The following is a 288,358-nucleotide window of genomic DNA, read 5'->3' as shown; positions in this document are numbered from 1 at the left end:
TTACAGTCCGAATTGTATAGAAAGCCAATGTTCAGAAACTCCCTGTTGTTATACGACAGTCACCATCCTAAGTCCTTACGGGACAATCTGCCGTTTGGGCAGTTTCTGCGGGTCCAAAGAAACTGTTCCACGGATTCTGCTTTCAGGACACACTCCACTGCACTTAAGGACCAGCTCGTTGAGAGAAAATATCCTCCCCGTCTGGTACACCGTGCCATGAAACGGGCCAGCAACAACAACCGAGCAGCATTGTTGGAACCTACCTCTCCAAAAGCACCTCTTGAAAGGCTGACCTTTGTACATACTTTTGGTACATTGTCCCATAGTATCAAAAAAGCAGTAAAGAAACGTTGGTCAATCTTAAATTCAGGACCCCACTCTATCCTACAACCGTTATTCTCTTTTAAGAGAGGACCCAATTTGCGGGACAGACTGGTACATACCAGACCTCTTGATGAGACTCCCAGAGCATTAGGTACCCTGTGGGATCCACCCCCAGTGTCTGGCCACCACCCCTGTGGCACATGTCAATCATGTGCCCAAACGTCCAAAACCACAGAGGTTGACATCGGGACTTCTAGGCCCTGGAGACAGGTGAGGTTCACGAACTGTAACAGTGATAAATTAATCTATCTTATCACCTGTCCCTGTGGGCTTAGGTATGTGAGGATGACCACCCGGAAGATCAAGGTGAGGCTATCTGAACACAGAAGTACCATCAACTGTAAGAGACAGGCCACCAAACTCACTACCCATTTTATCACTCAAAATCACTCACCTACGTCTTTTAAATGGACAGTCCTGGAGAAACCGTTCATTCCCTCTCACATCACCAACGTGAGTGATTTCCTTCATAAGAAAGAACAGAAATGGGTGTTGAAACTTGGCACCGATCGAACAGGGTTAAATGATGACATTCCCTGGTCCTCGTTTTGAAACTCACTCTTTCTAAAGAGATGTACAAAGGATATATGTGGTCATGAGATTCTATTATAAAGGCCTATCTAGCACATAGATCTAGCCGACAAGTCTCTAGTATTGTGCTGAAATCATTGGCTTGAATGCCAGCCGTTGGGCTTAATATCATGACCTGTACCACATGATTCTATAGTTGGGCATCGATATAAGTTTCCTCTGCCTTAGCCAGATTGGTAATTCTGCACATCGTCTATGTATTGTATTTATATCTCAATATGATTTTGGCGCTAGCTGTTGGGCTCTGTCAAATTACATCACTTTTGTTTCAGGCTTATAAATAAGTTTCCATCGCGGAAACCGAATGGGCAACTTTGCCGACTGTCTAACACATGTTGTTTACATTTCACCAAAACAACATCGAGCTAGCGCGGCATTGGATACCCTGCCCGTAGGCTCAGCCACTCATATTGCCTGGAACATCACGGACGCCTGACGTAGACCATTGGCGCGTCACGTGACCGTTCCAACCAATCGGGGATAGCGTGATAAAACCAACCAAAAACAAACCGCCGGTACCTCCCCAGACGGCACAGATGCCGCTTAGGAGTACCGACGGTTAGGTGAGTGCATTTGGGGTTTTGTCTGTCGATACTATGCAACTGTAGCACACGTTCCTTTTTAGAGCAGTTTTTTCGAGTCTGCCTCGCTTCGTTTCCTCACCGCGAGGCATGCGATACGGCATCACTCGATTGGAAGCAGTTTCGTAAGTGGGGCTCCTTGGTACTCCCAGTTCGAACAGCTTCCTTGTTTTTAGACTATGAGTGTATTGGAAGGATTTGTACATCAATGTGCGCTCACAACAGTATTATGGCAGCGGTTGATTTACAATCATTATTCCATTTACCCTACATTAAAAGCGGATACAACATTCTTGATACCGCCCCTCATACTTTGCTAGAATGCGTACATGCCTTGGTTGTACACTGAGGACAGTATTTTATAGCTCATATAGATCTGTTGCTGGCACTTCATGGTGGGTGATTCTAGAATTTGAATTTATTCACCTTTTACAGAGCGGTGCTTCACTAAAGTCCTGAGCCGCAGCCAGGTGGGGTGAGGTCTATACTTCTTACTAACCAGGTAAGAAGTATTTTGTGAAACTTGAAAAGTTTCAATTTCCACTACAATTGTTATACACTAGTTCGTTCAGTGTGTTTGTTCGGATTTTGAGACATGAACTTCACCTATGTTGATGATTGCAACAGGTGCAAAAGAAGGCTTATTTTGGACAGGTGCTGAGGGATATGCTCATGCCATGCATTTTTATTTCAGTCCATCGCTGACTGTGTGAGAAGACCTGGAACAGACATACCTAGAGGTTCAGGTGACATTTAAGTATCAATGTCGTTCCAATACTATATTTCACTCACTTTTAAACACTTCTGTCACATTTGGGGGTTTTTCTGTTTGCAGTAGCGGTATATCTAAGGTCCTGAAGAAAGCAAGGCTATTGGCCGGATTTGCTGAAACATGTCGACCACGTTACATCACTAGGCAGTTCATTAGTTTTCCCTGTCTTGGCTATTTTTAACATTGGTGTTAGGAGCTATACCCTATTAAAATTATTTTTCTGCTCCTTAAACCAATTTTATTCACCCTCTTTATTTTCTTGGTATTTCCCTTGCACTGCACGCTCTTTTTACCCCGTCAGTTACTTTACCAACACACACGTTTCTGACCCTAATACCAACGCATACTGACTAACAGGAAGGCTAATTTCTTTCTGCTAGAGAAACAAGATCTAGTACAGTGTTGGTCCTCGGAGCCCCAAATGATGAAGGGCGGTTCCGAGTGGTGACTGATGGGTGCCAGCGACCAGACACCGATCTTGACCTGGCACTTTTAATACCACTTCTTTTCCAGTCATATGGCTAGTGGGAGCGTTATACCTTCACTGTCCTCAATATTTGCCTGTCTTACTTTTAACCCTCTGATACTTTTTTGTGGTATAAGCTTTATTCAGATTCACGCTTGAATCATAAAAGCTACAAAAATATCAACCATAGCGAAAATGATAAAAAACCAGAATAAAAGTTAAAACAAGTCAAAAAGCTTAAAAACTACAGTACATAGATAGAGATACAATCATCAGATGAACAGTCAATTCCATTTACATTTTTAATTACGGGCTACAGCTGCTTCCTGCAATTAATAATGGCCAACAAAAATCAGGACATTACAGCACATATGTAAATATTCTGTAGCATTTGCAGGTATAAATAAGCTGTTCATCATTGTACGGAGCAATGGTTTAATATATTTATTCCTCTTCCCAATGAAATGTTTACAAAACAAAACAGTATGCAGTGTGCTCTGTAAAGAGATGTCGTCACAGGTGCATTTCTTCAGGTCTGACGACCAGTTATTAATGGTGGGGAAGCAGAGTAAATGATGGAAAATAGCAAAACTGCACTGAGTCAGCACAAACCTGTGGCGCGGTTAAACACGCTGGCTAAGTAAAAATGCATGTTGAAGCTAGTCAGTAACATCTGGTTCCTCAAAACAGAGGGTTTCAGAATTTCTGACCCTGGTCTCGTTTTCATTACTAGTGATAAACATTTCATTTTGAGAACTTTTCTTTGAACAGATGCCAAACTCTCGGGATGGTCGAAGTACTCAGGATGACCAATATCTGCCAAAAGTTATGCACAAATTTAAGCCAGTGGATTATAAGGGCTGACATGGATCTGAAGCAATCAGTTATAATGGATCGGTTGAGGGTATCTGCCCGTGCCCCCACAATTCAGACTCGTACATGCCAGTGGGTCTGCATTTGGCTTTATATATGGTCAGCATTTCACTCTGATGTTTAATTCCTTGAGTGTTAGTGAACTGAATCAGGGCCCTAGTAGTTTTTACATAATGGAGTTGCTTGATTTTATTGCATGTTGCCACTTCCCGGTATGACTGAAACCAATCCCCAGGTAAGAGAAAGTAGTTGTGTGCTAAATGTTTTCACCTACAATTAAATTGTCACAACATCCAGAGGGCTTATGCCCGATTTTCATTGCAAAGGTTGATTTTTAAGCTGTGGTTCTGCACGAATTTGACACATTTGTCGACTAAGTGCTGGAGTCCGAGAGGAGTACTAGCCAATAAAACAGCATCATCGGTGTAAAAAAAGTGCCAGAATTGGACGGTGGCCTACATAAGGTAAGTCAATGCACTTAAATGCCAAGATATCACCTATGCTGTTGAGATAGAGGTTAAACAGGAAAGAGGCAAGTACGCAGTCTTGTCGTACCCCTCTACCCCTCTTCTTATATTGAGTGCTCAGTGCAATTGCTTTTAAGGCCATAGCGTACTCTGCCACGCCATCGAGCATATGAATCTCTAAGGAAATTTACAATGGTGAACTCACTCCCAGGCTAGTCATGATGGACCATAATTTCTCTTGAACCACGAAGTTGAAAGGGGTAGATAAATCCACAAAGACTAAAAACAGATTTCTTTCCTTAATGTGCGTGCATTTACCAATGAGAAAATACAGGGTAATGTGTCTTGTAAAGTGCACTGCTGCCCTGAGGCGTCATGGCGCTGAAGACCGCTGGGGAACAGGTCCTGGCTATCTCTGTGAGATGGTCCCTACTGGGTATCTTCAAGGTGAAACCAGGCATCCCCGGCAAATGTGGGGGCCATTGTAGAGATGAGGCAAGTTAATGCCCAGAGTTGCCGAGTGTGATCCCTGGTTAGAGTAGGCACCGAGGCGAGAATTATCGAGTCCACTGACCCTGGTCCACGACCCTGCTGCGTCAGGAATTGAACCCTGGTCCCGGGCGTTCTCTGCTTCTGGGTCTGCCGCCTCTAACCAGTGAGCCACACCACTCCTGGCCTCTTCTATGGTCCCCAAATCAGACCTTAAAACATACTGAAGGTCAGAGAGAATATTATTAGACTCTGCCCAGTCCTGCAGTCGATCAAAGAGAATGCACCCAGCCACCTTCACTAGGGAGTCTAAAAGGGAAATGGGCCTGTAATGTGCTGGGCTGTAAAAGTCAACCTTCTTGAATATGAGAACGATGAGAGATTCAGGCCAGGTCTACAGAAAGCCTTTTTACCGGCAGACTTTAAAGAGCAGGTTTATGATGGGGTCCTAAAGATCCGTATTAGAATTAAATAAGTCAATGGGGATCCTGTCTGGGCCTGGGGCTTTACCACCTTTGCTCGTCTTCAGGGCGGCCACAACTACTTCATCCAAGGTGAATATCGGGTAGTGATCCAATGAAAAACTAAGGGGCATATTTACAAGTCCCTATCGCCATAGGAGTGTAACTTTTTTGCCCCTCTGGTGGTGTAGCTCTATTTTTCATATTTACATAGTGGTGCTAAGCCACTTAGAATTGCTTAACGCCACCTTGTAAATATGTTGTTTTCCACCTTAGTCCTCTGTGGCAAAGGGGAATGCAATGGGTGTTGCTGTGGGCATTCCACAGCAACACCCATTGCTTTTTGACGCTGCCCCAGATTTACAAAGCTGAGGCAGCACCAAAAACCATCATTATTGAATACCAGGCCTTAGAATGGCAATACGAGGAGAAATTATTAATTTCTCCTCATTGTTTGCTTTTGCATGTGTGCTGCATTATGCATTATGCAGCACACATGGAAAGAGCAAATTGCCATTATTGATTGTTTATGTGTAGGAAGGTTTCCCTACCTGCATATAAACAATTGTTCCTGCAGCGCAGGCACCCTTGCAACATGGCAGCAGGATGCCTGTACTGGTGCTAGGAAGCTTTCTTTTGCACCAGAGCTAAGGGAAATCCAGGTTTGTCAAATTTTTTTGTGAATACGGAGCATCCCTGCATTTTCAAAATGTCAGAGCACAGCGCTGCCAAATTTGGCGCAGCTCTGCACTCTGATATTTATTTGTAAATATGTTCCTAAATGTGAACTATGTTAGTGTTTTGGAAGCTGAGCCTGTTGTATATTTAAATGTATCTGATGTTTCCTTACCAACTCCTTTAATTTGTGAAAGTAACTGTTGTGTTTGCAGCATGGATGGACCGTCATCGTGTTAGGCCAATCGTCTAAAAAATGCTTCAAAGAACTATTTGAATACTTTATTTGTTTAGATGTCCTACTGTTTAAAATTGTGACTGGAGTTTCGAAAAGTACGCTTTAGCTATACCATTTGATTAGGATCAAATTGTGTAGAACAGAGTCATTGTTTACGATTATTGTTTGATTTTCTTTTTTTCTTTTTCTTTCTAACTCTTTTCACGATTTCTGAGAGAATTGTATATATGAGTATAAATGAGGTTTCATGAGCGAATGTTTGAAAGAATGCGAGTGATTAGCGAATTAAAATGCTTTTTAGGTAGGATTCTTATCCTTTCTTCTCTCCTGTCAATCTAATATTATTTTTGAGAATGATTAAGAAAATGTACCGTATAAAAATTGTGTTGTGATTTTGTATTTGAAATAAATAGATTAATTCTAATGAAAAAATCTTCTGAAGAATCAGTTTGAGTCTGTTCTTCATGGGGCAGTCAAGAGAGGAACGAATTGCAGTATTGGCAATTGGTTGTTGTTTATTTGTTCACTGATTCCTGCGTTGGAATCTGACACAGAAGTCTGGCCGCTGCATTCTGGACTAGCTGTAACTTGTTGATGACATATTTAGGGGCACCCAGAAGGAGCGAGTTACCATAGTCCAAGCCTGATGTAACCAGGGAATGTATGACTGTTTTTCTTAGCAGTACAGGGATAAGGTCAAGGATCTTGCGGAACATTCTTTACCCTTTCGACGCTGATGAGGAGCTGGGCTCGTCATGGTGCACACTGGTCGTGTGCTGATGACGAGCTCAGCTCGTCATGAGCCCCACCCTTGGGGGAAGCACTAGCACTCCCTCGAGGGTGCCCGATCGTGCTGGCTGGTATGGAGATGGCAGCAGAAGAGCTTCCGCTGCCCCCCACCGCCCCTCCCCATGGGAATCCCGTGACGTCTGCGCGCGCTGACGTCATCAGGGAGTCCCCGGCGCTCGGGAAGCCATTTTCTTCCTGAGCGCCGAGGAGTCAGGTAAGGTTTTTGCGTGTCTGGGGGGGTTTGGGGCCGCAAGGAGGCATCAGGGGAGAGGAAAGAGATTTTCCTCTCCCCTGATGACTCTTTGCAGGGCATTTCTGCCTCATGATCGCGCACAGCGTCGCTATCGTGCGGCGGAAATGCCCACCTGTAGCACCAGGGATTCAAATTTAGTTTATAGGAAGCCACCCCTTGGGCAAGGGTCGCTTCCAGGTGGGCTCTGATTATGTTTTGTATTTTCTGCCCCCCCTTGGGGCAAATTGGCCCATTTTTTCTGCTGTTTTGCCCCCAGGGGGGCAGAAATTCCCCACTGGCACCAGGGATATGTTTTGGGGCATATTTTTTTATTTGGAAGCGACCCCTTGGGCAAGGGTCGCTTCCTGGTGGCTAATAATTTTGATTTTCTGCCCCACCGGGGGCAAATCAGCAAGTTCTTTCACCCGTTTTGCCCCCAGGGGGGGCAGAAAATTGCCATTAGCACCAGGGATATTTTTTTTGCAAGGTAGTAGTGACCCCTTGTGCAATGGTCACTCCCGGGGGCAAATAGGCCCGATGCCACTAGGCACCAGGGATTTTTTTTTTGCAATGAAAGTGACCCCTTGGGCAAGGGTCACTTCCAGGTGGGGGTCAAATGTAGATTTACATTTTCTGCCCCCCCCACCCCCCATTTAGGTCGCTTTTTTTCAGCTTTTGTGCCCCCTGGGGGGGGGGGGGCAGAAATACGCCACTAGACACCAGGGATTTTTTTGTTTGTAATGGCGGCGACCCCTTGGGCAAGGTTTGCTTCCTAGAGGCAACTTGTTTTAGGAATGTTTTTCTGCTCCACCCCCACCCCCCTGGGGGCGAATTGGCCCTTTTCTTTTCTGTTTTTTGGCCCACTAGGCCCTAGGGATTGTGTTTTGTAGTGTGTGGAAGTGAGCCCTTGGGGAAGGCTTGCTTCCAAAGGTGGTTATATTTTTGGATGTTTTTTACTCGCTGCCTCCCTTGGTGCCAGTCGGTCTTTTTTTGTCCTTACTGCCCCCGTGTGAGGGGGTACAGTTAGGACCAAAAGACCGACTGGCACCAAAGGGGGTACGCAGAAAAAAACATCCAAAAATGTAACCAGTGTCTTGATGGAAAACCTCACCTAAACCCCATTTGTCTAAGCCCTATTTGATGGCCCTTCTGGGCGAATGTAAATTTGGGGGGCAAATTTGTGTGTTGTTTTTTTAATTGTTAATATTGTTTGCGAAATGTAGTAGTAATTTTTTTTTTCTTCTCTATTTTTTTCTTGTTCCAGGCTTTTGCTGTTTGGATTGTTGTAGATTGCAGTTCTGTTACTGCTGGTTTTGCAGCTTGTGTAGTTGCATGTGCTTGGTAAGTGAATGTATTTTGTACTACTTTCCCTAGATGAATGTGTTTTTGTAAAAGGTGTACTTATAGCAGTTTGTATGGCTCTGTGTTTTTTGTTAGTTAATTTTTTTTAGCATTAGTGCTTGATGTGTACTTTGTTGTCTAATCTGTACTTTTTTTTTCTTTCTAGTGGGATATCATTTCTTTTTGCTGTGTCTCAGCAGAGTAGGTGTTGGTGAGTGTAGCTATATTTGGTAAGAGTTAAATTGTTTTGGACTGTATAGATCTTTGTGTGAAAGCCTTACCTTGTTTACTTCTTACTTTGCACAGTGTAGGTTGTTGTTCACTTGTGTGTGCAGTCTTCTTGCTTTGTAACGATAATGGCTAGTCGCAGGATGACTGCTCAGCAGGTTCTTAGTTTGCTTTTTGAGTGTTCCTCTGACCATGGTTCAGAGACTGACTCCGATTCGGACCCAGAGGTAGGTGCAGAAGATTCAGGCAGTGAGTTTTCTCTTCGCATGGAATCATCAGATGATGAATCTTCTTCTAGTGCTGATGAAGTGCCTGTGGTAGAGGAGGACATTGATGTGCTGGTAGTGGGCCAAGAGGCATCTGGGCTGCTGCCTAGGGCCGCAAGGTTTCCCTTTTTTTACGTCGGCGAGAGGCATGTGGGCTGCAGGCTGCGCCCAAAAGACTTCACATTGCTGTGGTGCGCCAAGAGGCATCTGGTGCTGTTCGTCTTCCTGTTGGTGTAGTGCAGCAAGAGGCATCTGGGGCTGTTAGGCTTCTCATTGGTGTAGAGAGGCAAGAGGCGTCTGGGGCTGCTAGGTTTCCCGTTGGTGTAGTGAAGCAAGAAGCATCTCAGGCTGCTAGGCTTCCCATTGGGGTAGTGCGGCAAGAGCCCTCTGGGGATGCTAGGTTTTCTGTTGGTGTTGTGCAGCCAGAAGTATCTTTGGCCGTTAGGCTTCCCGTTGGTGTAGTGCAACATAGGCACCTATGTCAAAACCACCAGCTTTTGCAGGGGGGGTTACCTGGGTTTTTAGCCCCGTGCTAGACGGCCATCTAGGGAAACCTACCAAACCCACACATTTCTGAAAAGTAGACATCTGGGAGCTTCCAAGGAGGTATGGCTTGCGTGGATCCTCCAACGTTCCTTTACCCAGAATCCCTTGCAAACCTCAATTGTAGCTGAAAAAAATCATTTCTGTATGGGAAAGCGTGGCATCACTGGGCTCTCACAAATTTCCTCCCACCCAGCGTTCCCCTAGGTCTCCCGATAAAAATGTTACCTCACTTGCGTGGGTAGGCATAGTGGCTGCAACAGGAAAAGGCCCAAATCTTACGTTGGAGACTTAAAAAATACCTTTAGCAAAACTTCCTTATGTTTTGGGGGGGCACCTGAGTTTTTGGCCCGGGGCTTGGCGGCAAACTTGGGAAACCACCAAACCCAAACAGTTCTGAAAACTAGATACCCGGGGGAGTCCAGGGAGGTATGGCATGCCTAGGTCCCCCAACGTTTTCCTACCCAGAATTACCTGCAAACCGTAAATGTAGGTTAAAAAAAAACACTTTTCCATACATTTTTACGTGGGATCTCCGTGCCGGCACAAATGTCCTACCACCCAGCATTCCCCTTGTTTTCCAGAGTTAAATGATACCTCACTTGTGTGGGTGGGCCAAAGGCCTGTGACTAGGATGACCCCAAAACAGTAGAATTGACTGTGCTTAATTTGTCAAACCGAAACGCTACAATTTCTTAAAAATACATTTTTGGCCTGTTCTGCTTTGGCCCACCCACACGAGGACCTGGTAGGAGGCAGTCGAGTCACCCCATCCTGAATTCCCCTGGGTGTCTAGTTTTCAAAAATGTATAGGTTTGCTAGGTTTCCCTAGGTGCCGGCAGAGCTAGGGTTCAAAAACGTAAGGTAGGCTCTTTGGCAAAAAAGGGCAAGTTTTCACTGCAAAATTGAGGTGCGACCACGTCGCGTTTTGCGCAGTTTCCTGTCGCAGGCACTAGGCAGACCCAGGTAAGTGAGGCACCATTTTTTTGGGGGGACCTGGGGGAACGCTGAGTGGATGGAAATTTGTTGATCCACGCAGATTCCAGAACTTTCCACCACAGAAATGTGAGGAAAATGCATTTTTTAATCAATTATTTAACTTTGCAAGGGATTCTGTGTAACAGAACCTGGTAGGAGAAAGTCAAATCACCCCATCATGAATTCCCCTGGGTGTCTAGTTTTCAGAAATGTATAGGTTTGCCTGGTTTCCATAGGTGCCGGCAGAGCTAGGGTTCAAAAATGAAAGGTAGGCTCTTTGGCAAAAAAGGGCAAGTTTTCACTGCGAAATTGAGGTGCGACCACGTTGCGTTTTGCACTGTTTCCTGTCGCAGGCACTATGCCTACCCACGCAAGTGAGGTACCATTTTTTTCTAGAGACCTGGGAGAACGCTGGGTGCGTAAAAAATTGTTGATCCAAGCAGATTCCAGAACTTTTCACCACAGAAATGTGAGGAAAATGTGTTTATTTTGTCAATGTATTAGCTTTGCAAGGGATTCTGGGTAACAGAACCTGGTAGGAGACAGTCGAGTCACCCCATCCTGAATTTACCTGGGTGTCTAGTTTTCAGCAATGTATAGGTTTGCTAAGTTTACTAGGTGCCGCCTGAGCTAGGGTTCAAAAACAAAAGGTAGGCTCTTTGGCAAAAAAGGGCAAGTTTTCACTCCGAAATTCAGGTGCAACCACGTTGCGTTTTGCGCTGTTTCCTGTCCCATGCACAAGGTAGACCCAGGCAAGTGAGGTACCATTTTTTTGGGGAGACCTGGGGAAACGCTGGGTGGGTGGAAATTTGTTGATCCACGCAGATTCCAGATCTTTCTACCACAGAAATGTGAGGAAAATGTGTTTTTTTGTCAATTTCTTTACCTTTGCAAGGGATTCTGGGTAACAGAAACTGGTTGGAGGCAGTGGAGTCACCCCATCCTGAATTCCCCTGGGTGTCTACATTTAAAAAATGTACAGGTTTGCTAGGTTTCCCTAGGTGCCGGCAGAGCTAGGGTTCAAAAACGAAAGGTAGGCTCTTTGGCAAAAAAGGGCAAGTTTTCACTGCGAAATTGAGGTGCAACCACGTTGTGTTTTGCGCTATTTCCTGTCGCAGGCACTAGGCAGACCCAGGAAAGTGAGGTACCATTTTTTTCAGGAGACCTGGTGGAACGCTGGGTGGGTGGAAATTTGTTGATCCACGCAGATTCCTGAACTTTACTACACAGAAATGTGAGGAAAATGCGTTTTTTTGTCAATTCTTTAGCTTCGCAGGGGATTCTGGGTAACAGAAACTGGTGGGAGGCAGTAGAGTCACCCCATCCTGAATTTCCCTGGGTGCCTAGTTTTCAAAAATCTATAGGTTTGCTGGGTTTCTCTAGGTGCAGGCAGAGCTAGGGTTCAAAAACGAAAGGTAGGCTCTTTGCCAAAAAAGGGCCAGTTTTCACTGCGAAATTGAGGTGCGACCACATTGCGTTTTGCGCAGTTTCCTGTCGCAGGCACTAGGCAGACCCAGGCAAGTGAGGCACCATTTTTTGGGGGGGAACTCGGGGAACACTGGGTGGGTGGAAATTTGTTGATCCACGCAGATTCCAGAACTTTCGACCACAGAAATGGGAGGAAAATGCGTTTTTTTTCTTCAATTTTTTATTTTGCAAGGGATTCTGGGTAACAGAACATGGTAGGAGGCAGTCGAGTCACCCCATCCTAAATTTCCCTGGGTGTCTAGGTTTCAAAAATGTATAGGTTTGCTAGGTTTACTAGGTGCCGCCAGAGCTAGGCTTCAAAAACGAAAGGTAGGCTCTTTGGCAAAAAAGGGCAAGTTTTCACTCCGAAATTGAGGTGCAACCACGTTGCGTTTTGCGCTGTTTCCTATCCCATGCACAAGGTAGACCCAGGCAAGTGAGGTACCATTTTTTTTGGGAGATCTGGGGAAACGCTGGGTGGGTGGAAATTTGTTGATCCACGCAGATTCCAGAACTTTCCACCACAGAAATGTGAGGAAAATGTGTTTTTTTGTCAATTTTTTACATTTGCAAGGGATTCTGGGTAACAGAAACTGGTGGGAGGCAGTGAAGTCACCCCATCCTGAAATCCTCTGGGTGTCTAAATTCAAAAAATGTATAGGTTTGCTAGGTTTCCCTAGGTGCCGGCAGAGCTAGGGTTCAAAAACGAAAGGTAGGCTCTTTGGCAAAAAAGGGCAAGTTTTCACTGCGAAATTGAGGTGCAACCATGTTGCATTTTGCGCTATTTCCTGTCTCAGGCACTAGGCAGACCCAGGCAAGTGAGGTACCATTTTTTTTGGGAGACCTGGGGGAACGCTGGGTGGGTGGAAATTTGTTGATCCACGCAGATTCCAGAACTTTCCACCACAGAAATGTGAGGAAAATGTGTTTTTTTGTCAATTTTTTACATTTGCAAGGGATTCTGGGTAACAGAAACTGGTGGGAGGCAGTGAAGTCACCCCATCCTGAAATCCTCTGGGTGTCTAAATTCAAAAAATGTATAGGTTTGCTATGTTTCCCTAGGTGCCGGCAGAGCTACGGTTCAAAAACGAAAGGTAGGCTCTTTGCCAAAAAAGGGCAAGTTTTCACTGCGAAATTGAGGTGCAACCATGTTGCATTTTGCGCTATTTCCTGTCGCAGGCACTAGGCAGACCCAGGCAAGTGAGGTACCATTTTTTTTGGGAGACCTGGGGAAACGCTGGGTGGGTGGAAATTTGTTGATCCACGCAGATTCCTGAACTTTACAACACAGAAATGTGAGGAAAATTCGTTTTTTTGTCAATTCTTTACCTTCGCAAGGGATTTTGGGTAACAGAAACTGGTGGGAGGCAGTAGAGTCACCCCATCCTGAATTTCCCTGGGTGTCTAGTTTTAAAAAATATATAGGTTTGCTAGGTTTCCCTAGGTGCCGGCAGAGCTAGGGTTCAAAAACAAAAGGTAGGCTCTTTGCCAAAAAAGGGCCAGTTTTCACTGCAAAATTGAGGTGCGGCCACGTTGCGTTTTGCGCTGTTTCCTGTCGCAGGCACTAGGCAGACCCAGGCAAGTGAGGTACCTCTTTTTTTGGGAGACCTGGGAGAACGCTGGGTGGGTGGAAATTTGTTGATCCACGCAGATTCCTGAACTTTCCACCACAGAAATGTGAGGAAAATGCGTTTATTTTGTCAATTGTTTAGATTTGCAAGGGATTCTGGGTAACAGAACCTGGTGGGAGGCAGTCGAGTCACCCCATACTGAATTTCCCTGGGTGTCTAGTTTTCAAAAATGTATAGGTTTGCTACATTTCCCAAGATGCCGGCAGAGCTATGGTGCAAAAACTACAGCTAGGCACTTTGCCATAAAAGGGTCCATTTTTAACTGCAAACTTGAGGTGTGACCACGTTGCATTTTGCGCCGTTTCTTGTTGCAGGCACAATGCCGACCCCCACAAGTTTGGTACCGTTTTTATTGGGAGACTTAGGGTGATTCAGATTTGTAAATCAACTGTTATTACCTAGTGAGTTTTCATGCATTTCCCTCTTCACAATGAAAGACATTGTGTACAAAAAAAAACATTTTGAAAAATGACCAATAATTCTCATGCTAGTATGAGTATTCCCAATTTTGAAAATGTGCAAATATATACTGTTTCTAAACTCTACAACTTGTACCCAATTCATAAATACATAGGTGTCTTTCCTACCGATTTTTCCATGTATACATTTTCAAAGAATAAGTGCTCTATACCAGATAAATAATAAAATACCATTGCAAGTTGCTGCTCAGTTTTTCGCTCTGGGCTCGTCGGGTTCTTGGTGAAACTACAAGTCCTATATATCCACACAACCAGGAAGGTCAAACAGATGTAACGGTATACTGCTTTCAAAGAGCTGTCAAAATTACAAGAAGTTACAGGTGAAAACATTGAGACAAAAGGCTGTTCTTTTCAACTAATTTTCAATTATTCCTATATTTAACTGTTAGTTTCTATAAAGAAACCTTCATGGATTTAGACAAATGACTACTTTCTGAATTCAATATTCTGTCTACTTTCCGAAAATGTATAGCTTTCCAGGATCCATTATTGCTTTTAAACTCATTTCTACCATTACCTGGAAGGAGGTTAAAAGCTCTAAAAATAGCAAAAATAGGCTATGTCCCAGAAAAATGCCAAAACTGTGTGAAAAATGTTGGTTCTATGACAAAAGACTGTCATTCCCTAAAAGCTGAAAAAATGGATATTTCAGCCCCACAAACCCTTTTAACATTTGCAGGGAAAAACCCAGAGGCATTTGCAGCACGTTTTTCCCATTTTTCTAAAAAAAACTAAAATGTTACTGTACTTTGCTGAATTTCTGGGACCCCTCCAAGGGAATCCACAAACCCTGGGCACCTTTAGAATCCACATGATGTTGGAAGAAAAGGACACAAATTTGGCTTGGATACCTTGTGTGGTCAAAAAGTTACAGGGGCCTAAGCGCGCACTACCCCAAATCGCCAAAAAAAAGGTTAGCACAGGAGGGGAAAAGGCCTAGCAGCGAAGGGGTTAACAATCCGAAGCAAGGGCCTGCCACCTTCCTTGCTTGGGTCTCCATGGTGAGCTCCTTCCCCATCCAGAAGCTGAGATTCTTAATGGCAGGGCTCGGGACTGCAGCGACCCCTAGGCAGCGTGACCAGCTGGCTAGAGGCCTGGGTACCCCTTGCGTTACCGAGGACCATCAGTTCGGTTTTGTCACAGTTTATTTTCAGACAGCTCCCTGTCATCCATTTAACCACTTGTTCAATACAAGGCGCCAGCTGGCTTGACTCGCCATAGGTCCTGGAGTCAAGTGACACCACCAACTGGGTGTCCTCAGTGTATGAGATCACAAGATGCCATATCCTTGAACTATGTCTGCCAGTAGGCGCATGTAGATATTAAACAACAAGGGTCTTAGCAATGAGACCTGTGGGACACCGCAGGTCAGAGGCTTAATATCAGAGAAGAGGTTGGCTTCCATAACCTGGAAGGACCTCTCCTCCTAAAAGGAACCCAACCAATCCAGGGCTTTGCCCTGGATACTGATTTCCCAGAGTCTGTTAGCCAGCAAGCCATAGTTGACCATGTCAAATGCTGCGCTTAGGTCTTGGGGTAGAATTGCAGCTGCTCCACCTTGATCATGGGTCATTTTAAGTTCTTCAGACACCGCTAACAAGGCGGATTCCGTATTGTGCTGAGGGAGGAACACCATCTGTGTAGGGTGTAACTGAAGGTGTTCTGACAGAAATTCTGACAATAATCATGTTTCTCCAAAATTTTACTGTCCAATGGGAGAAGTGATATTGGTTGGAAGTTCCATGGCAAAGCAGCATCTAGGCTTGTTTTTTTTTACAAGGGATTTAATATTGCCTGCTTCCATACGGTAGGGACTCTACCTGTCTGTAGGGAGAGGTTTAGCATGTCAACAATTGATGGTAGAAGGGCCTCCATTGCTTTTACAAGAACCTGAGGGGGGAGGGCGGGCTCTTGGAGGTAGCCTGATCGGATTTTCCTCATGAGAGATTGTACTGTCTGCTTGTCCAGATCGAGAAAATGGGTTAATGCAGGTGTTACCCCCATCAAATAATCTGTTTCATGGCCTCTAGAGGTGTTCAGTTCTGCATGAAGGGAATTATAAATATCTATAACCTTTTTGTGAAAATAGGTCGACAGTGCGTTGCATTTCTCCTTTGAGGCCTGATTATGGGGGGTGTCTTGTGTGAGCGTGGTTAAGGATTTTACCACTCTGAAGAGCTCTTTGGAAGAGTTCTGAGCCTGTGCGATCTCATCCTCAATGAACCCTGCCTGCACCTCATTAATTTTGGTATCATAGGTTCGGATCGCTAATTTATATTTAGTTTTGAGTTGAGGATCATATGTCTTTCTCAATTCCCTTTCCAGCTTTTTACACCCTTTCTTCAATAATGCTAGCTGAGCATTAACCCAGGGTGCCTTTTTATTGATATTAGTTAGTTTAGGATTCATTTTGAGTCCTGCTTTCTCCAGAGACTGAGGAATTTACATTTCCCAGTTGGCATACACTTCATCAATGCTTCCAGATGTATTAAAGCCAGAAGACAACAGGGATTTGACCCAGATTTCTGAATTCAACTTATCCCAGGCTCTCCCTTGGGGAGATGAGGCAGACTTGATACATTGGAGGTTAATCTTTACTATCTCCCCTTTGTCTAGTGCAAAAGAAATTAGAAGGTGGTCCGACAATTGTACTGGGACCTGAAGGTGTATTGAAATTTTTGGGGCATTGGTGATCACAGGGTCAAGTATATGTCCTTTATTGTGAGTGGCCGATGTTATTAATTGGGATAGTTCTAAGCTCTACAGTTCATACTCTAACCTCTTGACGTTGGGGCTACTCTGATCCCCAAAGTGCAGGAATAGATCCCTTAGGATGGTGATGTGGGTTTTCTTCATCAATATACTGAAGGCTATGTCTATAAGTCTGTCTAAAAACTCCGCCTCGGGCCAGGAGGCCTTTACATTAGCAACCCAGTGAAGGTGTGGGTTGTCGAGAAGGTATTGGTAAACTGACCACATTCGCAGTCCGGGATGGAGAGGTGTTGAAGAGTACACTTAAACTCCTCTTTAACCACTATTGCAAGTCCTCCTCCTATCTTACCAATGCTGTCAAGTCTATGAATATGGAACCATGGGAGCAGGGCCAACAGAATGTCTGGGGCCGATTTATCACTAAGCACGGTTTTAGTAATAAACAGAGCGTCTGAACTACCCTCCTCCAAAAGCATATGAATTTGAATTTTTTGTTTGGGGAGTGAACGACAGTTGATGAGGCACAGGGTCAGGGAGGCTTTATCTGATTGGCACTTTGGTTCATCTAAATTACTTTTCCCCAGATATTTATTGTATGATTGCAATTCTTGCATACCTGTGGTCCCTCGACCTGCCATTCCAGTAACCCCCCCTACCCCGTTCCTGCTTGGAGTCGGAGTTTGTCCAAGCAAGCGAAGCTGTTCCATGGAATAATATATTCTCTGTATTTGGGCAGGGTCCCCGGCCCCTGGACTCAATCAGGCGCGGACGGGCGTGGACCGGCGCAGATGGGCTTGCGTTTGGTGCAGCAGCGGTGTGCTCGCTTTGCAGCTGCCATTTAAGGCATCAGAGGTCTGAGCACTAGACCGCTGACCTCTGGGACCACGTACAAACTCTATGGTAGAGAGGGTTAACACTACCTCTCTACCACGCTTCCTGTCACTGCTCTATGATTACCAGGCAATTCAGATCTGGTGGATTCCTAATTGTTTAAATCTACACTTTACAATTGAACAGAAAAATGATAAACTGGATGCTATTAATGTAGGAACGGAGGGACCTTGCTGTGCTGCACTGCGTGACAGTGAAAGGGCAGGAATGCAATACGGTGCATTTTTGTCCTTTCCCCTGTGCTGGCGCCCTTTGGCTGCATAGTGCTCATGCAGACATCCTGCATGGTGCAAGGGTGCCTTTGTTGCGTGCAGGATTGTATTTGTGCAGGACAGGGCTCCTCTTTCTATGTTTGCTGAGGAATGCAGCAGACAGAAAGAGGAAGAAACAAGGAGAAATAGAGAACTTCTCTTCTTTACTCCTCTTGAGACGGTGTATGATTTTAATGCATTCCCAAGTTTATATCTTCTTGTAAATCTGGGAGTGCGTAAATATCATGGGATTAAGTTACAGCAATGTGTAAAGTGTTTAGGCAGTATAAAACCAACAATGATGTCAAAATGCAAAACAATAAAAAACCCAAACCGAACTAGGTAAACTGCAATACTCAATGATAGCCAATGGGGGTGGTAGACCAGGACCTAGGTGGATCTGGGCCGCTATGGAGTGCGGGTCAGATACACCAACAAGGTTGGTCCTTGTATGGGTGAGGATCTCCCAATAGAAAAGATTAGATAAGAGAAGTGAAGATTTACACTTGTTGGTTTCTGTATATCATTTTGTAGTATTTTAGTGGTACTATTGTAGTAAAACTAACTATACTACACAAGGCTACACAATATAGTTTGCAAATAGTCCCCACAGTGTTTAGCAATATGAGGTTTTCACTAATTCTGTGCTGTCTGAGCGATGCTTACCCGGTTTAACACATAGCAGCATGATTCTCCACATGTCAGAGACATGTGGGCTCCTCATGAAAAAGAAGGTGAACCAGACACTTTTCTCCTTACATAAGTTGGGGGAAGCCAAATAAATTGTTCCAACAGCATGTCTATCTGCTGCCTTCACTTTGCAAGAACATAGCCTCAATATCAGCGTGGCAATTAATGTACAAATTCTGAAGCTATGAAATGAGACGGTGCCATCCTGCATGTGAAATGCCCCCTTTCAATGTGTGTAACTCCATAGGTACTTTTTTCTAGCTCCTAATTAAAGTATGTAAGTGCTATCCCTATCATTGTTGATCATCATCTTTAATGAGTACCTCTATTCCTATGTGCCTACTCCTAAAGGTTACCAGAATCATTTCATATTATGAAACTGTAAAAGTTCAGACGGAATGACAGTAAGCTAATGCACTGATCTTAAACTGTTCTTCAGTTAAAGTTTGTTAATTTGTTACATGTGCAAATTTGCAATTGTTGTGTCCTAGGTTCTTCCCAGGCATTAAGATTGTCTAGTCCAGGTTTTACCCAATATTTGGACCCATATTTACCCCTGTATGTCAGGGAATAAGGGCCTCATTTAAAAGGCCTCTGTACCCCCGAAGCATCACTTTTTGCGACGTTCTGGTGGCGCTGTGTCCTGCTCCATAACTACATGGCAGCACTAAGCCACTTTGTGTGGCTTAATGCGGCCTTGTGAATATCTTTCTGCGTTAAAAGGGCGTGAAAAGGGTGTTTTCTTTGGGCATTCCCAGCTACACCCATGGCTTTTTGATACTGTCCCAGATTTACAAGGAATCGTAAATCTGAGGTAATCTGAGGTAGCACCCAAACCGTACATTACCCAAAGGAAGGCTATCAGGTGGTGCAATAAGGAGAAATGTTTGTATTTCTCCTCATTTTTTGCTTTTTCTATGTGTGCTGCATTCTCCAGCACAGATAGAAAGACCAAAACGCCATTAATGATTATTTTGGTGCAGGAAGAACAACAATCTTTCCTGCAACGCAGGCACCCTTGCACCAATGTCTGCGTTGGCGCACTGCTCCTGTTTATGCGCTGGCACAAGGGTGAGTACAGGAATGTGCGATACTCTTGTAAATACGGCACATTCCTGTACTTAGACAATGATGCAGTTCAGCACAGCAAAATTGCAGCACTGCACCATTGTCTTGTAAATATGCACATAAAACAGGAAAGCGTCACCAGGTTTTGTGTGGCAGTTGTTCATTGTGTGACTACTAATAAATAATGGTGTAAATTCCCACTGAATTCGAAAACAACTTAAATAAATATTTACACTGGCTTCCTTCTTTGGAATATTTTACTATTTCTTTTTCCAAGAATACAAAACAAAATTATAGCAATAAACTTTCATCTTCTTTTCTTTTACTGGAATTTCTCAAACTTAATATATTTGTTTCATATTATGAATTAAGGCTTTCCTCCTAGGTCAAATGCTTTAGTCCATGGTTTATGCAAAAGATTTCCCTTTGCGTTATAAATGCTTGGTACTTAGACTGACCGGTCTATGTCTTGGATAAACTACTGAGGACGTGTCTGGCCAGTTGTCCCTCCTAAGAATACGGGCTATATGCCACTAAATTCAGAGGTCCTAAATAGAGAGGTAGATATCCTCCAACTTCTTCACCTCAGCACCTTCACTGACACCCCCTTAGTCCCTGTCATCTTCTTCATTTCTGGTGTCATACGGTCCTCTGGGATCATGCGTTACTCCAGCATCGTCCTGTTCTGCATATCGTTGATGACATTGCCAACGTTTTCCACCTCCTCAGCATTTACGGTGTGTAAAAACAACAGGAGAGGACCCATAAACCACGTTGGGATGGGTGTGTCGTGTAAGCAGAAACAATTCCCAACAGGTATCATGTAAAGGCAATTTAAATAATGTATGCAATTTGCATTACAAAAAAGGGAAGAACAAGGAGTCACTGGAATTTTTTGAAAAAGGCAGTATTATTCACCAATGAACACAGGGAAAGGTCTTTCACATGGCAATATAGTTAAACAGCACTGTACAGAGCAGATCATGTGACAACCCAGTGGCACTTGGTGCGAGGTGCTATATACAATTGGTGATAGTGAAGGTGCAAGTGCTAAAGTGAACAGCGTGATCGACGCATAAACTCAAGTATATACATCAAATAATAGCTCCACAAAAACAAGTTGTAATCACTTAAAACAAGATTGTAGAAATTTAAACAGGAGCACAAAGCGTGATATGCGTCATATAGTTTATGCTGCCCTGATTCACACAGGCGCCGCACGTCCCGCCCGCTGATCAGATACAATCGACGATCAGCCTCCGACTCTTGAGCGACCGCATGGACCTCAGCCACTCACGCTTCCCTGCCTGGGTATCACTCACTGACTCCATCGACAACCATGTCCTGATGACGATCCCGACTAAAGGGGATCGAAACGCTGTCGACTCTGCAGCATAAACTATATGACGCATATCACGCTTTGTGCTCCTGTTTAAATTTCTAAAATCTTGTTTTAAGTGATTACAACTTGTTTTTGTTCCAGTGACTCCTTGTTCTTCCCTTTTTTGTAATGCAAATTGCATACATTATTTAAATTGCCTTTGCAGCATTTACGGGGCATATTACCTAGAAGTGCGTAAATGTAAATGTAAATGTAAATGTAAATGTATAGGCATTTATATAGCGCACTACTTACCCTGAGGGTCCCAAGGCGCTTCGACCGCTGCGAAACCCTTCCTGGCTTCCCTGAGAGATGGTCCCTTAATGGGTATCTCCAGGGTGAGACCAGGCATCCCCGGCGGTCTGGTGGGGCCGTTAGTGAAGATAAGGCAAGCTAATGCCCAGAGTTGCCGAGTGTGATCACTGATCAGAGTGGGCACCGAGGCGAGAGAATTATCGAGTCCGCTGACCCTGGTCCAGAAACCTGCCGCGCCGGGAATCGAACCCTGGTCCCGGGCCGTCCTCTGCTCTCGGGTCTGCCGCCTCTAACCAGTGAGCCACACTACGCACAACGCACATTCCCATATCGCCGGCTATCGCCGGATTTTTTCACCGTCATAGCGCACAATTATCAATGCGCATCACGTAGGCAAAATTAAATCCGGCGATAGTCGTCGATATGGCACATTAGCGCATGAAAACAAACGTTGTTTTCATGCGCTAATTTGTGCATTGATAATATGGGGGGGTGGAATCAGCGTTATGATCCACACCCCCGTGTTATCAATGCCCTAACACCTGGTCAGAGCAGGCGTTGGGAGACCTGCGATAAACGAGTTTATCGCAGGTCTGCCTCTCCCAACGCCTGCCTTGGTAATAGGGTGTTCCCACCTCCAACCACATTTTACATTTGATTGGACGTGGGAACGCCCACTTTGCATGTCATTAACGATGTTTGTCACCGACATGCAAAGTGGGCTTGCGCCAGGCGTTGGAATGCCCTTGTGGATAGGGCTCTAGAAGTGTCGCCGCTTTCTCTGCACAGTTGGCCGAAAAAGCGGCGATACTTCCCCTTGCTAATATGCCCCCACGTGTCTTCCAAATCTTCTCTCTCAGTTCCAGGTCATTAACCATTGTGTAGACTGCCTTTCCTTCTCTTCTGGTTGGTTGTTGCCTTGATACAGGTGTGTCAGGTGCTTTGTTTCGAGTCCTCGAGAAAGGAACCACTGGTTCCACTTTGATTGCACACTTCTTGTTCCTGTCTTGGCTTCTAGGCAAAATTCTGCAAGGGTCTGTGCCACAGGAAGGCAGTCATTTAGGACCACTTAATTCTTTTGGCTTAGAAGAACACCCCTTCAAATGGTAGGCCACCACCTTGGTGGTCAGGCAGCATGGTCATTACTTTCAAATTTCGCCATAGTGTAAACTGGATTGGGCCATATTATGCTAAGTTATAAGCTTGTCTAGCCTCATTTTTAATATAAACCTCATATTCATATGAGTTTTTCTCTGCATGAAGCTAGAAAGAAACATTGATCCTAACCGAAATGAGGGGCCTAAAATAACTATAAACCCACAATTCTACTTGCTAGAGATTCTGACATTGCTAAGAGGTAAAATTAGAACTTGATCTGACATAACAACATGATGGTATTTAAAATGTATACTGTAAACAATAGCGGTATTTTTGTTTCGAAGACTTTTTGATACTCTTCCATTGCCAGATTTACCACAACTCATTTCCCAAAAACTCTCTGTTAAAGGGAATTTATGGTTTTGTGCAGAGATTACAAAATAACGGAAGTAAATCAAAATCCATATAAAAAGTTAAGTTAGAATGACATTATAAGATCCAAAAATTAAAAATCATTTCCAACTACGGTGGCTTATACAAGTTGAGCTCCAAGTTACAGAGGCATACACAATTGTAATTGTGAACTGCTGACATTTTCTCATATATTATCACTGATTAGATCACTTTCACCTCGTTGATGACACCATTATCTTTATTTTTTACATCTCTGAAGTGTCTTTAGAGGCAGACCTTCCTTCAGATGCGAATGTTATTATTTTTTCAGCACTAGATAAATTATTGGCTTTTAAATTTTTTTCTTTGCTGGAATGTGGTGGCCTAGCTGTCAATCAGGGCTCAGATTGTTGCTTGTTTAGGTCAAGGAGCAAATGTTTTTTTATAAACAACCGAGTTTATGTCTAGAAGGGGTAAGGGAATGAACACAGACTGATAATCAATCTATAGGTCGACCTTTTTACAGCAATAAACATTGTAAGAAAAATACTCATAATTTAATAAGCTATTTATAAACGTGTGCTACACAGAGCTAATATGCGTTGTGCCAGAAAACCACAGGTGCTTTATAAAGCCCGATTACATGACTAAGTTAATATTTTGTATTTTTTGTCTGTATATCAGCTTCTATTTAACATTCCTCTCTACCAATTGAAATATTTCATCTTTCATACAAGGCTTCTCCAAAAATGCGGAGAGAGAGATCAATCCAACCTACGTACAACGTCCCTAAAGTCACAAGTAAGCACACAAAGTAGATAGGTTGTGTTTTGCCGATTTTTATCCTGTTTCCAGCACGCCTAACTTCGCATCGCCAATGAGATGCAAAGTAGGCGTGTCTGTGGAAACAACATGGGTAAATATCGCAAAGGCAGCTTTGCGATATATACAACGCGGGGAAGCGATTATTTTAATCACGCTAAGTATGCCTTAACGCAGGAATGTAACCTCTGTTAAATTCCTGACAAAGGCATACCTAACATTCGAGGTGGATTCATGTAATATGACCACAGGGTCGTTTTATCAAGCATATCCCTGTTTTACATGGAACATCGCTGAAAGACCAGCGATGTTCTATGGAATAGGGCGCTATCGCTGGAATATTCATTGCCATGGCGCCAAACATTGTTAATACAACGCTAGCCTGGCGAAATATTCCAGCGATAGAAAATAATGTGGTATACACGGTCAGCGAAAATTGTCAATGCCTGTTGCAAATATGCCCCGTTGTGATTACGGAGGTAACGCAGTGATGGGTTGTCGCTCCACATATTCAGCCACGGCCCGTGCAGGTAAGAGTGTGGGGGCCCAGTCGGGAAGAAGGGAGGATTGGATTTCGACAGACGATGGTGAGGGAAAAGTAAATAATTAATTAATGTTCCCTTGTTATCGTCTGTCTAAATCTCCTCCACCAGGCCCCACCGTCGCACCCTCTTACCTGCACAGGCTGCGGCTGCATATATTTATATCACCTGTGGATGGACACTGCTGATTGTCCATTTATACAATAAAGTTACCCAAGTGCAGGGGATGACTGAGGGTCTTGCACAGGGACTGATTTTCAATCATTAGACTATTGTTTCCCCAAGCCATGAGATGTGATAGGATACTAAGGAGGAAACACAAAAACGGCAGCACCAGTTGTCCATTAACAATGCTGGATGGGTTGAGTATTTACACCAACACAAAATACATGACTTTTGTGAAACAGCAAAATAACAAAAGACTTAAGTTATTTCAACTCAGATCGTTTATTCATCAAAGTATGACAATGAAGAAAAAAAGAATCATTTCCACCCATTTTAAAAAATGCTCTGATGTTTAGTTTAAATCCATTACGAACAGATGCCAGCCTCATATTCACAGGATGTTATCAGTTAAAAGCATCATCCCTCCTACGTCGATATAGAAAGGCGTCCGGTTCATTGGGCCTTCAAAATCAAGAATCATCACCCGCTTTACTTTATAGGGATACTGTACAGCATGAATAGTCACAAGCATCAGACTGCTTTATAAGCTGAAATGCAGTAACAAACTATAGACTTCAAAGGACAAACATGCTCATTTTCAATTGTCGTCACCATGCAGAGACTAGGATTGCTTTGCCCCATTTCTCATTGTTAATAATCATCCGGGTACGTCAAGGATTATACTAATGCTTAATTTGAGCCGGTGGTTGCAGGTGGGTTCCACCCCCACTGTGCTTTTAAGGACCAGCCTGTCTTTCACATCAATAGTCTGTGACCCAGAGCAAGAGAAAGAAAAAACACAAAAGGAGTAAAGAAGGCTGAAGAGAACGATAGAAAAACAGTGACTAAGAGACAAAGCAGAGACGAACAAGAACCTGCAAGTGTGAGATAAAAAGGCAGGAAATGTCCAGTGGTGGATTACAGAGGCATGAGGTGGAATCAAGACTATGCAGCCCTGATAATCAATATCCTGAGTGCTGGCTGCAGACTTCTGAGCACTAATTTATTTACAATTTAAAAGTTGATTATTACTACCAGACACAGGTCAGCTTCTAATTATATTATGTCTGCATTAAAACTACAGTTTATTTGTGGTCAAAGTATTCTACTTAAATATCGCTCCTATTATTAGACATACCTTAAAATTAGTATGAATTCACTGACATTTTTCTCAAGCACTGGAAATCCATACCCAACACTAATAAAATATACATATCTAATACGAGAGATATATGATATTCGATATATTTGCCAAAGTATTGCAAGGATAACAGCACCTTTTATAGCTGGCCACTGATGTATGTACACTGCAGCTACCTGCAATGCTGAAACACGTCTTAATATTCTCAATTTCTCAAAGGGGATCCACATATTTTGATGGGGTTATAGGTCAGCTCTTGAAACATGGTAACCTTCTTGCAGCAATCAATATTCAAATGCAAATCCATGAAATTAGTATAGACAGGATCCCCTATAGTTTCAAAATGATTGATCAATCTATTAAACACTCATGGTGGAGGGGCAAAGGAATGGCTGAACCACTTTCCTGAAGTAATTGCAGATCAATTTACCATAATTATGTTTATTGTTTATATAAATTACATTTCGTCAACACAAGAGATTTTAGTTAACTGATAACAAATCTATTTTGAATTACACAGAATATGCAATAGTACCATTCAAATTCTAATGTTGCCCTTCCAAAGACAGTACCTTGAATGTCAAATGCTTTACCAAATTTGCTTACAGAAAACTGGGGCATCATTTTCATTAGTGGCATGTGTAGTACCTTGCAAGTTAGAAATGATGGAACCCATTTGGCTCCTGATGGACTCCGTACAACTATGATGTAAGTGTTAGACCGGAATGCAATCAAGACTGGTTTAGAATGTTGAGTTTTCAGTTACACGCAGATGAATCAAGACATGTAATACTAAGCTCTGTGTTTGGCGTAGTCCTTTGCGGGTACCCAGGCTGGGTAGGACGCCACAAATGGTGATGAGTTAGAGGATAAGTAACCCAAAGATCGACAGTGCTCTCCAGGAGAGTTTTCCATGGTCTAGGCAAACTGCTTATATATGCCATGTGTTGCAGTGGAAGCAGGGAACAGACACTTAACACATGTGCAGTTAAAGCTCAAATACAGCCTTTGCAAAGAAGTTGAGAACAATAAAAGCATTGCAAAGAAATCAACATATCCGTGACCGAAAACCTGCTTGTCAGACCGTACATAAAGGTACTGCACTGCTATGCAATATACAGTCACAAGTAATACGGACTGATAACGCTAGAGGCAGATGGAACCATGTTTTGAAAGAGTAGCAAATAGTGACAGCAAATTGCAAGATAATGCTGCTATAAGAAGAGCTGCCAGGCAGAGATCAACTAAGTGCCTGATAATGCGAAGAGACACCTAAAAACAAAGCAAGTCAAATACAAGAAACAGTCATCTGCTTACCAGCACTTAATAATGATACTCATACCACTGCATTGAGCAGAGAAACCTCAGAAGAAGTGCCCGGGATTGTGTTTGCAAATCTGTTCATATTTCCGAAGCGGCACACTATCCAAGCTGCTGGGTGGGGGCTCAGAACAAATCCAGATGTCTCCAGAAAAGTGATGAGCTCACATGGAGACCAAGAGGGAGGTCCCAGATCCATCAACTGGCCAACGTGACCCAGAGGCCAGAACAGTCCAGGGCCTTAGAGATGGTATGCATGAAGCAGGTCCTAGTGGCAGCAGATAGTGCCGGAGAGAGCTCCACCCTCAATGTCCTCCACACCCAGAAATGGATACAACACTGCTGCTTTCCTATAATAACCACCACCATTTGATACAGCCAAAAAGCAAAATCTTGGTGATAGATGGACTGCTCGGATAGAGACATTTGATGATTTTATTGATGGACTTGAAGAAACTGATAACACAAATATTATCAAGTATCTAAACAATCTTGCTGGTGATGGTGTAAAAGAAGCAGTACAGAAAAGGCTGTGAACTGATGAAGAAGTCACATAGCAGATTAAAGAAGTGTTGAATCTCAAGTTTAATCCAATGGCAAATGTTGAATACAAAAGAAACATCTTCAACCAAGAATACCTGAAAGTTGGTGGAACCTTTGATGAATCTCGAGGGAGCTTTTGGACTATGCACCCCTAGGCGGAAACTATAACCTTTCTGTATGTACTGCAGTGCCCGAGCACCATTTAGCCGATGACCAGTGGAACTGTCCCACGCAGTTATAGAGGAGTTTGGCTCTGGTTCACCCCTCGGCCTTCACCTACCCAGCCAGATGTCGGACACTGTTTTTCCTCGTCTCCTCATTGTGCCTCCTACACCCTCCCCCTCCTCTTCCCTCCATTATTCTCCATCTACCTCACCTATTCTTCTCACTCTCTCCCCCAATCTTCTCTCTCCTTGCATTTTTTTTCCTCATGTTTATGCTATGCTGTTTTAATCATGTAATTCCTGTAACTACGCTCCAGTAACCGATGTAACTTTGTAACCACGTTCTGAAACAATGTTTCTTCCTCATGGAAAGCACTCTGATATCTCCGGGTCTGGCCAGCGCTATATAAAAGTTTTCAAATAAATAAAATAAATAAAAATACATTTGTGGAGAGATTTAACACACATCAGATATTGTAAGTTTAATTAATTATGATGAGAAAGGAGCTATGCGTTTGAGAGTTATGGACGGATGCTTGTCAGATTCATTCCGATGACGAATGCTGAGAGAAAACTCTTAGTCTGGAGCGAGTGTTAACCCGTTTACTGCGGCCCCGATTTCCCCATAGTGCGGCACTTCCGCAAAACGGGCGGGGCCGCGTCGGCCATTGGCCGACGGCAGCACTGGGGAGGTAGTGCTGCCGTCGGCCAATGCCCGACAGCAGCAATTAAAGGGTTAATGGCCGCCTGAGCTGACGAACGTGCTGATTGACAAGCTGTTGACAGAGGCCGGAGGTGCCCACAATTAATCTATTATGAGTAGGGCTCCAGGTTTTATGGTATTTATTTTTTGGCCATTTCCGTCTGTATTTATCCATATTTATTTTTTGGGCATTTTTTCTGTATTCATCCAAGACGCAGCTACAGCTAGTATTTTTCCGCATGTATTCAAATTGACAATGCACACCTGCGCCCGGTTGTTATTGGTCAACACAATACATTCATCTGTTCGATTTCACTCAAAAGACAGGGGAGACACAGAGTGATTGTCAGATTATGAGAACTCGCTGATTAAAGGCACATTTTGAGGAACTTAGAGATAAAAGGCCTTATGTACTAACCCTAATCACATGCCCACAGAAGCACCCACAATATCTCATAGGGGAACCTCAACAGGAACTGAAATATTTGCAAGCAGGCAGCCTAAGTAACATGCAGCCTGATTCATCAAGCTGAATTGCGCACGCAAAGGGCCAGATTCTGAGAATCTGGCCCTTTGCGAGTGCGATTTTTGCATTTGGGATTCATCATCCCAAATGCAAAAATCGGTAATAGCGATTTCGCTATTTTGGGAGGAATTACATTTAAGGAATCTCTATTTGAGATTCCTTAAATGCAATTCATCATCCATTTTTAAATTGCGAATTCGCAATTTCGGCCCGCTATTTACCGTGAGGTCAAACCTTGTGGTAAATAGCGAAAACTTAGAAAAATGCTTTTAAAAGCATTTTTCTAAGTTGCATGTTGCACACACACATGTCCTTTGGACATGTGTTTGCGCAACACCTGTTTAAATTTGCATTTAAGGGGTGCTACAGGGTGTCCTTTGGACACCCCTGGAATCCTTTAAATCGCTATCTTATTTGCGATTAGCAAATTGCTAATCGCAAATAAGGAATACTCCCCATTCATTCCTATGGGCCTTTTGGCCCATAGGAATGAATGGGGAGTTATTCCTTATTTGCGATTAGCAATTTGCTAATCGCAAATAAGGAATATGTAGGAATCGCAAAAATTCCTTATGATTTGCTATTTCAGACTCGCAAAACTCCCCAATGATGAATCAGGCTGATTATGTCTATTTGTGAAGTGGGCCAACCCAGATTTGAACCTGTAACCACGAGAACAACAACATGCCCCTACAGTGGACACATTAGTCCACTAAGCCACCAGACCTAACAAGTACGATTGAAAAAGCACCCCTCCTACTCAAGTTTAGATGCACATTCCAAGCACTATTAAAGTGCGTGAAAAATAGGGCAGCATGGGGGCCCAGAATGAGTAAATGATGGTAGGAAGTTAGAGAGACAGTAGCTGTAAGGTTTCAGTGTGGTACTCTGATAGGATTTCGCCTCTCTCCAGACACTCTGGTTTAGATCTTCTTTTTCTCAACTCCAGCCCCCCACCGTTCTCTTTTCTAGGGGTCTTCTTGTCCACTATGCTCCATTCTTGTGCTACCTCCTTGATGTGTTCCTCTTGCTCTCTCTCTGTTTTGCAGTCTCTCTTTTTATCTCTGATAACTTCCTCCCTGTAATCTCTACTGATTTACAAGTACTCGCACTACATTCAAGTATAAAATATAGCTTTAGCATAGGCTTTGAGAACAATCGAGGGAAGGGACGTCACGTAATGCTTAATGTGTGTTTAATGTCAGGTTGACTCGAAATGTATAAATGTAGTTGTGCATTTATGTATTTATGTATCGTTTTTGGCCACTATAGGTGTGGCAGGGTATACTCAGACATGAGTCCCTTGCTCACTGCACCATCAGGATTCAAGGAAGCCGGGCCGACGACGGCTGAAATGCCAGAAACCGGTCCCCGGTAGCTTGTCTCCTTTCTGGTGAAGAATTGGCATGGTAGTTTAGTCTGCCCTGTTCCCATGATGCACTGGGCCAGGGACACACTGATTTGCATATAGCCAGGTTCTGAGCTGGGATGGTGCAGTGAGCTAAATAACGGTGATGGATCAAGCCCTGATCTTTGGACTGGGTAAGAGTGGTCTGCTAATTCAGACACTCTGTTCATCACCACCCCCTTTTCTGTACCATTAAGTTGGTTGGCAGTCATTTACATTTATTAGTACAGCAGAAACGTGATGTTTAGGAAAGACATAGAGTGTGCCTAAATAGACACAGTCAGAAGATAACCTAAAGTGTATTTCATACTCTTACCATAGGAACTGTTCGAGATAGGCCAGGAAAGAAAATTAGCTTCACGGCAGTGCAAAACCACGTGACTGGGAGAAACGGGTCTTGATGGCTCTGGCATGGGTCTAACAAAACCACTGTTACACTCACTATCTCAATTGATAGGCTGGGAGTCTGTGTTGTTTTGTTTTCTCGATGGCTTTGTGATTATAGTATCGCCGTTGGGCTGGTAAAGAACTAAAATATTGCTAATGAAATACACAACGCTAGAAATTGTGACCGAAGAGAGGCTTTAGGCCCAGGCCCCGGGCACCAATATTCTGATTGGTGCATGGTGCTGTCTGTGTGGATTAAGGGCATGCTAACAGCGGCACTTCCGTCAACTTGCTCCAGCCTTGTCAGTGTCGCTAAGAGCTCGTTTTGGGCTCATTTGGCAGTAAGTGGTTTTAATCCTACACTATCATACTGTGGACAATGTTTTTAACACTGCATTAACCCCTTGCCCTCCCTCACCGTCTCATAAGGAAGCTAATGATCTAAGCGATTGGTGTTCTGGGTGCACTAAGGGTGGTCTGGGGATGTTTGTATTCAGGGTGCAGTCCCTGCTCAGCCAAGGAGTGACCTGTGACCGCCAAAGGGACCCCCTGCTGCCTCTTATGTTTTTTAGCATCGGCCACCAAATTTCCATCTGCACAGGGTGCTATCTTAAAGGCCGCTCTGAGCCCCCAAGCAGAAGCCCCCATCCCGCCCCCCCCCCAGTTTGTTAACCCTCGGGCTAACTAGGCAGCAATCAATCATGGAATGGCGCCACGTTGCGCCCTTTCCCTCCACCCCGAAACAGTTTTCATTTCAATTTGTACATTTAATCAAAAATCAAAGCACTGCACTGTGAAGATGACAACAACCCCCGCCTCCCCCCACCCACATGACAGTGGAGGATACCATCCCCTGCTGCTGCCTTTAAATGAATTTAGGCATGCAAAGGAAACTGCAGGCAGCAGCAGCGCTGCAAAATTTGCTAGTGTTTTGCCGTTTCTATATATAAATACAGACAAAGGAAATATAGATTTCCGTCTGTATTTATATGTAAATATCCGTAAAAACGGAAAACCGGGAGCCCTAATTATGAGTGTGAAAAGTAACCCAACAACATGTCAGAGGGACATAAAGTGATGTCTACACGTAAAAAGAAGTTGTGTTTAGATGTGGATTTTCATTTCCACATCAAGGTAAATGTCCAGCTCTTTTACAGATATGTAAAGACTGTGGAAAGGAGAACCATTTTGTTGTGGTTTGCAAAGCGAAGTAAAAATGTACATTGTGGCATGAAGATGAAATGGCTGCCAGAACATTCCAGAAGAAACGTTCTACGCACACCCACAATGCCAAGCGGCAACATCAGTTAAGACCAATTGACACTAAACAAAGTCGATCATCATCTAAATCAGTGTCTGTATCAGTTTCAAGTGAAAGTGCTGAAATGATTGTGCCATGTCCATTTTTATGTCAGACAAGTGTGCACATGCTGGTTTGGTCAATTGTAAAGAGAACTATCAGTAAAAGAAAGAGTGACATGTCAAAGCACCAAAGTCAATGAAACATTGTCCAAAAATGATACTGAAAGTAAATGGCTGTTGGATACCTTTCATTATCAACAGCGGTGCATCGATACACATTATGCCTTACAGAAATACAATTAGTTCGCTCCATTGCCGCAACATACGCCATTTAGAACCAGAATAAATACATGGGCTGCATCAAAGCCCTTAAAAACTCAAGATTCCTTTGAAACAACAGTAAAACACAAGAAAACCAAGGTGGAGGCACCCATCTATGTGATTCGGGGCACGGCGTCAAGCGGCTGTCTTATCCGTTTTATCCGTTTTATCACAGCCACTGATATGAGACAGATTTTGGGGAATTAGGACAAGAATTCTCATCACATAATAGTATGTCAGTTCTCTTCATTATTCCATGATTTAGGAAAGCTTAAGTCTATGACAGTAAAGTTACATATCAATGAGGACATATGTCCTGTTGCTCAAAGACATATTGCTTTTCATTTGCAAGAAGCTGTGGAAAAAGAACTTGAGGTGTTACTTAATCAGGATATTATAGAGGGATCAGCTAGTCAAATACCATGGGTTTCTCCTATAGTAGTAGTGCCTAAAAAGGACAGAGAAGGAGCTGTAGCATATGTGCTGACATGCATCAGGCAAATAAGACAATTGAACAAGAACGACATCTAGGTCCACACATTGCTGACATGATAACACAATTAAATGGTGCTAAGGTCTTCTAACGCCTTGATTTAAATAAAGGGCATCATCAGTTAAAACTTGAAGAAAATCGCAAGTACATTACAACATTTTCTACACACGTTGGCCTGTCTCAATACAAAAGGTTCAGGGCCTAATTTAGATCTTGGCAGGACTCCCTTCGTCCCTTCGTGCTGGCGTTTACAAGTACTCTGTCGAGCTGATGGAGTCCCATCTGTTCTTTAGATGTGGGCGGCTGAACCACCGTCCACATTAACAGACTGTTTACTGTCGCATAAGCAGTGCACCTCTGTCAACATGGCAGACTCCATTGCTGGCTAACAGTATTCTGTTGCTGTCAGGGTTTATGCCATGCCGATTTGAACTGGAAAGTACCACTTTTATAATGTGGTCACTACACATAGAGGGGACTGATTTATATCTTGGCAGAGCTGGTCACTTTTTTCGGTTTCTTCGCCTGTCTACTTGGTGGTTCGCCCGCTCAAATTAGATATTGGCAGGTCCATGGATGAAAGACCATCTGAGTACCGCCAACTCTGCCAAGATTTCCTTCCTGCACTGATGGTGTCATATACAAATGGTTCAGTTAGAGCAAGTCCAGCCAGGATTACCGCTCGGATAATCAAGATGTGCCTTTTTGTCAGTGAAACTCTGGCAGGGATACCTCCATATTTGAGTAGGTGGAATCAAAGGGAATTAGGTAATAAAGTAAATTGTATTCTGTTTCCCACTTCCGTTTCAATCTTTAACCCCATTGTCTAGATACGTCCTTTGCTGCTACAACTTGACCACGATGCTAATCAACTCTACTATCGCCAGGATAAAAGCTGTGGGCCCGATTCACAGAACTAATTTAAGACAAAATCCTAAACTTACTACTTTTGGTATTCACAGAAGTTAGGATTGTGTCTTAAGTTTGTCTTAAGACAGACTTAAGACAGACTTAAGTTAGGATTCTGTCTTAAGTCTGTCTTAGGTTTGTCTTAAGACAAACTTAAGACAAAATCCTAACTTCTGTGAATACCAAAAGTAGTAAGTTTAGGATTTTGTCTTAAGTTAGTTCTGTGAATCGGGCCCTATGTTTATTAGTTTACTGATGACATGGGAATTAGAAATTGTGAATCCAATATGCAATGCTACAGGCAAAATGGTTCAAACCTTCTATCGGACAGGTTCCACCTTGACTATTGATTTAAAATTACCCCTGTCTGTTCCACTAGCAGTCCCAAGAAATTTGAGATGAATATGACTGAATTCAGCGACAACACTTTAATAATTTTTACTTTTCATTGGTGTACCCATAAAAAATCTGGAGTTAAATATGCCCCCAACCCATCCATAACCAGGAAAAATGGTTACATTTCAAAATGAGAGAAAATGGAGTCAAACTTACTATTGACTAAAATGATGTCCTCCACCTTCCAGGAGACCTGTTTATGCTGAAACCCAGTAACCAATGGAAATCAACTTGTAGGAGCTCGTAGAAAAATTTTAACATCTATAAGAGATCAATTAACTTGCCCAGTTTCTCTAAATAATCCCCACCTTCCAAGTGATGTTAGAAAAACTGCTCCCAAGCCTCTATTGACCTGCATAAAGCACTTAAAATACAACCTAGAAATCAAGATCTCATTAGAAACTTTAGGGCTTATTCAAATCTGCAAGGCGAGTGAGGAAAAGGCAGCTACGTGCGGAACCCTGGGAGAACTTGAGACAAGCCTCATTATGTAGAGAAAGCAAGGCCTTCTGGAATGTGCAAATTTCCCCATCTTTACAGGGGGAAAGTGGGCCATCATTGGACCTCCATAAAGATGAGGATATGGTCAAATCACTTACCAAACATATTTCAAAATCGGCCATATATTAACGTGGAGGTCCTGGTGCAATCCTCATGTGTTCCTCCAGCATTGGAGTTTTCTATAGATGAAATAGATCTTGCTTTGTCTCAATCACCTGCGCTGCGAGATGCTGGTCCAGATGAGGTTCCATTGCCTAACTTTCTTGCTAATAAACCTTTGTGGGCCCCGCTCTTGGCTATAACTTTTAATGTCATGGCTAAAATTGGCCTCTTGTCATCCTGGAGGCAATCCCTGATAATCCCAATTTACAAGAAGGGGAATGGCGCAGATCCTGCTAATTACCACCCAATTTCCTTATTGGATAGCACAGCTAAATTACTGGGTAGATTGCCACTCAACAGGCTGAAGGATTGGGTGATGGAAAACAATGTTCTTGCGGAAGCCCAATTCGGTTTTAGGAAGGGAAGGGATGGGGGCCCAATGTCTCAGCCTAGCCTTAGTTGCAGCCAAATATGCTACTGCAAAGAAAGGCCAGTTATATATAGCCTTTAGGGATTTGTCCATGGCCTTGACTGTGTATACCACGGTAAATTGTGGGCCATTATGGAAACAATGGACATGGATCATTCCATAGTTTTTCTCATGGGAGAGCTCTAAAGAGAAGCAGAAGCAGTAATTCAGTATGGGAAACAGGGAGAATTCTCAAAACCTTTCAGGATTTAAAAGGGGGTGAGACAGGGCTGTGTCCTTGCTCCATTTCTTTTCTCATTATATATGAACAAATTAAATGAGGTGTTGAGTGACAAATGTAAGGATATCCCGTCGGTAAGCTTACTACCTTTGCCCATCATGCTTTATGCAGATGGTGTGGTCTTATTGGTCATAACTTCAATGGCCTTACAGCTTTCCAATGAGATATACTCGCTCTGTTTGGCAGTGTTAGGTCTATATGGTAACACATCTAAGACTTTTGTGAAGACTGTAGGCAGGGATAAGAAAAAATGAGGCTCTAAATAGAAGGCAGAACCCTGGAGAGAGTGGAGAATTTGACATATTTGGGGATTCTCTTCAATACTAAACTAAACTGGTCTGAGATGGTAAGAAACAGAGTGAATCAGATGACAAAATGTATAGCTGCCCCCTGGAAGTTTGCTATAAATCTAGGGAATAAACCAATTACATTTTTTTTAGAAATGTACTAGGCAAAAATGTTATCTATAGCTACCTATGGCGCCGCAATTTGGGGCACAGCACAAGTTGATTCTCTCTAAAGTTATAGAGGACATATTTGTAAAAATATTATTGTCTATGCCCAATACATCCCCTAATATTATTGTCCATAAGGAATTAGGCCTCCCTTTTATAATCGATACCATTAAAATGTCCCGTTAATAGCATGGTTATAAATATGGAAAAGAAACATGGTCGAACTGAATCAAACTGTGTTAAAGGATATCTTATCTCTGGATCAAGTGAGTTGTGAGTTGGATCTGGCAATATTGTATGACTCGCCCTCTCAGTGCATGACTTTCCCTAAATCTAGATTAAAATAACTCTTTATAGCCAAATGTACTCAAGATAGATGGTTAAAAAATCAAACAAAAATGTCAGTCGCTGGCAACTGGGCACTCATCTTATCTCTCTTTTGTTTCTAACACCATGCAGTTTCCTACTGGTAAGGTTTAGATTGGACGTTATTCCTCTAATGGTTGGCTGTCCTGCACAAGCATATTTGGTAAACCAACTGTCCTTATATCCTTGTGACGTTCTTTCCAACCAATCTATCTCTCCTATTCTATTCTTATTTGAATTTTATAATGTTGACAGGAAAACATGTATCATTCTACTATTGAGGAAATTTAGCTTATGGTCACACAAACAGACTCTTGCAGCAATACGACAATTAGAATCGCCATACAAATGTTTTATGACTGCGTCATTTATACTAGCTGCCTTAAAGACTAGAAAGGTCTATACCTCAAGGAGTCCGCTCTGTTTGTAATCCTTTGTTTATAGCCGTTTGTGCAAACTAAATGAGCCAAAGAGCATTGTTTTCCATTCTTACCGGCGCGTTTTGTTTAATATTTATAGCTGCCAGGTTATTATAACTTGACTTTTAATTGGCTGTTTTTATCTTTAACCATTGGCTTTTAATAGCATTGTATTGGTGCTATACATGGATATTTTAACCATTGAGTTATTGTATATAAACTAATTGGATGTGATGGATTTTTATTGGATGTATACTACATATGCTTTTATGCACTTTTATTCACTTCTTTAATTGAGAAATAAAGTTTCAGATGATGATGATGAAATTAAACATGTTGTGTTTTAACATTTGCTTTAGCTTCAGTAGTTTTATATTGCCCTTACAAGCAATGTTTTTCTTATGTGTAATGCATGTGTTCATTTGACAACTTATCAATGTAAAATGCACACACCTGCATTAAAACTGATAATTTTTGTTTTTGTTGTGGTGGTTCTGGATGCTGTGTTTGTGGTGCATGTGGGTGTACATTCAATAATGCGTGTATGTTGCATGTGAACTATGCAATATGGACGAACAAGGGCATGACGGTATTCAGCGTTTACAACGCGCGCGGTACAACGAAGTACCATTACCACCCAGTTATAACAACGAAAGTTGTTACAACGAAATGCGCTGGGTGGCGCTCGAGGATAATAAATAATTTAATTTACCATCCCAACACCTTCCCTACTATCCACGGGGACTGGTGTTGGAATAGTAAATTATATTCTTTAAATTTGCGCCCCCCCAACGCAAGTCGTTGTAACGACTTGCGTTGTTACAACCGCGTTGTAATGGTACTTCGTTGTACCGCGCGCGTGGTAGTGACATACATCCGGGCATGACACATTGCCTACATTTATTTTTAACCAAACGCAACCTATATGTGTACTTACCCGTCTACCATCCACCAGAGAGACTCACTCTGTCAGGAATCCACCGCTTCGACAATGCCATCACAACAGGGATATCTAAATAGGCTCTGCACAAACGTGCCGGCCTGACGGCAATTGAGTACTGTTAGCCAGCAATGGAGTCCACCCATCGATAGAGGTGCGCATCTTACACAACGGTAAACAGTCTGTCAATGCAGACAACATTTCAGCCAGCCCACGTCTAATACTGCGCGCAGGACTCCATCAGCTCGACAAAGTACTTGTAGCCACCACCATGAAGAGATGACGGAAGTCCCGCCAAGATCTAAATCAGGCCCTCAGTTTTGGTTTGTCATCTCCTGCAGAGCTGTTTCAAGATGTCATTCGATGTATCATACAGCCTGTCATGAATGAGTTCAATTACAGCTATAACATATTGTTTTTTGAAGTCACACAAAAAGAACACAATAGAGCTTTTACACAAATATGTTGTTTACTTGCTGAATGAAGCAGATATATCTATGGTCCGTTCTTTTCTTGGCATGGCCAGTTATTGTTCCTAATACATACAAGTCTTTGTCACTGTAAGTGCTCCATTGAGAGCATTGACGAAAAAGAATGTTTCATTTCATTGGTCACATGAATGTGAGAAAAGTTTTAATAAAATCAAACAGGTCATTGAGAATGCTACTGAAATGGCATACTTTCAGTCTGAAGCGTCATACAGGGCTTGTTGTCAATGCTTGTCCAGTCGGGTTAGCTGCTATTCTTGCATGTTGCAGAGGACACCCAAATGCTCAAAGGCATTCTGTAACATATGCCAGTAGACATTTGTCCCAAACAGAAAATGCTTACTCGCAACCTAAAAAAGAAAGCGTAGCCATGGTGTGGGCTTGTGAACATGTCTGTGTATTTTTGTAAGGGAAAACGTTTATGCTGGTAACTGATCATCAAGCTTTACTGACTATATTTAACAATCCAAAGGCCAAAATGCATCCTTGCATTGAACGATAGAGACTACGGTTACAAGAGTATAGTCATACCATTGTGCCTTGTCCAGGGAAGGATCAGAACCCTGATGAATACTTTTCTTGAGTGACTATACAAGGTCACAGTACTCCATCCAAGACAGACGAGTCATATATTAACTTCATTGTAAAATCAAACACACCAGTTGGCATGCCGGTAGCTCAGATCATCACTGTCATGAGCCAGGATAGTGAAATGTTAAAGTTGAAGGATATAAATACTCATCAGTCATGGCCCCAACACACCTGACAGCTCATCAGCGATGGTGAATATCAAAAATACAAACATTTCAAGGATGAACTGTCCATAACCCAGGAAGGAGTTATACTTCGAGGGGTTGAGCATACTGATTCTGGAAAGTCTGAGACAGAAAATAATTGAAGCGGCTCATGAAGGACATGGTGGAATCAATGCCACAAAAGGAGCTCTCCGAGACAAATCTGGTTCTTTATCTTGATGACAGGGTTGAAAAGAAACTAAAGGCCTGTCATCTATGCAACTGCCTTTCTACAAAAATTACTCACTACACCCTGAACGTGTATGAACTCCAAAGCATGCATGGGAGAGAATTTAAATTGACAATTACAGTCCACTTGACAATGGACATCACCTGCTGGTGTTCATGGAGAAATAATATTTACAATTTCCATCAATTGAATATCTTTCATCTACTACTCAAGAACGAGTCATTGAAAGAGTACATGGCATTATTGAGACATGGGTTATTCCAGCTATAGTGAAGTCTGACAATGGTCTGCCTTTCGACAGTTGGGCGTTTAAAGGTTTCCTGGAGCGTTTGAACATAAAGCATCAGAAGAGCACACCTTTGTGGCCGCAAGCCAACAGACTTGTTGAGCATTTTATGAGTAAGCTAAAGAAATCAGTGCAGCGTGCTTCTCTTTAGAAGCTCAATTTAAAGACTGTGTGGAATTCTACCATGAGAGCTTATTGTTCAACACCCACTCAACCACAAGTGAAAGTCTTGCAACTTGATGTTCGGGAGAGCAATGAACACCAAGTTACCTCAATGGACCGATCAGAGAAAGAAAGATGAGAAAGCAATTTAGAAGAAGAACTTAGTTAGCAAACAAAAGATGAAAACATATGCTGATCAAAGATGACTTGCAAATAACATCTTTAAGAAAGGAGACTGAGTGCTTGCATGAAAGGTGCGGAGAAGCAAATCTGATGATCAATTTGATGCAGAACCTTTTCAAGTGGTGTCTATCAAGGGACACATGGTGATGGGCCAGCGCCCTGGGAAGTCTATTACTAGAGACTATTCTCATTTTAGCCATTTAACTAATCATTCATCAGACCAAATTACTGAATAAGAGACTAGGTCTGAAACATCCGTGACTGCTGTCACCACTACACCGCTGAAGCAGATCCTGGACATTGGTGATGCCAGTTTCCAAGAACAAGATCAGGTCAAACAGTTAAAGCACCTAAGCAATCGATTGAAAAGATCTCATTATATATGGATAATAGCAGCCCGTCCCGATGATGTGTCGAATTCACTGTGTATACGTGTTCAAATCTGTATCTGTGAACGGCTGTATGGCTGGGTGAGTTTGTGTATGGATGTTTTGGTGAGTGAATGGATGCCTTCAGTGGTACATGTGTGACTAACTGCATATGCCAAAGGCAGTATATGTGAGTGTTGGACTGTATAAATGATTATATGAGAGAGTGAGTGATTGTGAGAGTGCCTGTATGGATCAGTGTGTGCTTGTATTAGTTATTGTATTAGAGTGAAAGTATGTGTTAGTATATGTTGTTAGTATCTGTTTAAATAAGTGAGGTGGTATGTGTATAACTGTACAGGTGAGTAAATAAAGGTGTGGCTAATTATTTCCATTACTGACTAGGTGTGTGAATAACTCTTTGAATGAGAGGCAGTGTCTGTACAGTGGATATGATAATGCTGTATTGATGGCCGACTGTATGTATGAGTGACTGTATGGGTGAATGAATTGATGTGTGTGTAGACATAAGAATTAGTCAGTGGATATGTACTAACTGGTATTGGTGTGTTCATGGTTTCGAAAATGATAGTCTGTATTTTACAGTGGGTGTATCAAGTGTTATATAAGAGTCTAATAAGGTGTATCAGATTGTCACGTGAATGATGTCATCAGTGATGTCAATTGAGATATCATCAGTGATGTCATCAGTGATGTCACTGATAATGTCATAAATGATGGAATATATGATGTCATCAGCAGTGCACTGCCGGGGCGCGAGTTATAGTTAGCTGAACTCATTATATAACAGGGGAATGTTTATCGTTTTGCATGAGTGAAATGTCCAACTAAATATAACGTTCCTGAAACCTAAGGTTTTTTCTGTGAACTTCTAAGGATTTTTAAATGCTAATTCCCAACTATAATGTCTGTAAAACCTATGTTTTTTTCAGTGAATTTCGAAGGTTTTTTAAATGGTAACTTTATATTTTATTATTTATAAAACCTATATTTTTTCTAAGTTTTTTACAATATTTTGCAAATCTATTATCCTTTTTTTAACTTTAAAAATGATGTAATGTTTTATATCTTTCCAAAAAAATATGTATATCATTTTTTCTTTTGTTTTGAGAAAAGTAAAGTCCTTGACCGGTAGTCTACCAAGCTCCATCAGCATGTGAATCCTATCCACCAAATTTAAATAATGCGCATTTCGTATCCAACGGGTTCGTGCCACCGCGTTCCGCTTAACAACATATACGAATGAGGTCGCGCCAGCTGCTACTTTGGTATGCGACGGGTACGCAGTACCAAGCCGCGCATTATGTCATGTACGTATGTGGTCGCGCCCGATGCACGTTGATTATACGACATGTGCACGCTTCCAGGCCCTGTCTTACGTCATAGACGTATGGTGTTGAGCCGGGTACACTATTCCCTTATATTTTTTATGTCTCAAAAGTATACGTAAATAACTTTAAAGTGTATATGAGAGCACGCGATAATCTAAAATATTTTAAACATTTATATATTTCTAATTGTAATAACCTTATATTATAGCAAATATATTGTCTCAAAATTGCATTGGGTGCGGTCTCCTTGCAAGCTGGGTGCGCGATTGCCATGTGACCTTAAAAACATTTCATTAGTTTGTAACAGTTCCCATTGTAGTAGTTGGAAAACACCACACATTTTAGTCATCCTCTCTACAGCATTTGATGAGACACACCTCTTCTGCCTAGCTTTTTTGAAACTTTTTGCTATGTACACATATCTTGCACTACACACAACATGCAACCTCCATCTTCATCAACATTCATCGTCTGTAAAGTAGCCATACACCCAAAAGTTACATAACCAAAGTTTTCCCGGCTACCTGAGGTAACATGGTTTCATACGCTGTCCACAGCACAATGTAATGTAGTACGGCCCAGAGGCATTTTCATGCATAGATAATTATGAACACACGGACACAGATAGATAGTGGAAGTGAGTACGGGCACGTGCGCTCAACACCTTTTTATTACCAGGGTCACATATCCAGTGACGTCTGTGGTGGATGCGTGTGGAGTGAGTGTAAACCAGCCCTGAGGGAATGGTTGCTACTACCATCAACTACAACAGTAATCATTGGATCACACAAATACATTCAATAATACAAGAATCAATAGTTTGTGCTGCAGTAAGGTAGGCACTGTAGGTGTGAAATACAGAAAAATATTCTATTGTAAAAGAACAACAACTTGTGGTATACTGAGACACAATCAATAGATCTGAAATAATACACAAAAAGATTGTATCATAAAGGGTCCATCAGTTTTAGTGCATTCAGATAGCCACATCAAAAGCATTTAGCATGTGCACAGCCAGCGATGATGCGTGCTGCTGGCGGGTCGTACTAGGAGCAATATCTTTTGCCATCAACACTGCATCATCTGCAATAGCAACTCGATCTGAATTGTGAACACTGCTGTCTGCAGTGTCGACCAGAGAGAGCGGTCAGCAAGGGCCCACAGCTATGTAACGTGGACTTGAGCTGCCCAGTTTGTCATAAGCAAAGAAACAAAAAGCTTGTGAGGAGCCTGCGATGATGCGTATGTGTGGTGCGGACAGAGCGCATTGGAGCAATGTCTTTTCCTACAGGACTATGTCATCTACAATAGCGACTCAATCTGAATTGTTAACACTGTCTGCAGTGTTAATTGAAGGTAGGACTCACACAGACATCCATGAATACTTTTTCTCACTTCCTCTTCACAAAATACAACAACATAAATTACAGAAAACTCGAAAACAATTCGAATTGCGATTTCTGCTGTCTACAGTGTAGACTATTCAGTGTTCCTTTGCAACTCGATTAGGGTGACCAACCGTCCGTAAATTTCACGGACCGTCCGTAATTGGAACCTCACGTCCGTTGTCCGTGAGGATCCCTTTTACGGACGCCTTTTGTCCGTAATTTTGGCTTCACAGGGAGCAGCACTGCTCCCTGTGAGAGGCCTCACCCCCCTTGAAGTGGCGCCTCGCGCTCCACCTGGAGCACAAGAGCAGCCCCACCTGCCCATTGTCATTCTGTATGCCGGCTGATTGCCACATACAGAATGACAATGTGGCAGTCTGGGGGTGCTAAAGCATGTGGTGGCCTTCTCCTGCCTTAGTGTACAGCAGGGCAATCTGTTAAAAAGAAGGTAAAATGCCCATGCTGCAACGTGAGAAAACTGTTTATTTAAAGAAGCCTAAAAACGAGTTAAAAAGAAGGTGTTATCGTTCTTTTACTGTCCCATCATTTTAGAGTGAGGTATTTTCAATATTATATTCAACAAAGCCCTGGTTACTGCTTTTTTATTATAAGCAACTAACACCCATTGACAAAGCCAATAGTCCTGGCTTATTTATTTATTTTTTTTAACATTTCTAAAGCGCTGCTTATACCCGTGGGCGTCTTGGCGCTGTTGGTGTAATGGTACTTGCTGTAGTATACATCTGGATGCAATGACAGAAACAACATAATACCAGTCGGGCGGAAGACTATGCTGAGCACAGATTTTTTGCCTAGGTGTTTTAAACCACGCCCTTAATTACATCGAACATACTCTTTGAAGAGACCCCCACATTTTTTACACCACTTAAAGCCTTGGAAACAACACCATGTCACAGTCACCTCACATCCTGGCACTGTGCATCATGCATGACTCATGACTTCTACATTTTCAGATTGCCTATGTGCAGGTGGCATAGTGAACCCTCCCCGACCCCTTGCTTTAGGAACTACAGCAAGGTGAAGTTCTTGATGGGCCTCTTCTGTCTGCGACTCTGCAGAGAAAGGCTCAGCTCATAATGTGAAAAGGTGGGAAAGTAAATAAGTAAAGGAATGTGCGAATGGCTGGCTGGATTACTGAAAGGATGAATGGATGAATAGATAGATAATGAAAGAAAGGATGGGTGGATGAGTGAATGAGTGGAAGTATGGATGAGAGAAAAAGTAAATAGATGGATGTATGGGTGGAAGGGTAGATGATGGGCAAGTGAATGGGTGTATGGATGAGTAAGTGAATGGATAGCTGGATGGGTGAAAGGGTAAATGGCTGGATGGGTGAGTGAATAGATGGATGGGTGGATGAGTGGATGGATGACTGTATGGATGGATGGGGTGAAAGGGTGGGTAGATGAATGATGGAAGAGTGAAAGGGTGGATATAGGGTTGGATGAGTGAAATGATGGATGGAAGGATATATGGTGGATAGGTTTGCAAATCGTTAAATATGTTTGGATATAGATGGGCACACAGATGGAAGGACAGACTGAATGGTGAAAGACTGAATGATGGATGAAAGAATGATTACACCTTGCAGCACCCATCATCTTAAGTAACATTTCCTATACAATGACTTTCACGTTAATATGAGTCATTGTCTCTATATAATGTCTGTGTGATGTAACGTACTCCGACACCCTGCCCTACATACTTGGGATGAGTAACACTATAAAAGAAATTGAATACACATGAGAGGTGGTCTAAGTGAAGATGATGGGCACGAATGGAGGGTGGTAGCAAGGCTGCACCGGGCATTGGGTGTTTCACTGGGAGGCGGAAAGGGGGGTAGGGCCGTTTTGTTACTGGGGGCTGGCACTGCAAAGCTCCTTGTATATCCAGTAGTTTTCAATCAACAATAAAAGCGGCCTCACTTATATTCAGGTGTTGTTCACCATTGTCTGGTGACTTAAGTACCTGCTGGAGAGCAATGCAAATTTTGAATCGTCTAAGGTAGCAAGCTGCAGCCATACTAAAACAAGCATTGGAAATGCAATAGGTCTCTCACCATTAGAGTTAGTGCTTTTAGAATTGTTTATGGGTTTTTTTTGTAAATGTTTAGCATTTTTGTTTCCTGTAGCCAATGCTAAAGAATTACAAATAAAAAAAGCCATAAACATTTCTTAAAGCTCTAACTGAAATGGTCTGAGACCTATTGCACTGTGTGAGGGTGAGGGGTTGAGGGTGAGTGAGGGTGAGGGTGGGTGAGGGTGAGTGAGGGTGAGGGGTTGAGGGTGAGTGAGGGTGAGTGAGGGTGAGGGGTTGAGGGTGAGTGAGAGTGAGGGTGAGTGAGGGTGAGGGTGAGTGAGGGTGAGGGTGAGGGGTTGAGGTTGAGGGTGAGGTGTTGAGGGTGAGTGAGGGTGAGGGTGAGTGAGGTGTTGAGGGTGAGTGAGGGTGAGTTAGGGTGAGGGGTTGAGGGTGAGTGAGAGTAGTTGAGGCTGAGTGAGGGTGAGTGAGAGTGAGGGTGAGTGAGGGGTTGAGGGTGAAGGTTTGAGGGTGAGGGTGAGGGGTTTAGGGTGAGTGAGGGTGAGGTGTTGAGGGAGGGTGAGTGTGGGTGAGGGTGAGTGAGAGTGAGGGTGAGGGTGAGGGTGAGTGAGGGTGAGTGAGGGTGAGGAGTTGAGGGTGAGTGAGGGTGAGGACCTGGACCTGGGAAACCTGGCAGCTCTGGACAATATGTCTTTGAAAGTTGTATTCATTATACCTATAGTGACCCTTTGCAATACCTATCTAAACAAAAATCCTTCTAATGGCATTGCCTACTGTTACACTATGAAACTAATACTGTCTGAGCACCTGGCGTCTGGGTCTTCTTCAGGACTGAAAGGAGCACCTGGGGAATAATTCTGAAAGTGGGTGTAAAAATGTGGAGTTGTAAATTATGTGCTACTAGTGTGAAAAGGTGAACACTACCTACTATGTATGAAAACGACGGGTAACCTCCGCAGGTCAATCCAAATGGTGGGCCTGTGGAGGCTCCTGTGGGGAGAGAGGTAACAGTCACACGTCTGCTGGTATGTCCTTGCCAGCATAGACAGGGTTACTCAACAGCGGGCCCATTGGTACTTACTTACATGGAAGAGTAACAATTGCAGCACAGTTTGGTTGCAAATTGTGGGAAGATAATTCCAACGGTTCTGTAATGAAAGAAGGGGGGGAGGTGCCTGTCATTAAGACATCCAGAATGGAAACTTTGGATTAATTAAACCGTAAACATGGAACAGTGGAACTAAGAACCGTCCGCCTAGCAATACCATGGTCACCATGCTTGTGACTGGAGGGCCAAGATGTGAGAGGTCTGGGCGGTTACACAGGTGAGTGCTCGTGTCATGCTATGCAACCCGGTAATTTTTCCGGGATGCCGGCAATGACGGCATTGGTGAAAGTTATGGGTAATATCATGCCCAGAGGAGTCACTGTAAACGTTAGGGCAAGTAACAAATAGAGCCCAGGTGTTAATCAGGTCAGGCTCCGCAGGCCTGGATTTATGTACAACTGCGGACCTGGGAGCTTGGTGAGACTAAATTCAAAGGCTGTCAAAAACAACCCGGGTCGGTAACATAGTAAAAAAAGCTCGGAGCGGAAATGCCTGTGCCGCTGGAGTCAGCTTAAAGCAGTCGAGAACGACATTACTAAACAACACAAGTTTGGCCGTCTATTCTGAGATGCGATTAAGTAAAGGAAATGTGGTTGCGCCTGAGTCGCTTGGAAGACTGTGAAAAAGCAGAGACTCGCTCTCCTGAGTAACAAGACGGAGGGAAGAGAGGGGAGGGGGGAGGAGAAATGCGACACGGCGGGAAGGGGAGGGGGCGGAGCGGGTAAAATAAACAAACAAGACGGAGGAAAGAGAGGGGAGGGGGGAGGAGAAATGCGACACGGCGGGAAGGGGAGGGGGCGGAGCGGGTAAAACATGGAACAGTGGAACTAAGAACCGTCCACCTAGCAATACCATGGTCACCATGCTTGTGACTGGAGGGCCAAGATGTGAGAGGTCTGGGCGGTTACACAGGTGAGTGCTCGTGTCATGCTATGCAACCCGGTAATTTTTCCGGGATGCCGGCAATGACGGCATTGGTGAAAGTTATGGGTAATATCATGCCCAGAGGAGTCACTGTAAACGTTAGGGCAAGTAACAAATAGAGCCCAGGTGTTAATCAGGTCAGGCTCCGCAGGCCTGGATTTATGTACAACTCCGGACCTGGGAGCTTGGTGAGACTTAATTCAAAGGCTGTCAAAAACAACCCGGGTCGGTAACATAGTAAAAAAAGCTCGGAGCGGAAATGCCTGTGCCGCTGGAGTCAGCTTAAAGCAGTCGAGAACGACATTACTAAACAACACAAGTTTGGCCGTCTATTCTGAGATGCGATTAAGTAAAGGAAATGTGGTTGCGCCTGAGTCGCTTGGAAGACTGTGAAAAAGCGGAGACTCGCTCTCCTGAGTAACAAGACGGAGGGAAGAGAGGGGAGGGGGGAGGAGAAATGCGACACGGCGGGAAGGGGAGGGGGCGGAGCGGGTAAAACAAGACGGACGTGCACGCGCTTTTAAGCTCAATGCGCATGCGCATTGAGCTTAAAAGTCACGGGCACTGCAAGGAATCGCCACGATTCCTTGCAGTGTGGATAAAGAGTGGATAAGCCCCCATAGTCTCGCTTGCTCGATGCGCATGCGCATCGACAGGCGAGACCTAAAAATGAGACCTGCACGGTTGTCTCAACCTAAAGTAAACTTATTTTGACTTGTACTTAGGTGGTTGTCTATTTACTTACTTATATACTATTGCGCTACTATTGCGTGTCTGTAAAACGTAACTTTTGTCCCGAAGTTTTGTCCTGAATTTTGACCCTTTGTCCTGAATTTTTGTCCTGAATTTTGTCCCTTTGTCCTGAATTTTTACATTCACCGTCCTGAACTTGCACCTATGCCAGTTGGTCACCCTAGACTCGATCTGAATTGTGAACACTGATGTATGTAGTGTTAATTGAAGGCAGTACTCACACAGACAACCATGAATACTTTTTCTCACTTCCTCTTCACAAAATACAACAACATAAATTACAGAAAACTCTGCAGTAAATAAATCAAAACAATTCCAATTTCGATTTCTGCTGTCCACAGTGTAGACAATTCAGTGTTCCTTTGGACTTGCAAGATGAACGTGGTCATTATAGTAAACCTATAAGTCATCTAAAAAAATGTCTTCAAGCAATTATACTAAAAGGATATTGTGTATATTTCAATAGACGTAGTAGTTACCTAACTACTGGGGGGAACATCCTTTACAACGCAACTTTTTCCACGCAGTGCCTTTACAACGCGGTTATTACAACGCAAACCATTACAACGCATTGCGCTGGGGGGCGCTCTAGGATAGGGAATAGGTTTAATTTACTATCCAACACCTTTCCTACTATCCACTGGGAATAGAGTTGGAATAGTAAATTAAACTATTCACTATCCAGCGCCCCAAAGCACTATGCGTTGTAAAGGCATTCGTTGTAAAAACCGCGTTGTAAAGGCATGCATGGTAAAAGCATGCATTGTAATGTCATACATCCGACTACTGGATTCTGTAATAAACAATCACCACTCAATCTGAATTGTGAACCCTGCTGATCGCAGTGTAGGCCAGGGGCAGTATTCATTAACGCCTCACAGCCACGTACCGTTGAATTCGAAAGCACAGAGTTGGTTGCACCAGATCGTAAGGGGTACACAGAAATAATCACAGAATTTAACTTCTGACATCCTCAATCATAGAATCAAGACCCCGTTTCAATGTTCGGACCTGCTGTACTGCAGTGTACTCCATTGACTGGTGTCAACCAAGCACATTTATCATGTGCAACAGAGTCTGATGCACCTCAACGCAGGGAGTTCTATGAAAACCAAGCAGCAGGTAATATCGTACATCTTCCATTGTGGAATCAAGACACTGTTCCACTGTTGGGACCTAGAGTTCATTGCATCTGGTCGGAGGTGGTACACAGAAATAATCACAGACGTTAACTTCTGACATCCTCAATCATAGAATCAAGACCCTGTTTCACTGTTCGGAACTGCTGTACTGTGGTGTACTGCGCCGAATGGTGTCAACCAAGTCCAATAATCCTGTACAGCAGTTAGCTACGGAAGCACAGAGTGTGATGCACCTCAACGGAGGGAGCTGTGTGAAAAGCAAGCAGCAGGTAATATTGGACGTCGTCCATTGTGGGATCAAGACACTGTTTCACTGTTGGGACCTAGAGTTGGTTTCACCTGGTCGAAGGGAGTACCTTCATCTCCACTCACAGATGCAGTTCTAACATCGTCCATTGTGGGATCAAGAGTCAGACACCGTTACACTGTTAGTACCTGTTTGACTACTGTGTCAGTAGTATACAGAGCACTTCACGCTGCTGGGCCTCAGGCTGGGCGCTGTGTGCCTGTGTCGCGGTAGCCAGCATTTATCTCAGGACTCTTCTGAGCTTGCAGACCTCAGCCCAGGAGCTTCGGCCGGCACGTGGCGGGCCCTCTTTCACATACGGTGGTGTTGAAAGGTGAACTGTGCGGCATATATACGTTGCAGCGTCCATGTCAGTTTCTGAGTTCCAGCACGCTGAGAGCATCATTCGCGCAGCCACTTTCGCTCACATGGGCAACCTCGTGGCAGTGTAAGATGGCCAGACCTGGCAGACATGTTCACCATTCCATAAGAGGACCACACCCATAGAAACATGCTTTTTATTCATACCCCTACGCTAGCCTTGCGAACGCCAAGCCAGCCCACTACACTAAAGGTTTGGGGGGAGGGGGCATGTACGCAATACGTTTCCATAATCTTCCCTACTGACTGAACTATCCTGGTTGCATCCACTATCCACTTCACTCAATAGACCATCAGTGTATGTTGACATGTACATGTCTGTGCTCTGCATACTCAAGTCTGTCCGGCACATCCCCTAAACACTTTGCATTGTATACTCAGCTGCGGTCTGTAGTGGGAGCACCTGCCGGGCAGTGACATGGGGAGGAGGAGGGAGAGGGGCAGGGTGGGGGTTAGTAAACTATAGATTACGGAGGTTTACAGGTAAGTAAACATATAAAAAAATGAAACGAATTTCGTTGTGCGCACAGCATTGCATTTGAGGATGCAGTGCATGCAACAAAATTCATGCTAATTGGCTGTCAACACTCCAACCCAGGAAGTTTTGGCAGCCATCTTGTGCCTCGGAAAAACAGACGTACAAGAAATCAGTGAAACTAAGGCGTAAAATGCAAAAAGGGGGCAGGTTAGAAACACCCTGACCCCCTAGGCCTGCTTAGGGGGTCCCACAAGGACTCCCAGGGCCCCAAAAATGTTTTTCTTTTTCTTTTTAAATCGGCAAAATCTGCGTAGGGTACTTGGATACTGCTGACAGAAAAAAAATGAAGCACGGGCTCCCGCTCTTCGTTGCTATTTAAATATTGATATGTAATGGGGGCCCAGAGGGGCCCCCCAGCCCCGGGGACGGCCAACACCCGGGGTTATCATACAATTTGTTTGGGGGGAATCACAGCCCCCCAGCCCTGGGGACTGCCACCCCCTGGGCTTTAAACAGAAATGGTTGAAGGGCTCAAAGGCCCCCCAAGCCTGGGGGACCGCCACCCTGGGGCTTAATTAGATTATTAGTGGGAGTGTTCACAGGCCCCCCCAGCCACGGGGACCTCCACCCCAAGGGCAACAAAATGATATGGGTGGAGGGGCTCAAAGGCCCCCAAGCCCCGGGGACTGCCCCCCACGGGCTTTGAGAAAATATTTACAGGGGGCTCATGCCCCCCACAGCCCCGGGGACCGCCAACCCCGGGGCTTGTTTTATTTTTAATTTTTTAAAATAAAAAACCTGTGTAGGTGGGCTTGAGACCCCCACATGTCCCAGGGCCCTCCACCTGCCCGGGGCTCTAATATCATAATTGGGGGTCCGTGACGGACCCCCCAGCCATGGGGACCACCACCTCCAAGGCTTTTGTAATGTCAGGAGGGGGCCATGCAGCCCCACTCCTTGGGCCCTGTCATGGCCTTGGGTACTGCCACCCTCCAAGGCCGGCTCCTGCAGTGTCAATAGGTGCCCTCTGCTCTGCCGGGCGAAAGCAAACTTGGTTTGGCTTTTGAAAGAGAGAACAGGCAAACCTGATCTCTCTTTCAAAATGCACACCTAATTGCTTTTCCACACGGGGAGCTGCATCTTAGCAGCTCCCCATGTGGAAAAGCAATGCCAGCTCCCGCAGGATGCGGGGAGCCAGCGGGACTGTGGGGGGATTGAGTTCCTTCCCACGGTCCCCAAAGGAGAGGGCCAGCCCCAGGCAATGGGGTCCCTGGGGCTATTAGTGGCCCGGGAGGGGGTCCACGCGGCCCCCCATCTCAAATATTAAAAACAAATAAAAATTTAAAAAACAAAGGCCGGCTCCGGGGGATAGAGTCCCCAGGGCCATAAATGGCCAAAGGAGGGGGGCAAGTCAGCTGCCCTCCAAAAGCAAAAAGATCCTAAAAAATGGCCTGTCCCAGGGGATGGGTCCCCGGAGCAGATTATGACCTGGGGGGGGGGGGGGGCGGCCATGCATCCCCCTTCCCAATTTTTGGATTAAAAAAAAGAATTTGGGGGCAGGCCCAAGAATATTAGGAAAAGAAGTGGAGCCACACAATAATTTAAAAAAAGACCGGCATCACGCCGGAGGCCACGTCCCTCCTTTCAGCACTCTGCAAACGCGCTCCCTGGTGCGTTTGCAGATGGGGAACAAATTCCCCTTGAATACTGGGGGTCCCTGGGAGCCAACTAGCTCAACGGGAACCTCCAGTATGCACCAGGGGGCTGCGTTGCAGAGAGGTGTTCTGAGGCCATGCCCCTTTTTACAGTTCTCTGCAACACAGCTCCGTAGCCCATACTGGAGATAACTGGTGGGCTAGTTGCACCCCATCGACCCTCAGGATTCAAGGGGACGTAATCCCCCAACTAAAAACACGCCACAGGGCGTGTTTGCAGACATATCACCTCAGCCACGCCCCCTTCCTTCACCAATGTGAAAAAACGCCCCCCTGGGCGTATTGTAAGTTGGGGAATTAATTCTCTTTCAATACCGAGGGTCCCTGAGGACCAACTAGACCAACAGGTATCTCCAGTATGCGCCAGAGACCTGTGTTGCAGACAGGTGTTCAGAGGCCACGCCCCTTTTTACACCTCTCTGCAACCCAGCTCTGTGGCATTTACTGGAGGTACGTAGTGGGCTAGTTTGACCCTAGGGACCCTTAGGATTCAAGGGGACTTAATATCTCAACTTAGAACGGCCACAGGGTGTGTTTACACAGGGGTGAAGGGAGGGGACGGGCCTGAGGTGACGTGTGCAAACACGTCCTGTGGCGCGTTTTAAGTTGGGGAAATAATTCCCCTTCAATCCAGAGGGATCCTGGGGGCCAACTAGCCCACCAGGTGCTTCCAGTAAGCCCCACTGTGCTGCGTTGCACAGAGGTGGTGCTGGCTGTGCCCCTCTTTACACGTCTCTGCAATGGCGCTTACTGGTGGTACGTAGTGGGCTAATTTGACCCTAGGGACCCTCAGGAATCAAGGGGACTTAATATCTCAACTTAAAATGGCCACAGGGCCTGTTTACACGTTGGGGAAGGGAGGGGACGAGGCCTGAGGTGATGTGTGCAAACATGCCCAGTGGCACGTTTTAAGTTGGGGAAATAGTTCCCCTTCAATTTTGAGGGCACCTGGGGGCCAACTAGCCCACCAGGTGCTTCCAGTAACTGCCAGTGCGCTGCGTTGCAGAGAGGTGGTCCACGCCATGCCCCTTTTTACACCTCTGTGCAATGCAGCTCTGTGGCACTTACTGGAGGTACCTAGTGGGCTAGTTGGACCACAGGGACCCTCAGTATTCAAGGGGGCTTAATCCCCCAACTTAAAACGTGCCACAGGGTGTGTTTTTACACATGTCACCTTAGGCACCCCCCTCCCTTCACGAGTGTTGAAAAGCGCCCGTGGCGCGTTTTAAGAGGTAGTTTTTGTCCTCCTGCCCTATTGTATACTATGGGCTTACAGAGGAGGTCATGCTAATCACAGGTTAAGCCCAACACATATTGTTCCCTAGTGTATGTAGGTATTTTAACTGTATTCAAAGTGTCTTTTATCATAGCACTGGCTCTAGGACTAGTTAGTCAGAGTCAGTTACCACCAGTACCCATCTGAAAAAGTTGAGGGTACAGGATGGTTTTGTAAAAAGGCCTCTTTCTGCTCCTCTGTTTGTTCTTTCTGCACGTCTTCCTTCTTCCAGCACTTTTCTTTGTCTTTGAGGACTTCTGTTGCTTCTTTCTGCATTTCTTTTTCTTCTTTCCGTGTGTTTTTTCTTCTTTCTTCACATGTCCTACCTCTGTAGGCATAGTTAGAAACTAGCATTTAAAAAACCTTTAAAATTCACTTAAAAAGCCATAGGTTTCAGGCATGTTATAGTTAGGAATTAGCATTAAAAAAACGTTAGAAATTCACTGAAAAAACCATAGGTTTCAGGCACGTTATAGTTAGGAACTAGCATTTAAAAAACCTTAGAAATTCACTGAAAAAACCATAGGTTTCAGGGGCGTTATAGTTAGTTGGACATTTCACTCGTACAAAACCATAGAAATTCCCCCGTTATAGTTAGTTCAGCTAACAATAACTTGCGCGCCCGTAATGCACTACTGATGACGTCACTTATTACATCACTCTTGACATAGTCAGTGACATCACTCATGACATCACTGATGACATCTCAAATGACATCACTGATGAAATCCCAGATGACATCATCCTTGTGATAGAGTGGCAGACCTCTTCTCACCCTAATATAACCTTTGATACACACTCTCAAAAATAGAAACTAACATTTTCAAAGCAATGGACATACCAATGCCCTTACAACACACCTATTCAGTAATTCCAAGATCTACACACACACACATCCACTCATTTACCAACAATCCTATACAGCCACTCATACATGTACTCACTAGTCATATGTACTCATACACCTATACATCCTGTTACACAGTGACATTCATCCATAGAGTTACTCACACACATAGTCACACATACAAACAAAGTATCAAACATCCATTAAATTGCATACACAGTTATACACACACCACAACACTTACTGCTACAGAAACTTACACATACTTACTATCTTAAGCAATCATTTATAGAAACACATACAAATTTATACAGGAACTCTTCCAATTGCTCACTCTCACATATACTCACTTATATACACCAATACTCACATATACTGTTATGTGGCATTTTAGGCTCCGAGGAAATTTTCCCGATTTATGCCCTTATATAGGTACAATTCACATTGCCCTAATATAGGCATAGAAATCATTCCCTTATTTAGACATAGCCCATGCACACCAAATACAGGCATGCCTACTTCCACCCGTATAAAACGTCACAACGATTTCTAGGAAAATCGGCTTAAGCAGTTAGGGAAGTTCCCCTTGCTTGAATATTGATTTATCCTAGAACTCATGTACTTTTCACAGAACTACTATTCCCTAGGGGTTCTTTCCAGACGTTATCATGCCCGACTTTACGTCATACTAGACACCTTCAAGGTATAAATATGCCTTCAATAGGTCTAGCAAGACACGGTGGTTCCAAGCAGTTTGACTATCTACTTGCCCGACATAGCTCGCTACAGTAAGTGCCGAAGGAAGCCGACCCTCCAGCTGAAGCACTGATCGAGAAGCTGTCCTTTCTCTCACTGAGAATCCAGCTCCAGTGTTTCCAAGCTCCCCTTGCGGGGTGTTGGGAAATCGAGCCCCGAGACAGAGATACCAGACCTCCTTCATTCTAAACTAAGGTATGGAGCTGATTAGAACCTAAGAGAAATCTTGGATAGATTCTTGGCAAAAACAGCTAAACCTGTGCTACACAATACTTACTTCTTACCGCAAACTAGACTTAGGTTAGGTACATTGAGGTAGGCGTATTTAGAAGCACCAGTTGAGTATTTTTAGTCAATATTATTTATGTATGTATTTTGATATGGCTTAGAAACCATACAATGCTCTTACAGTATTATTTCATAATATTGTTCTCGCTGTACGCATTATACTTTACAGTCCGCTTTACAATTGTAGCAGTTAATTTCTTTTTCATTAGAAAGAAGACTGTTCAATAAACCCTTTATTGAAAAAGCCTGTCTCTCTATTTCTCTGCAACTCTGTTGAAACTAAGCATGCACGATTGACTGAGTTAAATACTTATCTATTGTTTCCGCGACTCTATAGATACATTTCTTGGAGTAGTGTGGCTCACTGGTTAGAGGCGGCAGACCCGGGAGCAGAAGTCGGCCCGGGACCAGGGTTCAATTCCCGACGCGGCAGGGTCGTGGACCTGAGTCAGCGGACTCGATAATTCTCGCTTCGGTGCCTACTCTAATCAGGGGTTCCACTCGGCAACTCTGGGCATTAGCTTGCCTAATCTCCACAACAGCCCCATCAACACCGGGGATGCCTGGCTCTACCTTGGGGACTCCCAGCAGGGACCATCCCACAGGGAAAGCCAGGACGGGTTCCCCAGCGTTATACAGCGCCAGGAAACCTACGGGTAGCAGTGCGCTTTACAAGCTCAAATACATCTACATTTACATTTAAAACAGTGGGCAATGTCGAAACATTAAAAGTGTATATTCAAGACGAAAATGTGTGTATTTTTTTCGAAATTTTTAAGGTAATATTTTTGGAAAAATGATAAAATCTTCAAAATGAATTTAAGATGATGTTTGAGTGATAAACTATGCAGAGAGACGTCTTTTTTTAAACAGATTTTATTGATTTTGAATCTCAGATTGTGAACATGGCCTGAAAGCCCGGCATATAATAAAAGAACAAAAAAAAATATTTGCATGTGCATTCAAATCCCACAAGACATTCTATCAACAAGACACAATATAAGTCCAATTATGAGACCACGTGTCCCAACCCCTCTAATCCCATGAATGCTCAAACTTCTTCATGAACCATTTGATGCACAGAACGGACAGGTTCTAATTTAATGCTGATAATCTGCCCATAATTGCCACACCTTGGGGTGGTTCTGTGGGTACTGCGGAGCTTTATATACTGCCACCTCCAGACCAATACAGTGATCCATCTCTCTCTTCCATACTGCCCTTGATGGGGGCGTTGTGGCCTTCCATTCTCGGGCTACACCACATTTTGCCAGAGTCTTATCCAAAAACAGGTGCAACTGTTTGTATCGACTCCCCTCTAATGTCGCAGAGAGGCTTATTACCAATATTATTACTATTTTTTTAACATTATTGCTGACAACCGTGCCTAATGCACTGAGGTGATCTCTGCTGGAAATCTTGCATATGGTGTTCACTAATGTAATATTGTCTGATGTGGTGAGTAATACACACTTACTATATTAGTATCCTGGGGTGAAATCCAGTGAAGTTAATAAGTATCTCTTATTACAGATAAGTAGGCATGAGCGGGAAATCCGTTACGCCCGCGGATTTTGCGGATTTTTGGGAAATCCGCAATCCGTGAATTTTGCGGATTTCCCGGAAAAATCCGCAAAAACAAATCTGCGGACGTAACGGGTTCAAAGGTTGAACCCCCACTCATGTAACTATTTTACAATGGCGCCAGCAAGCTGCCAGCGCAGTTGTAAAATAGTTACAAAGTTAGCTTGCACAGGAACCACTAGATAAAACGAAGCAGGTGCTGCTTTATTTTATCTAAGTGCTTCCTGTGCAAGCTAACTTTGTAACTATTTTACAACGGCACTGGCAGCTTGCTGGCGCCATTGTAAAATAGTTACAGCTCACTCAAGGGACCCCTGCGCCCTTCGGGGCGATTGCATAGTAACACACACATGGTCGCTCGAACTAGTTGATGCTCAAATTCAGTGACTCATTCATTAGCCCAAAAACAATCGTGAGCGTCGTTGAGGCTGGACAGGTGTGCCTTCTTCCCAAATCTACCGTGGAAAATCAGCTGTGATGCTGGATAGACTTTGCATCCTTGACTTTCACGAGCGCAATACCCGTGCTGTTCCTGTGACCAGGAGCTTCTTTCTCTTCATATGCTGAACTGATCTTTCTCTGACCTTTTATACACACAAGAGGCACATACATGAGTAGGCACATTGTGTTCGCACGGGTTTCTGCAAGTTCGTGAGCGTTTTGTACAATTTCGCAATTTGCGAAATTGTACAAAACCCTCGCGAACTTGCAGAAACCTGTGCGAACACAAAAAAAAAATCCGCGAGGATTCGCGGATTTTGCGGATTTTCGCAATCCGCAAATTCGCAAATCCGCAAATTTGCGGATTGCCAATCCGCAAAATCCGCCCATGCCTACAGATAAGGATGGAGACCCTGTTTTATACAATGCCATCTATCACAGGATTTTTGTTAGTTACTGATGCAAACAAGTGCCACTATCATCTAGACAATAAAGTCTCATTTCATGACACACAGAGATGAAGAGTAACCTGGTGTGATTAGAACCTGTGACGTGCAGGTGACACAAAACACTCAGATACATAAACTTGTCCCCTATTCACTAGTGGACACAATATGTAAAACATTATAAAAGACTAAAGTGAAAGTATGTAACATCTTCATCTCTTACTCAGGGACCACAATGGATACTGTGAATGGTGTAAGAGATTTGAAAACAGAACCGCCTGTCTTCAATACCGCTTCTTCCACCAGTAGAGCATTTTGGTTGCACCAAGCCTTTCAAAAATATCCCAGATGGCCATTTCTGCAAGCAAGTGAACTATGACAAGTACAAAAAACACTTATTTAAAAAAGGAGAATACCTCTTCTCAAGTTTGTTTTAGCAAGTTTGATTTGCTCAAAAATTCCTGTGAAACGTCAAAAAGTTCAAGCATTAATAACTCCATACCTCCAACAAGTTCAGGCTCTATTTCCGAGGACTGAGAATTAATTTCAACCCAATTAATTGTTTCCAACTTAGCCCTGCTGGATGGTTTACCCTAAGTGTGGAGAGCTAACTGGTTTTATGGGATCCAACCATGAAGATAACACAATGATGCTGAGATAATCTCATGTATTTGGCTTTGGAGAGAATTAAATTATTCACACTTTACATTGTAGGGCCTTAGGAAAAATAATGCTCAGAAATCGGGGAAACAGCCCATTGTAATGAGGCATCTAAGTTTTGAGGATTAAACCATTAGTGAGACGTGCTTGACGTTCTTGGGAAGTAGGTGGAGAGCTGCAGGAAAATCAAGAGTCCCTAAGGCCATCGTCCTCTTCAACTGGTACATGTTGTCCCTTTCCTGCTCAGAACCAAGCAATGCTTTCCCATTACCTACAAGCCATCTTCCTGTCGAGAGCACACTTATGCCATACGTCACCTCAGAACAGGTGACACAACGATAAATACAGGTGATATCATAGGAAGGTGTTCTTCATTCGAATGATTAATAGCAAAGAGGCACAGCTGAGTGTGTTTTGTGTTTAAAGTAATTAGGAGCGCTATCCTCAAACGGATATGTCCTAATGGACCCCAGCAATGTAGTTTAGCACGGATATTCATTCTTTTAGTTTTCTCTCTGGGACTATGGAAAAAAGCATGCTTTTGCTAGATGATTATGGCAGCTTCATTCCTTTGCCTCCTCTGCATCACAAAATGGCATGCAGCTCCATGTTGGGTGCGCTTCTTGATGTCTCTTCATTTGTAGATGCATTTAATCTGGTGGACCTGGAAGACCCAAAAAAAGACAGGAGTCTCGGTCAATACCGCATATTTAACAATCATCCCAGCTAACATTCTTTTTGATGTAATGTTGTATCAATACTACACATCAAACAATCACCCCACCACTTAAACTAATGCCATACTGTATCAATAGTGCACACCTAACAATCACCCCAACACTTAATTTCTCTAATGCATAACTGTATCAATACTGCACATCTAACAATCACCCCAAAACCTAATCTCACTAATACAACGGTATCAATACTGCACATCTAACAATCACCGAGCATCGATTCTTACACATGTAATACTGCTGTGTAGTTCCTACAAATCTATATAGGATCTGCACGTTTAGACAACATAAACTAAGGGATCGGTGTCCAGACTGAATCCAGGTACCCCCAAATGATATGTTAGTCTGTAGACCAGCTAGCTCACAGTGCCACTATGAGCCCCTCTTACCAAGGAGCAAATAGTTTCTACCAAAGATCGAACATGACAACCTTGATCCCTCAGGGATCATGGAAACAGTACAGTACTTTTCGCCCAGTCACTCATGCTTACTTCGTCTCAGAGATATACAGGATAAACAGTCGGGACGTTTTCAATAAGTATTTATTGAACCAGCGTCATTCTAGTATAAATTATGTATGCTGCAAAAACCATTAGATATAAACAGATATATATACTGCTATGAGCACCACTAGAATTCTACCATAGTGCTAAAACAATGAATATATGCAGGCATATAGATACATAACAGTAATAATATGTACTCCTAAGATGCAAACCCTAACTAGATGTACCTAATTGTACCTAGCATGTATGTAGGTGTATAGCCATAAATCCCCTTAGGATAGAGCCAAACCCATTACCTGATGTGGGAGAGCGAAGGACCCAGTGTTGGTCTCGAGATGGACACCCTGTAAGGGATGTCCGACCACTGTGTGCTGGAGTTTCTGCGTGCCGAGACCTCTGCGTCTCGCGTCAGCGTGTCAGCATGGAATTCTTTCTCTTCTAATTTGCCAGCAAAGATTTAGTGCTTATATACCCGAAAGATACCCACAGGGGTTCTCCCTATAAGTGTACTATGGGCATGTTGGGCGAGGATGATGATAGAGGTGACCCTTATACAGAGGTATTATGCAGGAGATGGTAATCATGCTTTGATACTGAGAATCCTCCTGCATAATACATGAGGCTAGTTTTCTGACAAAACCACACGACAGTCATGTAGCACCTAACTAGCTAAAAGGTCAGCGCCAGATCTGTTATGTAGAACAATGGTAGGACAAATGTAGGTGAAAGGTTGTGTAACTACCTAGGCATATATTGGGGTACATTGGGGTTCATAACAATTCTGTGTCAATAACACACACTTAATCATCGGGTTAGCACTCCTTTTTACAGCTTCAAACTGTATCAATACCACCCACATACGATTATCCAAGCAAACATTCTTACAGATGTAATTCTGTGTCAATACCACACACATATGATGATCTCAGCAGACATTCTCACAGATGTAGTACTGTGACAACACCACACACATATGATTATCCTAGCAGACATTCTTACAGATGTAATACTGTGTCTATATATCACACCTAAATATTATGTCAACACACGTTCTTCTAGATTTGAAATTCAGTCCTTGGTGGTCTCAACATGACTGTTAGTGTATAGAGTAGTCAATGGGAAGATAGTCTGACATATGTGTGTTGCAATAAGCTTCCTTTAATGTAGCTGTATTTTGCATAGATGGGATTCCAAGTGATACTGCGCAGTAAATAAAAAAAGAAACTAGTGGCCAGGAAGGGAGGGAATCCTCTTTACCTGGAGTGCTTTTGTCAGCTCGAAGTCCAACAGACGGCATTGGAAAGCAGGACAAGGCACGCATCTTGCCAATACTCCAGCACAATTTAAGGACAGAAACAAACACTGAAGGTCACCTTGAGAAGTGAATCTTGGTCACCACTTTTTTATGCAAACCTTGCCATTCTGAGTTTCTTTTTCTGACATTTTCTCTGAAACTAAACCTAGCAAAAACTCAATTTCTCATCCTCTATCGCACAGAAGCACCTCTCAAACTCAAAAAAATGACTTCATCCACTCCCACAGATTGGTATCACTCCCAAATTGGTTCCCTTAGCTAGATCTCAAAATCTCACTCTAATACCTCACATTTATTGAGAAACTTGCAAATCTATTTCAATATATATATTGCACAGAATCCATCTTAAAATTGTCTTGAATATATGTTATGCTATTTTAAGGTCTATTTATTTATGTATTTATATATATATACCTATATTGCACTTTATTACATTGCTAAAGTTTGGCACAAAATATTGATTTGAGAGTCAGGATGACGTAAAGTATTTCTGGTATTCATACCATGATTTCTGAAACTGGTATTCAAACCATGATTTAAGCAAAATGGCAGATGCCTATGGTGTACATAATACAGGTTATAAACTATCCCTTATGCAGCAATTGTTTAACAATGCACTGTCACTTTAACACTGTTTTGAGAAAAAATGGAAAAAATGGTCAGGTGACTGACCTACGTGTCATGTGATCAAGGCACCTTGGTGTCGAAACGCGTAATGGCCGGCAGAGTTTGGAACCAATAAAGAAGATTCTGTGCACGGAATTGTGGTCCGTGCTACATTTGTGAAACTGAAAAGCCGCTCAGGCAGTGGAGTTATCAGGATATTTTAAACCAGTTTTTGTCTTCTCCGGTTGCACACAGACACCCCTTCGACGTGTTTACGGGCTGATATCACACAAGGAAGGCATCGTCTGGCAACGGACAACAACCACACTTAAATCCAGGAGGATTTCGATGTGACCAGCCCCCCAGCAGTGCTATATTAGTGGATTCCTACGGAGTAAGCTAGACAACGAACCTGAGTCGGAGGACCCGGGAGAAGCTGTCAGGAGCTGAAGGTAGGACTGCAAGCAGCTCGTACATGCTGGGTGAAGGGTGTGCCAAACCTTAGGTGAACGACCAAGTACATTGACATTCAAGAGTATACTCGAGACTCGGCACCTAAGACAAGTACTTCAATATTACAAGGGTTTCCAAACAATGTCGGCCGACACGTTAAGAGACCGCGAGGCTGCAGCGGCTGAAATGTTCAATGATACAAACTCGCCGCCAACGAAGAACAGTACCCAGAAGGCAACAAGTGGAGCTAACAATACAACGCTCCTGGATAAATTTCGAACCCTGGAAAAAATATGAAAAGTGAACAAAGTAAGTGGTGGTAGGGTCGCTCCCTCCAACGCTATTTAGACGTCGGATGTATACCAAGAGGCTTGCGCATACTAATTGTGCCGGAGTTATGAAACGCCCGATCCACAAATGGTGAAAGAATGGGCGGAAACTAACTTAGAGTCCTCAAGGAAATAGGTGACAATATTGGGTAAATACGCTAAATCCGATCGCCAAAAATTACAAAAACAAATTGATACCCTAAATGATGAAATTAAAACAATGGCACAAAGTGATGAGGAAAATAAACTTAGAAAGGAAATGACACTGCGTTTAAAAAAAGAGGAGTAAAAGATATGAGAGCGAAAGACCTACAAAGATCACCGAGACAAGGCTGATTATGAGTGTGGTTGGATTTTCACTTTCGCCAAAAAGTCTGAAAGTATGAAAATATCAAAATTTAGTGGAGTGCCCAAAAAGGCATCAAGGGGCGACAGAGGCGCAAATAGGGTGAATCGTCTGCCTCTGAATTGAGCTATGCAGTCGAACGTGAGACAGAAGGTGACATCAGAGACGGAAGAGTACCGATTGCAATTTCACTTGCAAACAAACATTGCGTCCAAAAAAACAACAAACAAAAACAGCACCTACAAGCGCCGACAAAGGAGAAGGGCAAAGCAAAGGAGAGTCCACCAGGCGATAACAAACACACAAGTGGAACCGCAAATGAACATACAAGTGAACAGGCAAGAACCCAATCAGACCAACATCACAGTGACTAATCTTTCAACGATAACTCTGAATCAGGCGGCGTTACAGTTACTGTCCTTGGGCTTATCATTCTCGCCTGAAAGCACCTTCGACTATGCCGCAACCAGAAAGGAGATATTCAAGGGCATAAGGAAATTGAAATTAAAAAGTATCTTCTTCTAAAGACACGTCTGGCCATTCTGAGAATACAGCATTGATCAACTCACCCCCGCTGGAGGATTCAACAGCGTTGTTTAACCTCACAAGTCAAGATATGCCGCTGCTCAGAGACCTGCAATCACTGGCACAAATGGAATCACAAAGTGTAATACGTAATGCAGATAAAGGTGGTAATATGGTAATCTGGAGCAAAACTGATTACATCAAGGAAGCTGTAAAGCAATTATCAGATAAGGAATGTTACTGCCGATGTGATCAATCAGTGGTCAAGGCAACATATGAGAATCTTGACACCAAATTGATGGTCTGGAAGGGATTGGGGTTGTTAAGTAAAGATGAATACCTGTTTTTAAAGAACAATTCACCGACGATGCCGGTTCTTTACTTCATACTCAAATTTCACAAGGATCCAAACAAACCACCAGGGCACCCCATCATTTTGAAATTCCAAGGACCAGGCTGTCACGCATGGGTGGCAAGTCCTTCTCATTCCTAGGACCTTCTCTCTGGAATTCAATGCCACATACATTGCGGTCTGAGTCGAATTACATCAAATTCAGAAAAGCCTTAAAAACATGGCTCTTTAACATCTAGTTTTTTGTAACCGCATTCCTATTGGGATCTGCCGCGCCGGGAAACCCTTTGTTGGGTAGCTGTGCGCATTACAAATGTTAACAAATAAATAAAATAAATTTCTGCCAAGAATAGTCTAACGGAACACACATCACAGTATATTGATCATTTTCTACAAGACTTTGTCCAAACACTTCCCTCATACTTGAAAGACACTGGTGATTTTTTGTGCCAAAACACACAACTATGTGTGGGACAATGACTACCTATTAATAACAATGGACATAACAGCTCTATAAATGAGCATTAGCCACAAGGATGGCAGGAGGGCAATTGAGTACTATCTGGGACAGAGACCCATTACACATAAACATCATAGTAAAATGATCATTGATATGATTGATATTTGCCTGCATAACAATATTTTCTTATTTCAGCATGTACTTTACCAACAATTGCGGGGTGTTGCTATGGGGGCCAGTTTCTCCCCCAGCTATGCCCGTCTCCACATGGGCTGGTGGGAGGAACTGGTCCTACATAGAAAATATGCCAACCTCCTTAACCAACACGTACAATGTTGGTGGAGGTACATAGATGATCTGTTTTTAATGTGGCATGGCTCGGAAACTGAAGCAACAACGTTCATCAATGATTTAACCCAAAATGACATCAACTTACAATTCATATCAGACATTAGTGCAGACAGGGTCCTCTTTCTAGATGTTGAGGTACACATAGAGGGAAGCAGGATAGAAACTAAAGTACACAGAAACCCCACTGCTGTAAATTCAGTTTTACACGCAAATAGTTTACATCCAAAATACCTTGTCCAGAGCATCCCCTATGGGGAAATGATACGTATAAAACGCATCTGTAGCAGTGAATTGAAAAAAGCCCAACTAGAAAGTAAACGTAGATTCCTTGAACGGGGTTATACTGCAAAATGTATTGAGGCAGCTATTCTTAAAAGCAATGCAACTGACAGAGACAAATTATTGAAATTGACAATTTCAGGGCCAGGACCAAAAAATGATACGGATATCACTGTACAGCCATTGAAAACCACAGATCAATCAATTAATGAATTTAGAATGATTGTGGGGTACAGTAAGCAGCATAAAGAAATTAACCGTATCATTCAGAGAAGTTGGCCGATGGTCAAAAACGATCTGGTCCTGGTACACACATTGCCGTCAAGACTCTCTATCATCAACAGAAGGGCCCCCAATATGAAAGACAGATTGGTAGTTAACAATCCAATAGATTAGCCAAAAGGGAACTGGCCAAGCCAAAGGAAGGGCTTTTACAAATGAAAGACCTGTAAATCCTGTCAACATGGCACAAACACCACTGCTTTCAAAAAAACATTTTGGGGAGGTGACCCTATAATTAATAAATCTCTGTCATGCAAAACAGAATTTGTTGTGTATATCCTCGAGTGCCACCGTGGGCTTCGGTATGTGGGAAGTACCAAGCTGCAGGGGCATAAGAGGATTTAACAACATATTAGAGCAATTAAGAATCGAGACACAGTATACCCCTTCGCCCGACATTTCAATGAATTCCACCAAGCAGACCCAAAGCATTTAAAGTATTATTTAATTGATTGTGTACCTTTTAACATTAGATGGGGCAACAGAGAAGGAACCCTGTGCAAATTGGAAACCAGGTACATTTCAGAACTGGACTCCAAGCACCCCAACGGTCTTAATATCACAGATGACCTGTACACATGCTTATGATTTTAGATATAATACTTTTCTAACCTGGTCATACATGACATACTATCTACAGGTTTTATAATGTTTTGCTTCTATTGGGTCTGCTTGATTTAAGGGTCTTAAGCCACAGAAATGCAGAAATGTTCTATTTTATAACAACACCACAATTACATTTTTGGGTATTGTAGAGTTTAAAGGTTTTTACCTCACGGTTAGCACTGTAAAAACTTATTGCAGGATAAAGGCTTTTATCTTGTGTTTTAATTTATATGTAATTTTTTTTACTCCCTTAGATTTCATCTCACTTTAATGCACACTACCAAAGACAGAGGATTCTGTCGATTAAGTATGGGTTACTGCATGAGCAGTGGGCAACAACCAGAAAGATCAGGAAACACAGCTACATCTGATATGTGAAAAATGAACAACCATCAACCAGGCAGTAGCAATATAGGAGTATACATAATAGATGAGATTAATCAAATATTAATGTGGACTGACATGCTTGGACTTTGAGGTCCAAATCCCAGATGTATTCCGTCTGGGGTGATCCGCCACATAGTCCTCGGGGATACCCCATCCCAGTGCCGACCCAGGGTTTCCAATACCTCAGTATCTTTGTAACAACTGATGCTGCTGAGTTCTATGAACGAAATCTGTTGGGTCTGTTGCAGAGGTTAAAATCTGATGTCGCCCATTGGAAGACCCTACCCCTTACTCTTTTGGGTTGGGCGCCTCTATTTAAGATGCTTGACCTGCCACGCCCTCCAAAACACTCCCTTCCTGATCCCCGAATCCTACTTTCTACAGATTGAGAGAATTATTATGGGATAATAGACCGGCTAGAATCGCCATGAGAAAGGTCACAATGGGGTGGTACGATGGAGGCATCGGGTTGCCGGACATGCACCTTTACTACCAGGCGTCACAACTAATTGCCATAAACAGATGGGTGTTTGGGTCCCATAATGCCCCAACTGCCGCACTGATCTGTGGTTAATGGGAAAGGAGGCTACAACAGAGCGGTATACTCAAATCCCCAAAAACTAGGTTTGACCGGCCCCATGGCCCATACAGTAGAAGAGTGGCACGGGATCCAAGGGCAGATGGGATGGCGCGGGCGCCTAACATAGGCCACCCCCCCTGTGGGAACCCGACATCTTAGGTTAACTGAGTGCTTGTGCAGGGTTTGACAAGTGGTATATGATCGGTATCTCAAGGTGGGGGATGTGTGGATAAAGGGCAAGAAGGCGTCATTTGCAGATCTCCAAGGCGTCATTTGCAGATCTCAGCTAGCAATGTCAGAGCACTTCCGATATCTTCAAATTAGTCATGCCATAGACTGTGCCCTCCCTGCAGGTACCCCCCTCCCAGACTCCTCTCCTCTGGAGGACAGGTTGGTACTGGACCCAATGGACTGTAAGGTCATAACCCTAACATATAAGAAACTAATCAATAACAGAGCCGATCCAATGCCGAAATTGAGAGCTAGCTGGGAGGTGATCTAGGGGCAATGACTGGATTGAAGCGCTGGCTTCCCCTCGGGAGGTGGCGTCCCGATGCGACTCCGACTCGTCCAGCTTAAGTTTCTCCATTGTGTGTACTTTGAGGCCAAACTATTATTCAAATTAGGAATGAGACCAGACAAACCTTGCCTTCGCAACTGCAACCAAATAGGAACGTTTGTACAAATCCTACGGGTATGCCCCCACATACAACACTACTGGACAGGCGTCACTCAGCAAAAGGCAAGGTCCGTTGATAAACCCATTCATCCATCTCCCCGACTATACCTCCTTAATATCTGAGAAGCAACGGACCTCACCCAAGATGAGCAATCATGGGCCACCATGGGGTGGAGCATAGTGAAAAGAAACATTGCCCAGAGTGGGGGGGTGGACACTATACCACATTTGCGTGACTGGGCTAAGGACATGGACCACGCTATGGAAGCAGAGAAAACTGTCTATAAAGGTAGGGGTTGCCCACGAAAATGGTATAAAAAGTGGGGAAGCTGGAATAAATATATGGGGGACATCTGTATTTCTCCCATGGTGGAACTTAGAAGGGAGAGACAGGTGCTATTGGAGGATGTAGGCACAGACAGGTAAATATTACCCCGACCCCCACCCCCAAATCTACACTCAACCCAAGTAATCTACCCCACCTCATCCCCTGTCCTGAGCCCTAAAACTCCCGACCCCGTTGTCCCTTTCAACTACCCTGACCCCCTCCCAGCTCTGAAAACCATCCCGCCACCCCTACAAACTACCTCCAAATCCCTCAAAACCAGTTTTACCTCTCTGACTCATCTGGATACTTCCTCTTCCTGCTCTTCCAGCTGGCAGGTGCAGCAGCAACTAGACCGTGCATGTGCCTTAACAACGCTTAAAGGTGATTAAGGTATATTCGTCGTTTAGATGTGCGAGGTACCGCCTGCGTGGTTCAGCCCAGCATAGTTCATGCTATGTGGTTACGGCTATTTTCACACTCACTGCATCTCCACTTTGCATTGCTCCTCTTCCATCTGAAAGGGTCTGTTCAGCAGTAATCTACTCCTCACCTACCAGCACGGAGATCGAGTCCCTCTCCTACCTTGGACCGACCAAGCCCTACCTTTGTCTTTCTACTCTCTCACATTCAGGTGCGGTCTTCTCAGATTGTCATAAGTTATGTTATGTTAAGTTATATTCATTGTGTAGCATACTACTCAACCAAGAGGGTATCGAGGCGATTGGGCAAGATTGTAGGTGTGTGGTCCTGAAGGTACTTGTGCCAAGAGCCAGGTATTCAGCTTTTTATGGAACTCAAGAAATGAGGAGGAGGCGCTGATGTGTTGAGGGAGGTCGTTCCATGTCTTGGGTGCAATGTAGGAGATTAAGTGACCTCCAGTTTTGCTTTTGCAGATGCGAGGCCATGTGCAAATAAGAGTAAGGCAGAGTGTAGTTGTCTGGTGGGTTGGTGAAAGTATATGCAGCTGTTCAGGTGTTCTAGTCCTGTGCTATGTAGTGCATGAGAAGTTTGAATTGGCTGCTCTTTTGAATGGGGAGCCAGTGAAGCTTCTTGAAATGCAGTGTGATGTGGGTGTGACATGGGAGGTCGAGTATGAGTCTTGTAATGGTGTTCTGGATGGTCTGGAGCCAGTATAAGAGTTTTATGGCGATTATGAAATTTTTATGGCGATTATGAAATAGAGAGTGTTGTTGCAATTCAGCTTGCTAGCGATGAGTGCTAGTGATGAGTGCTTGCATGATGGTCCGTCTGGTGTTATAAGGCAACCATTTGGAGATCTTTTGCAGAAATGTGCATGATGTGGAAGTAGGAGATGCACAGTGCATTGATGTGAGCCGTTATATTGAGCTTTTCATCTAGATGATCCTGAAATTTCTTCTGTGGTCTGTGGGTATGGGTGTTGGTCCTTGCTCTGATAGCCACAATTGGGACCAAAGACCAATACTTCAGCCTAGTTGGAATTAAGCTGCAGGCAGTTGGTCCGCAACCAGTCTGCTCCCATGGACATGCTGTTCCTGAAGTTGATCCTGGTGGTGGTTGTTTTGTCCGCCGGGGAGAGAATGAGTTGTGTGTCATTGGTGTAGTAGATGATGGTGATGTCCTGTGATCAGATGATGTTGGCGAGCGGTGTCATGTATTTGTTTAAAAGGGTAGGGCTGAGGGACGATCCCTGTGGGACTCCACATACCAATCTCTTGCTCTCTGATGTGATGAGTTGTAGCCTGACCCTTTGGGGTATTCCTGTAAGGAAGGAACAGATCCATTTGAGAGCAGATCTTTATATGCCAATATTTTGGAGTTTTCTGATGGGGATGTTATGGGAGAGAGTGTTGAGCAGGATGAGGGCTGCTGTTCCTTCCCAGGTTGTAGATGTAGGGGGAGCATGGGTGCATTGCCAACCCTGAGGTTATGGTGTGCATGATTGCTGCTGTGTCATTTCTGGAGAGGGTTGACCATTTGGTAAGGTGGGCGTCTTGGTTGGTGGTGGGTATGTTAGCAATAGGTTCTCTGGGGTTCGATTTGTGTGTGAATTTGACGTAGATGTTTGTGATTTTTCTGTTTTAGAGGTTGGATGGGTTGTCAGAGCTGTGGAAAGGCAGTGATGTTGCGGCTGAGAGCGAGGTGAAATCCTTAACGAACGAGAACATTTGCAGCTGTTGGAGCTTCCTTTGATGAAGTCCACCAGTGCACTTATCTTGGTGTCTTTTATTTGAGGATGATCGCGTCTGATTAACGCCTTGGAGGTAGTTCTGTCTGTGGTGTCATGGCTGACTCTTTATTTCCTCTCTAGCTGTTTATAGTGTTGTCTGGTGTTTCAGCTGGCCTGATTGTTTGATCTACTTTGCTTGATGGATTTGATGGTGTCATGTGGCTGATTTAGGCCAGAGGAGAAACACTGCCATTTTACATGCACACTTTACTTAAGTTACATTTTTTTTTTTTACACATTGACTTTTGACACTCATTTGCTCGCATGACTGTGCAGGATATGGTTCTTAGAAGCCACATTTACTTACATTTCAACTTCGTCGACACCTTGAACATCTAGTACAAGGGACAAAGTTAATTGCACAAATCGTGTTGTTTGTTGATCGTTCGGTAGACGACATAGCTATCATAAGAGAATAAAAGACAGCCTGGCTGAAGTCTCGGAACTGTAACATGGATCGTTTATATATACATGAGTACTTTATTTTTCAGATCAGAGGAGCGCTCTGCTGTCAGTGCGAGGTCACTGTCAGAATTCCAGCCCAGCTGTCCTTGTTTCCCTCTGCAAGGAGGGATGTCCAACTTGTGACCAAGAAGGGCCCCTGGGGACACTTACCCTCCGGTAATGGTGAGTCTGATCATCCAGTAGGGGATTTTGGCAGACCACCTGCCTTAGGCAATTAGGCTATAGAGTGCATAGTTAGAGTACACTATACACAGTTTTTATATGCCAGCATATATACACTTCTTTAGCACAATGTTGGAATTGTTTATCTTTTCACTGTTCTCATGATGCTAATAAATCTAATTTGTTTCTGTCTAAAACCGTTACATCACATACATTTTATTTAAGAATCCCAATGCTTCCATAAATGTTCTTGTATATTTCTTTGGGTATGCACAAGTGACTGAGCAAAAGGGTTCTAGATCTGTAACCACAATTCCTTGGGGAGTCAGGGTTGTCATGTTGCACAATCAGTTTGCTGCCAGTGTGGCTCACTGGTTAGAGGCGGCAGACCCGAGAGCAGAGGACGGCCCGGGACCAGGGTTCGATTCCCGGCGCGGCAGGTTTCTGGACCAGGGTCAGCGGACTCGATAATTCTCTCGCCTCGGTGCCCACTTTGATCAGCGATCACACTCGGCAACTCTGGGCATTAGCTTGCCTCATCTTCACTAACGGCCCCACCAGACCGCCGGGGATGCCTGGTCTCACCCTGGAGATACCCATTAAGGGACCATCTCTCAGGGAAGCCAGGAAGGGTTTCGCAGCGGTCGAAGCGCCTTGGGACCCTATGGGTAAGTAGTGCGCTATATAAATGCCTATACATTTACATTTACATACATTGGTTCTGGGGTACTTATCGCTGCACTGTGGGCTAGCAGGACCATAGGCCAACATATCCCGATGAGGTGGATGGAATCAGTCTAGCGCCATCCCAATGTTTATGTTGTCCAACAAATGCACAGTTCCTACTGAGGAAGTAGAAGCCGCATGACAATCGGTAAGAGGTTGTCAGCACAGATCTTGATACAGTTGTTGATGTCCTCGTCAAGGTGGTCTGTGGGGCTAAGTTGGTCCATGCTGAGGGAACTGAGCCAGTCTGCTTTTGTAATCTGGCCCCAGCTGGGGCTTGGAATGCTGAACCTTGTTGGACTGTTGAATTGCGGTGTGTTGATCTGCAAGAGTATAATGGAATGGTTGGTCCATGTGAGTGGTGTGGTGAAGTTGAATTTGATGCTGTCGCATGTGATGAAGATGGGGTTCAGAGTGTGTCCTGAGGTGTGTATTGGTTCTTGGTCGAGCTAGGTGAGTCTGATTTTGCTCAGGCTTTTGATAAGTGGTATCAGTGGAGGCTGTGGAGCAGGGGTCGCTTCGATCTTCCAGGTAAAAGTTGAGGTCACTGAGGAGAATGTAGGCTCTGGGGTCGATGAGGTCAGTAAAGATGTTGGTAAATCTGGCTCGTGGTCTGGGTGGTCAATAGGTGAGGGTTCCGTTCACTGTGAAGTTTTCAGAGATCTACAGCTTGAAGTGCAGGTGTTTCATGAATGGGAGGGCATTCTGTGATTTTGTGTGCATTTGATGGATTCCTTGTAGATGATAGTGAGTCCTCCTGGTTTTTGAAGGTGGTCCGGTCAAGCAATCTTGTAACCTGATGGGATTGCCATGGCGATGTCGGGAGACGATGAGGGTTGAGCCAGGTCTCTGTGATGAAGAGGATGTCAGGTACATTGCTACACAGCAGGTCTCATATTTTGGCTGTATGTTTGCTGAGTGATCGTGTGTTGAGGAGAATACATGCAAGTGGGTGTTGACATTGCTGTAGCATGTGTTGTAGGGTCAGAGTGTAGGCATTGATGGTGCTAGTGTGGTGTGTGTTGGGAGGGGGTGATGAGGGTGTTGTTAGTATTTGCATGGTGGTGTGGGTGGGTGGGTCTTGGAGAACTGGCAGTGGGTGCAGGTGAAAACTCTTATTGTGGAGTGAGGCATGGCGCAAAAGCAGTTGGTAGAACGAAGTCCCAATTGGCTCACCTCTGGCACACCCACTGTGCATCCTTGTTGCACCTGCCAATGAGTAGGTCCTGGGAGGGGGAGGAATACAGGGTTCCATGAATTCATTTTCTGTGCAAATGGATGATAGGAAATGCAGTCTTCTTGCGTGGCTTATTCTTTTAAAGACGGTTTTGACAGGAGAACCAGTAATGTCTCTTCCAGTGCAGACGGATGATGGAAAATTCAGGGATGTCACTTCCTTTGTAGGTGGATGATGGGAGATCTAGTGATGCCACTTTCTGTTCTGATGGAAACTCATACGATGCTGGCACTGATTGTTGGCCAGCCCCATTCCATCGTGTGTAAAACTCTAGAGCCACCTCTTCATTTCAGGGAGTCTTGTACTTGTGAGCCCAAGACACAACTTGCGGCATCACCACCAACTGTACCTCAATTCAGCGCCTGTTGACCATCTATGCTGGCAGCGCAGGCAGCCGCGGCCCGTGCAGGTAAGGGCGGTAGGGCACTGGGACGGCGTGGGGAAGGGGATTTCAACTGACTATGATGAAGGGAAATTAAATAAATCATTAATTTTCACTCATTGTCATCTGTCAAAATCCCCCACCCAGCCTCACTGCTCTTACCTGCATGAGCTGCAGCTGAGCACGGGGATGAGTTTGGGCACCTTGTTGCTCAACCCTATATCATTAGTCATAAGCATTCAGAGCAAATCTTTGGTCTTCTCTCTGGTTGCTGGCCATCTTCCCACTTTTTCAACTTTGGTTCATTACTGGAATTGGTCAGAATGGGACAATGGTTAGTTTGAAAAAAAATAAGAGCCCGGCTCTCGTCAGGAGGCAGCTTGCACCAGTCTATTTCTCCTGTTAGTGCCACCTAAATCAGAACCAAGTACTAACGATCCAAGTGGGTAGACTATATGGCGTAATGGCCAGAGCTGCCGACTTTGGAGCCGGCGAATCAGGTTTGAGTCTTCGCTTGGGCTCAACATCCTGTGATTCTGAGTAAATTACTTAATCTCCCAGTGCCTACCATATAAGAATGAGTCCTTAACTGGTACTCTGAAAAGCGCTGCAGAGGGACCATGCAGAGATCCGGAGAGCAGCACTTACTGAGTATGCTTCCTGTCGAGTCCTAACGCTAGTCACAACCCCCTTGCAGTGGTTTTTAAAAGTAAGTGCATGAGAGCACTTAAATAAAGTGCAATGCTGCTGACCGATGTGCTTCAGTATGAGGTTTTCCATAACTGTAGTTCATAAATTCTATCCCGTTAAGATCAAATGCTCCATTTTCCACAACATGTCATATAAAAATTATTTGGAGATAACCTTCAAACTGGTTTCTAAAAAATCTACTTCAAATCCTACCCAGATCATTCAAAGTGCTTAAAGATGCAGTTTGCCACACATTTTTACGCAAAACCTGTGAAGTAGTTCTCTTTAAACGAAACCTAGTTACTAGCTCAATGTATGTAAAAATTCACACTAAATACAAGTAAATTAAAATATGCAGTCACTATGTCACAAGGGTCACATTTTTAGTGCCCCTCCGCCCGCAGGCAGCGAAAGCTGTGTGGAGGGGTCAGTGCTCATGGATTTCTTCTCCAGCCGCGATCTATCTGATTACACTTCACCCCGCAGCAGGTTTTGTAGTATAAACTCCACTGCAACACACTTGGGGGGATATTCTCAAGAACGTGCGGTAATCATTGCCAAAATAGGTTAACGCAAATTTTCATATCGCTGTCTATCGCGGGAAAATAACTCTGTGTTAACGTCATGTTCACAACCTGGTGGTAACATGTCATAGTTTCCCGATAACGTGTCAAAGGTCCGCAATAAAATCACCAGGACGGTGATAAAAATCTAAACCCGAAATTGAAAAAAGTTGCGATGGGCCCAACTGCAATAAAAAATTCAGCGATAAGCAAGTCCCACAAGTCATGCGGGAAAAATCACTATAAAAGCGGCAACAAAAACACAATCAACTGTAAAGCACCATGGAGGTAGCTGGAGCAAGTACAGAGGACAAAAAGAACCACACAAGCCCCATGGAGGACCAGCCTGAGACCATCATTGGGGAGAAAGTGGCAGGAGTTGGGGACACTGCACAACATGGCCTGAGCCAACAGCAACAGGGTGAGTAACGACCAGGGACTGGGGGGACGGAAGGAGATGGCACAATGGCACACATGCACAATTAAGTATAGAAAATTTGTGGACAAACCATGCCCAAGAGTCACAACTCCGACCAAGAGCCCAATTTACCCAAGTCTGCAACATCTCAGCACTGTATAAGCACAGAAGTGAAAGGCACACCGCCTGAAAGGGATACCAACCAGGCAAATCAGAGCTGAAGGGGCAACTCACCCACAATGCAGCACACACACATAAGAATCAGAGCACTTCAAAATTAACAACAATGTGGTACAAACTGCAACGCTTTCACAACAGAACAGAGGACACAACTGTGAGATGTTGGCCTAGTATATGTTATCCACTAAAGTGGGCACCTTACACCAGTCCAAATGACCCTTATTGATGAATAGGTCAAAGACAACCTTTAAAGAAAGCTATCCTAGTGGTAGCTTTGAAGAGCAGCCTTCAGGCTAAGTCTTGAAGGAATGTAAAGCACCTTGTTTTACCAAATTAGAACCTCCTGAATAACCAAATGAAAGGAGAACCACACAAGAGATATATACAATATATGTATTTATTACTAAACACTGCCTTCTAACCTCTATACGAGATTAGAGCAGAAGGCACCCAATATTTAATAACTAGAACAACAGTAAATAGCACAATAGACAGCGGACTCCAGGGGGATACTGAACCATATGCTAAGAAAGTGGTATAAGAACAACGACTTGACTAGACACAGGGCCTAGAGCACGTAGAATCGCTGGGACCACAAGGAACCACCCAAAGTAGTGACAGGGGACCCACAGAGGATGGGTGCATTGTGAGAACACAGACGCGAGCTCCGTACAACACTATGGGAAAGTCACGTTTGGAAAATTACAGTTTAAGGACACTTCGGAGAGGACTTTAAGCAAAACCCATTGGAACATAGAAGGTTCTAAGGCCAGCACCCTTGTGAGTACCAAAGTACCCGTGTCACCTATCCCAGGGGAGCCGGGTGCATATGGGTCAAGTGGTGTTGGAACCCTTCGTCGTTTTTAATGGAGTGCGTGACTCAAAGAAGTGCTGCTGCCGGGAAGATGAAAAGTACCCGGTGGAATCCACGCCTGCATACGAGGTTAGAAGAACCTGAAAGCAGAGGGGACAGAGTCTGGGTCACTTCAGAGTGACCAGGTGCTCGGTTGACGAATGCCCACCAATGTCGGGTGTTTCAGGTGAGAGGACGGGCTGCTTGACTCTGCAGCCACGGGGACCAGAAGACGTTGACGATGACCGAAGTCCAGAGGTGAGCTGTACCAAGAAGTATGTTAAGTGCTGAGGGGTCTGTGTCCGTATTGAACACCAACAAGCGTTGGCAAACGCAACCCATGCGAGCAGAGGAAACCAGTCACGGTGAAGATCAGCAAGGTCCAGGGGTCTCTATAAGCTATGGGGAGTCAGGGCATGTCTGGAGCAACCAGAGAAGCCCAAGAGAAATCAAAGTTACCTTCACAAGGACCCACAGGCCAACAGACCAAGGATCGCGAAGGGACCTCGAGCTGAATCACAAAAATACCAACCCACGGAACACTCGTGGAGTGTAGGCTGGAAATCTTCAGTGCAATTACTGCTTGGGGTCAGGACTACAGGTAGCCCAAAGCATAGCCTCAGGGATTGCAAAAAAGCATATGTTGCGGCAAAAGTACACGGTGCACAGGGGTTCCGGTTGCACGGTCCCCACGAGGGATACTGATCTCAGAATTGCTTAGAAGCCAGACAGATCTCAGGGACACTCAGGAATCCACCTCCTGTGTTGTGGAAATCTTCGAAGTCCTCAGGAGCTTGGGAGATGCAAACCAGTCAGATGTGTTAAAGGTGCCTGCCTTGCAGGGGAGTAACTCCTTTACTCCAAGGGAGATTCTTCAGTCATCCAGCATAGTGTAGATCATCAAAGTACTTGGTTTCTGCTTGCAGAACTTAGTCCAGGGAAAATCTAAAGTACTGTAGTCTGGGTTCGTACTTTATACCCAAGGAAGGTTTTGGACAAACTCTGGGGACCCTCCTAGGGGAAGAATAGGACAGAGGGGTGGTTACACCCATATCCTTTGTCCAGTTTCGTGCCAGGGCAAGAGCAAATGGGTACTGCAACTGGTTTGAGCTGGGCTATGCACAGGGACATTAAATGTGCCCCCAGTGCAGACTTTCAGTCACTCTCAGAGTGCACCCACCCTGCCCTAATACACTAAAGCCTGTCTGGGAGGTGGTCACAGAAAACCTATTGTCCAACCTTCCCCTGCTCAAGCGCAGCTCAGCAACAGGAGGGCAGACTCATGTCTATGGCTGTCAGCATCCGTTTTGTGCTGCCCTGTGAGAAAACTGGTACCGGGTAGACCGGTGCCCCATAGTAGTGGTTCTACAAGGGAGGAATCATACCTCCCACACCAGTTACTGGTGAGGAGGTATGATTCCAAGGTTTTCACACCAAACACAACATGTTTCTAAGCAGCAGTTCTTAAGTCAGCATTTACTGCAAGGTTCTAATGCACTTAAGTATATATGGTTTGGCTGCATCACAGACAACCCCGGAGAAAAGATTACAAAGGCTGCAGAGGGGCTCTGCTCATTCAGGGGCACCCTTTCACACAAAACCCAGCACCCTGCCTTCAGGATTTATAAGGCCTGCCATGGAGTGACTGTTAGGTTTATATGTGCAGTGATTAGAATAGATATAGGTAACCTATATCTAAGTAAGGGGTGCATGCACCACCTTACACAGGCTGCAGTAGCAGACCTGTGGTGTCAGTTTTAATGGTCTCTCAGGGGTGGCATAATACATGCTGCCGCCCCTGGGAGGCCTCTGGGGTACCTATGCCCTGGGTATATGTTGTACCATATACTAGGGACTGATAAGGGTACCCCAGTATCCAATCTGGAGCGTACCTCAAGTACATGCAATCAATTTAGAGGAGAAAGCAGCTTGACTGGGGTCCTGGATAGCAGGATCCCAGTCAGTCTAAGTCGAAAACAGTGATACATCAGCAAAAAGTGTGCGTAACTATAAGAAGCAGATCCTACTCTCCTACAGCAATTGCTGCCGCTTGTGTGCAGAAAATTGCCTTTCACATTTGGCATAGCAGGAAACTGTTAGATGACAATGTACAAGTACAACCTCAAATTCCGTGATGGGGTAGAAATGTCAACTGTCCCGTCTCAAATAGGCATCTCCTCACAAACAGTCACAATGTGCATTGTCATGCAGTCTGTTAGTAAACTAGTACAATGTGTGAACACAATGTCAATCTGCATCTCCCCTTCATATTGCAGAGGGAGAATCAACACCTCCTGCAGAGGACACCCAACAACACAGCACTGATGATGAACAGGACCTCCCAAACATCGACAGTGACGCCCTCCAACAGCTCATGGACAGCTACGGCACCCCACCTCCCGAGCAGGGCAGCCCAGCTGCATCGAAGAGACCCCATCCCCTGCACAGAAAATACAAGAGGAAGCACCGACCACCAAGGCTGTCTCCCAGGATCCCCACGACCAACACATGGCATTCCAACGCCGTGTGTTAGGGTGCCAGGAGAAGATGGCTGAACAGTTGCGGATGGGATTCGACCTCATGGCAGCATAACTAGATGCCATACAGGGGTGTCTAACTCCCATCAGGGACCACTTACAGTCCCTAGTGGACACCCACTGTCCACTCCATGCTCTCCAACAATCCATGGCTAACATCGCTGTAGTCATGACTCTGAGCCAAGAACAACTGTCTATTCATAGTGGCTCCAGCGATGTCAGCCAGGAGTTGGGACACATAAGGAGAACCGTGGAGAGCTTGGAGCGGATGCAGCCAGAAAGAATGTTTGCCACAGCTGTACATCAGCAAGATGTAGCTGTGATCTTCCATGCCCTGCAGATCCTTGTCATGGCATTGCCCCACAAGGTCTGGTGCTGATGAATGCTGCTGCTACCACTCCATCCACATCTACCCCCCCTGAAGTGTCCGTGCCACACAGTGCAGCAGACATTCCACCTCGGGCCCCTGATGCGTCACTGCCACAAAGTGATGAAGACAAAACACCACCACCCACATTTTATTTATTTATATAGAGTTTTATATAGCGCAAACCTGACCCGAATCAGGTATCAGAGCGCTTTATATAGCACCAGTTGCGTTACATGAGGACACATTCATTTCTGTTAGGCACAGGGAGATTAGGTGATTTGGCCAGAATCACATGATGTCCAGCGTCATTGCCGGGACTCGAACCAAGTTCCCCAGGTTCGAGGCCAACCGCCCTAGCCCTTAGGCCAACTTCTCTCCCCAATGTGAGGCTCCTGACACATCAGAGGATAAAGATGATGATAAATCTGGCTTTGTGGTACGAATGAAGTGGTAGCTTTCTTCTCCACCATATGTCCGGTTTCGTTTTGGTTCTGCCCTCTGCATCACTCCCTGGAATAACACCTTCCACTGTCCCCTATACACTCAGCGACACTCACCTTGGACCTCGACATGGACTGCCATATTTCCTCTGGTTACCAATGACACAGCAATCACACTGCGGACTAAAGTCTTCCACTTCCAATGAACTTGTCAATGCGTAAAGGACTCTGGTTGGCCCTCCACGGGGCAACAATGTAAAGTGGGGTTTGCATGGCCCTGTACTGGTCCAGCTTCAACACTCCACTGAATGTGAATCAAACATTCTAATTCACACAGATGTGTCATGACTATGATCAATCAAGTTTGTAAGTATGGATGAAGGTAGGGACAGTGACTCAACAAAAAAGTACTCGATGGGTAATGCTATCAATGCGCAAGTATGGCCATGACCCAGCTAGGCAGTGAGACACACATTGTCATTCAAATCAACACTCATCACAGCTCAATACAAATGAAGGTGCGTAGACTTTATTAGCATATGCGTGTCAGTACGGGAAAGATAAGTGCCACAATATGCAGATCAATGCAGCAGTATGTCAGAATAAGGAATGTCGCCAAGCGCCGCTGGCCACTCCGCGGGAATGCCTCACCTTTCACAGGTGTGTTTTAACCCGCTCTGTTGTCCGCGCATGTATTCGTCGTCCAGGCGAATTCAGCCATGTTCACTGTTGTCATGGTAAATGTGACCAGATCTCCAAGACGCAACAAGGTGTTGGGACATGTGCAATGGGTTCCAATCAGTTGTGAATGCAGTTATGTAGTTACTTGTCCATGAAAGCAATTGCAGCTTCGTAGGCCATCATTTCCAACATGAGGTAGTTGTTGGCTTCATCAAACAGGATGGCGAGTCGATCCATTAGCAGGTCCGTACAGATGTGCTGCGTCCACCCTCTTTCACCAATTAGCACTGCAGCCCAATAGGGGAGTGGTTCAATGTGGTCACTTCACATGAGGATTTGTGCAATCTCCCAGGTCCAGGTGCCAGCATGTGTGCCAAGTTATAAGGCATCCATAAACGGGTATCACAGTGACATTCCTGGTTGTGTGCCAACAGGGGGCACACACACATGTCAAAATCCAGTTCAGCTACCGTCCTGTTGGATAGGCAGACATCCATTGGCCACTCGAATATGCACGATCGACAATGCAACACAGGCTGTACGCAGGTGACGTTGGCAAGGCGTAAGCTTAGCTGGTAACTGATCCGCAGCACTGCCAATGGCAGTGCCCCAGTAAATGCAGCATACGTGCATGGTACAGTTCCACGTGACAGGGGTTATGCATGTGTCTAGGATGTTCTGCCATTGCGTCAGTGGCTCTGGTTGGAGCAGCACTGTTCTGACCTGCTCCAGTTCTGTGGATGAAATACCACAGCTCGGAACAATAAGTTGTTTTACCGTGCAACGGTTGTACGCCTGGGATGGTGTGGGTTTAAGTGTGAAGGCAATTCCATGCAAGGTAACTTTGAGCAAGGACTTCTGACTACGGTGTGTGTATACATTGGCCTTTTGTTGGGCTGTGCGTAGTGTGGGAGTTATCATCAGCTGCTATAGTAGCTGAACTCGTGCTGCAAGTAGGGCTAGGCATTTGGCTCATGCTGGGGCAATACAATTACACACAACACTTGGCATGTAGGAGTCAATACCCCGAGCGGTCTTGCGCTCCTTCATTTCTCAGTTGATGTGAGCCCGCCCTCCAGGTGCATGATACATTGCTACATTGTCGATTGCGGGCCGGGTGGTGCCGACACTACAACAGAGATACACACATTTGTTACTTCCTTGTCCAGGCCAGAACTGAACCTCGCTCAGAGCCCCAGGCAAATACTTCACAGCCCTATGCTGGACTAGCGTATGCCGGCCAAGCCCACTCCGCTTACGCTTACAGGGGGGGGGGGCAAAGTTACACGTCCAAGGTCTTAGCCACTGCTTGAGGTGACATGGTTGCATCCACTACCCACAGCACAATGTAATGTGGTAGGGCCCGCGTCCATCATGCATACATAATGACCACACAGACACACTTAGACAGATAGAGGAACTGGCTATGGGCACATGCGCACAGCCCCTTTTTACTACAAGGGTCACATGTCCAGTGACGCCTGTGCTGGATGGGTGTAGGGTGAGTGTAAGCCAGCCCTCAGGGATTGGTTGGTGCTGGCAACAACTAGAACAGTGATCATCGGGTCACACACATAGATTCAATCACAAAGGGTCCATGAGTTGTGGTGCACTGAGGTAGGGGCACCAGATCTGAAATCACACACAAAAGATTCAATCACAAAGGGTCCATGACTTGAGCTGCACTGAGGCAGGGGCACAAGAGATGAGCGTGCTCATGTAAAGAAATTGTTAATGATTGTGTCCCTTTAGGATATTCCTGCTGCAGCTGCAGTGTGGTGTGGTACACCTGCCTCATCTTCATTATCATCGTCGCAGGTCTTCCCCACTGCCTGAGGTGACATTTTTGCGCCTGCTGTTCACAGCACAAAACTCAATCATAAAGGGTCCATGAGTTTTGGTGCATAGAGTTAGTGGCACCTGAAGAACTCAGGGGTGCGCAGGTCAGGATTGGATTTGATATATGTGAGCCCTGCTGATAACAGTGCAGGCAGGAGGCAGTGGTCAGCAAGGGCCCACAGCCACATGGGGTTGACTTGAGCTGCACAGAGTTAGTGGCACCTGATGAGGTCAGCGAGTGCGCAGCCAGCAATGATGGTGTGCCCTTGCAGGCCATGATTGGATTTGATATGTGTGAGCCCTGATGACCGCAGTGTAGGCCGGAGGCAGCGGTCAGAAGAGGCCCACAGCCATGTGGCGTTGACTTGAGCTGCACAGAGTTAGTGGCACCTGATGAGCTCAGCGTGTGCGCAGTCAGCGATGAAGGCGTGTCCTTGCAGGTCAGGATTGGATTTGACATGTGTGAGCCCTGCTGAACGCAGTGTAGACCGGAGGCAGCGGTCAGCGTGTGCCCACAGCTAGACATAGACTTGAACTGCACAGAGTTAGTGGCACCTGAAGCTCTTAGCGGGTGCGCAGCCAGCGATGATGATTCGTCCTGGCAGGCAGCACTGGAAGCAATGTCTGTTGCCTACTGGACTTTAACATAAATAAATAAAGACTCGATTTGAATTGGGGGACAAACTGACCGCAGTGTAGCCTGAAGGCAGTAGTCAGCACACACATAACTCTGCGGTGCTGTGCGCTGGGGTCCAGTGTCGTGGAGGTCAGTGATCGGATGAGGAGGCTGGCGGTCACGGCGGCAGACTCGTGGCAGGGTGAGGGGTGCTGCCCTGGCAAACGCGTGGGCCATCCCGGAAGTGAACCATGCCCCCAGCCCTGGCCTATTTATTCACACTCTTACACTGGACTGGCGTACTCCGGACCAGCCCACTCCGCATATTCTTACGGGGGACGACAAATCTACAGGACCAAGGTATTTCCCACTGCCTGAGGTAGCATGGCTGCGTCCACTGTCCACAATACTACAAGCACTAGCAGTATATGTCCACATGGACATGTCTGTCCTCTGCATACTGAAGTCTGTCCAGTACATCACCGCCACACTTGGCATTGTGTACATTCTTATTCATGGGTGACTTGCCTCCTTCACATATACTATGTTCCCACCTCTCCTCACATTCTGCAATTGCGTGGCTGGGGGCCATACCATTTTTGGAAGGTCAGCTGTCTTGTTCTGTGCTGCCTCAGTGGTAGGCTAGGGGGCGTCCAGGGGGGCCTAGGGTGGTAGCCTGGGGGTGGTTGCAGTGGGTGTTGTGGCCCGCTTGGGTATCCGAGATGGATGATCAGTATCTCAAGGATATGTGTGGGTCTTCAGATGTGGCTCTCGGCTGGGCTCCCTTTCATACTGCAGGTTGTCATCCTGCTTAACACCAGTAAAATGGTACAAAAGGGGGTGGTGATGGACGGACCATCTGAACCAATCAAACACTCACACCCAGTCAAGAGATCTGGGTTTAATCCATCAGCGTACCTGGGGTGGTGTGGAGTGCAAAAAAACGATGGATTTAGGCCCAGATCTCTGTACTGGGGTGAATGTATGACATTGTTCTGCATTCTGTCCATCAACTATTGTTTTTGGTTTTGCCAGTGTGAACAGGTGCCGGTCACACCAGGAATAGTCCAAGGCAACATCTTGGTCGAGGTTGTGAAGATTTCTATCCAGAATAGAATTGTCATCCTCCTCAGAGATTGGCAGCATGGTGGAGTCAGCTCTGGAGTCAGAACTGAACTAGTAGCAGGTTCAGGAGGCACACACAGCACTGAGGGCAGACCTGCCTGTGGTAACCCAATTGGAGACCTCCGCAGATCATTAGGGCCTGAAGTCACACTAGAGGGAGTCAGCAGGGTTCCAGAGATTTACACAATGGCTTCCTTCAAAGCCTCAATCTGTTGCTGCATCGCTGCCGGTCCTAGAAATTTAGTGTGCATCTGCATCAGCTGCAAAATTGACTCCTCTGTGTTGGTTTGGGAACAAAAGACTAATGAGCCCGCAGGACTTCTTAAGCTTTTTTTTTTGGTCTCTCTCTTACCCGGAGACTGTGACGAAGACCGGAGTCATGAGTGGCGCTAGAAAGAGAACGGGTCGAAGCTCTCAACTTCGAGCAGTAATGGGATTTATGGAATTTCCTATGGTGTTCAGTGATGTACAGCTTGGCTTTGTGATCCTGATTCATCTTCATGTATATAAGGGCACAGTCTTCGCACGACTTGTAGTCGTGGACCAAAAACAAGGACATACCTTGTGGGAACCCGCTGGCAACAGGACCCAAAGGGTTTAAAGTTTGTAGTTTGATGAGGGGACCCTTTCCACTCCACAATGGATTTTTGTTGTCAGTATACACTTGTCAACTTAAGAGAAAAAGTAAGAAGCTAGCTCTAGATCCGTGTACAAAGGCTCAGACAGTAAGTGACTAATGGCAGGGTGTTTGGGTGGCGCTTATAGGTGGCAAAACCTGCCACTTCCAGGGTGGAATGGGGTCAGCGCAAAGCCACACAATGTCACCTTCCAGCATACAGGAGCTATGCTACTAACACTTCTGGATACAGTTTAGCACCTGGGGATATTGCAAAGGTGAGGAATCTGTGGTTAGAAGTTTCTATACAAGGTTTCATACTCACATGGCTTATGCTTTTGCTAGCAAATGCAGGAATGGCCAGAGCAACACATATCTGTTCATGTCTATCATGCTGTTTGGCATTTGCCAGAAGAGAGCAGTCGTGTGGGCATGGTGAAAGAAGCAAAAGAAGCTTTGAAAAGCAAGAAATAGCCAACTTGCAGCACATCTGTAGGTGGCAGGGGTTAGCTTTAGCAAAGTGGTGACTTGTTCCCCTGGAAGCCAGTGTTATCATCTGCCTCTACTGTATGATGTATCGCTCGCCCAGTGGCTCAGCTTAGGGCTTCCCAGATGATTGGGTGGATCTCTGACATAAGGCCCCTTTTGGATTGTATTTGCATACCCTTGCTGGTAATGTTTGTAACAGTTCAAGTTAGGCAGCCTTATTACATGGGTTACCATTTCCATCTTAACATTATATAAAACAGGCAGGCTTGCCAGTACATCGAGCACTCGTTTTGGGAATTGATCCTGTTCCAACATGGCCGCACCCACGTCGATTGCATCATTGAATGTGGCGTCCCTCAACTACTTCCATACCCACCCTTGTTTTTCTGATTAGGATCGTCGGAAGCGCAGGAGGGACGCGGCAGCATTAAGGATGTATGCGTGTTGATGAGTAAATTGAAAAAGTTGGAAGTAAGGCAGCTAGTTGCCGACTACCGGGCAGAAGTTTACGACCATTTTACAGTGTGCTAGACACAGCATTCTAATAGCGCTGAACAGCGGCTGGTAAAACGGAATTGTAATGCGTGCATTCTTTCAGTATCTCACTGCAGTTGGGCGTATGGCAGGATAACGCGTGCAGCTAGGGGCTGATTATTGGGTTGTAGTTGACGCCCGCTTTTCAAGACACAGCATTTTAACAGCACCTACTAGCTAAAGAACCGGCTTCCCTCTGCTAGGATGTAGCGCTGCGGGTATTAAGAGTTCATGAGCATTATTTATGTGTTGCTTGCACCGTGGTATATTCTGGTGGTGCATGGTGGGACAATGTTCCTAAACTAGGAGTAAAGTGGATAGAGGCACACATGTCATTGTATATGCGCCCCAAACAACTCCATTGGCGTGTTGTCTCTATTTAGGTGACTCGATACATTGTGAGCACTGGGAGGACACGTAATCATTTGACACGGGGTCCGCTACATGATTGCTGGTATGTGAAGTCCGGGCGATCATAAGGTAAATGACTGTCCTTGACGAATTCAATGTGTTGCTTCTCTGTGTTTTAACATGCCTTGAATATACTAGAATCCTTCAGCTGAAGGGTTGTACATTGCGGTATGTCCATTGCTGCACCCTGGTTTTATATTTACACAGGTCCTTTAAAGTGAGAAGGTGTGAAGACTGAGAATAGTGCAGCCCATCTTTTGCCCTGATGAAGTTGCTGAATTTGGTGCAACGAAACATGTTGGCTTTAAACGAACAATGATGGTATACTATTAACCATTTTTAACTGGAGGGTTTTGCATCACCAGAATAAAAGATAGATAGCTAGCAAACCTCACCATAATTTTATCTTTTTTTTGGAACTTATCTTCACGGTTCATTTCTTTTGGGGTCATGGTATTACTACATGTAATTGTACAATAAGTGTTGGTATTTGTCCACTGTTGGTTTATATGTCACTATTCTCATTTGTGCACATGTAAATGTCCTTGTGTATTTTCCTTTTCTTCACCCAGAGAGAGGGACCGATGATGAGAAGTGGGTAAACCGGTGATTGTTAACCGGGAACCCCCTCGGGTGATACGACCGTGAGGCACTCTCTCTGTTTTCACCTCAATCTTTTCAATTTGGTTTAAGTGAAGAGTGGCCTATGTATATATTGTTGTTTAGAAGTTTATGCATCTTGACCTTGGGTATAGTGTTAAGTTACACATTAAGGGTATCTAGATCATTGATGATATATCCGAACCCATCATTGATCTAGGATTTTGATGCGTTTTGACGTGGTAGGGCTCTTTGTGATTGAGTGATGATGGCTGATAGCCAGAAACCGGTCCTAGGATGCTTAATTCCGGTCAAGGGAAGACATGGCTTGGCAGTTTCGGGCTGGACTGTTCCCATGAGGCACAGGGTCAAGGCTGATTTGCATACAGCCATATCTGACCTGGGGTGGTGTGGAGTGCAAAAAAACGATGGATTTAGGCCCAGATCTCTGTACTGGGGTGAATGTATGACATTGTTCTGCATTCTGTCCATCAACTGTTGTTTTTGCATTTGTCACCCCGAGTGGGACGGGTATGCTCAGACGTTAGTCCCGTGCTCTCCACACCACTGGAGTCAAGCTATCCTGGCTGATGATGGCTGATAGCCAGAAACCTATCCTAGGATGCTTGATTCCGGTCCATGGAAGACACGGCTTGGCAGTTCGGGCTGGACTGTTCCCATGAGGCACCAAGTCAAGGCTGATTTGCATATGGCCATGTCTGACCTGGGGTGGTGTGGAGTGCAAAGAAACAATGGATTTAGGCCCAGATCTCTGTACTGGGGTGAATGTATGACATTGTTCTGCATTCAGTCCATCAACTGTTGTTTTTGCATTTGTCACCCCGAGTGGGATGGGTATGCTCAGACGTTAGTCCCGTGCTCTCCACACCACTGGAGTCAAGCTATCCTTGCTGATGACGGCTGATAGCAAGAAACCGCTCTTAGGATGCATGATTCCGGTCCAGGGAAGACATGGCTTGGCAGTTCGGGCTGGACTGTTCCCGTGAGGCACAGGGTCAAGGCTTATTTGCATATGCCATGTCTGACCTGGGGTGGTGTGGAGTGCAAAGAAACAATGGATTTAGGCCAAGATCTCTGTACTGGGGTGAATTGTATGACATTGTTCTGCATTCTGTCCATCAACTGTTGTTTTTGCATTTGTCACCCCGAGTGGGACGGGTATGCTCAGACGTGAGTCCTGTGCTCTCCACACCACTGGAGTCAAGCTATCCTGGCTTATGATGGCTGATAGCCAGAAACGGGTCCTAGGATGCCTGATTCCGGTCCAAGGAAGACATGGCTTGGCAGTTCGGGCTGGACTGTTCCCATTAGGCACATGGTCAAGGCTGATTTGCATATGGCCATGTCTGACCTGGGGTGGTGTGGAGTGCAAAAAAACGATGGATTTAGGCCCAGATCTCTGTACTGGGGAGAATGTATGACATTGTTCTGCATTCTGTCCATCAACTGTTGTTTTTGCATTTGTCACCCGAGTGGGACGGGTATGCTCAGACGTGAGTCCCGTGCTCTCCACACCACTGGAGTCAAGCTATCCTGGCTGATAGCCAGAAACCAATCCTAGGATGCTTGATTCCGGTCCAGGGAAGACATGGCTTGGCAGTTCGGGCTGGACTGTTCCCATGAGGCACAGAGTGAAGGCTGATTTGCATATGGCCATGTCTGCCCTGGGGTGGTGTGGAGTGCAAACAAACAATGGATTTAGGCCCAGATCTCTGTACTGGGGTGAATGTATGACATTGTTCTGCATTCTGTCCATCAACTGTTGTTTTTGCATTTAACACAAGTAAAAGGCAGGTGTTAAATCCCTGCTGCTAATGTGCCTTATCGCCTGTTTTTGGATCGCATCGCAGATCTGGATGGTCATTGAGAATGTAGCAAAGTGGTGTTTTTGTGTGTTTGTACGGGAACACCTACTCTGCATATTAATAGCGTTAGTTGTCACTCTCATCTGCGGCAATTTTTTTTGCGGCAGCTATCGCAGGAAAACTGCCGATGTTGGCAGTTTGCGCCAGCTTGAGAAAAGGGCGATAAATCTATTGCCACTTTTGCTGCGCTAGAATGCAGATAAAGCGTCGATAGGTCCTTGAAAATATGCCCCTAGGCCAGCACTACCATATGAGTGCATTTCCTGCAGTAGTCCTGTGTTTCCTGCTAATACTCCCAAACACAGTGACTCCAGCCAGAGCGCATAAGCCTCCCTATGTTGCTGTAATAGTGTCCTTTTTATGTACAGAGCTGAGGGAGACCTCCATTTCTCCTACATTGGTGGCCCTTTTGCTGCTCTCACAGTACTTATCTCTTCGCAGTGATGTTACCCAAGGCCACTATGACTGTGGTAATTAGGACTCAACTTTGTGGTAGTAGGGACAAGCTGTGCACTGATCTGTGTAGTAAGCATTACCCTTTTACATCTGTTGCACCTGTGTCAGTGTGTGTTCCTGTGTATGTGTGAGTACATATGTGTGAGGAGAGCTTGCTCTCCTGATGTTTATGCCGTATTTCTTCTGTTTGTAAGGACAACTTACACATCTAATGCAAGTTGGAACTAACTGCTTTATCTTTATGTGAGAGAGAGAGTGAGAGTGAAAGAGAAAGTGAGAGTGAGACTGAGAGTGAGACTGAGACAGAGAGAGTGAGAGAAAGAGAGAAGCTTGTCCTGCTACTGTCCAGGCTATACTTCGTGTATATGTGTGTGGGGGAGCTTGCACTACTGATGCCTGTTCTATGTTATGTTTTTTAAGAGAAGCTTACAGTGTTTTCAATTCTGAGGTACATGTGTGTGCGTGAAAAAGGAATCTTGAACCCAAAAACTGGTACTCCCCTGCATGCTGTGCTCCTCGTTTGTATTCCAACTCTTGCTTGCACCGCACTGCCTGTGCTGTCCTTGCACCTTATGCTCCCTGCTTTTTGCACCCTGTGATACACTCTTGCACTCTACACTCAATCCCTTTTGCTTCCTCAGCTTCTGCGACTCTCCATCCCCCTTAGGCCTGGTGTTCCCTGCTTGGTAGTACCAATTCAATTTGCATTTTGTTGAAAGAAACGTTATACTCCAGGCTTCACAAACATACAACATAAGCAGAGAATGGGTTGGAGGAGTATCAGACATTATAACAAAACCCTTTACTTCATGGTACTTTACAACATGTTTGTTACCATGCACGCCTTGCCAACGTGTTGTAATGTACCACAATGTAAAATACCTTTATATCGTGAGTCATTACAACTCATTTTTTCTCTTAAACGCATTATTTTTACAAAACAACGTGAGTATTATACAGAAGAAATTTTTATTATATAAATAAGTGTGATATATATGCATGCAAGTATATGGATATACATATATGTTTTACATATATGTATACAATATACACACTATACACACACACACACACACATATATATATGTGTATATATATATATATATATATATATATATATATATATATATATATATATATATATATATATATATATATATATATATATATATATATATATATATATATTATATATATATATTCACTGGAAAAAACCATAGGTTTCAGGGACATTATAGTTAGTTGGATATATCAATTGTACAAAACCAGAGCAATTCGGCTGTTATAGTTAGTAGAGCTAAATATAACTCGCACCCCCGCAATGCACTGCTGATGACGCCACATATTACATCACTTATGACATGGTTAGTGACATCACTGAAGACATCTCAAATGACATCACTGATGACATTATCCAGTGACTGCGTGTTTCTATAAAGTATAAATATGTTTTATATATGCCTAGGTGTATTGAAGAATTTTTGGGTGTATAAGTGTCTGGTGGAGGATGTAATTGGTGTGTGACTGACTGTATAAGTTAGTGATTAATTATGTCTTACTGAATGCATGGATTACTGACTAAACTGTGTGAATGTCTGTATCAGTCTTTCTGTTGTGGTGTAATCTGCTGCTTGTGTCAGTGATTGTATAAGAGAGTAAGTATATGTTAAGTGTATGAATAGGTCAGGTAGTGAATGTATAACTGTATAGGTGACTAAATGGCAGTGTTATTGATTATTTACATGACTGGCTAGGTGCGTGAATAACTCTATGGATGAGTGGCAGTGTGTGAGCGTCTGTAAAGGTGTATGAGTGCATATGATAGTGCTGTATTAATGAGTGACTGAATGTGTGAGTGACTGTATGCGTGAATGAAAGGATGTGTGTGTATACCTAGGAATCAGTGGGTATGTAGTAACTGCTATTGGTTTGTCTATGGTTTCAAAAATGGTAGTCTGTATTTTAGAGTGGGTGTATCAAAACTTATATTACGGTGTGAGGAGGTGCATAAAATTATCACATGGATGATGTCATCACTGATGTCATGAGTGATGTCAATGACCATGTCATGAGTGATGTAATATGTGACATCATCAGCAGTGCAAGTTATAGTTAGCTCTACTAAATTTCTCTGGTTTTGTACGGGTTAAATGTCCAACTAACTATAACGTCCCTGAAATCTATGTTTTTTTCAATGAATTTCTAAGGTTTTTTATTTTTACTTCTAATTTTTAACTATAAAGTCCCTGAAACCAATGGTTTTTTTTGTGAATTTCAAAGGTTTTTTTGAAATGCTAATTTCTAATTATAATGTTTATTAAACCTATGTTTTTTGAGTAATTTTGAAAAAAGATTTGTGATATTTTGTAACTTTAAAATCCTAAAAATAGTTTATGTAATTTTTTGTGTTTGTTATTGTAGTGTAGTTCCAATATTCCCAATAGGCTCTGTGCATTGGAAAAATATCAACAGCAGTGTAGACGTAGGACTGAGGTCAACTAGGTCTCTACTGACTATATTAGACTTAATTACTTTTACCAGCTAGCTCAGAGGTCACTAGAAACTTTCTCGAATGAATAGGGAGGGGTTAACTTCCCTGATTCAGACAGGAAGGGATTAGCTTCTGACAACCATATACCATGACAACTTTGCTACCCCAGAATAAGGAGTATATCTCCAGAGTTGTGTGAAAACAATAGGTAGCTATTTCTCTCAGTCAACCGTGCATACTTAGTTTCACCAGAGTGCAGAGAAATAGAGAGACGGGCGTTTTCAATAAAAGGTGGTATTTATTGAGCAGTCTTCTTTCTCATGCAAGAGAAATGAATTGCCACAATTGCAATACTTATCATAAAGTAAAGTGCGTACAGTAAAAGTAGTATTATGAAATAATACTGTAAAAGCATTGATATGGTTTCTTAGCCATATGATACTTTAAAATAGATAAAATATATACATACATAAAAACATTGACTAACGTACTCAACTGGTGCTTCTAACTACGCCTACCCCGGTGTACCTGACCTAAGCCTAATACTTGGGAAGGAGGAAGGAGTAAGTAGGTAGCAGTTTAAGTTAAGTTGGTTAAGTTGGTTTTGCCAAGAATCTGAATCAAGAATTCTCTTAAGGGTTTAGTCAGCTCTGTACCTTGGTAATAGAATGTGGGAGGTCTGGTATCTCTTTCTTCAGGACTCGATCTCCCAGCAACCCACAAGGGTGGCTGGAAACACTGGTGTTGGATTTTCTCGGCCCTGGAAAAAGACATCGTCTCTCTCAGTGCGTCAAACGGGAGGGGCGGCTTCCATGGGCTATCGCATCAGCTGGGCTCTCGGGCAAGTAGATAGCCGCTCTGCTTCAAACCACTGTGTGTTTGCTTAAGGCAACTGTTGGTATATTTATACCTGAAAGGTGCCGGGTTTGACGTAAGGTTGGACATAAGACGTCACTAAGAACTAACAGTTCTTTCTGGACTCCAGGAGTTCTTGTTCAAATCAAAACAAAAGCAGGGGGGGATTTCCCGGGCTGCTGGAGGCTTGGTTTGTTTAAAGAACGCGTTGTACTTTCTAGGAGTCTAGGGGAGTAGCCTTGCCGTATTTGAACCGCATGGGCTATTACTAAATATGGATATGATTCTTATGCCTTTATAAGGATATAGTTTGTTATTACCACATAAGGGCATAAATCGGGAATATCGAATTAGGGTCCTAGATAGAAATACAACACCCACTCCACGGATTAATGTCCATCATTACTAAAAACTAAGCAATAGTAGACATATAACAATGCATGTGTGTTTTCCAACCCACCCAAAAATACATATTTCGCATTTGAAATGGTATATGGTAAATACACGAAAAATGAGTATTGGTACTGTACGTTTTTCAAGCAGTGTCATCATTCAGTTAAATGCATATATATATCAGCTGAATGAATTGCGAAAATTACACATGAAATGGTTCTGAATACAGAAAAGAAGGTTGAGACCATTCCATCACATATTTATACAAAATGTTGTATATGTGCTAGAGGCTGAGGGAAAATATTGTCTCTAGTATCCTAAAAATAGAAGCTCTGTTCTCTAAGAATAGTTCTACTTTAAGCAGAGTACCATGTGCCAAAAAAGGGTAAATATTTTGGAAAATGGAAAAAAAGAATTTCGCTTTCAGGGGAAAAAATAGTTCCAAATGTTTTCATTAGCTTTGTTTATCAAAACTGAAGGCTGAATGTGCTCATTGTTTTTAAAAGTTATTCTCGTTGACTGGAGAGAACATCATATCAGACAGACTCGCAAAAAATTGGTCTACAACATCAGGTGAAAGTTCGACCAAGTTTGAAAATACTGCAACTGTGCAATTCTGTGCGTGATTGCTATCAGCGATGTTTGGATCAGCAATGCTCACCCAAGGTTGTACCTGTTTGGTGCTGCTTTCCTCTCGTACCTCACCGCCACCTACTCGTAGTGGTGAAGTCTCAATGAATGCCGTCATCAGAATAGGTAGCCGCTGGGGACAACACGATGCATGAGTCGTTACAGGACCTAGCAAAGTATCGATATCCATTGGTACTGCTGATGGTAGTGTAAGACAGATGTCCAACACGCATTCTTCTCCGCATAGCAGACATCGAAGCACAGGTAAGATGCAATCCTGCCAGATTGGTCTGAATGAAAGAAACCAGGTTGTACTCAGATCTCTTAACCAGGACAATCTGAGAACCTTAGTGATACGGTCTCGGTATTGTATTGCTAGCATCGTTCTTCCATCGTTGTCTTGTCGTTGTCTGTGGATTGGCTTGCCATATCGGAGCAGAAGGAACAAGAATAAAATTCCTGCCACAAGTCCCAAGATTAAGGGTAGGCCGCCAAAGACAGAATGGACAAAATTCGGGAAGATGCCCAGAACTGTTTCAAAGGGTGCTAACAGTCCCGAAAGAACTGTCTTAAATACATGTTCGATGCCACTGGTATCAGACATGTTTAAGATTTGGCTTAACATTTCTAGGAAATGCACGGGGCAATTTGTCGATAAAAGCGAATGTATCTCTGCCGATGTCCTTGCCACTTGCAGATCATACATTTCTTTGGATGACGTTAAAGGCACAGTTGTCTGTAAAAGAATAGACTTCATTCTGCTTAAAGTATCAATTCGAATAGAAGAGATATTCAACGAAGGCCATAACGCAGCCCCCATATCTGGATTGCTGTGTGGATACAATACTTGCATACAGGAAACGACCCTGGAAGTAACGGTCACAAGATAGGCTTTCCCTGGCACCATTCCACAACAGCTGTGGTCACTTAATAAAATGTAACTGCCGTTAGAAAGTTGTCTAAAAAATGGCTCTATCTGTTTTGCAGGCGTGCCATGCAGGTGACATGAAAGGTTATTTGAAGACCCTTCGCAGGCTCCATGCAAGTTAATACCTTGACACAGAAGTGTACCGCTTAGTGATTTTTTACAATTGTTACCACTAAGGAATACTTCATTTTTCCCTTCACCATAACATTTGTGTGTATAAGGTAAATCCCAGGTTGATTTGATGTATCCTTTACCCAACCTTTCATACTGGCCCGCAGGTATATACTCTTGGCAGTATTTAAACTGGAAAGTTGTTATCGGAATTGCAATTGTTCCGTGTATTATCCATTCAATGACAGGTCTTTCTGACATTGTCAATGGTAATCTCTCAAGTTTTTCAATGCTCAGAATTGTATAGTCTGCTCCTTTTTGTGCCAAACTGATTTGTTTATCAGTAAGGTTAAAGATACCGAATAATGACGTTGTGTTGATTAAACGCCATGGTACGTAGCCTGAACGCAGGTTTTGCAACGTCCAGCCAAGCTGTACAATAGAACGTAATTGGGACTGACCATGTTGTAACATTAGTAAGTCCTGCTCTATTATATCAATAGCAGATGATACAATGCTGTCCAGTGAATATATTCTGGAGGACAGAGTCGTTAACCCATTGTCCACTACAGAAAGTGATTTTTCCAAATGTATATGAACAATTTCTCGTATTTTTTCTGCTGTTTCAATTTGCATTACTTTCCATGCTTCGTTGTATGCAGCGTATATATCGGCCGCTATGAAACGTTTTTGATGTTTTTGACGCAGTATGAAATCACGCAAGTCAGCACCGTCTTTAAGTAAAGTCAAGTGTTGCTTAATTTCAGCCAGTGTGGATTTCTGTAGCCACTCAAGGCATAGTTTCCCTACACTGTATGGTGTAACTATCCCTGGATGTTGTCTCTGGGAATATTTTGGGTCTGGCCTGGTCATTCTGAACCCCTGTGTTTTGTTCAGAAATCTATCTTGACAGTTATTTGTGTCTGTGGGCCAGATCAACCACTTTTTCCAATCAGGATGTGTTCTGTTTTGTTGAAAAATATGTGATACGTCTATCTCCACATCTGTAGTGCTGTTACTATCAGTTATGGGTTTCGGAATAGATGATGTTTTTAAGTCTTTTATCTTAGCTAGGCCAAGACAAGTAGTTTGTTAAATTGTGTCATTCAAGAATATCATTTGTTCTGGGATCATGCAGGCCCTAAATAATGCTTCTAGGCCTTGTACTTGCCAATCTTTGGTACCCCAGATCGTTTTTGTTTCAATGTTGTTTTTCCAAAATTCGAAACCAAATGTAGACATTTTGTCATAAACTTTTTCAGAATAAATCAATTTAGTATTTGTCAACATTGTTTTCATTCCTGTCCTAATTAACATTTTAAAATAAAACGTTTCTGAATCACTGTTGTTAAACCCTGAGAAGTACTGGAATTTCTCATAAAATGTTTTCGAGCTGCCTTTTGGTGGAGTTGGACTGTGTTACCATTGGTTATAAGATAAAACATTTCTAGGCAGAGCAGTTTTATGCAAATAGTGATCACCAAAATGATTATAACAGTATAACTCTTCATAATTCGATGAACCCTGTAAGTAATCATGTTCTGTAAATTTGGCTGACATTACTAAATCTGACATCATATTATTAATGTTTTCAAAGTCCCAATCATCAGAGAAAGTACTTGGTGTCACAAAGTCACTTAATGAAACCTTGAACTGGTGTGGATATTTCAAGAGCTCAACCGGGCCAAAAATGTCATAATCAGTTCTGTCCCATGCTACCCCACCGGGTATTGGATTGGCTGTGATGTTCACTGATGACAGTTCTCTTTTCTCGATGTGAGAGGATGTGTGAGGCTTTAGGACCAAGTTGATGTTCTGACTTGCTGTGTCCATTGTACTATATTTTCCATCAATGAATTTTCCCAAACATAGAACCCTGATGAGCCAAAGCAGGAGAAAAAGTACACCTAACACAATCCAAAATTCAATCCAGGTGAAATCAGATATGTCTCTTTTAGTTGGTAAAAAAGTTCAATTACTTTGTCTTTGAAAGTTTTTGTTGCTGGCGTTTCTTCATGCTCGCTTGGATCTTCAGTAAAGTCATCGAAATTGATGAAGTAGCCAGATGCAGTTCTGTCAATTGTTGGAATTATTTCCGGATTCTCATTTGCTTTTGCATTTTTCTTTGTTTCATTAGTATAGTCAGGGGCTACATCATTGTAGACTGGTGTTTCTTGACGAACTGTTGCAATTTGGGTTTCAAGAGGCGCAAGTTCCATGGCATTTATTGCATAGTCCTTTTTTATTCACTGCAGGTTTATCAAATGTGATTAGTCTCTCAGTTTGAACCTCTTGGATTGTAGCAAATATTGGTATTCTGCTATTTCTTGGGAGTCCACTGGGCCTACTACTTATTATTGGCCACATGATTGTGGTTTTACCAGGTCGATGGATACAACTCTGTTCTCCTTTTTACCAGCAAGGGGCGGTAGTACAACTGATCTTGTTCCGCTGACAGTTAAGACAGGTACTGCTTTTCTGTAAGAAGGATCAAATTCCTTCTTCACCGCGATCTTCTCTTTGCCAGATCCCCAATCTTTGGAATCCAGACAGGTCTTGCTGGGACAGGTGGTTTTTCTTCAGTGGCTGTTGGCTGTTGTTTCAACTTTATGTTACTCAGGCTTTTTCTTGTTTCATTTAAATCCTATAAAACAGCCAAACGGTCTTTGATATCAAAGGATTTTTCTTCTACCACTGAAGTGTGACAATCAAAATCCTGAATGTGCATTCTAGTACCGAACAATAGTTTGTATGGAGTGAGACCTTTTAGAGAATTTCTTGGCAGATTATTAAGACTACGTTGGACACTTGTTAAATGTTTGACCCACCCATCAGCCAAACCTATTACCCTCGCCGTTATAGATTGCTTTATGTCCCGGTTTTTTCTTTCCACTACCGCATTTCCCTCAGGATGGAAGGGAGAAGAGTATCGCAATGCAATGCCCATGCTGGCCATGGCCTCCTTGTAAGCCCGAGAGCTAAACGCAGGACCCTGGTCAGAATGTAGCATGCCAACTGCGTATGTGCCGATATAGACTAGCAAATGTTTTATAACAGTTCTGGCATCAGCCGAGCGCTGGTGTCTACATTTTAAGTGAATCTAGTCCTAATAATTATTGGGATGCATTTCTCCTGCTGGATTTCTGCGTATAGATCGCCTGATGCTTTCTAATAAAGGTGTCCTGGCAATTGTCTGGTCCGGTTCACAACTGCGATCTCTGTTGCAGTCTGGACAATCCATTGCAAATTTGTAAATTTGCACGCTCATTCCCGGCCACCAGTATTCTGATTGTAATTCTATTAGAGATTTCAAGATCTCTTGGTGCCTCGGACCCAGTCCCATGTGTGCGTCTTCAATCAAGAAGACTCTCCTGTTCGTGTTTGGAATTACTCTATCCCCCATTCCAGGGTTTTGAGCAAAAGGAACGGAGTTAGCATCAATTATGTATGTATTACTGAGTGGATAGTTCAGAGGTAATGCTGCATAATCGCCTTTTAATGAGGCTTTTAACGCCAGCACGGTTTCTCCGTCTATGTGTTTTTTAGAACGCTTTTTTGTGGCTACGGAAGCCGGTTGAACCGCTTCCGCTGTGGCTCTGTTAGCCAATGAATTCCCTGCAACGTGAACGTATCACGTCGATGACTCAGTGTATGTATCATGTGAGTCTTTTGTAGTTCTTTTTGTATCAACATCTTAATATCTATCAGGTTTTTTCTAATTATCCCTATTTCTAAGGTTGTATCTTTTCTCAGAGGGCTCCCTTTGGGGAGACTTGTTTCCTCGGTCTGGAAATTTTTCTCTCCGTTGAGGAGACCTTCCTCTGGACTGGAATCGTTTTTCCCTGGGAGTGGACTGTTTATTACCATCCCAACTCCTTTTTGGAGTATTCAGATTATTTTTAATAAAGGTTTTTTCAGGATTTTCAGTTAGTTGGGGTTTTACTGGTTTCCCACCCAAACTATCTCTTCCTAGATGCGTGAAACAGATCGGAGCATACGTGTGTCCGAGTTTTAATCTCCCACCAGCCACCTTATTTTAAAAAACCATCATTTTTATTCTTAATGTAATTCTGACCTTGTGTTGCACAATTGAATGCTAATTTGCACACCACTTTCTGACTTGTCCTGCCGCCTGCACCCAGGTCCACCACGGGCTATCCCAATTGTTTTGGAGGGTGCAGGCTGACACAGGCAGCAGTAACTCGTCGATAGCAGTTGGGGGCGGAGTCCCGTGATAAGGGCGGGCACGCTGCCTATATCTGTAGTATCACCTTCCCACCCTTCAGATGCGTGAAACAGATTGGAGCATGCGTGAGTCCGAGTTTTAATCTCCCACCAGCCACCTTATTTTAAAAAACCATCGTTTTTAATCTTAATGTGATTCTGACCTTGTGTTGCACAATTGAATGCTAATTTGCACACCACTTTCTGCCGTGTCCTGCCGCCTGCACTCCGGTCCACCACGGGCTATCCCGATTGTTGTGGAGGGTGCAAGCTGACACAGGCAGCAGTAACTCGTCGATAGCAGTTGGGGGCGGAGTCCCCCGATTAGGGCAGGCACGCTACCTATATCTTCCTATGTGCTTCCGGTCACGCAGCAGACGCACTTAGCGGGCGCGCTGCTGGCGGGAGACTGGGGCCACGCACCCTGCCCAAACTCCCCGGTACTACCCCGGATCTAAGCTATTGTCATTATGGGTACGCCAGGCTATATCTCCACACACCAGCAATATCCTGAAAGCAAATGAACTATTTGTACCTAAAGCCATGGCCTCATACGCCATCACCCCCCCATCTGACGCCCCCTCGCGGTCTATAATCCATAGGGATCCTCTCCCCACACCACCACCCCCAGGATAACTCAGACAAGTGATAACCTGGCTATCTGGTACCTCAACACTCGATCCATGGTTAAGCACCAGCTAGAGATCTTCTTCCTATTATATTCCCACAAAACCGACATCTTGTTTCTCACAGAGACTTGGCTTCATGATGAATCTTCCCCAGATATGTTGGCGGCCATCCCGACAACTACTACGTCCTTTGCGCCAACAGACCCGCGACAAAGGCTGGCGGTGGAGTTGCTGCCATAATCCTTAAAACTCACGGATTTACGTCCCTGTCCTCCTCCAAAATCGCCCTGGTAGACTGCCTTCTACTCAAGCTTCAATCTCCAACTTCCCTGATTGTGTGTGTGGTAACTTACAGACCCCCCATTCACATGCCTACCTTTCCTCAAGTTTTTGGAAACATCATAGCTGAACTCGCCATTAACCACGCCAGACTTCTTGTTATCGGCGACTTTAACTTCTGGCCTGGCGACACTCTGGAGTGTCCAACGTCGATAGCCTTCACAGAGCTACTCAGTGGGATGAATCTCTCACAGCATATTAAACTGGCCACCCACACAAAAGGGCATACTCTCGACCAGGTCTGGACTGCTAACATGGAGATCCTAGATCTACAGATTACACCATGCACCTGGTCGGACCACTTCCTTATGTCCTTTTCCCTTCCCATTTCCCCAGTGTCAAAACCCCTCATCCAGGGATTAGTGGGGTAAGGAATTGGAGCTGAGTCGACATAGCCGAACTCTGTTCCCTCCTAGCCACCTCTAGACCCCCTGCTCCCCACCCCACCACTCCCCTCCCTCTCTTCATGCCCAGGCTGAAAATCTCAATGCCTGGCTAGCCACGGGCAGAGACAGCCTGGCTCCACTCAGGAACGTAAATCACAAAAGACCCCATGACGCACACCGCTGGTTCACCCAACACCTGAAAGAAAAGAAACTGTCCCAGCGTCAATCAGAGCGAAAGTGGAGACAGAACTATTGCCCCGCGCTGAAACTTTCCTTCTCAATGGCTTTACAGGAATACAAAGCTGCTATCCTGAAGGCAAAAGCTGATTATTTCTCACAAAAGATTCTCAGCACCGACAACAAAGCAAAGGATATATTTTCCATCGTGGACGAACTTGTCAAACCTGATCGAATCACCATCAAACCAGCCCCCTCCCAACAGCTCTGCGATTCCCTCAATACCTACTTCTTTGATAAAATAGCCATGATAAAAGCCAGTATTCCTAAAACTATCCCCCTCCCGGAGCCCGTTCAGATGCATTATAATCCGTCCTCATTTGCTTTCTTTCCACCCATCACACAAGAGATCTTCTTCTCTCTCCTTAAAAAAGTCTGTTCTGGTTCCCCCATGGACAGTTGTCCCCCCCATATTGCTCGGGAGATCTTCCTCCAGCTACCATAAACTCCTCTGTCTCTTCTCAATAACTCCCTATCTTCAGGGATAGTCCCCAACTGGTTTAAGATGGCAGAAGTGAGGCCCATCTTGAAGAAACCAGGGGCAGATCCCTCTGTTCCTGGCAACTTCAGACCCATCTCACTCTTACCTTTTTTGGGTAAAATCCTGGAGGCATATGTCACAAGCTGCCTTAGCACATTCTTGGAACACTCCCAATACCTGGACCCTCACCAGGCAGGTTTTAGATCTGAGCATTCCACGGAATCCATCTTACTAGCAGTCCATGATGAGTTGAGACGCGGTGCAGACCAAAACATCTCGCAAGCACTCGTCCTCCTGGATTTGTTGGCTGCCTTCAACACGGTCGACCACAAACTTTTGGTCGAACGTGTTGAGGGCACCGGCATCCATGATATCCCTTTAAAGTGGATTTCCTCCTTTCTCAGAAATCGTCAGCAAGCCGTCCACTTATCCAACTTCATGTCGGAAAAAAAGGAACTCACCTGTGGTGTCCCCCAGGGCACTTCCCTTTCCACACTCCTATTTAACCTTTACATTCGGCCATTAATATCAGATCTACGGAAGAGGGACGTAGCCATTTTTAACTACGCGAATGACATTCAGCTCATTTTCACCATCAATTCCTTGCCCCCTGCAATCGAATCCTTTCAGTCTTCCTTGATGTTCATCCAAACCTGGATGAACACAAGCCAACTCAAATTAAATCCTGACAAGACTGAACTAGTATTAACCAGGCCCTCATCAAACCCTTGGAACCCCAGTTTCTGGCCATCCAGCCTGGGCCTTCCACCTACCCCTGCTGAAACAGTCAAAAGCCTTTAGCAGTCTCCATTAGCAGCGATCTGACTCTAAAGACCCAAGTAAACTCTGTGGTCTCTTCCTGCTTCTTTCACCTGCGCAGGATCAGAAAAATCAGCAAATTCCTCTCTTTCGAGGCCCTGGTTCAGGTTACCCTGGCCCTGGTAATATCACAAATTGATTATTCCAATTCTTTGTATGCCGGGATTCCCGCCTATCAGCTGCAGAGGCTTCAGCTGGTTCAGAACCAGGCTTGTACACAGCTTACCCAAGTCGCACCAAGCCAAACTTCTTCTCAAGGGTCTTCACTGGCTCCCTGTTGCGCAACGTTGCCTCTTCAAAATTGGTTGCCTGAGCCCTGTCCTCCCATGGACCTGTCATCATCTCCGACAGAGTCCGGTGCTACATTCCCTGCCGTACCATTCGTTCTGCAAATGCAAATCTCCTGACACCCTCTACCTTCAAGCGCAAGAAACATGGAGGGATGAGATTTGCTTTCCTTGCCCCCCAGTTCTGGAACTCACTGCCTCACTCACTACGTCTAACAGAGTCTGACCCCATGTTTAGAAAATCCCTCAAAACCTGGCTGTTCTCTCAGGCCTACGATTAATAACTCACACCTTTCCATCTGTTCACGCCTCCCCACCTCAGCGCCAAGAAACCGTTGGTGAACGTGCACTATATAAATCCCTATTATCATATCATATCATATCATATCATATCCTAGTTCTTCATAGGATTTTTCTATGATTCTGGCAAGTTCAAATGGTTGGTCTGCTATATCTGTTTCTTTCAATTTCTGGCGGATCGCCACAGATGCTGCTTCTCCTTTTATGTTGGCTAATAATATAGCCGAGACCTGCTTGAAGTCTTTCAGTAATTTCATACCTAGAGTTAAAGCAGGTTCTGGACCGTATTCATTTTGAATCTGTCTTAGTACATCTGGTATAACCGCCATAGACAGAACACCATGTGTTTTTGTGTAGATGGAAGCAAAGACCGTGCCCCAAGTGTCACAGTCTTCCACATGTGGTGCGATCCCCATTGGAAGACAGATAGTCAGAATTCTGTGTTTCTCAGTAGGAGTAGTATCTGGAAATACTGCCTCTATTTGAGTAATTTTTTGTGCTAACCAGAATGGAATTTGTTCCCGTTTTGCGGGTATTTTACCAAGTCATGATTGTATGTTCTGTGGTGTAATTTTGTTTGTGTTCCCCTGATGAGGGGTCAGCTGTGGAATATTAATTGTGGGTTGGACTGTTGAAGTCCGCATGACATATTGGACCAATTGTCTATGTATTTTAATTAGTAATTTTAGCTGAGCTAAAAGTTCCCGGTCTGACATTTTGTCAATGTCTGGATGTGGTGTGTAGCTGGCTAGAACCGGCCACGTTGCTCCTGGTCTACCTAGTGGACCATGCCTGGTGATGTGATTTTTATGTTTTAGGGCACCTTTAAACCAGAGCAGGTGCTCTTGGTAATTTAGTGGGATTTCAACGTCCTCGAAAGGAGTGTATATATCCGGAGGTTCCTCTATTTTGTAATAGTGGAATTCTTTTGTTACAGCGTTTTCTGCTGGAAAGTGTGTCCATGAATAGAATACCTCTGTCTGCCGATATTCATGGGCCTCTACCACGAATATGACTGTACCACCTCGTGATGTCAGTCCATTTTCTATAAGTTTAAGAGTTATAGTTCTTCTTACGTTGATCGGAATGAGTATAGCACCCGGGTCATATTCTAGGATGGTTGTGTCATCCGCTATGAGTTGAGCTGCTATTCTAGCTTGCTCCCTTTCGTCTTCACTTTCCCCCATTTTACTAACAGAAGGTTTTGTTGCAGATCAAGTATCAAGGAAACAAAGATTAGGTGCACAATATTTTGGAACACTGTATCCTTCAACGTTGACTAAACCAAAAACTAATACATAGAAATCTCTTCCTACTAAGTTCCGGCGGATATTAACCTTTCACCCACTCCAGACGTCTTTTGGAGTTTTTACGGGAAAAAGGGTTTTGTGTGAAAAAGCACGACTGAGTTACTCTAGTGTCTTGCGTTAGATTATCGCCTTACTAAACGTTGTGCGCCATGTAGTGTAGTTCCTATATTCCCAATAGGCTCTGGGCATTGGAATAATATAAACAGGAGTGTAGACGTAGGACTGAGGTCGACTAGGTCTCTACTGACTATATTAGATTAATTAGTTTTGCCACCTAGCTCAGAGGTCACTAGAAACTATCTCGAATGAATAGGGAGGGGTTAACTTCCCTGATTCAGACAAGAAGGGATTAGCTTCTGACAACCATATAACATGACAACTTTGCTCCCCCAGAATAAGGAGTATATCTCCAGAGTCGTGTGAAAACAATAGACAGTTATTTCTCTCAGTCAACCGTGTATACTTAGTTTCACCAGAGTGCAGAGAAATAGAGAGACGGGTGTTTTCAATAAAAGGTGGTATTTATTGAGCAGTCTTCTTTCTCATGCAAGAGAAATGAATTGCCACAATTGCAATACTTATCATAAAGTAAAGTGTGTACAGTAAAAGTAGTATTATGAAGTAATACTGTAAAAGCATTGATATGGTTTCTTAGCCATATGATACTTTAAAATAGATAAAATATATACATGCATAAAAACATTGACTAACGTACTCAATTGGTGCTTCTAACTACGCCTACCCCGGTGCACCTGACCTAAGCCTAATACTTGGGAATGAGTAAGTAAGTAGCAGTTTAAGTTAAGTTGGTTAAGTTGGTTTTGCCAAGAATCTGAATCAAGAATTCTCTTAATGGTTTAGTCAGCTCTGTACCTTGGTAATAGAATATGGGAGGTCTCGTATCTCTTTCTTCAGGACTCGATCTCCCAGCAACCCGCAAGGGTGGCTGGAAACACTGGAGCTGGATTTTCTCGGCTTTAGAAAAAGACAGCGTCTCTCTCAGTGCGTCAAACGGGAGGGGCGGCTTCCGTGGGCTCTCGCATCAGCTGGGCTCTCGGGCAAGTAGATAGTTCTTTCTGGACTCCAGGAGTTCTTGTTCAAATCAAAACAAAAGCAGGGGGGATTTCCCGGGCTGCTGGAGGCTTGGTTTGTTTAAAGAACGCGTTGTACTTTCTAGGAGTCTAGGGGAGTAGCCTAGTCATATTTGAATTGCATGGGCTATTACTAAATATGGATATGATTCTTATGCCTTTATAAGGATATAGTTTGTTATAACCACATAGGGGCATAAATCGGGAATATTGAATTAGGGTCCTAGATAGAAATACAACATTATTAAAAGTATATGTTTAGTTATTGTATGGCCCAATGGTAAATCAATGATGCCCGGCCCATTGATCCTTTCCCCCGCTGGGTAACTGGGGCTTGGCGAGAGTGGTGAAGAGGCTCAGGCGGCCTGAGGCACGCATGTTTACCGGCATGACAGAAGTTTATTACGACAAATCCCAGCGAGCTTGAACATTATTCTAGTTTATCGTGCTACCCCGTTTGCCTCAATTGGGCCTGTCTGGCGAAACATACAGCAAGCCCTGTAGAGGGGAGTATGACGTGTCTCTGATGAGGGTGAAGGCCTCACCCTACCTCGACCCTGTCTTGCTGGCGTGTGAGCTCGGCAGGGCACCCCTAGTGTTCATTGGACAATACATCCCTTGTGGAGTACCCCACTGGCTGGGTTGCACTCTGCGAAAGCCGACAGGCCGGGTGGTGGCCTCCACAGCAGACAGAATGGAGTAGCCGCCGCACTCTGAAGCCAAGTGGCGCAAATGGGGTGGTGATTATGGCATCTGGCTGTAGCAATAGGACAGCTACACAAACAAAACTGGAGAAATTTGCCTGGCAAAAACAAAAGAGCGGTGATCGGGGTTAGGTGGCAGCATCGGATGACGCAGCAGAACCCACGAATAAGGATCTCCTTGAAGCGATCACTGCCATTAAAATGTCCCTCGAAGCGAGGATCGACACGGTGGCCACCAATGTGGGACTGATTCGAGAAAACATGAAGAAGATCGCTGAGGGTGTGGGCACAGTGGAGAGCACGACCAAGGAACTGAGTATCGATACTAATTTACTCAAGCTGGAAGTTACTGAGCTCCGTGCCTCCCAAGGAGTAATGGCTCTTCAGTTGGATGACTATGAAAGTAGAATGCGCTGGAACAACCTTCGTATTATAGGTGTTACAGAGTGCGTGGAGGGGCAAACATCGGACCTTTTTGTTGAGGATCTGGTCCTCAAGCATTTACAACCTGAGTACTCTCCAAATGTTTCTCGATCGAAAGAGCGCATCTAGTGCCGGGAGTTTGTCCCAGGCTGGGGGCTCCCCCTAGGCCTCTCCATGCCCCCATGTTCAATTTCTGGGATTGAGATACAATTCTCCGAACCACAAGTGTGGCCCGCCGTTACTCATTGAAAACAGCAAAGTTATGTTCTTTCCATATTTTACACTGAGAGTTCAGAAACAGAGGCGCAGTTTCCTGAAGGTGAAACAGACTCTTCGAGACCAGGAAGTTAAATACGCAATGATGTTCCCCGCCAAGTTGCGAGTGGAAGCCAATGGGAAGTCATGGTTCTTCACTCACCCGGAAGAAGCATGGGACTGGCTGGAGGGATGGCGTACTGTGGAAAAGAAGGTAAAGAAGGGATTCTCTGCGGCTGAGGCGGCTGAGGATTGGCGCCTGCAGAGACGCTCTCCTCCACATTCGGACTCTGATTCCCAGGGATGCACTGGGGTGCACTGATCTCAGACACCGGTAAGACTAAGTGCTGACACCCTTGATCCCTGAAATCCCCCCAGGGTGCACCTTGTGGTGGACTTGTAAGTTTAACCTTCAGACTGTGGTAACATGGGTACTGTTCTGTTCAGGAGAGGGGAGGGGCCACCCGTATTGGCGAAGTATCATTATTTGTTATTGTAGGGGAAACTGACTCAGCGCTCAAATGCCAATTTTTCACTGCTTCTGGTATACTTTTTGCTTTGTGTTTGATCATTTGATGGTGATTGACTCCTAAATGGGGACTGTTGACATTCGGGTCCCTGAGCCGAGGCACCGTTTGATGTTGGTCAATCACCCTGGTTCGCCTGGGGGCTATGTATAGTGTTGGGGTTGGGGTCGGGTTGGGGGACAGGGAATCTATGGATAGTCAATGACTGTGTTGGGAGTGGGGTGGCTCACGTTCCCTTGAATTGTTCATGTGGGGGCGACAGGCGCTCTGCATGTTGAGGGTGCGGCTGTGTTTGTCCCATTATGCAAGGAGGCAGGGTGGGGGGTGAGTTATTACAAATGCGGGTATGTTTGAGCTTCTCTTGTAGGGGGGATGTTTTTCATTGTTTTAATGCAGCAGTACGAACTTGGATCTTTTATCAGTGCGTCACGGCTGGTATCGACACTCAGGTTACTGATCTCACGTCTATCAACACCAGAAGGGCGCTCTAACACAATAAGAGCAGCACAAACAGTTGTCATATGGGGTTTCATTCACCACAGACTCTCCATCCACTCGATTGCACCACTATTATGGTCTTATGGGGAGAGGCCAGGGACTTAGACTTCTAACATGGAATATCAACGGGCTGGGGGACAAAATCAAGCGTGGTATTGTGCTACAATATACTCACTGTCAGGGCTGGATGTAGTGTTGTTCCAAGAGACTCATCTAATAGGTAACTCCTGTAAGGCCCTAGACTGGAAGGGTTATCGTAGGGTGACACACTTGGGATTTACCTCTGGATCCAGGGGTGTGGGGATCCTCCTTCGAAAATGCTGCCCATATGTGATACTAAATATTTGGACCGACCCGCTGGGCAGATATGTTGCTTGCTCTGGTATCTGAGAGGGCAGAGTCGCCAATGTTCTTTCGGCTTATGCCCCACCGGGTCTTCAAGGCATGACACTAGCGGATATAGGGGTGCTATTATTGAACTTGCCCGTAGGTACACTGGTGATGTGTGGCGACTTTAATCTGACAATGAATGACCAAATAGACCATTCCCCTCCCTGACGTGACTCTGCACATGGCTCACAGCTACATAACTTTGCTACTGCCATGGGGATAGTGGACGTCTGGAGATGGTCACACCCACATGACACACTCTTCACGTTCCAATTTGGTATGCATGGCAGTCAATCACGACTAGACTACCTGTTTACCCATGCACAAGACATTCAGGACTTCAGAGATTCTACCTTCCTTGCAAGGGGAGTGTCAGATCATTCCCTGGTCATGGCAGTCTTCGGGGCACACCGTGCAGTGCAGCCAGGCCCCATCATGATTCAACCCTGAGCACTAAAGATTCCACACATCAGGGATAATTTACAGAAGGACACTGACTACTATTTCAAAGAAAATATGGGGTCGGTGAAGTCAGTGATAACCCTCTGGGGCGCCTATGGGGCGGTGATAAAGGGGAGAGCATTGTCTATGATGGTGGTCCACAGGGCGGAACGCTATCGGCGTGTGAGTGAGTTGGAAACAGAGATCTTAAATCTTGAGCGCGCCAATTCGCAGTCCCCAGCACCCAGATGCCCAACATACCCTCAAGTTAAGAGACAGGATTATAGACAACTGCTTCTAGAGGACGCCAACAGGCGAGCTTTGGCCACCCGTCACAGAATATACGAGCAGGGCGAACAAACCGGTAAACTATTGGCATGGTTGGAACGCAAGGAACAGTCGGCAAGATGGGTGGGCACGATCAGAGGGCCTGATGACGTTCTGATCACTGACCCTCAGGACAATGCGGAGACGTTCGCGAAATACTGTGAGCAAATTTATATTATGCCACAGCACTCACAAGCCCCATGGCCGGCAGAACTCCTTGCCACTATTGATGTGTCATGCATCTTCCAGCAAGATAGAGAGTCCTTAGAGTGGATCTCTTGGTTGAAGAGATTCAAAAAGCCATTTGAGACATACGGTCTAGTAAGGCAATGGGCCCTAATGGGCTCCCGATTGAACTGATGAAACCCATGGTTACGAAGCTCGATCCCCACTTACTGAATTTATACAACGAATGTTATGAAAATGGTCTCCGACCGACCGACATCTGTGCGGCCACCATCGTGGTAATTTGCAAGCCCGGCAAACCAGTGGACGAATGCTCATCGTACCGGCCCATTTCCTTGATCACTGTGGAGGCCAAAATCTTGGCTAAACTGTTGGCCAACCGTCTACTCCCGTACATCACCGATCTGATCCACCCGGACCAGCATGGATTTATGCTGGGTCGCAATACGGCGCGTAACCTACGGTCCATGGCGCCCTGGGTCGTGTGGCAACGATAGAGGAAGACGCGGTTTTGCTTGTGCTCAACGCAAAAATGGCATTCAACACCATGACTTGGGATTATCTGTTTGTGGTTCTGGCGCGCATTGGGCTCGGGCCCAAGTTGATTGGCTGGATCAGACTTTTATATAACCTTCCCATTGCCCACGTCTCAGTGAACAACCATCATTCAGGCTCCTTCCCTCTTGGTCATGAAACGAGGCAGGGCTGTCCATTATCGCCGTTTCTCTTTGCCCTGGTCCTCACAGCAACCTCACAAGTCAAGATATGCAGCTGCTCAGAGACCTGCAATCACTAGCACAAATGGAATCACAAAGTGTAAGTGGAGCAGTGCAAATTAACAAAGATACTAATAACCTCAGACAAAGCAAGATATTTAGGCCTCAGTCAACAGATACAGGACCAGGTTGTGAGGTTGTCGTACAGCAGGACCAGGTTGTGAGGACCAGCACCCCCTGGAACATTGTACATTGAGGGATTAAGTCCTTTTCAAACTTGAGGGTCCCTGGGGGCCAACTAGCCCACCAGGTACATCCAGTATGCGCCAGGTAGCTGCGTTGCAGAGAGGTGTTGATTGGCCACGCCCCTTTTTACTCCTCTCTGCAACGCAGCTCTGTGGCGCTTACTGGAGGTATCTGGTGGGCTAGTTGGCCCCCAGGGATCCTCAGGTCTCAAGGGGATTTAATCCCCCAATTTGCAATGCTCCAGGGAGGTGCGTTTGCACAGTGGTACAGGGAGGCGGCGTGGCCTGATGTGACAAGTGTGTAAACGTGTGGCGCGTTTTAAGTTTGGGGATTACGTCCCCTTGAATCCTGAGGGTCCTTGGGGGCCAACTAGCCCACCAGGTACCTTCAGTAAGTGAGAGGGAGCTGTGTTGCAGAGAGGTGGTCCAAGGCCATGATCCCTTTTTACACCACTCTGCAACGCAGCCTGTGGCGCTTACTGAAGGTAGCTGGTGGGCTAGTTGGCCACAGGGACCCTCAGGACTCAAGGAGATTTATTCCCCGAATTTACAACACTCCAGGGGGCGCGTTTGCACAGTGGTGCAGGGAGGGGGGCCATGGCCTGATGTGCCAAGTGTGCAAACGTGTCCTGTGGTGTGTTTTAAGTTGGGTGATTAAGTCCCCTTGGATCCTGAGGGTCCCTGGGGGCCAACTAGCCCACCAGGTACCTCAAGTATGCACCAGGAAATTGTGTTGCAGAGAGGTGTTCAGAGGCCACGCCCCTTTTTACACCTCTCTCCAACGCATCTCTGTGGCGCTTACAGGTGAAACCTGGTGGGCTAGTTGGCCCCAGGGACTATCAGAACCTAAGTGGAATTAATCCCTCAACTTAAAACACACCAGGCGTTGCGTTTGCACAGTCGTGAAGGGAGGGGGCAGGGCCTGACATAGCAAGTGTGCAAACGCACCCCCTGGCACATTGTAAATTGGGGGATTAAAGCCCCCTCAATCCTGAGGGTCCCTGGGGGACAACTAGCCCACCAGGTACTTCCAGTATGCACCAGGGAGCTGCGTTGCAGGGAGGTGTTAAGAGGCCACGCCCCTTTTTACACCTCTGTGCAACGCAGCTCTGTGGCGCTTACTGGAGGTAGCTGGTGGGCTAGTTCGCCCCCAGGGACCCTCAGGACTCAAGGGGATTTACAAAGCTTCGGGGGTGCGTTTGCACAGTGGTACAGGCAGGGGGCGTGACCTGATGTGACAAGTGTGCAAACGCGCCCTGCAGCACATTTTAAGTTGGGGGGTCATGTCCCCTTGAACCCTGAAGGTCCCTGGGGGCCAACTGAACCTTAAAAAAAACATTTTATCTGCCCACCTCTGAACCCTGAAAGACCCTTACCTCCCTCCAACTCTACCCACATCTGAACCTTGAAAAACTAATTTCCTCTTTACCCCAACCCACATCTGAACCTTAAAAAACACTTACCCCCCCTTTAACTCTACCCACCTCTAAACCTTAAAAAGTCCTTAATATTACCACAAGCATTGCCTACAACAAACACAAAAGCATGCAGTCTCTCATACCTTGCAAAAAAAGAGTGCCCCCATTAGCGAGCCTGATAGCTAAAATAGTGGCCCACATTACAGTGTGTGTTTACATGTTCAAAATTAGCCAGATTTGCAAATGTGGGCTGCTTTTTAGCTATCTTGTTCGCTGATGGGGGGTGGACTCTTTTTTGGGTGCTTGAGTATATTTTTGTCACTGACCATTTGGATAATACAAATAACAGTTATAGGACTGCATTCCACCTTCCCCCCAAACCCTTCCTCCACACACACAGAAGAGTTACATGTGCAGCAGCAGTGCAAACAATACAGTGTTTGGGCAATTAAGCACACACTCATGCCCCCGTTGTGATATCTTCTCTCTGCATTCTTCAAACTTGTGACTCTATTTTCAATATACAAAATTCAAAAGACTGCGAATGTAATGATTCAAAATGGATTTAAAAAATATGTGTTCTTATTTCAAACAGACAGTATAATTGATACGTACTCAGGAAAATTGTTTGCAGATTTCTTCACTGACTGGCAGCACCTGCAAGGAAGACAAACAGCATATCCATGATGGAGCATTGCCAATGTATTTAGCCTACTTACAAGCCATTAGGATTAGGCAATGGAAACTCATTGTGCCTTTGTTACACTTGACAGATGGCATCATGTAGATAAGATTTGATATGATCTGCATTTGCACAGTCTCTTCTACATTTGGGCCTCGATCAAGAGTTGCATGGCGCTGGACACACATAATTACTGTTACCGTCCTGTAGCACCTTGCAGTCCAAGTACAAGTAGAAGCTAAACTCCTCGGAATGGGGAATAACGGCGGAATTCTGCATGTTATTCCCTTTTCCGAGGTGTTAATTCACATATTCATCTCCTGCTGTAAACTGGTGTGAAATGCATGCTGGGGCTTCTGTGTGGGGCAGGAGTAGCAGGTAGGGGCTTGGGAGGGTAAGGGAAGGAAGCGTTAAGAATAGTTCTGGCAGGGAGAGAAGTATGCATAGTCTCACGTTGCCAGGGAAAACGTCAGCTGGGTCAGGGTCCCAAAGCCTCACTGCTGTTGCAGCCGAAGCCTTAAGCAATTTTACTGATTGAAACTCCTTGGTAGTGTAACTGGGACCCCTGTTCCTGGACCTCCGCCCGGCCAGTTGTGAGCGGAAAGAGCAAATGTGACATGGGAATTGTGCTCCACTAGGCATATAAGGAAACCCGAGAATCGAGGGGGAACTGGGGTATGTAAATTGGTAAATGAACAGTGGCCCCTAATATATGAATCTCAACAAACAATAATAGTGGCAGAGTGATAATTTTCAATCAAAAAAGGTACATCGTCTGGTCAGCATCGCTTCATTCTTTTGGTAAGCTCTCTCGCTCTCCCGGGCTCCTGCCCGAGCTGTCAGGTTCGCTGGTGCGGCCCGCTGCGCACTTCTGACTTTGCGCTCTCGTTCCTTCAGGGGCACCCTCTTCTGGCGCTTGGTGTGCCCATTTTCTAGCTTACAGTGCTGTCCGTTCGCCACTGAGGGCTGGCTCAATTTCCTTGGCTGCAGTAGCGTCAGACAGCCACTGGGGGGGTGCACACTCTGCGCATGTCTTTGTGCTTTACCTTGGGATTTCTATGATGAGACTTTGCTGTCTGACGGCTCTTGGCTGGGTAGCTTTTGGCTCCCTGGTGCTCTTTCGAGGGAGGGGGTTGAGTCTCTCTGGCTGCTCTTGGCTAGGTAGATTTTGGCTCCCTGATGCTCCTTGGGAGACCTGGTGGTTGAGTGCTTCCCCTAAAACAATAGGCAGCCTCCAGGGGGCATGTGGTGCTCATGTAGTCTTTTCCGCTCATCTCCTTGCATGGGGTTAGGGTATGTGTAATGTTCTAATGGGGAGTGTCCACTTTCCCCTGGTACTTCTCCTTTACAGCGGTACCTTGGAGACTGGGAACAGCTCACTATGTGCACAGACTGGTGACTTCACAGCTCTCTTTTTTACTGTAACTGCTCCAGTTGGTGGCAAGTTTCAGGCAGTGGCAGGTTCAGGCCAGGTACCGGTGCTGTGCTTCTCTTGATTGGCAGCTTCCCTGACACTGTCAAAACATCTTGATGCAGGACCTCGTACTGCAAGCTCCCATCGATGGCTCCTAAAAGCCTGAGCCACGCAGGCCCACACAAGGACTTCATACATCGACTTCCAGGACACAAGGTACTGAAACAGCGGACTGAACTAAGTCCTGCATCCGCCTCATGCTCCATCACTGTTGGCTTGACTTTGTGACTTGGACCCGTTCTACCATGACCAAATGACCACAATTGGCCTTTCTTGCTTCTAAGCACTGCTTTTCTTCAAAACCTTTAAAACTGCATATCTCTGGTTCTACTAATTGGATTTTTGTCTTTTTGGTCTCGAATTATTTATAAAAGTTTAATCTATTTTCCTAAATTGGTGTTGGATTTTTCTTATTATTTGTGTGCTACATACATACTTGACGCATTGCCTCTAAGTTAAGCCTGACTGCTTTCGTCAAGATCCCAAAGGTTAAGCACAGATTCATTTAGGGACTATGCAACCTTTAAAAGTTGAGAAAATACAAAATGTGATACATTGTGCCTAATGTGTGAGGTAAATCATAGTAGGACACATGAGTAAGAGCTACACAACCATGAAGGGAATATTACCTACTGCTGTACTTTTACAACAAATGAGAGAGATAAACAATGCTAGAGCAATACAGATTGCAACCTGATCAAAAAGTATTTATTCTTATAAAAGTCCAGATTTCACCACCTATTCCTATATAAAAAGAGGTCAACATTTTGAAGGGGTGGTTTGTCACCCAGAACCCTCTGGAAGGCTCCAATAGATGGATGCTATCTACTCTGATCCGTACTCAAACTCTAGCCAATCTACCAGTATGAGGGTAGAAAATATAGCATTTGGTTGGTTGCTGCTTTGACAGAACAAGACTGATCTGGAAAAATCAATATTACTATAATCACCAGTTCATACAAGAGTAAAACTTTCTTTTAGACTTTGAGGCCACAGCAGTTTCTTGTTTATGAGAGGTAGCATCCTCTTGCCAGCCTAGACTGCCCTTGCAGACCTTTCGCTTTTGATTTTAGCATGACATGGATTTGGTATTTGACAGCATTAGAGTTTCACTTCAAAGGGAGGCCCAACTTCATCAGAAAGTGTGAATATATATAAAAAAGCCAAAGGCTTAGAACCTGTCCCTAGAGTATGGAGCCAACAGTTGCCAGAGATAGCACTGCTCATAATATAATAAAAGACGTGCAAATGCAGACAAAATGATGAAAGTAACTAAGGAAAAGAAAAATGTGTACACCATGTATGTGATGTGAGAAACCTTATAACCCAGTAAGTGGCATATAGCTTGAACAAACAGCTGATTCATGTACAAAACTACTGAGACTCGCCAGGGGCTCACATATTGCTTAGAACATACTGTATCTTTACAAAATAAATATCAGTTCAATTCTGTCGTTGAGACCCCCTGGTGCTAAAGTTTGTAAAAACTTGATCCACCATGCCTCCCTCTGAGCCAGTGTCCTTTCAGGATTTTGACCCTCGATGAATGTCAGTGATTCAAGGATCGTGAACTGTAGTTGGGCAATAGTGTAGTGGTTTTCAAGCCAATGAGAAGCAAAATAAGATTTAACAGACTTAGTACGAATGGTACTCCTGTGCTCGGTGATTCTGATTTTTATTTTGCGTGAAGTTTTGCCTACATAAAGCAATCCGCACGGGCATTTGATTGCATATATGACATTACTTGTATTGCAAACACTATTGTGTTTGAGTGTAATTGGTTTGCCTGAATGCGGATGGTGAATCACATTGTCCATGATGACATTATTGCAATGTACACAGTTGAAACATTTGCACATTCCCTTGAATTGTTGTGTGATTGGTATCTTGCTAGAAAGTATATCTTTGATGTTTTTGCTACGGGTGTATGCGAAAAGAGGTTCTTCGTTAAATGGCCCATTGAAAACAGGTTCACCTCGAAGCAGGTCCCACCTAGACTTGATTATTTTCTTGATCGAGTGTGATCGTGTTGAAAATTTAGTTTATGAGAGGTAGCATCCTCTTGCCAGCCTAGACTGCCCTTGCATACCTTTCGCTTTTGATTTTAGCAGGCAATTACATTATAGGTCTTCAAAAACATAAAGGCAAACAAAGGGCAACCACTATTGCGAATTACCTCGCTTGGATTTGTTTAGCTAGAACACAAGCATGACATGGATTTGGTATTTAACAGCATTAGAGTTTCACTTCAAAGGCAGGCCCAACTTCACCAGACTCCTTCCTGTAGTAGATATCCTAGACCACATGTAATTAATCGATTCCAATCACAGCCTCAAACTTGCACAAGCCATCTCAGCAGCCTGGCTCCCCACTGAACCAAGACACCCATCGTGCCAAATTCCTCCTGCTCTTCTTCTTTATTCCTTTTCCCTCCATGACCTTTCTTCTGGACAGCGCTCCTTGACCAAAGATGGCCATCGCTCTGATCATTTCAATATCAACTGCTTCACTTTCTATAGCTTTGCTTTTCACCACACCAGTCTGCATCGCTTGCAAGTAGCATAACGAACACTCCCTTAATACATAACATTTGATTTAAGTGTCAGAAACAAATCTCTGTCTCTAACAAAGGTACTGAATGACAATCTAGTGTAAGTTTATATGCACCAGTTGATTTAATCTCTGACTAGTATTCCTGTGAGAGGTGATCAGCTAAAAAGACATACAAGTACAAAAATAATGCAACAATCATCCCTCAGTTTGCAGCTTCTCATAATTCTATTTCATTTACAGTTACTTAAGCCCCAAGGAGCATTTAAGCATAGCTAAGAAGAACAATCGGTGCACAAGTGACATTGGAGTGTATTCGCAAACTGCACTTTGTAGTGCATTCTGTAGTACTACAAAACATAGTACAGAATGCTGTTCACAAACCTATGTGCAGGGTTTATGCCTTTACCTCTCCTTTACCTAAGTGGAATTAGGAACTTAAAATAAATAGTTTTAAAAATAAATTAATTTAAATAGTTAAAAATATAAATAAATGAGTACATACTAAATGTATCTAAATAGTACATATTTAAAATATAATGAAAATATTTTAATAACCTTTTTGTATTTATAAACTGTATTAAATATAATTTTTAGATACATCTAAATAATTCTACAAATCACTTTTAATCACTATTCATACATATTAAAGTATTTATTTTACTTTAGGTGGAATTTGTTTATTATTTTTATTATTTTTTTAATCCTGAGAAAAATTGTTTTAATGTAATTTGATATTTTTAAATCACTTCAATGCAATTAAAATGTAGTTATTAGTGCTTTAGCATTTGTTTCTTTAGTACTACATTAATAAAAATATGCAAAATTAATGTAGTTGAACAATAATTTTTACTTTGTCCTGCAGTTTACCATAGGGAGACTGTGGTTAATGTATAAAAAAAAGTTATCTATACTTTTGCAAATGCAAAACAGTTTTTTCGGTAAACTTTTACAGACTCCTAAAATGGGACTGCAACCAAATACGGATTCAGTATTTGGAAGCAGTGTGTCATCCCTACCAAATACTGAATCTGTATGAAATGTATGTTATGTTATGTTATGTTATAGATGATTTATAGTGCGCACTAATAGCTGGAGTGTCCTGGCGCGTAGGCAGACTGTGGCTTCGAGAATAAAGATTAATTAGGAGGGCTGGTTGAAGAAATGCGTTTTAAGCAATTTCTTAAAAATGCGGAAGTCCTGTGTATGCCGCAGCCTGTCAGGGAGATTGTTCTATAGAGTGGGTACGTTAACCGAAAAGGACAGGCCATCATCCTGGTGAGACAGAATCGGGGAGTAGACATCCGGCGATGAGAAGCCGAGCGCAGAGAACGACTGGGATTATAGAAAGCGAAGCGCTTCTTAATATAAGAAGGCCCCAAGTCATGCAGGGCTCTATGACCCAGGGTGAGAGCCTTAAACTGAACCCTCTGGGCAACTGGAAGCCAGTGCAGATCACGTAGGTGTGACCTCACACTCGATCTCGTAGAGATATTAAATAAGAGTCTGGCCACCGCATTCTGAATCAATTGAAGTTTATTTATCAGATAGCCAGGAATACCGATGAATAAATCTTGGCATAGTCGAGCCGGGAGAGGATAAGGGCCCGAGCGACCATTTCCTTAGCCGGCCTTGAAAGCATAGGGAAGAACCTTCTCAGGGTCTTGAGGGTGCCAAAACAGACACCTATAAGCTTTTTGATGTGCTCTGACACCCGGAGATCGTCTCCGAACCATACCCCTAGGTTCTTCGCTGGGCCACCTTCAGAGCAAGGGCATGGAAAATCCGGAGGCCATAAGGCTTCTCTAAAGAGCGGGGGAAACTGGCCATACAGCAATACCTCGGATTTCTCCTCATTACACTTGAGTTGGGCCCGTGCCAGCCATGTACAAACAGCTGAAAGGCATCTCTGGGCAATGCCTGTGTCTAAATCGGGGCCTTTCCCAGTGAATAGTAGCAGGGTGTCATCGGCGTATGCCATGATTTTCACACCCAGCTCCTCTGCCAGGAAGATCAAGGGGGTCAGATAGACATTAAAAAGCAAAGGACTCAAGGTCGAGCCTTTTTTTTTTAACTTTATTTTGAAATTTTCAGGTGAACAACAATAATGGTGCATTCATGGGCATATAATACAGTACGTAACATATCAATGCGTACATGCAGCCAGTCTTATAGCAGAGTTTAAAATAAATGTCAATACACTCACGGAGTCGTTGGACTAGTCTTCATTGATACGGTATGGGCTGTAATAAAATGTAAACACTATATGGCCAATGTAGCACTCAGTAATAACAGAGACATTAGGTTGATCAAGGCAGATCTATGCACCTCCGCATGCAGGATAGGGATCAGTGAAGACCAGCTAAGCAGACGCACGTAGTCTAGGAAGGCAGTCCCTGAGTGTATCATCAGTTAGGCACTGTTTAGCGCTGCAAACCGCCCCTAACCCCTGTGTGGTAAAACAATGGAATGGGTGTTCAATGGCCCCTCTCACTAAGGGCACATAGTCCGAGGTGAATGTGGTAGTTCTGCATCTTGGGGAACGTCACTTTCCAACAGATAACACTGCAATGGGGCCCAAATATCAGCCGGCCTGGAGGAAACCGGTAGTAGCTCAGAATATGTAACAATCTGTTCCTGACAATATGTGAGATCGTGTAAGCAAGTCTTAAATTTTGTGGCTCTGCCTCTGCCCCACCTGCACGCTACTCTCCTCTTAGCCACAAGAAGTGGCATTGCAATAAATGTACGGTATGTCGTCCGTATAGGTGCTACATACCCCAGCATAGCAAGTAGTGGAGAGGGCGCTATGTCCTCGTCTATCATCTTGGACACCGCTACAAAGACCTGACGCCAGTAGGCCTGCACACCCTCGCACTCTCATGCCAAATGCAGGAAGTCAGCCCCGGGGGCATGACATCTGTCACAGGTGTCGGTGTCTCGCAGATGAAACCTGTGCATTCGGACTGGAGTGTAATAAAGTCTGTCTATAAATTTGTAATGTATGATTCTGAATCTGCTGTTCGAAGAGACGCGTTCAGTGTGTTGTAAGCAAAATTCCCATAGTTCGTCCGTAATCGTCACGCCTAACTCCCGATCCCAATGCGTCATGGCCGCGAGCGGTGGTGGTTCTCGTAATGTATGTACAGCCCCGTAAATCGTAGATACCAGTTTCTTGGGTGTGTCGCCCTGCAATATGCGTTGTAGTGGCTCAAAGGCTTGAGGCTCATTAGGGAAGTCAGGCGTAGGTGTTTTCAATCCCTGACCCAGCCAAATATAAAGGAAAGTGTCTAGAGGAGATAGGGGTGTATCCGACCCCAGACTGCCTAGTGTACGAAAGCTCCCTGCATGTTGCAATGTTTAAACGTTTAGTCAGCTGATGGAAACCAGTTATCCGTAGCAAGGGCATGTCTGGGTGATAAGTAAGCAGCAGTAACGGGGAATACAACATGGCAGTGTTTAGCATAGTCCCCAGTCGAGCCCATGGGTTCACAGTGCTCATCACCGTGGATGGTGTCCGGTCTCTTCCCTGCAATGGGGTATATACTGCTCCTTCTATTGGGAGCGGATGGGCTAGCCAGTGCTCCGCCGCAACCTGGGGCATGTATCGAGGTTGGTATATCCAGAAATAAGCATAGTGTGCTTGAGCAGAGTAATAATATAGTTCAAAATCGGGAATACCAAAGCCGCCCCAGTTATATGGTCTGACGAGGACATCCCATCGCAGCCTGGCCGTTTTGCCACCCAATACCAATCAAGTGAGCCCCGAACGGAGCTGCTGGAAAAAAATCTTCCAGGATAGAATGGCACGTTCAAGAATAAGTAAAGCACCTGTGGCAGCACAACCATTTTTATGAGAGACGCTCTGCCTGCCATGGATGACTCAAGGTCGAGCCTTGCGGGACTCTGGTCGATAACTTCCTATCGGAGGAGGAAAAGGGAGGCATCCAGACCTGCTGGGTGGGCTCGTCCAGAAAGGATTTTAGCCAAGCCCACACAGAACCAGCAATGCCAATGGAGGAGAGCCGGGCGAGAAGGAGCTGGTGAGGCACCGTATCGAAAGCGGCAGAGAGGTCCAACAAAATAAGGGCCGCTCTGCCGCCCCCGTCCAGGTACTCTCTGATTGCCTCCGCCATTTTGACCAGCGCGGTTTCAGTCCTGTACAAAGGTTTCAAGCTGGTGGAAGACCACCTTTTAGCGCACTTTGGCCAATGCTGGCAACAGAGAAATCGGGCGGTAGTTAGAGGGTATGGAGTGGTCTGCAGTGGGTTTTTTAAGAAGTGGAAGAAGTTTGGCCTGTTTTAATTGCGCCGGAACCGTAGCAGACTGAAGGGAAAGATTGATAATGGCAGCAGCTTCCGAATAGACATTCTCTGCCACCTCAGCTAAGATTCTTGCAGAGCATGGGTCTGATAGGGGGCCCGATTTAGGAGATTTAAGAATGGCTAGAATGTCAGAGCCCTTAGCAGGTGAAAACTGAGTAAATGTGGGACTGGAAAGCTTGCATGGCAGGGGGGTTGTGGATGAGGAGAACCTCTGGTCCACCGAGGGAGGTCCCAAGCTGTCCTGGATGGACTGTATTTTATTAATAAAAAAGGAGGATAGCTCTTCACACCATTGGGTGGAAACTGGGAGAGTCTTTTTTTTTGCACAGGGAGACATAAAACTTCTAACAATAGAGAAAATCTCCTTTCTATTGTTGTTGGCTTTCGCATTTAGATCAGCATAAAAGTCGCTCTTAGCTTTCCTAACCGCTGCGTAGTAATCTCTCTGAGCCGAGCAAAGTGCAGATTTAGCAATAGGACAATACTCCGCCCGCCATTGGCGTTCCAGTTTTTTACAGCCCAGTTTCAACTCTTTTAAAGTTGTCGAAAACCAAGGGCTGGAGGGAGAGGTCCGGAGATTCTTGTAAGCAAGAGGTTGAGAAGAAGAATCGACCCCCTGGCTAACCCAGGCATTAAAACAATCCACCGCCCGTCCGAGATCATAAGCGGGAGCCGGATGAGTGTGTAAAAGAGCATCAGATAGCGCGGGAATGTTGATGTTTGGGGAATGGGGTCCCTGTGCAACGGCCAAAGGGGAAGAGGGTTTTCCAGAGTCCCATGAAAACCTTATCAGAAAATGAAATCAATGTTTTGCAACCAGAATTCAGTTACAAACTGTAGGAGACTGGATTACTAGCTGAGGGGGTGAAACCCCACTCAATCGGTAGCCACAATTTCCATCAGGTTGAAGGCACAAGCAACCCCAAATTAACCTGCGTTTAACTCTCAAATAGCATGGTGCAAAAGCAGTCAGGCTTAAATTAGAGACAATGTGAAAAATGTTTATGCAGTCCTTCAACCAGTAATAAAGTTAAAACACAAGAAAAGAAAACCCCATCCCAATTAAAAATAATAGATTACAATGTAATCAATTATTTGAGATCAAAATGACGAAAATCAAATCAGAAGAAATGGAGATATGCAATTTCAAGGTTTAGGTGAAAATAGTGCTTAGAAGTGCAAAGCACCAACTGTGGTTATCTGGTTGCACCAGACCAGGACAGGGGCACACATTCAGGCTGACCACAATGGAGCATGGGCCAGATACAGGGACCAAGTATGTCCTGCTGAATAAAGTACCTTAAATCCTGGTATGTGTTGCGAGATCCCGCTTTGAGGATGCACCACGTACAGGCAATGCAGAAGAAGCTGTGGGCCTGTGATGTGAATTTCTTGGCCGCCATGGAGGTTGCAGTTGACAAGGTGCTTGTGATGCGAAGGCCTGCAGCAAAGATATATCATGCAGAGGGAGCTCCGAGAAGGCTGCAGGCTGCAATGCAAAGTCCTGCATTGGGGATGTGCAGCCCTGTGGCAGTTCTGAAGCATCTGCGAGGAGATACCTCTCACTGCACCGGTTTTGCTCACAGGACCACCGCTGGGCTGGCAGAGCCCCTTCAGGACCACTTCCAAAGGTCCAGGACTGGGGTGACATCATTTGCAGGGCAAGATTCACCGCAAGTTGAGCCCAGGTGTTGGGTTCAAGATGGTTGAAATCTTGTCTGTCCCTGATCAGGAGGCCAGACAACTAGCCTTTGGAGTCACTCTGGCGGTCCTGGGATCAGGATGCCGGTCAGTCCTTTCACTCAGTAGCAGTCCTTCTTGTAGAACGGTTCAACTGTGACCTGAAATCCTACTTTACCATTAAAGAGGGCTATAAATTACAATTCTCTAGATACCAAATTCACCATTCTTACCTGCTCCTAATTTTAAAATATCACTTATTTAATATATTATGGCAAGCCAGTGTTATTCTACTGGGGAGCTAAGCTTTGCAGTAGTGAATAATGAATTTAGGAGTTTTTCACTACGAGAACATGTGGACATTTTAAGTACATGTTCAACTTTTAACATACCCTGCACCCGGCCCTATGGGCTACTTAGGGCCTAACCTGGAGATGCTGTATAAATATTAAAAAAGGAAGGTTGGGGCCTTTAAAAGAGTTAGTTTGCCAGGTCAAAACTGCAGTTTAAAAGTGCAAACAGAAGCTACAATGGCATGCCTGAGACATGTTTAAAAGGTCTGCCTAAGTGGGTGGCACAAACAGTGCTGCAGGCTCACTGGTAGCATTTAATGTACAGACCTCGGTACATGTAGTACAGTACAGGGACTTACAAGGAAATTAAATGTCCAAATTGGGTGTAAGCCAATGTTACCATGCTTAAAGTAGAGAGCACATTAGCACTGGTTAGGAGTGGTAAAGTGCGCAGAGTTCTAAAGCTAGCAAAAACGAGTTCATAAAACAGGAGGGTGAAGTCTAAAACTTTAGGAATGACCATGCAGAACGAACCACGCCCAATAAAAACATTGACAAATTGAGTTGGGGTGGTAAGCTTCTCACCATTTTTCTTTGTGAAAATAAAATAAAGTTTGCTGGGGCCTAGGCAGTGGTCCAAGGGGCCACCGCCAACTCTCAAACTTTCAAAAATACAAAGTAAACTTGCCTTACAGACCCTAGCAGGTCACAATCCCTGTAATAACCATCAATTGGATTGAGTTGCAATTTGTGACCTACCTCATTAATACTATATTCCATAAAGGAGACAATGACAATGATACAGTGTTCACTCACTTTCCCAAACACCCACTTTACAAAAACAACAGGAGGGAACCCCTCCCATACCTAGCATATTTCTACATACCAGCCAAAGTGAATTACCCTGTAGTGTTAAAAGGACTCTCACCCAATGGGATTCCAAGTGGCATGCTTCATCATAGAGTCCTTGTCCCGATACCTAGTGTATCTGGACGGGCTCAACCTTGGCAACCAAGGGAGCTCTTTGGTTATAGGGTGGGATCCTTGATTTAAAGTAGTCTGAGGTGTCCTGAGGATTCATTTTATTTTCAAAGGGCACCCTGACGGAGTTAAAAACAGGTGGGGATGCTCTAAGGAAGTCAGTATCCTCTGTATCCCTGGATCAACATGTTTCAGCCATCACACCAATGCCTCACTGGACTAGTTGGCTGTCGTCAGGACCTCACAAGGATCCTGTTAGTATCCTTTTTGTGTGCATTGTTTACATCATTATAATTTCCCCAGATGTAGGAGAGGACAGAACGGACAGCTTGAGTCCCAAATTCTGTCTGGGATACCTGCTCCTAGATCCAGAAATTGACATGCTTTTTCTGGAATAAAGATTAACACATGCACCCAGGAATACTGGGTCCAAGTTTGCATGATTTTACCTTTCATGGGGTAACTAACACCCCCAAATCCACACTTATTGAACAAGTGCTTGTAGCAGGTGGTAAATATGTAGACAGCTGTTCACTCAGCTGTGGTGTGGGGGTAGGAGAGCAATGTAGATTTTACTTCAGCTAAGAGAATTTGCAATCCATGCGGACTGGGCACAGCTGCTCCCCAAGGCTCTGACTGCAAGCCTGGGTCTGGTGTCTCTGTCCCCAGAATTAGAGGTTCCACAATTTGCTAGCCTGATACTTCCAAGCCTGAAGACACAGAAATACTCATTGCATGGATCGGTAAACTCTCCATTGATACCGCTCCAGGTAACTTGTAATGAGTCCCTAAATGTTTGTGCGTGTGTGGTATATGTATAGTGCAAACCTAGGAAAGAGAGAGCTGAGCATCGTTTAGGGTCAATGGGGACTGTAGGGGTAGCTGGGTTATTAGAACAGCCTTAGAGCATTACTGTACCATGATGTGATGTTCTTCTGGAGCAGGGTTTTGACAGTCCTGCATGATATGTTGATGTTATTACAATTCTTGGGTGTATTAAAAAAAGGCCCGCTGCCTTGTTTTCTTTTTTGCAGTTCTTCGTCTGCAATCTGATAGTGTCCTGGCTGCTGATGTGCTGAGAGCCTCTTGAGATTGTGAGCTTGTCAGCTAGGCGAGGGTGGTGACTGTGATTGCTTTACAAATGATGTATCCTGTTTTGAAGCTCAGACACCAGCTAGATGACCCAGTGGATACCCATCAGCATGGGAGTGATGTGCTCAAATTTCTTCAGGCTCCTGATAGCGGAATGCTGTGACATATTGGAGACCCTTCAACAGGGGAAAGTGTAAAGTCTGGAATGGCATGCAGTAGGATGTTGTAACCATCCAGGTACAGGAATATGTTATTTATTCTTATAGAGTGCTTGAATGCTCACCGATGTATTGGCGCTAGCTAAACTGTCAAAAAGGAGACCCTAAGAAAATGCTAATTAGCAGGAAATGGCCATGTTTTCAAGGATTTCCTATAAGCCAGAGGATTTGACATAGCTTTGAAGATCATTCCAAGTTGTTGTAGTTCCCAGCACAAAGCCTCTGCCACCCCAGGTTGCAAGCTTGAATCTGGGCACTAACACCAATTTAGCAGGGGCAGATCGTAAGGATCTACCTGAAACGTACCATGTAAAACCTTTCTTTTAAAAAATCAGGACCTTGATCATGCAATGCTTTGTATGCAGTGCACATCGCTTTAAAAAGTACCCTCTGCCTTACAGGGAGCCAGTGAAGCTTTCTAATCGATTTATAGGCGGATTGGCATTTCGGGATTTTCAGAAGCGCACAGCTGCCGCATTTTGTAAAGTTTGTAGAGGACATGCTGATGGGGATTCAGATAGAGCTTATTACAATAATCAATCTTAGACAGCACCAGAGAGGTAACTACAGTTTTCTGTAAGTTAGCTGGGATAAAGGGTAGAATCTTCCTGATCAACCTGAGTGTATATTAGGCAACAGAAGTAACTTCATTCATCTGGTCATAGTAGGACAACTAGAAGGATGGCTGGGCACCAAAGATCAAGTCGTCTGTATTTTCCGGAGTTTAATTACGATAGTTCATTGACATCTATCAAATGACTGCCTGCATACATCTGCAGAAACTTGTCCCACTTCTGGTAACATCAGTGTCAATGAGATGACAATTTGTGTGTTATCAGCATAGGATGTCAGGGAGAAGTCAAAAGATCTTATCAACTCTGCTAATTGAGTGACATAGACATTGGAACATGTCGGACTAAGCGAGGACCCCTGGGGATCCCCGCATGGCAGAGAGTATGTGTGGCAGTCAAACTCACCTAGTCGGACAGATTATTCACAGCTGCTAAGACAGGAGTTAAGCAACTCCCATACTGTACCTGTCACTCCAATCCTGCCCAACTGCTCTATCAGCAGCCCATTATTCACAGTATCAAAGGCTGCTGATAGCTCGAGCAGGATAATGGTAGCTCTACCACCCCGATCAAGAGATAACCTAATCTCCTCGGTGGCTTTGATGAGCACAGTCTCAGTGCTGTGACCGGCACAAAAGTCTAACTGGGTGACATCCAGGAGATTGTTAGCCTGAACATGAATGAGAAGTTGTTTGCTCATGTTTTTTTAACACGTTTTGCTGGCAAAAGGTAGGCATAAAATAGGATGATAGCTATTGGAGTCTTGTGGGTCAAGAAAGGGTTTTTTTGATTAGTGGCAGGGCTGAAGCCTTCTTCCAAACGGAGGCAAACGAGCCTGAGCTGCCCATAAGATGAAAAATATCAGTCAATTCAAAAGCAATGGTCTCCGCTAATACAGTAGCAATCCTTGGTGAACAAGGGTCACATGGAGAACTTGTTTAGATGACTTAATCAGTTTGATGACCTCTTCACAAGATTGTGGAATAAAATGACTAAGGGTGGTGTTCACAGCCAAACGTATGCAAGCATGCGGGTCCAAAGGAAAGATGGGCGACATGGTAGAAAATGTATTGGAAACATCTTGAACTTTGCAGAGGAAAGCATCAGCTACAGTTTAGCAGAAAGTCGTCTGACTAAAATCGTTACAGATTTAAGTGCTGTCAGTAGTCAGTTTTTTAACAGTTGAAAAAGGTAATTTTGAGGAATTTAGAGCTATTTCAATCTTGCTCATAAAATAAGCAGTTTTTTCCTTTATGATCAAAGATTTATACTTGTGTAGATACTTATTATAATTGGCTTTCTTTAATTCGGAGTAGCCAGTTCTCTATTTTTCTCCTGTCACCGAAAGCAGTTTTGAAGCTCTAACTTTGTCTGAGAACCAGGGAACAGATATGTTATGTCTTTAAATCTTGGTCCTTTTAACAGGTGCCAATGAATGAGCAGCTGTGTACAACCAGTGCATGTACTATGATACCCCTAACTGAGTTTCCTCCGAATAGCCAAGCTACTCTCCCATGCATACAAGGCCCTACACAACAAAAGACCTGTGTATCTCATCCGAGTGACCTTTCACCAGCCAACCATGAATCTCAGATCTGGACCCATCCCACTAGCTGCCACCCGTCGCATCCGCTGGACTAACATCGGAGTCCGCTACTACTCATCTGGCGGCCAAGACCTGGAACAACCTCCCTCTGCGCCTCAGAGCCTCACCATCTCTCAAACAATTCAGGAAGGACCTCAAAACATGGATTTTTAACCAATAGAACAGACGGGGCACAGGTGAAGTAGCCGCTCACTACAAATCCTCATTGACCGAATTTCCAGGAAGAAAGTTTGTAACATTTGGGCAAAGATATCTGCTTGAATTTTGTACCAGGCACGTAATGAGGTCCAATTCAGACGGGCCACTGTTTCTTGATCAACTTGACTGTATTTTATGTCAAAGAAAATTGCCCTGTGATAGGTCCACAGTAAAGGAAGAGTATTTATATTCACTTAAGATGGATTATTACTAAAGATACCATCTAAGGTAAGACCAGCCTGGTGTGTAGGCCCTTCTACCTGTTGGGACAAGCCAAGAGTTAACGTGGCTTGAAGCAAAGCAACTGTGTCCAGATCGAAAAGAGTATCAAGATGAAAGTTGAAATCGCCTAGGAAAGTACAGTCATTAGGGAAAATATTAACCTCCAGTAGGCTGCTAATCAGCCTGTGTCTCTGTAATGAAGAACGGAAGGATTGTGGCTTTTGAGTGATAGATTCAGTTCAACACTGTGTTTTATCAGTGACCTAGAGCTAATAAGTTCCCAAGATAGATAGATATTAGCTATTAGGTTCGACCTGCAAGTGCTTGAACAGCTGGTCTGAAATCATTTCTTGTCAGAATGGTTTCATTCACTTCAGTAATCATAGCTGGTACAAGGTGGTCTTGGTTTTCCTACCAATGTATTGAGGGTGAGATTGGCGTCCAAGGCGAATGCAAGCCACTGAGTTATGGGTAAAAGATGGAGTTTAAATCCATCCAGGTTCCTATTGTTGAAAAGGTTTGGAGTGGTTGTATCTCCCTGTTCTTTGCAAATTGCAAGAAGTGTATTTTGATGGGGATGAACTTGGATGATCTGCAGGCAGTGCTTGAGGAGTTACATTTCAAGATCTAAGAAGACATTCAAGTATAGCTGTCCACATTTTGTGCACTTGGTGTTGAAAATTAAACGTTAGTAAAGTGAATGAATACATACTGAAGTTTGGAGCTGTGATTTGTAGCTATCTCCATGTATCAGGAGGGCCTGATGGCTTAGTGGAATAATGTAGTATGCCGACTGTAGGGGTCTGTGTTCGACCTCATGGTCACTGGTTCAAATTCTGGCAGGCCCACTCAACCTTTCATCCTTCTGAGGTTGATAAAATGAATACCATTCAGTTGGGTAACAATAAAAATCTGTTATTCAGTGCCAAGATATCCATTGTGGTGAACGTGTGCTTCACAAATACACCTGGCATGTTAAGTTACAGATAAACCCCTTTCAGGTCCAGTGTTTGTTTTATATCAAAGCATTGTGGAAGAATCAATCTTTATTTCCCCATCTTATCCTAATGTGACTTACTCACTTGATAACAATTGTTTGCAAAAGGAAAGACTGTATACATGTTTGTTGTTCACGAAGTGTTCTACTAATTGGATATGTTACTTCTTTTAGGTCTCAATAGATGTGTGTACTGAATTACTATGCTTCATAAAGACGACTGTGCTAACAAAGCCATTGGTATGCAGAAAGTAATACAGGTAATATTTTCAAAGATGGGAATGGAGACTGCTGTGCTATGTCATGCAGTACAGGTGATTGCTACATGTAGAGACCAAGGCGTCAATGAGCATTGACACTTCACTTTTCTTTGATCCCTTCCAGGACTGATGAGTAAGTGAGCGTGGGGCCTCCATCTATCCCTTGGTTTTCCTGGCCACCACCCACACGAGTGATTTTCTGTTTTGAAAGTATGCCTGTAACTCACTTTCTACAGTTCCCAGCCGGTGTTGTGCTGTAGCCATTCATTTTCTGCTTAAGTCACTCAGTGCTATTCTCGCTCTATCTGCCACTCATTAATTCGAGCCCACTCACATATAGTCGTCCATCCACTTATTCATTCCATTCATTCCATGCTGCATTCATTCACATGTGTCATTGCTCCTTCATTCCTGTATTCACACATACATTTTTGAACTCATTCGCTCATGTACACTCCCTCATTAATTCATATACTCATTCACTGCTCCATTCTTTAACTTAAGTGCACTCACTGTTTTGTTCCTGTACTCTTTCATTACCTGTAACACTCACTCACTCCTGCACAACCACTGAATCATGTGCTCGTCTATTCACCACAGTACACACACTGGACTCATTCACTTCTATGATCTCATCCATTCCTTTTCTCATTCGCTGCTGCATTCGTACGCAACGCACAGTCATATATTTCTAATTCCTAACTTAGTTCTTTCTAATTACTTAATTTCTTTTTCCTTTCCCCTTTTCTCATCCTGTCTTCGGCCCTTCTTTTGCTTACATTCAGTCTATACAAATGCTACGAAAGACAGCTTATAGTATAGATGTTTAAGCGAAACCAAGTCAAAGTATGTTCTAGTTAGTTTTAATTTTGCAAAAGTAAAAACCATGTGCATAAATGAAAGTCAGGCTACATGGACAGCTTTGATCTGAACCACTATATTTGACAGATACTTCTAAAAGTATACACTCACCTTCTTTTCTTCTTGTGACATGCAAAGAGTCCACCAGCAACTACTAAAGCAAACACTAAAACGATTGGCAGCAATATTAACCATACATTGGTGCTTGTACTGGGACTCTCTGTGGAATAAAAAAAAATGATCATACGTCATCTAATGATCACCTACGAAGAGTACCAAGCGTAGAGGTGCAAGCACGTCAACATTCACCTGTGTGTCTCGACAGTGCATTCAATAGCAGACCAGAGAGTTTTGAAATTTAAACTTCATCTAGGAACTGGGGTAAAGTTTTGCAAAATTTCACATTTCTAGAAGGCTGAAAAGATTGCTGAATTTCCAACTTTGTCAAACTTTCCTGAGAGTTGATGTTTGCACAGAAAGTGTTTTGAGAAACTTTCACAAATAAGTGCAACATTTCTCCAGGATTTATAAAAAAATGTTTTAACCCACAGCGTTCGCCAAGTTTACACAGATTGCAAACATTTGTCAAAATACTATACAAAAGTGGGAAGAGTTTTTCTCTACCCTGACCCATGGATATTGCACGAATATGAATAGGACATAGTATCAGTCCCTGGGGATAACTGACCAAGCAGAGCTTCACTCTCTTATTTGGGATACATTGAAAAAAGAGTTTATGCAATTGGGGACAGTTTGCAAACACAATTATACATTGGCAGAGCTGATAATAGCGTTCTTAAGTAGCATGAACCCACAGACCTATATTATCGTATAGAGGACATGCACATGTGACAGTGGAACACATTTACTGGCATGCCTGCCCACACCTACCCAAAGGCAGGCAGACATTGAAGCTCACTAACTAAGATATATAGGGGCACATGCATCAAAGGAAATTGCATTCGCAAATGGTGCGAATCTCAAAATGCGGCCGTTTGCGAATGCAATTCCCATTTTTGGGATGCATTAACATTTTTGTAATTTTCGCAATTTAAGAAATCGCAAAATTGTGATTTCTTAAATTGCGATTGCATTTAAGGAATCTCAAATTGAGATTCCTTGAATGCAATGCATCAAACTCTAAAAATTTGCGAATTTGCAAATAAGGGGAGCAAATTACCATGAAGTTGACCTTCATGGTAATTTGCCAAAACATTGAAAAATGCACTAAAGTGCATTTTTCAAAGTTCCATTTTACACACACACATGCCCTTGGGGCATGTGAGTGTGCAAAATTTACTTCAAAGAAGATTTCAGGGGTGCAACAGGGTGTCCTTTGGACACCCCTGCACCCTTGAAATTGCATTCTTAATTTGCGAATTTGTAATGGTGAATTGCAAATCAGGAATGTTTTTCCATTCATTCCTATGGGCCTCTAGGCCCATAGGAATGGATGGGGAGGTATTCCTTAATTGCGATTATCAATAAGAGAATCGCAATTAAGGAATTTTAAGAAATCGCTATTTTTATAGCGATTTCTTGATGCATTGCAGTTTGCAATTCCTTAATTGTGATTCCTTATTTTTCGCAATTAAGGAATCGCAAAATGCAATATTGATGCATGTGCCAGTATGGGACCTATCAACAATGGTAAATTTGCCCGTAAGTTTAAGACCAAATTTACTTCACTTGTGTCTACCAGGAATGTTTAAGTGTGAGGAGGTCTCCGTCTAAATTTTGGAGATCTGCACACCCATAAATCCCACTCCAGGGTATACATGGACATTCTAAGGCATGATTAAGCTAGGACGAGAGTGAACTCCCACACCAAGTACGTATTCACAAACTCCCCTCACTCCCATTTCCGCCTGAAAGGGTGAGATTTTTACTCCATTCAAGGGCTGACATAAATCGCTTTCCAGCTTCGAAAGGGCATTCTCTACAGAGAAAAACATTTTCCCCGATGAGAAAGTGCATTTTCATAGAAAATCATAATCTCCTTTGCAAATTTTTAAGCCCTGGGTTTTTATAGAATCAATCAATCAATCAATCAATCAGAGCATTTATATAGCGCACTACTCACCCGGGGGGTCTCAAGGCGCTTGGGGAGGGGGGTCCGCTACTGCTCGAACAGCCAGGTCTTGAGCTGCTTCCTGAAGGCGAGGTGGTCCTGGGTCAGGCGGAGGTGGGTCGGGAGGGAGTTCCAAGTCTTGGCGGCCAGGTAGGAGAAGAACCTTCCTCCTGGGGTGGCTCTTCGGATGCGAGGGCGTGGCTGGTCGATCGGAGCTGGCGTGTGGGGGTGTAGAAGTTGAGGCGGCTGTTGAGGTATCTTGGGCCTTGGTTGTGTAGGGCTTTGTGTGCGTGGGTGAGGAGACAGAAGGTGATTCTCTTGTTGACCGGGAGCCAGTGCAGGTCTCTCAGGTGTCCGGAGATGTGGCTGTGTCGGGGGATGTCGAGGATGAGTCTTGCTGAGGCGTTCTGGATCCGTTGGAGTCTCTTCTGGAGCTTGGCGGTGGTTCCGGCGTAGAGGGCGTTGCTGTAGTCCAGTCGGCTGGTGACAAGGGCCTGGGTGACCGTCTTCCTGGTCTCGGTGGGGATCCACCGGAAGATCTTACGTAGCATGCGCAGGATGTTGAAGCACGACGAGGAGACGGCGTTGACTTGTCTGGTCATGGAGAGGGAGGAGTCCAGGACGAAGCCCAGGTTGTGTGCGTGGTCTGTTGGTTTGGGTGCGCTGCCCAGGGTGGGGGGCCACCAGGAGTCGTCCTAGGCGGAGGGTGATGATCCCAGGATGAGGACTTCCGTCTTGTCTGAGTTAAGTTTCAGGCGGCTGTTCATCATCCACTCGGCTACGTCTTTCATCCCTTTGTGTAGGTTGGCTCTGGCGGTGGCGGGGTCGCTGGTGAGGGAGAGGATCAGCTGGGTGTCGTCGGCGTAGGAGATGATGTTGAGGTTGTGTTGGCGTGCGATGGCTGCAAGGGGGCTCATGTAGACATTGAAGAGGGTGGGGCTGAGCGAGGAGCCTTGAGGGACGCCGCAGATGACGTTGGTGGCTTCTGATCTGAACGGGAGGAGGCGGACTCTCTGTGTCCTTCCGGCGAGGAAGGAGATGATCCATTCTAGTGCCTTCTCCTGGATTCCGACGTTGCTGAGGCGCTGCACTAGGGTGCGGTGGCAGACAGTGTTGAATGCCGCGGAGAGGTCCAGGAGGATGAGGGCCGCTGTTTCTCCGTTGTCGAGCAGGGCTCGGATGTCATCGGTGGCTGCAATGAGGGCGGTCTCGGTGTTGTGGTTGGCCCGGAAGCCAGACTGCGAGAGGTCGAGGGATCCGTTTGTCTTGAGGAAGGCTGCCAGCTGCTTGTTGACGGTCTTCTCGATGACTTTGGCCGGAAACGGGAGGAGCGAGATGGGGCGGTAGTTTTTGAGTTCGGTGGGGTCCGCTGATGGTTTTTTCAGTAGGGTGCTGAGTTCGGCGTGCTTCCAGCTCTCCGGGAAGGTAGCGGTGTCGAAGGAGGTGTTCATGATGTCCCGCAGGTGGGGTGCGATGACGGCGTCGGCCTTGTTGAAGACGTGGTGGGGGCAGGGGTCGGTAGAAGATCCGGAGTGGATGGAGTTCATCGTGCGGATGGTTTCTTCGGTGCAGATCGGGGTCCAGGCCCGGAGGGTGGTGGTGGGGGGCGTTGGTGCGTTTGTGGGGTGCGTCGGTTGTGTACTGAAGCTGTTGTGTATGTCTGCAATCTTGCTGTGGAAGTAGGAGGCGAGGCAGTTGCAGAGGTCTTGTGATGGGGTGATGTTGTTGGTTCCTGCGTTGGGGTTGGAGAGGTCTTTGACGATGTTAAAGAGTTCCTTGCTGTTGTGTACGTTGTTGTCCAGTCGTTCTTTGAATGCAGTTTTCTTGGTGGTGTGGATGAGTTGGTGGTGTTTTCGGGTGGCGAGCTTGAGGGTGGTCATGTTGTCTGGTGTTGAGTCTCTGCAGCAGGCTTTCTCGAGGGCTCGGCAGTTCGTCTTGGAGATCTTGAGTTCGTCGGTGAACCATGGGGCTTTCTTGCTGCCGGGTCTGCTAGGCGGGGTCCTCAGCGGGGCGAGGTCGTCTGCGCAGTTGCTGATCCACTTCGTGAGGTTGTTGGCGGCCTGGCTGGCGTTCGCTGAGCTGGCGGGGGGGTCCTGGCTCAGGGATGCGGCGAGCTGGTCGGGCGTGATATTGATCCAGTTTCTGCGTGCAACCTGTTGTTGGTGGTGGTGGATTGTGTTGTTTCTGAAGCTGAAGTGGATGCAGCTGTGGTCCGTCCAGTGGAGTCCGGTGGCGTGGCTGAAGGTGATGTTCTTGCTGAATGAGAAGACGGGGTCGAGCGTGTGTCCAGCGTAGTGGGTGGGGGTGGTCACCAGCTGCTTGAGACCGAGGTTGGCGAGGTTGTCCAGCAGGGTGGTGGTGTTGCGGTCGTTGTTGTTCTCCAGGTGGAAGTTGAAGTCCCCGAGGAGGATGTAGTCAGTGGAGGGGAGGGCGTGCGGGCTGATGAAGTCTACGATGTCTTCGCTGAATTGTGTGCGTGATCCCGGGGGTCTGTAGATGAGGGTGCCTCTGAGGGTGGTCTAGGGGCCGGTGTGGATCTGGAAGTGCAGGTGTTCGGCGGCTGTGAGGGTGTCGTCGGAGTCTGGTTGATGCGGTCCCTTCGGGTGATCTTGTATCCGTCCGGGATGGCGATGTCGGGCGCCGAGGAGGCGTTCATCCAGGTCTCCGTGAGGAAGGCGACGTCTGGTGATGTTGTGTGGAGCAGGTTCCAGAGTTGGACGGCGTGTCTGTGGACGGAGCGGGTGTTGATCAGGATGCACTTCAGGTGGTTGTTGCTGGTGGTCTGCTTGGTGGGCACTGGTGCAGTGCAGGTCCGGATGCAGGTGTACTTGCAGGAGTGGCAGCTGAAGGGTCCGTGGGTGCGTCTCGGGGTGGCTCGGTAGCATCCCGGGATCCGGCCGGTGTTGAGTGCGTTGAGTTTGGTGGCGTCGTAGGTCCGGCGGGTGGGCTGGTATCTGCGGGGGCCAGGGGTCCTGGCGCTGGGCGCGGGCTAGGCGCGGACGGGCGCAGATGGGCTTACCTTTGGCGCGCCCGCTGCGCGTCAACGCTGCGCGTTTACCACTCTGCCATATGAGGAGCGAGGGGGGGCAGAGCGAGGGAGGAGCAGCTGGGAGGCGGGAGCGGGGCGGCGAATGGGAAGGGAGAGAGAGGGAAGGGGGGCGGGGCCGCAAGGGGGCAGCGGCGGGGAGCAGGCGAGAAATGCGACCGGGGCTGGAGGGGGAACAAACGAGCTGGAACAACGAAAATCAGAGGGCACAACAAGCGGACAGCAGAAAAGGTAAAAAAAGGTACAAAACAAAGTTAGTTAGAGCAGGCGGCAACGCAGGGAGAAAAACGATGGAAAATACAACGGAGAGCAACGCTGACACAAGCAATGTAGATTACAGCAGCGCAGCAGAGAAACTACCGCTCCAGCAGACCAGGAGCACAGCTGCGGGCAGCGGCGGCACTCGGCAGGATTGGAACCTGGGCTCACTCGCAGAGAGTGTGCGCGGTGCGTGGGGTGACCGGCCCAGAGGGTCAGAGGTCAGTGCCCACCACTGCGTGCACTCTGCACTATATTGCCCAGTGGGAGGGAGGAGCAGCTGGGAGGCGGGAGCTGGGCGGCGAATGGGAAGGGAGAGAGAGGGAAGGGTGGCATAGCCGCAGGGGGGCAGCGGCGGGCAGCGGGTGGGAAACGCGATCGGGGCTGGAAGGGGACCAAACGAGGGGGAACAACGAAAATCAGAGGGCACAACAAGCGGACAGCAGAAAAGGTACATAAAGGTACAAAACAAAGTTACTTAGAGCAGGGGGCAATGCAGGGAGAAAAACGATGGAAAATACAACGGGGAGCAACGCTGACACAAGCAATGTAGATTACAGCAGCGCAGCAGAGGAACTACCGCTCCAGCAGACCAGGAGCACAGCTGCGGGCAAAGGAGCTTTCCATGTAGATTCCAATCAGATTTAGTGCATTACACAAAGTAGTGAAACTCCACTCGTAAATAGCTTTAAATATCCAAGTGTAGTTTGACTACTTTTTGAATCTGACCCACAGTCACCTATAAATGCAGTCATACTCACAAGCAGGAGGCACTCATGTATAACACACACGAATAGGGGAGAGGATGTGGCCTAACTGCTAGTGCGGTGACCCTAACTCTGGGGAACCAGGGGCCATATTATCAAGAAAGGGCGATGCATTATCGCCGCTTTTATCGGCAGGAAACTGCTGCTAAAGCGGCGATAATGGGCTTGATAATATTCCCTTGTAAATTCCAATAGAAGCCCAGGTTAACACCAAAACCTGGGCTTCTATGGGAATTCACAAGGACATATTATCAAGCCCATTATCGCCGATTTAGCGGCAGTTTCCTGCCGTTAAAAGCGGCAATAATGTATCGCCCTTTCTTGATAATATGGCCCGGGTTCGTGTGGCGCTGTTTGTTAGCACCAGTCCTCACATTGCATTATATTAAATGAAGTTCACAAAAGTTACTTACGTTTAGTAAAAGAAATTCTGGCAAATAATTTGTTCACAGAGTACTCACCTTTAAAATATCCCCAGTTGCCAGACTGGATCCGGAAGATTTTTCAGCATAGCCCCTGCATGCCAGTAGGTGGCATATTGCACCTTCTAGTTGACCCAGCTCCACTCCAGAAATGAATCCTTGAGCTGCATAGAAATTCCACCTAATCACGCTGTTGTCACTTTCTTTCTCGACACAGTCCATGCTACTGAAGGAGCAAAGCTCAAATAACAAATTACTTTTGCTAGTGTGCGGATACCTAATTTGTGACCTTTTTAAATTCAAAAGAGTCCATTCCCCATAATGTAGAGGTGAGATGCCAGTGAGAAAACAGCGGTCAGATAACCACCAGAAAAAGTGTTAGCAAAGGTAAGTAAGTTATTCTGCTTATGGATACTTGTAACTGCACATTCCTCACATTTAGAATAGACACGAAAGCAGTTACTTCCTCGGTGGTGGGTCTATGGAGTGACTCAAACCAAAAGGTCCTGCAGGACAGAACTGATAAAATGCCACTCCCGGCTTACCCAGCTACGGCCATACTAATGCATTGTGAACATGTGCTCTGGTGCCCATGTTGCAGACTGACAAATATCAAAGGCAGGCACTCCGTGTGCCAGGACAGTTGTAGCAGCTTTGGCCCTAGTGGTATGGATCCGCAATCCTTCTGGAGGCAGCTTCTAGGCAACGCCTAGCAGCGGACTATCCACTTATCTTCTGCATTCCCTTGCTTTTCTTTGCCCCAAAGAACCCCACAATCATCTAATCTTCCACCAAATTGTCTTCAATACATTTGAAGTAAAGACTCATTCCTCATCTGGGTGTCAATCAATGGAGCCTCTAATCCTCTTTTGAGGAGTAAGGTGGAGTAAAGTACTTTGGATGTGAGGGGTTCTGTCCGACAAGAAAGGGTTTCATAAAACTGGTACTCTAATTCTCAGTGCCGGCTTGTCTGGAAAGAAGGTGGTGTACCGCAGCTCGAATGATACAGCTTGAAGTTCACTCACTAAAGGAGCTGAGGATAGCGTGATGTGAGAAAGATCATCCACAGGATCAGGAGATGTAGAGGGAAGCTGTGCAGCAGCTCAAAAGGGGTGCACATAAGATATTGAAAAACAAATTAAGATCCCACTGTGGCATCACAAGGGGTTTCAAAGGAAGCATGTGGATTCAAACTTCTTGAAATCACATCCAGACAGGTGATTTGAACAAGGATGGTTGGTCCAGTAATCCAAAAATTATGAAAGAGCTGACAGATACCCTTTAACCGTGCACACTGCAAGTCTTTGTCAGGCCAAAGATAAAACAAACAACAAGACATTCATCTGTTTGGCCTGCAAAGAGTCCATAATATGGTATTTATGGGTACCACACAATCACAAATTTGTCCCAGCATTCAGCGTAAACTGACTTTGTATAAGGACATCTGCCGATAACAAACACAACTGTAGGAGGAAGATAAAATGAAGTCAACTGCTGTAGTTCAGTCTCTATGCATGGACGTGTAGATTGTATTGGCTTGGGTGGAAGACCTTACCATGCTGCTACGATATTCGATCCTGCAGAAGTTGCAGCTTGATTGGAGGACATATGCTAATGACCACATTTTTTGGATATCATACTCTCCTAGGCCAATATGGAGGCAAAAGGATGATTTGGGCTTGGTTGTTTCTGATCGTGTTCAGTCTTGTTGGCAGGAGAGACACCATGAGTTCTGCACTCCACTCTAGGTAGAATGTTTCTCTTAGCGAGAGCCTTCTTGGAACCTCCACCACACAACTGTGGACTTGAACCAGTCTCCCTTAGTGGGCAGCAGGAAGACATTCAATGCTAATTGAATGCCTCAGAACTTCAACAAGTTGATTCAGAGCTCAGTCACCACAGGAAACCAGAGTCCTCTGATCTCCACTTCTCCCAGATGAATAGCCCAATGCAGCAGTGATGCTTCCATCACCACCGCCGGCTCTGGGTGGGGTAGGGTTCTTCCACTAGTCTAATGGCAGTTGAGCAGCCACCAATGCAGATCTTATGTAGTCTCCTCCAAAACCTGGAAGGAATATGACAGAATCCCTTGTTGCTGTGCCCACTGAGACTTCAGATCCCACTTCAGAACCCACATATGCCACCTGGCAGGGTTGATGGGGAGGAGGAAGGAGGCCAATAGTCCAAGAAGCCTCACGCCAATTTTACAGACACACAGTGCCAAGGCTGGCACATTAGAATCGTTGCCATAGAGTCAAGGAATGTCTGATCCAGGGGAAGGCCTGATTATGCACCGTATCCAGGATTGCTCTGATTAAAGGAAGGAGGCAGAAGTGACTTCTGCATGTTGATAGTGCACCTCAAAGATGTCAGGAGGGTTACCATTGTCTGTAGGTAGTCCAGGACTGACTGTGGCAACTCAACCTTCAAAAGCTACTTGTTAAGTTAGGGAAAGATCCCTGAAGGTGTGCTGCAACCACCTGAGTGAGGCTGCACTCAGACTGGTGAGGATGAAAGGGAGCATGACAGACTGAAAATGCTTGTGGCCCACTTTGAACTGCAAGGAGCAACTGTGGGCATGCAAGACAGGAAAATTGAAATAGGAGTCCTGCAGGTCTAGCACTATCATCCAGTCTCCTGAATCCAGAGAAAAACCTGGGACAGCAGAAGCATCATGAATTTGTCCTTCCGCAGGAAGATAAACTGAGGAATTGAGAGACTTAAGATCTAAAATTGTATTATGGCCTTCACCCTTTTTCTGCACACGGAAATAACAGGAATAACACTGAGTTCTGATTTCGAAAGGCCGGAACTTTACCTATGGCCGCCAGAGAAACTAAAGCAGGTTGAAAGCTGCTGCCAGAGAGGCAGAGGATTAGGAAGTTCACTGTCCCTGCATGCCTGGACCCTGTCTGTTTGATCTCCTACCCCAACCTCAAAACAACTGGGCTACACAGGTGGGCCTTGGAGTTGCCTATAAGTGAAACCCTTGCTGATACCTTGAAAGGTGTATAACTGTTGGGAATGTTGCCTGGTGTATGCTGAGAGACCAAGGGAGCAATGTGTGGCTCTACTTTCTTTAAAGAGCTGTAGGGCAGAGTCAGCCTTCTTGCAAAAAAGGTGAGACCATTCAAAAAAGGCATACCCATGAGTGAGACACGAACATCAGCCGAGAATCTTGTGGATCTCATCCATGTGAGGTGCAGGAGCACCATGCTAGTTCAAAATATGTTCTGCCTAAACAGTCTATCGTGTCCAGGAGGACTGCATGACGTTTGGCTGCATCCTGAATGGTAAGCATTAAATTGGTGTGAATTTTCACCGGGACTGCTGGCAAGATTTCTGTGTCCGAGTCCTATAATGCTTAGAAGTACCTACTCAGCAGGTGCCTAACATTGACTGAGAAAAGGGTGAGGCTAATTGAAATGAACACTTGTTTCCTGAATGTTTCTTAGTCTCAATATCTAAATGCTGAACCACCAGGCTCTCTGGAGTAGGGTGGTATGTGAAAAAGCAGGGTCACCGCAAGAAGGTCCGTGGCATTGTTCTACATTCTCATTTACAGGTGCAGAGGAACAAGGGTTAGCCCAAGTGCCTATGAAGGTGTCAGGACTATGTTGAATGACAGCAAGGGCTCAAATGGGGATGTAGTTTAGTTTAGTTTAGTTTTTTAGTTTGTATAGCGCAAACAGCTACCCAACAAAGGGTTTCCCGGCGCTTGTGATTCAGAGAAGGAAGTTTGGACAACTGACTAGATGTTAAACAGCCAAGTTTTAATGGCTTTTCTGAAACTGATATGATTAACCTCTGAGCGCAAAGCCTGTGGCATAGAGTTCCACAGGGAGGGGCCAAGGTAGGCAAAGGATCTACCTCCCATGCGTGATAGTCTTATTTTAGGCACAGCAAATTTGTTTGCTGTTGCGGATCTCAGCGTCCTGGATGGACGGTAGTGTTGTACCAGATTTAACAGGTATTTAGGGGCTTTGTTTGCTGAGATTTTATGCATAAAGCATAATGATTTGAATTTGATTCTGCTCTCAATTTTCAACCAGTGTAATTCTCGTATGAGTTTGGTAGTAGGTGCATGGATGGGAATTTTACCTAGCAATCTAGCCGCAGCATTTTGTACGGTTTGTAGTTTGCGGACAGTGGCTTTTTTGGCTCCCAAGTATAGTATATTGGCATAATCCAATCTGGATGTTATGAGGGCGTTAATGACAGTTCTTTTGGTGTGGTCTGGTAGCATCCAGCAGATTTTCTTTAGCCACTTCAGAATGACAAAGCAGGTGGCTGATGTTTTGATGGCCTGCTGGTGCATACTAAGAGTGTCATCTACCACAAAGCGAAGGTTACGGGCCTGGTTAGTTGGTATAGGAGGAGAGCCCATTTCAGGGGGCCAGTGTTGGGGTCCCCAGAGTTCTTTATTTTTTCCTAGGATTATGAGTTCGGTTTTTTCACCGTTTAATTTCAAAAAGTGTACTCACTGAAGTTCTGCCCATGCTTCAGAACATCAGTGAGTACAATGGTTTTCACTTTGGAAGACAGCAGTTATAAGTCTGCAACTTCAGCTGCCTATCTAACGACCATAGCAAATTAGACAGTGTCTTCCTTTGAAGCACCAGGGGGAGAACGCAACACTGGTAAGGAGAAGTGTCCAATCCACTGGCCTCTTATCAATCCAGATTGAAGTTGGCATCAGACTTTTGTGGGAGAAAATCATCCCCTTCTTCTCCATTGTCGCGAAGACTAGCTGACTTTGGTCAGTATCTGATCTGAAAAGTTGTTTGAGCTTTAGATGGTGGCTCCTGGGAAACTATGCTGTTTTGCCAGTGTGAACAGCAAAACACACAAGATGATAGATGGAATATTGCACAATGGCAAAACATTCACCCCCAGTCACAGATCTGGGTTTAATCCATCGTTATTTTGCTCACCAAGCCACCCCAGTTCTGACATGACCATATGCAAATCAGTCTTGACCCTGTGCCTCATGGGAACAGTCCAGCCCGAACTGCCAAGCCATGTCTTCCCTGGACCGGAATCAAGCATCCTAGGACCCGTTTTTGGCTATCAGCCGTCTTCAGCCAGGACAGCTTGACTCCAGTGGCGTAGTGAGCACGGGACCCACGTCTGGGCATACCCTTCCCACATAGGGTGAACATCAAAACACACAAGATGATGGACAGAACGTTGCACAATGGCAAAACATTCACCCCCAGTCACAGATCTGGGTTTAATCCATCGTTATTTTGATCACCAAGCCACCCCAGTTCAGACATGGCCATTGCAAATCAGTCTTGACCCTGTGCCTCATGAGAACAGTCCAGCCCGAACTGCCAAGCCATGTCTTCTCTGGACCGGAATCAAGCATACTAGGACCGGTTTCTGGCTATCAGCCGCCTTCAGCCAGGATAGCTTGACTCCAGTGGCGTAGTGAGCACGGGACCAAATCATATTGATTTGGTTAGTGTTTGTTTAAGCACATCTGTTGCTAGAGTGATTCTTAGCTGTATTTTCAGTGTGTGTAGAATGTTACAATTCACGTAAAGTCTCTGTAAAAGAATAAACTGCACACAAATCAAATCAATTAAGGAACAAAGTGTAAGAGTAGTCTTGTTCATTTTAGTATAAATGAGTTGCAACTCATGACTGACTACAGAACACCTGAGAAAGTCGTATTTGATTAGTCAAGCTGTGTAACTATAACTAAAGATCTCTTGTCAACTGATATCACATCAAAAAGGGCAGCTTCCAAGTGGCGCTCGTCTGAATGGACCAAAGATGCTGAGAAGAAATAATTTAGAACATAATGCTAACATGGCCCTTGTTGTATGGTGTGGTAGGCCTGAGAAAATTTTTAACAACATTTCAACTGACCAATTCGTGAAAATAAATGACCAGAAGACCATGTACTTATTTATATGTCTTTTGTTATTATGAATATTTATGAAAACATGATACATCTGCCTCTAGTATAAGCCACAAAAGAGATGTAGCCCAGTAGTCATGCATTTTTCAATATAAACCACATTGCATGCCCCACAGTGCAGTCTATGGAGACACAGAAACCTATGAAAATGTACATGTGTGGTAATCTGACTAGTGCCTCATACATCTGAGAAAAAAACTTACCAGAAATAGGCTTCTGTGTGGCATTTTCTAAGATGTTATTTATTTTCTTGAAGTCTACAAATGGAGACAAACTCATTGGTAATGCTTGTTCTTCTGCTGTTAGGTTTCAGAGCCATAATGGAGGCTTGCCAATTATCACTTTGTGCATCTTATAATCAGGGCATTAACTCCTTAACTGCGGAGCGAATTCCGCCGCGGTGCAGGATTTTTATTGAGTGCGTGGGGCCGTGTCGGCCAACGGACGTGCGGAGCACTACCGAGGTAGTATTCGAAATGGCCGTTGGTCGACGCGCGAATGCAACGGGTTAAATCTTAGTTTCACCTTTTGTTGATGTTTCAGCGCACTTTCTGATCATAAGAATGAGCACACTAAGGGGCATATTCTCAAGGACTCATTGATGATTTAGCGACACTTTTCCACCACGAAAGTGGAGATAGATTTATCGCCCTATTCACAAGCCTGAGTTAACAGCTGGCATTGTCAGTTTACCTGTGATAGCTACTGCTAATACCAATGCCAAGGCAGACAGTGACAACTAACGTTAATCATATGCAGAGTAGGTGTTCCCATCTACAAACTCAAGATAACACCACTTCGCGATATTCTCAACAACCTGCCACATCGGCGATGCGGTCCAAAAACATGCGATAAGACTCATAAGCAGAAGAAACTTAAGACCTGCTTTTTTATGGTCTTAAGTAGGATGAAAACCTGCAGTGTAAAGGGAGCCCAGCCCAGAGGCAAATCTGAAGACCAATAGATGCCATGGAGCTACTAATCATGCAGCTCGGAGACCCAAGAGTGCCACAACACCCACCACCACCACCCCCAGGACCACCCTCCCAGACTACCACCCAGGCAGCGCAGAACAGCGGACCTTCCAAAAAGGCACCAGCCTTAAAGACTTAATGCCAGAGGATGTCATTGCCCACTACAGGCTCCAGAGGGCAACCATCCTCCCCATCCTGATCCACATTGCCAACAGGCTGACGGTACCAACACAGCGGACAACCAACATCCCTCCGCAGACAAAGCTGCTGGCTGTGCTGCACTTGTTGGCCTCTGGTACCTTCCAACCAACAACTGCCAGAGTTGGAGGAGTCTCACAGCCAGCTTTATCAAAGTTCCTCACACCTGTCTTGGATGCCATCATCAGCTTGATACCCCAGCACCTTCACTTCCCACACACTGCGCAGGAACAGCTGGAGACCAAACAAGGCTTCTATGCCATAGCTGGCTTCCCGCACGTGTTGGGGGCAATTGACTGTACACATGTCCGACTTGTGCCCCCTGCAGAAAGTGCACACAATTACCGCAACAGAAAGCACACACATTACATCAATTTTCAGACAATAGTGGCCCACCGGGAACTGATCACCAATGTCGTCGCCAACTTCCCAGGCAGTGTGCATGATTCCTATATCTTCCGACAGTCCATCATCAACCAGCGCTTTCAGGATGGCACCTATGGAAATGCACTGCTCGTTGGAAATTACCAACGGAACACACCACACACTTCAACTCCACAATCATACAACTCACAACTGTGGGAATCCAGACGTAACAAAATCACATACAACCTGCTAACTAACATGCCCACCTACCAGACACGACAACACAGGTAACTGTGGCAACAGGGGCCAGACATATAGACAAACCATCCACAAAGGCATAGCCCCTCTGCCACACAATTGCAGAATGTGGGGAGAGGTGGGAACCAAGAATGTGGGAAGGAGGCAAATGACCCATGAACAAGAATGTACATGCTGATGTGCTGGACTGTCTTGAGTATGCAGAGCACAGACATGTCCATGTGGACATATACTGCTGGTGTTTGTAATGTTGTGGACAGTGGACGCAACCATGTTACCTCAGGTAGTGGGGAAGACCGTGGACAAGTAGCTATGTCGCCCCACCCCTTTAAGCGTAAGCATATTGAGCTGGGCCGGCGTTCGCCAGTCCAGCATAGTAGTGTGAATAAATAGCCTGGGGCTCTGGACGTGGTTCACTTCCAGGATGGCCACCAAAGTAACTACTGCGTGTGTCTATGTGTCCACCATATCCTGACCATTGACCAACAGACACGTGGCCAACCACCATCAACAGCGAAATTTACACCGGCGGCGAGGTGGCTACATCATATGCTAACCGACACACATATCGTCATCACCTTCAGAGGGGTGTCTGACAGGGCGGTGGCCCTCACCTGGCCACGAGGCCGCAGCTGTAACCAGTGGTGCCTGCGTGATGCTGTGCGCCTGCTGCACCCGAGCCCGTTGGTCCCCAGACCCGTCCGGCGCCCTGCAGTGATTGCCCGCCCCTGCGCACACCGGTCTCACTGCTCACCTTCCACCACCGGTGTGTCTCCAAGAGGGCCCACCACGTGCCGGTGCAATCTTCAAGCCCGAAGCCTGCAAGCTTGGCAGCCTCCTCAGCTGATCGCTGGCTTCCGCGCAACAGGCCTCCAGCCACCCTGCGGCACCGCACCGCAGAGTTCTGTGTGTGCTGACTGCCCCCTCTGGCCTACACTGTGGTCTAGCAGGTCTCACACAAATCAAATCTAGTCCGAACCTCCAGGCCTACAGCATCATCGCAGGCTGAACAACCGCTCAGCTTTTCAGGAGGGCCTACCTCAGTGCATCGCTAGTCATTGCCATGTGGCCGTAGGCCCGTGCCGGACACAGTGCCTCAGGTGCCACTACCTCTGTGCACCACAAGTCAAGAGCGGGTGTGCAGCTTACTTCATCATCGCAGGCTTGCAGACATGTGCAGACAGGCATGACAATGGTGTGCCGTAGGAGTGCAAGTGATGCACCCGCAAAGCGCACACAAGTAAATAGGCTCGGTGGAGGGAGGGGCAGCTATGAGGCTACATAATACATATTGATCCCGTACATTTGCCAGAGGCAATACATGGCAAACATGTATCCCAAAGTCGCACAAATCACACGCCACAAAACTTGTAAGTCTGCCAACACAACATGCATAACAACCAATTTACCCTAATCTCACTTACCTCTCACAGGTGATCAAGGATATGCACTCTGCCCATGGATGATGACACCCCTCCGAGCCCCGAACACCCTGACCCAGAGGCAGTACAATGTGGCCCACAAACGCGCCAGGGGCTTTGTTGAGTGCATATTTGGCTTGTTAAAGTCACGTTTCTGGTGCCTGGACATCATAAGTGGAAGACTCTTGTACCGCCCTGAAATAGTGTGCAAGATGATCATTGCATGTTGTGTATTGCACAACTTATGTGTATACACCAATGCCCCATGGATCGAAGTGCCAGTTGCACCGGACGATGATGGAGAAAATTAGGCAGGTGGACCACACCCCACTGTAGCTACAGCAGGAATAGCACGAAGGAACAGAATTATTAACAATTTCTTTGCATGAGCACGTCACATTGTGACTGTCCTTAGCAATCATAGAACAGTACAAAATGATCAGATGAACAGCACTTGCAAATAAATTCATTGTAGCGCACATTTCCTGTGAGCATGTCAGTCCTCTGCATTAGCACAGCTCTCTGACAAGTGTAAGTGCAACATTAAGTTCTAACAATCTCACGAATAGCAAATAGATGGTGGGTATGTCACCTCTGTACAGAGAAGCTGTTTAAGATGCCACATATTCGAAATGCATTTTCAGGGTGTCAAATGTAGTATGTAATCCCACTCATCAGCGTATCACGTGTACAAAAACATGAAACGTAGGCTGTCATTGGTGTTCTAAAAAATACAACAGGGTGTCATTTAGGGTCAGATATAAAATTTCTTGTGTCATTTGGGGTAAGAAATGAACAGAGATGCACCCTGTGACTCAGGTCCCACAACATGAGCAACATGGACGTAAGGGGGATGATGTCAGGAGTTGTATGTGCACGTGGATGTGTCAGAGTGTGACCTGCTCCTTTACGAATGTGGTCCACACTCAGCCACCTCAGTGTTGTGGCGTACACCATGTCATGATAATTAGACTGCAGCCATGCTAATCGTCATGCAGTGTCACTTGCAATGTCAGTGTGGCTCATGGACCCGCAGATTTGCTGGGTTCAGCACATGTGCATGGATTTGTTGTGAGATTAGTGATGTGTGGGGAGGGCCTCCTCTGGGCACATTGTTGACGGGGGCGTACTTGCAGTGTCTATGTGTGCTGCAGTATGCCAAGGAGATCAGGGACATGATCCATTGTCATGGTGGGTGTGCACTGTGCTATACTTAATTGTGCATGTGTGCCATTGTGCCCATCTCCCCCGTCCCCCACAGTCCCTGGTTGTTACTCACCGTGTTGCTGTTGGATCGGGTCATGTTGAGCAGCGTTCGGTCCCCTACTCCTGCCACCCTCTCCCCACTGATGACTGTGGGCACCATTTCCTCCATCTCATCCAGCTCCTGCTGTGGCGGTGGACTCCCACCTCCAGTCTGCATTGCTGCTTTCCGGTTGTTGGTGAGTTTCAGCTTGGTTTTTCGCTTCACATCATTCCAGCGCTTCTTGGCACTTCACTCTGACTGCATTCACCTTGGCCAAGATGGACTGCCATATTGCATTTTTAGTTGCCAATGACACAGTGGAGATGAGGAACAGTTGTTGTTGGTGGTCTATCACCTCCGGAATCAGGATCTTGTTTTCCTGCAGAATGAATCATGGGTTTGTCTTCTTCTTTTCCTTGCCCTTCTCCTTCCCCGAGGTCCTTGGCTGGTCCTCCGGGGGGTTTGTGGGGTTCTGGTTGGCCTCATTAGTTGTGCCAGCATCCTCCATGGTGCTTCTCAGTTGTTTGGTTTTTTTTTATTTTTTTATTATTATATATTTTTTGCAGGTTTTATGGTGTTATTTCTCACCTGACGTGGGAATAGCAAGTCTGGTGCTACTTATCGTTGATATTTTTATCGCTGTTGGGGTTATCGCCACTTTATTCACATTTGGGTTTCCTTTTTTGTCGCATCCTGGAAATTTTAATGCAAACATTTGACGTGTTATCGGGAAACTATTGCCTGTTGCCAGCATGATGAGAATACGCGATTAACACAGTGTTAGTTTCCCGCCATTGACGGTGTTATGTAAAATTGCGTTAACCTAGGTTGGCGATAATTATCGCCCGTTCTTGAGAATATCCCCCTAAGGGTGTATGCAACACAAATACCTATTTGTGTAATCCACACGCTCTGAATTATGCAGACACTTTGATATAGATCTGCCACAGGGTTATTGTATTATCTCCCAGCTTATATAAGGAAATTATGTCAGGACTCTACTGCAATAAGTTAATAAAGTTGAGTTCTGACATCACGATAACTGCGGCCAGAACCAGGAGCTGAGGGGAAAACAGACCACAGAGCATAGTTATTGAAGTTGTTTATCGGAACAATTTTTTCAGCTGTAGAGTGAGCACCATTAAGGAGATATTTATTGCAACATGTTTTAGATTGTACTTCATAGATGACTATAAAAATGGTTGAATATTTCTGCAAGTTTTTAATAATTCCGAGCTGCTGCACCGTTAAAAAATAAAAATAACTGGCATGTTTTACCTGACACTAACATCTTTTTGCAACAAATATCTAAAAGCTTTTTGATGTCTTTAATTTTGCACTCCAAATTCTCTTTTATTCTTCATGCTTGCAAACAAATTCTCTCTTTCATATGAAAGAGCCATGCACCAAGGATTTAAGTGGTTTGTGGGAAAGGCGATGGTGTGTGGGTGTTATCAAACAAAAAGGAGGGAAGAGGAAGAAGCGTCCATTCGTTTCCCCTGTAGACAAGTAACTAATAATAAAAAAGAGAACGGACACTGGTATCTGCAAAAACCATTAGTTTTTATCGAAAACCCTCATAGACGTCCTGGAGTTGTTATAGCGGTATATCTTTTTATCCGCCCCATCAGGAGTCTTGGCATCGTCATTGGGTATTCGATTAACGTGCAGTATGCCTGCCTCACCCGAGGCTACTTCTGGTGTAAGCAGAAGTGTCCAGAAATGAAAATAGTGTTTAAAAAATGGTGACTTAGTCAAAAAGGAATAAATTTTAATCTAAGAAAAAAGGGACTAGTCACTATTATTAAAAAGAAATTGGGATATTCAGGTAGTTGAGTTACTGAGCTACCATATCATTCTCAAAAAGGTGTCGACATGTTTCAGCTCACGGGGCCCACACAGGGTCAGGGGAGCTTTCGTCAGGACATAGACAAAGAAACAAACAAACAAGAATATATCACTCATACACCTTTTGTGTGTATAGTAGAAGTTACACAATGGAATTTCCAAGCTGTGAAAGAAACCAACAGAATAATTGTGTCAGTTGGTATGTTCGCTGGGCTCGACAGACATATATATACATGATTGCATTAATACACCGCATTACTAGAGGATTATGTGGGATACTAACGAATGTATACTGTTAGCAATTTGACCCTACAGTCGCTGTCAAAAACATTGAGAATCCCGATAACAAACAGCTTAAGGCTTTATATCATCTCCCACCAAAACCATGTTAATTTCTCCTGTTTCCTCACCTCACAAGGTTACCGTCAAAAAGAGGTTAACCTTTGTTAAGCATAAATTAATGCAATCATGTATATATATGTCTGTCGAGCCCAGCGAACATACCAACTGACACAATTATTCTGTTGGTTTCTTTCACAGCTTGGAAATTCCATTGTGTAACTTCTACTATACACACAAAAGGTGTATGAGTGATATATTCTTGTTTGTTTGTTTCTTTGTCTATGTCCTGACGAAAGCTCCCCTGACCCTGTGTGGGCCCCGTGAGCTGAAACATGTCGACACCTTTTTGAGAATGATATGGTAGCTCAGTAACTCAACTACCTGAATATCCCAATTTCTTTTTAATAATAGTGACTAGTCGCTTTTTTCTTAGATTAAAATTTATTCCTTTTTGACTAAGTCACCATTTTTTAAACACTATTTTCATTTCTGGACACTTCTGCTTACACCAGAAGTAGCCTCGGGTGAGGCAGGCATACTGCACGTTAATCGAATACCCAATGACGATGCCAAGACTCCTGATGGGGCGGATAAAAAGATATACCGCTATAACAACTCCAGGACGTCTATGAGGGTTTTCGATAAAAACTAATGGTTTTTGCAGATACCAGTGTCCGTTCTCTTTTTGATTAATAGTTGATGGTGTGTGGGACCATGTATTATGAGGAATAAAGTACCCCCTGCTGTACATGATAAGGATATTGTGAGTCACCTCTGAGTTCCATAATTTTATATGGTCATGAAACTCCTCGCTGACTAGCAAGGTCCTTATAATGTCCAGCATGGGGGAATTTATCCTAATTATATTGATATATGCAATCCGAAGAGAAACATGGAACTCTTCGCAACATCAAAAAAAACTTGCCAGCTTTTGGGAACACCATTGCATGGATGTGTTGCTGTTGTTGAGTTGCAACTGGTGTTTGGTTTTCCTTTTGTTTTTCCATTTTATTAATTTTTCTTGGTACTGTGATTCACTGCAATAGCCTCTGTGTGTGTCCACAGCAGTATGTACAAATGACCTGCTGTGGCATCTGGCTTCCTTCAAGGATAGATGGGTGTAAGTTTGATTCAGCATTGCTTCGAGTACTACTTGAGTAATTGCGGGTGCTTCCTAGAGCAAAGGGGACCCTTTACAACATAAATCAGTTCCTTTTGTATTACTCTATATGTTAGAAATGGGATTTTTGGTTGGCCAAAAGCCAGGCAGAAACCCCCACTCTAGTCAGGGTTTGGGAGTTACAAGCCAAAGATAACCCCTGCTCACCCCCTTCATAGCTAGGCACGAGTAGTCAACATTGGAGCCATCTGGTTCCGAACCTAATCATGCTTCCAAGCACTGGGGAAAGGACACATGCCCCTCTGGCTCTGCAAACCACTATGTGTCACTTTGGTTGGAGCCACACGGGGCATGGTAAATAGTTAACAGTACGTCAGAGCCATCTGGCTCTGGAATCAACTGTGACCCCACAGGGCCCCTGAAAGAATGTATGCCACGCGTTGGTGCAAATCCGGGGGAACATCCTGGGCCCCTCTGGGCTCTCACTGGGCATCTTTAAACAACCTGCCTGCCCCGTTGGAGATATGAGGGTTTTCAAAATGATCCGGGCAAATGATGGGGGGAGCGGCCTGCTCTCTGGCAAGGCCGCTAAAAGAAAAACAACACAGGAGGCAGGCACAGATTGCGTGCTCGATATGGGCCCCCTCCCCACCGGCATCACTCACCGGGCTGATCTGGGCGGCTTCTCTCCTCTCAGCGCGGGCTCCTCTCGAGTGTGGCGGGATCTCTGGTCTCCCTCTCCAACGAGGCAGACATCAGGTCGCATTGGGCAGCAGCCCAGCAGCAACTCTCTTTGCTCGGGCTGCGGCAGTGATTTCAAGGGGTGGTCACACGCTCTAATTTAAATAAAAATACAGGCAAAGTCGCGAGGTGGGCACACGTGCACTAAATAAGGAAAAGTCGCGGGTTGGGCACATGCGCACTAAATAAAATGCAGACGCAGGGTGGGCACCTGCTCTATTGAATAAAAACAAGCGGCCATACCGCAGGGTGGGCACCTGCAATTAAAGATGAAAATAAGCGGGGTGAGCACCAGCCGCCATTATCATGAGGGGGAATCCTTACGCTGGGGATTCCCTCTCAAAGGCCTAACAAGGAAAATAAGCACAGCGCTCCCAGGGCGCAGTAATGCTGAAAGTCAGGTCCTTTCCAAAATAAAGCAAAGCCCTCACAGGGCGCTAGGGAGCACAAGAAGTCCTGGGCCAAAGAAGTGGAGCAGCCAGCTCCCAGCAAAGGAAAGTCCTCCAGGCATCCAGGGGCAGGGCAGAGCCCAGGGAGGCAAGCCTTCCCCTGGGCCCCAGCAGCAGCACGCCCCTGGCAGATTCGAGTCAAAGAACAAGAACATTTTACATAGGGTCACAGCTCCTCCTTTTATACACCATTTTCCTTTGTCTCACTGTAAGGCAAGGGAAGAACCAGATACAACTGGTTCAGGAGCACTTTGTTTTTCTCAGCTCCTCTCTCCCTTTCAAAAGACAGGCCAGGGACATCAGAAGCACAGCAGGGGGTGGAGCCAGGATTGTGGAGGGAAGGCATAGCCCTATTCAGGTCCTAGGAGCAACTCCTCCCTTCCATCTACATGCAGATCTCCCTATTCACCACCGGGCAGACACATCTTGGCTCCTGGAGCCAACCACACCAGCCAGCCCCTGTCAATCACAAGCCAGATATGCAATTCACAACAGGCAGGCATAAATTGATACTTGTATAGCGCACTACTCACCCGCAAGGGTCTCAAGGCGCTTGTACGAATACCGCTGTGGAACCCATCCTGGCTTTCCCTGTGAGGCGTCCACTCCTGGGCACCCCCAAGGTGGAGGCAAGGCATCCTTAGCGTTGTGGGGGACATTGTGGAGATTAAGCAAGCTATTGCTCAGAGTTGCAGAGTGGGACTCCATGGTTGGAATAGGCATCGAGGCGAGAATTATCAGGTCCGTGGAATTTTGAGCCCAAGACCCGCCGAGGCGGGGAATTGAACCTTGGTCCCGGGCTAGACCTCTGCATCAGGGTCTGCCGCTCTAATCATTGAGCCACACTTCTCCACTTGTCCACTGCATACACACTGCACCCAGAAATGCCAACTTCTAAAAGTTGCACTTCACCACTTGTCACAACAAATCTGTGCACACCATTGCGCAGCATTTATTCTCACGAGTTCGCACATACCAAACTCGCCCCTGCACTCCTCTCATATCAGGAATTACCATGGACACAAATATCTCCCATGCATTCCTATGGCAGGGCAGGCCATCTCACCACACGCACTCAGAGTGCGCACGCACTTTACACTGGGTCACAGTGCTAAAGTGCGCAGAGGCCTATATTCACTACCATCAGGTCATATTAAAAGGCTAAAAGTTCAGGGGTGAACCTGCCAAAAGGGCCAAGTCCAACACCCTATCAGTGTGTCTCCTATTTTCTTGCTACATTCATTTTAAGATCTGGCCCATTTTGAGTCCATCCTCTTGTACCTGATTGTAGTATATGTACATGCGCAAATGGATACTTGTCTTGGTTTAGGTTGAATTACCCATACTAGGGAACTGTTTGGTTTGCTCCTAATGACGCCTGAGTGATAATAACGGGGCTAAGGATGCACTGAGGCAGGGCAGTGTAATGCGCAGATCCACAGCACAGATTCCAGATGCTTATTGCTCCCTAAGTTCCGACACTACAATGGCAATGAGGACTAGGATTCTCCAGGTGTGTCTAAGTCAAAGATCAGCTAAGGCAGTTGCAGGGGTGTTATGAAGTGGGAGGCACCTGTTTAAAGTAGAGAGGTCCTATAAACACCAGGGGACCATATGTGACCTAGTGCCAGTGAGCTCTTACTGCAGAGCAGCGCCAGAAATTGTCAGCTTCAAGGAACCAAAACTCCTGTAGAGAAAACCCAGGAGAAACACCACAGGCACAGCAAGAAAGAGTATCTGTGAAGGATGAGTGCCGCCGGTGCGAAGAGTGCAAGCGGAACTAAGGGGAGCGCATGAGTGAATCAGGAGACTAGAAGCCAGGCCTATGAGCAGGTCGAACTCAGATCTGGAAAGATCCTAGTGGAAGTAGAAACAAAACAGACAAATCACAGGCATAAATTCAACAAGGCACAATAAGAGAAAAGGGGAGCGAAACGGCAATAATATTGTGGAGTCAAATGTGTAAAATGTAAATGTATTTGAGCTTATATAGCACACAGCTACCCACAAAGGGTTTCCCGGCGCTTGCTTAGGGAACCCGTCCTGGTATTCCCCTGTGAGATAACCCCGGCAGGGTATCCACAAGGTGAAAGCCCGGAATCCCGCCGCGAGGGGCCATTGTGGAGATTAAGCAAGCTATTGCCCAGAGTCGCAGAGTGTGAAACCGTGAGTCGAGAAGGCACCGGAGCGAGAATTATCGAGTCCGTGGAATTTTTGAGCCCAAGACCCGCCAAGTCGGGGAATTGAACCCTGGTCCAGGGCCGATCTCAGCTTCCAGGTCTGCCGCCTCTAACCCCTGAGCCACACTTCTCCACAAAGTCAAGGGAACTGTAAATCAAGCAAAGCCACCCAAGTCCCTAGTATCAACACCAACACAAACTTCTCAGATAAAAGTGATCAGCCCCAATGACACATGCCATGGCCTCAATTGCAGCTATAGAGCCATTCACTGTCACCAGCCAACCATCTGCCCGGGCACAGAAATGAAAGCAGTATGTGCAAAGATTAGAAATGCACTTTACGGATACAGCCATAGACAACAATTAGAAAACCCTCTGCTACAACATTTAGCCAGAGAAGGGGTCTAAAAACATTCATGAACCCTACCACAAGCTAGTTCACCGATCATGTATAATACCATAAAGACGGTTCTGAACAACCATTTGAACCAATGGCAAATCCAGACTATGAAAGGTTCCTGGCGGAGCAAGTATGACAGACACTACATGAGTCCATAGATGTTTATAGGCAAATCTCATAGAACTGGGCAATGCCTGTAGTCTGAGCTATAAACTTGAAGAAATTTAGACACAGTAGATTCAGGGTTGCGTGTCAGCAAAGCTGAGACAACAAATCCTACATTTTGTTAGGAATATATCAAGCAAGAGCTGCCATTATAGCCATGTTGCCCTAATATCAGTAAGTACACTGGTGAAACTGCTTGTGCATATTTCATAACTGAGACAGTGAAACATGAAGGAATGGAAATTATTGGATAGCGCTGTTCAGGAGCAGGTGATAAAAATAGATGGGTACCCTTTTAGACTCATTGATATAAGGGAGAGACTGTGCTTACAAATGTCATCATTGCATAATGTGGGGAAAAGGTTCAACGTGTGATCAGTTAAAGTGAGATTGAAAATAAGAGGTACACTTTTGTGTCTTGTAAACCATTGCCATACCTAGATGATGTTTCGAGAAACGCTCCTATTTGCAGGCCATACACAAAGAAACTCGAAGTATGTGAGAATGATGGCTAATTAATACTGAGCTGTAAACCTCTTGAGGGGACGATCACATCTTGTTTTTTTATGTAGCTCCAGATCTGATTTCTCTTGTTCGGAGAATGTAATCCTTTCACATTTAATGATGATCATTTAGGTGCTCTCATTAATGAAGTTTAATCCCTGCTCTTTCCTTGGTCAAGCTTGATTTCATAATGATATCCAATTGGGGTAATGGAAACTTTTCTTTTTCTTTTCTTGGTAAAGAACCTTGTTATCTCCCCCCTTAGTACAGAGATGTATGTGTATGGTACTGATTAGTCCGCACATCATAGAACAGTACAAAATGATCAGATGAACAGCACGTGCAAATAAATTCATTGTAGCGCACATTTCCTGTGAGCATGTCAGTCCTCTGCATTAGCACAGCTCTCTGACAAGTGTAAGTGCAACATTAAGTTCTAACAATCTCACGAATAGCAAATAGATGGTGGGTATGTCACCTCTGTACAGAGAAGCTGTTTAAGATGCCACATATTCGAAATGCATTTTCAGGGTGTCAAATGTAGTATGTAATCCCACTCATCAGCGTATCACGTGTACAAAAACATGAAACGTAGGCTGTCATTGGTGTTCTAAAAAATACAACAGGCTGTCATTTAGGGTCAGATATAAAATGTCTTGTGTCATTTGGGGTAAGAAATGAACAGAGATGCACCCTGTGACTCAGGTCCCACAACATGAGCAACATAGACGTAAGGGGGATGATGTCAGGAGTTGTTTGTGCACGTGGATGTGTCAGAGTGTGACCTGCTCCTTTACGAATGTGGTCCACACTCAGCCACCTCAGTGTTGTGGCGTACACCATGTCATGATAATTAGACTGCAGCCATGCTAATCGTCATGCAGTGTCACTTGCAATGTCAGTGTGGCTCATGGACCCGCAGATTTGCTGGGTTCAGCACATGTGCATGGATTTGTTGTGAGATTAGTGATGTGTGGGGAGGGCCTCCTCTGGGCACATTGTTGACGGGGGCGTACTTGCAGTGTCTATGTGTGCTGCAGTATGCCAAGGAGATCAGGGACATGATCCATTGTCATGGTGGGTGTGCACTGTGCTATACTTAATTGTGCATGTGTGCCATTGTGCCCATCTCCCCCGTCCCCCACAGTCCCTGGTTGTTACTCACCGTGTTGCTGTTGGATCGGGTCATGTTGAGCAGCGTTCGGTCCCCTACTCCTGCCACCCTCTCCCCACTGATGACTGTGGGCACCATTTCCTCCATCTCATCCAGCTCCTGCTGTGGCGGTGGACTCCCACCTCCAGTCTGCATTGCTGCTTTCCGGTTGTTGGCGAGTTTCAGCTTGGTTTTTCGCTTCACATCATTCCAGCGCTTCTTGGCACTTCACTCTGACTGCATTCACCTTGGCCAAGATGGACTGCCATATTGCATTTTTAGTTGCCAATGACACAGTGGAGATGAGGAACAGTTGTTGTTGGTGGTCTATCACCTCCAAAATCAGGATCTTGTTTTCCTGCAGAATGAATCATGGGTTTGTCTTCTTCTTTTCCTTGCCCTTCTCCTTCCCCGAGGTCCTTGGTTGGTCCTCCGGGGGGTTTGTGGGGTTCTGGTTGGCCTCATTAGTTGTGCCAGCATCCTCCATGGTGCTTCTCAGTTGTTTGGTTTTTTTTAATTTTTTTATTATTATATATTTTTTGCAGGTTTTATGGTGATATTTCTCACCTGACGTGGGAATAGCAAGTCTGGTGCTACTTATCGTTGATATTTTTATCGCTGTTGGGGTTATCGCCACTTTATTCACATTTGGGTTTCCTTTTTTGTCGCATCCTGGAAATTTTAACGCAAACATTTGACGTGTTATCGGGAAACTATTGCCTGTTGCCAGCATGATGAGAATACGCCATTAACACAGTGTTAGTTTCCCGCCATTGACGGTGTTATGTAAAATTGCGTTAACCTAGGTTGGCGATAATTATCGCCTGTTCTTGAGAATATCCCCCTAAGGGTGTATGCAACACAAATACCTATTTGTGTAATCCACACGCTCTGAATTATGCAGACACTTTGATATAGATCTGCCACAGGGTTATTGTATTATCTCCCAGCTTATATAAGGAAATTATGCCAGGACTCTACTGCAATAAGTTAATAAAGTTGAGTTCTGACATCACGATAACTGCGGCCAGAACCAGGAGCTGAGGGGAAAACAGACCACAGAGCATAGTTATTGAAGTTGTTTATCGGAACAATTTTTTCAGCTGTAGAGTGAGCACCATTAAGGAGATATTTATTGCAACATGTTTTTGATTGTACTTCATAGATAACTATAAAAATGGTTGAATATTTCTGCAAGTTTTTAATAATTCCGAGCTGCTGCACCGTTAAAAAATAAAAATAACTGGCATGTTTTACCTGACACTAACATCTTTTTGCAACAAATATCTAAAAGCTTTTTGATGTCTTTAATTTTGCACTCCAAATTCTCTTTTATTCTTCATGCTTGCAAACAAATTCTCTCTTTCATATGAAAGAGCCATGCACCAAGGATTTAAGTGGTTTGTGGGAAAGGCGATGGTGTGTGGGTGTTATCAAACAAAAAGGAGGGAAGAGGAAGAAGCGTCCATTCGTTTCCCCTGTTAACAAGTAACTAATAATCAAAAAGAGAACGGACACTGGTATCTGCAAAAACCATTAGTTTTTATCGAAAACCCTCATAGACGTCCTGGAGTTGTTATAGCGGTATATCTTTTTATCCGCCCCATCAGGAGTCTTGGCATCGTCATTGGGTATTCGATTAACGTGCAGTATGCCTGCTTCACCCGAGGCTACTTCTGGTGTAAGCAGAAGTGTCCAGAAATGAAAATAGTGTTTAAAAAATGGTGACTTAGTCAAAAAGGAATAAATTTTAATCTAAGAAAAAAGGGACTAGTCACTATTATTAAAAAGAAATTGGGATATTCAGGTAGTTGAGTTACTGAGCTACCATATCATTCTCAAAAAGGTGTCGACATGTTTCAGCTCACGGGGCCCACACAGGGTCAGGGGAGCTTTCGTCAGGACATAGACAAAGAAACAAACAAACAAGAATATATCACTCATACACCTTTTGTGTGTATAGTAGAAGTTACACAATGGAATTTCCAAGCTGTGAAAGAAACCAACAGAATAATTGTGTCAGTTGGTATGCTCGCTGGGCTCGACAGACATATATATACATGATTGCATTAATACACCGCATTACTAGAGGATTATGTGGGATACTAACGAATGTATACTGTTAGCAATTTGACCCTACAGTCGCTGTCAAAAACATTGAGAATCCCGATAACAAACAGCTTAAGGCTTTATATCATCTCCCACCAAAACCATGTTAATTTCTCCTGTTTCCTCACCTCACAAGGTTACCGTCAAAAAGAGGTTAACCTTTGTTAAGCATAAATTAATGCAATCATGTATATATATGTCTGTCGAGCCCAGCGAACATACCAACTGACACAATTATTCTGTTGGGCTCCTCTCGAGTATGGCGGGATCTCTGGTCTCCCTCTCCAACGAGGCAGACATCAGGTCGCATTGGGCAGCAGCCCAGCAGCAACTCTCTTTCCTCGGGCTGCGGCAGTGATTTCAAGGGGTGGTCACTGTAGGAAGGTGGATATCTGACTATGGTTACCCCCAAACTTTTTGCCTGGTGTTTAGCTGGTTTTTGACTTAGTTGGCCTGGGATCCTGCTATTCAGGGCCCCAGGCTGATTGCTCTCTCCTTAAAATGGACTCCATGTACCTTAGGTGCATAACACAATTGGAATTGGTTCACCTTATAGGCCCCTGTAACAGTGCACCCTAGGTGCCCAGGGCATAGGTGTATCCAAGGCCTACCAGGGGCTGCAGCACGTATTGTGCCACCCCTGGCCTGGCCTCCATATTTGACACAACTGGCTGATCACTCAGCTGGGGTAAGTTGGTGTAATCACCTCTTACTTAGGTACAGTATGTCTGTGCCTAACCCTAAACTGGACACATATGTTCCTATCAGCCACTCCTATGGAAGGCCTCATCAATCCTGGAGGCAGAGTGCTTGGAAATATGTGAGATGGTGCTCTGGCATGAGCTGAGCCTGTCTGCAGCTGTCGGGAACAACTCCCTAAGCTGTTCCGGGATATTGCCATACCATATACTCTTAAGTGCATTATAATCCTCGCGGTTAAATGCTATCTTTGGTTTGGCTTTATCAAAACATGTCGAGTAAGGTGTCATACGAATTGGAATACTATCCCCTCGCCAATTCTGGCGACGGGGATAGCATTCCACCCTTCTAGAGGGACACGACATGTGTGTAGCCTTAACCCCGGTTAAAGTTAAACAGAGCCTCAGCTTCACAAAATGGACGCTGCCACCACAGACACAAGTCTGGCCTCCTGCTGCTGACCGAAACTCGGCAGATGGTGGCCTGGACAAAGGGTTTCCTGCCTTGGGAGGTGCGAGCACCACCCCAGACAGGATTTTGTGTATTGGGTAGGACAGGGCTGAATAGAATCAGACATGCCCGGGGCACACAAGGTGTCCCCGTGCATAGGCCAGCCCAAACCGGTTCTGGGGCCTTCCAGCCCCAGTCCTGGCGCGGAGCTGGACAAAGGAAAGGGGGTGTAACCGCCCCCCTTCCTGGTTCCTCCCAGAGGAGGGACCTAGTAGGTGATCCACCCCCTAGATTGGAATAAGAGGGGGAGCAGTGCCATTGCACAGCAGATCATCCCGAAATCAACTTAAAACTAAGAAGAAGACTGGACTTCGACATTCTGCTGCACAGAAGACTGAAGAAGAATCTCCCTTGTGGCCAAGGAGTGACCACCCTGTGAACACAGGCACCAACCAGCAACTCGACGTCTGCTTTGCCGCCGCCTCCCGCCGGAGACCGAGCCCAGAGCCCGACAAGAACCAGACTCCCAGACCTCTCAGAGCCCGATCCACAGTCCCTGCAAAGAAGGGACCCGTGGAGGCACCGAGTGACGTGGGACCGGACCTCTTGGAAGACACTCGTAAAGCTGACAGCGCAGCTTCAGAGGCATCCTCGACGTTGTGCTTTGGGGACTGAGAACCCCCACCACCGAGCAGCCCTTGCACCGAAGATCAGCCCTCCAGCATCTCCACGATCTGCGTGGGGCCCTTTTGCATTGTGCCACTCGACGCGCCATCCCGGCCACTAGCCACGCGGCCAGCGGCCATCTTGGCGACGAACCCGAAGATTTAAACAGCAGGTCTGGTTGCTCCAGACCTACCCAAGCTCCTGTGAAAAGGAGCACCCGCTCTGACCTTGCTGGTCCGAGTGAACAGCATCTTTCAACTTCTGCGTGGCTTGCATTTGCCAAGGCCTGTTTGCTCCGATCAGGTCGCCGACACCGCCAACAGCGAGAAGCCTACGTGGGACAGCTCGTGACCGACTCCTGGACGTCCTCGACCCCGGGTATCCACGTGGCTGCAGAAAGAAGCTACCCGACAACGCCTGTTTGCACCCGACATCACCTGGTTCCACTCTGGTTCCACGGCAGTCACTGGCTAGTGACTTTGAACACTGTCCCCTCTGCTTTCAGGTCTTCAACTCTTCAGATCCACCCTTGGATCCACCGGAACTCTTCTCATCGAGCCGCCTGCAGCATCTCCTGCTCCAAGCACCATCGACCAGCGTGACGAAACCCGACACATCTTCGACCCTGTGCACCCGCTTCCTGTGGGTGAGGTAACTCAGCTCCGCCGGTGCTCCTGCACTGGTACACATCCCAAGGGCCTGTGTTTTAAGTTTCAGCTCCGTAGGTCACTCGGAAGGTTCCTAACTTTCTAACTTTGTGCTTTTTACGCACCATAGACTTTGTATTGAGAAGTGCGTGCACTTTGAACACTGCACCCGAGTCCCGTGGGCCTTTCCCGACTTAGTTATTTCCAGTCTCGAATAGCTCCAGCGATTCCCAAGGCCCTAGGCCTCTTCACTTTCCTCCTGGTATCTCTTATACCACTTATTTAGTATATGGTTTAGGTGGCCCCTAGGGCTCATCCATATTGTGCAACTTTTGTGTATTTTAAACTGTCTTGTGATTTAACGCTTGTGCTTCTGTGCTCATAAAGAGTCCAGGGGATTTTATAGTTAATAAATCAATATATATTTTCAATATATATCTGTGTGGTGTCCCTTTCATTTGGTATTCAAGGGGGTTGTGTATGGTATAACAGCTGGCTTCACATGCCTTTCAGAGTTTAGCCTAAGACTGCTTTGTCCACGTTACCACTAGGATAACTGGTCTACAAGGTTGAATTACAACCATCATCATAAGGGTTGCTTGGCATGGTACAAAGTGATCACTAGAACTAGTGAGCATTATATACCAGGCCAACTTCTCACATTGGTGAGCAGCGGATTGGGATCTGAGCTTGCTGTTGTTTTACCATTACAATCTTTGAGATTATCATTTGAAAGATCATACAGGTACCTGCTAGGTACATATAAAACAAGACTAGTATACTTAAGTTCTACTGAACTTAGTTGTTGTAGAGCAAAGGGAGTAGCACACCCTAGCTACAACTACTAGATAGGTTTAGTAGGTAAACACCAGTGTAGGTAGATTGCAACACATCCACCCACACTAGAGCAATGTCTGGAGCAGAGGGTTCCACTGGGAATGTCTCTGTTGAGAGTGACCCTCCAAGGGCACCATCCAAATTTGCTATTTTTCCCTTTAAGGAATTAAGACAGCTTTGTGTCTTAAGGGGTCTGAAGACAGGGCCTTCCCCTACTGCAGACCACCTAAGAGAGCTTTTGGATCAGTCTGAAGCTCTAAAGACCTCTAAAGCAAACCCCACAGGGAATGCTGAAGGAGGCCATCCTTCAGAGGATGACACTGTAGACCCCCCTGCCCCTATCATCCTAGTAGATGAGGATGCCTCCATCACTGGAGCTCCTCAAGTAGATGTAGAGGAAGAGGAAGAAGAAGAGGGGGAGGAGGTGGAAAGCAGTGAGTCAGATGATGACAGAGATAGTCAGGTGCTGGTCAGTAGACTGAACCAGGCTAACTTAAGTCAACTTGGGAATGAATCAGGTAACAACCCATTCAGACCCTCAGGTGGACTTAACCAGGAGCCTAGGAGGAGAAGGATTCACTCAGGTGACTCTGACAACTCCTATGCTTCTAGAGGTGCTCATGGTCACTCCAGAAGGAGGATGACTAGCCCTCAGAGAAGGGAACATGAGACCAAATTGAGAGAATCTCAAATTAGAGAGGCTGAATTGAGAGTCCAGAGACAAGAGTTAGAGATTGCCCTGGCCCAAGAGAAACTTGCTAGAGCAAGACAGCCTAGAGAGAGTGGATTAGGATCCACTGGTGGCAGCAATATCCAGAAGGATAAAGACAGGTCCTTTGATACAAGAAACCTGAGTAAGATTGTGCCCCCCTACAAAGCTGGGGATGATATCCACAAATGGATGACTGCACTTGAGAGAGCCTGCATGGTACAGCAGATCCCTCAGGAGCAGTGGGCAGCAATCTTGTGGCTCTCCTTTGAAGGTAGAGGCAGAGACAGACTCCTCACAGTTAGTGATGGGGATTCTAGAAACTACATGGTCCTGAAGAGTGCTCTGATTGATGGGTTAGGCTTAACCACTGAACAGTACAGGTTAATGTTCAGAGATACCCAGAAGACACAGACTCAGGACTGGTCTGAATTTGTTGAGTGTGCCACTAAGGCTCTGGAGGGCTGGTTGCTGGGAAGTAAGGTTAATGACTATACAGGATTGTATAATTTAATTATGAGAGAGCAAATCTTAAGTAATTGTCAAAATCAGCTTCTACATCAGCACCTGGTTGACTCTGATCTGACCTCCCCACAAGAATTGGGTAGGAGGGCAGACAAATGGGTCAGAACCAGGATCAGGCCTAAGAACCAAGGTGGTGACCAAAAGAAAGAGACTGCCAAGCCTCAAGAGAAGGGTGGGGATAAAAGTAAGGAAAAGACTTCCCCAGGGCCCCAAAACTCCAAGAATGGGGGTGGGTCCCAAGACACTTCTACATCCCAGAAAAAGCCTTATTGTCATACCTGTAAACAGGTGGGGCATTACAAAACAGATAGCTGTTGTCCCAAGAATGGCAATAAGGAGAATATACCTCCAGGTAAGGCTCCAACACCCCCTGTCACTGTTAGCAGTGGTCCCCCAGGTGGTGGGAGCACCCCCAAGAATTTGGGTGGGTTTACGTTTGGAGGACAGGTGGACTCTGGCCTATCCAGGTCCCCTAACTCAGATACTCTTGTCTATGAGACTGGCATGGGGTTTGCCAATTTCACAGCTTGCCCAAACACTTTGAGCAAGTATAGACAGGAGCCCCTCATCAATGGCTTGAAAGTGGAGGCCTTCAGAGACACAGGGGCTAGCATCACCATGGTGGCTGAATGTCTAGTCCCCTCAAGGCAACTTTTACCTGATGCCAGATATCAGGTGACAAACATTGATGGCATAGAAACCAATCATCCCATGGCAGTAGTCAATCTTAGCTGGGGAGGTGTCACTGGCCCAAAGAGAGTGGCAGTGTCAGCAAACTTGCCTGTAGATTGCCTACTGGGTAATGATTTGGAAATCTCAGCCTGGGCTGAGGTTGAACAGCAAACCCATTCTAGAATGGTAAATCTCCATGGAAAGGTTAGTGGGGCTGTAATGGCTACAGCCCCAATTCAAGATGTCCTTCCTGAAAAGGTTGGGAGGGCTGAGCAAACCTCAGCCCCATCTTTAGATAACTTCCCTCCTGGAAAGAGTAGCAGGGCTGTACTGGTAACAGCCCATACCCAAACTGAGTCTCCTCCTGAAAAGGTTGGAGGGGCTGTGATGGCCACAGCCCAAACTCAAACAGATACATGGGTAGTGAAGCCTGAAATGATGGATCACTCCACCCAAACAGAGAGCATGGAGGAGGAAGAGAAATCTCCCCCTCACCAGACTTTAGGAAAGGATCAGCCTCCTCAGGGAACTGATCTTACCCCTGATGAAGGAACTGTCCCAGAGGTTGTTAGGCCTGGCCTGACAGAACCTCTGATGGCAGTGGACCCTTCTCAGGAGGGACCCAGTCTGGAGCAGGTAACCTGCCCCTCTCTACCTTGCCTTACTCAGCCCAGGGCTGCAGAGGACAAGAAGGACAGTGAGACCCAAAGGGCCCCCTGTCAAATAAAGCACCCCCATCAACAGATTAGGGGCACCGAAACTAGTAGCCCTAGTGAGGTGAAAACTTTAAAAACTCCTGAGGGATCCCCCTTAAAAGTAGTTAGGGACCTCCCCCAGATGGATATTGTTGGGCACAGCCAAACCTGGGACCAAAAGGCCCCAAACCTGACCTGTCCCTCCAGTGAGCCAAACAGAGGGACCCAGCCTCCAGCTTTAGGTAGCCAGAGGTTGACCCTGAGAGCACAGTGCAACTCAGTCAGAGAAAGAAAGGCACACATGGTGGAGAGTGATTGGAGGAAGCTGAGCCCTACAGAGGAAACTCACTTCAGTACTCCATCCCAACACCAGCCTTTGACTTTGCAAAGACACACCACAGGTAGAGATTCCCTATGGTGGAGACCCTCAGATGCCCTTAGGGTGAGGGATTGCTTAGTGGACCATGAGACAGGGGGTTACCAAGCCAGAGCTGGTACTTCCTTATATGGCCTCTTAGGCAATATAGGCTTACCTGGTCAAGGATAGCCTTATCTCCTTTCGTTTGGGGGGGGGTTATGTAGGAAGGTGGATATCTGACTATGGTTACCCCCAAACTTTTTGCCTGGTGTTTAGCTGGTTTTTGACTTAGTTGGCCTGGGATCCTGCTATTCAGGGCCCCAGGCTGATTGCTCTCTCCTTAAAATGGACTCCATGTACCTTAGGTGCATAACACAATTGGAATTGGTTCACCTTATAGGCCCCTGTAACAGTGCACCCTAGGTGCCCAGGGCATAGGTGTATCCAAGGCCTACCAGGGGCTGCAGCACGTATTGTGCCACCCCTGGCCTGGCCTCCATATTTGACACAACTGGCTGATCACTCAGCTGGGGTAAGTTGGTGTAATCACCTCTTACTTAGGTACAGTATGTCTGTGCCTAACCCTAAACTGGACACATATGTTCCTATCAGCCACTCCTATGGAAGGCCTCATCAATCCTGGAGGCAGAGTGCTTGGAAATATGTGAGATGGTGCTCTGGCATGAGCTGAGCCTGTCTGCAGCTGTCGGGAACAACTCCCTAAGCTGTTCCGGGATATTGCCATACCATATACTCTTAAGTGCATTATAATCCTCGCGGTTAAATGCTATCTTTGGTTTGGCTTTATCAAAACATGTCGAGTAAGGTGTCATACGAATTGGAATACTATCCCCTCGCCAATTCTGGCGACGGGGATAGCATTCCACCCTTCTAGAGGGACACGACATGTGTGTAGCCTTAACCCCGGTTAAAGTTAAACAGAGCCTCAGCTTCACAAAATGGACGCTGCCACCACAGACACAAGTCTGGCCTCCTGCTGCTGACCGAAACTCGGCAGATGGTGGCCTGGACAAAGGGTTTCCTGCCTTGGGAGGTGCGAGCACCACCCCAGACAGGATTTTGTGTATTGGGTAGGACAGGGCTGAATAGAATCAGACATGCCCGGGGCACACAAGGTGTCCCCGTGCATAGGCCAGCCCAAACCGGTTCTGGGGCCTTCCAGCCCCAGTCCTGGCGCGGAGCTGGACAAAGGAAAGGGGGTGTAACCGCCCCCCTTCCTGGTTCCTCCCAGAGGAGGGACCTAGTAGGTGATCCACCCCCTAGATTGGAATAAGAGGGGGAGCAGTGCCATTGCACAGCAGATCATCCCGAAATCAACTTAAAACTAAGAAGAAGACTGGACTTCGACATTCTGCTGCACAGAAGACTGAAGAAGAATCTCCCTTGTGGCCAAGGAGTGACCACCCTGTGAACACAGGCACCAACCAGCAACTCGACGTCTGCTTTGCCGCCGCCTCCCGCCGGAGACCGAGCCCAGAGCCCGACAAGAACCAGACTCCCAGACCTCTCAGAGCCCGATCCACAGTCCCTGCAAAGAAGGGACCCGTGGAGGCACCGAGTGACGTGGGACCGGACCTCTTGGAAGACACTCGTAAAGCTGACAGCGCAGCTTCAGAGGCATCCTCGACGTTGTGCTTTGGGGACTGAGAACCCCCACCACCGAGCAGCCCTTGCACCGAAGATCAGCCCTCCAGCATCTCCACGATCTGCGTGGGGCCCTTTTGCATTGTGCCACTCGACGCGCCATCCCGGCCACTAGCCACGCGGCCAGCGGCCATCTTGGCGACGAACCCGAAGATTTAAACAGCAGGTCTGGTTGCTCCAGATCTACCCAAGCTCCTGTGAAAAGGAGCACCCGCTCTGACCTTGCTGGTCCGAGTGAACAGCATCTTTCAACTTCTGCGTGGCTTGCATTTGCCAAGGCCTGTTTGCTCCGATCAGGTCGCCGACACCGCCAACAGCGAGAAGCCTACGTGGGACAGCTCGTGACCGACTCCTGGACGTCCTCGACCCCGGGTATCCACGTGGCTGCAGAAAGAAGCTACCCGACAACGCCTGTTTGCACCCGACATCACCTGGTTCCACTCTGGTTCCACGGCAGTCACTGGCTAGTGACTTTGAACACTGTCCCCTCTGCTTTCAGGTCTTCAACTCTTCAGATCCACCCTTGGATCCACCGGAACTCTTCTCATCGAGCCGCCTGCAGCATCTCCTGCTCCAAGCACCATCGACCAGCGTGACGAAACCCGACACATCTTCGACCCTGTGCACCCGCTTCCTGTGGGTGAGGTAACTCAGCTCCGCCGGTGCTCCTGCACTGGTACACATCCCAAGGGCCTGTGTTTTAAGTTTCAGCTCCGTAGGTCACTCGGAAGGTTCCTAACTTTCTAACTTTGTGCTTTTTACGCACCATAGACTTTGTATTGAGAAGTGCGTGCACTTTGAACACTGCACCCGAGTCCCGTGGGCCTTTCCCGACTTAGTTATTTCCAGTCTCGAATAGCTCCAGCGATTCCCAAGGCCCTAGGCCTCTTCACTTTCCTCCTGGTATCTCTTATACCACTTATTTAGTATATGGTTTAGGTGGCCCCTAGGGCTCATCCATATTGTGCAACTTTTGTGTATTTTAAACTGTCTTGTGATTTAACGCTTGTGCTTCTGTGCTCATAAAGAGTCCAGGGGATTTTATAGTTAATAAATCAATATATATTTTCAATATATATCTGTGTGGTGTCCCTTTCATTTGGTATTCAAGGGGGTTGTGTATGGTATAACAGCTGGCTTCACATGCCTTTCAGAGTTTAGCCTAAGACTGCTTTGTCCACGTTACCACTAGGATAACTGGTCTACAAGGTTGAATTACAACCATCATCATAAGGGTTGCTTGGCATGGTACAAAGTGATCACTAGAACTAGTGAGCATTATATACCAGGCCAACTTCTCACAGTCACACACTCTAATTTAAATAAAAATACAGGCAAAGTCGCGAGGTGGGCACACGTGCACTAAATAAGGAAAAGTCGCGGGTTGGGCACATGCGCACTAAATAAAATGCAGACGCAGGGTGGGCACCTGCTCTATTGAATAAAAACAAGCGGCCATAACGCAGGGTGGGCAGCTGCAATTAAAGATGAAAATGAGCGGGGTGAGCACCAGCCGCCATTATCATGAGGGGGAATCCTTACGCTGGGGATTCCCTCTCAAAGACCTAACAAGGAAAATAAGCACAGCGCTCCCAGGGCGCAGTAATGCTGAAAGTCAGGTCCTTTCCAAAATAAAGCAAAGCCCTCACAGGGCGCTAGGGAGCACAAGAAGTCCTGGGCCAAAGAAGTGGAGCAGCTAGCTCCCAGCAAAGGAAAGTCCTCCAGGCATCCAGGGGCAGGGCAGAGCCCAGGGAGGCAAGCCTTCCCCTGGGCCCCAGCAGCAGCACGCCCCTGGCAGATTCGAGTCAAAGAACAAGAAAATTTTACATAGGGTCACAGCTCCTCCTTTTATACACCGTTTTCCTTTGTCTCACTGTAGGGCAAGGGAAGAACCAGATACAACTGGTTCAGGAGCACTTTGTTTTTCTCAGCTCCTCTCTCCCTTTCAAAAGACAGGCCAGGGACATCAGAAGCACAGCAGGAGGTGGAGCCAGGATTGTGGAGGGAAGGCATAGCCCTATTCAGGTCCTAGGAGCAACTCCTCCCTTCCATCTACATGCAGATCTCCCTATTCACCACCGGGCAGATACATCTTGGCTACTGGAGCCAACCACACCAGCCAGCCCCTGTCAATCACAAGCCAGATATGCAATTCACAACAGGCAGGCATAAATTGATACTTGTATAGCGCACTACTCACCCGCAAGGGTCTCAAGGCGCTTGTACGAATACCGCTGTGGAACCCATCCTGGCTTTCCCTGTGAGGAGTCCACTCCTGGGCACCCCCAAGGTGGAGGCAAGGCATCCTTAGCGTTGTGGGGGACATTGTGGAGATTAAGCAAGCTATTGCCCAGAGTTGCAGAGTGGGACTCCATGATTGGAATAGGCACCGAGGCGAGAATTATCAGGTCCGTGGAATTTTGAGCCCAAGACCCGCCGAGGCGGGGAATTGAACCTTGGTCCCGGGCTAGACCTCTGCATCAGGGTCTGCCGCTCTAATCATTGAGCCACACTTCTCCACTTGTCCACTGCATACACACTGCACCCAGAAATGCCAACTTCTAAAAGTTGCACTTCACCACTAGTCACAATACATCTGTGCACACCATTGCGCAGCATTTATTCTCACGAGTTCGCACATACCAAACTCGCCCCTGCACTCCTCTCATATCAGGAATTACCATGGACACAAATATCTTCCATGCATTCCTATGGAAGGGCAGGCCATCTCACCACACGCACTCAGAGTGCGCACGCACTTTACACTGGGTCACAGTGCTAAAGTGCGCAGAGGCCTATATTCACTACCATCAGGTCATATTAAAAGGCTAAAAGTTCAGGGGTGAACCTGCCAAAAGGGCCAAGTCCAACACCCTATCAGTGTGTCTCTTATTTTCTTGCTACATTCATTTTAAGATCTGGCCCATTTTGAGTCCATCCTCTTGTACCTGATTGTAGTATATGTACATGCGCAAATGGATACTTGTCTTGGTTTAGGTTGAATTACCCATACTAGGGAACTGTTTGGTTTGCTCCTAATGACGCCTGAGTGATAATAACGGGGCTAAGGATGCACTGAGGCAGGGCAGTGTAATGCGCAGATCCACAGCACAGATTCCAGATGCTTATTGCTCCCTAAGTTCCGACACTACAATGGCAATGAGGACTAGGATTCTCCAGGTGTGTCTAAGTCAAAGATCAGCTAAGGCAGTTGCGGGGGTGTTATGAAGTGGGAGGCACCTGTTTAAAGTAGAGAGGTCCTAAAAACACCAGGGGACCATATGTGACCTAGTGCCAGTGAGCTCTTACTGCAGAGCAGCGCCAGAAATTGTCAGCTTCAAGGAACCAAAACTCCTGTAGAGAAAACCCAGGAGAAACACCACAGGCACAGCAAGAAAGAGTATCTGTGAAGGATGAGTGCCGCCGGTGCGAAGAGTGCAAGCGGAACTAAGGGGAGCGCATGAGTGAATCAGGAGACTAGAAGCCAGGCCTATGAGCAGGTCGAACTCAGATCTGGAAAGATCCTAGTGGAAGTAGAAACAAAACAGACAAATCACAGGCATAAATTCAACAAGGCACAATAAGAGAAAAGGGGAGCGAAACGGCAATAATATTGTGGAGTCAAATGTGTAAAATGTAAATGTATTTGAGCTTATATAGCACACAGCTACCCACAAAGGGTTTCCCGGCGCTTGCTTAGGGAACCCGTCCTGGTATTCCCCTGTGAGATAACCCCAGCAGGGTATCCACAAGGTGAAAGCCCGGCATCCCGCCGCGAGGGGCCATTGTGGAGATTAAGCAAGCTATTGCCCAGAGTCGCAGAGTGTGAAACCGTGAGTCGAGAAGGCACCGGAGCGAGAATTATCGAGTCCGTGGAATTTTTGAGCCCAAGACCCGCCAAGTCGGGGAATTGAACCCTGGTCCAATCTCAGCTTCCAGGTCTGCCGCCTCTAACCCCTGAGCCACACTTCTCCACAAAGTCAAGGGAACTGTAAATCAAGCAAAGCCACCCAAGTCCCTAGTATCAACACCAACACAAACTTCTCAGATAAAAGTGATCAGCCCCAATGACACATGCCATGGCCTCAATTGCAGCTATAGAGCCATTCACTGTCACCTGCCAACCATCTGCCCGGGCACAGAAATGAAAGCAGTATGTGCAAAGATTAGAAATGCACTTTACGGATACAGCCATAGACAACAATTAGAAAATCCTCTGCTACAACATTTAGCCAGAGAAGGGGTCTAAAAACATTCATGAACCCTACCACAAGCTAGTTCACCGATCATGTATAATACCATAAAGACGGTTCTGAACAACCATTTGAACCAATGGCAAATCCAGACTATGAAAGGTTCCTGGCAGAGCAAGTATGACAGACACTACATGAGTATATAGATGTTTATAGGCAAATCTCATAGAACTGGGCAATGCCTGTAGTCTGAGCTATAAACTTGAAGAAATTTAGACACAGTAGATTCAGGGTTGCGTGTCAGCAAAGCTGAGACAACAAATTCTATATTCTCTTAGGAATATATCAAGCAAGAGCTGCCATTATAGCCATGTTGCCCTAATATCAGTAAGTACACTGGTGAAACTGCTTGTGCATATTTCATAACTGAGACAGTGAAACATGAAGGAATGGAAATTATTGGATAGCGCTGTTCAGGAGCAGGTGATAAAAATAGATGGGTACCCTTTTAGACTCATTGATATAATGTAGAGACTGTGCTTACAAATGTCATCATTGCATAATATGGGGAAAAGGTTGAACGTGTGATCAGTTAAAGTGAGATTGAAAATAAGAGGTACACTTTTGTGTCTTGTAAACCATTGCCATACCTAGATGATGTTTCGAGAAACGCTCCTATTTGCAGGCCATACACAAAGAAACTCGAAGTATGTGAGAATGATGGCTAATTAATACTGAGCTGTAAACCTCTTGAGGGGACGATCACATCTTGTTTTTTTATGTAGCTCCAGATCTGATTTCTCTTGTTCGGAGAATGTAATCCTTTCACATTTAATGATGATCATTTAGGTGCTGTCATTAATGAAGTTTAATCCCTGCTCTTTCCTTGGTCAAGCTTGATTTCATAATGATATCCAATTGGGGTAATGGAAACTTTTCTTTTTCTTTTCTTGGTAAAGAACCTTGTTATCTCCCCCCTTAGTACAGAGATGTATGTGTATGGTACTGATTAGTCCGCACATTTGGCAAGTGCCTCCCATCATCAGCTTCACTGCATGCTTTGGGTTCTTCCAAATAGTCATGTGATTCTTATCAAGCCCCTTATGCCCAGCCACCCTAGGAGCTGACCAGGAGTTTGGAGACTGCAAAGGTTAATTCATCATTGTGTCATCCTCAGAGTACTGTGTTTCACCTATTCTCTAGTAGACTTCCATCCTCGATTTCTGGGGTTCTTCTGTCACAGCCCCGCAGCCCTCTTCCCATATGTGGGCATGATACTGTCTTTTCCAAATCGCGATCTTCCACTTTGGACAGCATAGGGTTAGTAATATAGAGCCAGATTTATCAGTCTTTCATGCGATGCAAACACAGGTCAATGTGCTGTGCTGCCAGAAATGGAAAGGGCAAGAATGCACCATATTTATCAAGATATGGTGCATTCCTGCTCTCTGACTTCACTGGTGCACAATCTACTGCCTAGCATCAATGCAGGCACCCCTGCATCATGCTGCAAGGGGGCCTGCATTGCAGGGAGGGTTGTTTTGTTTGCAGGAAGATATGCCTTCCTGCACACAAACAATTAGCTAAGACCATTTCCTGTTTCTAAGTGCGCTCAAGAACCATATTTCTCCTCGTTGTGCATACCCTGGTAAGGCATAGCATTTTAACGCATTACCAGGTTTACCAATCTTGATAAATTTGGGAATTGCTTTAAAATCCACCGGTGGTTGCATGGGAATATCCACCCTGCACCCATGGAACATCTTGTCTGGGCACTTGGTCTGACTATTATTTTTTTTATTTTTTATTAAAATCTTCCCCGTCTACCCGTCCTCCACCGGTGTCTAATTTCACGGCACGAAACTGGAAGCAGGCTGAACTTCTCACTTTCATTCCATTCTGTCTACCACACTCCCTAGCGACACCATTGATATTAAAAACTGCTATCCTTGATCAATGGCTGACACAAGCTAGTGATGTGGTCGCCCCTGTGAAAACTATCAGAACTAAACGCCCACATGACGCTCAGCGTTGGTTTACTGATCAACTAAAACTGGACAAATTAGTCCTTAGACAAGCTCTGTTTATTGATGCTAGTGCTAAACGCTCGTTGTCTCAAACCCCTATTCAACAAGAAGTTTCTCATGACTTTCCGTATGTTGATATTATATTAAATTGATCATTTTAAACCTTCTATTGTATTCTATGTATGAAATGTAATTTTCCTTTGTTTACACCAATCCAATTTGCATAGCCTTTACATTCTCTCCTTTAAGCTACGCTAATCTGACTTTTACACCCAACTAACTATTTTATTCCTAAATTCCATTTGGATTCATTTGACTATTTATTGCTTTATTGTATTGTGTACTGATAATTTAAATTCCCTTAATAAACTTATTTTTTAACTTTAAAAACCTATTGTTTTTCACACATGCTTTCCTCAATAAGCAGGTAAGACCAATTGGGTTTGTCATAATGTTTCATATTAAACAGATCAAACCTTTGAAATCAGTTGTGCCTTTCCTCAGTGATGAAGTATTTCCCGCTTTCCAGAGGCTTTACTTCATGCTAACACCCCTGTCTACTATGGTAACCTGTGAGATTACTTGTAACAAAATACCTGTCTATATCTTGTAACACAATGTAATAACAACTGCCTGGTAAATACTTACTGGCTTTAACGAAATGTGTTTCACAATTAATAAGTTAGAACTGCTGCCTTTGTCATAACATTTCATACCAAGTGGACAAGACCTATGGCATTTGACATACCGATTCCCAGTGAACCAATCAGGCCAATAGCTTGTCACCATAACCATCTCTGGCCTACAGTTTTGAGCCTAAACTTTTCCACAAGGCTATCCCCCTTCACCCCTCTAAGATGTCAGTATCGACTTTCTTAAAAGTGTTTAGTACTTTCGACGCAACAGGGATGGAGACTGGGTGGCTCACAGACTTTTTGCAGCAACATCTGGATGTAAAGTTCAGTGGTAACTTGAATCTGACATCCATAATGTGCATAATGAACTGACATGGCATCAATAATTGCGGCTTCCGAGAGGGACTCATCTGATCAGATCCAAGATTTTAAGTAGAGAGTGATTTGCACGCAAGGATAAGAGGGCCATAAGTGTGTGCTATGGTAGGACTGAGCAAAATGAGAACAACACTTTAACTGACCAATCCATGAAAACGCTGACCTAAAGCCCATGTTTGTATGAATATTCATATGTATTTTTATTATGAACAGTTTTTTTTTAATTAGCCTAGCGAGACTGGTAAACCGGCCTCTGTGGCCACCTAAAAACTAGAGGGCAGATTTACAATAAAATTACGCATCTCTGCATTGTAGCAGAGATGCGTCAGTTTACTTGCATTACACAAATAATCCTTGCGCCACCACGGATGACTCACATTTACAATGAGGCGCACCATGGCGTCAGGATTAACAGATGTGTCACACATCTGTTGGCGCAAAGCTCACGCATTGCTGGAGTCGTATTGCAAGCACGACAACTCCAGCAATGCTCAGGAAGTTCTATACCTATTGTGCTGCACCACTCCTTAAGCCTGCTTCAAGCAGGCGTAAGGTTTTGACGCAGTGGCACCGTAGAAGTGGCACAGTAAAAATGTGTAGATTTCACTGTGTCACTTTTACAAGGCTTTCTTGCTTCAGAACAACCACCCTTCATACATTATACCTGACGCAGGAATAATGTGATGCAGGGCTTTGCAACGTGGCGCAACTCCATAGATGTGTCACGTTATAAATGTGTTAACATGGCGCATTGTTTACGCTGCCGCTGAGACCTAACGGTGCCGTAAAAATTACGTAAGGGGATTGCAAATCTGCCCCTAGATGTAGCCCAATAGTCATTCATTTTCCATTATAAACCACACTGTATGTCCTACAGACCGGTCTGAGGCAACATAGAAACCTATGAACATGTACGTGTGTGGAAATACGAATAGTGCCTCATATATTAGCTGAGAAAAAACTTACCAGGATAGGGCATCGGTGTGGCATTTTCGGAGCTGGTATTTATTTTCTTGCAATCTGCAAATGGAAACAAACTGATTGTTAATGCTTTGGGAATTGCCTTTTATGGCTTTGTGCATCTCTAACTCAGGGCATAAAATCCAAGCTTCACCTTTTAGTTAATGTGGTGTGGCACTTTTTGGTCATAAGAATGAGAGGCACTAAGATTTTGTGCAACACATACACATTGCTGTAATGCACTCTCTCTGAAGTGTGAAGAGACTTCGGTATGGCTTCACCATAGAGTTATTGTTATCAAAAGAAAATATACTAAACACATACTATCATGCAGATATAGGAATATAAAACATTATAATGATACATGCAATCAATCTGAAGACAAACGTAGAACTGAACTATTTGAGACATCAAGAAGGAGATGAAAAAACGTTCTAGATTTTAAGAACATTAATGTGTATTTTCCAATAAATGTGAAATTTGACACTTAACGATGCCTTGGCAGCAATTATTTAAAATGCATAGGAGTGAAGGGAACTCGCTTGTACAATTTTTGGTTTGCGAGAACTGCGACACCTTGTGCCTACATTGTGTTACAGTGATCAGTAGGGTACCAGAAATGCCATAGGGGTGGCCTCAGGCACCAAACACCAACCCCAGGCACAGTCAATGATCGATGTGGAAAAAACATTGGTTAAATAACCTGGGGGCATATTATCAAGAAACAGAGTTAAAATTATCGCCTCTTTAGTGGCAGAAAAGTGCGGCTAAAGCTGCGATGATGGGCTTGATAATATGCCCTTGAGAATTTCAAAAGAAGCCCATGTTCTGGTGTCAACATGGGCTTCTATTGGAATTCTATACGGCATATTATCAAGCCCATTATCGCCGGTTTAGCAGCAGTTTTCTGCCGCTAAAGCGGCAATAATTTTAATTCCGTGCTTGATAATATGCCCCCTGGTTTTCTGAATGAATTGTGGCTTTCAGTGTGGCGGAAATATTGAGATGATAGAACAGTGAAGTATAAATATATTCCTTCCCTCTTCAGGGCCTTTGCGGAAGCACAAGATGGAAGAAGAGTGATGGAGTGGTAATATCTGCTAAGGGAGTAAGGAGGTGTGAATGCGAACGAGAAAGGCCTCACATTTAAGAACTGGCTCCATTATCACTTTAAATACAGGAAGCTACATTATGTTTTTTATCATTCACATATACTTTTGTTAAATATTTTGAGTTTTTAAATGTATTTCATAGATACTCAAGTGTTATGTTAAGATTTTCACTGTACTGCTGTCGTTGCTTGACAACTGATGTCTGATATTCCTTTGTATTTCCATTTTTTTCCTTTGTCTTGGTACTGTGATTCACTGTATCTTTTGCTTCTGTGTGTATCCACAGCAGTATGTATAAATGGCCTACTGTGAGGTTTGAATTTCTTCTAGGCTGCGTGGGTGTAGGTTTGAGTCACTATTGCCTCAAGTGCCACTTGAGTAGTTGTGTGTGCGTCCTAGGGTACAGTTTTATACATGACCCAATGCATTTGAATTACCCTCTCACTGTGTCTCTTATTTTCCACTTTTCATATTCCCTATTGTGGGTCCATCCTCTTGTACATTACTGTATGTAATGTTAGCGCTCTAGCCAGCGTACGTCGCGTGATGACGTAACGCGCCCGCGGCCATGTTGGGGATGCGCGCGCATCCCAGTGAAAAGAGCGTGAGTGCCGGAGCTACGAGCAAAGCGGCTCGGTGCTCTCTGACCACAGCTACACAGTGAATAAACCCCTTGAACCTTAATACATTGTTGGGTCATTATTGAAGAAGAAAGCATCATTACAATGGCGACGAGAGCGGGGTGAAAGAAGAAAAAAAAAAGGGAAAAATTGAGCAATGGTCACAAACAGGTGCAAACCCTCAGACCAAGCCACAAAGGAGGTCCAAAGACAGGACAACGACAACCTAGCCACACCAAGGGCACCAAGGACGTCAGAGAGCGCGGCAGAGCCCACAGCATCCCACTCCACGAAGGAACCATAGGTATCCAGGTACGGGGAGCCCCTCACGCATACACTCACAGTGGGAACTAGACAGGGCACACAGAGGGCCATATAGGGCATGCAGCGGCGAAAGAACGCTGGAGCAACCCCACGGGATCTACCCACCCGAGGGGCAGGAGAGCTGGCGACTTCAGGGAAGAGTGAAGGGGATGAGATAAAGAGTCCCCAACTTCAACCTAAGAAGCAGGAGGAAGACGGCGCACCAGGCAGTCCCAAAAGCCAAAGCGGGATCACACCATTGGGAAGGAGCGAAACCATGTGCGCGCAAACGTCCCTTGCAACAGCGCCTGTACTGTTCCTGCCCAAGCCAGGAGAACCCCTTATGAAGTGGGAAGACTGGAGAGACTATATTGATAACTTTATTGAAGTACTAGAGGATGAAAATGAGGAGAAATGTACAAGTAAAAGGAAGAGACGGATACTTTTACATAACCTGGGTCCGGAGGGGCTCAGAATATTCAAAAACTTAGTACCTAAACAACGTGATGCCACTGATGACGATGTATATGCCCACGCAATTGAGGAATTAAACAAACACTACAGACCAGTGGTATGTGTCTCAATTGACCGATACAATTTTCAACGGAGGTAGCAGGAAGCTGGAGAATCGGTCGAAGAATATGTAGCGGCATTAAGGAAACTAGCATCCACATGCAGATATGCAGCATTCCAAGACGAGTTCATAAAAGACCAGATAGTGATGCACACCACGAGTAGGGCAGTGCAAGATAATTTATGGGCAAGCGGAGATACCACGCTGAAGGAAGTCATGGCAATAAAGCAGAAAGCGGAGTTGGCACGACGATGCACGGAGGCGGTGCAGAAAGAGACGTTGGCCAGGCTGATGGTGAACAGAATAGAAGAGGAGGAGCCCCGATGAGAGAGCAGAAACAATGGAACCTCACAGAAAGGCCAGAACAGGTGGCGGGGAAACCCAGGCCCTCCGGGAAAACAAACGGGAGTCGGCAAGAATGCCTGCTACCGATGTGGAAGCACGGCACATGAGGCCTAGGACAGGAAGTGTCCGGCGTTTTGCGCCAAATGTATGTTCTGCGGGATCGTAGGGCATTACGAGAAAGTGTGCCGTAGGAAGTCAACCAGCAGTGTGGTGAAATATGTCGACCAAGGACAAGAAGACCCAGGGGAGAGCAACCATGAGGAAGAGGACACAGTACTCTGCATTTATGACCAGGTGTTATGCGTGGACACCAAGAGATCAAGCAAGCCCGTGCTGGACATGACAATTGGTGGAGTGCCAATAAACATAGTGGCAGATACGGGTTCACCCTACACGATAGTCCAGAGGACAGTGTGGAACGAGACATTTAAACCACATTTGGGCCCGGAGCTAGAGAAGCTGGATATAAGGCCCGTCTCATACAATGGTGACCGCATACCCATGGCGGGGTACAGACTGTTAAAATTTGAATTTAAAGGACGCAGTGCGAACTGCAAGCTGTACGTCTCGGAGAAAGGACCATCGGTACTGGGGTGGATGGACCAGGGTGACCTGGGCATCAAACTGGACCCGGGAGGAGAGGTTCAAGTATTGCTCACGGAACCAGAACGATGGCCAGATATGGACCGATGGAAAAAGGAATACCCCAAGGTGTTCGGAGGCAAGGTGGGAAAACTAGAGAAGTTTGCGCACAAGATCATACTCAAAGCAGGAGCGGAACCGGTGTCCCACAGGGTGAGGAATGTGCCACTCGCAGTCAGAGACGCAGTGCAGGTAGAGCTGCAGGAGCTGGAAAAAAAAGGCATAATCGAACCAATCACGTGTGCTGAATGGCTGGCACCACTTGCAGTGGTGATGAAACCCAGTGGGAAGGTCAGGCTATATGTAGACCTGCGTGAATTAAACAAAAACATCAAAGTGGAGAAGTTTCCCTTGCCACAAATTGAAGAGATGTTGGCCAAAACAAGAGGAGTCAAGTGGTACTCCACCATTGACCTAACCTCAGCATACCACCAAATCGCGTTGCACCCGGAGAGTAGGAGGCTAACGTCATTCATAACCCCCTTTGGGTGCTACCAGTTCTGCCGCATGCCGTTTGGGCTGGCGTAAGCGGCAGCGGTGTTTCAAAATCTGATGCACCAATTGTTCAAGAACGTGGACGTCATCCAGTACTTTCAGGATGATATCCTAGTGATGGGGCGAGATAAGTTAGACCACGACGCGAAGCTCGCTAAGGTGCTGAAGATGCTGGAGGAAAATGGCCTCACTGCAGAGTTGGAGAAGTGCCGCCTAGGTATGGAGTCAGTGACCTACCTGGGCCACGAAATTGGAGTGCAAGGAATCACGCCCAAGACCGAAAACGTGAAGGCAATTTGCAACGCGCCACCCCCCACCGGCAAAGAAGACGTCAGGTCCTTTTTAGGCATGGCAGAATACTATAGTAAATTTGTGCAACACTTTGCAACGAAAACTCACCACATGAGACAATTAACGAGAGAAAAAGCAACCTTCAATTGGACGGAAGAGGCACAAAGGGAGTTTGATAGCATAAAAATGGACGTGGTAAGCGCCGTACCCCTGCAAGGTTATGACCCCCAAGGGAGAACAGTGCTCACAACAGATGCCAGTGACAAGGGGTGGGTGTTGTCAGGACAGAGAACAAGGAGTAGTGGAGACATTGAGCTTTGCATCGCGCACACTGAGTGACACAGAGAAGAAGTTCAGCGTCCTAGAAAAAGAGATGCTGGCCGTGGTGTGGGTGATGACAAGGTTCCGGCAATTTCTATGGGGTACACGGTTCCAGTTGAAGACTGACCACAAACCGTTGGTGAAAGTACTCACCTCAAGTGGGCATGCCAGCGCCACGCCCAGAATTTCAAAGATGACTCTGGAGCTTCTGGAGTACAGATACGACGTGGAGTATATCCCGGGCAGTCGGAATAAAGTGGCAGACTATTTGAGCAGGGCGGCGGCCATGGAGACAGAAGCAGAAGACAAGGAAGCTGGAGAGGAAATCGTAGCTTTGATGGAGGACCAGGAAAGGGTCATGAGCAACCAAGAATGGGATGAAGCCTATAAGGAAGATCGTGACATACAGGAAGTGAAGGAGTGCATAGTGAATAGATGGCCAGAAAAGAAAAACCTCAGTGAGAATCTACGGAAGTATTATGAGGTCAGGGAGGAACTGTCAGTGGACGATAAGGGAGTGTTTGTATACAGGGGAGACAAGGTCATCCCCCCAGCAGGAATCGTTCCGAGATTACTAGCGATACTCCATGAAGGACATCTGGGGATCGGGAAGACAAATCTACGGACCAAACAGGGATACTGGTGGCCAGGCATGGACTTACAAGCCGAACGGTGCGTCCGAGAAGGCATCCAATGCCAAGGAGCAGACAAAACACTTAAGCCTTTAAGACCAGCGCTGGGAAAGTTTGACTCCCCGAAGATCCCGTTGGAAGAACTGTCTATTGACATTTTGGGCCCAATCCTAGATGGTCAAGGTACCCAGAAGTACATGTGCGTCCTCATAGACAGATACTCAAAGTGGCCAAAAGTGAAGGTAGAAGAAGTAATGGACACAGAGACAATTCTAAAGTTTCTGAATGATACGTTCGTAAGAGAAGGCATTCCCAAATCTATACTGAGCGACAATGGACCTCAGTTCACCTCAGAAAAATGGACTAAATTCATGGAAAGGAATGGTATTCTGTCCAAACACACCTCCATCTATCACCCGGCTGGGAATGGCCTAGTCGAGAGCTTTAATCGGGTGGTGATGGGATCGGTAGAGGCGGCCATAATGAGTGACAAGGACTGGGAGAAGGAAATATGGAAAATGATATGGGCGTACCGAATCACCCCCACTGGAACAGGGTATAGTCCCTTCCAAATCCTCAGGGGCCAAGATCCTTTCACGAAGGACAACCGAGTGTGGAAGGAGAAAACAGTGACTAGTAAATGGTCCCCAGCAGTGGTTCAGGCAAACCTGGAGAAAGCACAAGAGGTCTACGCCAAGTACTATAACTTATGAAGGAACGTGAGAGATACAGGATTGGAGGAAGGCGAATGGGTGAGAGTCAAGTTGGCAGTAATGCAAAGGAAGGGGGACAGCAAATATAGTAAACCCCTTCAGGTCAAGGAGGTGTACGATAGAGCTGCCCTATTAAGCGATGGCAACGTATGGTCGTAAGACCGTATGGCAAGGTGCAACAAAATATTACACTGGAACTCCGGTGAGCAGGAGCAGGAAGGGGCAGCGGAGCATGATCAAGGAAATGAACTTTTCAACTTGGACGAGGATACGGAAGAGGGAAACCCGAGTGAGGAGCAGGGCAGCAGAAGTAACCCCAGAATAGAGATGGAGAGGAGTGCAAGGAGGTCGATGGGGAGCCCAGCTGAACCGGGCCAGAGAGAAGGTATCGGAGAGACTTAGGAGAGAGAAGAGACAGCCACACCGGTAAGACGTACCCGAGGGGGGAGAGCGGTGGTGAGACCATCCAGGTTCCAGGACTATGATATGAGCGATGGACTATAAATTTTTATGGTTGTTTCATTGTGGGAAAAAAAGGGGAGATATGTAATGTTAGCGCTCTAGCCAGCGTACGTCGCGTGATGACGTAGCACGCCCGCGGATATGTTGGGGATGCGCGCGCATCCCAGTGAAAAGAGCGTGAGTGCCGCAGCTATGAGCAAAGCGGCTCGGCGCTCTCTGACCACAGCTACACAGTGAATAAACCCCTTGAACCTTAATACATTGTTGGGTCAATATTGAAAAAGAAAGCATCATTACACTGTAGTATTTTATTTGTGCATGTACAAATCAGTAGATCGAATTGGGGGTTTGGGTTGTATTATACCCTACTGGGGAACTGTTTGATTTGTTCCTGATGACGTTTGAGTGTTATTAAAGGGGTTGCAGTTGTGCTGATGTGGGACAGTGTAATGCGCAGATCCAAAGTACAGTGTCTGAATGGTTACTGCTCCCCCGGCCTGACACTACAATGGCGACGTGGACGGGCATCCCCATATGTGCCTGAGTCAGGGATCGGCCAAGGCAGCTGCAAGCACAGACACCTAAGTGGGGTTCCTATGGAGCAGGAAGCACTGTTTCAAAGGAGCTTCGCCATTAAAACACTGGTGGTCCATGTGATGCTATCCCAGGGACCTCTCACTGCAGACCTGCACCACAAAGTGTCAGCCCTGAGGGACCAAAGCTGCTGTAGAGAAAACCCAGGAGAGACTGTGCTAGCACAGTGAGAAAGAGTGGCTGCGAGGGAGGAGAGCTGCAAGTGCAAGTGCCCACCAGGGGTGCATGACTGCATGAAGAGACTAGAGGACAGGTCTATATAAGCGGAGAGGCTACAATCAGATCTGGAAAAGACCTAGTGTAAGCTGGTACAAAAGATGGACAATTTACAGCAATACAGGCTCAACTGCAAAAAGGAGAGAGAAACAGAAATGGGCAGGCAGGTGGGCTGATCCTGTGGATCAGCAACAAGCTAACTGTAAACCAGGCAATGCCACACAGGAGGTACTCCCTAGCTCCAGTACCAGCCACAGGGTGCCGTAAAAAGACACACTACTCAGATAAAAATGGTCAGTCCCAATGACAAAAGCCATGTTCTCAGTTCCGGATGTTGGGCAATTCGTCATCGCCAGCCCACCATCAGTCCAGGTACAAAAATGGAAGCAGTGGATGGAAAGATTAAAAATGCACTTTGCAGCCAAAGGCACAGACAGTTAGACACACCCTCTGCTTCTACATTTTGTCAGAGAAGGAATCTCTAAACTTTCCTGAAGCCTACCAGAATCTGGTCCAACATTCACGTATGAGACCTTAAAGAATGCTCTGAACAAACATTTTGAACCCATGGCAAATCCAGACTATGAAAGGTTGCTGTTGAGGCAAGCATGACAGACCCTAGATGAGCCTCCATATGATTTTTACAAAGAGCTGGACAGTAACTGTAGTCTGTGCATTGAGTTTGAATACATTCTGTCATAGTTCATTCAGGGTTGTGTGTCAGCAAAAGTAAGAGAACAAATCCTGCAGGAATCGCAAAAGTTGTGAGACATTCTAACACTCGGGAGATCCAAAGAGCTGGTAAAAGCAAGCGCATTGCATATGGGAACGGCTCTCGAAAAACCCATTAAGATGGAGCCTGGCCAAATTATCGTGTCAGGTCCACCACAGAAAATAGTGAGAAGTCAAAGACAGCAAAAACCTTGTGGGTGTTGAGAGGGGACGTTTCCTCAAACCAGAGAGTGCCCACAGAATAAGGAGAAATGATTCCCATGCAGAAAGCGAAATCATTTTGTAAAAGTATACTGGTCATCAGAAGTCCAAAAGGCTACAGGGCCAAGACAGGTCAACATGATCATGCCAAGCACATTGGACCAAGCTGATGATGACATGTGGGAAGATGAAGGAGATGAGTTGAAACAAGGTATATTTGCAGTGGATTCAGAAACTCTGCACAAACAATGGTCCCCCATTCCAGGGGGGAAGAGCTTGCAGAGTACTTGGTTTCACTTAGATATCAGCGGTTCACACCACAATGCCCACACATGAACGGGGAGACTGAACATTTTATGCATACCTTCGCCAAAGTGAGTGACATTGCGCAATCATAATTTGGAGTGGGCTATCCCATCTTTCTTTCTGAATAAAGCCAGACTTCTAAAGTGACTTCTGGCTTTGCCCCAGACTCTGTTTCTTTGAGATGGGTTGTAAAAGATGTATTACCTCATCACCCGAAAGGGTTGCTGGTGATGTAAATAACCAGAGGCCATTAAAAATTGAAGTGATAAAAATGCCAGTGCCAGTCATTGTCGTCAAGCCAGGCTGTGCGAGCTGAAAATTGGGAACTAGGTCCCGTTGAAGGACAGATATCAGGAGAAGCAAGTTCAGGTTCCCACTTGAAACTATGTCATGGAAGGTAATGACAGTAAAAGATACAGATTGGGGAGGTGATAAGAAATTTGCCTAGAATGTTTCAAAAAATGCTGCGGGGGCAAAATGCGGTCAATCAACAAAATCAAAGACAAGGGTTTAGCAGAGGATTTTCAGCTGCTCCCAGCAATGACTCCCCTCCTGGATACCCTAGTGCGGTGAGTAGCTTAGGTAAACTCGAGTTACTACCAAGGTGTAATTCTGGACATTGTAGTGTCAAGTCCCATGGAGAAATAACCACTGGGACACTGTACTATGGATCCGGACATTACACCACCCGCCCCAGTGAAGCCATAACATTTTTATTAAAACTCTGATGTCATCAGGATCAAACCAAACAATTTGTCAGTATGGAATTAATACAACCGAAAACCCCAAGAGCGACTATCTATTTGTGCATCCACAAACTCTACATTCTTCCCCACCACACAGTAGACCACAATCTAACGTGGTGGAAAATTAAGCGAATGCAAGTGAGATTAATGCTGTGTGTTTCCAAAGTGTTTTGTTAGTAGAAACAGTTTCCAATAGACAAACAGTGCAAGCACGTTCTTAACGTCCTTTCCTACTCTGTGGCAATCAGCTTTGTCCATTTTGTCCTATAACTTAATCAATCAATCAATCAAACATTTGTAGAGCACACTACTCACCCTTGAGGGTCTAAAGGCGCTGAGAGGGGGAGCTGTTACTGTTCGAACAGCCAGGTCTTGAGAACTGTCCTGAAGGTCAGCAGGTCCTGGGTCTGTTGCAGATGGATGGGTAGGGTGTTCCATGTCTTGGTGGCGAGTTGGGAGAGGATTCTGCCTCCGGTGGCTGTTCAGTGGATGCGTGGAACAGTGGCGAGGGCAAGGTTAGCGAAGCTGGCGGTTGGGAGTGTAGAAGGTGAGTCATTTGTTGAGGTATGCTGGTCTGGCATCGTGGAGTGCTTTGTGAGCATGAGTGAGGAGCTTGAAGGTGATCCTCTTGTTGACGGGGAGCCAGTGCAGGTCTCTCAGGTGGGCAGTGATGTGGCTGTGGTGGGGGATGTCGAGGATGATGTGTGCGGAGGCGTTCTGTAAATGTTGGAGTCTCTTTTGGAGTTTGGCTGTGGTTCCCGCGTCGAGGGCGTTGCCATAGTCCAGCCTGCTGGTGATGAGGACCTGGGTGACCATCCTTCTAGTTCCGGTGGGGATGTTGAAGCAGAAGGAGGAGATGGCGTTGACTTGCTGGGTCATTGACAGTGAAGAGTCCAGGTTGAACCCCAGGTTGTGTGTGTGGTCGGTGGGTGTCGGCGCAGCTCCCAGCGAGGCCGGCCACCAGGAGTCGTCCCAGGCGGAGGGGGTGGAGCCGAGGGTGGGGACCTCCGTCTTGTCCGAGTTCAGTTTCAGGCGACTGTTCTTCATCCATTCAACAACGGCCTTCATTCCCTCATGGAAGTTGGTTTTGTCAGTGGCGTGCCTTTGGTGAGGGAGAGGATCAGCTTGGTGTCATTGGCGTATGAGATTATGTTGAGATTGTGCGATCCGACGATGTTAGCGAGCGGTGTCATGTAGACGTTGAAGAGGGTTGGGCTGAGTGATGATCCTTAGGGTACGCCACAGGTGATCCTGGTGGCTTCGAATGGAGGGAGGCGGATTGTCTGGGTTCTGTTGGTGAGGAAGGAGGTGAGGAGGATGAGGGCTGCGTTTTCGCCATTGTCCAGCAGGGTGCTGATGTAGTCGATGGCGACAATGAAGGTGGTTTCGGTGCAGTGGTTGCTGCGGAATTTCTGTTGACATTCTTCTCGTTGACTTTCACCAGGAACAGGAGCAGGGAGATGTGCCGGAAGTTCTTGAGGTCCTTTGGGTCTGCCTTGGGTTTCTTGAGTGGGGCAGTGATATCTGCTGGTTTCCAGCTTTCTGTGAAGGTGGTGGTCTTGAATGAGCTATTGAAGAGCTTTCGGAGTTGAGGTGCGATAATGGAGCTCGCTTTGTTGAAGATATGGTGGGGCAGGGGTCTGACGGTGAGCCGGAGTGGATGGTGTTCATGGTTTTGTTGGTGTCTTTGTTGTTGACGTGGTTCCAGGAGGTCAGGAGGCCGGTGAGTCTAAGGTGTCAGTGGCTGTTGGGAGTGTTGAAGCTCCATCAAGATGTCATATTCTTGATACCAGCCCACAAATATTCCTTTATTAGTTCCTTATGTATCTATAATCACTCTGATGTTATCATTATGGTATGCTAAAAAGACGACTGGGCCCTTTAATTAACCACAATCTGCTGTGAAAATGAGAATTGAATGGTTAGTTCCTGGGAAGGACAACGGGGCAATTATGGAAAGAAACATAAGGGTAAGCTCTACTTACCTTAGGATTTGAAAAGCTGGCTGCTGAACAGAATGTTATTAATGTACCAGATCATAGCTAGAAAACAATTAATAACGCCATGGATCAAGAAGTGTGCTCTGTTATTTAAACGAACCAGCAGATAATGTTTGGTTCACATTGCTTAAATATTGCCTAAATATATGAATGAATAAATGAATGACCAACTTATAGAGCGTGTACAAATTCCAAAAGGTGTCAATGCGATAAAGCAGTACCATTTTCAGAGGGATAGGAGTATCAACATTCTAAGAAGATGAAATAGCTAAAAGCCACGTCTTTAAAGATTTACAGAAGGAGAGGTGTGAATCGAGACAACAGGAAATATTATTGTTATATTATTATCACAGACTTAATGGTCTTTGGTACAGAGAGCATACACTGACAGTCATGAGAATGTCTACCGGACATCGGTACTAAGGCCAAGAGAGGTGTACTGGCACCCCCCTTAGCCCCCCTCGGTATAATCAAACAAATTGAGGGGCACCTATGGCAAGCTAAGAATCAAGTCGACAAAGGATTTCTGCTCTGAATCCGTAATTGAAACTAGTAGTGGTCATTGTCGGGAAAACTGCACTCCACTGCGGCACACAGTTTAATTTGGAGTTTAACCTTCCCTTTATTAGGCAAATTCATTTCATTTGAATTATTTTATCATACAAAAGTATTTTTTTTAACAAAGCTTTTATTGAGAGTTAGTGCATGGTCATACAGCGTGAACACATTTAAAAAATATAATGCGTTGGCACCTCTATTTCTAAAGATGAACAATCAGAACAATGAACATCACAGTTAATAATTTCTCTCTGGTACATTCTTGTGATCAGAGTATGCACATGACTTTTACTGCTTCAACTACATAGGTTTGGAATGTGGGTGTTGAGATTCCTGAACAGCACCCCTTACCGAAGTGCTTATTCAGAAGCTATTTCGCTCTGTGCCATAAAGTATTCTCTCAACGGAGCCCAGATGTCCCTAAGTTTGGAGGCTGCAGGGAGTTCTTCAGCATACAGCTCAAGTTGTTCGCCACAATACACCATGTCCTTCATTCACATATCAATCTATGGGCCCATTCTGCTGTCCCATGTGAATAGGACATGTCTCTTTGCTAACATCAGTGCCACTCTAACAAGCCTACCCACAACAGCTTTCATTTGGGGGATATGTCCTAACAAGCATTTCACTAGCGAGCAGCGTATTTCCTGCCCCGTCATGGCATCCAGCAGCGTGAAGGACTGGGCTATTCTATGGCCCAGCGGTGCCAGGGGACAACACCTGAAACCTTTGTGGGTTACCTGTTCCGGCGTATAAATTACAGAGACACGGGACACTTCCTTCGGCGTCAAAGATCGAGGTTTATTTACTGCAGGGAACACAGAAGTCACAAGAAGTACAACGCATGTAGGTTCTAGGAGACTGCTTCAAATTGCAACAGTGGATCGCTCCTTTTATACATATTTCCATCATAGCACAACATGGCGAACAAAAGGTTACAACTCAGTTCCCACAGTAAACTTCAAAAGGGTCGCTTTCATGTATTCAGGATCCCGGAACACAATTACAGTAGCATCGCCGGTTCCCAACTGTAAAAGTACGTTATCCCACCATTAAGTACATTCCATTCCGGCTGTAAACGAGTTTGAGAGGAAAGACAGAAACAGGTGCAAGGAAGACAACAGATTGAAAAGAGTGTAGGGGGCGATATCGGAAACACGATTGCAGGATCAAAGGATTCGTGCCTAATCAATGCACGGCTGAAACAATCGACCAATACGGCAAGATGAGCCTCGAGCGGGGCCATCTGCCTTCGCAGTGTCATCCCCCTCGTCATAAAGACAACCTCAAAGGAACACGTGTCTTCCGCAAGAGTTTGGGAGTCCCAGGGTCACGAAGCGGACAGTGTCCGTTCGCTGGCTACTTGAGGGCAAGAGACAAAATGGATGCCGTATCTAAAATGGAACCCATGGGTTCAGATGAAGAAACCCACGAATAAGACGAACGGTTCAGGACAGCGTAGCGAAAACGCGTACACCCACTAAACTCGTCATTTGCGGTTCATAGATACCAAACTCGTCCATATTCGAACGAGTCGAAAACACCACTATAATTGTCACGGAACCTCAGACGCTCCTTTTGCCCTCATGTAGGCAAGCACTAGTCGATATCAGAATCGATCTCGATATTCATCAGATCATTCAAATGTTGCTGCAACATCATTCTATCCATCAATGCTTCCTTGGTAACAGATGGCCGCCTTATACACGTCGTAGCACAAAGGCCACATAAGGCAGGACCACACTGCACGCAAAGACAACACGTGAACAGAAATGCTACAACAACCCCAATGATCATTAGAATCTTCCAACCCCACGTCGACATTAGGCCCCCAAACCATCCTAGTAGCGTCCAATCACCTACGTCCACGTGTATGGACTCGGAGATCTTATGCAACTTCGAGATGGCTTGATAGACAGTTGCAGCGTTATCAGGGAAGAAAATGCAGCAACTCGAATGGATCACCTTACATACACCACCTCTATCTGCAAGAACAACGTCTAAAACCATACGGTTTTGCAACGTCATAAGCCTATCCGCCTGAAGCTCTGCTGTCAGATTACCAAGAGCACTTGCAGTTATATTAGCAGTCGATTCTACCACACGAGTCAACTGTCTCAGGTTCCTACTATTGATCATAGGTCCCCAAAACGGCAGGAAACCCTTAAAGAAGTCTCCTGCTTCTGACCGGCAGTGTCTTTTCGCTAATAATGCCTCTCACAACTCTAGTCTTGTGATAGTCAGACCCAACTGTGAAGGTCGGCGGCAACAGATTCGCAATATAACAGGTGCCCGAGAAGTCACGAGGCAACCATGTATATGCGCGGTCGTAACATACAAAGTATGTACCCTTGGCAGTCAGAAGAACAGGGGAAGAGAGCGTTGGTAAAACATACGTTTCAGTGCAAGCACTCCTCCCAAGCTGAGCTCGCAAGCTTCGGCCAAGACCTTTCAAGCAGAAATTACCGAGATGGGGTACAATCCAGATTGGAGACGAGCTTTTAAGCTGTCTATCACCCACTGACATGCTACACTCAGCCTCACTCAGATCTCTCTATGCTCGCACCTCTTCCTCTGGGATAAGCGATGCGTCAAAAATATCTCTATCTAAGTCAGCAATCGCTCTTGCCAAAGGCTTGTGGTACGGGCCAGGACCATGGTCTGCAGTGCGTGGCTCTCGATGGGGGTAGGAATCTAGTGCGCTACGAAACATAGTTTGGAATGCTCGAGCTGACCCCTGGGATTTATCAGGAAGGACCAAATACGGAATTCCCCTATCCATGGTATGTGGCATTAAACCACACACCCAACAGTTAGTGGTGTTCATCACCAACTGATGTTGATGAAGAAGCTGGACAAAGGAGTTATTCATGAATTCCGCACGTCTAACCTGTTCATGTTGGGGCAAAGGATGGAAGGAATGTGGAGAAACATTGGGAATAGATTTCGGTTCAGAAGAAGAAGTAGGTAAAGCAGAAGGCAGTAACGACTGTAGTCCAAAATACACTCCACCCACCAGTAGCATGGAAACAGTTAGAAACAGCAGGAACACCTGAAACAGAAAGCATTTGGTTCGTACAACCCTATGTAATGTCAATCTTTGAGCTAGCATCTTCTCCACTTCCGACAACTTTGAGAATTCCATCCTCTAAAAACCGTCCGCAACGTTCTTGACGCACTTCGTTCTGAGTAGCGATTATCAATTCCCAGGAGTTCCCAGAAATCGACAAAAGTACCGACCTAGTGTCACGAACCTGCTAAACAGAAGGAAGTACCCGCACGGCCCTACGGTCAACCCGGATGTAAGGTTTTCTTTTAATCAAACATTCAATTTTAATGCGAATCTCCTAGCTGTGGAAAAAACATACGTGGAAAAAGAACTCAAGAATTAATGGAAGATGCAATTGTTCATAATGTTCAAGATGACAGCAAGGGGGTAATATGAATTCAAAAAAAGGGGCAAAAACAAAAAAAACGTTTTATTAGTCTTTGTTGTGAGAACGAAGAAAATATCTGCTTCTTCCAGGACGAGTCTGCTCTTCAAATAATTGTTCAGGTTGCGGAACAGAGTCCTGTCGATCAGATGATAGTTCAAGTCTCGAATTCTCCAATGGCAAAGGTTCAACAAATGTATCTGACTGCAATGAAGTGTCTCCTACAAGTTGAGTATCACTGAACGGCACAAATTTTATTGGGGTCTCGGTCTCCGTTGCGGCGATTCCTGTCCTCACCCAAGAATCTGCTGGTAAAGGAATAGGCACTTTTTTTGTGTGGGTGGCATGCACCCAATTTTTCCGGCCTTCCAAACGAACTGCAGTCCTTGTGGCTAAGAGGACTTGGAATGGTCCAATGAATCTCAGCTCCAAATTGCGCTTCCTGCCGAAGTTGCGGGCGACCACCCAGTCACCCGGTTGGAGCCGATGTCCAGGACCCTCAGTCTGTGCCGGCAGTGCTTCAAAAACCTGTTGATGAATTAACCTCAGTTTAGCAGTCAGATCATGAAGATAATCAATTAACATTGGGTACTCAAGACTATCAAAGGCCCTAGGCCTCGGGACCCCCCAAATGTTCGCATGACGGCCGAACACAATCTCATATGGGCTAAGCCCTACTCGAGAGTGTACAGTCGCCCTGGTTGACAAGAGAGCCAGAGGCAAGGCATCAGGCCATGACAAACCAGTCGTAGCTTGAATTTTAGCAAGTTTCAGTTTCAGAGTACCATTGTACCCTTCAACTAAACCTGCTGACTGGGGATGATTGGCGCTATGGAATTTTTGTCGAATTCCAAGGCCCTTACACACACTCTGCATTACAATCCCCACAAACTCACTTCCGTTATCCGACCATACAATCCGTGGCATTCCATACCGAGGAAAGTATTCCTTCAGTAGGACTTTCGCTGTGGACAAGACAGTATTATCTTTAAGAGGATAAGCCTTGATCCATCTGGAGAATGCGCAAACCACAACTAAAACGTACTTCAGATTATTGCATTTCTCCATATGGATGAAGTCCAGTTGGATAACCTCAAAGGGACATGTAGGAGGAGCAAAATGGCCAGCTGGAGTAGGGGTGCCTTTGCCAGGATTGTACATCATGCATACCATGCAATTCTTAACCACTCTCTCAGCACACTTAGCGATACCATCATTCTTCCATACAGGGGACAGCAACTTGCAGATACCTTTCGCGCTAATATGTGACAAGCCGTGAGCCATAGTGACAACGGCTACCACATATGCATCCGGCAACATCCATCTCTGACTTTCCGACAAATCAATCCAACATCCGTGCGCATCTACCTTTCCCGTGCTTTCTTTCCACTTAGTCTTTTCAGTTTCGGTGGCCTCATTCTGAATCGCTTTCACGCTTTCAACAGTGTCCTCACACATACCAGTCTCTGCAGGCCACCTTACTGAACTCGTAACATACATTCGGGTTGTGAGGTTCTTAGCTGTCTCTTTAGCAATCTCATCCGCAAACGCGTTACCACGACCAACATCATCCGTCACCTTTCGGTGCGCGCTGCATTTAACTATTGCCACCTGCTTAGGCAATGTAAGTGCGTCTAAAAGATCGTTCACGAGCTGTCCGTGTTGGATCTTCGTACCATGCGATGTCATAAATCCTCTTTCTCTCCATAATCGACCAAAGCTATGTGCAACGCCAAACGCATATTGACTATCAGTAAACACATTCACTCGCTTTCCCTTTGACAAAACACACGCTCTCGTCAACGCAATCAACTCTGCCGCTTGCACGGAATTCTGACTCAATCTCGCAGTTTCCACAACCGTACTTAATGTTACCACAGCATACGCAGTCGTCACATCGCCATTCGGCAACTTGAAACACGAACCATCAACATACAAAGTACCATCGGGATCTGCCAATGGAGTGTTTTTTAGGTCAACACGACCCTTCGTTTCTTCCTCAGTTCGCAAATAACAATCATGTGGTGGTACATCATCTGATTCCATATGAGTTGGCAACAACGTTGCCGGGTTTAGTACATTACAGCGCTTTATTTGTATATGACTTGCCAAAAGCGTCAACTCATAACCGGACAACCTTGCGCTCGTCAAGTGTTGGGTTTTTGTGTGATTTAAGAGAGTGTCAACTGCATGCGGGACCATCACCGTAAGCATATTATCCATGACCAATCCTGCAGATTGTCGGATGGACACTGCAGCTGCCGCTGTCGCTCTTAGACAACTCGGCAACGCTCTAGCTACTGGGTCCAAGGTCGAGGAAAAATATGCACATGGACGCTGCTTACCGCCAAATTGTTGTGTCAAAACACTCAACGCACAACCCTCTCTCTCGTGAACGTATAGTGTAAACGGCTTACTGTAGTCAGGAGTACCTAACACAGGAGCCGAACACAACGCATCACGCAATTCAGAAAAACGTTTCTGACACTCTTCAGTCCATGGCAAATGAGTTGGAACATCCTTGCACGTGAGGGCTACCAATGGCTTCGCTAGCAATGAAAAATTTGGAATCCATTGCCTGCAGTATGACGTGATACTTAGAAAGGCACGCACATCTCTCTGAGTTGTTGGCACAGTCATTCGAGCGATCGCTGCAATTCTCTCTGGGGTCAACCTTCTTCCCTCCTTTGACAATAAGTGACCTAGATAGGTTACTTCTTGACAACAATATTGCAGTTTAGAAGGTGACACCTTATGGTGTAAGTTACAGAGATGCTGTAACAGCGATACTGTAGCAAATTTTGCAAATCTCTTTGGTGTCGGCAGCCACTAACAAGTCATCAACATACTGGATTAAGGCCGCACCAGCCGGTAACACAAACGCATCAAGTTGACTCTTCAGGGCTTGGCTGTATATCGATGGACTCTCACAGTAGCCCTGAGGAGCGCGTTTAAACCTAAAGCTGCGACCTCCTAATGAGAAGCCGAATAGATCTCTGCTTTCCTCAGCAATCGGAATGCTAAAGAAAGCATTCTTCAGATCGATCACTGAGAACCAAGAAGCAGAGGCTGGAATCAGAGTCAGTAAAGCCGTAATGTCAGGCACCACAGGAAATTGTGGAATCACAATTTTGTTCACCTCCCGTAAATCAATGACAAAACGGTACACAGGAGGCTTAGATGGATCAGTGCATTTCAAAATAGGTAACACAGGACTATTACACACATTTCCCCAAGTTTCCTCGATGACATCCTTCTCGATCAAGTCATAGATGATCGCCAACAGCGCTCGTTCACCATTGAGAGAGATACGATACTGGGGAATACGTGGTAATCGCACATTCGACTTCAATTGGACAACATAAGGTGATATGTCCAGCAGGCCCACATCATTGGGACCTGTTGCCCACAAAGACTAAGGAAGAGAACTCAATTCCGGTGGGAGCTTATCAGTTGACAAATACATAGGAGAGATCACTCTCTGACCCAAAGTAAGCTCCACTCCCGAAGGTGAACAGTACAGGGTCGCATATAGCCGTTTCAGCAAATCTAGGCCCAAAAGATTCTCACCACAACCAGTAGTCAAAATCAAAGGAGCTCGTAGCTCACGAGGCCCAATTGTAAGGGGCAAAGGGCTAGAAACCGGATTGCTAACGGGAGCGCCAGAGAATCCAACGGAAACATTCGTTAAGCCAGACAAAGGTGCGCAGGGAGTTTCGAATGCATGATGGAACTTTTCGCTGCACCAGTGTCCAACAGAAAAGGCTCAACTACGCCCGATGTGGCAACTGCGAAGTAAGGCCCTCTCTGATCAACCGGAACTGATACTACTCCCTCTCTTTGTCTATGGCTGTCCTAGTAATTACCGTCATCAATATCATGCTCGACATAACAGTCATCCACATGATACTGTGCAGATCTACCTGACGATGAACCACGCTGATCAAAACAATTGTTGGAATCTGCTGAATTATTAGAACGCTCAGTCTGATTTTGAGTAACACCACGACCTCTACCACGTGAAGCCTGTTGAGGACCACTACGACCTCCTCGAGCCGAGCCACCATTATTTCGGTCGCGCAAAACCGGACAGTCAAACTTCAAATGACCCTCACCTCTACAATATGCACATTGATTATATCCGAGCATAGATCTCGGTGTAGAGGAGTCATTATACGACTGCGACCTAGAAGACTGTGATTGCGACCTATTTTGCTGCCGAGAGTCATTCTGATTCGAGCGTGGAGGATACGCTTGCTGCAACAAAACTTTCGTTTTGAGATCCTTTGTTTTCTTATCCGCACGATCATTTTCCTCCTTTTCCCTATTTTCATAATATTGAGCCGTGGCTAATATCTGAGCAGAGGTAGAAACAGCCCACGAACTTTCGGAATTTTTCAATTTGTTGCTAAGGTCGGGCAACAAATTCGATACAAATTTATCTACAAATAACTGTTGACCTCCCTCAGTACTCATATCCTGACCACTATGATCGATGAATGCCTCCTCAAATTTCGTAAAGAAATCGGAGACACTCTCATCCTTCTTTTGCTTACATGCAGACAGTTTATCCCAATTAACTCTCATTGCTGGCATAAGTGTCTTCAGAAGTGTAATAATCCTCTGGGGCAAATTCTCAATAAGCTGTTCAGGCTTAGCCCCACCAACTTGTCGTCCGTCGGCCGCCGCAGGAGCAGCCCAATCACCGCCCAACTCAGCTACGTGATTCTCTTGACTGGTTTTTGCCCAAATTGGTTGAGGTACTACGTTACAGAACAACATGTCAATATCGGCAAGGTTCATAATAGTAGCATCCACTAATTGGGATAACTCCTTATAATAACCAGCCGGATTTTTGCGGGGGTCAGGTAGAGTTTGTTTCACCTGTAAAACTTCCGACCGCTTCCATGGGAGATGTATCGAAACCCTCTGGAAGTGTGGCAAAATCGCAGGGTTAGCAGCAGGATTACCAGGCATCCACACTGGGGGAACTTCTCGCATGGGATACTGACCAGGTGTTGCCATCCACTCCTCAGTTTCGTCCTTAAACAGTGCTCGAGGGAGTACAGTAGGCCGAAAAGATAGAAGATGTTCTACAGCAGGTCGAACATTACTACCCACCAGCGACGGCTCGTGGAGGGAGTTACGGTGGGGCAGAAGGGCGGGGAGGGGGAGGGGCAGGGCGGAGGTTGCTAAAAACCGGCATATGGATAATTGCAGGTAAGTAAACAATTTAATTAATAAAACGAATTTCGTAGTGCGCCTTGCATCGCATAATGCAATGCAGTGCGAGCTACGAAATTCGTTTTATTAATTAAATTGTTTACTTACCTGCAATTATCCATATGCCGGTTTTTAGCAACCTCCGCCCTGCCCCTCCCCCTCCCCGCCCTCCTGCCCCACCGTAACTCCCTCCACGAGCCGTCGCTGCTACCCACAATCATACCACTCGAAAACTGCTGCTGAAGGACAGTCACTTCGGGTGGCACATTGTCTACCTCATCATTATCCATTACTTCTCGTAAACATTTACACATTTCCTCAAACACAAATCTCTGTGTTGGTTGATTAAATTGAGAGAAGGTCTCAAAAATTATGCGCAGGGTGTTTTTAACGGGATACCTAATCCAACTACGCGCCATTTTTATTAACGTATCACTCTCCCTACCACCAGGGATTTGACTTCGACATTGAGGGACATCAGAAACATCGGACCCAAGGATAGGTCCAAATGGAGAGTAAAGATTAGCAACAGCATTAGGTATGCGACTACGAACAGACGGAGAAGAGGAGAGAAGTACAGGGGCAACAACATGGGGACTAAACACAGGAGCAGTAGGAGCAGTAGGAGTAGCCAAGAGAGCAGAAGTAGCGGGAACAGTAGACTGAGAAGGTATAGGCAGTGGAGCAGTAGGAACAGGAGCAGGTAGGGGAATAGGGACGACTTGGGGAACAAGAGGATTCGGAAGAACAGGACCAGCAACAGGCTGACCAGCAGCTGCCGGAACGATAGGTTGAGGAACAGGGGGAACCACAGGGGCTGTAGTATCCTTTCGCGTATGCAGGTGGTGATTTCAGTAGGTAGGACAACAAAGGGTCCTCTACCGCTTCCTCTCCCTTCTTATCAGAACTCGACGGTAAAACAGGATAGCATTTATCCACCGCCATATGTTGCAGTCTAGCAAAAACTTCCTTTTCCTTCTCTTCTTTGTCTCGCTGGAACTGTTCTGCATTCCTCATCACCGTAACAATACCTTCCCTCTTATTTTTCTTAAGCTGTTTGATTTCTTTTTGCCTGGCCTCTTCACGCCATAACCGAAAGGAGTTAAACATGGCCGGCCTAGATTTCTTTTTGAACAATTTCGCTTCAAGATTATCTAAAATTGCTGTTTCGAAACTACCATGAGGTGGCCAACTAAGAACACCATCCTCCTTAGTGTAGCGGATCCAATAATCGTTATACACAATAGGACCCACTCCGTGACGACTATAGAGCTCATAAATCGGAGTTCCAACTGGAGGTATCGGACATGAGTCCTCCAATCGGGAATCCGCACCACAACTTTTAAAGCAGCTAAACAAAGTACTATGGCCAGGCATCGTGCACACTAACCGAGTTTCACAAACTTCAAGGGTTATCGGATTACGATATCCACGCAAAAATGCAAAACCCTCGGTTTTTGGCAATTGCAATCGTCAAATAAAACCCAACAACTAAGAACCAACAACTAAGAACCACAAATGCAATGGAACCATGCAAACAACCAAGCAACAACAACAACCAAGGACTCTGGGAGCGACCCACAAATACTTAACTGAAAGAGCAATGGCGTCACCAGGAAGGCCCGTCTATCGCCTCGCTGTACAAGGGACTACGCCAGGCGCCAAAACAGGTCGTACAGTCACGGCATCAGTCCGTCACAGCCGTCAGGAGGCGGGGATCTTCGCAGAAAAGTCTTCAGGCCACTTATTTCAACAACAAGATGGATGAATCGGGGTGCACCTTCCCTCGGAGATTTCACACGAAGTTCCTCACGATCGTCGGGCTTTGGACCGGTACCACTGATGTCGCCCCACGTGGGGCGCCAACTGAAGGACTGGGCTATTCTAAGGCCCAGCGGTGCCAGGGGACAACACCTGAAACCTTCGTGGGTTACCTGTTCCGGCGTACAAATTACAGAGACACGGGACACTTCCTTCGGCGTCAAAGATCGAGGTTTATTTACTGCAGGGAACACAGAAGTCACAAGAAGTACAATGCATGTAGGTTCTAGGAGACTGCTTCAAATTGCAATAGTGGATCGCTCCTTTTATACATATTTCCGTCATAGCACAACATGGCGAACAAAAGGTTACAACTCAGTTCCCACAGTAAACTTCAAAAGGGTCGCTTTCATGTATTCAGGATCCCGGAACATAATTACAGTAGCATCGCCGGTTCCCAACTGTAAAAGTACGTTATCCCACCATTAAGTACATTCCATTCCGGCTGTAAACGAGTTTGAGAGGAAAGACAGAAACAGGTGCAAGGAAGACAACAGATTGAAAAGAGTGTGGGGGGCGATATCGGAAACACGATTGCAGGATCAAAGGATTCGTGCCTAATCAATGCACGGCTGAAACAATAGACCAATACGGCAAGATGAGCCTCGAGCGGGGCCATCTGCCTTCGCAGTGTCATCCCCCTCGTCATAAAGACACCCTCAAAGGAACACGTGTCTTCCGCAAGAGTTTGGGAGTCCCAGGGTCACGAAGCGGACAGTGTCCGTTCGCTGGCTACTAGAGACAAAATGGATGCCGTATCTAAAATGGAACCCGTGGGTTCAGATGAAGAAACCCACGAATAAGACGAACGGTTCAGGACAGCGTAGCGAAAACGCGTACACCCACTAAACTCTTCATTTGCGGTTCATAGATACCAAACTCGTCCATATTCGAACGAGTCGAAAACACCACTATAATTGTCACGGAACCTCAAGCGAGATAACCTTTTCCCAATATTGTAACACTGACTCACACTGCCATGCTAGATGTAAAAAGTCTGCGTCACCTTGCCCACTTCTCTTACAGCTGCTCGACTCTCTGACCCCTATCGTATGTAACTTTTAGGAGTAAAATATACTTGATGTAGCAACTTCAAATGAATAATTCTCAAGTTACTATTCGATGTCAATCGACCGGTTAGCTTACATATCTGTTGCCACTTTTTGACAGTAATCGGTGAGGGCATAACCGCGTTCCACAGCTCCAGGCTCCTGTTTTGCCCCGGGGCCGTTTCCCCCTGTATCGCCTTATACAACTTAGTTATCAGCTTCTTCCTAGACTGTGCGGTTATTACGAATTGTAGTGCCTGCAGCGTTTCCGGTTCGTCAGGGAAGGAAGGGTAATGATCTTTTGCAGCACGTTTCAATCTAAAGCATGTGTACTGAAACAATAATGTAGAATTGTGTATGTAATTTAAATCATCCCCTGTGAGATACTTCCCTTCCGGATATAGGTCACCCATGTTTATGATCCCCGCCTCTTTTAGAGCAGATATAGGCCCATTTTCTTGAGCTACAGACAATGCTGCGTGCCCAGCAAGGGGTAGCGCCGGAGCCTATAGAGGGAGTTTGCATGCCCGGCGACCGATCGCCTGCCAAGCTGCTATAGTAGTATCTATTGTGTTAATCTCAGTCTTAGGCGTCTGCCTATTGGAGTATTATGTGATGACGCTTCTCAAGGGCACAGTATAAGCATCCCCTTCTTCAACCGCCACATGCGGGATAAAGTCTTGAGGCTTGAACCAAAAGTACGCATATTGAGCCTCCGCTCTTAGGTAGAACACATAAAAATCTGGGGCGTTAAACCCCCCTCTATCATACGTCTGTGTTAACATATGCCAGCTAACTCTCGGTTGTTTATTTCCCCACACTAATTTCAACAGCTGGGTCTGGGCACTTTTAAAAAAAATGCTTTGTCAACTGAATTGGGATATTGCAGAACAGGTAAAAAAATTTTAGGAAGAATAACCATTTTGATTATCGCAATGCGATCCACTAGAGACAACGGCAGAGTGACCCAACGATCCACCTGCTGCACCAGGGTGGTATATGCCCACCTGCAATTCTCCCTGATCACAACTTCAGGATCCCGGTGTATCCAAACCCCTAAGTATTTCACCTGCTCTGCGGACTATACCAGTGGATATTCTACCTGGGGCACTGACGTAATTAAAGTTAGTGGAATGAGGACTGATTTCTCCCAATTTATCTGAAGTCCAGAGAATAGGCCAAATCTAATATATTCCTGTATGATCGGGGATAAGTATCGCTGCAGCTCAGGAACAAAAGGACCATGTTGTCTGCATATAATGAGATTCCAACTGGCCGATGGTTAAAATTTAGGGGGGCAGCCCTATGACCTTGCCAGATTTTACACGCTAGGAGTTCCAACACAATGGCAAAAAGTAGGGGGGAAAAATGACAGCCTTGCCTAGTGCCCCGCTCTATGGGAAAGGACTCCGATGTAAACCCACCAACTCGGACCCTCGCTGAAGCGTCTGTATATAGAACCTGAATTCAGCGCATTAAAACTGGAGGGAATCCCATTCAATGTAATATACACAACATGTACCTCCATTCTATAGAATCGAACGCTTTCGCAGCTTTTGATTCTATAGAACTGCTGCAGCGGACAATTCAGGATTGAGCACGAGGAACATAGCACAGATAGTGCGTAAATTGTGGGGCATGGATCGTTCTAGAATAAACCCGGACTGATCCGTTAGCACAAGAAGCGGCATTAGCGGCTGTATTTTTAGTGACTAATATCTTTGCCAAGATTTTTGCATCCAAATTTAACAATGATAAGGGACGATGAGAGTCACATTGGGCAGGAGGTTTCTCTTTCTTTAAAAGAGTGATGATTAAGGCCTGACGCAATAACGGGGGGAGAGTGCCCGACTTGTGAGCCTCTGCATACATCTCAAGCAAATGCGGCACAAGTAGATCGACATATGCTTTATAAAATTCTGCTGTGAGGCCATCTGGGCCAGGAGCTTTGTTGTTAGGCAGAGATAGAATGGCTTCCTTAACATCATCTTCATCTATAGGCTGACTTAGATACTTTTTATGTACGTCTGACAGCCATGCGCAAGCTGTGTCCTCCAGATAGTCATCTATAGCAGCCTCCTCCACCCCACCCCATGTTGTGTACATAGCGGCATAAAAAAACGGAACTGCTCTACAATATCATGCGGGGTATAGTGCTCATTACCCTCTGCATCAATGATGTGATCGAATGTGGGATTGTCTACCCCTCCACACAATCTTGCAGCCAGAGTCTTGCCCGGCCTCCCGCCCTAGCCATCAGCCCTGGCCACGTGACGCTTAGATAAATATTTCACTTCCGTGTCTGCTAGTGTCCTATATGCTTCTACTTGCTCGTGAATTTGGGCTAGTGTATCCAAGGACGGAACCGTCTGGTACTGAGTCTCGAGCTCCTCCAGTGTTTTCTCAATTTTAGACCGCTGGCCTCTGATGTCTCTAAGGATCCCGGTTGATGTACTTATACACACCCCCCTAATCGTCTCCTTAAAGGCTTCCCATAGGGTTGCCTGACTGTCGACTGATCCTACATTGAGATCAAAATATTGTATAATAACAGCTTTAACAGTCTCATTATAAACCGGATCCAACAGTGCGTCAGCTCTAAACCTCAAGTGAATGGCCGGTGTGGATTAACTGGAATAACAATGTCGAGAACAATGGGGTTATAGTCCAAGAGCATCCTGGGTAGTGTATGAACGTCCTCCACCCACCCATTGGCCTCAATATTTAGCAACCAATAGTCCAGCCTAGACCAACTGTTAAAAGCGGGGGTATGTGTGTACCCTTCAAGACTCCCTCGTTTTGCAAACGCCATACATCCAGCAACCCCATTTCAAGCATGACATCCCTAATGCACTGTGCTACATTAAGCGTGCGCAGGCCTGCCGGGTTAGATTTGTCCACTTGCGGGTTGAGATGAGTGTTGATATCCCCTCCCCATTATTATTATTATTATTATTATTATTATTATTATTTATTTTTATAGAGCGCGATAGTCACCCGGGGGTATCCCAGCGCTGAAGAAACCCTAATTTAACCAGAACTGAGGAGCACGAGGAACAGACCAGGAAAGACTAAGGACAAGGAGATCAATGAAACATAGGTTTATGGGAAAAGGTGTGTTTTTAGCCGCTTTCTAAAGCACAGGTATTGTGGCTCAAGTCGCAGGTCATGAGGGAGAGAATTCCAAAGGCGAGCGGCTTGTACCGAAAAACGTCTTCCTCCTGATCGGGTTTTCCTGAATCTGGGGGTATTGACCAGGTTTTCCGCGTTGGACCGAAGGGATCTAGAAGGAATGTAGGGGGTAATGAGTTTGCTGAGGATAGGGGGGCCTTGGTTATGCAGAGTTTTGTGCACAAGACACAGGGCCTTAAATTTGACTCTTTCTCTGATGGGGAGCCAATGAAGGAGTTTGAGGGCTGGTTTAGCGGATGATCTGGCCGGGGTGTTTGTAATGATCCGAGCGGCGGTGTTCTGGATTCTCTGCAGTGTGGAAAGAGTCGCCTCTGGGGCACCCAGATATATCACATTACTAAAATCCAGTCTCGATATTATGAGACCTTGGATTAATAGTTTCTGGGATTTGGGGGGAAGAAGGGGCAGGACTTTTCTCAGAGATTTTAAGAGACCAAAGCAGGTCCCTGCCACCTTTTTTGCCTGCGAAGCAAAAGTGAGATCCGAATCAATCCAGACACCCAAACTTTTCACTTCTGGTTTAGGGTCCGGGGGAGGACCCAAACAGTTTGGCCAGCTGTCCATGGGGAGTGATGTTCCTTTTGGGCCCAGTATAAGGACCTCGGTTTTTGTCCCGTTAAGTTTTAGGGCAGATCTATTCATCCAACCATGGACCTGCGTAAGGCAGTTGAGGAGATCGGCCATATGACTGCAGCCTCAGGCCAGGTGCGCAACACATTAATCATTTGGAAAAAAAAGTGTTGTGTCATCCACCACAGGGCCATACATATTTATCACTGTCACCATTAAGCGTCCCAGTCTGCCCTGCACCATAGCCCAGCGACCCTCGTTATCTACACTAGTGCGCACAACCGTGAATGGCACCCCTTTTTTCACAATAATAAGGACACCCCTTGCATAACTGGAGAATGACATCGCAAGTCGGAAAGCCGCCCAACGGCATGCCACCTTGCTTTCAGTGTATTTGCTCAGGTGGGTCTCCAGTAGGAGAGCGATCTTTATAGCATGTCGATCCAATTGCACTAGCACTTGCCTAACATTCTTGGGCCTGTTCAACCCCCGAACATTCCAAGTTATACATTTGTACATTTCCCCATTCATTTTAGAGGTCAGCAAAGCAGCTGTAACAACATAATATTCTATTCCGCATGTACATAGCACCAGACAAACCATAAATCGCACTATAGTCCCGATCACAGTACCTCCATAGTTTAAAAATGAACCTTCCCCTCCCACCCCTCACCCACTTCAGCATCCCCAATTTGCCAAAGCATTGACCCTCATGTAACTCCCATCCCAACAGATACAATAGGTTACAACATAACAGGTGGGGAATACCTATTGGGGATCGCAGCGGCTCAATCCACTCCCAGATCTAATAGGGAGGGGGCACCAAGATAGTATCTGGCCTTACTATCGCAACCCGATCATTAGTTGTTATGTGGAAGACATGATGTAAAAACAGAAGACCCAGCACTCTTGTCAGCAACAGATATATGAAGTGACCCGGTTCTCTTATAAAACTGCCCTGACTCTCCCGCCAAACCTTCCCCATTCAGCAATGGACCTCACCCAGGCCTGGTCATATTAATTACAGAATTAACGATCAATGCCCCTACAGACACGGCCTACATGCAAGCATCTGTTCTGAACCTGTAACGTGTAGGCCCTCTAGTGCAACATAAAACTACAGCGCAGCACATATGAATGTAAGCATATAAATTCACATTAATAAGACCCAGATCCCCTTGCTGTTCAATCATCAATGTCCGATGTGTGAACTCCGCTGGCGCCGTAATGCTCTAACATGTTCCATTGCCTGCTTAGGGGTTGTGAAAATGTTGCCATGCTCTGCCTCTCCTATACGCAGCCGCGCCGGGCACAGCATGGCATAGGGGATCTGGTCTTTCATTAACGCCTTTTTCACCGCGTGAAACTCCTTGCAGGCCGCCTGTACTGTTGCTGTAAAGTCCGGGTAAAAAGATAAGACATTACCCTGATAGTTTATTGTACCCTTTTGTCGTGTTACACGCAGAACAGTATCAAGGTCTCTGAAGATGAACAATCTGGCAATTATAGGCCTCGGTGTAGTCCTGGGCTGAGGTCGTGCCGCTAAGGATCTATGAGCTCGCTCCACAGCAAACAGAGTCGACAGAGTACCTGCGCCTCATATGTCCCGCAGCATCGTTTCCATATAGTCCTTCAGCCAACCCACATTGGTGGATTCTGGAAGCCCCAAAACGGGTATATTGTTGCGTCTAGACCTCGCTTCGATGTCCTCATTCTTTGCTTGAATGACAGCGAGCAATTTTGTGATATCAGACGTCTTCGCGGCAACTTACTGTAATCCGACTTCAGCATCTGTAATCCTCTGTTCCGCCTCACCAATACGGGCAGCCTGCTTGTCTAATTTTGCTGAGAAATGATCCATCCTCCTATTAAGGGCCTCGATTTTGCCATCGATGGCCTGGAGACTATCCTGAAATGCAGTCAATGACTTCTCTAGTGCGGAAGGGGCCTGGGCCGTTGAATCCATCTCTGAGTCAGAGACCGTGTTATGTACCCATTTGCCGCCTTTTCACAGTTCGAATGTGAGCCGTGGTTGGTTCCTGTCCGGCTTGCCCATGTTATATCCTTAAGAAGGAGGGGGGGGGGTCGCTATGCAGCAGGAGCGCAACATCACACACTACAGAGAACCGTGCACCCTTCCACCATGGTAGCAGATCTGCTTTTGTCAATGGAGGAGAATCAGAGCTCACAGCTGTATCTTTGTATATCTCACTAAGTCGTATCTCCCACGCAGTCAGTGTTAGTGCGCACCATAAGGGGCCTGGACGACCTTGGGGCCCAAATGGCAACGCCTCTCAACTGTAAGGTACCTGTGTGCTCAAACCACCAACTAGCTCCATGGCCCAGATAGTAGTGCTGCAACAGTTTGCACACAATGTCACCACCTCCACGAGACTGTCAACAGTTCCCAGCGCTGATATGCTACCAATCAAAATGGCGGATGGTGGGGTAGCAAGCATCTACCCAATTATAAAGGCGTAATGGCGCTCACAGCGTTGTTAATAATCCAATCCTGGGCTCAATGATAGCGCAGTAGAAGGCCAGCTCTGAGGCCCGTCCACCCCAGCACACAGTGTGGTCCTCGGAATGCCCCCAGCAGCTCTCCCGCCTCACTGCGCACCACCTCGCGTGTAGTACCGTACTCATGCTTTGTCTTCACCCACTGTTGCCTCGAGGAGTGCCAGCAGGAGATGGGGTGCCCCTGCAGCCCTGAATAATATTTCGGGACAATTCCTTCAGGCAAACGCGCCTCTGAGCCATGGCCTCCACGCTGCCCACACGTCAGGCCAAAGCCAGCCGCTGACGTTCCAGAGTGGGCCGGCCGTTCCTCTCAGGCCCCTCGCGCTCTGACCAAAGTCGCCGGTGCAGTCTCCTCTCGACGCAATTTCAGCACGTTGCTAGTGCCGAGCCCAGTGTACCTCGTGCTGACCACCTTCCGGCAGCAGATGTCACAGCAGATAGCCCCGACACGGCCACAGCACTCAGTGGGCGGCTCCAGCCCGCTCACTCAGCCTCCATTTCAGCGAGGCCCAGAGCTCGCCACGATGTTCACAAGCTCCTCCAGCTGTAGCTTTTGCTGAAACAAAAAACACACCGCCAGCACGCCCAAACTGCCAGCAGTAAGTCTCCACGTGTTGAACCATCGGATTGCACCGTAGAGGCAGGATAATTAAAGGATGATTATCGGCGGCCGGCAGAGCAAAACTACAGTGCGGCCATCTTGCCGATCATCAGGCCACGCCTCTGATCATACAAAAGTATGTTACAAACAATTGCATAACTCTTATTTCCTGTGAGAAACAATAATGAAAAACACTTTTCCATAACTTCTCCTCACCACCAACTACACCTGGCTAAATGACGTGTGCACTCTCAAGCTTGCACATTATTAATTTTCTTCTATTCATTTATCCCTGCCTATTTAGCCTTTTCAAGTTCAATTTCTTTTTGGTCCTTCGAAACATGGGTGTTACCCTTTTCTTTCAAGACTGTCCTATTACACTCTATGGCAGTATTTTGTTTATATTTTTAGATATACTATTATCAGATCCTACTTTTTATTAGATTCTTTTATCGAAGAGTATACAGTCTCCTGTATCTGAGGTTATGTTATTTTTTGGAAGGGTTCGATGACATGTTTCCCAGAATTGTAGCTATTCTTTTTCACTAATTTGTTATGGCAATTTACAATCATGTAATGATCTAATCTTGTTTTGATGAAACATATCTTTATGGGTTCTACATTCACTTTCTTCCCATTTATGGAATGCTAAATAGCCCATCGTTACTGGGAACTCTGGATTTGGTGTTTGGGAGAATAGGGCGAGGACAAAGTAGTAAAGCCCCCTTTTAGTGCTTTTAGATCCCATATCTCCAGGGTGCGCCTAACTGGGTAGGTTTTGTGTTTCGCCGATGATTAACACTTCTCTAGCCACATCAAATCCCATATGATCTTAGCACTATTGCCCTATCCATAAACATCAATTTTTCTCGGATTCTTTAGATGTCCATTTGACCACTATGTGTATATGTGCTGAACTGTAACATTTCACAAGGTCATGCATCTTCAATAGTTCCAGACCCCTGGGTGATATCATGATTTTCTTTGTAAACTGAGATTTCTTTCCTGCCCAAACTAATGCTAATAGCAGTTTTTGCAACACCTTAAGATGACTATTAGGAGAGTTACTGGTAAGGATTGGAAAAGGTAATAAATGTATGATATAATAATATTTTTTGAACATTTATGCACTCTTTCCAAGAGACATCTAATAGTCTCCATCTACACAAGCCTTCTTATATTTGCTCAACTAGTTTGGACCAAATCTCATCTCGCCAACCCGAGACTTTTTTCATAATTTGTAACCTTAGAAACTTGAGCGAGTTAATATATAATGGGAGCCAGCGATTGCAACATGGCAGATTTAAGTTTAGGATGACCAGTTTTGACAATAATCTTTTCAAATGCTGCTACATCATTCAGAACTAGAGGTAATGAGTTTTCCTGGTTTGAAATAGTCAGCAACACATTGGCTGCAAACAAGCAGAGCTTAAGTTCTTTCTCTGCATATAAAACTCCTTTCGTAGTTTTTGAGTTCTAATTTTAATGGACATCGAATCCACCATCATGGCTAAGAGGATAGAGAACAACAGGCAGCCTTGTCTAGTAGGTATACAGTTGGTGGTCAGGAATAGGCAATATGTACAGTGATGGCTTGAGACCTGGGCACTTAATATGTTGTAGACTGAGGAACTGAGACATAATGCCTAGCTGTGTCACAGAATTCACAATCACATTGCATAACGTTTCGGAAAATGCTTTGGATCTGATACTAGCGAGAATTGAGACCGACTGACACTGTCCGTAATAAGTCTAAGAATTTACAGGTAAATTTGAGGTTCACCCAACTATATCATGAAATTCATTATCACAGTGCCACATATCACATGTCAGACAACACACTATCATGTTGATTAGTTCGGGTCAGAACTACAAAGCACTTGGATATCATGTGAAATCTCTTATAAGGATGTAATTATGTATAAACGCTGCATGCACGCTACCACAAATGTCACACTTATATGGTAGTGCACCTCAATTCTGTCATGTGCCCCTAGAGATAGGGATTTCTAGCAAATATCTTTTAGCAGTTGGGTATACCACTGGCTTTTTGCTACCAACATTTTGCTAGTTCTCACTAATTTTGATTCCAGTCCCCCAGGGGTCCCGATGCACCATTCTAGGATGGTGCCCAAAATGGGTTCAGTACCCCCGGGGCCCGACACACCACTCTAATATGGCCCCCAAAATGGGTCCAGGAACCGATTTAGTCCACACTTGAAACTCCATTAATTAAGACAACGCCAGGCTGGCCGCCTGCAGGCTGCTGATTTGCACGGCAAACACGCCACGGCCTGGAGATTCAAGTGATTTTACCTAATACTGCCGGTAAGGAGTGAAAAAACTGACTTATTATAGTCAAAATACTAGACAGATAAATAAGGGATAATAATATTAATAGATTGTTAATTTCACTTTAGGATGGGGCAGTTCTTCTAAAAGAAACTCCCTTACACTTGGAAGCACATTAAGATATTCGGACACAAAACTAAATAGGCTACCTCACCAGGCACAGACATTATGGGAACGCCTTCCGGATTGGAATTATCACCGGAATTAAGGTATGGGGATCCTTCACGGTTACCAAGTACACCATATTAGAATGTACCGATTATCATTCTTTAGCTTATGTACCCTTTTCTCTGTTATTTAGAGACTACTTTAAACGGACCTCAGGTATCGTATTTCAACAAAATACGTACCCATACACATGTTTAACTACACAATATAGTTAGCATGTATTTACTATTGAGTGACAGCATGAGGGAACACTACCTCACCACGAATATAATGAAATAGAATTAATGAATACACTCAGGATTATAAAACCAATTGGGTTAATTGCATGCTTGCATCTTGCCAACCACAGGATTACTTATATAATGGAGTCTCGAATACAAACTGTACTTGTATGTTTTATAACGATAACATAAACAACAGGGGCCCTTTTTTTGTTCTTTCTTTCCCCCATTGATAAATTGATACACAAAGGACTTGTACGAAAAGCACATACAACACCAGTTTTACATGGATTTCCACACAGTAATAATATTCACTATTTTATCATTCAAACAAGTCACCGCAGTCACTTTGTCAATAATTTGAAAGATAAAGTTTCCTTACTACCATTGCATACACGAACAAGTACTTGTTTAAATATTCCCTTAGCCCTGAAGAAGTCACAGGGCAATCCCCTGTAACAGCGACAAAACATGTGTTGGCTAAGAAGGCCTAAGATCTTGAATTAAAGACATCTGAAAATACAAAGACAAGCATCATTGTTATATTTTATGAAACTTTATGTATTTACTTTTAAACATGTGAGGAGGGTTTTTATATATAGCCTTGTCTCGTACCCTGTGGATGGTGAAATGTCGTGGTCTCAGGCCGTTAATCTTAAAAGCTGCTCTGGGTGTTTTTTTTGACTGGCCAAAATCCAGTTCTTCATATTTTTCAATTTTACTGTGATCCCCCTTTAGTAACTTCCAACTCACTTGATGCATATCTCCTTTAAGAATCACTGAGATGTATATCTGTGGGCTTTCTCTATGAGATGAGCTATTCTTTTAATGTTATCCCTCACTTCTCTATTTTTCATTATTAACCCCTTCTGACCTGGGTCTATCAGACAAGGTATCATGTTTTTGAGTAATCTGGTCAGAGTTTTGGTGAAAAGCTTTGCATGACAAGGTTAATAAAACTATTTGACTATAAGATGCACAGCCCCCCCCCAGAACTAGAGTTAATATCTGCACCTCGCATGTTCAAGATTAGTGTTCTCAACTATAGGGAGCAATTTTACGTGTTTGATCGATGTTTGCTCACTTCTTGGAAGAACATTATGTACTAAACAAGTGGAATTCCATCCGTGACAGGGGAGTTATTTATGTCCATACTTTTCATTGCATTCCTGTTTTCTGGGATATATAAAGGTCTCCTCATTGCTTCCCCAATATCTTCTTAAGTGGTTACCCATTTACAGTCTTTGAGATGTGTTTGAGGTCTGCTAGACCCTTGCAATATTGGGCCCTGAAGTGGTCCCTTTGGTAGCTTCTGTTTGTCTTTCTCCCAGATTGTCGATGTTCCCTGAGGGTTTTTTACTTTAGCTACATGTAATTCCATTTAGATGACAGAAAATACCCAGACTCACCTATGCTCATACAGGGCATGGAGTTGCTGGGACTGTCCTAATTGATTCCCAGCTCCACATACAAAGAGAGTCAACTACTTTACCTGCTTTTCTCTAATCTCACACATATCATGGTATTTGATTTTTTAATACTGACACAGCTGGATTACAAATGCAATCCATTTCTGATGGTCTGTTCCTTCTAGTTCTTCTTATGGTAGACCTGGCTCCAACTCCTGCCCATCGGCTAAAGCATTGTGTGACAACTGCTGGTATGCTCCGAACGTCACACCTTTAGATAAGAGTATAGACATTTTGATTGAAACATAAAATGTCAACAATTGTATGCCAATTCCACTCAATAGAACTGCTCTTATAAAATCCTACATAACTTAAGTTCCCTGTGGTCCCTTGGTACTCTGTCAATGGAAATACCTGAAACTGGTCTTGAGGCACTCCTCCTCCAAAAAAAAACATGCTGGTTTACATTGAGGTAATGAAAGATTATCAACATCTTTTGAGGTCTTCTTGTACTTAATATTCAGAAGAATATGCCTGTCCTTCTACCGCTTCTGGTAGCCCCTTCGCTATAATTAAGAATTTATGCAACCCAAAGCATGCAACAATGATATGCGTTCACAGCAGGCTTTATATTCTGCACTTTCCACTCATTTTGAGGATGAAATACAAGCAGACTTTGACTGTCAAACATCACTAAGCTCTCTTGATTTTATGAAGACAGTTTCAGCTGCTCCTAATAGGGCTTTATTGGAGAAAGTGAACCCAATAATCTTAAAGGAGGTTTTAAAATACATTCCCACCCTTGAGTACAGATTATCCTAGCCCGCGCCCACACATCCCTACCCTTAGTGTCAACCAGACAGGTCCTATTGGCACAGCAATGATCCCTAAGCACTGACAATATGCATACACAGAACCAGATCAGAAGGATGGGCATTCTATTACATGGCTCCTAAAGCGTGAAATACTTCTGTAATACAAATCTTGTACTTTTGGAAGGTATAAAGATGTTTATGGGATCAGACAATGACTGTAGGTGGTGCTCCCTCTCCACGTACAGTGAGCTAAAGAATGATGATGGATTCAACCCAGATCTGTGACTGACAGACAGCAAAAAGACCTCATCGGACTGTCACAACCTCCATTACCTTGGCACTGTGCGGGCAACAGCGCTACCTGTGATCCGCATTCTTCAGAGACACGGGAACAGAAGTTCAGATGCACACAGCTGGACTGGAGGGCGCAATGCACCTGTAGGATACTGATATTATACAGACTGGATGCTAAAGAGTACTTACTGCAGAAGGGAAGCCGAGATTTGGACTGGATAGTGCACTGATCCTGAGCATATGATGCTCCTCGGATGGACATGTGGGGATATGAATACCTGTATGATGGGCCACCGATTTGGACCTGAAAAGGCACTAGCGTAGATTTCATGTGTGCACCACTCACCAAGGTAGGGTGAGGTGGATTTACAGCAGTTTGAGGGACAGATATTCACCTGTAGAGGCACCAACACTGGCACAAGAGAGCCGGGAGGGTAGTGTCATGCATGATACTACAAGGATGTCATCCAGGAAAGGGCACATGACATTGGTCTCGGGAAGAGTGAGCACAGGACTCTACAGGACCATCTAATAATGGGGGCCTGGCAGACATGAAAACTAGACGCACTAAGGTGGATCTTAAGGGAACTATCAGGCCCTTACAAAGACATCGCTAGGACAAGGAGGGCGCCCACCTGGATCTGCAGGGGTGCAAGCCGCACTTTGTACCTCTTGTTCACTAGGAAGCCGTTTGGCAGGTCGATGTACTTACCCCACTTATTGGTTAAGAGCTACACAATGGATTTGCGATGCATGTGGATCCGGTCTTTGTACAAGCTGAGGAACTTCTGGATCAACACTTCATATCTGGAGCCATGCAGCACGGTAGAGGTCCAGGCATAGACCGTGAAGCAGAACAGCATGGGCACGCTACCATTCACCTGAGCCACCGCGGCAGGAACCGGTTGCTCTGCCATGTTCATGCTCCAAGTCCCAGTTTTTTTTCACTCGCTAAGATTCAATCAATCAATCATAAAATTTGTATAGCGCGCTACTCACCCGTAAGGGTCTTAAGGCGCTGGGGGTGAAGGGTGCTGCTACTGCTCAAAGAGCCAGGTCTTGAGGTGCCTCCTGAAGCTGAGGTGGTCCTGGGTCAGTCGTAGGTGGGTGGGGAGGGAATTCCAGGTCTTTGCTGCCAGGTAGGAGAACGATCTTCCTCTGGTGGTTGTTCTGCGGATCCGTGGGATGGTGGCAAGAGCAGTCTGAACGTGATCCTTTTGCTGACGGGGAGCCAGTGGAGATCTCGCAGGTGGGTTGAGATGTGGCTGTGGATGTTAAGGATGAGTCGTGCGGAGGCGTTTTGTATTCGCTGGAGACGGTTCTGGAGTTTGGTGGTTGTTCCAGCATAGAGGGCGTTCCCGTTGTCCAGTTGGCTGGTGACGAGGGCCTGGGTGACTGTTCTTCTGGTTTCGGTGGGGATCCATCGGAAGATCTTCCAGAGCATTCGCACGGTGTTGAACCATGAGGAAGAGACGGCGTTGGCTTGTTTGGTCATTGTGAGCGACGAATCCAGGATGAAACCCAGGTTGCGTGCGTGGTCTGTGGGTGTTGGTGGGGTGCCCAGTGCGGAGGGCCACCAGGAGTTGTCCCATGCTGAGGGGGATTGTCCGAGTATGAGGACCTCAGTTTTGTCCGAGTTGAGTTTGAGGCGGCTGTGCTTCATCCAGTCAGCTACCTCCTTCATTCATTCCTGGAAGTTTGATTTGGCGATGGCTGGGTCCTTGGTAAGGGAGAGTATCAGCTGGGTGTCATCGACGTAGGAGATGATGTTGATGTTGTGTTTTCTTGCGATGGTGGCGAGGGGGCTCATGTAGATGTTGAAGAGTGTTGGACTGAGAGAGGATCCTTGGGGTACGCCGCAGATGATTTCGGTTGCCGAGGACCGGAAGGGGGGGAGGCGGACTCTCTGGGTTCTGCCGGTGAGGAACGAGGTGATCCATTCCAGAGCCTTCCCCTGGATGCCCGTGTTGTTGAGGCGGTGTACTAGGGTGCGGTGGCATACGGTGTCGAAGGCTGCAAAGAGGTCCAGGAGGATGAGTGCGGCTGTTTCTCCGTTGTCCATCAAGGTTCTGATGTTGTCAGTGGCTGCGATGAGGGCGGTCTCGGTGCTGTGATTTGCTGGGAATCCGGACTGGGAGGGTCGAGCAGGGTGTTGTTCTCGAGGAAGGCGGTCAGTTGTTTGTTGACGGTCTTAGATTGCCCCTAAGCCCAGCCCCCTAATGCGATGGAGGGAGGGTGCCAATAGAGGAGGCGAGCGCGGATTGGCTGAGGAAGTGGGCAGCGAAGAAGCCGAAGCGTATTGATAGCAGCAGCTGCTCTTGGCAGTATATTGTGTCCATGAACCGGGGGCCGCGCTCATTATAAAAGTTTAAAAAATAAAATGTACACTGAGCGCTGTGCCCCAAAAGCGGGCGCCATGCTCAGTGTTCAAATACAAAAAAAAAGCAGTTGCCAGTGTCCCCATCAGTGTCAATAAACAAAATAGTGCTCACACACTTATAATGCAGAGAGTGTAACAATCAAAGTAAAAGGTCCAGTCGTTATGGGCGGTAACAAATGCAGACAAGGTGGTACCAAGGAGGGATTACCAAGCTTATTTATAAATCAGACAGCAACATTTAAGAAGTACAATGACACAAGCCAATCAAAAAAATGGGTGGAGAGTAGGCAGGGCTTCCACTGCATACTCTTTTACAGCATGCATTGCAGAGTGAGCAGCGAATGCGCAATGCCGCTAGGTTCGCCCTTAAATTAATGCGTCCTTGTGTAATGTAACGTGCGTTCATGTAAAGTGCTCCAAAAGCTTGGGGTCGAGTTCATGCAACATAAAATCACAAAAAAAGACAAAGCACATTTCTGGCAGGACAGATGGCATGGAGGATTGCAAGCAGGCATTCAATTAAAGGCGAGTCTGTGTCTGGGCAGGGTGGAGGACAGGAACCTGTGTTGTGGGTGACTGTATGGCCTTGACTTATGGTCACCCAGGAATCAGAGGGCAGTCACTGCCTTAAGGTGATGTGTGAAGTTGGACTCAGGGAAAGAAATCTAGATTTACATTTAAGCTACCACTTTCAATAGAAGTATCACCACCTTCCCATCCAGCTAAATCGTTTTTAGAATCACTCTTGCAAGACAACATATTGTCCTAGAAAAGCTCACCTACATTTACTTAAAAGGGGTTGCCGTTTCGGTTCTTCCAGTGACACTCTAGCATGAACCAGGTATCTGGTCATCAGTCACTGAACCCGGGGTTTGCTTTTACCTGATTTTTATTTTTATGATGAATGGAAAATGCAATAAACAATATCTTTTGTGACAGACAGTGCTCCCAGGCCCCAACCATGTGGACAACCAGGTGAGTTTTGTTCAGTGTCATTTGACCTGTTTAATAAGTATGTCCTTTGATCTTTTTTGCAGAGACTTCAAATCATGCTTATTTATAGTCCTGTGCACTCCAAGGTAGCATCTGTAAATGTCATTACAGCCAGTACACAAAGCTCTCTTTTCATGCGTGAAGCTTTCATTGTTGAACTGCATGCTTCATCGTATTTGCGGAGAAATACAACCTCTGGTTATTTTATTATATTACAATTCTTGCACACCTGAATTATCATAGTTTTGGATTACAAACTGAAGTTGTAAATCTTAGTTGAAAACAGGAGAGCCCCAATTAAACGTGTCTCACAATCTGCAACTCTACACATAGGTAGGGTGACATCTTCCTGTGCATCCCCTAGACCATCCGTCCTGAAGAGCAGCATTATTCTGCAATCTAATTCCAGTACCAGTTAGCATCGAGCCTACCCTTATCTTATCAGCCTCACATCACAGCTCCTAGCACCAACTCGATAAGAATAGGATTTCACAAATAGTAGCTGAAGGCCTGCCTCCATGACCGACAACAAATTTCTGCGGCAAATCCACCTAGATGTTATTCAGGCACAAGGGGTCTTGGGGGGAGGGGCCGACCGAAGGGAAGGTTCCCCCCGGGCAGTTTGGGAGGGGTGGGGAGGAGTGGTGGGTGGCAGGTCTCGGGCGAGCGATTTTTAATTTTGTGCTACACATTTTTGTACCCCAAATATAACCCAATGGAGCCCAACCATAAATAGGCTGGGCTCCTGCTCCAGCCACCATTTTAGGTTTGGTGACCTGGTGGCTGGGAGCTTAGGTATTTATTGTTTATAGGAGTAGTGCTAGGGGGAGAGTGAGCAGTTGGTTCTGTCAGGATTCATTGGCGTTGAATTTTAGTACGCGTTTCGCTGGAATGTCAGGGGAAGACTACTGCGTCCTTGAGGCCCTCTGTCATGGGTGAGGTGGCGGGGCTGGCGCACCCCATGCGTCAGGCCTCCGCTGGTGTGGCGGCGGCATCGGCTGCCTGTTTGTCACCAAAGTGCCCCCGGACGTCTCCGGTAAGTGTACGGGCCGCCCTCGGACCCAGCTTGTTTGCGGCAGGCGGGAAGTTTGAGTGCATCGGGTGAGGCGGATGGGCCTGGCCGCAGGGAGGAGAGGTCCGTTGTTGGGCTGATCTTCGATGCCTGGGGATGCAGAGCCGCTCGCTGCCCCAGAAATGGATGCAAGAGCCCTGTCTGCACCCGCTGTGACAGGGAAGCGGGAGGAGGGAGGAAGGGCAAGCGGCGCTTTACTTTCCTCCGCTTTCTTTTGTATCAGAGGGGCGTGTGTCTGGGGAGGCGGGGCAGGCGGTAGGCCTGGGGATGGCGGCAGCATTGACACTGGTGGTAGTCGAGAGGCAGGCGGGGTGGGTTCCACCCCTGCAGATATACTCGGTGTGCGCGGGGAGCTGGGAGGCTTGGTGGGAGGGGTGGGTGTTCGGTATTTGGGCCCTCATCTGGGTGTGCAGCAGGGGGAGACCATTCAACCCCCGGGGAATGGGGAGAGTCGGGAGGAAGTTTTTTCCATGGGGGGAGTTCCTTGGGGGAGGGGGAATGGGCACGGGTGGGGGGGTGGGGTCAGAGCGGCCTCCCATGTATGGAGCGGGGGCCGGAGGTGTCTAGTTGGGGGTTAGAAGACAAAAGCATTTCTGCAGGGTTTGAGGTGGATCAACTAAGGATTTGGATCAGCTGGGGAGGGCCCGGCGTGGGAGGGCCTGGATATTTTTCCGTCATGGGCGGAAGGGGTTCGGATCATGGGGGGGCAACAAAAAGGGCAATGGGTAAAAAGGTAACAGTGTTTTGGTTCAAGAAGAGAGTGTGACCCCTCAGAGAGGGCTCCTCGGACAGTGTATCACACAGAGCCAGTGGCATGGCGTGGCATGGCGGTTGGTGCCCGCCCGGGCATCCTCCCTAGAGCCAGGTGAGATTAATAGACTGCAGGCCAAACCAAAAATGGTATCTGTGGGGATTGGAGCTGAGGGGGCTGGGGGGGGAACCGAGGGGTGGCTGCACAGAGGTAAATATGTCTAAGAAACCGGTGGAGGGACAGCAGAAGGTGGGGAAAATCAGGGTGCGAAGGTGAAGAGAGGAACTGCGGGGGGCAAGGAGCCATTGCCGAATAAGGAGTTGAAGATTAAGAAAGGAGGGCTCTAAGGAGGAAGAGCTGGCAAAAAGGCCTAAGTTGCCGGTGACAATAGAGAATTGGACTGCAGCGTTTTTAATTTACGCCAGTGTTTATTGTGAAAGGTTCCCCTAGCGCTGCGTAGCCTTGTTTAAGTATATGGACGTCATTAGAAAGGCACAGATCACAGGAGGGGGATACGCTTGGGCCCAGTATGATGAGGAGTTCCGGGCCCGGATAGCTTGGGATCCAGAGGCAACGTGGGGGGAACTAGACACAGATTTGTGGCAACACACAATGGGGTCTGCCACAGGTGGTAAGAAATGTTTAAGGCTAGCGGTTTACCACTGGTGTATCAGCCCTTTCAAGGGAAGCCCACCCAGGGAGGGGTGGGAAGCACTGCAACAACACAAACTGGCGGGCCTATGCACAAGGGAATACTGCAAGTTTTGGCATGAGTGTTCAAAGTATGGAAAGTACCACCCCCTCATTAAATATTGGGGCGTCAAGCCACCGGGTAATCAGCAATGGCAGCAGGGAGGTGGCGGCACCCCTAGTCCCTCACAGCAATTCCAGAGCAATAGGGGGGGTAAGGGGCCACAGGGGGCTGGGCCCAAAGGCTCCTACGCCAGTAAGACTGGCAAAATTGGTTGAAGGATTGCAGGGGTATGGGGACTTGGGGGCGAAGCAGGTTCTGATGGAAGGGTTCAAGTGGGGGTTTCATTTGGGTTACCGGGGGCCAAGGCAGAGACAGTGGGCAGATAATTTGAAATCAGCATCAGAATACAAGGTGGTAGTACAGGAGAATAAGGACAAAGAGGTGCGCGAAGGGAGGATGGCTGGCCCCTTTAATGATTGGCCAACAGAGAACCTGATCATATCACCGATCGGGGTTGTGCCCAAAAAGGAGGAAGGTCAATACAGGTTGATCCAGCACCTTTCATGGCCAGAGGGGTCTTCAGTTAATGATTTCATTGATGTGCAGGCGGCCTCAGCTTCATATTCTTCAGTCAACGTGGCAATGTCACTAGTTGTGACCGCGGGCGCGACTGCAGAGATGGCAAAGTGTGATGTTAAGTCGGCATTCCGGTTGCTTCCAGTCCATCCAGATGATTGAGATCTTCTGGGTATCCATTTTGAGGGAAAATGGTACGTGGACAAAGCTTTACCGATGGGTTGTTCTATATCATGCGCTTTATTTGAATATTTCAGCACCTTCTTGCAGTGGTACTTCACGCGGCACACTGGTCACACTTTGGTGATGCTCAACCTGGATGATTTCTTCTTTGTCGGTTCACCAGGTTCCACGGAGTGCCAGGGAGCCCTGGACACCTTCCATGAGCTCATGGGTGACATGGGGTGCCGAAAAGACAATGGGTCCTTGCATGGCTATGTCCTTCTTAGGGATTGAGATTGACTCGGTGGCAATGCGGGCTCGCTTGCCAGATGACAAGAAAGTTAAAATGATGCAGTTGTTGGATGGAATGCTGTCAAAACAGAAGGTAACAGTGAAGGACATTCAGGTGCTCCTAGGTCCCTTTAATTTCGCATGCAGGGTGGTCAGAGCAGGGAGAACGTTTTGCTGACGGTTTGGGGGGCGTTGGCAGGAAAACATTTACATGACCAACATGTTCGTTTATCAGCAGGGGTGAAGGAGGATTTGAGCATGTGGTCAGTTTTTCTGCAGTCTTTCAACGGAGTGCCTCTGGCGAGGGATGACGATATACAGTGGGATATGCAAATTATTTTAGATGCCCCAGGCGGGGAAGGATTTGGCGTCTATTGGCAGGGCAGGTGGTGCGCTGAGCAGTGGTCGCGGCAGTGGAAGGATGGTGGGAGGAGCATCGCGTTCCTTGTGCTTTTCCTGTTACTGGTAGCATTGACACTGTGGGGCGAGGAGCTGGCACACAAAAAAGTGTTGTTTCGGGTAGATAACATGGCGGTGGGGAGGTCATTAACAGACAGTCTGCCAGAGATGAGCAAATTCTGAAGTTGTTGCGGGTTTTTTGCTTGGTTGCCTCAGATATGACATTGCTTTCAATGCATTGCACATACCAGGTGTGGCCAATTTTTATTTTATTTTATTTTATTTTATTTAGAAAGCGGATACTTTGTCTCGTTCACAGTTGGTAAGATTCCGTGGGCTGGCCAAGGAGGCAGACAGGACACTGACCCCGATGCCGGAGCACCTTTCGCATGTAGGCAACGTAAGGTGCTACAACTGGTGGTAGGCTCTCTGTCGGCTTCTACCGGGGCAGCATATCGACTGGCCTGGAGAGACTTTTTGGCATCCGGGGTGTGTAAACGAGCGGAGGTATGGTGTTGGTCTGAGGAAGTGAAACAGTTTATTTTAGCACTCATTGACAAAGGTCTCACAAAAGTTACCATTGCTGGAAAGTTGGCGGGCATTGCTTTCATGGGGAAACTGCTGTGGGTATACCCTCCGTCGGCGGGAGAAGTGGGTAGGAGGATGTTGGAAGGTTGGGCTAGGGAGAAGGGGAGGAGAGTGCGAAGCGGCGCCCCCTTTCCTGGCAGAAGCTTGCGCATATATAGGAAGTGCTACCGGTTGTCCGTAGGGATGATTTTGAGGCCTGTTTATTCTCCACCCTTATAGTATGGATTTTTTTTGGGGCTTTCAGGGTGTCTGAACTCCTGGGCAGCAAGGTCAAGAACTGCATGCATTGGGAAGATGTGTACATTGGGGATGAAGGTATACATATCTGGTTGGCAAGTTCAAAAACGGACCGGAGGGGTCTAGGAAAAGGTGTTAGGTTGGAAGGGGCAGTGCCAGCCGCAACGTGCCACCTTCAGTAGGCCCGTCGGTTACGAGCGATGTCGAGAGGCCTGGGGTCGGAGGCGGTTTTTAGGCACGCTAATGGGAAACGGGTGACAGATTACCAGCTGGGCATGGTGCTGCAGAAAGCTTTGGTCAGCATTGGGGTGGATGGGGCGGAATATGGGAAGCATTCCTTCAGGATTGGGGCGGCATAATAGGGGCTGAACGCGGGGGGACATAATGAGGCTGGGGCACTGGTCTTCAGACTGTTATCATCGTTACGTCTGGCAGAATGCGGAGGAGGCGCATGCCTCATCCTCTTTTGTGTGAATCTCATTCCTTTTTCTCGTTACAAGTTCGGTGACTGGGCCCTAGGCGAAGGAAGTGACCATTTGGATTGTGGGGCATTCTTTTATCAAATGGGCACAGGTCCAGGCATGTCAGTGTTATTTTGGGGAAATGTGGGGCTTTAATAATCACTTGTTTAACATCGTTTGGAAAGGTAAAGTGGGGATGCAGTGGAAGGAATTGCTGCTGTACCTTAATAAATGGATGGTGCATGGGCGGTGCTCAGATGTTGTGTTGATTCATCTGGTGGAGAACAATTTGTGTGAAGTGAAGGGTGTGGTATTGATGAGGGCCATGAAGAAGGATTTGTCGAGTTTAAAGGAGCAATGGGCTGGGTGCGACGTGTTGTGGACAGAGTTGGTCCCGCGCAGAGTGTGGAGGGGTGCTATGAACCCAAAGGCCATTGACAGGGCTCGAAGGAAAGTGAATTCGGAAATGTCTAGGTTCTGTCATCACCTTGGCTTTGGAAGAGTTACACATAAGCAGCTGCGTTTTGAGGCTGTAGAGTTTTTCAGAGGTGATGGGGTGCATTTATCAAGGATTGGCATGGACCTCTACTTGTTGGAGATTAGGGAGGTGCTAGTGAGATGTTTGAAAGTGCAGGTGCATTCCTATTAGAGGACAAGCAGTTGGCCTCTAAAGAATCCCATTGTGCATGACATAGCCCAAGTCGCTAGTCCCTTGCGAAGTGCCTACAGACTAATTTAATGGTCTTGCATTAGACTGTTTCCAGGCAAGTCGCCGTGGAGTTTTGTTATAGATAAATATGCCATTGGTAAACTCTCTAAGAGATAGCTCATGTGGATGTTTCAATTTCATTTGTTCACAATGTTCTATTACATAAAACGGTGGCACCCACAGAAGGTCCTTTATAATTTAGTTCCTTTGCCTAAGGGTATGTATATACTCCTTTACCATTGATGATATCTTAGCAATGGCAAGTTTTAAACAAAGGCTATCCTGAATTTTGATATTTTACAATTCGCAGGTATTAACCCTGGACACAAATATATTAAATTTTGGAAATGTTATCTTTATTTTATCCTGTCAACATATATCAAAATTGAAAGCCGATACCAGATCTAGCCTTACGGCTAAGATAGGTATGTCATTTATGTTTGCATCTTTTAGATTATAAGCCTCGGGTTAGATGTATGGCACTCCTTGGAGTATAATATGGATATCACTGTATACTGACCTGAAATCATGTTCGGGGAAATTTTGTGCAATATAGTTGTTTGTGGTTTTTTCCAAGATGAGGCATTTCCCCTCTCTCCTCTCTTTATAAAATATAAAGGAGAACACGCAATATTTGAAGTGATTTTATGAGAATATGGGAAACTTGACGGTGTAAGTGCCTGATAGTATGGCAAAGGGCATTAACAAAAATGTTTTTAATTACGGAAAGGGAATTTAGCTGAAGTAGAAAGTGATCGCTAACAACATGTATTAGTAATAACATCAGAAATTATCCTTTGTAGAAAACTGTCCTGAAGAAGGTGAATATCATAGCCAATCACCGAAATGCAGCATCGACTCCTGTTTTCTTGAACTATGAATTGTAAAAAACTTTTTTAATTGTTGCATATGACATGTTTTTAATGTATGAAATGTTTTTATAACCAAGTGATGTAATAAATTGTTATATTTTATTTTTATTCATTGGTAATTTTTGTATTCATTATTACTTGTTGTTTGGTTGATCCTTCTAAATACATAGCACTGTAGATGTTGAATGTAACATTGTAAGTAGATGATAGACCCCTTGTTTTGCCCAGAACTCACCAATATCTATATACTAGCTTTCTGTATCACACCTGGACTATGGTAACTCGTTAATTGGTGGGACTATTTTATATAACTTTTTACTTTTATTTTTAAAATTTGTGCTGGAAATGCATCGATAATGCTGTGTCTCTTACCCCAAGTCCAAGTTCAGCGCCACCACTCCCAAACTTCACCCTCCGCCACTGCTTAATACTACAGATACTCAAAGAGCTGCTTTACTTACCAGAAGACAAGGAAACACCCTCCCACTATACATCAGAGCCACCTACTCTCTCCCTGAATTCCGCAAGAAGCTGGAGACCTGGCTTTTTAATTAACATGGATGAGTAGGGAAATGTAATCCAAGGGTGGCACGTGCTCTGTGAGAAAATATTGCCCTCACTTCCAAAATTGTGACATGCTTAGTCATTGGGCTTGCTTCAACAATACCCCCTGCATAGAGCACTGCCTAAGGTGCAGCAGAAGGAGGGGAAGAAAATACAAAAACAAAAATATATGTTGGTTGGGATCACCACCGAAAGAAAAGTTCAGTGAAGGTTAAAACTAGCTCGGTGTTGTCCCCTCTCGACAATGTATTGCTGGTCCCAATGGCTAGGTACAAAAAACTTAACGATGGTAGTGATGGGAGAAGATTAAGAGTTCCTCCATCCCTCCTTACTGCCAAAGTGTCAACAGGTTTCTGACGTTTGATAAGTGCCCACAGTGTTGGGTCACACCGGCATTCCTCAGGACCCTTCGGATCCCAAACATGTGTGTTACCCTCCGTACTTGGGTTAGGTATATTTGGAATCTGTTACTTCCAAGCTAAGGGTTCCCCTATGTAACTCACATGCGATAATCTGTAGGGGAAGACACAAAAAGGGTGGACTAAAATTACTTGTACAGGGGTTTCTATTGAGTGTTCATGCTCCGACACTCAGTAGTGGAATTTTGCCTCTCCCCCTGCTTAGTTTGTGAGATTTTCAATTAACATACTGTTGTAAACGAATCTAGGACTCTAGTGTAATTTTCCCGATCCATGCCCTTATATAGGTATAACTTATCATATCCTTATATAGGCATAAGAATCATAACCATATTTAGACACAGCCAATGCAGTCCGAATACGGCATGGCTACTTCCACTAAGCTCCTAGAGTACAAGGAGTTCTTGAAGGCAACCAGCCTTCAGCAGTACGGGACTTCCCCCTGCTTCAGTATTGATTTGTCCCTGAACTCCTGGAGCGTGTAAAGAACTTCGAGTTCTTAGTGACGTTATTATGTCCACCCTTAAATCAAACTCGGCACCTTCCAGGTATAAATATACCCACATCTGCCCTAGCAAACACACAGTGGTTTGGAGCAGATCGACTAACTACTTGTCCAACGCCCTGCTGTGGCGAGTGCCGAAGGAAGCCGACCCTCCAGCTGACACACTGAGAGAGACGCTGTCTTTTCTCCTGCCGAGAAATCCAGCTCCAGTGTTTCCCTGCTACTCTTGCGGGTTACTGGGAGATCGAGGTCTGAGAGAGATACAAGACCTCCTTCATTCTATAACCAAGGTACGGAGCTGATTAGACCCTTAGACAATTCTTGGATAGATTCTTGGCAGAAACTATTTAACTCAAGCTACACCTCACTTACATCTTCCCTTGTGCTAGACTTAGGTTAGGTACACCGGGGTAGGCGTATTTTAGATGCACCAGTTGAGTACTTTTAGTCATTATTTATCATTGTATGTATTTTATGTATTTTATCTATTTTATGTATCTTATGGCTTAGAAACCATATCATGCTTTTACAGTATTATTTCATAATACTCTTTTTACTGTACACACTTTACTTCATAGCAAGTATTACGATTGTAGCAATTCACTTCTCTTGCATGAGAAAGAAGACTGCTCAATAAATAACCTTTTTATTGAAAACGCCCGTCTCTCTATTTCTCTGCAAAAACCCTGGTGAAACAAAGCATGCACGATTGACTGAGTGAAATAGCCATCTATTGTTTCCGCGACTCTGAAGATATATTTCTTATTCTTGGGAAACAAAGTTGTCATGTTATATGGTTGTCAGAAACTAATCCCTTCTTGTTTATTTGAGAAAGTTTCTAGTGACCTCTGAGCTAGCTGGCATTGTAAGACTAACATATTCAATAGAGACCCAGTCGACTTCAGTCCTACGTCTAAACTATCGTTTATGTTATTCCAATGCGCAGAGCGTATTGGGAATATAGGAACTACACTACAATACCTAGCATAGGTGGGGTTATGCACATACACCTATTCAGTCCAAGTGTACCCTCACTGGTGACAGTGCACTTTACAAATACGCATTACATAAAATGCTGTACTCCTCCTTCTACAAAAAAAGCCCATTGCTGACCCCACAGGTGCAGACAATAAGTGGCGTATTTCATTGTTACTGTTCCTCATCAAATTAGTGGAAAAACGTATCAATAAGCAACTCATCAGCCATGTAGGAATCAATTCATTTCTCAATGCATCTCATTCTGTTTTCCACACATTGCAAAACCTGGGTAAGAGTTGCATTCTACTACTCGAGGTAATAATATATAATCTTGCTTGCTGATTGAGGATTCTTTGGCTAATAATGAACCTTTTTCATTGTTTTCTTCAAAACCGTTTTGCCAATATTACATAAAAGCAGCCACAGCTAAGTTGAATTCAAAACATATTTCTGAAGATTGAATTAAATACAAATCCCCACCTCAAGTATAAAACATTATATTCTTTTCCATTTGTTTTTTAGCTGTCAACTGCCCATGGTCCCTTGTCTTTCATATTTTTTTGTGCAAGATTCTTTTTCTTAGCGTTCTTTAGCTCTAGTATTTCTTGTGTTAGTTTGTCTTCTAAAAGCCTTCTTTCCTGGTCTTTTCCTACTGACAGCCCTACTGCAACCCACTCCCACCACCCCTCATCATTGTTTGAAAGTGTCCAATACTGTGGAGATGTGTCACTGAATATAGGTCATGAAACATTTCTCTGTTTTCACAGACATTCCTTTTGGGGAAACAGCCATCACATTGCATGCGTGACAACGCATGCGATTACAACGTGGTTGTTACAATGGCCAAGTTGTTACATCGCTGTACCATTATAACACAAGTTGTTACAACGAATTGCTATAGGGGCGCTCTAAACTAAGGAATAATATAATTTACTATTCCAACACCTTCCCTACTGTTGCGCACCCTGGAGTTGGAATAGTAAATTATTCTATTCCTAAGTCAAGCGTGCCCCCTACAGCAAGTCGTTATGAGTTATGAAGTGTAAGAAAGCAAAGTTCTTTCGCCTGGGTGGTAATGTCTCAACATACCCACTGTAGTGTCCTGCTGGACACGTTCTGGTGTCTTAGCAGGCACCCGTTTTACCTGCCACTACACCTTCGGGTAAAGTCCGCGCTATATAAAATCGCATAAATAAATAAATAAATAAAACACCACACACCCATCCAACACAGGCGCCACAAGTGATGTGGGCGTGTTAATAAAAGGGCCCTATTGCATGGGATCATGGCCAGATAAATAAGACTCACCCCAGTGTCTGTGACATGATTTACAAAGTATGTGGGACTCGGGCCTACAACTTTACAGTGGTGACAAGGGGTCTGACCCCACCTGCCATGCTGCCCAAAGTGCCCTAAATAATGAGGGTGTATGGGTCCATAGACGCTTCCACCTGAGCATGCCAGGGGAAGTGAGCTTGTTGTCACTCCACGATGAGTGCACCCTTTCACTGCCAGAAGGGTAGAAAGGAGAATGGCCATCTCCAACACCACACCGCAGCTGCTGCTGTAATAATCCTTTCCCCAGCTGCGCTGAAGGTGGGAGAAGCCCACAGCTCTGTCACGCTGCCCAAAGTGGCAGAATCAGCAAGGTAGACAGACTCACACGACGATCTGCAGAGAAGCGGAGCACCAGCCCGCTGAGGAGCAGAATACTGCCCGTTGTACCCACCAGATGTGTCCTAACACACACAAATGAAGGTACCCCGCTTCGTAGCAAGCCACCCTGCTGAACTTCATGTTTAAGAATGCCCTTGATACACTGAAGGACACACAATAACTTTGGCCCCCACGCCCACCTGTGAGCACTCACACGAGAGGAGCATGGTCCGCACACTGAGTAATTAAAGGAAGGCTGCCACAAGAGAAGAGTGAAGAGTGGCTGCGACGACACCTAGTGGTAGCTTGCTTGCACCGCATTTCAGGACGTGACTGGTGTGAAGCGCCCCAACGGGGCTAGCATATTTTAGCACAGATAAAGCTGCCATGCCACCCAGCCTGAGTAAAAGCCTGCAGTGCCCCCAGTCACTTCATCTCAATGCCCACAGCAGTGGCAGTAGCCTCCTTCATTGTACCCCAGATTGCAGCAATCAGATGGGCCTGTAGATCACAGTGAGGCCCCCTGGTGGCCATCTGTTATCACTGCAACACTGATTGCTGAGGTTGTATGCTACTGTCACACCGGCTGTCCCCTGCCCTTAACAAATTCAGGGCGAGTCAACCCTGCAGGAGAGCCTGCACTTGAGACTGTCAGTGCAACCACAGACATAAAGAGCTATTTGTGTCCCTACAAGGGACCACAGCAAGAGACTGTGAGGCACAACAGCAGGAGACACTAAACCCCAGCAAAAAGCATTTAAGTAGCCCAAAGCTTCCAGCCAAGAGTCCAGCAAAACCACTAAAGCCACAGGCAGCCAAGCCCAAAGCAGAAAAGCTAACTAAGTAGCATGCCCAGCAGCACTACAGTCGACCACACCACTGTGTTTTCAGCCACTTTGCCCCTGAATGAACCATAATGCTCTGCTGAAGGTGAATGAGAGAAATATGTGTTTGTGCCCCTCTTGGCAAGTGGCAACCACAGCAAGAAAGAGCAGCAGACACACAAGGAGCCAGCAGAGTGCACCGTTAAAGAGGAGGAAGAGTGTCTCTGATCCCCACAGCGAGACAAGTAAGGAGCTGCCTTCTATCTACTCACACACATCTCAAATGGAAAAGCACCGCCCGCAGTCGGCCAGAGACTATGCAGGGGGGCCCCCAACATTGCCTTTAGACTGTTACGCACATCATCCCATTACAGGCAACCGGAGAATTGCACGTCCCCAAGTGAAAAGTAGCCACCACCACAACAACGAAGGAGAGAATGTGGCACAACACCACATCATGAAGAAAAGAAGCGAGACAATCCAATCACCCTGAAGAACCGGACGACCACTGGTACACTAGAGAGAACAACAAGGGGATAAGAACGAGGACTCACACCACTACTAGAATGCACCCACAGACACAAGGGAGCCACCAAGGTGGGGAGACGTCCCTGGAGAGAGCTCAATGTGAGAACCACATGCAAGCCACCAGGAAGCACAAACCACTTCTCTCCCCCTATGCTTCCCAGTGCAACCATCAGTTCCCAAGCATCTGCAGTTTGAGTCAGATGGCTGCCCTGCTCGAAATCGCACATGTCACAGGAGTTGAACAGAACCAGCAAAGACACTGGGCTACGTGCTGCTAAGTCCCCTAGTCATCCTCGTCCATGTCATCCACATGGCAAACACATCCATCTGTGCCATGGGCAACACCATAACCACCAAAGAAGTATCTCATCATTCAATTGGAAACGCACCACTACAAACCACTAAGACACCCACAGGTGAAAACTCCACAGCAGGTTCCACAACACTCCTAATTCCCCATACTTGAACTTTTAACACGCTTGGCATCACAGCGAGAGCCCACCAGACTGATCACAATCACATAGCTGGACTGCCACCTAACTAACTTCAAGCCGAGGGATCCGGTCTCTGTCTGCACAGTGATCTTTCCCAGTGTTAGCTGGTTCAATTTTGGACATGTGCTAAGATGCCTGGGTGATTCCAGCTGCACCTGACCACTGCCCTGCAGACCGCCTCTCGAGGCTGAGAGACAAAGTGATATCTCGTGTACATAGTTTTATTTCCATAGGTTGGACTTGTTTTGGTTTTAATAAAGTATGGGAGGAATGTAGTGTCCTGCTGGACACATTCTAGTGTCTCAGCAGGCACTAGTTTAACCAGCTACTCCTTTGAGGGTTGGACACACACACACCCCACACCCATCCAACACGGGTGTCACGAGTGGCATGGGCCTGTTAAAAAAAGAGCCCGAGTGCATGTACTCGTGGCCAGTTAAATAGCATCACCCCAGTGTCTGTGACATGATTTCCAAAGTATGTGGGCCTAGGGTCCATGACTTTACACCCACCATCCCAGGGTCTGTCAATTTATTGTTGAGGGTATTTGAAATGGCTTTTGCATTTCAGTTGCATTCTGTGTTCTAAGTCCAGGTTCCATACCATATTAAAACCTCCTTCTAATAGAAAATACCATTCTGTGTTATTGAATAGCCCTTGTACAAAAGGATCCCTGGCCAAATTCGGGGCATACAGGTTAATAAAACTTCACATGTGTGCTCATGTAAGACCTGCTGCCTCTTCTGATATTGTTATATATAAAAATCCTCTGCACACGTTCAAAAGTAAATACATAGAGTTACATAAAATATCACAATGATGCTTGTCTTTATATTTTCTTACCTCTCCAGGAGCAGAACTTACAGGAACCCCTACCGGGTTGGAACTGTCACCGGAACTAAGAGACTACATGAAACTGACCTCAGCCCTGATGAAATCGTGGGGTAATCCACTGTAACAGCGTCAAAACACTTGTTAGCTAAGAAGGCTCAAAGATCTTTGAATTAAAGACATCTGAAAACATAAAGACAAGCATCATTGTGATATTATATGTAACTTTATGTATTTACTTTTGAAAGTGTGCAAAGGATTTGTATATATAGCATAAGGGGTCTGCTGGCCACACACGTGGGGATATTGTGGTTTTTCCCTACCTTATGCACCGTGCCAGATTACCTGCCATTACTGATTTGTACTTGTGATAGACCTTAGAGCGCCATTTTGCCTATTGCTGACCACCGACTGTATAACTAATATCTATCGATATTGTGTTTGCTGACACCCAAAATTGATGGAGGTAGCTTTTGTGGCACATACCGAATAGGTATTTCTGTAAGAGGTTAATTTTTTGCAAACAAAAATCACGTGTAAGTGAAGATGGGGCACCTGGACCCTAAGATTCTTCTAAGTGCCCTAATCAGTGTGAACGCACCACTGCCAGTATGTTCATGCATTCACATGCTGTGGGTAAGAACAACTTGCCTTTCAATAGGTTTTCAAAGGTTTGGAAATGCCCCCTTCTATAATTATACATTCATACAGTTCCCTTTAGGACTCGATGCACAATAAATCAGATATTGCTAAGAAAAGATAAACTCTAAATAGAGAAGAGCATGCTTCTTTATTCCTGTTGTGTTGCTCTAATCAGTATTTTGTGGTGTGCAGCCAACAGGTATCTCAACCCTCCCTCCGTTGGCACTCAAGTTTGGACTTTTCAAGGAAGCAATTGGTAGTACATAATAATGGGCACATTAGGGTTCTTTTTTTTTAAAGAATGCCTAAATATGAAAATAATTTCCACTCACTTATTCCGAGAAACATCGATATGACCTCCACTCAGTGATGCATGGCGTAGAAGAGTTGGATATACATGCTATGGGTACAAATATAACATAGTCTGTGACTCTATATTGTTTATCCTTAAATACATGGATAGTAATGAACATACAAGTCATTTACCAAAGGTCGGATTGATTATTTGGTCAAAGTGGTCCTCTGCGAATTTGGGTGCTGAGATCTGGACAAAGAATAACAATGTACCAAAGTTTTAGGGAGGAAATATCTTTACGTTGAGCAGTCGAGACCTCTTGTATATACTTTAGTATATACTTATATGTGTATGTAATTTTTGGGCTCTGCAGAGCAGCCCTAGAACTTCTCTGCTCCGCTTAGGGACTTTTTTCTGTTCAACTGCCTCTATTTAACTGTCTTGATAGAAAACGACCAGTAGAGGTCAGTAAAATACCACATTTGCTTTCTGCTTGTTGAACTGCCTCTATTTAACTGCCTGGATAGAAAAAGACCAGTAGAGGTCAGTAAAATACCAGAATTGCTTTCTGCTGAGGGACTGTCTTTTTATTTTTCTGGCAAATGCCTCTATTTAACTTTCTTGATAGAAAACGACCAGCAGAGTCAGTAAAATAAAAGAATCACTTTAGCATTCTCTAGTTTCCAGTTCATAGAGATTGTCTTCCATGAGCACCCGTAGACCACCGAAGACCACCGAAGGCCCAGATTTAATTTTAAAAACAGAGCTTTGAACGATACCATTTCCCGCTGAAAGGCAATATTTCTCTCCATGTGTTCCCATACCTGGCGTGTCACGCAGTTTGGTGCTTATTTTCCCTCCATGGTAAAGAACAGTTGATGTTTCAGCACACAGGCTAATGTCATGTGCTGCATAGCTAAATACCTATATGGTCCCAAAAGCGAGATCAATTGCATTGCACATGCTTGTTTATCTGTTGTAGTGACTATTACAAAAAAGCTATGTTGGGATAGAGGGGCTAAAGAAAACGGGCTCATGGCCACTATTGCTATAGTAGGCCTATTATAAGCAGCGGGTATTGACAATTAAGTGTATATGTTGTTCAAATGCAATTCTCTGCCCGACCTATCACTTGCTCCTGATATGGCCTCTTGAATTGGAAGCCAGGGGGTCGTACCATACAGACCTCACCCTGAGCTGTTATTTTCCATTCACATGCCTCTGGTGCTTGTTTTTGCAATTGTTTGCCAGCTTCCTCAACACAGTGTTGATTTTGCTGCATTGGCGATCAGCTTGCTGGGATAGTCACTTTCGACTTGCACTTCTGCCAACTGGAGAGTGTCCCTTTTACTTCTCCTCTTCCAGATCACCATCCAGCTTTCTTGGTGTTTTTGTAACATCTAACGGGTGTCTGGAACCTTGCCTCACTTCTGTAGTGTTGCGTCACTGGGTGAGAGCACTAGGTGGAAGTTCAGGGTTTTTACCTGAGGGCGTCATGCCAATTGGTTTGTCCTGATGTCTTGCGTCAGGAAATGCATAAATGGAACCAGTAAAGCAGGCAGGGTTAAGTTTGGAGCCACAAGGTCACCAGCAAAACATGTGTCTCTGTCTCTTTTATAACGGATCTGGCAGCAGCACTCTGAACTGTGGACGTGGAGGTTGCAAAGACCCCATGCATGCCTTCACCTTGCCTCCTGTGCTGGCTTCTTCTTCGCTGGACCAGCCTGCCTTGCCTGCCCGCTGCTGGCTGGCGGTTGGTCAGCCTGCTCCTTGGCCTACTGCAGGTCTTGCATTGGTGGCCCTTTGGAGCTGCAGTCCTGCCCCTGCAGCCTCACCGCTACGCGTTGTGGCCAGCCCGTAGCCTGCTGAGACATGAGAGGCCTCATTGCCACAGATGGCTCTGTCTGTCTTCCAGTCGCCACGTCTCCGTTAACAGCGGCCTGCACCAGCAAGTTATTATGCGCATGAGAGAGTCCCACCTACCTCCTCCCCAAGCATAAATACAAGGTAATCGGCGGTACCTGAAGGGCTGGCTGTGTCTGTTGCCCACACAGAAACTCTTCTCCCCAAGGTTTTCCCTGGATGACTGCCCTTTTGACTTTTGAAAAGCACCCAAACACCACGTATAGGCATCTAAGACCCACTATGTTACATTTTAAGGATCCCCTCCTATCGACCCAGATCACCCACAGGCGCCACCTAAAGATTCCTAAGGCCCAAGGCAGGTGTTTTTTCAGGTTCCTAATGCCTGACTGCCCGCATCAGCAGGGAGCGTTAGAGGCCGCGCCTGCAGCGATACAGCCTGCCTTGCAGCACATTGTGGATGCCAGCACTCTGGTCAAGAGCAACTGCTTGCAGTATATCCTACCTCACAGTGGAAGTACCAACCTGCTCCTAACTGCCTGTGGAGCCCTATCCGACTGGGTAAAAGTGTGCCAAAGCAAGTTGAATGTGTCCGTTGATACAGCTACCACTCCGCCACATCCTCTATCCCAACACTGGAGCTGTTCACCGTCACGGTGGCTCCACCCACACATGCCGCACAGTGGAAAGCGTGGGCGAAAAGCCTTGAGACATATTTTGAAGCTGCAGAAGTTGCAGATGAGAGGAAGCGAGCCTTCTCTTTCACTTGGGTGGAGATGACATCCATAAGACTCCAATACAGTGGTTGAAACTGGGCCCTCTCACATGTACATGAAGAATGCCATCGCTGCCCAATTTGAACTCTACGCTAACACCAACTATGAGCGGTTCCTACTCCGCCAGGTGAGGCAGAAACCAGATGAATCAGTGGATGTCTTCTAAAGCTGCCTGAAGGAGGTCGCCAGCTCCTGTATGTTGCTTAATGAAGGTTATCAAGTTGGAGCGCAGTTCAAACAGGGTTGTGCGTCACTGAAGCTCCATGAACGCATTTTACAGGAGCCCAACATGTCCATGGCAAACATCCTGACCCTGGGGTGGTCCATGGAACTTTCCACAGCACGAACAGCCCACATGGACTTTGAGGTGCTTGCCACAGAATGCAGGGATGAACCACACCTTCCTTTTGCCTATGGGAGCATATATTACGGCCGGTTTACGGCTGTAATGCATACTCCTAAATTGGAATGCGACCCAACTGTGTTTGATTACATCCTGATTAGTCCCTAAGTCTCATGTTAACTGTCTACATGAACTATCCATCCATCATTTCCTTGTGTTTGCTTTGTTCGCCCTAAGTTGGCAGGGTATGCCCAGACATGAGTCACTTGCTCACTTTGCCACTGGATTCAAGCAAGCCTGGCTGATGAGGGGTGTTACCCCGAACCCAGTCCCAGAATGCTTGTTTACGGTCTAGGTAAGACCTGGCTTGGCAGTTTGGGCTGGACTGTTCCCATAAGGATTACGGGTCAAGACTGATTTGCATATAGCTGGGTCTGAACTAGAGTGGTGAAGTGAGCTAAAGAATGATGATGGATTCAACCCAGATCTGTGAATGGGGGTGGGTGTCTGAAAAGTTTCAGCGCTCCGTCCATCATTTCCTTGTGCTTGCCTCGCTCAGTCAGTCAGTCAGTCAAAATACACTTTATGTGATTTGATTAAAATCATAAAAGCAATAAAAACATTAAAAAGACATTTTAAGATTACTGTGCAAATAAAACAGGACATAGTTCATACAGGATACAGTGGTACAGATAAAATACATAGTACAGGAAAAGTGCCAATCTGAATATGATTTAAAAAAGAAGAAGAAAAAGGTTACATAAATGCAGCGTTATAAATACGAGCCTAAAAACAGGGTTCTATGGTCAAGCTTTTTGATCTAATCCTGTGGGACGCCGCTAAAAAACTGGCTACACAGAAGATGACGCGAACACTACATAAAGACTGTAGGTAAACAAAGGCAGGCCTGACCTGTATAAAACCTGCCTCTTTCAGTAAAGGCACCAAATATTTATTCCTGGGAATCGTGTACATACTGCAAAACATGATAAAATGCATGGAGTCCTGTATGGAGAATGCGTCGCAGACACAGGGGGGGCCACTCTCCTGTTTACACCATGTATGATATGTGCCTAAGGCGTAATGTATCAGATTCAATCTGAATTTGGTTAACAGCAGCCTGTGGAACGGCTTAGTAACAATTTATAAATATGGTTCCAGGGAGGGTGAGCTTAACAACAAATAGTGTTGTCTGACTGTAGGTTTCGTTAGTTCCGCTTCTTCCCGGGTAACTCTTGCCAGGTCCATAAAATTTCTTTTGGTCCATATCACATCCTCCCGCCTAATACTGGATGGAGTTATAAATAGGTCAGGGCGGCCTAGCCGTGCAAAGGTCTGTTTTATGTATTCTAGCCCGGAAATTCTCTTTACGTGATCTAATGACATGACATCTGCTAAGATGGAGTGATTTAGCAATAGCTCGTCATTCAACCATGTCTTCAGCCAGAAAAGTAAGGGGGCCATCCTGATCTTGTCGGTGACATAGTCAAGACCCACCTCCCCATGCAATGAAAACGTAGGAGTAGACTGGGGGTAGATAACAGGCGTCTCAGGAATTTATTTTCTGCTTTTTGTATCGGGTCTAGTGATGCGTAGCCCCATAATAGTGAACACCAAAACGGTTCTGTATGTATATTTTACTTAAAATAGATGCAGCTGATGGTGTAGCAGTTGGTAAAGGTTTATATCAGTAGAATGCCTACCTTTTTCTGTGAGATCAACTTCTTTTGTATTATCCGTCCCACATTCGATGAAGTACTTTCCAATACCTTCCCATGAATAACACATTTTCTTTGTCGAATTACTGATAGAACAGAGCTTTAATTTATCTTTAAAGCATTCTGTCAAGTCTGGGCACAAGGGGACGCTTTTCAAGTTACAGTGCTGCTTCAAATCGCTGGTCTGGATAGTGAGGAGGTTTGTTTCAGTGATGTTGACAGTATGTTCACATGACAGGTGACCTGTGGGATGTAGAAAAAAAAGGTTTAATATTCAATATCAGTAGACAATGACTGTCAAATTAATGAGCCCAAGACAAATTCAAACATTATTGATTGCCACTGCCAGCTTCATAACAAACACCTAGGCTGGAATATATACTCATGGTAGCACACACATAGGCATTCCTAGTAAGATCTTTGCTGTTAGGTGAAAGGAGTAAATATTACTTTTTAACTGTGACTGTCCATGTTTGCGGGTTTCTATACACTGTGCAACCTCTGTAGGCCTAGGTATATGCACCACCTCTACCCAGGCCTAATCCGTTCCACTACCCCATTAGGCTTCCCCACAAAACCACTATCTGTAATCTCCTCAACGACAGGAAAACCAAGACCACTACAGGAGAATGGAACAGTGCAGTTTAGTTCGGTTGAAAGCACATTTCAGGAACTAGGCTACGGCCATGGAACTAAGACAATACATAAAAGCTTATTGTACTATAGAATTTCTACAATGCACATGATTACATGTTCAGGGATAGAGAAATATACTTATTTATTTAAAGTCACGTGAATGTTTTGGCCAGTTATCAAAATTGAGATCAGAGCCTCTGATATCGTCTATTGATTTTAAACTGAGAAGTTCAGCATCTTGTCCTTATGTCTTCCTACTGGGGCAGCATTTAGGCATCCCAAAAAATGCCCACAAGCTATGCATGTTTAAGGCCCAAAGGTGCCTCAAACTATCTTTCTTTTGACAATAAATCACAGCGGTGTAGGTATAACAGCAATCGCAGTTTTAAAAAAGAAACATTTAACATCCTCCCACCAGTTCACTAGAACTCTTTACCTTTAATGCTCAAAAACATGTGTGGAGTTTGTACTGGAGTCTGTTTTTCTTCAATCACTACTCCGGATCTGCTTCTAATTTAGCCAGAGAGCCATCAGGGCCAAATCTGATAGCCTGAACCCTCAAACATGCACTCTTGGGCTTCCCACAGCCTTGTATCATGGACCAAGGGAACCTTGAAGTATGTGTGCTTAACAGTAAATTGGTTGATAATAAGTGTAGTCATTGAATACAAGCTGCTCTATATTTACATTACGTCTGCGTGTGTTCTGGCATATTCTGCCTTTGACTCAAAATACTTCATGCAGTGCGTGGAGGAGCCAGAACTCAATATTGGGTCTCCAGTGGAAGCCACTGAAGTACATTTAGGGCTGGCTTAATGTGAGCTCGCTTTGGAATGTCCAAGCGGATTTTGTTTAGCTGGTTTTCTAATTTTTGCTTTTATTCCATACGTTACCTCAGGAGTCTAGTGTACTTGTAAATTAATATTGTTTAACCACAACTCTATGGCAGCATTTATAGTCAGGCATATGCGGAACGCAGCCATAAACCTACGCTGACGACACTCAACTCGTGGTCTCTTTGGACCACGAGGGGGGTTCGTCAAACACTTTGGGTCCATGTCTGGAGGCTGTAGCTGGGTGGATGCAACTTTCCCACCTCAAGCTCAATGGGGAGAAGACCGAGATCATGGTGCTTGGTAATTCCTCCCCTACCTCCTTCCTGGATGATTGGCCTCTGTGTCTCGGTACTCCCCCCCCTCCTAAAGAGCAGATAAAGAGTCTGGGAGTCTGGTTGGACAGAGCGCTAGACTTTTCGTCCCAAGCTACTATCACTGCCTCGGTATGCATAGGGCTAATGAAAATGCTCCGGAAAGTGCTCCCTCTGCTCCCATTCCAGGCGAGGAGGGTCATGGTCCAGGCCCTGATTCTCTCCCGCCTGGACTACGGAAATGTTTTATATCTTGGGGCCCCGGCAACAGTGACAAAAAAACTTCAGGTCACTCAAAACTGCGCCGCCCGCCTACTGTTTAATATCCCTCGCTGGCAGTCAGCGAGAAACGCCCTAAAGGAGCTTCACTGGCTTCCAGTAGCCTCAAGATCACTATTCAAGGCCATGTGCATCCTGCACAAATCCCTCCATCAAACTGGCCCGGCGGTACTGTACCCTCTAATACCGCCGTATGTACCGCTTAGAACCCTACGTTCAGCTACACTGCACCTGGCAACCAAAGTAAAAATCAAGAGAGCTCGATGGGGCGGCCGCTCTTTCACCTATTCAGCGGCGAAGGCATGGAACTCCCTACCCCTGTCCCTCAGGAAAAACAGCAACCTGATGTCATTTAGGAGAGAATTGAAAACCCATCTGTTCTCAAAAGCGCATTAATCTTTCCCTGCAGTCGCACACAGAATTCAGTCCCTAGCGCTGCGAGGCCTTCGGGTGGTTATGCGCTATATAAATGGAATTTTCAATTCAATTCAATTCAAACCGCAAGAACTTGCCACTCACCAAAAACCACGGTTCCTCTGCCTTGATTAGAGGAGGTGAAAGTGCCATCATCCAGTGGTAAGCCCTCAGATGTCAGAAAACCTTGCTGTTGTGACCAATCAGCCACAGGACCACTGGTTCAAAGTGGTGGCAGTCCCAGGCTATTGTGCACTGGGCTATCATTAGTGAATTGTCCTTCCTTGGACTGCCATGCAATGTATGTTGGCAATAAAAGAAAGACATGTCTCTAATATGCAGGCAGAACTCTCCCGGTGGTACTGGAACATTTTATTTCTGCATTTCAGAACAAGCGTGTGACTTTAGGGGTTTGTTTCTGAATAATAAAAAGAATGAGGAGTGGACCAGAAAAATATGGAAACCTCTTCGGCTTTCAATCAGGCATGATGCTTTTAGAGCAACGATTTCTGCCAAGCATGCAGGAGATCTTGATATTGGACAGGTGACCCACCACCCACAGTGATGCTGAAATTACGGCTGCAGGAGGTTCTGCAGCATCCCTACAACATGTGAAATCGTTTAGACGGAGAAAGAACAATCAAGACTTTCTAATGTTTTCGTCAGGCAGCAGACAGGCTGTTACATATCCCCAATGCCTTTAGCAAGGTGATGTTATTGACTAGCACCACAACTCTGAACATTGTTCCAGCACCAACAGATGGGGTAGGCAGGGGCCCATGCTGTACCAACCGCCTAGCTTGGTGACTGATATAGTCAAAAGTGAGAGAATGTTTTTGGATGCAGCTGCTGCACAAACAATGCAACATATCAAAGAGCTGTTCAGCCGCGGCCCATGGAGGGAGTTGTGGTGGGCAGAGAGGCGGGGTGGGGGAGGGGAAGGGTGAGGGGTGCTAAAAACCGGAATATGGATAATTGAAGGTAAGTAAACAATTTAATTAATAAAACTAATTTCGTAGCGCAGGATGCAGGGCGCGCTTCGAAATTCGTTTTATTTATTACATTGTTTACTTACCTCCAATTATCCATATTCCAGTTTTTAGCACCCCCCTCCCTGCCCCTCCCCGCCCCGCCTTTCTGCTCCACCGCAACACCCCCCACGGGCCATGGCTGGAGCTGTTTATAAGTAAATTACTAGATCAGTGCTTCCGGTTTATTTTGCAACCATAACCCAATTTTCGGAAAGGCAAACTTTTAGGATCCACCTAGCTTTAGTGGAGCAGGGCCATTCTTTTTATGTAATAACAGAAATTGTTTGTAAACGTCACAACCTTGACCCCACCCTTCAATATCAAACTGTGGCCAAGATATTGACCTGTCCAGAAAAATGGCTGATGGGGAACTGCAATGGAGTCTGGAGCTGGAAAAGTCCAATGTTCTACTGCTGAAAATACTGAAAGAGACTTTTGGAAAACACTTAATGAAATGGAAGAGGGATTGGCTCATTTCCAGTGATGAACTTCTCCAATAACTCTAGTCATATACTTTATTCCAAAAATCCATAAAAAATTCACTCCAACTCCCATGGGCCGGGTGCCAAGGATAAACTGACCCTGCTGATAAGTCAGATAGAAACTCTGCTCTTACAGTTTGCACCAATGGAATCCATCATTCTTGGGGACCTTAGCACACATAACATAGGGGTCACTGCAACACAAAGCAACCATTCTGGGTCTACAGACGCTTTCAACGCCCTAATGAACACTTATAACCTCGTAACAGCACATTCTCTGTTTTTAAGGAACAAGCCAGGGGCTTTCTTTGCCCCCACATACAACAATCAAACGACAATAGGCTATATTTTACTAAGCGAAAAAATACAAAATCTCATGTCAAACTACACAGTGCACCCGCGAAACTAAAGTGATCATGCCGCCTTAACAACTACGTTAAACCTCACAGCAGACACACGTCACACTCTACGCTGCATTGGGGCATCTAACGGAGAAGAACTGCACAAGCTACTAAGAAGAATCAAATGGGGGCCAGCGCCAATCAACAAGTTTGACAAATGGAAAAAAACATGGGCAGGCTGGCTCCTTAGCGCAAATAACAGGGGCGCTATAGAAGAATGGGACCGATCCACCTGCAAATTAGCCTCACTGCTTTGTGGAGATACAATAAGCACAATCCCCCGACACCCATCACATACTTTTGGACTCGTCCCAGCAATTAAAGAGAGTGCCAAACAACTAAACGCCAAACGCAGGGCTTATTGGAAAAAACGGCTCAGCATCGGCCAAAAGGCTACTTAAAAAAAACCGCAAAAAGTAATTCGAAGAAAGTCTGGGCCGCGAAATGTGAATGAATTGAGGCAAAATGGCTGAAGATCTTTGACTTCCTGAGACCCTGCAAATCCCAAGAGTTCTGGAGATACCTTAATACTCTAACTCAAGGAGACACTCACAGAGAGAACTCACTCGATGCAGGCATTTGGGTCTCTCACATAAAAACACTGTACAAAGAAGATCGAAGTAGACATTCCTTAAACAAAGGCCTTAATGCGAGCGAAGAACTAGACATCACTGCACATATATCGGAAACACTGGACGACGAAACTCCTCCAGGAAATGTATGTACAATCTTAAAAAAGATTAGACATAATGGGGCACCAGGTCCTAACGGCCTGTCTGGCTCCTCTTCAGGGCCGACACAGAGTTCTGGACAGAAAATCTGATCCAGTTATATGCAGAATGCCGGTTCTTGGGAGACGTTCCAGACTCCTGGAGAGCGTCGCTTCTGCACTCAATACATAAGAAAGGGCCGAAATCCGATCCAAAAAATTACAACATGATTGCCATGTTGGACATCGAGGGCAAGGCCTATGCAAGTACTCTTCTGGTGGAACTCTCAAACTGGGTCAGCACTGAAGGCCTTCTGCCCTTCTTCCAAACAGGGTTTAGAGCTGCGGCATCAATGGTGGACAACATAATTTCCCTCTCATATCTAGTCCAAAAAGCTGTGTCCCGCCAAAGCCTCCCTCTCTTTGCTTGTTTTATTGACTACTCTGCAGCTTTTGATGGCGTTGATCATTCCATCCTCTGGCAGAAGTTGGCACACTGGAATATCAACCCTTCTTTATTAAAAGCAATTCAATCTCTGTATTCAAGAACTTGGGTTAGAATCAAACTCTCGAGCGAATCTGCTACAAAGAAAATCGACACGGATCGCGGCCTAAAGCAAGGGTGGGTCTTAGCTCCGATGCTCTTCAATTTATACTCCGCAGACATGGGCCAAGCTTTGACTGGAACCACATTAATAACACCTAGGTTTGGGCACACTAAGATGTACGCTGATGACCTGGTACTCCTAGATCACACTAAAATAGGCTTACAAAAAGCACTCACGGCTCTGGCAACTTACAATCTTAAAATAAGTTGGTTGCCAACTCATCAAAATCCAAAACAGTAATTTTTGGGCATTACCCCCTAACCTCTTGGAAGCTCAGCTCGTCATGGCCCGTGGAACACTCAGGTGCGGGGAGAATTCCCCCGCTGTGCTGAGCGGTCCACGGGAGGCAATACACCTGTGACGAGCTCAGCTCGTCATGAGCACAGGAGCGCTATAGCTCATGACGAGCTCAGTTCGTCATGAGCATGCGGGCGCTTTGCGCGCCCCCCTCTCCCCCAACAAGAGGGGGGTTAACCCCCGCAGCGACAGCGAAGGGGTTAAAAGGGCAATAAAAACTAAACAAAGAATATATAACACATCTCTTCTCTTACAAACATTACAAATTATTCATATGACATTTAGAGACACGTCTCATATTCCACACCTGTCCATCTTGCGTGACTACACTGTTATTGTTAACCTTAACATTCTTCACAGTGGAGAAGTGTGGCTCACTGGTTAGAGCTGCAGACCCTGATGCACAGGTCTAGCCCGGGACCAGGGTTCAATTCCCGGCCTTGGCAGAACTTGGGCTCAAAAATTCCACGGACCTGATAATTCCTGCCTCAGTGCCTATTCTAATCATAGAGTCCCACTCTGCAACTCTGGGCAATAGCTTGCTTAATCTCCACAACGACCCCCACAACGCTAAGGATGCCTGGCCTTCACCCTGGGGGTGCCCAGTAGTGGACGCCTCACAGGGAAAGCCAGGACAGGTTCCACAGCGGTATTCGTATAAGCGCCTTGAGATCCTTGTGGGTGAGTAGTGCGCTATACAAGTAACAAATTACATTACAGGTCTACCAAACTTAGTATCATGTTTATGAAGAATTCCAGGTTTACGAATTCTGACAAACTCTCCAACCACAAAATCAGGTACTCTAACATTCATACGGACATCATAATTGTTCTTACTCTTTACTTGCTTTTCTTCCACCCTTAGTGCTATGTCTTCTTTGATTGACTGAGAAAACTGAGTACTGACAACCTTTTTAAACCACCAAGCACACAATTTAGAAACAGGATCTCTGCCTTTAAGCAATCGAAAAGGTGAAACCTCTGTGGTTGTGTGGGGAGTTATACGGTACAACCACAATTTCTCCCTTAATTTGACTTTCCAATTAGCACCAAAAGTTCTTGCCCAAAGTATGTCTTGTTTGAGAACCCTGTTGAACCTTTCCACCTGACCATTCCCTTGAGGATCGTAAAGAGATGTGGTAACATGCTGAATATTATGCAATTCTCAAAAATCCATCATTTCACGAGACTTCAACTGTACCCCATTGTCTGAAATAATAACTTCTGGACAACCCTCCCTGGCAAAAAATTCCTTCAAGAACAAAATTACACAACTGATGGTAATAATATGTAGAACACCACTGGAATTTGTCAGAAAGATAAAAAAAAAACATCAAACTTAGTAGGGTTAAATCCGATCATTTAAACAACATGTACTTCGTTTTGGCAGCTATGAACATCCAGATGAAGGCCAAAACAATCCAAAAATACCAAACTTGAATAAATAAACAAGGAAATACTCAGAGATTCAAATGATTTTCCTTGAAAAGTAGTCCAATAAGTTGAAGTAAAGGAACAATACTGATACTCCAGTAATCAGTATAATAGTAAAACAAAAACAAAAAATCCCAAGAACTGTACCGCGCCTGTGCTCAGGAAGGTAGCAGGTACAGGGTCCCTAGTCGCCAATGTAAAGTTCTGAAATAAGGAAGTTTGAAGTCCAAAATAGTTGAAGAGATATTTTATAAGCAAGTGCACAGTACTGCTGTCACCGGTTCAAGATTAAGAATCATGACAAACCTCAGTTCTAAATGATGCAATACAACAGCTAGGCATGAGCCATGGTTAAAAGTATACAGCAGAGTTAAAAGGGAAATACTGAGTTAAAAGGGCAATAAAAACTGAACAAAGAATATAACACATTCCCTGATCCAATGAGTATTTATTGATTACATTAGACATTTCTTCAATATGTACCAGAATCAATCATGCCGATGGGCTTAGAGCCGTGGAGCACTATTTGAACAAACGACACATCCATTGCTAAGCAAAATGTAATGAATTTAGAAATGATTGGTTTCTGCCTTCATAACAATTATTTCATGTTTAACAATGAAGTGTTTCAACAACTAAGAGGTGTAGCCATGGGGGCCTGCTTCTTCCCGAGCTACGCTTGTTTACACATGGGGCTGTGGCACAAGCAGGTCCTTCACGTGGCACACAAGGAACAATTTGATAGTCATGTGGTTAGTTGAATGCATTTTATTGACAATATGTTTATCATGCGAAATGGTTCAAGGAAAGAGGCTGAGGAATTTTGTTGCTACGATCAATGTCAAAAAAGTTAACTTAATCCTTTCGATGCTGATGACGAGCTCAGCTCGTCATGATGCACGGTTGAGCTGTGCTGATGACGAGCTGAGCTCGTCATGACACCAGCAAAATGGCAATTCCCAGCACAGGACGGGAAAACTGCCAGCAGCCAAGGTGTTAAAATGTAAAGCTGAGATGGACAGGGCAGCTATCAATTTTCTCGATGTAGAACTCAAAATAGCAAGCAACAAAGTAGTAACACATTTACACCACAAAAGAACTGAAGGTAATTCTATCCTGTGTGCCGCAAGCTTCCATCCGTACTATTTGATAAAAAGTATTCAGCATGGAGAATTCTTGAGGCTGCCCAGGATATGTGGTACTGATCAAGAATTTCACTGCTGCATAAATGAGGCGAAGACTAGATTTTATGAAAGAGAGTATGATAAACGTACCATTACACAAGCATTAGAGAAAGTGAGGAACATCCCAAGGGAAAATGTATTATCTGTAGAAATAGAACCCCAGTCTAGCCATGACAAACCTACTAGTGAGGAAAGGAGAGGTGGAACCAAATCTGAGGTTTGCCTCATAACTACCTACAGTCATCAACAGAAGCAGGTGAGGTCCATTATGAACAGTAATTGGCCCATAGTTATGACAGATACCATCTCGGGCGAACGTCTACCTTCGACAACCACCCTATCCTTCAGATGACCCATGTCTATGAACAATGCTCTAGTGAGGACTAGCGCTGAAGTACCAACACTTGCACCCGCAGCCAAACAAAACTGGTTAACATTGAAACAAGGATTTTACAAATGTTGCTCATGCAAAGCATACAAATTTGGTAAGAACACCTTTGAGTACACCTCTGCATTCAATAACAAACCTATTCCTTTGAAAGTGATGTACAACTGCAGGACTGAGTTCGCAGTATATGTTTTAACATGTAAATGTAGATTTCAGAATGTAGGCGGTAAAAAGCTACAGGTACACGTCAAAATTCTTCAGCATCTCAGAGCCATAGTTAATTCCGATTCGACATACCTGTGGCCAGACACTTCAAAGCAATACATGACAACATTATGGAGTGCCTGAACTATTTTGTGATCGGGGTAGCGCCACCATTAAGGAGAGGAGGCAACAGGGAAAAGCTTCTCAGACAACTTGAGTCTGAATTTATATTGGAACTTGATTCAAGAGCCCCCAATGGCCTGAATCAGGGTGATGATCTCCATAATTTCCTTTAAGCCCGTGATAACTGAGATGATACTGACATCATTCTTTGATAACACAACTTCGCCTGCCAAGCATTTTACCTATGCCTCTTCTAGACAAGGTAAAGCACTTCTGATGTTTACATGAGCACTTAATGTCATAAAAACTCACAACAGACCTGGTCTGTTCCCTTCCATTTAACCAGCAATGTCATTGATTGGAAACAATATATATATATATATATTAGTTTCATCTAAGAGCAGACATGCCCTACAATTCAAATTTTTAGTCACTTGAACAGCAGAGCACTTTATCTATTTATATATATTTTTTTTACGAATATCGATTGGAGGCTGACACTACTATATACAACATTATCTATACCCAGAGGTGCTAAGTAGGAGTCTATTCTAAGCTGTGTTTTTTTGACAGCTCCCGAAGTTGAGGGGACATTATCACTTTGCACATAGCACTTTGAGAAATGATTGCACTCTAATAAAGAAATCAGAAAAATTGATTCTGCACTATGCATTTTATTGTGATATTGACTAGTACTGTGTGGCCATGGTTTTCAGTGTATATACTTGATTTTATTATGTATATAAGTAGATGGATTTTTATGTAATCTTTTAGAGTAGCGCTCCTATTATTACAGATAAACCATAACATTGATTTGTTTCACAATATTTCAATCATGATCTTCATTTGTATTTATCTTCTTAGCCTGTATTGTAGTCTCTGTTTTTCAGTGTATCATGATGATATTCAATTATCAAAAATTGGAATAATGAAGGACTATGATATATATGTATTTCAAAAAGTACGTAATAGCTGAAGAGCAACAACAAGGCATTTAAGCCGCTCTAGGAATTTATGTACAAGACAATTATCAATGTATTAGTGCTTTTATAGTGGTTGTTATTGGTGCATCACAGGAGACTATCTGTATCACATACAAATCTGAAGAATGATTTTTTAGCCGTGAATCCACAATTAGTAGTCTGTTTTTCATTGTTATGGTCACAATGAGTCACATGTTGTGGAAGCAAAATTTATCAGCGGTCTCTATAGCGCATTGCATTATGGGAGCAAGGCTACCTGTGGTTGCCCAAACGCGTCATACGACCATGCCAAGGAAAATAAAAAGCGGATTAAGCACAAATCTCTGGTGTCTGTGTCCCTGTGGTGCTCGAACAGCGCATTGCCTGGGACTGGTATTTGCACATACACACAGACACACACATATATATACACACACACAGTGAAAAAAGAACAAAGGTTACAGAGAAGTTATAGTTAGGACCACATTTTACTCGTACATAACCAGAGAAATTCAACAGTAATAGTTTCCTGAGCTATTTATAACGAGATATCATCAGTGATGTCACTGGCCATGTCATCAGTGATGTAATATGTGAGGTCACAAGCAGTGCATTGCAGTGGCATAAGTAATAGGTAGCTCAGGTAAATATGACTGCTGAATCTTCCTGGTTTTGTACAAGTGAAATGTGAGTCTAACTATAAAGTGCCTGTAACCTTTGATTTTTTTTTCAGTGAATTTCTGTTTTTTTTAAATATATTTCCTAACTATAGTGTCCCTGTAACCTTTGTTTTTCTCAGTGAGTTTCTAAGGTTTCTTAAAATGTTTTTCATAACTGTAACCTAAAAACTTTAATAGTGAGTGTGTGAGAACCTGTGTGGGTATGTGAGTGCATATATGAGTAGGTGTGAGAGTTGGAGTAGGTGTTTGAGTCTCTGATTGGGTCTGTGAGTGGGTGCGCGAGTGTCTCAGTGGGTTTGTCAGTCTCTCATTGTGTCTGTCAGTTGATGCATCACTGTGTATCTGAGTTTCTAGGTGGGTTTGTTACCAGTGCATAAGTGTCTTAAAAAACAATTAGGATCCAGGTATTGCAGATTCATAGGTATAAGTTAAAGTAATTGATCATCATAAATTACACACTGGAGTCTTCTATACAAATATAATTTCATAATATATCAATAGAATAAATATACAGGGTACAACATCTTGCAGTGAGAGAATTTTATAATAGCAGAAAATATGTAAAAAGCTCTAAATCTTCAAGTCAGATGCCACACTAAGGGGCTTATTAGGGTAGTGGATTTTCTGCATCCTCTGGGCCGGCTGAAGCCACCGCCAGCCCGGAGGATGGGGAAAATCCGCTGCGGACCCACCAAAGACCCACCGCCACATTAGGATGGCTGGTGGGTCCTGGTTTCAGTCCGCTGCTTTTCCGCCGCGGTTGGGTTACAACCGCGGCAGAAAAGCTCTAATATGGTGGTGGTGTCTCTCAGACACCGCCAGCCATATTAGGATGGGTTCCAAAACATGCTTTTCCGCGGCGGGTTTTCCGCCGTGGAAAAGCATGTGGAACTTCACTGCAGGGGCCCGTTGTAGGGCCCCTGGGTGAAGGGGGGGTGGGGGTGCACATGGGGGTGCCTATGGTACCCCCCTGCATTTGTATACAGTAATCGGCAGGCACCGCACGGTGCCTTCCGCTTTCTGCATACAAATGCAATGTATGCATTTTTAACATTGCGGCGGGTGCAGCTTGAAGCCGCACCCGCCACAATGTTAAATATAGAGGATGTGACCGCCATGGTGGCAGTCACATCCTAATTGCACAGGAGGGAACTCCGCAGGCCATGCGGAGGTTCCCTCCTACTCTGGGGTCGCGGACGGACGCAGACTATCCCGGCCGCTGTGTTTAATTAAACCAACTGTTCCTGTTTTGCCAAAATGCATCTAATCTTTTATTTTTTAAGATAAATTCACATTCAAGCAACATCCCCCCAACTTTTAGCCTGCTTGCGTCTATGCTTTGCTTTATCTTTTTGTTGGCCAGAGTACTCTGAGCACTTAACCATTGCTAACCAGCGCTAAAGTGCATGTGCTTCTCCCCTAAACATGGTGACTTTGGTGTATACATGATTGGCATATTTAATGTATCTTTAAGTCCCTTGTAAAGTGGTATACCATATACTCAGGGCCATTAATCTAAATGCTACCAGTATTCCTACAGCAATGGTTGTACGACCCACACAAGTAGCCTGTAAAACAGCCTGTGTGTGCAGTTTACCGCCACATTGCTATGACATTTAAAACCACTTGCCAAGCCTTAAACTCCCTTTTTATTACACATAATTCACCCTTAAGGTAGACCCTAAGTGACCCTAATGGCATGGTGCTATACAACTGAAAGGCAGGACATGTTTTTTTGAGTTTTACTGCTAAATTTGTTTTGTACTCCTGTTAGGTTGACTCCTCACATAGGCTAGCACTGGGGATTCCTTAAAACACCTTTTACGCTGTAATTCCTGATCAGAAAGGGGTAGCTACAGCATGTTTCACATCTTTGGAATAGTGGTGTTAAAGCCTCTTTGATGGGTTTGACATTGCCATTTCTGAAATTCCACTTTTTTAAAGTGGACATTTCTCTGCTCCTAACTTTGGTCTGTGTGACTGCAGCCTGTCTCCATTACACATTGTGCTGGGTAACAGCTACACTTTGTGCATTCCCTCTAGATAGCCACAAACACAGGAAGAGCTGGGTGTGAGAGATGACTCATCTGTATTCATCTGCATTCTGATAGCCTTGCTGGAAGGGGAGGAGGTAAATCACACTTAGATCTGAATAGGGTGTGTCCTATCTTAAAACAAAGGACTGATTCCCCCACAGATAGCCTGGCAAACAGTAGTGGGTTGACAGGGATCTGTGTGCACCTTAGGGAGTTCCTTTGAAGTCACCCCCTACATCAAAGGCACTTTTGGGTATCTGTACCAGGGCTCTGACCTTAACAAACCAGTACGCAACTGGAGATGGAAAGAACTCTGCTGGAGTAAAGGCTGCTGTGCTGTAAGGATTGCCACTTTGTTGTGACTTTCTCATCTGAGGAGCTGCTTCTCTGCTTTCCTGAGTTGCTGTGCTGCCTCTTGATCTCTGCCCTGCTGAGGACAAGGGCCTGACCCATCTCACTTGAGCCAAGAGTGACTCCAAGAGCTTGCTAGCTTACCTCCTATTTTCAGAAGTCTCAGGGAAAATAAAAGACCACCCTCAATATTGCTAGTACTGCTGGACTCTGCCATCTGTGAGTATTACCCTTGCCTGAGGTGCCCCATCCAGTCCTGGGCCTCAAAAGTGGGTTCTGCAGCTGAGTTCTGCAAATACCACTGCATTGCCTCAGCTAAGGGAGAATTCCTGCTGCATCGCCATTCGATGCCAACACAGAGGCTGCTCAATGACAATCAGATCCACAACTGACATAGCTCGATGATGATCTATTGCCTTCACTTCAACAGAGCTCGATGATGATGTGGATCACCCACTGCACATCTCAAGGATGATGCAGTAGACTCTCTATGTCGACAAAAGCTCCAGTGAAAGAATCTCTTCAGCAGGTCCATCGTGGGTCCTGTAGCCGGACTGCCCTCCATCGCAGTTGGCCTGATCTCTGAATGTGCACCAGTCCCTCATCGATCTACTGTAATCTTTTGATCGCAACTGACTTCTAAGCTCGGGTTTCACATTTAATCTTTAAAAAATTCATGTCTCGAATTCTACTTTTTGGATTTTTGTCATTTCATTTTGGTCTTGGTTTAATGAGATAAATATTCTCTGTTTCTCTAAACCTGTTTGGAGTCTTTTTGAGGTGCTTTCATTGAGTAACTGTAATTTATGTGTTGCACAAATACTTTACACATTGCCTCTGAAGTTACTCCTGCCTGTTCTGTTCCAAGCTACCAGAGGGTGAGCAGAGGTTAATTTTGGTTGTGTCTGTGACCTACCCTGACTAGGATTGTGGTGCCTACTGGAACAGGGTGCAAACCTCTGGCAACTAGAGACCCAATTTTTAACACTGGTGGAAGTAGTTTGCAGATTGTTGTGGAACCAACTCTTGGAAGGAAATACGAAGTTCAATTATTTTGTGGAAGCATGTTACCATTTGTCCAAGCACAGGCAATGGCTTAATGACTACAAATAATACACTGGGAACTAATGAAAATTATTAATGCCACCGAAGAAGGGTTCAATGCAGTCAAGGAATAACTACTTACTATAAGAGGGATGAAGATGCAGCACCGTTATGTGCAGGGCCGGACTGGAAACAGAAACCGCCCCTGGCAAACTGCTCAGCTGCCCCCTGTCCCGCACCCCCGGGGTGAGGAGGAGTGAAGCTGAGCAGTTTGCGTGGGTCGGTTTCGGACGATTTTGTTACAGGGGGCTGACATTGCCGACCCCGGGTAACAAAAACGGCCCCCAGGGGCCCAAAACCAGCCCGGCCTACTGGGGAAACGACCGGTGCCCGCTGTGGCCAGTCTGGCCCGGGTTATGTGCTGGACCTTCTAATGGCCATGGATGGAGTGGTGTGCACCAAGGTTGGGACCGAGTGCTGCTTGATTGTCTCTACAAATGATGAGGACAATGGAACTTTAACGGAGGCAATATGAACACTGTACAACCTGCAGAGGATGATGAGAAATGAAGGAGGGGCCCCTGCTGAGTGTTTCTCAGGGTGGGTGGTTTGATTGGTTGACATTGTGGATGTCTGAACTGTTCAAAGCCTTGTTGCCAAATACTGTGGTACTGTTGTAAAAGGGTAAGCACCAAGATAGGAGGAGTTTTCACCGTTAGGTCCCACACCCAGGTTAAAGACGCTGCAGGTAAAATGTATCAGTTACTGTCCATTAACAAAAGAGAGACAGAGAAGGTGGATGATATATCAAGTGGGGGGAATGCAGACATGAAACTTCAAAACACATTACATAAGTGTGACAACCCCCACCCAGCCTTAGCATCAACACATGTTACAGAGAAGTACGAGGTCAGAGAGCAATTTAAACCAGTACTGTAGGAAGCAAGATAAGGCAGGCCAAAGAACCACTAAGGATAGTAAACACCAGAGGAATCAACTATATTAACGGTTAACATGTTCTGAAGGTTCAAGATGGTTCAATTCGGAAGAAGCATAGATGATATGTCATATATAGAACTGTGTAGATAAGATTTTTATAGGCCGGGAAACGTCTTATTAGCTTACTTTGCAAAAAATTAACATGTGAGTCACTATGGGTTTTACATATAAAAGAAGTCACCTGCGAGAAGCAAATATGAGTTCAGTTGTCAGTTCTACGGTGTTGACTGTTCTCTCGGCCATTTGCAATTAAAACCATATCATATTGCCAACAGAATTGCGCCCTCTGCTGATCCAAGTTAACAGGTATCCCCCCATTCTCAATCCCAGCTGTTTTTTTCTTTATAGAATAACCTTCCCAATGTCTCTGCTCCTTGCCCCGATCCAGCACATATCCAACCTACGCATGCAGTACCATTTATTTGCAAGGTGCACTGCAAAAGGTAGAATATACAATGCAATGAAGTGCAAAGAGAGAAGGCTGCATATAAATGGTGTGTGATGGCAACAAGGGGAATGTGATCAGAAAGTGTAGCCCCAGAGATTAAGCATCTCCTAGCATATTAAACTGCCATTAGTGGGCAAGGCGTACTTTAGTTTTCCCTTGTATGAAGTTTTATAACTTTCCACAGTCTAGTCTTGACAAATTTAAAGACTGTACAAGGACAATTAAATCCGCTTCTGGCATGTAAGCTTTTATCACACACAGGAGCTTTAATATAGCCTTATATCCTGCTACAGAGAGCTATACCTGCTGTTAAAGGCCCTGAACCTGAGTTATAGGCACGAGCCGCAGGTTCGTAACACAGCAGACGGCATAACAATCACTTTTGTAATGGAGTAATGCATCCGCAGAACTCTATTTCATGCCCTTTTCTTTAAGTGGAATAAATTTAAGATGGTGGTCAGCCATTCTGCTTTGGCTGTTCAAGAGTCTGTGCAAACTGTGTCATTTCATCACAAGAATGACTCTGTGTAGTCTGCCTATTGGTAAAATGAAATGCCTGAACTACAGTGTAGGCCCTAAGCGCTTTAAGGTACATGTAGAAAAGTATAGGTATGAGAATGAACGCTTGATGAGTCCTTTACAGCAAGTACACTAGGCTACAGTGAGGGAGATGGGTTGATTTTTATCTATTGATAATGATTGGTTTAGTGAACTTCTGGTGATCAGATTGCTCTGACAAGTGTCATAATATATTTTTTTACTCTAGTGTCAAGGAATTGTGAAGGTTTCTCAAATGTTTTGATAAAACCATTAATGTTTAAAGAATTGAGGGGATTGATAATCTGTTAGACAGTTTCTGAAAGTTTAGTTTTACAATTTTTGGCAGAGTTAATTTGACTTCCAAGGATTAAAGACTTCATTTTGATTATGTGCTTTCAGAATAAGCATAGGTTTTCTGGATTAGATAATCAGGGATTTTTTTCATCAAGAATGCGTCACTGTCCTAGAGGATTTGCTTTCCTCATATAACTCCTCACTGCATAGATTTCCCACATTTTGTTCCTTTGTCTTATAAAGAGCAATGTCTTGTGTGTTATCTGTCCCATTCTGGTTCTAGTGGGTGGTAAGGGAGGTAAACTGCATATTAGTGGAAGTTGCTGGTAGATTCATCGAGACTGACACTGCAACATTAGGGATGTTAATATGTTTAGTGTCTTGGAAATGTGTCTGCATCCAGTTTGGTTAACTAGTGGTTATAGTATTTGAGAATAAGAAGGATAAGGTACTTTGAAAGTAGACCAGGTCACTTGGTTGGGTTCCTCTTTATGGACTGTGCCCCCTCACAAGGTTATGAGACTGGGGTTGGAGCCGTTCTCATGCCTTCTATCGTTACAATGTTGTATCAGATCACATGATCACAGAATCACCTGATCTGGACCAAGCGTGAGGCCCTTTGAAGTCTGGGTACAATGATGTACATAACGAACGAGTACCTGACATCTCGGACCCGGGTGATTCTGTGGACCAGGTTGGGGGCGTCAACCTTTCTGGCCGCCTCTTCTCGAGTTCATGTCTCAGCCGTGTCGGATTTGCCATTACTACCGACTTGTGCCTTTGTTTTACTCCATGACCACAGCCCCGTACCTTCTACACCGGGGGGCTGGTGTGACACTATACTGGCCCGCGGTCATGAGCTTCTACTTTTGCCACTTAGCAATTACTACCAATGAGGACACAAGGCATCCTGTGCCCGCATGTGTACTCACCACCCGGAGGGGATGTATCACATGTTTTACCCCTCTACAGGACATCAGCAACATGATGTCTCATCACCGAGGGTAATGGTGATAGAACTCGCTCTAATACTAGGCGGGTGAGTGATTTGACATCAAGTGGACCACAGTGGTCGGTGTTTTTACTGTGATGACAGTTTGATACCAGTCATAAGTAAACTCGTTCACAATATTTTTAAAACCCCATTTTTAACTTCCCTGCACTTATCATGTTAATGGGATAGTACTCACATCCCGTTTACCTTAACCCTCAGACAGTTGACACTTATTAGTGAGTACCTTATGGATGACAGTGTGATTCTGTTTGTGTTTAATTGACTGGATCCCTCCTGAGGCGGAAGCCGGGAGGTGGCCTGCTGCATTTGTATAACTCTGCTGATTAATAGCGTGTGGTTCACGGAATTTTACAGCTGCGATTTTAAAAATTACATTTGCACATTCCCTCAGCATTTATTATAATTTTGCCCTTGTTACTCCCTTTGTCACGCACTTTGGTGGTCACAGCCGATCTTAGGGCTGAGTACCGAGTCCCGGGAGAATATTCCCGACAGCGGATATCTTGGGTTGGAGGCGGCAGCGTTGTCAGCGCTCTAGCCATCATTATTTAAGGAGCTCACTAAGAACAGACGCGAGATTCTGTTTGTGTTTAATTGACTGGACCCCTCGTGAGGCGGAAGCCAGGAGGTAGCCTGCTGCATTTGTATAACTCTGCTGATTAATAGCGTGTGGTTCACGGAATTTTGAAGCGGCGATTTTTAAAATTACATTTGATATTTGATATTTATTAGCATTTGTAAAGCGCTACTTTCGCTCCGGAAGGAGCATCTTGGCGCTAAGCATACAGATGATCGACTATGGGGAGCATGGATCAAATGGCTGCGAGAACTGAGGGGTCAGATTGAGAGTAAATCCAAGTCTTCAGGGATTTCCTGAAAAGGCTTTCGGAGGGGGCATGCCTAAGATTGGGGGGGAGACGATTCCATTCCTTAGCAGCAAGAAATGAGAAGGTCTTTCCGCCCTTGGTTTTTAATTTTATTCGGGGTACAGAGATGAAATTTGCGCCTGATGACCTCAAGCAGCGAGTTGGAATATAACGCTGGAAGCGCTTGATCAGGTAAGATGGGCCCGTACACCTGGTGGCTTTAAAGACAGTAACTAGAAGCTTGAATAAGATTCTCTTATGGAGGGGCAGCCAATGGAGGGCGTTGAGGGCTGCAGAGGCCGAGGACCTGCGGGGAAGTTTCAGGACAAGCCTGGCTGCTGCGTGTTGAACACTTTGTAATTTTTTAAGAGAGGATTTCTTAATGCCTGCTAGGAGGCAGTTACAATAATCCAGCCGGGAGAGGATAAGCGCCACCGCGACTGATTTCCTGGCTGAAATGGGCAAGAAATTAAAAAATTTCTTTAATTGCCTGATCAGACTGAAACAGCGCCCTGCGGTAATACGGATATGCTCATCGAAGCTAAGGGATGCGTCGAATGGAACTCCCAGATTGCGGGCTGAAACAACCGCGCTCGGTGGTGCTTCGGAGTTGTGAGGCCACCAGTCTTTGGGGGAAAAGAGTGTGCCTTTACCGAGGGGTATTATCTCGGTTTTGGCGCTGTTGCATTTTAGATGATTCAGGTTAAGCCAGGAAAAGACTTCTGACAGGCAGTTTTGAAATCTAATGGCAACATCAGGGAGTCTTTTGTCAATAGTGACGACAAGCTGGGTGTCGTCAGCGTAGGATGTCACAAGAATCCCATGAGACTCGATCAACGTAAGAAGGGGGGCCATATATACATTAAAAAAGAGAGGGCTCAGGATGGAACCCTGAGGCACACCTGAGATGATGGATCGTTCGCCAGAAAGAAAAGAGCCTAAGGAAACCGTTTGAGAGCGGTTGGACAGAAATGACATTATCCAAGCAAGCGCGGAACCCGAGACACCAATCTCACGCATTCTATTGATTAGAATCGCATGTGAGATGGTGTCGAAGGCCGCGGTTAAGTCGAGCAGGATGAGGACAGCCTGCCTGCCCTCATCCTGCAAGAACTTGATGGAGTCTGATAACTCAATCAGAGCGGTTTCTGTGGAATGGCCAGGGCGAAAGCCGGATTGCTGTGGGTGCAGGATACGTTTGTTTTCCACAAAATTTTTTAATTCCTCATGGACTAATTGCTCGGTGATTTTGCCTAGCGCCGGGAGAAGGGAAATTGGGTGCATATTAGACAAATCAGTAGGGGATTTATTTTGCTTTTTCATGAGGGGCTTAACTATGGCCTTCTTCCAATCAGTAGGAACAATACCGGAGTTGAGGGATTCGTTCACAATAGCATTGATTAGGGGGTTGACGGCCTCAATAAGGTGGTGCAGGATGACTGGGGGGCAAGAGTCCGTAGGGGCTCCTGATTTACAGGCCAAAATAGCTTTTTGCGTTTGCTGTAGGGAAACTGGTGTGAATTGATTTAGTAAGGGAATAGTTGTGTCAGGCTCTCGGGTTGACGTGGGTAAGGTGGGGAAGTCCTTATGAATATTATTAATTTTCTCCTCAAAGAAATCTGCGATTTGATCGCAGAGGGTTTGTGAGGGAGGAATTTCAAGTGCCAGTGCTTTGGGATGAGTGAAAGATTTTACAATGTTGAAAATCGTTTGTTGTTTCTGATTAGCTGAGTCTATTGCTAGAGTGAAGAATGCCTTTTTTGCTTTTTTTATATTGGAAAGATATTGTTTTCTCTGGAGAATGTGTAAGGATCTGGCAGTAGGGTCGTAGGTTTTTCTCCATTCTCTCTCCAAAAGCCTACACTTAAGGTGACAGTCAGTGAGGGCCGGAGTATACCAGGGGGCATTGGGCTTCTTTTTACCTCGAACTGGTTTTTGAGTAGCAGATTTTGAATTGGCGGAGACCACTCTGTCAATCCACAGGTGAAAGTTTGTGGAATCTAGTGATGCGTCTCCCATAATAGGAGGGGGGGACAGCCAGTTGGGGGTTAAGTTTGATGCACTCAGCTACCTTCTTCCAATTGGCGGGGAAGGGGGTGTAAGAGTGTTTAATGGGGGGAGAGAGCAGGGTTTTGGTTTTGATGGAGAAAGGAATGAAACAGTGATCTGTCCAAATTTGTGGTAGTGGGGGAGAGACATCTAAGGAGGCCAGGTTTGTACAAATACCGTCCAGAGTGTGCCCGGCACAATGAGTAGGATGGGAGACTGATTGGGAGAGCCCAAAAATCTCAAGGGAATGGCGGAAGTTAAGAGTGTGGGGGTCAGTACAGGATTCCAAATGAATATTGAAATCCCCTAGGAGGGTGAAGGTGGGGTAGTGGGTAAGAAGGGCTGCCAGAGTTTCGTCAAGGGAGTCCAAGAATGAAGAGGCATTTCCAGGGGGGCGATAGACAAGTCCTCCTGAAAAGGCGGAGGAAGAACTGATTTGGATAACAAATCCCAGGGACTCACAATCCTTGAGGGCGGCCAGATCGAATGTATGGCACTTGAATGATTTCTTTACAATGATGGCCAGCCCGCCTCCCCGACCAATGGGTCTGTCCTGCCTGAGGATGGTAAAGTCAGGAGGGAGGGCGGTTGCAAGATCAGGGTTGGAGGCATCGTGCAGCCAGGATTCAGTAATGAATAGGGCATCCAGATCGGCTGATACAATAAGATCATGAATGTCTTGTCCGTGGCGCGCTAAAGATCTGGCGTTGATGAGGCCACCATTGAAAGAGGTTGTCTTGTGACAAGGAAGAAAGGGAAGGGGAAGAATAGTGCTGACGGGACTAGAGGATGACCAACCACATGAACGGCAGATAAAAGGGCCCCAGAGGTGGTCTGAAAAGGAATGAAAATGACAGGAAGGACTGGGTAAGGTGGGGCGCATAGAAAGCAGCACAGAGGAGTCGTACCTGAGGGCTGGGGGTGTAGGAGCAGCATGGCCCGCGCCCGGCGCATTCCTGGCACGGACGGGCGCAGACGGGCTTAGCTTAGGCGCGGCTTCGGCGCGCGACCGGCGCGCCCGCTGCACCAGCCCGCTGCGCCGTCTGAATGGGTGACACATTATATAGGAAAGAGGGAGGGCGGGAGGACGGCGCGACTATAGCGCTGACCTCACCTTCCTCACTCAAGATGGCGCCCACCGCCGAGTGATGTTGAATTCAAAGCGGCAGGGCTGAAACAAGAGGAAGAGAGGGTGTGAGAGGTGTCAGAGTGCCTGTCTTCTCAATTCCCCTTAAACTAACAGCCCCCAAAGTTAAAAAGCGGCGATTTTAAAAATGGTCTAAAAACGCTCCAATTGCTATGCAGGGAAGGCTGAAATGAATGCGCCTCAAATCGCGTTTATCCAGCTCATCAGCAGCTCGCAGCCCCAGTTCCCCTCACCAGGGAGAGCATCTGTAAGGCAGGGAACGCTGGTAAAAACACACCTAAATACAATGGGAGGGCGGGTGGACGGCGCGACTATAGCGCTGACCTCACCTTCCTCACTCAAGATGGCGCCCACCGCCGAGTGATGTTGAATTCAAAGCGGCAGGGCTGAAACAAGAGGAAGAGAGGGTGTGAGAGGTGTCAGAGTGCCTGTCTTCTCAATTCCCCTTAAACTAACAGCCCCCAAAGTTAAAAAGCGGCGATTTTAAAAATGGTCTAAAAACGCTCCAATTGCTATGCAGGGAAGGCTGAAATGAATGCGCCTCAAATCGCGTTTATCCAGCTCATCAGCAGCTCGCAGCCCCAGTTCCCCTCACCAGGGAGAGCATCTGTAAGGCCATTCCCTTAGCATTTATTATAATGTTGCCCTTTGTACTCCCTTTCTCACGCACTTTGGCGGTCACAGCCGATCTTAGAGCTGAGTACCGAATCCCGGGAGAATATTCCCGACAGCGGACATCTTGGGTGGGAGGCAGCAGCGTTGTCAGCGCTCTAGCCATGTTTATTTAAGGAGCTCACTAAGAACAGATGCGAGATTCTGTTTGTGTTGAATTGACTGGACCCCTCCTGAGGCGGAAGCTGGGAGGTAGCCTTCTGCATTTGTATAACTCTGCTGATCAATAGCATGTGGTTCACGAATTTTAAAGCGGGGATTTTTTTTTAAATTACATTTGCACATTCCCTTAGCATTTATTATCATTTTGCCCTTGTTACTCCCTTTCTCATGCACTTTGGCGGTCACAGCCAATCTTAGGGCTGAGTACCGAGTCCCGGGAGAATATTCCCGACAGCGGACATCTTGGGTAGGAGGCGGCAGCGTTGTCAGCGCTCTAGCTATCATTATTTAAGGAGACGGGCGCTCTCCACGTAGTGGACGCGACTAGTGGATGCACCGCATCAGCGCCGGAGTCACGCCAGAGTCCAGCCCGTCTGCGTCTCGAACGGGCCCAGGGCCATGGCCCAGCTACCGTCACCATATGATGAACAAAATCAGGTAATATCTCCTATAGATTTATGCGGATGTAAACGTATGTTTACACCCATAAAATATAACTTTGAGCAACTGCGGGCTTTGAGACCTCCCCTGATTACTACTTGCAACACACTGCACTTAGGCAGGGTCAAGGCAGTTTGCCAAAATTGCAATTTTTCAATAACTCCAGTCGGGACAAAAGCTACTGAAAATAGAGACGGATTGAAAAAACATCCTGAGCCTAAAACAAAAACTTTTTCCTTTCTTAGCCTGAACGGTCGTTCCCTACCTAAACACAAAGCTGAGATCTTCAATCTATTGATGGACGAAGAACCCGACGCCCTGTTTCTAACAGAAACATGGCTCCAGGAAAATTCAGGGCCTGAAACCGCCGAAGCCCTCCCAGATCAGTATGCCATTGTAAGACTAGATCAGAAAAATCAGTTAGGTGGAGGGATCGCTATTATATTTAAGAAAGATTATAACTGCGAGTTTACTCAATTACCCTGCCCTGGCTATGAAGCAGGTATTTTTAAACTTGTCCTCGCCCCAAATTACACATTATCTGGAGCGCTTATATATCATCCACCAGGGACAGCGACAAATTGGGTGGCAAGCCTTCCTGACCTTATCGGTCCTTTGGTTATGAAAACTGCTAACTTTTCTATTATTGGGGACATGAACCTACATTTTGACAATCCGAACTGTCAAAAAGCTACAGAACTCATGGCGGACCTAGCGTCCCTCAACTTAACCTTGAGGAATACTGGACCAACACATAGCGCTGGTCACTTTCTTGACCCGATTTTCTCAAATATTAAGGATATGGCCACCTTCCATGCTCTACCTATTGATTGGTCAGATCATTTTCTTATTAAATTTTCATTCCAAATCATGCTGCCTAGTAAGGAAACTTACCTGTACATAGTCAATTCATTAGAAATTGGAAGAAATTAGGTATTGACACCTTAAATACCTTCCTTGATACACATACTCCTTGCTCTAAGTCATCGGTCCAAAACCTGTCTGTAACAGTTCAAAAATTGCACATGACAGCCATCGACACATGCCTACCTAAAACCAAATTGAAATGCAAAAACCATCGATCTCCTGCTCCGTGGTTTAATGAAATACTGAAGCAAGAAAAAACTAGGTGTAAAAACTCAGAACGCATGTGGAAAAAGACCTATTCTCCAGAAGCCAAAAAAGAATATAAAATCAAATTGGCCAAATACCAAGCGCTCTGTAGTAAATCCAGAGCGGAATTCGTATGTACTACTATTACGGAGGCCCTAAATCAATCCAAAATACTTTTTAAAATGGTGAAAGAGCTAGCCGGCTCAAAAACAGTACAAACCCCGCCAGATTTAAATAAGCAACAATGCGACCTATTAATTATGTTCTTTGTCAATAAAGTTGACAAAATTTACCAAGAAATAAAACTAGCTCAGAACAAACACCATCAGGTTAACATGACCTCCCCTAATGCATTTTCTGCTGTACTGAGTAACCAAACTGACAAGCAACTCCCCTATGCCCCGACTAGTATAATAGAAAGTTGGCCTGTGCTTTGCACTGACACTGTCATTGAGCTTCTTAGTACCATCAAATCAGGATCGCCAAATGACCCATTGCCATGCTCGGTTTTTAAACAACCTAATAAGAAGTCTATGGACACAATCACAGACCTTTTAAATGTATCCCTTCAGAAGAATGTGTGCCAAACGAATGGAAACACGCCATGATCCACCCTTTGCTAAAGAAAGCTGGAGCTGACCCAAACTTGCGCTCAAATTTTCAACCAATCTCCTTACTACCCATATTTGCAAAAATACTTGAAAAGCACATACACCGGTCTCTTACTGAATTTATTACAACCCAAGATCTGCTGCCTTCCCAACAGTCAGGCTTTCGATCTGGTTTCTCCACAGAGACAACCTTACTTGGTGTTACAGAGAACATTCGTTCCATGTTGGACAGAGGTGAAACAGTGGCACTGGTACAATTGGACCTTAGTGCTGCATTTGATACGGTATCACATACTGTATTAATGCGGACACTATACCTAATATGTATCAGACGAGCTGCCATCAATTGGATTAAATCATTTCTGGACAAACGTACTTTCCAAGTCTTCGCACGCTCTGCTTGTTCAGACATCCAGACATTTAAACATGGAGTACCACAGGGCTCCATATTAAGCCCCTTACAATTTAACCTATATATGAGTCCGCTTGCAAAGGTAGCGGAAGAGGCTGGACTACAAATGTTTTCCTATGCTGATGATTCTCAGCTGCTCTTCTCGCTTTCCTCTGCGAAAAATGACAGCCCATCTATTCTAAAACAAGGACTTGTGAAAATTGCAAGTTGGATGCAAGAGAATTTTCTTAAGCTAAACGGTGACAAGACTGAAGTAATGATCCTAGGTAAAGATAAAGAACTATGGGGCCCCCAACATTGGCCACAAGAAATGGGCCTTCTTCCGGTTCCGGTACTGCAGGCCCGTAACCTAGGTATCATTGTGGACGACTCCCTTAATATGCACCAACAAGCAGTGAAGACATCTGCCACCTGTTTGCAATTTTAAAATGGCTTAAGAAGATCTGCTGGATGTTGCCAGAATCCACAAAGAAAACAGTAATCAATGCTTTAATCACATCTAGGCTTGATTACGGCAATGTACTATACTTAGGGGCAAAGAAAGAAACGGTTCGCAGACTGCAGACAGTCCAAAACGCGGCTGCCAGACTGTTATGCAAAATCCCTTATACGACATCGACCTCTAAGTACATTCGCGATCTACACTGGCTTAGAGTGGAGAATCGGATTAAATTTAAATCTCTCTGCTTTATGCACAAAATCTCCACTAAAACTACCCCAAAATACTTGCAAAGTCTAGTGCATCCTTACCATCCTTCCCGAGCCCTCCGGTCTGCCTCAGCTAAGCATTTTGTAATTCCCAGAATCAAACTGTCAAGAGTGGGTGGAAAATCTTTTTCGTTTCTTGGACCCACACTGTGGAATGCAGTGCCACTCTCTGTACGAAATGAGGCTAGCTACATGAAGTTCAGGAAAGCCCTAAAGACCTGGCTGTTTAACATCTGAAACATGCCCAGCTAGAAACAAACCAATGAATCAGTAGCGCCGGTAAACCCTTTGTGGGGTAGCTGTTGCACGATACAAATGAAATAAATAATAATAATAATATATTATTCTTCATGTCGTCCTCTGCAGGTTTCCACACGAAGGAACTAGGCACATTCTGAACTAGATTAACTTTTGGACTTCTAGCAGTATAGATAGTTTCCCCGATTTTTGGTCCTGAAGAATTGCAGAGTATCAGTTTGAGCTCCTAAGCATGAAACATGTCGACTATTTGGTAGAGTAGGTGACTGCTTCTGCGGACCCTAGAGCTGCTTCAAGCAACCACTCGCTTTGTATGTTTTTAACCCAAGTAGGTTACCACTTCGTTAAAAATATTTTTTGTGGACTACTCAACCTATTTTTTAACATCACTTGAGCACATCTACACAACCCACCCCTACTCCCTAGGGCCCTCACCCCCACTGCACCATATGGCAGGAATAAAAGATCCCTGACAAAGAGCCCCTTTAAGGGTGCCCGTTGGGTGTTGCTCCGCCCACCCAACGAGGGACAAATGCCATATGATGAAGCATGACACCTAGCTGGCTGGGTGTGTGAGGCCTTTAAATTCTGAAAGGAGCATTTCCCTCTGGTGTGCCTCCACTCACTTTTCGTTGTCAACTGTCTTAACGTTCGAATTTTTACTCTGGGGAACTGTGCATTTCTTTCTTGTTTGATACCGTGTTAACAAACCAGCCCCTACAGAGCATGCTTGGGAGATCCTGCAGCATATGTTTGTTTTTTATGGTCTATTGGTATTTCGGTTTTGAATTTTTTAGCCATCTTTATGCAAGAGTTCGATTTATTTTAGCTTCTGAAAATTCTGATGCATGCCCTTACCCATTGTACACTTACTACATCCAGTGTCAAACTGGTTGGCTGCATGTGGCCAACTGAGTGGTGTCTGAGAATATGTGTTTAAGTTTTTGAATCCTGCTGTAGCTTATAAATAGCCTATAAAGACCTTGTTCAGTAGTGCAGGCAATGGCAGCTTGCAACTACTAGGGATATTGTCTTGTGCAGCTTCTTGTAATTAGTGGTTCCTATGTTTGAATTGCTTTCCACAGTTCTGATGGTGATAAAAAGTGCACTGTACGCAACTGATTGCCGCAAATGAGGGATGTGATGTTCACAGTCAGGTAGGTCCAGTACTGCCAAGCTTTTTGTCCCTTATAAAGTGTCTGGTTGTACACATGGTAGACCAGAATGAGGATTGTACTGTAAATAGTAAATAGCAGTTAGTGAAGAGACTGAATGTGTCAATATAATGAGTGTTACAAGAAAAATTGTATCACATAACAAAACCATTGTACAGTGTGGTGTATATGTAAATGTAAATGTAGTGTATTTTGTAAAGCGCACAGCTGCCCCAACGGGGCATCCCGGCACTGTATAACGCTGTGGAACCCTTCCTGGCTCTCCCTGTGAGATGCCCCTCCTGGGCAACCCCAAGGTGAAGCCAGGCATCCCAGTGTTGTAGGGGCCGTTGTGGAGATTAAGCAAGCTATTGCCCAGAGTTGCAGCGTGGGACCCATGATTAGAGTAGGCGCCGAGGCAAGAATTATCGAGTCCGCGGACATTGAGTCCAAGACACTGCCGCGTCGGGACTTGAACCCTGGTTCCGGGCCTGATCTCTGCTTCAGAGTCTGCCGCTCTAACCAGTGAGCCACACTTCTCCATATGTGTTTTATCTCACTTACTCACAAATATCCATTACAGAGAATCTAAGATGTTATTTATATCATTAACTCTTATATGTTAAGGGTAAAAGAGGTCAAACGAACACTTACCAGAGATTACCGTGAAGAATGTTTGCAGTAATAGAAGAATCCATAGCATGTTTAATGACTTTCTCCGGCCTACACCTAATAGTGAAAATTACAAACATTAAAATGCAAAATCCTTTTTTCTGAGGCAAATTTATAATTTTGAACTTGATTTATTAATGTTGCTCTTAGATTTGTTCCCAACGTACCTGTGCATTCAAAACAATGCATTTGTGTACCTTATTCACTTAGCTGACCAACTTATAAAGTAACAGTCCTATCACATAAAAACAGCTGTTTTGCATGGTAATGCAAAGTAAAATATTGTGATGCAATGAGACAAATTACAGAATGTACAAATATCTGTCTGAATACTGGAAGATTGCTTGGACCACATATATGCAGTGAAGTTGGGAACAGGCACACACTGCATAATTACCCATACCAATTTGAAAAAGAAAAGAGTGTTTGCACATCTGGGTCATTGTTCTCCCACACTTGCCTACCGAACCTAATCACCAATGTCACAGAATTTTGGCTCTCAGTTATAAAGACGACTTTTGTACAACAGTCTATTTTCTGCTTTATAATCATGCAATAATGTTATGGGGGGTGCGACGGAATTCCCACAATCACTACACTTCCATTCATTTTAACGACTTTTACTGTAAAAAACATAAACCAAGACACAGTCAGTTATACATTATATAATATTCAGTAAATGATGTAGAAATAGCAAAAAATGCCCCAATTTCGAATTAAGTTTAAGTAGTTTCCCTTAAATTTTGAGATTTTAGGTTAGATTTGCTAAGCGCATTTGATTATATTTCATTTCATGTTCCTAAAGAGAAGATATTTTAAATTCCAGCATGACAACACCCTATAATTGCTAAAGATTATACAATTAGATGTAATTATCTCACTTCTGGCTCGGTCTTTTAGGACATGCCAACAAGTCAACAAGAACCATGAACTTTCTTGCTATAGTTAAAATGTATTGATCTCAACTTTGGTAGTTTACTTAGTATATCTCTACTGAAAATAGTTTGCAGAAATTGGACAGACTTGATACCATTTTTACACCATTTTCTTTAAATATAAAATGAACAAATGCCTCCACTTTGAAATATGGAAACAATGAAAGTCAACTTTATCGTAACCTTCTGATCAGAAACCTATCTTCAGTAGTAGGAATAATTCCTAAATATGGTGCTCTCAGTATGATATATTGTATTGTATTGTATTGTAATTGCATTTATATAGCGCTTACTACCCCTGACAAGGCGTTTAAGTGCTTTTTCGGCGAGTAGCACGCTACTCCGGAACCCATAGAGGATTAGTGTTGAATTAGTAGTATGAAAAAATATCTATGATGTAGACATGTTCTTTGCTTCCAAAAATCAAATTTCTAAAATATTGTTGCATCAACTTCTCTTGGCACATTGGTGGTCTACGCGTACCTTATTAGTACAGTGGAATATTGAGAGCTTCACTGAAGACAATGGAGCGACTCAGGGCCAATAAAGGCCCGAATATGCCTCTGGCTACAGCACTGCAATGCTTGTCCTTCTGTTACTCCATGTTTAATTTAGAACATTATACCTCCAGTTTGTACATTTTATAACCCTTCTGACTTGAGCTATACCAGTTGGTAAAACTCTCACCCTAGTTATAGGCCTGAGCTATAACTAAGCTTCATAACCTTTAAACTTAAACTACCAGTATATCCCTCACCAGCGAGCTATACAGCTATAGTAAAACTAAAACTAAAGGACCAAAGAACATGCACAGTTGCCTGTTAGTAGTGGCTGTAAACATGGCTACAACTTTTACCTTCTAAATGTTGATGTGATATCATTTCCCCTTAGGGACTCAGATATTTTATGGAAACCATGTTGCTACTGCTGGTATGTTGCACACACTACTGACTTGGCGCAGTAATGCATCACTGCATACAGTGGGTAACTCTGAAATGAGAAAACAAAGGCAACAGTGTATAGCACTGACACTCCAGCCCCTATGAAAAAACGGCCTGAATATAGTTTGTCAACGAAACATTCCTGGACTAAGATTGTTACAATTACATAGGTACAGACCCTGCAGCATGTAGCAATCTTCTGCTAAAACTGTTGCAACTAGACCCAACTGCATTACAAGGGACAGAAGTGAAATACTGTTTTGGTCGTTCTGAAACCAGCTGATCTCATGTTTTTGAAGAACTGCAGACATTTCCTGCAGCATTTTACGCTGTAGTGGGAAGATATACTACAAAAAGCTTATGTCTAAGTTTGGGAATATTTATGAGTGATGTGGAAATTACAAATCATTCCAGGCCTACTTCTGGAAAGTTATGCCTGTTTAAGCTCTTCAAAAGTGCTCAGATATGTAAGCATTTACACATTTCTAAGAGCATTAGGTGGCACCCATACCACAAATGCTATAGCATGGGGAAGGATTCTCCTGGGCACCCCCAATGATACAACATGGATATAGATGAAACTCTTCTAATTCGCTGGACATCTCTTGAGTTATGGTGATCTGATCTCTATGTGTTCAATCTCTACTCCATTTGGTGTCCTATGAACTCAACTAGTTAAAGCTTTCAACTCACAATAGTCCTCTAGGATACTTTGTTGCCTCAATATTGGCTAGTTAAACGGTGGTTAGTCAAATCTAGTATTTTTCCATTGACTGGATAGCCCACCTTGTACTTGTAACAGAGATAACATCATCAAAACTTCATATTTTTCTATTACTCGCCACGTGGTAGTAGAGTCCTAAGTAAGATCTGAAAAGCCTGTCGCTTGCTTACTAGGATACTCAAAGTCATTTCGGTCGAGGTCAGTGAAATCTCAAATTTTGGAAATCTCAAGGATAGTATTGTTATTAAAAACTAGTAAAAGGTTTAATGTGCAGAACATTTTATTTAATAGATTTTAATTTGATCAACATCAAAAAATGTCAGAATCATCTACATCACCCCTTCTGACTAAAATGTTTATATTCTAGGGTCGAGTCATACTTGCATTTTGTAGTATGTAAAGTAGTGGTCTAATAATACTCTTTTACATACCCATACATTCCTTTGTGAATTGGCCCCTAAATATCTACATGGGCATAAAAAGGCAATTGGGCAATTTTCATGTACAATTTATACAAATAGAATGGACTTTGCCCTCATTGTGCTTTTACTTGTAGGGAGTCGGACATTTCAGAGCTGATCAGGAAAGGCATGTCAGAGATCATAAAAGAGTACTCTTATGGCACTTTTCCCATGCTCATAAATGCTTTTGTGAATTGGTCCCATTATGTACATTTATGATATTAGGGTCACACATTTAGACCCACTTTAACTTTAAGGTGTAGGGGTCTGCCTCCCTCTACAGCAGCTCCAAGTACTCATACATATCATTGTGAGTCGCCTCAAATGCCAGATTTGAGAATACATTAGTTCCTTTGATGTGAGCTTTGGTTTCAAAAACGTTTCTCGTTTAAAAGTAGATGACACTTTTCAGACACAAACCTAGGAGTGTTTACACTTTCCCTGACTAGAAGCAAGGATCCCTATTTGGACAAAGGTACCTACCTCTGCCAACTAGAGACCCCATTTCTAACATACATTAATACATCTGGTCTCTGTTTTAGAACTACACATGGTGCATCACACTGAGGAAAACAAGAAGATCATAGGTAGAATGTCTGGATTAATCTTGGTCACTTGTAATTACTTGGGGGTTGCATTCGAGTCCTTTATTTTGTCCACCATGCCACTTCGGACAAAGACCAGTCATATGGAAATTAGTCTTGGCCCTGCATAGGCTACCAGGGACAGTACAGACTGAACTGCAAGGCAAGGTCACCTCCAGTTTGGAACACAAGTAACCCAAAACTGTTGTTGGGCTAACTTCATTGCAATGGCACAATGAGCACAGGACACACGTGTGATAATGATCAGGGAAAGTATCCACACTAAATAACATATAGCACACCTTTGTCTAGAGTGGCACAGTGAGCACAAAATATGGTTTAGAATGCTACCCCAAGCAATAATCAGTGGTTAGACTATTTGCAAGCGGTCCTCCCATCACCTTTTGTGTGTTATTATGGATGTCCTGAGTGGCCAAGTGTATGCCCAGAAGTAGCTCTGTTGTTGCCTGTGCCAGAGGGACCAAGCTATGTCTCCTTACCCTGATAAGGCGAAAACTGGTCAAGGATTGGCTTATTGTCCCTTCTAGAGGATGCCTCGACTGGCAGTTTGCGAAAGACTGTTCCCAGAAGGAGCAGGGTCAGTACTGACTTATGCGAGGCAGGCCTTTGTCTAGATTGGTACAATGAGCAAATAATAATGGCTTATAGTGATATCTGACTGATTGCTTGCGGTTAGACTATCTGCAAACATTCCTCCCATCATCATTTATGTGTTTTTTCTAAAGCTGTCAATATCCAAGCACTGATCAATGACAACTAGGACAGAATTAAAAATAGCAAGCTGGTACCGTGAGAAGTAACTGGAAGCAATGTCCAGTTAGAAAACAACTTGCATCACATACATTTTGGGGGAGGCAGAAGTATTAGAATTCTGATGGTCTTTTTTGAAAAGACAGTAATGTAATTATACACTTTATACTTAACATTCAGTCAGTCAGTCAAAAAGAACTTTATTTGGTTTTCACAAACCATAAAGCATATAAAACACATTTCATTTAAAACTTTTTCAGTTCTTAAAATTCCACATACCTCCTTTGTGCCACCAAGCATACACTTAACATTCATACTAAATATTAAACAGGTTCTAAATACCATTAAGGGTTCTTTCCAAAAGTGCATTAAATGAAAGCCAGGACCCCTCTCGGTCATCAATAATGGAGCTCCAGAGTCACATTTTTGTCAATATTAAAAATAAAGGAAAAAAGGTCTTACCAGCCTTCAACAATAGATTATGTGCTCTTTTTGTCATATGCATGACCATTCTGACTGGACAGTAACAAATTCCTGAGCAAACGTGATCACCCTTCTCCAATGGCTTCCTCTCTCTATGGCACCTCTTCTTTTTTTTTTCTTCTTGTTGGCTAACTGATGCATCCAGTGGCTGTTGGTCATGATCCACAGATCTGAAAATATTAGGACTGCTCGTATCTACAGTCAAAAGAAGAAGTGCATCTCCACAAGGCTCTTCCTCTTCAACTACGACCCCTTCTTCGTCTTTGGCTGGCACGGAAAAAGGAATAGTAGATCCTTTAAAGTGGCAAACTGGAGCCACATCATCATAATTTCCACTGAAATTCGAAGCCTCAAAATCTTGTGCGGTCACCTGCATATTTTCTGCAGCTGACTCTTCCACCGATAGGTGTGTTTGGACACTAACAATCCCAGTTTCTTCTACACTCAACCGGAGAGGCGGTTCAAAAAGTAATTGAACAAAGGAAACCATCCAGTTGAAGAGCGAGAATAGACAGAGTTGAATCTTCCCACTGAGTACTGGCATGTTGCTGCACCAGTAGTAATGAGAGCTACAAGTAAGAAAAAAAAGAAGATGTAAGTGTACGTTACGGAACCAAGAAGGTCAAACATTGTACAAATGCAGAATAATGACACTGATAAACCTAATCTATGTAGCCTTCTTTTTTAGTTGGTTTTCAGATACAGTATGGGCCTGATTGACAAACTGCATTTTTGTGTTACATAATGTAACACTCACTTACTACAAAATGCAATTCACAAACATACAAAGGTAAATTTTCACCTCCACCTTTCCTATTTTTTCAACAGGGAGATCCTCACACATGTAGGTTTACTACTTAGGGGCCGATTCCGATCTGGGTCGGAAGGGCACGGCACCGAACGCGACCCGCACAAAAAACTACGAGCCGTTCGCGTGTTGTCTGCCCCACTCGTGCAGCTTTACGAGCGAGCAAGTACGATGCGAGCTACGTGAAATTCACTGACCGAGTCGTTTCCGGGTCTGAACCGCTCTGTACTTCTCGGATGTAAGCTAACCGTGGCATGCAATGGATGCGATTTGCGACCGAGCCAGTATGATGCACGCGTCGGACAGCCGCTGCGACCACCTGTCACCCGCAGCGCTACGACTCAGACACAGGGGGAGACCTAAGGGTCTCCCCAACACAGGCAAGTACGGTGTCGATGGCACCGATACGTACCCACTGTAGGGGGGCCCTTGTGCTAGACATACCCATTCAGCCAATGGGAGCCCATGTAAGCGTCGTACGACCGGCTCCCATTGACTTCTATTGAGGAAGGCAGAAGTATTAGAATTCTAATGGCCTTTTTTGCCAGGACAGTAATGTAATTCTACACTCTACACTTAACATTCATACTAAATATTAAACAGGTTCTAAATACCATTAATGGTTCTTTCCAAAAGTGCACTAAATAAAAAGCCGGTAGAATCGTACTCACTTGGTCATATTGCAGGACTCCGGCTCGGTCGGAAAACACTCCAGATCCGGCTCGGTCGGAGACCTTTCCGACCAGGATCGGAATGGGCCCCTTAGTTGTAAATGTGGAAGGGACCAAAAGGAGTAGCTTGAAAAGAGTATATATTTACCACTAAGGGGCCGCTCCTTCAGGATTCCAAGGATGGAGTGGGCTATAGTGTACTGGTTTTTTCTCATAAACCAGCATCTTCTTGGAGTAATGAACAATGTATAACTTCGAATCCTGTGATTTTCACCTTTCTTCTCCCTAGCACTAGCACTTTCTTCCCTCTTCTTTCGAGCAACCGCAAATTACTTCTGTGTGGTGATTTATTTACCATTTGATTCTTGTTTGATTTACATTTACATGTTTACCTTGAGAAAAAAAAAAACTTATTCAATAAGAACCGTGCTGGTGTAACTTTTATATATACATTGTGTATCTTGAGTAATTATCTTTCAGGGTGTGCATTTATAGTTAAATAGTATTGATTACAAGTGGTTGACCGTCCTGGCAACTCCCATTTGACAAAGTTTCCCTCATTTACAGTTGAAAAGTATTGATTATGAGTGCTTGACCATCTTGGCAACCCCCATTTGACAAAGTTTCCCTCATTATTGGTTTTCTAAAGCTAGACAAGGCCCAAACTTCTTCATATTACATTGTACCCTGGTCCTGTGGCAATAATTGGGTTACCACATTAATTTGTAATGGTCCATTAAATCCCAGACCCCTATCAGCTGCACACAGCAGGTAGGGTGCAGAGCTTGGCAGAAAGGCAGTCAATACAGACAGCACAAGTCATAGGTCATATTCAGCGGGACTAGACTTCCTTTAGCAGATTGCTCGCACTCTTGTTGTAAGCCCCACCTAAGGCCTTGCACACAGGGTTGACAAACAATGGTGGGTGCAGTGCATGTCGTTAATGAAGGCTTTGCTGCCAAACTCCTCTGCACACAGCTGAAAGTCATGTGCAATGGGGGTTAAATGCCACAAAAGGCTGCGTTTAATTTGTATCATGAAAAAGGCACAAAAGCAACTATTAAAGTGAAATTGTGGTTAGGATTGGTTAAAACATACTAACATATGTTAAAACAAATCTCTGAAGTCACCTATAAAAAGGTTAAAATGAAGCTGTGGTACAAACAAAACTTAAAAGCCTCTGAAATTGGTTTTAGTCCAGTATCTAATTTTGACAGAAATTCTATGCTGGGTCTAGTGGCTAAGTGGACTACTGCATCCACTGCAGGGGCCTCTGTTTGACCTCATGGTGACAGGTTGAAATCCCGGTGGGTCCACTCAGCCTTTCATCCTTTTGAGGTCGATAAAATGAGTACCATTGAGTTGGGTAACAATAAACATCTGATATTCTGCACCTTGATACCCCTGGGTGATACGTGGGCTTTACAAATACATGTGTTATGTTATGCCAGTAGTTCTTAATCTGTGCTCCATGGATGCCGGGGAGTCTCCGCAGCCGACTCAAATGGGATGATTTCAGCCTTCTCCGTGTTACATTTGAGTTGACTACCCCGCATTCAATCAAAAACTTCTCACATGCAGTCGGCGAAAGTTATTCAAATTGAGGCATAAAAAACATTGAAGGCAAAAAACAATTAAGCGTTGTTGGTGTATGAAATGATTTTACACCCAAACGGATTATGGCATGGCATTGTTTTATGTGTATTACTTTTTTTTAAATGCCTGAGCGCAGCCTAGTGACCCTCACCATCAGAGTTATCTTTATTACTGCCATCTGTGCTTGGAAAAAAAAGTGGATTGCTTGCCTGAAGCTGCACACCCTGACTTCACTGGGTTTGGTGTTGTGATTGTCTGGTCACATCAAAAGACTAACTCTGGGATTTCTCAAGAGAGTCACTCACATTTTGTTTGACAAAGTGCTACTCAATTTAGAAGTGTATCAACTGCAGACATACACCATCCTTGTAATAATCCAGATGTTTATACAAAGCTCACATTTTATTAAAACAGTATCTAATTTTGCCCGAACATCTATGCCAGTGGTTCTTAACCTTTGGTCCATGCATGCCTGGGGGTACGTGATTCAGAAAAGGGGGTGGTGATGGGGGTACGTGAAGCCTACTCGGGGGGTATCCAACCGGATAGAAAATTAAATATTATTAACAGATTAATAAAGTGTATATAACTAAAGAAGCAACATGTGCAAGGGATTTTTTTTTTAACATTCTGTAAATGTGAATAAATTCGAAATTGGAGGCTAAATATTTAATTTTAAAAGGATTTTGTAATATATATTTTTTGGGGAATTATGTAAAAGTTTAATCGTTTATGTACTCGTTTGTTTGATGAATACTTCTTTCTGTATCTTTTGTGTATTGTTTTGCAGTTTAAATCATTGAAAATGCTCAAGCCGTGGTTCCCAGCTTCTGGAAATGACTGAGTCGGGGGTCCCTGGATTCTAATAATTCCCGGGGTTCCATTAATGATTAAGTAGAGGTCCACCGAAGTCAAAAGGTTAACCCCTTCGATGCTGATGACGAGCTCGTCATCAGCCACGGTGGTCATGTGCGGATGACGAGCTGAGCTCGTCATGTAACGCGGCTTTTGGAAAAAAGCCGCGCAGCGCAAAAATAACCGCTGCAGCGATGCGGTTAAGAACCACTGATCCATACATTAAGTTGAGAGTGCTGGAGGATACTCCAACAATAAACTTTGGGACTGAATCTAGCTGTGGGTGGTACTAAATTCACATATTAGCAGTGGACTCTGGGGTAACAAGTGTCCTCCTCATTACTAGTGATGTGAAAATTACTAATTTCTGCTGATTATCAATTACTTTTCTCCTGAATGGGCAAGGCTTATTTTCTACACTTGTTCTTTGTGTCAAGCTTGGATTTTTCACAACCCCTATGACGTCAGTGATGTAACACTAATGGCAACAGTGGCTTCCGACTTCTCAAAGTCTGATGTCCCTTGTGATCCTGTGAAGACTGATATAGTGCAACTCACTATCAGCATTTGCCATGTGAGTCAGGGCCTTAACAGGGCGCTGCAGTGAGAAGACACAATCCTGTTCTGTGCGTTGGACTCGGTGTAGCCTGTCAACCTCCACAGCTAATGAAAGAGGGGCTCCTCGGGACCTGTCAAATGCTGCTACAGATAGAGACCACAGGTTAACTTGTGTGATTCACGGCTTTGATGTCTGCTACCGAGAAGTTTATGAGGGGCGTGGCTGCGAAATCTCTGCATATTCTCTTACAAGCTGTGTGAATGTGCACCCTTGGGCCTGTGCGCCACACAGTTACACACAGACAATCAGCCTAGTCAGCTAGTATGACGTTTGTAAACCTCAATGGTAAGAAACAGCAATAAGCATTGGCAACACCATAGGTCTTTCCTTTTGGTTTGGCAGTGCTGACCTCATTGGCTTTCCAGTGTATTTGGACAGCATGTAACGTCCTCCTACCACACACACTTATATGGCACCTGTTGCCATGGTAGCACAACTGGAAGACAGGAGTTAATGAGAAAGAGAGGCTGGGCCAAGTCTCCGTTCCTGCTGTAGAGTACAAATAGTTGTAATTTTAGACATACACATTAGCTGGAAACATTGTATGCGAATACTGTTGTACATCATGATTCTGCAATTCATTTCTGCCTAGAGCATTTCCTTATATTTCGAAAACAATATTTTTAGGAATGGAGACGATACATTATATATGACCCAGAAGATAACGTATGTCTCTCATCAGTACAGAAAAGGAAAAGAAGTATTTATTGAGGTTTAATCCACTTGCATAGTTTTAATGTACTGCTTGCTGCCAGTGATAGTCAAGTCAACTTTTATTGTTAGATTAATTAAAACCATTACAATATGCAGAGTACATGAGCAAAAAGAGCCGTCAAACGACAAAATTCAGTGCAATAAGCAAAGTGCAGAAGCCAAAAGAAACAATATATTAGTTTCAAATTATTGCATTGAGCAGACAATCTAGTTTGTTATAATACTGGGTAGCAGTTTAAAACATTAGGGTGTGTCACGAACATTGCAATATACAGAGGACCAATTAGCAAGATGGTACTATTTGTGTCCAGGCGGCTATTGAATACCTGTTGCCTTCTACAGGGTCCCCTCGACTCCTTGGAGATATTTTACAGTCTGTGAGATTGTTTTCTGGTCTGCTAAGGGGTATGCAACCTTTACAAAGCAACTTTTACCACGCAGTGCTGTTACAACGCATGTATTACAACGAAAACCATTAGAACCCATTACACTGGGGGGCGTCTAGGATAAGGAATAGTTTTAATTTACTATCCAACACCTTCCCTAGTGACAACGGGGACTGGAGTTGGAATAGTAAATTAAACTATTCATTATCCAGCACCCCCAAGTGTAATGCGTTGTAAAGGTTTTCGTATAATACTTGCGTTGTAACAGCATGCGTGGTAAAAGCATGCGTTGTAACGTCATACATCCCTGCTGAGGTGAGGCAGGCCAACATGGTTGCCTTTGTTGACGTAGGCTTAAGGTAGAATTACAGAGGCAGATGATGTGTACCAAATCTTCAGTAGCAAGTGTTGCTGTTTTCTAGTGCTGCAAAACTGCTTCTCTAGGACTTTCATTTAAAACACACATCGACATGGCAGCCTGTTAACGTTACACCAAAGCCATGCGTGTTGCAATAGGGTGGCAGCAGTGAACACTTAACTCACTGGGCTGTTTCTCCGCTCAGCTCCCACACTGTCTTGTCAACACATGGATTCCTTATGTAAATCTTGTTAAATACCTTCGTGCCCTACGCTGTTGTAAACATGGATTCAGAAAGCATAAACAAAATATGAACTAGCGCGGAAGAATGTGATGACTCTAATGGCAGCTTGAGGAACGGTGTTTTCTCAAGACCTGGTTTTCAGAGGCCAGGCCTGGTCCTAACTGATTCCAACTGTGCTGGCCTCAGTTCTGCAATATTGGGCAATCTGACACTGCTGGTCTGAGGGATCAGTATAGGACTGCTGTTTGGGCTCTTTGTGGGCCTGTTTATGGTCTGGTGAGTCGTTTTTTTAGGTCGAGCCTAGGCAGCGCATGGGCTGCTCTCCAAGGCATGTTGTACTGAGGTATGGCATAGAAAATCTGCCCATGTCCCGCCCATCTTTTCAATTGGCTCCTGTTACTCTCCTTGCGAAATTGTTGCTTTTTATTGGTGAATACGCTTAATAGTCCCTCATTGGTACTGCCTTACCTGCATTTGTAACCTCCCTTAACAACTGGACTTTTCACTTGTTTTGTTACACAGTCTGCTTTAGTAGCCGGTGAGCACCCTTTTCTTTAATGATCTTCTTCAAATCTTGAACACAAAGATTACCCCTATATCAATTCAAGGGTAAGGTCACATGTCTCTGAAACGGTGGGGTTTTTTAAATCTTAAAGAAGGGAAACTTCTTCTTACGATTTGATGTTGTGATTGAGGACATTACCATTAAAAGACTTAACTAAAAACAGGTGTGGCACACTAGATGAACCAGACTCCTGTGATCTAGGTGGAGGAGGGATTCAAGATTTGGTATATGTACTACACGTTTACCCAAACATACTCCTGGTTAAAGCACGTAGCCATTTGATAAAACCTATTTGCACTAAATATCATATTTTTAGGATTAATCATCTGATCGAGCTAATAAGAGGGCCCCAGATGAATTTGTATGTTATAAAGTATTCAAATTTGTTTTAAACTTTCTTACAGGTGTTTTAGAGATGTTTAATCTAAGAATAATAATATTATCCGTATATTTTGTGTTTTTTGTATTGTAAATCTCTGACGAGGTCTAAATTAATAAAATGTTATTTAATTATTGATCTTCCCCTACTCCACCCACGACATTGCAGCACGCTGCACACTTTTACTAATGTATTAATTAAAATTACAGCGCGGTCAGTTTTATTTAAAGCGGCCATGCTTATTTAATTATTTATTATACAGCGCGGGCCACTTTCACATCACATGCGTGTTGCAATAGGGTGGCAGCAGTGAACACTTAACTCACTGGGCTGTTTCTCCGCTCAGCTCCCACACTGTCTTGTCAACACATGGATTCCTTATGTAAATCTTGTTAAATACCTTCGTGCCCTACGCTGTTGTAAACATGGATTCAGAAAGCATAAACAAAATATGAACTAGCGCGGAAGAATGTGATGACTCTAATGGCAGCTTGAGGAACGGTGTTTTCTCAAGACCTGGTTTTCAGAGGCCAGGCCTGGTCCTAACTGATTCCAACTGTGCTGGCCTCAGTTCTGCAATATTGGGCAATCTGACACTGCTGGTCTGAGGGATCAGTATAGGACTGCTGTTTGGGCTCTTTGTGGGCCTGTTTATGGTCTGGTGAGTCGTTTTTTTAGGTCGAGCCTAGGCAGCGCATGGGCTGCTCTCCAAGGCATGTTGTACTGAGGTATGGCATAGAAAATCTGCCCATGTCCCGCCCATCTTTTCAATTGGCTCCTGTTACTCTCCTTGCGAAATTGTTGCTTTTTATTGGTGAATACGCTTAATAGTCCCTCATTGGTACTGCCTTACCTGCATTTGTAACCTCCCTTAACAACTGGACTTTTCACTTGTTTTGTTACACAGTCTGCTTTAGTAGCCGGTGAGCACCCTTTTCTTTAATGATCTTCTTCAAATCTTGAACACAAAGATTACCCCTATATCAATTCAAGGGTAAGGTCACATGTCTCTGAAACGGTGGGGTTTTTTAAATCTTAAAGAAGGGAAACTTCTTCTTACGATTTGATGTTGTGATTGAGGACATTACCATTAAAAGACTTAACTAAAAACAGGTGTGGCACACTAGATGAACCAGACTCCTGTGATCTAGGTGGAGGAGGGATTCAAGATTTGGTATATGTACTACACGTTTACCCAAACATACTCCTGGTTAAAGCACGTAGCCATTTGATAAAACCTATTTGCACTAAATATCATATTTTTAGGATTAATCATCTGATCGAGCTAATAAGAGGGCCCCAGATGAATTTGTATGTTATAAAGTATTCAAATTTGTTTTAAACTTTCTTACAGGTGTTTTAGAGATGTTTAATCTAAGAATAATAATATTATCCGTATATTTTGTGTTTTTTGTATTGTAAATCTCTGACGAGGTCTAAATTAATAAAATGTTATTTAATTATTGATCTTCCCCTACTCCACCCACGACATTGCAGCACGCTGCACACTTTTACTAATGTATTAATTAAAATTACAGCGCGGTCAGTTTTATTTAAAGCGGCCATGCTTATTTAATTATTTATTATACAGCGCGGGCCACTTTCACATCAGGGGCCTCGCTTATTTATTTATTTAATTAACAGCACGCCTTCACTTTAGGGAGCATGCTACAGAACCTTCCTAAATTAATTATTTTGTAATCACTTTGGGTGAAATCACCCAATACGTGCTTCCACTTTAATATTGGTCCCGCCCTTCTTTAGTCTCTGCTCACTCTAACCTGAATATAGAGCAGAGTCTACAGAAACGGGTGCAGCCACCATTAAAGTGCTCCCACATTTGCGAGAGTTCAAGCAACTGGCTTTAAAAATAACAATGCCTTTTATATATGTGTTGCTTTTAAAAGATATAAATAAAAGCCATTGTCATTTACAATGTTAAAACATTCACAATAGTTTAAACGCACGCAAATGTGAGACTTACTGCATTGAAATACTTGTACATTCCCTGGCATTACCACAAACATTGTCTGCAGCAAGCCAAATGCATGCCGTCTCCTAAACTTGCAAAGCACCTGTACAGCTTGGCCTTTAGTTTTATATTTTCCTAGTATCACAAATATGGGCCACTATTTTACTTATCTGGTTCGCTAATGGGGCCACTTTTCGTTCGGCGCCGGGCCCATCTTCCGCCCCAGTCCTGCAGTTCTTTTACTAGTGCGGCCACCGGGTGCGGCTGTAGCGGTTCGAAGCCCTGCGGCGGCCGCTCTGGAAAAACCGTTCAGAGGGTTCCTAAGTTCATGAACAAAAGACAGCAGTGCTGTTTATTCTTCCGAAACCGCCACCGATACTTTACGGTACATAGAAAGCCTACTGGCTGAGGTGGCTGTAATTATGCCTCCCGTGCCGTGAGATTGCGCAACGCGGGCACCGTAGGACGGACCTGAGGTGGAAACGATGACTCAACAGTGAGCTACAGGCTGGCGGCCGGCCAGAACTGCGCAGAGTTTAACAATTGTTCTGCATTTAGTTGATTATGACGCATAACACAAAAAGCAATAATTTATCGTCCGCATGCATCTGACAACTCACTCACAGCACCAACATACACAGTGCGACAATGCATGCATTGATGAGGCCGCATCTCCCTCTGCCCCTCTCCCAGTACCATGCCATCCACCTGCCCGTTCTCCCAGGCACCTCTCTCCCCAGCCCCGGTGGTCTGGCCTGCTGCTCTGTCTGTCATCATGCCCTCCCAGCCTGTCGGGCCCTCCTCCGCCCCGGGCCCCCTCATCGGCCCGTTATGCTACCAGTCGCACTTCCTCCACTAAGGGCCACTCTGCACTCTATCCCGTCCCCAAGCCAGTACCTCTAACGGGTGTGATGTTGGGGGCGTGTGCATCAACCCCACCCAAATGTCCCTGGCCGTCCGAGCTAGCTTAGCGAACTGCAGAAACTGGCCCGCAGTAACCCGACGCTCTCACGAGAGAGAGAGAGAGAGAGAGAGAGAGAGAGAGAGAGAGAGAGAGAGAGTGTGAAGGATGAGTCAGAGAGAACGAAAGGGAGAAAGAGAGAGGAGGCCAAGGCATAGGAGAGGAAGATTAGTTGGAGAAAGATCGGATGAGGCAGATTAAGAGGAGAGTGAGGCCAAGAGAAAAGAGGGCGGGGTGGGAGGATGCCGCGTGTGAAGTGGGCAGAAGAGCAGAGTGAAGTGCAAAGAAAGGAGGTTGAGGTGAAGAGAGAGGAAGGTGAGGGCTGAGAGAAAAAATGGGGTTGTGGAAAGAGAGGAGAGTGAGATGTAGATAAAGGAAAGTGTGCCCCACTTTCCTGTATCACAAACAGATGAAGAGTTAAAGACACAACACAAAAAAGAAGAATTAAAAAAGGCATGACCCCACCGGTAGAGAGAACACGCAGCTCATCCCCCTACAAGGGCCATCCAGCAGACCCAGCTCGCAACACCTGGGAGATGCGAGGCAACTTCATCCGTCGTCACTAGCCCTCCTAGGCTTCTTCAAGGCCCTTCTGTTTCCCGCCTCCTGGAGGCAGGGTGCCGCCCTTCCCCGGCTGGTGGCCGCCGTCAGAGATGTTTGAAGACATGGGTAAAATTGGCAATTGTGCAGAGCCCCCGCCCTTTGAAGGGGCTCATGGGAAAGTGAACTTGTACTCTCTCACATCTGACTCTTTCTGTATGTCAGCCTTTAATGTATTATTTAATAATGTTTGCTAGTATCGCGTGGTTGGGATTAGTAGACACTGGGTTAAACTAATACGAAGTTGTTCTGCATAGGTGCCCTTAAGGTACGTCTTGCTCGGGGGCCATATTCCTTAAAATGGCACTGACCTTCCTGGCGGCGCTGCTTGCGAGCTGCGCTGTATCTCGGCCGTGGGCGCAGGTGGCGGAGTCCTCGGGAGGCCACGACGAGCTTCGGGCACAGCTGCGGCTGCTCCGTCCTTGAGTTCGGCCGGGTGATGGGACCGCCGAGCGCCGGCAACACTCCACGGGATTCCGCCAGAACTAATGTCCACGCGGGGAAAGACGGCGAGAGGCATGGTGGGTCAACGGGGGCGAGGGAGGACTGGAGAAGCAGATAAAGCCGCGCGGACAGCCTCAGACCTACTGGACAACAAGCGCCCACTTCGGCCTCAGCCCTTTACTTTCAGCGACTTAGCCGGAGCAAAGCGAGCGACCTGTGATGCAATGCAGAGTTGACAACGCAGCGCACCACGCCAGCGGCGTTGCCTCCGCCTCCTCCGAGCTGTCACAGCTAAAGAAAAGGCTTTCAGGAAGTGTGCTCTATTATCAAAGCCGTAACACTTCGAGGGACGGACGAATTTAGAAATCAGGAGGCGTGACTCGTCGTCAGGCACAGGCTTTATGCTGAACAGTGTCCTGAGGGCACGACTAGAGGGCGCAATTGTCACGCAGGTCTCTTCAGGTGGCAGTGTTCAGCTTCCCTCAGTGCCAGGTTTCACTAAGGGCCCTCCGCGCCTGACACTAAGAGCAGACACGGCCTCGCTCCCACGCGCTCCGCCAAACTCGCCGTAAAGGGCGAGATGTCATGTGGCCTACTGACCGCCAGAACTGGCGACTTTGGAAGTGAGAACCAGCCAGGTCCCACCTCGGCGTCAGCTCAACACCCTCGGATTCTGGGCAAAGCAGGACATTTCCCACAACCATCTAAAATAATCACGGAGCACAGGATGGAAAGTTTAAACTGGAATAGCAAATATGGGACAAAAAGTAAATGTGGAATGCATAACGAGACTGAAATACAGCTAGAGGTTAATGCGAACCATTGACAAGCATGTGCAATGCAATAGGTCTCGCATTACTGAAGGTTTGAGCTATTGGAGCTGCTGCTAATAAAGCGATGCCAATAGTAGCTAAAACTTTCAGTAATGCCATACTCAAATGGACCCTCTATGTATACATGTGTGAATATGTTAGAAGAGGTTTACAAAGCAGCCAAACGATCTCTAAGCCAAACAAGCATTTATTTAATTACAAAACAAACTCCAGTTGTTAATACAGGCATGTTCCTTTAAACTATCCCGAGAGAGAAAGAAAGCGATATTGACTATCAAGGAGCACCTGCTGGTTATTGATAAACATTGTTTCAAAGGATCCAAACTACATTTTGTGTTGAAGAGTCTGAGCAGTGCTCGTTCCGCACCCTAAATATTACCCGACTATAGGCATCCTTGTGCCTTACTCTTATCGAAATGGTCAATGTCAAGAATGTTCTAGTGTATTACACATTGCAATAAGAAGTACTGTCATATCACTTGCCCCAGGTGGGGATTTTGCTGCAGAAGTGCGTCTTCTGTGCCTACGGCATAATCTGCCAAGGAAAGAAGGACGCTGGTTTTGAAGTTATGTGGACAGCCGCATGTTCAATGTGTCTTTGTGTTTGTGTACAGCGTGGCTAAACATAACAAGGTCGGCTGTCAGTTTTTAGGTGCGCGCACACTGCAAATGATGCTTACAAGCCAATCCTCCTGATTCAGGCGGGAAACTACCTCATTAAATTCAAGTTTATGGTTTGATTACTTAAAATCATGACAAAAATGTTAAGACCATATAACTCACCTATACATATGTTAATTTAAAAAGGAGCAAAGAGGAACTTTGATCAGTACAACCGTAGTGCAATAGATTGACAATAAAATTGGATGACATTTAAAAATTGTCTGGATGTGCATTTATCTTTTACAGATCAAGCCCATTAAGTAACATGGCAGTCACGGAATAGTTTTAAAAAGGTTTAAAAGAGGGGAACACGTCAATGTGACAGCTGGTTTTAAAATGCTGAACTTGGTGTCCATTTGGACCTTGCTGGAGGGTGCCGGTGGCTGCTTGAGTTTTTATTCCAGAATGATATCTGGACCAACCGGCGAAAGGATTGCTGCCTTTTCTTTCTCCAACATTTTTGCAGCTCTGGCAGCAAATTTTGTAAACCGAATGTTCAGCTTTATATTTTTCTGGTACATAGCTGACATTATTGCCTGGCGACATGTGCGAGCGCCTAATTTAATTCACTCAACTCTCAATAAGTTCCTTCTATCATGTAACAGAGCGGGACATGCGCAGGCTATATGTTCCAGGCTTTCAGAGTGGTAGCCGCATTCCCTGCATTCAATTTTATGATTAAGGCGCCGCCGTTGTTGTGGTAGATGTTTTAAAAAGGGCCATTCGCCTAGCCTTAGGGCCATGAATTTGACCTTCCAGAATTTTGAGTAAGTACTTGATAGGTAGGATGACTCAACTCCCGGTTTATAGTCTGAGATGACGGCCCATGCGTGCTTCCTTCTGGATAGTTTTGCCCTGTCGGTGTGGAAGGACCAGGATCAAACACTTCGCTTAATTACGCTCTTCAATGCTTGTTGTGAGGGGTTTGTTCCCCAGTATTCCAAGACTCCGAGGAGCTGGAGGGATTGGTCCAGGTGGTGCCGATGTTTTTGGACGGAGGCACTGGTCGATATTTCGTTCCAGAGTTTGATCTCAAGACTATTTTCCCTGGAATTGCGCAGTTTGTTGCAGAACTTAATGAAAGCACCAGCCTCGTTACCGTTATGGTTCAACAGACCGAGTTCTAGTCTGACTTGTGCCGGAGATGAAGACCTCGGTAAGAGTCATGCTCGCTTGAAGATTCTGGTGATTGATTTATTAAGTACGATGTTTGTAATTTGGGGAGCCCAGCTACCCCTGGTGTCAAAAATCACACCCAAATAAGTAAAAGTTTTGACGTCCATAGGTTTACAAAGACTTTTAAATGGTTTTAACGATTTTATGTTTTCACTGGACTTAGTGATAAATAACTCTAAATCTCACGTCATGGCTTTAGGGGCTGTTAAAAATAATTCCAAACAGTTCTACTGCAATGGCGACGTGATCACTAACGTCAAAACTTTTACTTATTTGGGTGTGTTTTTTGACACCAGGGGTAGCTGGGCTCCCCAAATTACAGCTAAAACTAAAGCAGTCAGGAGTTCGGCTAACGCCATTTTAAGTTTCTCCAGGAGACTGGGCGGGAAACCAACTGGTGCTTTATTAAACATGTATAGGGCGAAATCAGTGGCAATAGCCAGGTATGGTTCAGGTTTGTGGGGGCATGTGAACGGCGAGTCGATTCAAAGGGAAGAAAATAAGTTTCTCCGATCCATATTAGGGCTACCCCAATCTACAGCCACGTTTTCTGTCCACCAGGAACTTGGTCAAGGGTATATTTCTGACACTCTCCTTATGGCCCCAATTTTGTTATGGATAAGGACCTGGACTAACATTAATCTAGGCCTGAACCATAAAATCTTGGTGGACTCTCTAAAATTGGACAATTTCAACAAAATAGTTTGGCTCTCATATATTCAAAAGTGTTCTTCGGACCTTGGACGTCCCGATATTTTTTCAGCCCCTCAAGGTCTAAAGAAATCTGATTTAGATTGGGTTAAGCTCAACTTCATTAAAATTAAAAATGTGGAGAGGGAGGAACGTCAATTGACCAAAACCACGGTCAGAGCTCACTATCTGACCATTACGTGCCTCACCATACAACCATACCTTACAATTGTTAACATCCCCTTTCACAGGTGGCTTCTGGTTAAACTTCGGTTTAATCAGATCTATACGGTTCTCTGTGATAGTCAATGCTGGTATAGGGAGGAGGACGCCCCTGTATGTAACTGTGACAATTTCTCAGTACAAGATAATATGCACTTTATGCTGTTTTGTCATTTTTTTACTGTGCCCAGACAGAAATACCTGGTTCCACTATTGAAGGAAAAAAACCTTCCAACAGGCAAAACCTGCCCTCCTATACCTTCAACTTTTGGATTCTGCCTTGGCTATGTTTAGCGTGGCCAATTATCTGGTTGCTGCAGTTAGGATCAGGGGAAAAAGACTGAAAATCTAATACATGGGTTTTTGCACGGATGACTAAAATGGATAATGTTTTGTGTATTTGTAAATTATAAAGAGAAACACGTACCTTTTTTAGCTGTATTTTTAAAGTGTGAATTATATGAATTTTACTGATGTATTTTATCTACTTTTTATTACTGTGTATTTGTAATTATCATTGACGTAATGAATTTGTATTTTCTCATGAATTTATACTGCTCCTTCTCTGTGAATGTAGAATGCTTTTATGATTTTTAACTAAATCGAATAAAGTGGTTTTGACTTGACTTGACTTGAAGTACGATGTTTGCTGAGCCCATCATATTCTTGTGGCCATGTGATAGAGAATTTGTGATCTTGGCCTTCATCACCTTGAGCAGAGGGGTTAGGCTTGGTCCTAGTAGGTGTTTTGAGAGTTTTGCTGACGCAACCTCCAGCGACAGTGCCTTAGCCTTAATGGCGTGTTTTTGTTTGGTGAAAGTAGCTCTGGAGTCAAGAAAAATTCCTAGGTATTTGTAGTGTGGCACTGTGTCGATGCTTTTGTTATTAAAGAACCACCTGCTTTTATGCTGCTTCTGTTTGCTAAAATAAATTATTTTTGTTTTTGACAGGTTCAATTCAAAAGCGTTTTCAGATGTATAAGCTAGAAGTTCGTCAAGAAGCCTCTGCAAACCAACCTTTGTATGACTCAATAACACAAGGTCGTTGGGGTATAGCTGGTTGCTGATGTGGGTCCCGTCTAGGTGGGGCGGGTGAGAGTTGACCTTGTCAAGTATGGGGGATAAGTCAGAAATAAACAGGTTAAAAAGAAGGGGCGCCAAAACGCATACTTGTTTGACGCCACTTCCTGTTTGGATCTTTTTTGAGACATGGGACCCGTCACACAACTTAATCCTTATCCAGGTCTGTGTGTGGAGTTGGATGATAGCTTGTAGGAGGGCCAGCGGTATACCCCAGCGCACCAATTTTTGCCATAGGTGGCCGCGTGGCATTCGGTCGAAAGCCGCCTTAAATTCAACGAAGCAGCAATATAGTTCCATACGACGGACGTCGGCATTCTCCATCAATACGGATAATGCGAGTAAGTTGCTGGTTGTGCCTGGCTTAGCTATGAAGCCGGTCTGGTTGAAGGGAAGACGCTGTGTTAATTCAACCCTTGATGTCAGTTCTTCTAGTAGGATACTGGCATAATATTTTGATTCAATGTCAAGGAGAGCGATCATTCTATAATTTTTTGGGTTGTCTCTTTCACCACTTTGTAGACGGGATGAATGATGGAACCTTTCCAAGAATCTGGGATGTGATCATTAAGCTTGCAGTGTGAGAATAGGGCGTGCAAGTCGACCTGACCATAGCGTTTCATCTGATTTGAACAAGACCTGAGGTAGTCCATTGGGGCCGGGTGCTCCATCTGACCTGCCCTTCCTGATAATCCGGGCAATGTTGTTTATTAGAAGTCCATCAGTGGCATGCTTCATCATCGGGCCCACCCAGTGACACCTAAACGGCTTGGTTTAGAGAATACTCTAAGGCACTGGCTGAAACATGTCAACATCTGAAGGACGCAGGGGGCAGTAACTCGCCACCCTCACGCGTCCTGTAGCCTTACTTTTAACCGCTGGTGACGGCCCAGCTATTAAAATTTAATTTACCGTCGGGTACTGGGACCACCACCAAGCCGTTTTAAACCACAACTCACCCAACCTCACTGCACTCTCAGCAATATACCAGCTCCGCTGTAATCAGGCGTCGTAGCACACCCGGGACATACTAGGTGTCACTGGGTGGGCCCGATGATGAAGCATGCCACCAACTAGGTTGGTGGGTGAGGGCTTCATGAATACACCAACAAGGTGCCCGTAACAGAACTAATTTGAGTACTGTAACACTTTGGTCAACTTAAGCTAGTCCTCTTTGTTTAATCACACTCGATTAGGGTGAACATTTCGCTGTTTGCCAAAGTGAAGTCCAGAAATGAGTGGGATCGCCCGTTAGTTCTTGTCCAGGCCGGACTGGTATCTGTGTTTGAGCGACTGTTTATTACTATGTAGCCTACTCTGCTTAGTTGAAGGACTGCGTATTCGGCCAGTTTGGATGGTCTAAGACCGGGCGGTAATGTTTGTGTGGCGAGATGTGTGGGGACCACTGGGAAGGTGAGGCCTAAGTCCTCACACTGTGAGGTTCTGTGACAATTGTAAGTGGTGTTTTCGACTCGCTCGAATATGGACGAGTTTGGTATCTATGAACCGCAAATGATGAGTTTAGTGGGTGTACGCGATTTCGCTATGCTGACCTAAACTGTTCGTCTGTTTCGTGGGTTTCATCATCTGAACCCACGGGTTCCATTTTAGATACGGCATCCATTTTGTTTCTTGCCCTCAAGTAGCCAGCGAACGGACACTGTCCGCTTCGTGACCCTGGGATTCCAAAACTCTTGCGGAAGACACGTGTTCCTTTGAGGGTGTCTTTATGACGAGGGGGATGACACTGCAAAGGCAGATGGCCCCGCTCGAGGCTCATCTTGCCGTGCCAGTCTATTGTTTCAGCCGTGCATTCATTAGGCATGTCTCCTTTGATCCTGCAATCGTGTTTTCCGATATCACCCCCTTACATTCTTTTCAATCTGTTGACTACCTTTGTCCTCTTCTGCACCTGTTCCTGACTTGTCCTTAACTCGTTTACAGCTGAATGGAATGCACTAATGGTGGGAAGATGTACTTTTACAGTTGGGAACCGGCGATGCTACTATAATTATGTTCCGGGACCTTGAATACATGACATTTACTGTGGGAACTGGGTTGTAACCTTTTTGTTTGCCATGTTGTTCTATGACGGAAAACTGCATAAAAGGAGCGATCCACAGATGCAATTTGAAGCAGTCTCCTGGAACCTACATGCTATGTACTTCTTGTGACTTCTGTGTTCCCTGCAGTAAATAAACCTCGATCTTTGACGCCGAAGGAAGTGTCCCGTGTCTCTGTCATTTGTACGCCGGAACAGGTAACCCACGAAGGTTTCAGGTGTTGTCCCCTGGCACCGCTGGGTCTTAGAAAAACCCAGTCCTTCAGTTGGCGCCCAACGTTGGGCGGCATCAGCGGTACCGGTCCAAAGCCCGACGATCATGAGGAACTTCGTGTGAAATCTCCAAGGGAAGGTGCACCCCGCTTCATCGATCCTGTTGTCGAAATAAGTGGCCCGAAGACTTTTCCCGCGAAGATCCCCACCTCCTGACGGCTGCGACGGACTGATGCCCTGACTGTCGACCTGTTTTGGCGCCTGGCGTAGACCATGGTACAGCGAGACAATTGACGGGCCTTCCTGGTGACGCCATTGTTCTTTGAGTTAAGTATTTGTGGGTCGCTCCCAGAATCCTTAGCTGTTGTTGGTGCTTAGTTGTTGCATGGTTCCATTGCATTTCTGGTTCTTAGTATTTGGTTCTTAGTGGTTCTATTTGACGACTGCAGTCGCCAAAAACCGAGGGTTTTTGCATTTTTGCGAGGACATTATACTCCAATAACCCTTGACGTTTGTGAAACTCGGTTAGAGTGCACGATGCCTGGCCGTGGTACTTTGTTTAGCTGCTTTGGAGGTTGTGGTGCGGATTCCCGATTGGAGGACTCATGTCCGATACCTCCAGTTGGAACTCCAGTTTATGAATTATATAGTCGCCATGGTGTGGGTCCTATCACATTTAATGATTGCTGGGTCCGCTACACTAAAGATGATGGTGTCCTTAGTTGGCCACCTCATGGTAGTTTTGAGACCCCAATTTTGGATAATCTTGAAGCCGCATTGTTTAAGAAGAAAGCTAGGCCGGCCATGTTCGATTCCTTTCGGTTATGGCGTAAAGAAGCCAAGCAGAAAGAAATCAAACAGCTTAAACGTAATAAGAGAGAAGGTATCGTTACAACGATGAGAAATGCAGAGCAGTTTCAGCGAGACAAAGAAGAGAAGGAAAAGGAAGTTTTTGATAGATTACAACGTATGACTGTGGATAAATGTTATCCCGCTTTACCGACGGGTACTGATAAGAAGGGAGAGGAAGCAGTAGAGGATCCTTTGTTGTCCTATCTACTGAAGTCGCCACCTCCATATGCACAGGATACTACAGCCCCTGTGGTTCCCCCTGTTCCTCGACCTGCTGTTCCGGCACCTGCTGGTCAGCCTGCCGCTGGTCCTGTCCCTGCAAATCCTCATGTCCCTATTCCTTTACCTGCTACTGTCCCTACTGCTCCACTGCCTATACCTTCTCAGTCTACTGTCCCAGCTACTTCTGCTCTTTTGACTACTCCTACTGCCCTTGCTGCCCCTGTTTTTGGTCCTCCTGTTGTTACCCCTTTACTTCTTTCTTCTTCCCCGTCGGTTCGGCGACGTATTCCTAATATTGTTGCTAATTTCTACTCTCCTCTTGGACCGATTCTTGGGTCTGATGTTTCTGATGTTTCTCAGCGAAGAAGTCAACTTCCTGGTGGTAGAGAGAGCGATACTTTGATAAAAATGGCACGAAATTGGATTAGGTATCCTGTTAAAAATCCCCCGCGCATAATTTTTGACACTTTCTCTCAATTCAATGAGCCTACACAGAGATTTGTGTTTGAAGAAATGTGTAAATGTTTACGTGAGGTGATAGTAAATGATGAGGTAAATACTGTACCGTCCGATTTGACTGAACTTCAGCTTCAGTTTTCGAGTGGTATGATTGTGGGTGGTAATGTTCGACGTGCTATTGAACATCTTCTATCTTTTCGTCCTACTGTAATACCTCGAGCACTGTTCAAAGATGAAACTGAGGAGTGGATGGCAACGCCTGGTCAGTATCCCATGCGTGAAGTTCCACCAGTGTGGATGCCAGGTGATGCCGCCGCTAATCCTGCAATTTTGCCACACTTCCAAAGAGAATGGATACACCTTCCATGGAAGCGATCGGAAGTTTTACAGGTGAAGCAATCTTTGCCTGACCCCCGCAAAAATCCTGCAGGGTACTATAAAGAGTTGTCTCAATTAGTGGATGCTACGATTATGAACCTTGCCGACATCGACATGTTGTTCGGCAACGTAGTACCTCAACCGGTTTGGGCGAAAATTCGTCAAGAAAATCACGCAGCCGAGTTAGGCGGTGATTGGGCTGCGCTTGTGGAGGCTGACGCATTACAGGTTGGTGGGGCTAAGCCTGATCAGGTAATTACGGCTTTGCCTCAAAGAATTATTACCCTTATGAAGACACTTATGCCAGCAATGAAAGTCAACTGGGATAAACTGTCTGCCTGTAAGCAAAAGAAGGACGAGAGTGTCTCCGATTTCTTTACGAGATTTGAGGAGGCATTCATCGATCACAGTGGCCAAGATATGAGCACTGAGGGAGGTCAGAGATTGTTCGTAGATAAATTTGTATCGAATTTGTTGCCTGAACTTAGCAACAAATTGAAGAATTCAGAAAGTTCGTGGGCCGTTTCTACCTCTGCTCAGATATTGGCCACGGCTCAATATTATGAAAATAGGGAGAAGGAGGAAAATGATCGTGCAGATAAAAAGACGAAAGATCTCAAAACAAAAGTTCTGTTACAGCAAGCGTATCCTCCGCGCTCCAATCAAAATGATTCTCAGCAGCGGAATAGATCACAATCGCAATCCGCTAGGTCACAGTAGCGGAATGATTCTTCTTCGCAGAGGTCCATGCTTGGATACAATCAATGCGCCTATTGTAGAGGCGAGGGACATTTGAAATTTGATTGTCCGGTGTTGCGCGATCGAAATAATGGTAATTCATCTAGAGGAGGTCGTAGTGGTCCTCAACAAACTTCGCGAGGTAGAGGTTGTGGTGTTACTCAGAACCAAAATGAGCGTTCTAACAATTCCTCTGATTCCAATAATTGCTTTGATCAGCGTGGTTCATCGTCAGGTAGATCCGCACAGTACCATGTGGACGATTTTTACATCGAGCAGGGTACTGATGACGGTAATTACTAGGACAGCTACAGACAAAGAGAGGGAGTAGTATCAGTTCCGGTTGATCAGAGAGGGCCTTACGTTGCAGTTGCCACATTGGGCGTAGTTGAGCCTTTTCTGTTGGACACTGGTGCAGCGAAAAGTTCCATCATGCATTCGAAACTCCCTGGCGCACCTTTGTCTGGCTTAATGAATGTTTCCGTAGGATTCTCTGGCGCCCCTGTTAGCAATCCGGTTTCTAAACCTTTGCCCATTACAATCGGGCCTTGCGAGCTCAAAGCTCCTTTGATTTTGACTACTGGCTGTGGTGAAAATCTTTTGGGCCTGCTTGACATCTCCCCTTATGTTGTTCAACTGAAGTCGAATGTACGATTGCCACGTATTCCCCAGTATCGTATCTCCCTTGATGGAGAACGAGCGTTGTTAGCGATTTTCTATGATTTGATCGATAAAGATGTTATTGAGGAGACTCAGGGAAACGTGTGCAATAGTCCGGTGTTACCTATCTTGAAACGCACTGATCCATCCAAGCCTCCTGTTTATCGTTTTGTTAATGATTTACGGGAGGTGAACAAAATTGTGATTCCTCAGTTTCCTGTGGTGCCTGACATTACGGCTTTACTGACTCTGATTCCAGCATCTGCTTCTTGGTTCTCAGTGATCGATCTGAAGAATGCTTTCTTTAGCATTCTGATTGCTGAGGAAAGTAGAGACCTATTCGGTTTCTCTTTAGGTGGTCGCAGTTTTAGGTTTAAGCGCGCTCCTCAGGGCTACTGTGAGAGTCCATCGATATACAGCCAAGCCCTGAAGAGTCAACTCGATGCGTTTGTGTTACCGGTTGGTGCGGCTTTGATCCAATATGTCGATGACTTGTTGGTGGCTGCTGACACAAAAGAGATCTGCAAAACTGCTACGGTGTCGCTGTTACAGCATCTCTGTGACTTACATCACAAGGTGTCACCTTCTAAACTGCAATATTGTTGTCAAGAAGTAACCTATCTAGGTCACTTATTGTCAAAGGAGGGAAGAAGGTTGACCCCAGAGAGAATTGCAGCGATTGCTCGAATGACTGTGCCAACAACTCAGAGAGATGTGCGTGCCTTTTTAGGTATCACGTCATACTGCAGGCAATGGATTCCAAATTTTTCATTGCTAGCGAAACCATTGGTAGCCCTCACGTGCAAGGATGTTCCAACTCCTTTGCCATGGACGGAAGAGTGTCAGAAAAGTTTTTCTGAATTGCGTGATGCGTTGTGTTTGGCTCCTGTGTTAGGTACTCCTGACTACAGCAAGCCGTTTACACTATACATTCACGAGAGAGAGGGTTGTGCGTTGAGTGTTTTGACGCAACAATTTGGCGGTAAGCAGCGTCCATGTGCATATTTTTCCTCGACCTTGGACCCAGTAGCTAGAGCATTGCCAAGTTGTCTAAGAGCGACAGCGGCAGCTGCGGTGTCCATTCGACAATCTGCAGGACTGGTTATGGATAGTATGCTTACGGTGATGGTTCCGCATGCAGTTGACACTCTCTTAAATCGTACGAAAACTCAACACTTGACGAGCGCAAGGTTATCTGGTTACAAGTTGACGCTTTTGGCAAGTCATATTCAAATAAAACGCTGTAATGTCCTAAACCCGGCGACGTTGTTGCCAACCAATATGGAATCAGACGATGTTCCACCACACGATTGTTATTTGCGAACTGAGGAAGAAACGAAGGGTCGTGTTGACCTAAAAAACACTCTATTGACAGACCCCGATGGTATTTTGTATGCTGATGGTTCGTGTTTTAAGTTGCCGAATGGTGATGTGACGACTGCGTATGCTGTGGTAACATTGAGTACGGTTGTGGAAACTGCGAGATTGAATCAGAATTCTGCGCAGGCGGCAGAGTTGATTGCGTTGACGAGAGCGTGTGTTTTGTCGAAAGGAAAGCGAGTGAATGTTTTTACCGATAGTCAATATGCCTTTGGCGTTGCTCATAGTTTTGGTCGATTGTGGCGAGAGAGAGGCTTTATGACATCGCATGGCACGAAGATCCAACACGGACAGCTTGTGAACGATCTTTTAGACGCACTTACATTGCTCAAGCAGGTGGCGATTATTAAATGTAGTGCGCACCGTAAGGTGACGGATGATGTTGGTCGTGGTAATGCGTTTGCGGATGAGATTGCTAAAGAGACTGCTAGAAACCTTGCAACCAGAATGTGTGTGACGAGTTCGGTAAGGTGGCCTGCAGAAACTGGTAGTTGTGAGGATACTGTTGAAAGTGTGAAAGCGATTCAGAATGAGGCCACCAAAACTGAAAAGACTAAGTGGAAGGAGAGCACGGGAAAGTTGGATGCGAATGGATGTTGGATTGATTTGTCGGAAAATCAGAGATGAATGTTGCCGGATGCATATGTGCTAGCCGTTGTGACTATGGCACACGGTTTGTCACATATTAGCGCGAAAGGTATCTGCAAGTTGCTGTCCCCTGTATGGAAGAATGATGGTATTGCTAAGTGTGCTGAGAGATTGGTCAAGAATTGCATGGTATGTATGATGTACAATCCTGGCAAGGGCACTCCTACACCCCCTGGCCACTTTGATCCTCCTACATGTCCCTTTGAAGTAATCCAATTGGACTTCATCCATATGGAGCGATGTAATAACCTGAAGTACGTTTTAGTTGTGGTTTGCGCATTCTCCCGATGGATCGAAGCTTCTCCTCTCAAAGACAATACTGCCCTGTCCACAGCGAAAGTCCTACTGAAGGAATACTTTCCTTGGTATGGAATGCCACGGATTGTATGGTCTGATAACGGAAGTGAGTTTGTGGGGAGTGTGATGAAGAGTGTGTGTAAGGGCCTTGGAATTACACAAAAATTCCATAGCGCCAATCATCCCCAGTCAGCAGGTTTGGTTGAAGGGTACAATGGTACTCTAAAATTAAAACTCGCGAAGATTCAGGCTTCAACTGGTCTGTCGTGGCCCGACGCTTTGCCTCTGGCTCTTTTGTCAACTAGGGCGACTGTAAACTCTCGAGTAGGGCTCAGCCCATATGAGATTGTGTTTGGCCGTCCTGCAAATATTTGGGGGTTCCTAGACCCAAGTCATTCGCAAACCTTTAATATCCAATGCGAATTGATTATCTTCATGATCTAACTGCTAAACTGAGGTTAATTCATCAACAGGTCTTTGAAGCACTGCCGGCACAGACGGAGGGTCCTGGCCACCGGCTCCAACCGGGAGACTGGGTGGTGACCAGAAACTTTGGCCGAAAGCGAAACCTAGAGCTGAGGTTTGTGGGACCTTTCCAGGTGCTACTCGCCACGACAACTGCAGTTCGTTTGGAGGGCCGCAAGCATTGGGTGCACGCCACCCACACCAAAAAAGTACCAATACCTTTACCAGCGGACTCGTGGTTGAGGACTGGCATCGCCGCATCAGAAACAGAAGCTCCGGTGAACTTTGTGCCGTTCAGTGACGCTCAGCCTGTAGGAGATACTTCAGTGCAATCAGATAACTTTGTTGAACCTTTGCCATTGGAGAATTCAAGACCTGAACTATCGTTTGATCGACAGGACTCTGTTCCACAATCTGATCAATTATTTGAAGAGCAGACTCGTCCTGGAAAAAGCAGATATTTTCTTCGTTCCAATACCAGAGACTAATAAATTCTTGCTTTTCTTCCTTTTTGAAATTCACGTTACCCCACCATTATCATCTTGAACATTTTTGAATAATTGTGGTTTCTGTTTACATTTTGCGTTCTTTTCCACGTGTGTGGTTTTTTTCCACAGCTAGGAGATCTTGTATATTTGGTTTGATTAAAAGAACCTTACATCCGGGTTGACCGTAGGGACGTGCGGGTACTTCCTTCTGTTTAGTAGGTTTCTGACACTAGGCCGGAGGCCGTCGATTCCTAGGAACTCCTGGGGATTGACAATTGCTACGCAGAACGAAGTGCGTCAAGAACGTTGTGGACGGTATTTAGAGGATGGAATTCTTAAAGTTGTCGGAAGTGGAAAAGACTCAAGCGCAAAGATCTACATTGCATAGGGTTGTACGTACCAAATGCTTTATGTTTCAGGTGTTCCTATTGTTCCTAACTGCATCCATGTTATTGGTGGGTGGAGTATACTATGGTATACAATCGTTATTGCCTTCTGTTTCACCTACCCTTTCCTCTGAACCCAAACCTACTTCCACTGTTTCTCCACATTCTTTCCACCCTTTACCTCAACACGAGCAGGTTAGACGTGCGGAATTCATGAATAACTCCTTTGTTCAACTTCTCCATCAACATCAGTTGGTGATGAATACTACCAATTGTTGGGTGTGTGGTTTAATGCCACATACCACGGATAGGGGAATTCCGTATTTGGTCCTTCCTTATAGTTCTCAGGGTTCAGCTCAAGCATTCCAAACCATGTTTCGTAGCGCACTAGATTCCTACCCCCATCGAGAGCCACGCACTGCAGATCATGGTCCTGGCCCGTACCACAAGCCTTTGGCAAGAGCGATTGCCGATTTAGATAGGGATATCTTTGACGCATCGCTTATCCCAGAGGAAGAGGTGCGAGCATACAGAGATCTGAGTGAGGCTGAGTATAGCATGTGAGTGGGTGATCGGCAGCTTAAAAGCTCGTCTCCGATCTGGATCGTACCCCATCTCGGTAATTTCTGTTTGAAAAGCCTTGGCCGAAGCCCGCGAGCTCAGCTTGGGAGGAGTGCCTGTACTGAAACGTATGTTTTACTGACGACCTCTTCCCCTGTTCTTTTGACTGCCAAGGGTACATACTTTGTCTGTTACGACCGCGCATATACATGGTTGCCTCGTGACTTTTCAGGCACCTGTTTTATTGCGAATCTGTTGCCGCCGACCTTTACTGTTGGGTCGGATTATCACAAGACCAGAGTTGTGAGAGGTGTGATTAGCGAAGAGGACACTGCCGGTCAAGAAGCAGGAGATTTCTTTAAGGGTTTCTTGCCGTTTTGGGGACCTATGATCAATAGTAGGAACCTGAGACAGTTGACTCGAGTGGTGGAATCGACCGCTAATATCACTACAAGTGCCCTTGGTAACATCACAGCAGAGCTTCAGGCTGACAGGCTTATGACGTTACCAAACCGTATGGTTTTAGACGTTGTCCTTGCAGATAGAGGTGGAGTATGTAAGGTGATCCATTCGAGTTGCTGCATTTTCATTCCTGATAACGCTCCAACTGTCTATCAAGCCATCTCGAAGTTGCATAAAATCTCTGAGTCCATACGCGTGGACGTAGGTGA

General features: G+C 45.2%; 1 protein-coding gene across 1 annotated transcript; it reads right to left on the bottom strand.

Moving 5' to 3' along the window:
- Nucleotides 1-56,801: 56,801 nt before the first annotated feature.
- LOC147701302 (uncharacterized) lies at nucleotides 56,802-273,566 on the bottom strand. Its single transcript, XM_086930025.1, has 8 exons — nucleotides 273,083-273,566; nucleotides 262,023-262,612; nucleotides 257,127-257,201; nucleotides 229,159-229,416; nucleotides 171,027-171,080; nucleotides 127,049-127,157; nucleotides 109,542-109,583; nucleotides 56,802-58,343 (listed from the first exon to the last, which is right to left on the bottom strand). The coding sequence occupies exons 1-8, from the start codon at nucleotides 273,289-273,291 to the stop codon at nucleotides 58,265-58,267; spliced, it is 1,416 nt and encodes a 471-aa protein (XP_086786151.1). The 5' UTR covers nucleotides 273,292-273,566; the 3' UTR covers nucleotides 56,802-58,264.
- Between the last annotated feature and the right edge of the window lie 14,792 nt (nucleotides 273,567-288,358).

This window comes from Lissotriton vulgaris, chromosome 7 (assembly GCF_964263255.1).
Source record: "Lissotriton vulgaris chromosome 7, aLisVul1.2, whole genome shotgun sequence".
In the NCBI taxonomy this organism is placed as follows: Eukaryota; Metazoa; Chordata; class Amphibia; order Caudata; family Salamandridae; genus Lissotriton; species Lissotriton vulgaris.
The sequence above is the reverse complement of the archived record's forward strand: the minus strand, read 5'-3'. Positions and strand labels throughout refer to the sequence as shown.

Bases quoted from the DNA above. Each gene is read 5' to 3' on its own strand.
- LOC147701302 (XM_086930025.1), bottom strand. From the start codon at position 273,291: ATGCCTCTCGCCGTCTTTCCCCGCGTGGACATTAGTTCTGGCGGAATC. The intron at 262,613-273,082 runs GTCAGTGCCATT...TCTTACTTGTAG, and splicing joins CAAGCAGCGCCGCCAGGAAG to CTCTCATTACTACTGGTGCA. The intron at 257,202-262,022 runs GTAAGACCTTTT...TTTCACTATTAG, and splicing joins TAATCTATTGTTGAAGGCTG to GTGTAGGCCGGAGAAAGTCA.